This window comes from Phyllobates terribilis, unplaced genomic scaffold (genome assembly GCF_046119375.1).
Source record: "Phyllobates terribilis strain yellow unplaced genomic scaffold, ASM4611937v1 Scaffold_122__1_contigs__length_5177241, whole genome shotgun sequence".
In the NCBI taxonomy this organism is placed as follows: domain Eukaryota; kingdom Metazoa; phylum Chordata; class Amphibia; order Anura; family Dendrobatidae; genus Phyllobates; species Phyllobates terribilis.
Window position 1 is genome coordinate 1,195,002 of NW_027362882.1, and position 216,322 is coordinate 1,411,323.

The 216,322-nt window shown below is 48.1% G+C and overlaps 1 pseudogene; it reads left to right on the forward strand.

Annotated features, from left to right (window-relative positions):
• Positions 1 to 21,174: 21,174 nt before the first annotated feature.
• Positions 21,175 to 188,121, forward strand: LOC141201657 (cingulin-like; annotated as a pseudogene).
• Positions 188,122 to 216,322: the final 28,201 nt, after the last annotated feature.

Below are 216,322 nucleotides of genomic sequence, written 5' to 3' on the forward strand. Positions count from 1 at the left end.
TTAATTTTTGTAACCATGGTGTAACGGGTGTGTCACAAGTGACAGACAGTCACCCTGCAGTTGGTTGCAGGAGATCTCTACGTTTGGCTTTACAGACATTTTCTTAGACGCTGTCTCTAGGACCCAGCGGCTACCTTCCTCTGGCTATTTAACACCCTGCCTGGGTGTATAAATACCTGCTATGTATTCATTACTACTTGTGAAGGCTTTAGCAAGAGCAGTACTTCATGCTCTCTGGAGCTTGAGAACGGGTGCGCATTTGTCCTGAGTTCGTCTAAAGCTAAGCAATTTCCCCCTGTTTGTCTACCTCTGTTGTCTATAGTGTTTAAATGAGATCAACTAGTGCTCATTTCCTCCCTTCCCTAGCCTTAGTCATATGCCAGGGAAAGACAGGACAAGGCACATGTGCGGCGATTGGTGAAGAGCCAATACAAGGGAAGATAGGGTGATGCTAGATCAACCTAAGAGGTCTCCACTTCCCCCCTTTCCTTAGAGTCTGGGCTTCCTTTCCCTCTTCCCTTTGTGATGCACTATGTCTTTCCTACATCTTGCGTGACACATGGATGGCTAAGATGTTGCAATGATCTGTGCATGGGGTAAGCAGCATAGTGAATCAGAAGAACTATACTACATTTATAATTGGAGTAATTCGCTAATATTATTATTACAACTGATACATATTGAAGTAGGATCTTGGAGATGAGAATAAACCTTTAACTGTCAGAGGGTTCTCATCTATGCAAGGTCACAGAAGTTGTTAATATTTAGTAGAAATTAAACCATGTGTGTGGTTCACAGGTAGGATCATATCTGGGATAAAGTGATTGTGTATTAGCATCCTTGTCATAGTTGACTGGGTCTAATATGTGTGCCTAAATTGTAGGTATTTTTAAAAAGATGATAAGGCAAGTTAATCTCCTTCTGGAGTTTCTACACTACATCTTCAAGCAGATAATCTATTATCTGGATTACTAAGGTTACTGTATTAATGGTTAGTGGCCACATTAGAAAAGTAAGTACATGCCAAAAATGATTTTGCTACTGAGAGAAAAACATTTGATTTATTGTGATTTACACTAAATTGAATGCGCTGATTCCAAACATGAACTCCGAATTTTCCTGACACATTTAGATTTTAAGTTATACATGCAAAACCTATTCATTTATAATGTTAATGCATTATATATTGGAAATATTCCAACGTACATGCCCAGACCTCTCCGAACATTCTCATACAGGTCTATCGGTTATGTCAGCACGGAGTATATAAGGCAAACTGGACAGAGCTCAATAAAGTGATCTGTTATAGAGCTATCAGTTTGGAAACTTAAGGCTGGAGTCATACTAGCGTATAAAAAATTGGTCCGATGTTGATCCAGAAAATTAGGACGAGTGTATGGCGCTATGTTATGCATACTGCTGAATAAAAAGGGTTCATTAAATATTATGCACCCAAAAAAAAATGTTTTTAGTGTGAAAAAGCAGGAAAACATTAAAAATCTTATATTAATCTGGTATCGCTGTAATCGTACTGACCTACAGAATAAAGCCATAGTATCACTTACACCCAGGCCCGGCGTCAGCACGCGGGCAAGTGTCGGGGCCCTGAGCTGGCGGGGGGGCTCACTCACCCGCCGCACTATGGGACCCGTGAGCAGAGGAGGGCGGTGTCAGCTCCCGCTCCCCCCTCTTGCTCAGGGCCCCACCCCGTCAGCCGTCGGCACAATACTTACCTCTCCCTGTGCTTCCGCAGCAGGTCCGATGTCTTCCGCAGCTGCAGCACTGTGACGTCTCAGGTCAGCGGGTGTGGTGACGTCTTTCCACCGCGCTCTCTCCTGAGCCGTCACAGCGCAGAGTGGGAAGACGCCGGCGATGCTGGAGTCCAGAGCAGCGGCAGCAGGTGAGAAGTTAGGTGAGTATTTTATTTTATTTTTTTTTAATGTATGGAGAACATGGGGCATTATAAGGGAGGGGGGAGAGAGGTGACATCCTGCATGGGGCATTGAAAGAGGGGGAAGTGACATCCTGCATGGGGCATTATATGGGGGGAAGTAGCATCCTGCATGGGGCATTATAAGGGGTGGTGACATTATGTATGGGGCATTATAAGCGTGGGTGACATCCTGCATGGGACATTATAAGGGGGGTGACAGAATGCATGGGGCATTAAAAGGGGTGGTGTTACATCCTGCATGGGGCATTATAATAAGGGGGAAGTGACATCCTGCATGGGGCATTATAAGGGAGGGGAAGTGTGACATCCTGCAAGCGGGAAATTAAAAGCGGGGTGGTGTGACATCCTGCATGGGGCATTATAAGGAAGGGGGGTTGTGACATTCTGCATGGGGCATTATAAGGGAAGGGGGAGAGAGGTGACATCCTGCATGGGGCATTAAACAAGGGGGAAGTGGCATCCTGTATGGGGCATTATATGGGGGGGGAAGTGGCATCTGCATGGGGCATTATATAGGGGGGAGTGACATCCTGCATGGGGCATTATAAGGAAGGGGTGTTGTGACATCCTGCATGGGGCATTATAAGGGAAGGGGGAGAGAGGTGACATCCTGCATGGGGCATTAAACAAGGGGGAAGTGGCATCCTGCATGGGGCATTATAAGAGGGTGTGACATCCTGCATGGGGCATTATATGGGGGAAACAGCCTCCATGAGGCATTATGTGGGGGAAACAGCCTGCATGGAGCATTATATGGGGGCCAATATTCTGTATGGAGTGTTATATGTGGGGCAGTATCCTTTATGGAGCATTATATGGGGGCCAGTATCCTGTATGGAGCATTTTATGGGGGCCAGTATTCTGTATGCAGCGATTCGCTGGTTTCTGAGCTATTGTGGAATTTCCAATAGATATTGGTCATGTAATGTAAGAAGTGAAATCTTCTGCATTGTATTATATATATATTTTTCTGCGGCATCTGTGCGTCATGAATCGTGGCATGTGATAAAGGGGCCCACTGAGACTCTTTCGCCCAGGGCCCACGAAAACCTGGAGCCGACCCTGCTAATACCGCACGGCGAATGTCATGAAAGAAATAAAAAGCAATTCTTGAACTTTTGTTCATATTTATCCTGTGAATGCTGGGAGTTGTTGTTTCACAAAAACTGGAATGTCAATAGTTCCTGCACCTACAAAATGTGTGAAAATGTGTAACAATGGGAATGGTTTCTCTCATAGACAATGATTCCTGCTCTTACCTGTCATTTGTCCATTGCTAGATGTATCACCAGCAAACAAAACACTCAATGTTCTTGATTTCAGGCCTTAAATACACTAAAGCTGGAATTGGACTGGTTGCTATGGGCTATAGGTCTTTGTTCCTATGGTAACAGTGTAGTGTTGTCATAGAGCCTAGAATTTAATTAAATTTGAAGTAATATAAAGTTATTTATTTTTTTCAGTCACAGTAAATGCATTTTACTTTTGGGAACTTTTCCTTATTCGTCCTGCTCCTCCAGCCTTGATGCTAACCAATGTGATCTGCCATATTATTACTACTTGTTATAAATATAAATTAATACCTATGGAGATATCACTCATGGTCATATGTGACATCATCAAATCCAGGAGGCCATTGTTACCTCACAGCATGATGTCACAATGACTGTGGGTCTATATAAACGGGTGTTCAGGGGGCAAATGCTCATTTCAAGAGATGAAGACGAGGAGAGCAGAGGATCCAGGATCGAGGACACAGATTCTCATTTCAGGAGATGAGACGAGGAGATTGGAAGTTCCTGGATTGAGGATACAGGTAAATGAGAAACTTTACAGGGATTTGTTAGTGAACTTAGCGTCAACATGGACATCGATCCTCCAAGTCTACAGATTGTGGCTGTAAGGTTCTAGCTTTCTCCAGTCTTTGCTGGCAGAATCTCTAGACTTGGGTGATGAAGGTTCTTTGTGAGGTCACACAGCGGAATGTTGGACACAGAGTTCTATGCAGCAAACATGGGGACATCCCTGGGGCTATCACAGAGGTCAGTAACAAGATGGGACCTTGGATGGAGACACTGTATAGGCTACTTCGGTCAGTGACAGTTCCAGATTGCTGGTGATGGTTTTGTCATTTTAATTTCAGATTTTTGAGGCAAAAAAAATCTACCCTTAGTCCCCCACATGGGAGAGAGGTTGGTGTACATACATTGGGGGACATATATTTATTTATTTCACTCTTTATTTTACATATATAAAAAATTGTGGAAAATGTGCATATATATATATATATATATATATATGTACACATTTTCCTCATTTTTTTTTAAATTAAATCTTATTGCACCATTTTTAAGTATCTACATCAAAATTTAAAAATGCAAACAAAAGGGGGCATAAAGTACAATATATATATATGACTGATTTTCTATGGGTCTTTGCCTGATCCGTCTTGTATTATTTTTTTTTTCTTACCAGGAAGAATATCTGGATCCTGGAAAGAAGACAGAAGAATTTAACAAGAGCCACGGGATTATTTAGTGTTAATCATTTAATATGTCTGTAGATAATATTTGTTGTCTTATGAGGTCATTATATACTGATTATGTAGATCTAATTCTGGAATCAGTGCATCATGACATCATATTACATAGGTGTCTGCTGTCTAACCTAATTGTATAAGGGACCTGATATGATATAACTGCCCTATGTCTGTATCCGAAGGGCTAGTGTTTGTGGGGTGTAGTGTTTGTGGGGTGTAGTGTTTGTGGGGTGTAGTGTTCTGTATTGTTACAGGGGAGATCAACGTAGACAAGCTATAAGCTCAGAGTCCGATCTGATAAGGAGAGGTGAGGCGTGTTACCAGGACAAAGAAGATCTGCTCTCCGGAAACGAGTCATTGCTCTATATATCAGTTAGTTAGTTGTAGTATGGCCTTGGTCCAGGGTTCTCGAACTGATCGCCTTTTCTCGGGGTCAAGAAGGAATTTTTTCCCTGTGACACACATTGGCTGAACGTGTCCAGGTTTTTTGCCTTCTTCTGGATCATTGGCTTTAGGCAGGGGTAAACATTTTATTTAATAAAATGTTTAAAATTAATGCTCTGTCTCCTTGTGTCTTTATTTTATAGCACTCAGGTAGTTGTATATGTCAGTTCTCATTTTTATGATCCACGGCTGCCACAATATGAAGGCAAACTGAAATACAAGGGCGGTAATTATATGTCTACTAATGTAATGACTGTATCTATGATGCATAAAATATAGTCAAAAAAGCAAGGGGTAGATGCCCAAACAGATTTAAGTCAAGAAAAGCAGTAATTGGACTAATTAAAAATATCTTTTCATTAGAATTGATTAAAAAACCTCAATAAAAATCACCTAAAAACGCCAATAACAAATATCAACAGAGATGAGATAGGTCTGTGACGCCCTGCTGTGCATGGAGTCACAGACCAAAGGGGGGTGCATTTCAGGTTTTCTCCACAAGAGGCCCTCAGAGCATACACACACCTCCACCCTACCTCAGAAATCACCAGAGGGAGCCCTTTAGTGAATATATAAAGGAGGGTGGAGGCAGGAAGAGAGGGAGTTCAGTCAGTTGTCTAAGGAGTGAGTCCAGTCAGGAGTCTCTGCTGAGACACAGAAGGTTAGTGACTCAGCAGGTTTCTGCTGAGAGGAGTTGTTTGGAGTCTGCTGCAAGCAGCTCAGAGAGAGACAGCTAGGAGCGTTGCCGACGCTCTAAAGAGCGGCAGAAGAGGCAGCCAGCTTACTGCCAGTGTGTATAGCCTAGTGAGGGCCCAGAGTAGGCCGAAGGCTAGTGGAACAGTAGCATCGGGGACCGAGGAGATTCATAAGCTCACCCCAGAAATATACCGGACACCGGCTCCGAGTCTGCAGAGCAGTATACCCTCTGTGGAAAACAACTGGATCTTTCCTGGAAGACTTCAGGTCTCAGGATAGCCCAGGAGCTGACACGTAACAGGACCAGGAGGCACACGCAGGCTCCGCCATACCAGGAGCGTGCTCTTCAGCAAAAGGCCCTAACACCAGGTCAGCCGGCGCAACACAAGGACTAAGTTAGGCCTAGTTTCAGACAGGCCATAAACTACACAAGCGGCAAGGATACAGGAGGCCCTATACCTGCTCACTGGGGAGAGACCTGCAGTGCACCCCTCACCCTACAGTGCTCCGGGTGGTACCGCAACTCCACCAGTAAAAAGGTACTGAAGCCAAACGTGAGTGTGTCTCCCATTTTTTCCTTGGACCCGGCTGGGTCACCACCATATAGTGCACCTTACCGAACACCGCTGCCCTGAGGCCTAGCTCCACCTGTGGGGAGCTACCCCATCATAGCTGCCGTAACACCGGCCTCAGTGGACTGCCGCAGCGCTGGTGGTCGTCACCAGACACCACAGGTGGCGTCACGAACTTTCATTTTCCATTTAACCCCTTTTTTTTTTAAGAGAGACCCCAGGGTACGGGCCCGGGAGCCGACCACCGCGACATCCCCCAAGGCCAGGCATTAAGGCCCGGGCGCCGAGTAGTCCCCATCCCCTGGGTGCCACATCTCTCTAACTGGCGTCACGAACAGGATTGCGTGCCCGCGGCAACAGAAAGAGTTGTGCCCGTTGCCACCGGGTACTGTGCGCCTTAAGAAACTGTAAAAAACTCACAGTGGTGAAGCTTTTCCCGCCATTTTCTGGAGTTTCCCGCCATTGGCCGCCATCTTTCCGGTCGCCATGCGAGAAGAAGGGCGTAACCGTGGGAAAACTAGAGGGCGTAACCCCTGAAAGCGAGCGAAGTCGAGGACACGCCCCACGCACTGACACAGCGTCAAGTCCTGGCAGGAAGCCCAAGCGAACGCTCTGACGTGGAACGTAAGCGACGCAAGGTCCTATCAGAAGACCTCCTCCTGCAGAGCTGCGGCCTACAGAAGAAGGTAGGCCACGGTTCACTAGGGGGGCGCCAAGATGTTGCAGCAACAGCCCGACGTCGCTGACCAGGCTGACAGCCCCGATGATGCGCCCGCAGCTGCCGCCGCGCAAGACGGAGCAGCCGCCCCATTACCGGCGCCTGTAGCCCCTATTGTACCATTGACTTTACCGTACATGCCTGGAGCAAAGTGGCTCCCCCAGTACAACGGCAAGCCGGACACCCTGTCCGGATTCAAGCGCAAAATATGCAGCATCCTGGACATGTATTCTATGACCGGCAAACAAAGAGCTGCAGTAGTTGTGGGACAATTGACTGGTGCTGCGGAGAGAGAAGTAGAGACTTGGTCAGCCGCAGACCAGGAATCAGTGTCCACAATTTTCAAAAAGTTACAGACTGCCTTTGAGGACCGCACTGAGGCAGACCTCCGGATGAAGTTCTACTAATGCTCTCAGAAGCCAGAGGACAGCGTTCGGGATTATTACTGCCGTTTACAGGTGGCCCTGCGAGCTCTAAAACAGGTTAGTCCAATTAGCATAACCAATGAGAGTAAAATGCTAAAAGAACAATTTGTCCGGGGGCTGAGGTCCCAAGCGGAGAGCAGGACTGTGCGTTGGTGGTCCTTGGACCATCCAGATGCTACCTTCGACACCCTTAAGGACATGGCTATCAAGGGACTGCAACCCCTGGAGACAGCAGATACGTCTATCCAGCGTTACCAGGGTGGGGCCACTCCAATGCCAGCAGCACCCACTTTTTCCCCGCTGGCTGCTGAAGCCAAAGTGCACACAGCGCCCCCTACTGAGCTGGACTGTCTGCGCTCAGAAGTGCGCCAGCTGACCAAAAACCTGGCCACTGTGATGAGTGCCCTGCAACTACGGACTGAGCCAGAGACGGAAGGAAAGATCCTGCTAGCCGACTGCCCTGAGGATGTCCCCTGGATGAACCGGAGGAGAAGGAGGACGTCGCCACCCCGGAGGAGGACAACGCCACCCCCAGGAAGGACCAACAACCAGCGCCATCCTCACCAAGAGTTCGTCTGCCACCGCTGCCAGAAGGCAGGTCACACAGTGCACCAGTGTCCTTTAAACGAGTAAACCCTGGGTCCGAGGACCAGCACCCAGGAATAGACTCAGCAGGCCCCTCAGACTGGCACCGCAGGTTCGTGGGAGGAAGACCTTTCCTATCCATCATACTTGACGGCATTGCGATACCTGCCCTGCTGGACACCGGATCCCAGGTAACAATCATACCTGATGTCCTCTATAGCAAATACTGGTCCATGGACAGTCTCCAACCCCCAAACCCAGACTTTTCAGTATATGCCTCTAACGGCCTCCCTCTTGACCTACTCGGGGTTAAGAATGTAGCAGTAAAAGTGGGGAGAGTGGAGTTAAAGGACCATGGACTTATTGTAGTGAAGACTGTCAATGAGGAAAATGGACTGAATATGGTACTAGGCACTAACATTGTTGGTAACTGTTTGGAGGAGGTTGTGTTTTTACTCCAACAGCTCGCTGACGTTGCCAGACCAGGGCAGAGGAGAGCAATCCAGAAGGAGATCCGAGCCCTGACGTACCAGCAGCAAGCGAAGCTGACCGGCGGTGAGATTGGTAACGTGCGGGTAACTGACCCGATACCCATTGTAATTCCCCCAATGAGTGAAATGCTTATCTGGTGTAGAGCAGCAATAGGTCTTAAAGGACAGAGCTACCAGGCGGTAGTAGAACCCCTTAGCTCAGAGCACAGACCTACACTCTTAACCGCCAGGGGGGTAGTAGATGTACGCAATGGGAGGGTGCCCGTCCGTCTTCTTAACTATCGGGAAGATGAGGTTAAATTACCACGTTATGCCACTATTGCCAAACTCTATACTGTAAATAATAACTCTATTCACACGGCGGAGTCCTTAACCTCCCCAGACCAAGTGGGGGATAATGACCCTACAACACAGGAGGGGGATTGGTGTCAACAGCTCCACGTTGGGACAGACACCACTCCTGCCCACCAGAAACAGGGAGTACACCGGGTGGTTCAGGAATACGAGCAGGTATTCAGCAAACACCCGCTTGACTTTGGGAGGATTAAGGGGGTACAACATCACATCCCCACAGGCAACCATCCCCCCATCAAGGAACGGTACAGGCCTATACCTCCAGCACACTACCAGAAAGCCAAGGAGATGTTGCATGACATGAAGAAGGCAGGGGTAGTAAGGGATAGTTGTAGTCCCTGGGCAGCTCCCCTAGTTCTAGTCAGGAAGAAGGATGGAAGCATGAGAATGTGCGTAGATTACCGTCAAGTAAATCGCATTACACATAAAGATGCATACCCTTTACCACGTATTGAGGAATCCCTGGCTGCCTTGAAGTCTGCAAATTACTTTTCCACCCTTGACCTCGCTAGTGGGTACTGGCAAGTAGCTGTGGCTGAGGAGGATCGGGAGAAGACGGCCTTCACCACCCCGATGGGACTCTGCGAGTTCAACAGTATGCCGTTTGGATTCTGCAATGTCCCCGGAACGTTCCAGAGATTGATGGGGTGTTGCCTGGGACACTGCAACTTCGAGACTGTGTTATTATACCTGGATGACGTGATTGTGTACTCCAAGACGTATGAGGACCACTTGAAGCACCTGGCGGAGGTATTTGAGTCACTGTCCCAGTATGGGATGAAGTTGAAGCCCTCCAAGTGCCACCTGCTCAAGAAGAAGGTACAGTACCTGGGACACATTGTCAGTCCAGAAGGGGTAGCACCAGACCCGGAGAAGGTCACTGCCATCCAGAAATGGCCGGAGCCGAAGAACCTCAAGGAGGTGCGTCAGTTCCTGGGACTGATAGGATACTACCGGAGGTTTGTAAAAGATTACACCAAGAGAGCAGCACCTCTGCAAGACCTCCTGGTAGGGCAGTCCCCCAAGGGCAGAAATCCCCCGTTCCACTGGGGTAAAGAACAGGCTGAATCATTTCAAGAAATGAAGGAGATCCTGACAGGTGATGAGATCCTAGCCTACCCTGACTACAGCCAACCGTTCCTGCTGTATACTGATGCCAGCAATGAAGGATTGGGAGCTGTCCTAAGTCAGAAGCAGAATGGCCAGGAGAAAGTCATCGCGTATGCAAGCAGGAAGCTCCGGCCGACCGAGAGGAACCCAGAGAACTATAGCAGCTTCAAGTTGGAGTTTCTGGCCTTGGTCTGGGCCATTACAGAAAGGTTCAAGCACTACCTAGCCTCCAGCAAGTTCACTGCCTACACTGACAATAACCCCTTAACTCATCTTGAAACAGCCAAGCTGGGAGCCATGGAACAACGATGGATGGCTCGGCTGTCAAACTACCAATTCACCATAAAGTACCGGGCGGGCCGCAAGAATGCCAACGCCGATGCTCAGTCTAGGATGCCTCACTAGTCAGACACAGAAGAAGAAGTGGATGACCTGGAAGAGATAGAGATACCTGCCTTTCACCGGAGTGGGATGATCCATGAGCAACGAGCCTCCAGGAAGCCGCGTGAAAAGACGTTAAACCCCCTTCCTCACCACAGCTGGAAAGAGACCCAGGACAGTGACCCGGTTGTCAGCCACATCAAACAGCTGATAACCCAAGAAGGTGCTTCCCTGGAGAAAGATGCATCTCTGCAAACAAAGCAGCTGTGGAACGAGAGAAGCCGGCTGTTTATCTACCGTGAGAAGCTGTGCCGGAGGTACGTTAATCCAAGAACCCATGAGATGGTATGGCAGATAGTAGTCCCGAAGACAGACATCCAGATGGTATTAGAAGCTTACCACAATCAGGCGGGGCACTTTGGCTGGAAAAGGCTAGAGACCCTGCTGAAGTGTCGATTCTACTGGGTAGGAATGCGCAGCTCCATTGAAAGGTGGTGCCGGGACTGTGGAACCTGCGGCCTAAGAAGGAAAGACTTCAGCAGCCAGAAGGCACCCCTGCAACCCATCAAGCCAACTCGGCCCCTGGAGATCGTGGCCCTGGACCATGTCAAGCTCTCCCCCAGCCAGTCAGGATACTCCTACGCCCTGACCATGGTGTATCACTACTCCAGGTTCCTGGTTGTCGCCCCTGTCAAAGACCTGACAGCAGAGACAGCAGCCAAGACGTTTCAAGCGTACTTCTGCAGACCCCATGGATACCCTGAGCAGGTACTGACTGACCAAGGCCCGGCCTTTGAGGCTGAATTGTTCAAAGAGTTCTGCCATCTGTACGGGTGTAAAAAGATCAGGACTACACCGTACCACCCCCAAACTAACGGTCTCTGTGAAAAGATGAACAACATCATCATCGATCTACTGAAGACCATACCACTAGAAGAGAGAAACCAGTGGCCAGACTTACTATCTGACTTAGTGGATCTGTATAATCACATACCAGTAAGCTCCACCAATTGCACTCCGGCATATCTAATGCGGGCAAGACCTGGGAAGTTGCCCATGGACCTGGAGCTTGGTGTGGTAGAACCTGAAGCTGATGCAACCACTGAGGACTGGGACACAGCCAGACAGGAGCAGTACAGAAGAGTACAAGCCTGTGTCGAAGACAGTCTCACTCGGGTGAGGGATAAACAAGAGGCGCAATACAACAGAAGGTCACCAGCAGAACCCTTCACACCAGGAGAAGTGGTATTGAAAAGGAAGCGGAGGAACCACAAGCTTGATGACCAGTGGGAGAGAGAACCCTACACTGTGTTGAATTCAAGGTTTGACAACAGGAAGACGTGTTTGATCAGCAAAGATGGAGGGAGAACCACTGCAACAGTATCTCGGGACCATCTAAACTTGTGTCCGGATCTGCTAAAACCCCAAGTAGAAGTGCCCCTCATCATCCAGGAGGAACCTGAAGAAGCAGTAATCCATACTGACTTAGGTGACTTCCCGGCAGATTGGCCTCAAATAGGAGGAGCGGTGATCGTCCCAGTACTCCACTTCTTCCAGCAACCAGAAAACTCTCTACAGCAAGTTGGACCTGTAAGTGCTGCTGAAGAGCCAGCTCAAGAAGGATCTCCGGCTGGAGCAGAGCAAGAAGGCCCAGCCAATGGTACACTTGCCAGTCCCATAGAGAGGTTAAGGCAATTTTACAACTTACCCACACGAAGGGCAGACAGGGTAACTGATGATACAGACATTGATACCCCACAGACCACTGCATTACGCAGATCAGTACGCAGCACGAGAGGTAAACCCCCTGCTAGGTACATTGAATAAAATAGTACAATTTCTGAGAATGTAGATAGTTACCCCTGAGGTATTATGTATTATACTACGTATTGTATTAATGTGTGTAACTTATATTTCTTCCCTTTGAATGGACAATTCAAGTGATATGGACACTTTAACCGTAACCTGTTTATTCCTTATATATGAACTCTGAGGCTGAGGACTTTGTGCAGCCCAAAGATTTTTCTTTGTAAATATTTGCGCTCCCTAGAGTGCCCCTTTGAGCAACTTCTCCGGAAGAGACTTGGACTTTCTGGTTGCTCACTGCCTACTGCTTTTGCAATGTATATATATATTTTTATTCATGTTTTGTTATGCAACGTTCAAGTGTTCTAACCTCCCATAAAGGGAAGCTTGTTATTTCTATTGTTTACAAAATGTGCTTCAGCCCGGGAGTGCTGACTTTAACTAGGGGGGAATGTGACGCCCTGCTGTGCATGGAGTCACAGACCAAAGGGGGGTGCATTTCAGGTTTTCTCCACAAGAGGCCCTCAGAGCATACACACACCTCCACCCTACCTCAGAACCACCAGAGGGAGCCCTTTAGTGAATATATAAAGGAGGGTGGAGGCAGGAAGAGAGGGAGTTCAGTCAGTTGTCTAAGGAGTGAGTCCAGTCAGGAGTCTCTGCTGAGACACAGAAGGTTAGTGACTCAGCAGGTTTCTGCTGAGAGGAGTTGTTTGGAGTCTGCTGCAAGCAGCTCAGAGAGAGACAGCTAGGAGCGTTGCCGACGCTCTAAAGAGCGGCAGAAGAGGCAGCCAGCTTACTGCCAGTGTGTATAGCCTAGTGAGGGCCCAGAGTAGGCCGAAGGCTAGTGGAACAGTAGCATCGGGGACCGAGGAGCTTCATAAGCAAACCCCAGAAATATACTGGACACCGGCTCCGAGTCTGCAGAGCAGTATACCCTCTGTAGAAAACAACCGGATCTTTCCTGGAAGACTTCAGGTCTCAGGATAGCCCAGGAGCTGACACGTAACAGGACCAGGAGGCACGGCGGCTCCGCCATACCAGGAGCGTGCTCTTCAGCAAAAGGCCCTAACACCAGGTCAGCCGGCGCAACACAAGGACTAAGTTAGGCCTAGTTTCAGAGAGGCCATAAACTACACAAGCGGCAAGGATACAGGAGGCCCTATACCTGCTCACTGGGGAGAGACCTGCAGTGCACCCCTCACCCTACAGTGCTCCGGGCGGTACCGCAACTCCACCAGTAAAAAGGTACTGAAGCCAAACGTGAGTGTGTCTCCCATTTTTTCCTTGGACCCGGCTGGGTCACCGCCATATAGTGCACCTTACCGAACACCGCTGCCCTGAGGCCTAGCTCCACCTGTGGGGAGCTACCCCATCATAGCTGCCGTAACACCGGCCTCAGTGGACTGCCGCAGTGCTGGTGGTCCTCACCAGACACCACAGGTGGCGTCACGTACTTTCATTTTCCATTTAACCCCTTTTTTTTTTTAAGAGAGACCCCAGGGTACGGGCCCGGGAGCCGACCACCGCGACATCCCCCAAGGCCAGGCATTAAGGCCCGGGCGCCGAGTAGTCCCCATCCCCTGGGTGCCACATCTCACCTCAGTGACCAGTAGGTGCTTAGAATAGTGCCAGTATTCCAAAACCAATTGTCACTGGACATGCAGCCAAACACACAGCAGGTACAAATAACAATTTAGTGACCAGCTAGGGGTGGCCACAAACTGTACAATAAATGCTCATATCCTTATATACACACGTGGTCAAAATTGTTGGTACCCCTCGTTTAATGAAAGAAAAACCCACAATGGTCTCAAAAATAACTTGAATCTGACAAAGGTAATAATAAATTAAAAATCTATGAAAATGAACAAATGAAAGTCAGTCATTGCTTTTCAACTCTGCTTCCACAGAATTTAAAAAAAAAATAAACTCATGAAATAGGCCTGGACAGAAATGATGGTACCCCTGAAAATAATGTGACAAAAGGGACATGTTAAATGAAGTTGTGTCCACTAATTAGCATCACAGGTGTCTACAATCTTATGATCAGCCAGTGGGCCTGTATATAGGGTTACATATACTCACTGTGCTGTTTGGTGACATGGTGTGTAGCACACTCAACATGGACCAGAGGAAGCAAAGATAAGAGTTGTCTCAGGAGATTAGAAAGAAAATTATAGACAAGCATGTTAAAGGTAAAGGTTATAAGACCATCTCCAAGCAGCTTGATATGCCTGTGACTACAGTTGCACATATTATTAAGAAATTTAAGATCCATAGGACTGTAGCCAACCTCCCTGGACGTGGCCGCAGGAGGAAAATTGATGATAAATGAAAGAGACGGATAATACGAATGGTAACAAAAGAGCCTAGGATAACTTCTAAAGAGATTAAAGGTGAACTTCAAGCTTAAGGAACATCAGTGTCAGATCGCACCATTCGTCGTTGTTTGATCCAAAGTGGACTTCATGGGTGACGACCAAGGAGAACATCATTGTTGAAAAAAAAGTCATAAAAAAGCCAGACTGGAATTTGCCAAACTACATGTTGACAAGCCACAAAGCTACTGGGAGAATGTCCCATGGACAGATGTCTATGTTCACGGACAGAAAAATTAAAGGGATTGTCCACTACTATTGAAAATAGTCCAATGTATTTTTATGATGACTGGAAGCTTCTTTGTAAATACCTTACTCTGCTGTTTCTGCCTGTGAGCGGCGCTATCACTGGCTGCTCACAGGCATCACGTGACCCCCAGCTGCAGTCGGTGCTGACAAGTTCAGGCTGCAGCCGAGGGTCCCTCTTCTGCGCTCCATGGTGGCTGCTGGGTTGTGGGCGGGGTTACCCCGTGCATCACACCCGGCATCCACCGCGTGCTCTTCCTCTCCCCATTCATTGGGAAAGCAAGTGGTGGATGCAGAGTGTGACGCGGGGGTAACCCTGCCCACAACCCAGCAGCCACCGCGGGGATCCCAGCGTTGAGTCACGCCTCACTTGACATGACCTCAGCGGGGGTCACGTGCTGCCTGTGAGTGGCCAGTGATAGCGTTGCTCACAGGCAGAAACAGCAGAGGAAGGTAATTACAAAGAAGCTTCTGTTCATCATAAAAATACATTGGGCTATTTTCCATAGTAGTGGACAACCCCTTGAATCATATCAATAAAAGAACACTGTCCCTACTGTTAAACATGGAGGAAGCTCTGTTATGTTTGGGGCTGCTTTGCTGCATCTGGCACAGGATGTCTTGAATCTGTGCAGGGTACAATGAAATCTCAAGTCGATCAAGGGATTCTAGAGAGAAATGTGCTGCCCAGTGTCAGAAAGCTTGGTCTCAGTTGCAGGTCATGATTCTTGCAACAGGATAATGACCCAAAACACACAGCTAAAAACACCCAAGAATGGCTAAGAGGAAAACATTGGACTATTCTGAAGTGGCCTTCTATGAGCTCTGACCTAAACCCTATTGAGCATCTTTAGAAAGAGCTGAAACATGCCGTCTGGAAAAGGCAACCTTCAAACACGAGACTACTGGAGCAGTTTGCTCATGAGGAGTGGGCCAAAACACCTGTCGAGAGGTGCAGAAGTCTCATTGACAGTTCCAGGAATCGTTTGATATCAGTGATTGCCTTAAAAGTTTGTTCAACAAAATATTAAGTTAAGAGTACCATCATTTCTGTACAGGCCTACTTCATGAGCTTAATTTTTTTTTAAATTCTGTGGACGCAGGGTTGAAAAGCAATGACTGACTTTCATTTGTTCATTTTAATCATTTTTAATTTATTATTACTTTTGTCAGATTCAAGTTATTTCTGTGACCATTGTGGGTTTTTCTTTCATTAAACGAGGGGAACCAATAATTTTGACCACGTGTGTACTATTGAACAGTTTTTCTATGTACCTTAGTTCAGAAATGGCAATGCTCATTCAAACTAGGTGAGCATTCAAGTGGTTACTAGTGGAACCCCGGTCCCTTTCTTCAACTGTGGAGCATATTATGCCTTTTCTCAGGTATTTATGTAGGATGACAATAATTAGCATATATCAGTCAGACATCCTCTATAAACCTGTCCACTTTAGTCAAAGGGGATAACACTCTTATAGGTGCAGCTACATACATTCAGCGACATAGGGCTATGATCTCAACATACCACTGTCACCCTGTATGCACAATAATGCGGTATTGGTGTAACTGTGTGCACACATGTGATTATTCACCAACGTAGGAAAAAAAAGGGAATAATCTCACCCAAGTTGAGGATATACCATGCCGGTTCCCTAGTTCATTAATTTCCTCCATTCTCCTGACGCGTTTCTTCAAACACATTGATTCATCAGGGGAGGTACTTATTCCTGCCGTGTAGACGGTAATATCATTACAGACACGTTTGTGGGATAACGTGCTCAATGTTGCAGTAGAGGCAATCACCTCACTGTCTCCATTTTAAACCAACACTGCGCTGTTGTGGCTCCGTCTACAGTGCGTGACGCATTTCCAGTCCGAAGATCTCACTTCCGGTCTGTGAAACGCAGGACATGGCCGCTGGAACTCACTGGTTCCAGAAGCGATGCCTAAGGCGACGCCCCATGGTAACAGTGTCCAGGGCTCACAATCCTTGTCCTTGCCCCCCAGACTCGAGATACAAGGTAGAAGGGTTGTAACCTCCTACAGTGAGTACAGAAAGTATTCAGGCCCCTTTAAATTTTTCACTCTTTGTTTCATTGCAGCCATTTGGTGAATTCTAAAAAGTTATTTTTTTTCTCATTATAGTACACTCTGCACCTCATCTTGACTGAAAAAAAACAGAAATGTAGAAATTCTTACAAATTTATTAAAAAAGAAAAACTGAAATATCACATGGTCATAAGTATTCAGACCCTTTGCTCAGTATTAAGTAGAAGCACCCTTTTGAGCTAGTACAGCCATGAGTCTTCTTGGGAATGATGCAACAAGTTTTTCACACCTGGATTGGGGGATCCTCTGCCATTCTTCCTTGCAGATCCTCTCCAGTTCCATCAGGTTGGATGGTGAACGTTGGTGGACAGCCATTTTCAGGTCTCTCCAGAGATGCTCAATTGGGTTTAGGTCAGGGCTCTGGCTGGGCCAGTTAATAATGGTCACAGAGTTGTTCTGAAGCCACTTATTTGTTATTTTAGCTGTATGCTTAGGGTCATTGTCTTGTTGGATGGTGAACCTTCGGCTAAGTCTGAGGTCCAGAGCACTCTGGAAGAGGTTTTCATCCAGGATATCTCTGTACTTGGCCACATTCATTTTTCCTTCAATTGCAACCAGTCGTTCTGTCCCTGCAGCTGAAAAACACCCCCATAGCATGATGCTGCCACCACCATGTTTCTCTGTTGGGATTGTATTGGGCAGGTGATGAGCAGTGCCTGGTGTTCTCCATACATACCATTTAGAATTATCACCAAAAAGTTCTATATTTGTCTCATCAGACCAGAGAATCTTATTTCTCATAGTCTGGGAGTCCTTCATGTGTTTCTGAGCAAACTCTGTGCGGGCTTTCATATGTCTTGCACCGAGCAGAGGCTTCCGTCGGGCCACTCTGTCATAAAGGTCCGACTGGTTGAGGGCTGCAGTGATAATTGACTTTGAACTTTCTCCCACCTCACTACTACATCTCTGGAGCTCAGCCACAGTGATCTTGGAGTTCTTCTTTACCTCTCTCACCAAGGCTCTTCTCCCACGATTGCTCAATTTGGCTGGACGGCCAGGTCTAGGAAGACTTCTGGTGGTCCCAAACTTCTTCCATTTAAGGATTATGGAGGCCACTGTTCTCTTAGGAACCTTGAGTAATGCAGAAATTCTTTTGTAACTTTGACCAGATCTGTGCCTTGTCATAATTCTGTCTCTGAGCTCCTTGGGCAGTTCCTTTGAGCTCATGATTCTCATTTGGTCTGACATGCTGTTACGCTCACGCCCGGACAGTTTGGCGTGAGCGTGGTTAGTGGTTCCACTGGGCCACGAACCGAGGAGTGCCTGGAGGGGCGTGACTATGTGCCTTGCAAGATCCGACCATGGACACACGGCGGCTTAATCGACTCCGTAGTCTGAGGAGGGATGAGGGAGGTGGCCCAGGTGCTACTCCAGGTCAGACCTCTGTCACACAGCTGTTGACCCACACCAGGGAATGCAGGAAAGGACAGGTTTGGCTGGTATGCAAACGGGCGGGTACTGGCAGGCACGGCTGGTATACAGACAGGCAGGTACTGACAGGTAGGTAAACAGGCTGGTTAGGGACCAGTACAGACTTGAATACAGGAGCAGAGCCGCAGGAGTGGAGGACAAGCGGAGCAGAGCAGTGCCGCAGGTGCGGAGGACAAGCGGAGCAGAGTCGCAGATGCAGATGACAAGCGGAGCAGAGCAGAGCCGCAGGTGCGGGGACAAGCAGAGCAGAGCGGAGCAGAGCCGCAGGTGCGGACAGACAAAACAGCGCTCTGTTCACATGGAACAGACTGGGAAACACAGGAAGATAGCTGGAACACAGGCGGTAGATACAAAGGCAGGGAAACGGGACAAGCAGAACCAGATACACACAAGGTACTTGCAATGAAGTAGTGAGTGGACACAAAACTCACAAACAGAAGTACAGAGACAATGAGTAGGAGTTAAGTACTGGTTCAGACTCTGCAGGAAAAGGGAAGGATCGGACATAGAGACAAACAGGTAACGTGCTAGGACACAGTTCAGACCGGAACTGACACTGGAAAGAGATACAGGAACAAGCCTGTGCATACAGCCCCCAGAGTGGCGGAAAAAAATAGAAGTCACAGATGCAGGTAACGGGCCTGGGTTCTCAGCCCCCGGGGTGGCAGAAACAGACTAGAAGTCACAGATACAGGACAGGACCTGGCTACTCAGTTGCACAGAACACACCGAAAGAAAGTGTTGCTCAGGCACCCCCCACTGGGTGTAGGAGGTTTAAGTATCTAGTGACTCACAGCAATAGGCTGGGGACACATTAGGACTGTGCACACTGTAACTTTAACCCTCAACTGGTGAGGTGGGGTTTGCCACAACCCAGGGAATTTTTGTTCGGCTGCCATTCATTGAAAAATGCTGGTATGAGGATCCGTGTCTCATTAGCTTCCATCCATTCGTGGATGTCAACAATTTGTTATACTCATGTGTAATCAATCGGCAATAAGAAAACGATTAAAACAAACGTGATATTTGAATTTTCTGTAAAAATAAGAGATTTCTAAACACTGGGTTATAGGAAACCCCACATGACCAGTTGCGTGACAAAAACCCCACCTCACCAGTTGAGGGTTAAGAATCAGGAAGTGCCAGCGCCGCCGTTCTAAGCCAGCAGACAAGAGACATGCACACAGCAGGTAGAGGAGCATAGTGTGCAGCCTGGACTGGTAGGTAAGTTGGTGGTCTTGCATATTGGGTGATGGTAAGCCATGTCAGCACGCCGCCAGGGATGTTACACATGCGCTGTGAGCTGTGAGGTCTTATATAGAGAGGTGTGTGCCTTTCCAAATTAAGTCCTATCAGTTTAATTAAACACAGCTGGACTCCAATGAAGGATGTAATGTAGCGGCTTGCTGCATTGCCAAAATGTCTGAGGGGGTGTGTTCTGGCTCACCACGTACCTCCCCTTCAGGTGACTGATCACATGACTGTGACCTCATCACAGGTCCTGTGTGCACAGAGTGATATATATTCGGGGGGGTTTTGAAACGCAGTGAGTCAAGAGACCTGATCTCTGTGCCTGGGACCCCTTTAGACCTGGAAGGCACGAGGCCTGTAGGCCACATCTGGTGAGCCTTAAACCACAGCTTTGGCAGAACAGAGATGATGGAAGCAGCTAGACCTGGCAAAGGTAAAAGACCGTGCTTGATATGGACATTGATGTTGTTACTTGGCTTAGGACTGTTTCTGAAGCCAAGCTGGCATAGCTACGACTGAAAAAGGTCTAGGATATTTTGTGTGTAACATTCCTGCGAGCCGCTGAGATGGACTATGTTATAAGCAGTTTATGATGTGTAATAAACTGCTGGACTTTAGATTACAGGAAAACATTGCATGTGTGCTTTAATTGACCTGGTGAAGTGAGTGCCCCTCAACATGATCAATAGCGCTACCTCACAATTGGTTAGAGAATGCAGTTAACTGCAGTCTGGTTGCAAGGGGTAACGGCACAGGACGACCAATATGGATGCAAGCATCTGACTGTGGCTCGACGGGGCCACGAAGATTAAAGCTTCTGGCTGTAACTCGGCGGGGTTATGAAAATTGTCGTCGCACTCAAATCTGGTTTGCTGTGGCTTGGTGGGGCCACGAAAATTTTTCCGGGGAGAGCGGTGTGAAGTGTCTGGTGTGAACAGCGTACTGTGATGGCTATGAATGGAGCAGTATCCCCAGATGGAATGGAGAAAGGGTTAGATGACCGGCTGCAAACGCTCTTCAGCAAAATAGAGTGTGCTAAAGAAATGCAGGAGCTGATAAAGATGGCTGTGAATGGAGCAGAAAATGAGACTGAAGCTATTGAGCGATTAAAGTGCCTGTTAAAATTGCAGCAGGTATTTGGGAAATGGCAACAGGACATGGTGCTGGAACGGCAGGAGCTGTTGGCACATTACAGAATGGCGGCAGCGGACCATTCCTTGAGTTCTCCTGTGTCGCCGGCACTATCCCAGAGTGCCCAGGGAGGTACTAAGATATGTTGTGAACAGGGTCCTAAGACTATGGCGTTTTTTTTTTTAAAGCACCCCCTACAGGTGTGGTTGTCCAAAAGGGGTGGAGTCTCAAAAGGGGGTGGGGCATACAAAACCAGAATCGGTTACCGGTCGTGTGTTGGTACCGCCTAAAAATGACAATTCAACCGTTGATAACTGGGTAGCTCCAGTAGAAGGGGTTGACACCATGGGGAGTGACACTATGAAAGTAGAAAGAGAGTTCAGTCAGGAGGAGTTAAATGAGGTGAGAAAGTCCCACTTTCGTCGTCGAAGGTACAAGGGCCACAAAATTTGCTCCTGTAGTCTTTGCTGAAAGGGTAAATAAAGAAAATGCAATGCTGTGTGCCTTTATTCCGAGTGTGGATTCTCGTTTAGAAGCAGAGGAGATCAGGATGGAAGAGGAGGTGATGCTGCCAGTAGCAACCTCTGGTACAGTATCAGATAATAAAGAAGACCAGGAGGAAGAGTTGGATGCAGTTCTGTAGATTCAGTACAAGCAGGATGATCTACTGAGACAGAAGGTTCAGGAACTGACAGCCCTGAAGGGAGCGCTGAAAGAGGAGGTGGCCAGTCATGACCAAGAGCTGGAGCCTTTCAGGCAGCAGTATCAGAGTGATGTACAGCAACTAAGGAAAAACATGGAGAATGTGTCCCAGGACCAGCTGAGCCTGGAGTCTGAGCGGCAGAAAATAAACCAGATTTTGTGGAACTTGCAGTGAGAACTGGAGGAAAGCAGAGAGGAAATCAACCAATGGAAGGAAATGTTCCAGAAAAATAAAGAGGACCTCAGCAAAACCAAGGAGGAGGTTTTGCAGTTGAAGCTTGAGAAAGAGGAGTCTGAAGATGAGCTGAATGAAATGAAAAATCGTTTCTCCCTGGTGCAGTCAGAGCTGAACCAAGTGAAGAAAGGCTATGTGGATGCGGAGGAAGCAGAGGTCACAAGAAAGGAAGTGCAGAGATTTCAAGAGCAGGTGAAGCAGCTGATGCAGGAGAAGCAAAGGCTGGACGAGGGTCTACACCAGCGGGATAGGGAGCTATCTGCCTTAAAAGGGGCGCTGAAGGACGAAGTTTCTGGACGCGATCAAGACCTAGAAAAACTGCGCGAACAGTTCAACTGGGAGCTGCGTGAATCCAAGGAGTATGATGAATACAATAGGGACCTGCAATAAACCAAGAGGGACTATGAGGATCTCCTCAAGGTTAAGAAAAAATTAGAGGATGATAAGGCTGATGTGACTCGCCCCCTGGGCCGTGGGGCACTCGAGACCGACTTCAGGGCAATGCTGGGAGTCGTAGTGGCGACCCGGTCCCGTGGCTCAGGCTAGTCAGACCAGTGGCAGTCTTTTATATGTTTTAGGTAATGTCCGACTACGCCACCCGTGGATTGCGGTCAGGGAGGACCGCCGCTGCAAGGCAGACCGCTGAGACTGGTGTTGGGGATGCAGCGGGGAATAGTACAACTCCCCACGGGAGGAGTGTAGCCTCAGGGCAGGTAGTAGGATGCTGGGGGTGATGGTGCAGGCGCAGCAGTAACCACACAGAGTCCAATAATGCAGTCCAGAGTCTTTTACTGATCTTATCACAGACCCACCAGGAGTACAGGGTAGGAATGGACCTAGGTGTCTGAGGGCATTCGGGCGAGCTCCACTGGTCAGGGTGAGGGGGTAGGCCTACCGTTCTCTCTCTCTGCCCTTGCTGACTATCTCCCCCTTTAGTGGTATGATAGCCCATGTCCCTGAGCTTGCCGTGTACTACGCCTGTATGGCTTGCGACTCGGGCCTTAGGTACCTGTAGCTTCTCCGTGCTGTACCGGTCCCTCTGTGTGGCGGAGCCTCCAGGCTTCTTAGGCCAAGGGACCTAAAATCCCTTGCGGGTTGGTTATCTGCTGCAGGGCTTGCAACCCTGACAGCCACGGACCCCAGTGTCCGGTTGTGTAGTCTCTCTCTGCCAGTACCGGCTCTCGTCGCCTCTGTCCCTGGCTTTCTGTTCCTCCTTTGCCTCCTGGACTCCTCAGCTGCAGCTGACCTGTCCCTCTCTTCTGGGAACCGTTCTGGATACTTCAGAAGTGGGTCCTGGTCTCCCTAACCCTGCCCTTAGTACCAGTTTTTATAGGGGCAGCCTGCTCCCCCTACTGGCCTGGGACAGGAGGTGCTGCATGCAAATGGTCCATGACCAGAAAACCTCCCTCCTGCTCTCAGACACAGCCTTACAAGTTTGTGGCATCCAGGCCTGGGGTGACACAGATGCAGAGCACATGCTACAAATGATTGAGACCATTCAGCAGGACACCCATGATGAGAATGATGATCTCCGTAGAAAGATCCTAGGACTGGAAGCTCAGGTGAAGGAACTGAAGACGTTCTGTGATGATCTGCAAAGGGCAGAGACGTGCCTTCAGGATAGAATCAGCAGGATGGAAGCTGAGTGGAAAAAGATGGAGGAGTCTATCGGAGAAGCCACAGACCAGGATCAGGAGTTTGCCACTGAAGAAGGGAGGTATGAAGCAAATACCTCCTCGAATAATGCGAGCTTGGATGATTCGGTGGTTGTAAGAGCCGAGATCAAGGAGCTCAAGGAGACACTACAAGCCCATTTGAAGCAAGAGAAGCTTGAGAGACTGGCTGTCGAGTGCCGAGTGGGCACATTGGAGACAGAGAGGGCTGAGAGAATTCTGCTGATAAAGGAGCAGTTGAAGCAGGAAGAGCTTCAGAGATGGGCTGCTGAGAGGCGAGTAGCTGAGCTAGAGGAAGACGTTTTCGAGCTCAAAGGTCGCCTGGCAAAGTACCAATCAGTGAACGAGGCCGCCTTGGAGAAGGAAAAGGGCAAACAAGTAGCGCTTAATCCTTTATACTATGAGAAGGTGGAACTGAGGAGAGCTGAGGAAGTGTTAAAAGAAGATCAGTATGGGAAGGAAAATGTCAAGAGGAGAATTCTTGAGTTCATAGCTGTGAGTCAGCTAAGGGGAAGCATACAGGGTGAAGAATCTGGAAGTCAGTTGTCCCTGAAACCTGAGCCAGATGATCGTTTGGAGACCACTGGTTAGACAGAAACTTCTCGGTACAAGTGCCTCATAGATGTACCCGAAGATTTGAGAGAAGAATGCACCAGAGAGTCATTGCATGAAGAGTTTAGGAAGGCCGTGGGAGCCTGTAAGGTGTACTCGACCTCAGAAGCTAAACAGCTGGTGGTCCTGTCCACAACTGAAGTCACAGTGAAGAGGGTGGCTGTCCTAAGTGACATGCACTGGTGATGTGTTTGCACGAAGCGGATTGTCCGGTTGAAGACTGAACAAGCCAATAGACAACTGGAGCTTATGAGAAAAGCTCAAAGTCTGCAGGAAGAAGTTATCTGGGTGCCTCATGCTCTGGTAAGAAAGCTCATTGGGAGAAATGGCCAAGCCATGCAAATGATGGTAAAGAAGTCTGGTGTGATGAAAGTAAGCAGTCCACGTGATCATCAGGACTGGATACCGGATGAAGACAGCATGGTGTCATTCTCCGCTGTAGGAACGGAAGAAAATCTTGCATATATAAGAATGCTGATGGAGTACCGTGTGACCTACCTGCAAGAGGTAGAACAGTTGAATCTCGCCAGACTGTTAATGGAAAGACAGCGTCGCCTAAGCAGCAGAAGATGGCAGCCGTCTATAAATTGTGAGACCAGACAGAGAAAGGGCCCTCCAAATAATAGAACGGCTACAGCAGAAGTTAGAGACCTTTCAAGATGTTCTGAGGATAGTGGGTGTGGGTTTAGAGGTCGTGAGTCCTCCAGTAACTCAGGTCTGAGAGGCCCATACAAACAACCCAATACAGTACGAGACAGTACGGAGTCGGACCTGACCTTAGATACAAGGGCAAGTGTGTCGCACTGCTATATTGAATGCTGGGAGCGAGGGGGGTCTGACAAGGTTACGACTCGGAAATGTGACTTGACGAAGTTAGTGACAATGACTGATCACACGACTGTGACATCATCACAGGTCCTGTGCGCACAGAGGGATATATATTCGGGGGATTTTTGAAACGCAGTGAGTCAAGAGACCTGATCTCTATGCCTGAGACACCATTAGACCTGGAAGGCACGAGGCCTGTAGGCCACATCTGGTGAGCCTTAAACCACAGCTTTGGCAGAACAGAGTTAATGGAAGCAGCTATACCTGACAAAGGTAAAAGACGGTGCTTGATATGGACCTTGATGTTGTTACCTTGCTGAGGACTGTTTCTGAAGCCAAGCCGGCAGAGCTGCCACTGAAAAGGCTCTAGGATATTACATGTGTAACATTCCTGCGAGCCGCTGAGATGGACTATGTTATAAGCAGTTTATGATGTGTAATAAACTGCTGGACTTTAGATTACTGGAAAACGTTGCATGTGTGCTTTAGTTAACCCGGTGAAGTGAGTGCCCCTCAACATGATCAATAGCGCTACCGCACAAGGAGTAGAACCCTCTCAAGGAGGATCACAAGGAAATGGACACCATGTGACTTAAATATGAGTGTCTGAGCAAAGGGTCTGAATACTTATGACCATGTGATATTTCAGTTTTTGTTTTTTTTAATAAATTTGTAAAAATTTCTACATTTCTGTTTTTTTTTCAGTCAAGATGGGGTACAGAGTGTACTTTAATGAGAAAAAAAATGAACTTTTTAAAACTTATAAAATGGCTGCAATGAAACAAAATTAAATATTTAAAGGGTTCTGAATACTTTCCGTACCGACTGTATATTCTGCTCCTCAGACATGTTGTGATGCGGCATAAACAGGTGTACTTCAGACGCATGCCCTGCTATATGGTTTGCAGCTGGAAAATGGAGATCCACGTGAAGGGACACATATTTTTTATTGCTCCTTCAAACCCCCAAGAAGACACATGGTCACGGATCACTGTAAACAAATGGGATTTACCCTGATATTTTTATAAACACACAGTGGTACTCTAAAGAGGCAGACGGTCTCAGAGGTACATCACAGTTATATATATTAATGGGGTATAGAACAAGAAAATGATTGGGCAAAGATATTTTACCATTATTTATTAGTTATGTTGGGGGGGGGTCTATATCAAGAATGAGATTAGGCCCTTAGCTTCCCATTAGGGTCAAGAAATGATACAGATACACATGCATGGATACCCTACATGTGCTAGGCTAGTAGGGTGATACCACCAACCTGCACTATTTGGAAAAAACTGGGAAGGAAAGTGTATATTATTCCCTACTCTCTCCCTATTCTATATTGTCCCCTACCTCACATGGTGGTTGGCACCCTAAAAAGGAAGCTCTTAAGTAGCAAATAGAGGTAACTAAGAAATTCTCATCAGAACTGGACATCGCAAAAAAAGAAACATAGTTACAGAACAAGGTAGAATGGTACCAATATCACCTAAAAGAGTGTAAACACAAGTTCTTTATTACCTTGAAGAATTCAGGGAATACAAGGCATATTAGGTGCCGATTACCAGACAGAATTATATTCCTTAGATAGACATATCCTCCTCTGAAACAGAGGTCTCACATACTGATACAAAATTCAAAACCCAAAAGGGGAAATTAAAAGGAAGGGGTGGATTTCGGGGGAGAGGAAATAACAGGAGAACCCCGCAGAGAGGGAGTTTTTTAGATCTGAACTACCTGCTCAGGAGCCGATCCAATCAGCCGAATCCCGTTTAACCGGTTCAGGACCGCCCACTGTACATAAACGTCGGCGCTGCCCGGGCTCTGTGCAGCGCCGACGTTTAAAAACGGTGGGTGGTCCCGCAGCGCTCAGGACCCCCAGGGTCCTGCTAGCGCTGCGGTACCGGTTCAGAGCGATAGCTCTGACATGTGGCATCATGGGGACCTGAATGGATCAGGTCCCCATGATGTTAACCTGTTCCTATCTTCTAGATGCCGCGATCCATAGCGATCGCGGCATTTAAAAGATAGTAACAGCTGGTGGTCGGCGATCGGGACCCCCCACATACCTCAGGAGCGGCGGGGATCCCGGTGCTGTGACCTCTGACATCATTGAGACCTGATTGGCTCAGGTCTCGATGATGTCAGCGTCACACCAGCCAATCAGAGAGATTACCAGGGAAGTTTGTTTTAGCAACAAACTTTCCCGGGCGATCTGCCTGATAAATACACTGTTTCTCCTCCGATCTCAGTGAGAGAGCAGAGGAGAAACAGTGTGACAAGAGCTGTGTCAGCCTTGCCACTGTGAAAGTAAAAAAAAAATAAAATAAAAAAGAAAGTAAGAGTTAGGGTTAGTGAGTCTGTCAAATCAGTCAGTCCTGTCAGATCAGTCCTGTCAGATCTGTCAGTCAGTCAGTCCTGTCAGATCTATCAGTCAGTCAGTCCTGTCAGATCTATCAGTCAGTCAGTCCTGTCAGATCAGTCAGTCAGTCCTGTCAGATCAGTCAGTCAGTCCTGTCAGATCTATCAGTCAGTCCTGTCAGATCAGTCAGTCAGTCCTGTCAGATTAGTCAGTCCTGTCAGATCTGTCAGTCAGTCAGTCCTGTCAGATCTGTCAGTCAGTCAGTCCTGTCAGATCTGTCAGTCAGTCAGTCCTGTCAGATCTGTCAGTCAGTCAGTCCTGTCAGATCTGTCAGTCAGTCAGTCCTGTCAGTCAGTCCTGTCAGATCAGTCCAGTCAGTCAGTCCTGTCAGATCAGTCCAGTCAGTCAGTCCTGTCAGATCAGTCCAGTCAGTCAGTCCTGTCAGATCTGTCAGTCAGTCAGTCCTGTCAGATCTGTCAGTCAGTCAGTCCTGTCAGATCAGTCAGTCAGTCCTGTCAGATCAGTCAGTCAGTCCTGTCAGGTCAGTCAGTCCTGTCAGATCAGTCCCGTCAGTTCAGTCCGGTCCGTTCAGTCCAGTCAAAAAATCTAAAAATAAAATGGCCCGTCAGACTTATACCGCAGAGGAGGTGTATGCCCTGCTGTGTTCTGACACTGATGACAGCGCAATCTCAGATGGAGATATGGATTTTGAGGGCTTTAGTAGCGGCGACACTGAGAGCTCAGAAATGAGCAGTGATTCTGGTCCATCCTCAAGCCCAAGGACCAGTACAACAATAGGGGCAAATAGCGCTACTGGAGAAACGTCTCCAGATCAGGGAACACTGCCCAGTACAAGCGCTGTCCCTGCTACTAGTGAATTGGCGCACGCCAGTGTACAAGGGGCTGTGCCACATGATCTAGCATTTCCCAGATGGGAGGCTTCGGATTCGGCTGCTCCATTCAGCCCTGATTTCAACGCCACTCCTGGTATAAATGTGGAGGTGGAAGATTTTGGACCAATTCATTTTTTTAATTTGTTTTTTACAGACAGCTTGCTAGAGCATATTGTCGTGCAAACAAATGTATATGCATCCCAATTCATAAGCCAGAATCCCCGATCTTACTATGCTAGGGCAAATTTATGGACACCAACTAATGTCCCGGAAATAAAAAAATTTTTAGGACTTACATTTGCCATGGGGCTTGTTAAAAAACCGAGCATTCGATCCTACTGGTCCAACCACCCTGTTCAAGCCACCCCTATGTTTTCAGTCATTCTGCCTAGGACCCGTTATGAAATGCTCATGCGGTTTTGGCATTTTAACGACAATAGTCAATGCCTGCCCAGAAATGCCCCAGAACATGACAGGTTATATAAAATTAGACCCATCATTGAAAATTTGACAGAAAAATTCTTAAGCCTCTACACCCCAACACAAAATATTTCTATAGATGAGTCCCTTGTAAAATTCAAAGGAAGACTGCACCTCAAGCAATTTATTCCATCTAAAAGGGCAAGGTTTGGAATAAAGATCTATAAAATGTGCGAAAGTTCAACCGGATACACATCCGCTTTCCGCATATATGAGGGGAAAGACAGCCAACTAAACCCACCAGGATGCCCTACTTATCTGGGGACATCTGCAAAAATTGTTTGGGAGCTGATAAGTCCATTTTTTCAAAAAGGCTACAATCTATATGTGGACAATTATTACACCAGCATACCCCTATTTAAAAGCCTGGTTGAACACAACATCGGGGCTTGTGGGACCATCCGTAAAAACCGTCAGGGGTTTCCACAACCATTGGTCAACCAAAAGTTCCAAAAGGGGCAGTCAGGGGCTGTACGCAACGGAGAGCTGCTTGCCCTGAAATATAGGGATAAGAGGGATATTTTTGTCCTCAGCTCGATCCACACAGATGCCACAAGGGCCACTGTAGAACTAGGATCCACCACTCCGAAGCAAAAACCTGTGTCAGTCATTGACTACAACAAACACATGGGGGGTGTGGACCTTGCAGACCAGGTTCTACAGCCATACCAGGTATCAAGAAAGTCCTATACCTGGTATAAAAAGTTGGTTATCTATTTGTTTCAGGTGGCCACATACAATTCTTTTGTGTTGTACAAAAAAGCAGGAAATTCAGATCCTTTTCTTGATTATCAAGAAAAGGTCATTGAAAATCTTGTCTTCCAAAGTGTTAGCCCCGCTCATCCATTAGAATCTGAGGATGTGAAAAGACTCACTGAGCGACATTTTATTGCACTTATTCCAGCAACGGAAACAAGAAGGAACCCCCAGAAAAGATGTCGTGTATGTACTAAGAGAGGAATGAGGCGTGATACCCGCTACTATTGCCCACAATGCCCATCATTGCCAGCCTTATGCGTCACTGACTGCTTTAAAATCTACCACACAGAACCACGTTTTTAAACTGTAAAAATGTATCCCAATTTGTCATTCAAACATTTGGTTCATTTAGTGAATGACATATTCGAGTAGAGCTCACTTAATTTCCAGGGGGGGTTCTCCAGAATCTAAACCTTCCATTGCGTGCTTGTTTCTGGAAATCATCCATCGAGTTAAAATGGTCACTAAACCCATAGATGAATTCCCAGAGGGGTGTCATTTCCAAAATGGGGTCACTTCAGGGGGGATTCTTTAGCTCTGGTACTCTGAAAAGTGCCAGAACAGCATAATCCCCCCTGAAGTGACCCCATTATGGAAATGACACCTCTGTGGGAATTCATCTATGGGTTTAGTGACCATTTACCTACTTATTTTCCCACCACTAGATTAATTTATATAGAGGAGTAGATTGTAAAATTCGGTCACTTGTTGTGGGTTTCCTCTGTTTAGGCACCTCAGGGGCTCTCCAAATGCAACATGGCGTCCGCTATCCATTCCAGTCAAATTTCCATTCCAAAAGTCAAATGGCGCTCCTTACCTTCCGAGCCATGCCGTGCGCCCAAACAGTGGCTTTGCACCACATATGGGGTATCAGCGTGCTCAGGAGAAATTGCACAACACATTTTGGGGTCCATTTTTTCTGGCTGCCCTTGTGAAAATTAAAAATTTGAGGCTAAAGTAGCAGTTTTGTGATAAAAATGTGTTTTTTTATTTTCACCCTTCAACATTATAAAATTGTGTGAAGCCCCTGGGGGTTCAAGGTGCTCACCACACATCTAGATAAGTTCCTTGAGGGGTCTAGTTTCCAAAATGGGGTGACTTGTTGGGGGTTTCCTCTGTTTAGGCACCTCAGGGGCTCTCCAAATGCAACATGGCGTCCGCTATCCATTCCAGTCAAATTTCCATTCCAAAAGTCAAATGGCGCTCCTTACCTTCCGAGCCATGCCGTGCGCCCAAAAAGTGGCTTTGCACCACATATGGGGTATCAGCGTGCTCAGGAGAAATTGCGCAACACATTTTGGGGTCCATTTTTTCTGGCTGCCCTTGTGAAAATTAAAAATTTGAGGCTAAAATAGCAGTTTTGTGATAAAAATGTGTTTTTTTATTTTCACCCTTCAACATTATAAAATTGTGTGAAGCCCCTGGGAGTTCAAGGTGCTCACCACACATCTAGATAAGTTCCTTGAGGGGTCTAGTTTCCAAAATGGGGTGACTTGTTGGTGGTTTCCTCTGTTTAGGCACCACAGGGGCTCTCCAAATGCAACATGGCGTCCGCTATCGATTCCAGTCAAATTTCCATTCCAAAAGTCAAATGGCGCTCCTTACCTTCCGAGCCATGCCGTGCGCCCAAACAGTGGCTTTGCACCACATATGGGGTATCAGCGTGCTCAGGAGAAATTGCACAACACATTTTGGGGTCCATTTTTTCTGGCTGCCCTTGTGAAAATTAAAAATTTGAGGCTAAAGTAGCAGTTTTGTCATAAAAATGTGTTTTTTTATTTTCACCCTTCAACATTATAAAATTGTGTGAAGCCCCTGGGGGTTCAAGGTGCTCACCATACATCTAGATAAGTTCCTTGAGGGGTCTAGTTTCCAAAATGGGGTGACTTGTTGGGGGTTTCCTCTGTTTAGGCACCTCAGGGGCTCTCCAAATGCAACATGGCGTCCGCTATCCATTCCAGTCAAATTTCCATTCCAAAAGTCAAATGGCGCTCCTTACCTTCCGAGCCATGCCGTGCGCCCAAACAGTGGCTTTGCACCACATATGGGGTATCAGCGTGCTCAGGAGAAATTGCACAACACATTTTGGCGTCCATTTTTTCTGGCTGCCCTTGTGAAAATTAAAAATTTGAGGCTAAAGTAGCAGTTTTGTGATAAAAATGTGTTTTTTTATTTTCACCCTTCAACATTATAAAATTGTGTGAAGCCCCTGGGGGTTCAAGGTGCTCACCACACATCTAGATAAGTTCCTTGAGGGGTCTAGTTTCCAAAATGGGGTGACTTGTTGGGGGTTTCCTCTGTTTAGGCACCTCAGGGGCTCTCCAAATGCAACATGGCGTCCGCTATCCATTCCAGTCAAATTTCCATTCCAAAAGTCAAATGGCGCTCCTTACCTTCCGAGCCATGCCGTGCGCCCAAACAGTGGCTTTGCACCACATATGGGGTATCATCGTGCTCAGGAGAAATTGCACAACACATTTTGGGGTCCATTTTTTCTGGCTGCCCTTGTGAAAATTAAAAATTTGAGGCTAAAGTAGCAGTTTTGTGAAAAAAAGTTAAATGTTCATTGTTTTCTTCCACATTCCAAAAATTCCTGTGAAGCACCTGAAGGGTTAATAAACTTCTTGAATGTGGTTTTGAGCACCTTGAGGGGTGCAGTTTTTAGAATGGTATCACTTTTGGGTATTTTCTGTCATAAAGGCTCCTCAAAGTCACTTCAAATAAGATGTGGTCCCTAAAAAAATGTTTTTCTAAATTTTGTTGTAAAAATGAGAAATCGCTGGTCAACTTTTAACCCTTATAGCTTCCTAACAGAAAAAAATTTTGGTTCCAAAATTGTGCTGATGTGAAGTAGACATGTGGGAAATGTTATTAATTAACTATTTTGTGTGACATATCTCTCTGATTAAAGGGTATGAAAATTCAAAGTTTGAAAATTGCAAAATTTTCAAAATTTTCGCCAAATTTCCGATTTTTTCACAAATAAACGCAAGTGATATCGAAGAAATTTTACCAATATCATGAAGTACAATATGTCACAAAAAAACAATCTCAGAATCAGGTGGATCCGTTGAAGCGTTCCAGAGTAATTACCTCATAAAGTGACAGTGGTCAGAATTGAAAAAATTGGCCCGGTCACGAAGGCAAAAACAGGCTCTGGCGCGAAGTGGTTAACAACACAGGTCATCAATCTATCATCAATGCCCCTCACTACTGATGAAATATGCGTACTGAGTAAACGTTTAAGTTTGATCCACACCACTGATTTTGATGAATCTGAAATAATAATAGACCTGCATCTATTCATCAGACGTTTGAAATTAAAATAGCACTTCCTTAGGGAGGATAGAAAGGAGTGTGACAACTTGGGAATACCCAATAACCTTCTACAAGGCGTGAGGTTGCTATACCATCTTGATGAGGTGAACCTGAATACATTGATCCCTTCACGGACATTAAAAATAAAATTTCTAGAATGCCACCTCCTACCGGAGACTTAAGTTCCATAGATTTCTTCCTTAATTTGGTTACGGAGGACATCATACAACTGACAAAAACTAAGTATTGGGAATAACATAACCTTTCAAGAGGTGAAATGGATTCACTATACAGACTTGAAAAGGATCAAACCATAACCATAAAGCCGTCTGACAAAGGCGGCAATGTGGTTGTGATGGATACCACTACAGACTCTCTCATCTCTCGGCATCACAGACTTGGCCCTATCTTGTATCTCCTCATAGACAGACAGGACATCAGTATCTCCCACTCACTCACCACCTCCTCATCTCACCCGACTTTGCTGCCCGACTAATCCACTTGTCTCCCCTCTATTCCTCTGCGTCTCCTCTCTGTCAATCCCTTCAGTGGCTCCCCATTGCCCAGAGACTCCAGTTCAAAACCCTAACCATGGCACATAAAGCCATCCACAACCTGTCTCCTCCATGTATCTGTGACTTAATCTCCCGGTACATACCTGCACGCAACCTCCAATCCTCACAAGATCTCCTGCTCTACTCACTTCTTATCTTCTCTTCCAACAATCGCGCACAAACTTTATCCCATGCATCCCTCCTACTCTGGAACTCTCTATCCAATCATAAAAGACTCTTGCCTACCATGGAAACCTTCAAAAGGAACCTGAAGTCCCACCTCTTCCGAAAAGCCTACAACCTGCAGTAAACTTCTTTCCACCATACTGCTGCATGACCAGCTCTACCCTCATCTACTGTATCCTCACCTATCCTTTGTAGATTGTGAGCCCTCGCGGGAAGGGTCCGCTCTCCTCCTGTTTGGCTTTACAGACATTTTCTTAGACTCTGTCTCTAGGACCCAGCGGCTACCTTCCTCTCGCTAATTAACACCCTGCCTGGTTGTATAAATATCTGCTGTGTATTCATTACAACTTGTGAAGGCTTTAGCAAGAGCAGTACTTCTTGCTGTTTGGAGCTTGAGAACGTGTGCGCATTTGTCTGGAGTTCGTCTAAAGCTAAGTAATTTCCCCCTGTTTGTCTACTTCTGTTGTCTATAGTGTTTAATTGAGATCAACTCGTGCTCATCTCCTCCCTTCCCTAGCCTTATCCATATGCCAGGGAAAGACAGGGCAAGGCACATGTGCGGCGTTTGGTGAAGAGCCAATTCAAGGATGTTAGGGAAGACAGGGTGATGCTAGATAAGCCTAGGAGGTCTCCACTTCCCCCCTTTCCCTAGAATCTAGACTTCCTTTCCTTCTTCCCTTTGTGTTGCAGTAGGTTTTTCCCACATCTTGCGTGACACATGGATACCTAAGATGTTGCAATGATCTGTGCATGGGGTATGCAACATAGTGAATCAGAAGAACTATACTACATTTATAATTGGAGGAATTTGCTAATATTATTATTACACCTAATACACATTGAGTTATGATCTTGGAGATGAGAATAAACCTTTAACTGTCAGAGGGTTCTCATCTATGCAAGGTCACAGAAGTTGTTAATATTTAGTAGAAATTAAACCATGTGTATGGTTCACAGATATGATCATATCTGTGATAAATTGATTGTGTATTAATATCCTTTGTCGTGGTTGACTGGGTCCATTATGTGTGCCTAAGTTGTAGGTGTTCGTAAAAAGATAATGAGGCAAGTTGATCTCCTTCTGGAGTTTCTTTAAACTTTTAGGCACCCCATCTTCAAGCAGATAATCTATTATCTGGATTGCTAAGGTTATTGTATTAATGGTTAGTGACCACATTAGAAAAGTAAGTGCATGTCAACAATGATTTTGCTACTAAGAGAAAAATATTTTGATTTATTGTGATTTACACTAAATTGAATGCGCTGATTCCAAACATGAACTCCGAATTTACCTGACACGTTTATATTTTAAGTTATACATGCAAAGCCTATTCACTTATAATATTAATGCATTATATATTGGAAATATTCCAACGTACATGCCCAGACCTGTCCGAACATTCTCATACAGGTCTATCAGTTGATGTCAGCAGGAAGCACCGTATTTTTCGGACTATAAGACGCACCGGACCATAAGACGCACCAAGGTTTTAGAGGTGGAAAATAGTGAAAAAAAAACTTTTTTGGATTGCGATAGCTGATGCATGCTGCCCGTGGATCAGGCAGAATGTATCAGACACCGGATGTACGACGTAAGGCTGAAATGGTATGTTTCAGTCTTCCGTCTGAAATGCTGCGGCAGAGGAAAACATACCGTCCTTTGGCTTCTCCTCTCCTGCTGTCAATGACTGAGTGGTCTAACTGTACACACACGCAGGAAGAAACGCCAAAAAACAAATGTGGCTGAAGTCATACAGCCAGTATGCTGCTCGATCCACTGGTTGCTTGTATCATGTACTGGCTGTATTCAGCCATGTATGTTATGTCCTCTTTAAGATCCCACAGGTATTGTGGTTGCTCTGAGGAGAACTATAACTTCCAGCAAGTCCTTCACCTCTTATGGCATGCTGGGGGTTATAGTTCACCACAGGAGTAGTACAATGTTTTATGTCATGTGCTTTTTCAGTTTACTTTATATTTTACTTCTACGTTATAATGCTTGCCTCTCATTCTGGACCCACGATAGGCAAGGAGCGGGGTCACACTGTCTGGGGGCTGCGGCAGCAGAGGTGGCTGGGGCTGCGGAGGGAGCTGTGGCAGCTGAGGTGGCTGGGGCTGTGGCAGCGGGCGGAGGCAGTTGGGGCTGCAGAGGGGGCTGGGTCTGTGGCAGCGGAGGTGGCTGGGGCTGCGGCAGCGGAGGCGGCTGGGGCTGCGGAGGCGGCTGGGGCTGTAGCAGTGGAGCCGGAGGGAGCCAGGGCTGCAGAGGGGGCTGTGGCAGTGTAGGCGGCTTTGGCAACGTAGGCGGCTGGGGCTGTGGCAGCGGAGGTGGCTGGGGCTGTGGCAGTGGAGCGCAGGGGCTGTGGCAGTGCAGGTGGCTGGGCTGTGGCAGCGGAGGTGGAGGGAGCTGGGGCTGCAGCTGCGGAGGGGGCTGTGGCTTGGGCAGTGAAGGCAGCTGGGGCTGGGGCAGCGAAGGCAGCTGGGGCTGGGGCAGCGGAGGCGGCTGGGGCTGTGGCAGCGGAGGTGGCTGTGGCAGCGGAGGGGGCTGTGGCTGTGGCGGCGGAGGGGGCTGTGGCAGCGGAGGCGTCTGGGGCTGAAAGGGGCTGTGGCAGGAGGGGGCTGTGGCTGTGGCAGCGAAGGGGGCTGTGGCGGCAGGGGGCTGTGGCAGCGAAGGGGGCTGTGGCAACAGAGGGGGCTGTGGCAGCGATGGAGCGATTTTACCCAATAATGAGCGGCGGCAGCAGAATGTTTGTGGGCACAGCCATGAATTCACTATGGCCGTGCTCGAAATCAGGAGGTGGGCGGTCTCTCATCCTGATCAAGCGCTGCAGTGACATTACAAAGAGGCAGGGTCGGTAATGATTGCGCGCTGTGCTGTTCTGTGTTGCCCCGACCCTGCCTCTTTGTAACGTCATTGCAGCGCGCAATCTGGACCTGAGACCGCCCACCTCCTGATGTCTAGTGTGGACATAGTGAATTCATGGCTGCGCCCACAAACATGCTGCTGCCGCCGCTCGTTACTGGGTATCACCATTCCTTTGCCGCCCCAGCTGCTGCAGCCCCCGTCGTTGCCGCAACCCCAGCCGCCTCCACATCACAAAACAGTATATTCGGACCATAAGACGCACCCCCATAAATTGGGGGAAAAAAGTGCGTCTTATGGTCCAAAAAATACGGTATATAAGGCAAACTGGACAGAGCTCAATAAAGTGATCTCTTATAGGGCTATCAGTTTGGAAGCTTAAGGCTGGAGTCATACTAGTGTATAAAAAATTGGTCCAATGTTGATCCAGAATAGTAGGACGAGTGTATGGCGCTTTGTTATGCATACTGCTGAATAAAAAGGGTTCAATAAAATATTATGTACCCAAAAATAAATGTTTTAATTGTGCAAAAGCAGGAAAACATTAAAAATCTTATATTAATCTGGTATCGCTGTAATCGAACTGACCTACAGAATAAAGTCATCATATCACTTATACCCTGGGCTGGCGACAGCACCTGAGCAGGCGGGGGGGGGGCCCACTCGCCGTCTAGCACCGTGCCGCGCTATGGGACCTGTGAGAGGAGGACAGCGGTGCCAGCGCCCGCTCCCCCCCGCTTGCTCATGGCCTCAGGGCCCCTACAGCCTGCGGCTCATCACTTACCTCTCCTCGTTCCTCCGCAGCCGCTCCATTCTCTTCGCGGCTGCTGCACTGTGATGTCTCAGGTCAGAGGGTGCAGTGACATCTTTTCACCGCGCTCTTTCCTGAGCCGTCACAGCGCAGAGTGGAAAGATGCCGGCGACGCTGGAGTCCAGAGCAGCGGCAGCAGGTGAGAAGAAGTGAGGTGAGTATTTGATTATTTTTTTTTAATGTATGGAGGCATGGGGCATTATAAGGGAGGGGGGTGTGACATCCTGCATGGGGCATTATAAGGAAGGGGGGGGTGACATCCTGCATGGGGCATTATAAGGAAGGGGGGGTAACATCCTGCATGGGGCATTAAAAGGGGGGGGAGTGACATCCTGCATGGGGCATTATAAGGAAGGGGGGGTAACATCCTGCATAGGGCAGTATAAGGGGTGTGTGACATCCTGCATGGGGAATTATAAGAGGGGGGAGAGGTGACATCCTGCATGGGGCATTCAAAGGGGGGGAAGTGAGATCCTGCATGGGGCATTATATGGGGGGGAGTGACATACTGCATGGGGCATTATATGGGGGGAAGTGACATCCTGCATAGGGCATTATATGGGGGTGGTGACATAATGTATGGGGCATTATAAGCGAGGGTGACATCCTGCATGGGGCATTATAAGGGGGGGTGACATAATGAATGGGGCATTATAAGCGGGATGACATCCTGCATGGGACATTATAAGAGGGGTGACATCCTGCATGGGGTATTATAAGGGGGGAACAGCCTGTGTGGGGCATTATGTGGTGGGAACAGCTTGCATGAGGTATTATGTGGTTGGAACAGCCTGCATTGAGCATTATGTGGGGGCACAGCCTGCATGGAGCATTATATGGGGGCACATCCTGCATGGAGCATTATATGGGGGCCAGTATTCTGTATGGAACGCTATATAGGGACCAGTATCCTGTATGGAGCGTTATATGGGAGCCAGTATCCTGTAGGATCGTTATAAGGGGGACAGTATGCTGTATGGAGCATTATATGGGGTAAATATCCTGTCTGGAGCATTTTATGGGGGCCAGTATTCTGCATGCAGCGATTCGCTGGTTTCTGAGCTATTGTGGAATTTACAATATATATCGGTCATGTAATGTAAGAAGTGAAATCTTCGGCATTGTATTATATATTTTTTTTTTTTCTGCGGCATCTGTGCTTCATGAATCGTGGTATGTGATTAAGGGGCCCAGTGAGACTCTTTCGTCCAGGGCCCACGAAAACCTGGAGCCGGCCCTGCTTATACCGCACGGCGAATGTCATGAAAAAAATAAAAAGCAATTCTTGAACTTTTGTTCATATTTATCCTGTGAATGCTGGGAGTTGTTGTTTCATAAAAACTGGAATGTCCATAGTTCCTGCACCTACAAAATGTGTGAAAATGTGTAACAATGGGAATGGTTTCTGTCATAGACAATGATTCCTGCTCTTACCTGTCATTTGTCCATTGCTAGATGTATCACCAGCAAACAAAGCACTCAATGTTCTTGATTTAAGGCCTTAAATACACTAAAGCTGGAATTGGACTGGTTGCTATGGGCTATAGGTCTTTGTTCCTATGGTAACAGTGTAGTGTTGTCATAGAGCCTAGAATTTAATTAAATTTGAAGTAATATAAAGTTATTTATTTTTTTCAGTCGCAGTAAATGCATTTTACTTTTTCGAACTTTTCCTTATTCATCCTGCTCCTCCAGCCTTGATGCTAACCAATGTGATCTGCCATATTATTACTACTTGTTATTAATATTAATTAATACCTGTGGAGATATCACTCATGGTCATATGTGACATCATCAAATCCAGGAGGCCATTGTTACCTCACAGCATGATGTCACAATGACTGTGGGTCTATATAAATGGGTGTTCAGGGGGCAAATTCTCATTTCAAGAGATGAAGACAAGGAGAGCAGAGGATCCAGGATCGAGGACACAGATTCTCATTTCAGGAGATGAAGACGAGGAGAGTTGAAGTTCCTGGATTGAGGATACAGGTAAATGAGAAACTTTACAGGGATTTAAGTTAGTGAACTTAGCGCCAACATGGCCATCGATCCTCCAAGTCTACAGATTGTGGCTGTAAGGTTCTAGCTTTCTCCAGTCTTTGCTGGCAGAATCTCTAGACTTGGGTGATGAAGGTTCTTTGTGAGGTCAAACAGCAGAATGTTGGACACTGAGAGTTCTATGCAGCAAACATGGGGACATCCCTGGGGCTATCACAGAGGTCAGCAACAAGATGGGACCTCGGATGGAGACACTACAGTAGCTACTTTGGTCAGTGACAGTTCCAGTGGTATCTGTGGCTGGCACAGATTGCTGGTGGTGGTTCTGTCACTTTAATTTCAGATTTTTGGAGCAAAAAAAATCTACCCTTGTTCCCCCACATGGGAGAGAGGTTGGTGTACATACATTGGGGGACATACTGTATACGTATTTATTTTACTCTTTATTTTACATATATATATATATGTGCATTTTACACAATTTTTTTTAATTAAATTTATTACACCATTTTTAAGTATCTACATCAAAATTTAAAAATGCAAAGAAAAGAGGGTATAAAGTACAATATATTTATGACTGGTTTTCTATGGATCTTTGCCTGATCTGTCTCATATTATTTTTTTCTTACCAGGAAAAATATCTGGATCCTTTAAGGAAGACTGAAGAATTTAACAAGAGCCACGGGATTATTTAGTGTTAATCATTTAATATGTCTGTAGATAATATTTGTTGTCTTATGAGGTCATTATATACTGATTATATAGATCTAATTCTGGAATCAGTGCATCATGACATCATATTACATAGGTGTCTGCCAGGGGCGGACACAGACTGTAGTGGGCCCCTGTGCAAGAAATTTTTGGGGGCCCCCCCCCCCTGCGCTTCATAAGGCAACAAAGTTATGTAAACATAACCCCCCCATGTGCATCTCACCCCCCCATGTGCAGCTCTCACCCCCCCATGAGCAGCTCTCACCACCCCCCCATGTGCACATCTCTCATCCCCCTCCCCCACATGTGCCCCTCTCTCATCCCCCTCCCCCACATGTGCCCCTCTCTCATCCCCCTCCCCCACATGTGCCCCTCTCTCATCCCCCCCATGTGCATCTCTTATCTCCCCCCCATGTGCATCTCTTATCCCCCCCCACATGTGCACCTCTCTCACCCCCCCCACCCCATGTGCATCTTTTATCATCTCCCCCCACCCCATGTGCATCTTTTATCTTCCCCCCCCCCATGTGCATCTCTTATCTCACACACACACACCTCCCATTCCCCCCACTCCTAGTAAATTGTATTTTGAAAAAAATAAAACTTGTTATACTTACCCCCATGCGATCCCTGCAGAATCCTGGCGCTCGTCCAAATCGCTGACACTAGGTTCTCCTGACTTCCGGCCATGTGACGGCGCCGTCACATGACCGGAAATCAGGGGAATCATGAAGGCGCTGCCGCAGGAGCGCAGCGCAGCGCTAAGATGTCCCGGACCCGGCGCTTACATGGGGCCGGGGGCCCCATGAGGAGAGAGACTCACAAGAGGGGGCCCCCAACGGGGCTCCAAGGGGGCCCCTACCGGCTGGGCCCCACACTGGAGTCAGGGCAGACATGCCCTGATGGCGGCCCTGCTGGAGGCTGGAGGGGCCCCCTCTCCCTCGGGGCCCCCGTTCAATGAACCGGCTGCACGGGCGGTAGTTCCGCCCCTGGTGTCTGCTGTCTAACCTAATTGTACAAGGGACCTGATATGATATAACTGCCCTATGTCTGTATCCGAAGGGCTAGCGTTTGTGGGGTGTAGTGTTTGTGGGGTGTAGTGTTTGTGGGGTGTAGTGTTTGTGGGGTGTAGTGTTTGTGGGGGTTAGTGTTCTGTATTTTTACAGGGGAGATCAACGTAGACAAGCTATAAGCTCAGAGTCCGATCTGATAAGGAGAGGTGAGGCGTGTTACCAGGACAAAGAAGATCTGCTCTCCGGAAACGAGTCATTGCTCTATATATCAGTTAGTTAGTTGTAGTATGGCCTTGGTCCAGGGTTCTTGAACTGATCGCCTTTTCTCGGGGTCAAGAAGGAATTTTTTCCCTGTGACACACATTGGCTGAACGTGTCCAGGTTTTTTGCCTTCTTCTGGATCATTGGCTTTAGGTAGGGGTAAACATTTTATTTAATAAAATGTTTAAAATTAATGCTCTGTCTCCTTGTGTCTTTATTTTCTAGCACTCAGGTAGTTGTATATGTCAGTTCTCATTTTTATGATCCACGGCTGCCACAATATGAAGGCAAACTGAAGTACAAGGGCGGTAATTATGTGTCTACTAATGTAATGACTGTATCTATGATGCATAAAATATAGTCAAAAAAGCAAGGGGTAGATGCCCAAACAGATTTAAGTCAAGAAAAGCTGCAATTGGACTAATTAAAAATATATTTTTATTAGAATTGATTAAAAAAACTCAATAAAAATCACCCAAAAACGCCAATAACAAATATCAACAGAGATGAGGTAGGTCACCTCAGTGACCAGTAGGTGCTTAGAATAGTGCCAGTATTCCAAAACCAATTGTCTGGGCATGCAGCGAAACACACAGCAGGTACAAATAACAATTTAGTGACCAGCTAGAGGTGGCCACAAACTGTACAATAAATGCTCATATTCTCATATACTATTGAACAGTTTTTATATGTACCTTAGTGCAGAAATGGCAATGCTCATTCAAACTAGGTGAGCATTCAAGTGGTTACTAGTGGAACCCCCAGTCCTTTTCTTCAACTGTGGAGCATATTATGCCTTTTCTCAGGTATTTAGGTAGGATGACAATAATTAGCATATATCAGTCAGACATCATCTATAAACCTGTCCACTTTGGGAAAGGGGGGATAACACTCTTATAGATGCAGGTACATACTGTACATGCAGTGACATAGGGCTATGATCTCAACGTACCACTGTCACCCTGTGTGCACAATAATGCGATATTGCTGTAACTGTGTGCACACCTGTGATTATTCACCAACTGTAGGATAAAAAGGGAATAATCTAACCCAAGTTGAGGATATACTATGCCGGTTCCCTAGTTCATTCATAGGTGTTGGTCCCTTTTTCTTCTATTCTCCCTACGCGTTTCCTCAAACACATTGATACATCAGGGGAGATACTTATTCCGATCGTGTACCACAGTAATATCGTTACAGACACGTTTGTGGGATAACTTGCTCAATGCTGCAGTATAGGCACTCACCTCACTGTTTCCATTTTAAAGCAACACTTCGCTGCGGTGGCTTCGTCCACAGTGCGTGACGCATTTCCGGTCCGAAGACCTCACTTCCGGTCTGTGGAGCGCAGGACATGGCTGCTGGAACTCACTGGTTCCGGAAGCGACGTCTAAGGCGCCGCCCCATGGTAACAGTGTCCAGGTGTCACACTCCTCGTCCTTGCCTCCCAGTCTCGAAGATACCATGTAAGAGGGTTGTAACCTCCTGTATGCTGCTCATCAGGCATGTTGCCATGTGGCATAAACAGGTGTATTTCAGACGCATGCCCTGCTATATGGGTTGCAGCTGGAAAATGGAGATCCACATTAAGGGACACATTTTTTATTGCTCCTTCAATCCCCCAAGAAGACACATGGTCACGGATCACTGTAAACAAATGGGATATACTCTGATATTTTTATAAACACACCGTGGTACTCTAAAGAGGCAGATGATCTCAGAGGTTGCGGTATAAAACAAGAAAATGATTGGGCAAAGATATTTTACCGTTATGTACAGTGTGTATTACTTACGTAAGGAGGGTGTAGATAAAGAACGAGATTGGACCCTCAGCTTACCATTAGGGTCAAAAAATGATACAGATACACATGCATGGATACCCTACATGTGCTAGCATAGTAGGGTGATACCACCAACCTTCACTATTTGGGAAAAACGAGGAAGGAAGTGTCAATTATTCCCTACTGGCACCCTAAAAAGGAAGCTCTTAAGGAGCAAATAGAGGTAACTAAAAAATTCTCATCAGAACTGGACTTCGTGACGCGCCCCCTGGGCCATGTTAGGCAGCGTTGCGCATGCGGGGAATACCCGGAGCCGGATCTGATAGGGGTAGTAGTCCTCGTGGCGGTGACCCGGTCCGTGCCCAGGGTGTCAAACCAAGTGGCAGAACTTAGAACAAGATGTTATAGAGTTCGACTACGCCACCCGTTGAATGCGGTTATGAAACCGCCGCTGGAGAGCAGACCGCTGAGGCCGGTGGTACGGTTGTGCAGCGTGGATGGTATAACCCCCAACGGGAGGGGTATGGCCTCAGGGCAGCGGACGTGGATGATGGGGATAGCAGAATTGCACGCGGGCACCAGGAACCACTCAGAGACGGTGCGGTGTAGTTCAGGGTCTTTACTGGTGGCAAAGGTAGACCCTCCCGGGAGTACTGGCTAGCGATCGGGGCCTGGTCAGTCTGTGAGCAGATAGGATCTCCCCTGGCCAGGCGGAGTTGTAGGCCTCCCCAACTATTGTACTCTTCCTGGCTACCTTGCTAGAAGCGGGTAGAAGTAGCCCACGTCCCTGAGTGTACCGTGTGGTGCTCACCCGTATGGCCAGTGTCTCGGGGCCTTCTGGTAGCCTCCGCTTCACGCCGGCGGTGCTGGTCCCTTGCGTGTGACCGTGCCTTCGGGTTTCTTGGCCAGAGGACCTGAAATCCCCTGCCGGTCGGTTTCTGCTGCTGGGTATGGATCAGTCCCCACAGCCTCGGACTCCGTGTCCGGTGAGATCTCTTCAGTCAGGACGAGCTCTACAGCTTCCAGTCTCTGACCCCTTTTATCACTGCTCCCACAGAGCTCCTGATCTTGCTCTCCCTGTATCTGCTCCACTCCAGACCTGACTGTGTCTCTGTCTGGGACTCCTCTTCTTTCCCCTCTAACCCTGCCTCAGCCCCCAGTTTTTATAGGGGAAGTTCTTCCCCTCCCAGGACTGGGCAGGAGGTGTGGCATGCTTAGGGCACCTGACCAGGAGACCTCCCACCTGCTCTCAGACGTAATATTGCTATTACTGTGGTAACCAGACCCCTGGGGTTCCACACTTCGCAAAAGAAGAAACACAGTTACAGAACAAAGTAGAAAGGTACCAATACCACCTAAAAGAGTGTAAACACAAGTTCTTTATTACCTTGAAGAATTCAGGGAAAACAAGGAATATTCAGTGGCGCTTACCAGACAGAATTATATTCCTGAGATAGACTTATCCTCCTCTGAAACAGAGGTCTCACATACTGATACAAAATCGAAAACCCAAAAGGGAAAATTAAAAGGAAGGTGTAGATATCAGGGGAGAGGAAATAACAGGAGAACCACGCAGAGAGGGAGTTTTTTAGAGCTGAACTACCTGCTCAGGAGCCGATCCAACCAGCCGAATCCCGTTTAACAACACAGGTCATCAATTTATCATCGATGCCCCTCACTACTGATGAAATATGCGTACTGAGTAAAGGTTTAAGTTTTATCCACACCACTGATTTTGACAAATTTGAAATAATAAAAGTCCTGCATCTATTCATCAGACGTTTGAAATGAAAAGAGCACTTCCTTAGGGAAGATAGAAAGGAGTGTGACAACTTGGGAATACCCAATAACCTTTTACAAGGCGTGAGGTTGCTATATCATCTTGATGAGGTGAACCCGAATACATTGGTCCCTTCACGGACCTTAAAAATAAAATTTCTAGACTGCCACCTCCTACCGGAGACTTAAGTTCCCTAGATGTCTTCCTTCATTTGGTTACGGAGGACATCATACAACTGACACAAACTAAGCATTGGGAATAACATAACCTTGCAAGAGGTGAAATGGATGCACTATGCAGACTTGAAAATGATCAAACCATAACCATGAAGCCGTCCGACAAGTTGGCAATGTGGTTGTGATGGATACCACTACAGACTCTCTCATCTCTCGGCATCACAGACTTGGCCCTATTTTGGATCTGTTCATAGACAGACAGGACATTAGTGTCTCCCACTCACACACCACCTCCTCATCCCGCCTCCTATCTGTCGGTGTCCCCTAAGGAACATTTCTGGGACCCTTGCTCTTCTCCATCTACACCTTCGGCATTGGACAGCTCATAGAGTCTCATAGCTTTCAGTATGACCTCTATGCCGATGTCACATAGATCTACCTCACCGAACCTGATATCTAGTGATAAGCGAGCACTAAAATGCTCGGGTGCTCATTGCTCTGGATGAGCAAATTGGAATACTCGGGTGCTCGACCCGAGAAACGAGCTCAATGAAAGTCTTTGGGAAACTTGAGCATTTTTCAGGTGGTTCCCCCAGGCGGTCTGCAGAGGGCCTAAAAATTGCCCAAATCGATGGGAACAGTGCTCAAATGACATGGAAACAGCATGGGGAAGGCCTCTGGAAGCATTTCTGACTCCCAGGTCACTGATGTCAACAATGTTGTCAGAGTATTACGCCACTTTTAAGGACTCACAATAAAACATACAAAAACAAAACCAAAATGGATTTTCCTGGGAAAAATGTTAAGGAACATCCTTTCCAGGTTAATGACTTGTATACAGTGGTGGCCAAAAGTATTGGCACCCCTGCAATTCTGTCAGATAATGCTCAGTTTCTTCCTGAAAATGATTGCAATCACAAATTCTTTGGTATTATTATCTTCATTTAATTTGTCTTCATTGAAAAAAAGGATTGTACTAAAGCCAAATTGGATATAATTCCACACCAAACCTAAAAAGGGGGTGGACAAAAGTATTGGCACTGTTTGAAAAATCATGTGATGCTTCTCTAATTCGTGTAATTAACAGCACCTGTAACTTACCTGTGGCACCTAACAGGTGTTGTCAATAACTAAATCACACTTGCAGCCAGTTAACATGGATTAAAGTTGACTCAACCTCTGTCCTGTGTCCTTGTGTGTACCACATTGAGCATGGAGAAAAGAAAGAAGACCAAAGAACTGTCTGAGGACTTGAGAAACCAAATTGTGAGGAAGCATGAGCAATCTCAAGGCTACAAGTCCATCTCCAAAGACCTGAATGTTCCTGTGTCTTCCGTGCGCAGTGTCATCAAGAAGTTTAAAGCCCATGGCACTGTGGCTAACCTCCCTAGATGTGGACGGAAAAGAAAAATTGACGAGAGATTTCAACGCAAGATTGTGCGGATGGTGGATAAAGAACCTCGACTAACATCCAAACAAGTTCAAGCTGCCCTGCAGTCCGAGTGTACAACAGTGTCAACCCGTACTATCCGTCGGCGTCTGAATGAAAAGGGACTGTATGGTAGGATACCCAGGAAGACCCCACTTCTTACCCCGAGACATAAAAAAGCCAGGCTGGAGTTTGCCAAAACTTACCTGAGAAAGCCTAAAACGTTTTGGAAGAATGTTCTCTGGTCAGATGAGACAAAAGTAGAGCTTTTTGGGAAAAAGCATCAACATAGAGTGTACAGGAAAAAAAAGAGGCATTCAAAGAAAAGAACACTGTCCCTACAGTCAAACATGGTGGAGGTTCCCTGATGTTTTGGGGTTGCTTTGCTGCCTCTGACACTGGACTGCTTGACCGTGCGCATGGCATTATGAAGTCTGAAGACTACCAACAAATTTTGCAGCATAATGTAGGGTCCAGTGTGAGAAAGATGGGTCTCCCTCAGAGGTCATGGGTCTTCCAGCAGGAGAATAAGCCAAAACACACTTCCAAAAGCACTATAAAATGGTTTGAGAGAAAGCACTGGAGACTTCTAAGGTGGCCAGCAATGAGTCCAGACCTGAATCCCATAGAACACCTGTGGAGAGATCTCAAAATGGCGGTTTGGAGAAGGCACCCTTCAAATATCAGGGACCTGGAGCAGTTTGCCAAAGAAGAATGGTCTACAATTCCAGCAGAGCATTGTAAGAATCTCATTGATGGTTACCGGAAGCGTTTTTTTTGCAGTTATTTTGGCTAAAGGTTGTGCAACCAAGTATTAGGCTGAGGGTGCCAATACTTTTGTCTGGCCCATTTTTGGAGTTTTGTGTGAAATGATCAATGATTTGATTTTTGCTTCATTCTCTTGTGTTTTTTCCTTGCAAGCAAATGAAATGATGATAATAATACCAAATAATTTGTGATTGCAATCATTTTCAGGAAGAAACGGAGTATTATCTGACAGAATTGCAGGGGTGCCAATACTTTTGGCCACCACTGTATAAGTCAAAATAAATAACCAAAAACAAAAATACTCCTCCACACCTTGGGCTATATTCATATGTAGCTTTTTTTATGCGTTTTTGCACTTTTGCTTTGCTTTCAACAAAGACAAATGCATTCACTGGGAAATGTAATTTTAACATTTTACAACCTTATCTGGCCATGTGGTGTGTGACATATCATCAGACACATGCATATGTGTCACCCCAGGCCTGGATGCCACAAACTTGTAAGGCTGTGTCTGAGAGCAGGAGGGAGGTTCTCTGGTCATGGAATATTTACATGCAGCACCTCCTGTCCCAGGCCAGTAGGGGGAGCAGGCTGCCCCTATAAAAACTGGTACTGAGGGCAGGGTTAGAGAGACCAGGACCCACTTCTGAAGCATCCAGAAGGGTTCCCAGAAGAGAGGGACAGGTCAGTCGCAGCTGAGGAGTCCAGGAGGCAAAGGAGGAACAGAAAGCCAGGGACAGAGGCGACGAGAGCCCGTCCTGGCAGAGAGAGACTACACAACCGGACACTGGGTCCGAGGCTGTCAGGGTTGCAAGCCCTGCAGCAGATAACCAACCCGCAAGGGATTTCAGGTCCCTTGGCCAAGAAGCCTGGAGGCTCCACCACACAGAGGGACCGGTACAGCACGGAGAAGCTACAGTTACCTAAGGCCCGAGTCGCAAGCCATACAGGCGTAGTACACGGCAAGCTCAGGGACGTGGGCTATAATACCACTAAAGGGGGAGATAGTCAGCAAGGGCAGAGAGAGAGAACGGTAGGCCTACCCACTCACCCTGACCAGCGGAGCTCGTCCGAATGCCCTCAGACACCAAGATTCATTCATACCCTGTACTCCTGGTGGGTCTGTGATAAGATCAGTAAAAGACCCTGGAATGCATTATTGGACTCTGTCTGGTTACTGCTGCGCCTGCACCATCACCCCCAGCATCCTATTACCTGCCCTGAGGCTACACTCCTCCCGTGGGGAGTTGTATTATTCCCCGCTGCATCCCCAACACCAGTCTCAGCGGTCTGCCTTGCAGCGGCGGTCCTCCCTGACCACAATCCATGGGTGGCGTAGTCAGACATTACCTAAAACATATAAAAGACTGCCACTGGTCTGACCACCCTGAGCCACGGGACCGGGTCGCCACTACTACCCCCAGCATTGCCCTGAAGCCAGTCCCGAGTGCCCCACGGCCCAGGGGCTGAGTCAGCTTTGGCGTAGTCGGCAGGATTGTGACCAACCCGCCACAAACGGGTATTGCGTGCCTGAAAAAGACTGTAAACGTACCTTAAAAAGAAGTTTCCTGCCATCCGGAGCCAATTCCTGCCGTTTTCAGCCATCTCCCGCCATCTTCAGCAGTTTCCGCCATCTTCAGCTGTTTTCCCACCATCTTCAGCCGTTTTCCCGCCATCGTACGCCATCTTCAGGACGCCGCGCGGGAAGAAGAGGGGCGTGGATGTCCAAAACGCGCGGGACTTGAAGCCCCGCCCTACGCACTGACGCTGCGCAAGGTCCTGGAAGGGAGAGAGAGCGACGATGATGTCACCAGGACGCGACGCAAGGTCCTCACACGGAGCAACACCAGCCGAGCTGCGGCCTACAGAAGATGATCATCGGAAGCTAGGCCACGCTTAACTAGGGGGGAGGAAGATGATGGACGCGGAGGTGCCCTCTACAACCGGCGGGGCTGCAGCAGCGGTGATGCCGTTCTCTATGCCCTACATCCCCGGAGCAGCCTAGCTACCCCAATACTCAGGGGACCCTCATACCCCATACCATGACTTTAGGGAAAGACTGCACAGTTTATTCAAAGTTTATCCCCTGACAGAAGAACAGAAAGTGAGCATTCTGACGGGGCAGCTCACCGGTGCAGCCCAGCGGGAAGTGAAATCATGGTCAGATGAGAAGAAAAGGACAGTAAAGGACATTCTGACCCGGCGGCGGAGTACCTTTGATACCCGTACCTCAGCAGAAATCAAAATGCGGTTCTATGGCTGTAAGCAGCGGGCCCAGGATAGTATCAGAGACTATGCCTTGAACCTGCAAGAAGCCCTGAGAGCTATCAAACAAGCTGACCCTGGTAGCGTGCAGGGCTCTGATAAACTGTTGACTGACCAGTTCATAGAAGGTCTGCTGTCCAACGCCCACAGAATCCAGCTGCGCCTCATGGCCCTACAGAACCCCGATTTGACTTTTGCGCAGTTCAAGGATAGGGCCATCTGGCTGCTCAGAGAACCCCCACCAGGTGGCGCTGTAGCTTCCCGGCGCCCTGCCATCACTTACCACCAGGGGGCAGCGCCCTACCCCGCAGACCTTGTGGGGGCTGATGCACAGGCCCTAAATCCATCCCAGCCTGCAGACCTGCACCATCAGGTCCAGGAGCTAACAAAGAGTGTGGCTGCATTAACCAGGACCGTACAGTCGTTGCAGGTGGAACCATCAAGACCAATCAAGCTTGCTTCCAGTCCGGAGGATGTCCCGTGGCGTAGACAGAGGAGGATCCCGCCATTCTGAGGGAGGCCCGCCAACCGCTACACTGAGAATGGACAGCCGATTTGCCACCGTTGCAGTCAGCCAGGAAACATAGCAAGGTACTGTACTTTAAATGGGTCCGACCCGGGGCAGAGGGCCAACCCCCAGGCATAAGGTCATCAGGCCCGTCTAATTGGCGTGATAAGTACGTGGGGGGACGCCCGGTCTTACCCGTAGTGCTGGACGGTATCCCCATGAGTGCACTGCTGGACACCGGGTCTCAAGTGACTACCACCCCCTACGTATTTTTCAAGCGGTACTGGAGTGACGCTGACATATCCCGCTACCCAGACGATGACTTAAGCATCATTGCCAGCAATGGCCAACCCGTGCCGCAGGTGGGGTTCAGAGAGATGACCATCAAGATTGGTAAGGTGGAACTGCCGGCACAGGGAGTGATCATTGTGGACATTGAACGTCGTGAAAGTCACCCTAAAATAACTGTGGGTACTAATGTAATTGAAAACTGTCTTTCAGAAGTAATTGGGATTTTACAGCAGGTGGCGATGAATGCGAGCTCCAGCCAACAGAGGGTCCTCCAGAAAGAAATAAGAGCCCTGATGAGACGGCAGCAGGTAGAACTGTCTGGTAGTGAGATCGGTAGCATAAGAATGAGTGACCCATTCCCCATTTCCATGCCTCCCAAAAGTGAAATGTTGATCTGGTGTCGGACTGCAATCGGGTTGAGAGGCAGAGACTACCAAGCCATGGTAGAACCAGTGTAATCAGACAGCAGGCCCACCATTTTGATAGCCCGGGGGGTGGTTAATGTCCGTCATGGGAGGGTGCCCGTTCGCATTCTCAACATTGGGGAGAGGGAGGTACACCCACCCACGTACGCTACACTTGCCAAACTGTTTGCTGTTGAGCACAAAGCTATCAGGGCCCTGGAACCGTTGCCCCCATCTCCACAGGCGGAGGGTAATGGCTCCCAGAAACAAAAGGAGGACTGGTGCCAGAAACTCCATGTGGGTGCTGACTCCACTCCCCTGCACCAAAAACAAGGAGTCTACCGGGTGGTTCAGGAGTACGAGAGAATTTTTTGTAAGCACCTGCTAGACTTCGGCAGAGTAAAAGGGATAGAACACCATATCCCCACGGGGAGCCACCCACCAATAAAAGAGAGACACAGGCCTGTACCCCCTGCACATTATCAGAACGCCAAGGGTATGCTGAGAGAAATGAAAGAAGCTGGGGTCATTAGAGATAGCTGTAGCCCCTGGGCAGTTCCCTTAGTTTTGGTAAAAAAGAAAGACGGTACCATGAGAATGTGCGTGGACTATAGACAAATCAATCGTATCACCCATAAAGATGCGTACCCATTACCTAGGATAGAGGAGTCTTTAGCAGCTCTAAAATCAGCTAATTTCTTCTCTACTTTGGACCTTACTAGCGGGTACTGACAGATTCCTGTGGCAGAGGCTGACAAGGAGAAGACCACCTTCACCACCCCGATGGGACTGAGTGAGTTCAACTGTATGCCCTTCGGGCTCTGCAACGCATCCGGGACCTTCCAGAGGCTGATGGAATGCTGTCTAGGGCACCGAAACTTCGAGACGGTCCTCCTTTACCTGGACGAAGTGATCGTCTATTCGAAGACTTACGAGGACCATCTAAAGCCCCTGGCCAAGGTGTTCGAAGCCCTGGCAGGCTACGGCCCGAAAGTGAAGCCTACAAAATGCCACCTGTTAAAACTGAAGGTCCAGTACCTAGGACACATGGTGAGTGCAGAGGGAGTAGCCCCCGACCCCGACAAAGTTACAGCCATCAAGAGCTGGCCAAGCTCCTCTAACATCAAGGAAGTGAGGCAATTCCTCGGGTTGGTAGGCTACTACCGAAGGTTCATCTCCGGGTTCACTAAGATGGCAGCCCCTATGCAGGACCTCCTGATAGGGCAATCTAAATCCAGAAGTCACAAGCCACCCTTCAAGTGGGACAAGCCGGAAGAGGAGTCCTTCCGCCAGTTGAAGATGGCCCTCACGGGGGATGAGATACTAGCCTACCCCGATTATGGCCAGCCTTTTATCCTCCACACAGATGCCAGTAATGTGGGACTGGGAGCCGTACTGTCACAGAACCAACAAGGCAGAGAAAGGGTGATCGCGTATGCCAGCCAGAAGCTGAGGCCCACTGAAAGAAACCCAGAGAACTACAGCTCCTTCAAGCTAGAATTCTTGGCAGTGGTGTGGGACGTCACAAAATGGTTTAAGCATTACCTGGCCTCCGCAAAGTTCACCGTGTACACGGACAACAACCCGTTGACACATCTGGACAATGCAAGACTAGGTGCCCTAGAACAGCAGTGGATGGCCCGACTATCCAATTATGACTTCACAATCAAATACCAGACAGGCAGAACCAACGCCAACGCAGACGCCCTATCAAGAATGCCCCACCTACCTGAAGGAGAAGAAGACTCGGAAGAGCTGGAGGAAATAGAGCTCCCTGCATTCCACCGGTATGGGGCCACTCAGCATTCTCACCGGGTAAGAGACAAAGACTTAACCACCGTCATGTTCAACCCCTTACCCCACCATGGCTGGGCTGAAACGCAAGATAGCGACCCTGCAATATGCCTGGTAAAAGACATGTTAACCCAGAAAGACGATAGCCCTGGCCCGGACGCTCCAGAGGAAGCCAAGCAGATATGGAAGGAGAAAAGCAGGCTATTCCTCTACGAGGGTAAGCTGTGCAGAAGGCTTGTCAACCACCGGACGCACGAGCTGACCTGGCAGATAGTGGTCCCAAGGCGAGATGCAGCAATGGTCCTGGAGGCCTACCATGACAGAGCGGGACACTTCGGGTGGAAGAAACTGGAGTTCCTACTGAGAGAGCGGTTCTACTGGGTCGGCATGAGAAGGGCCATCGAGAAGTAGAGCAGGGACTGCGGCCCATGTCACCTCAGAAGGAAGGACCGTACCAGCCAGCAGACACCCTTGAGGCCCATCGTCACCAGGCAGCCTCTTGAGCTGGTAGCTCTGGACCATGTGAAATTGGCTCCAAGCCGGTCGGGCTACGTCTATGCCCTGACAATTGTGGACCATTACTCACGGTTCCTGGTATTGGTTCCTGTTAAAGACTTGACAGCCCAAACAGCGGCCAGAGCCTTCCAGCAACACTTCTGCCGTCCACATGGGTATCCGGAACAGGTCTTGACAGATCAAGGTCCAGCGTTTGAGGCTGAAGTATTCCAGGAGTTCTGCAACCTCTACGGCTGTAGGAAGATTCGGACAACGCCTTACCACCCGCAAACAAACGGGCCGTGTGAGAAGATGAACAATATCGTCATTGATCTCCTCAAGACGTTACCCCTGGAAGAACGCAGCCTGTGGCCGGAGAAGCTGCCAGACCTGATTGACTTGTACAACCATATCCCGGTGAATGCTACAAATTGCACCCCGGCTTACCTGATGCGAGCAAGACCAGGTAGGCTGCCGATCAACCTGGAAATGGGAGTCCTGACACCTGAGGACACCTCCCCAGACGCGGACTGGGATACAAAACGGCGGCTACAGTACAAGAAGGTACAGGAGAGTGTGGAGAGGAATCTGGCTCAAGCGAGAGAAAAGCAAGAGAGGCTCTTCAACCAACACGCCCCTGCTGGTCCCCTGGAACCTGGTGAGCAGGTCCTGAAGCGGAAGAGAAGGCTTCACAAGCTGGACGACCAGTGGGAGAGAGACCCGTACACAGTACTGCAGTCCAACCACGACAATCCGAAGGTATGTGTGATTACTAAGGATGGAGGAGAAACCACTAGCACCGTCTCCAGAGACCACCTAAAACGGTGCCCCGAGCAACTACAGAGTCCAAGTGAAGATCAAGATGACCTTGAACCCGCAGAGGACAAGGAAGAGATGATCAGCACAGTTCTCGGAGAGTTCCCCCGGACCTGGACTCAGATAAATGGCGCAATAGTGGTACCAGTCCTACACTTCCTTCAGCCTACCCAGCAGGAGCCTACAGGAGGACAGGAAGAACAAGAAGAGCAAGCGGCCCCAGAGGTGGAAGAACCCACGCCAGCAGCCCAGGAGAGTCAACCCTCTGCTGACAGTGAGCCTGCCATGCCTGCGGTAAGCCAAAGGACCCGCAGACAGCTGCCTGCCCTGCCTGTACACCCAGCTAGTAGCTGTACCCTCAATGATAGTGGGGAAAGCCAGGTTGGTCCACCACCAGACAGTGGGTTAAGGAGGTCAACCAGGAGCACTTACTGGGAAGGACCGCCTACCCACAAACATGTGGACAGGTGAATGTGGCCAGGGATGGTACGGAGCAAGTCCACAGCTTTTTTTGCTGAGAGTTGTATTTAGCTCGGTGAAAGGACCGGCATAGAGGGAAACCGTATCTACTCTGGGTTTCATTTCTCCGTCTCCAGGTTTCGCCCATTATCACACACGACTATGCCTGGCTGTATGTTCAGCGGTGAGAGTCACAGATCAGGCTGCTGGCTGTGTTACAGCTTTCAACAACTCTGCAGTGCTGGGCGGTTTGTCAATTAAGCATGTTATCTTCAGCACAGCCTGTTGCCGCTTGGCCAAGGCAGTGCTGCAGTGCTGTCAGCTTGTGACTGATGTGGTCATTTCGGAGATGAAGGAGGAGGTGCAAGAGCTGAACAATGTGATTACATTGAGGTTAAATTGGTGACACTGTTTTTTATACTAAAGAAAGATCCTATTGTTTTGTCTTTTTTTACGTTATTTTTTAAGACAAATGCATTCACCGGGAAATGTCATTTTAACATTTTACAACCTTATCTGGCAATGTGGTGTGTGACACATAATCAGACACATCCTGTTTTATTTATGATGGAGGGACGCTGAAAGTCATAAAGCCTATGTTTATAGGGCCATCAGACAGGCCTTACTATTCTTAAAAGGCCAGCAGTCGGCCCTCGCTATTGTTAGAGAGCCATTAGCCGGCTATGCTTTGTTGTTCCCATTATTAACAAGTGGGTCTCCTATACTGTTATTGCAAATCCAGTAACTGCAAGGGCTGCCAAAAATTTGGACGCAACCCAATACCCCTTTGAAGAGACATAGAGGAGGGTCTCAGTAACAAAAATGTTCCCATTATAAAGGATCGGGTCTCCAATAGTGGTAATGCCCATGCTGTGACTGCAAGGGCTGCCAAAATTTGGGAAAAACCCCACTAAGAATTTAAAGACACATAGAGCAGGGCCACAGTAACGACAAATTCCCATTAGAAAGGAGAGAGTCTGCTATACAGTTATATGGTATGTAGTGAGTCCAACGGCTGACCAATTTTAGGAAAAACCCACTAAGAATTTAAAGACACATAGAACCGGACCACAGTAACAAGTATGACATGTTCCCATTAGAAAGGAGAGGGTCTGCTATACAGTTATAGGGTATGCAGTGAGTCCAACGGCTGACCAATTTTAGGAAAATCCCCACTAAGAATTTAAAGACACATAGATCAGGGCCACAGTAACGACAAATTCCCATAAGGAAAGAGAGAGTCTGCTATACAGTTATAGGGTATGCAGTGAGTCCAAAGTCTGACCAATTTTAGGGAAAACCCCACTAAGAATTTAAAGACACATAGAGCAGGGCCACAGTAACAAGGTACGACATGTTCCCATTAGAAAGGAGGGAGTCTGCTATACAGTTTTAGGGTATGCAGTGAGTCCAACGGCTGACCAAATTTAGGAAAAACCCCACTAACAATTTAAAGAGACATAGAGCAAGGCTACAGTAACGACAAATTCCCATTAGAAAGGAGAGAGTCTCCCATAGTGTTGGCCTATGCAGTGAATGCAAGGGCTGCCAAAAATTTGGAGGCACTTCAATGCCCCTTGGAAGAGACGTGGAGAAGGGCCTTATAAAAAAATGTTCCCATTAGAGAGGGGCAGGCCTCCTATACTTGTAATGCCCATGCACAAGCATATGGGCTGACAAACATTTATCCCTGGGGGGTATGCATGAACATACGGTATACAATTTTTTTTTACGGGCATCATAAACACCCTTTAAAAAAATTATGTGGGTGTTGCATCACGGACCACGGTCACCCTGGTGATGTGGTGGTGGAGAATCAGGAGAAGGACAAGAGCAAATAGTTAAAATCAGGAAGCGTATACCCATGTGTGGGTGTGAAAAGGTGCATGTGAATACGCCTCCCAAGAAAAGACACTGGATTTGAGTTTATGTTACGCTGCTATAATTCGGTGGTGTTGAGAAGTCTGGCCCAATCCAGTCCTTGTTCATTTTTATAAGTGTCAGCCTGTCAGCATTTTCAGTTGACAGGCGGATGCGCTTATCAGTTATAATTCCACCACCGGCAATAAAAACCCACTCTGATAAAACACTGGCGGCAGGGCAGGCCAGGACCTCCAAGGCATAGATAGCCAGTTCATTCCACGTATCCAGCTTGGATACCCAATAATTATAAGGCACAGAGGAATCACGGAGGACGTTGGTGCGGTCGGCAAGGTACTCCCTCAGTATCTTCCCAAACTTTGCACTTCTTGTGAGAGTACCCCGCGCCTCAGGGCCTGTGCGATGGTAGGGGCTGAGAAAACTCTCCCAGAACTTTGACAGTGTTCCCCTACCTTTGCTGGATTGAAGTTGTGTCTCTCTCGCCTGTACTCCTTGGTTGTCCAACGAAGTGTGCCCTCTGCCGCCAGCATTTTCAGATGGAAATTTATTTTACTAGTTCCGCAACAAGGTCCTTCTGGTGCAGCCCCATTTTTGTAGACCTGTCTGCCTCAGGAATAAGAGATATAAAGTTCTCCTTGTAGCATGGGTATAGAAGTGTCACCAACCAGTAATGACTGTCACCCAAAATTTTGAGAACGCGAGGGTCATGGGAAAGGCAGCGTAACATAAACTCAGCAATGCGTGCCAGACTACTAACAGACAAGACTTCTGTGTCCTCACCAAGAGGATGACTGACCATGCTCTCCTCCTCCTCCTCCTACTCCTCTCTGTCCTCCGGCCATCCACACTGAACAGACGGTATGACAGCTGTGCAGGTAGTACCGTCTATAGTGTATGAAACTAGCTCCTGTCCTTTCCCCTCCTACTCTTCCTCATTGTCACCCAATATACTTTGGGATGAGATGAGGCTTGGCTGTGTGTAATCACTCTGTATGGTTCCTTGCTCCATCTCATCGTGCTCCGCCTGCAATGCATTCTCTTTCATTGTGAGCAGAGAGCGTTTCAGAAGACAGAGAAGCGGGATGTTGATGCTAAATATGGCGTCATCACCGCTCACCATCTTGGTGGAGTCCTCAAAGTTTTGGAGGATGATACATATGTTTGACATCCATGTCCACTCCTGAGGTCTTATGTGTGGAGTCTGAACTGAATACCGACGGCCTTGTTGATGCTGGTAGTCAAAAAATGCCCTCTTCTGCTCACAAATCCCTCCCAACATCTGCAGTGTAGAGTTCCAATGTGTGGGGACATCACACACCAGTCTGTGAGCCGGAAGCTGCAAACGCTGCTGAAACACGGCGGAAGCTGTAGCTAACTTTCTAAAATGGGCACACAGGCGGCGCACTTTAACAAGCAGATCTGGCAGCTTCGGGTAGGATTTGAGAAACCACTGAACCATGAGGTTAAGCACATGGGCCAGGCATGGTACGTGTGTGAGCTCGCCTCGCCTTAGAGCCACCACCAGGTTCCGGCCATTATCACACACGACCATGCCTGGCTGTAGGTTCAGCAGTGTGAGCCACAGATAGGCCTGCTCTTTCAGAGCTGTCCACAACTCTTCAGCATTGTGCGGTTTGTCACTTAAGCATATTAGCTTCAGCACAGCCTGTTGCCGTTTGGCCGAGGCAGTGCTGCAGTACTTCCAGCTTCTGACTGATGTGGTCGTTTCGGAGATGGAGGCTGAAGAGGAGGAGGAGGCTGAGGAGGCTGAGGTGCAGGAGCTGTAGACCGTGGGGGCAACCCTGATTGACCTAGGGCCCGCAATCCTTGGCATCGAGAAGACGTGTTCCATCCCAAGGTCAGACTGGGTCCCAGCTTCCACTATGTTAACCCAGTGTGTTGTCAGCAAGATGTACTGTCCCTGCCCACAAGCACTTGTCCACGTGTCCGTGGTTAGGTGGACTTTCCCGGTAACTGAGTTGTTGAGGGCACAGCTAATGTTTTGGGAGACGTGCTTGTGTAATGCGGGGACGGCACACCAGGAGAAATAGTGGCGGCTGGGGACCAAGTACCGAGGGACGGCCGGCGCCATCAGGTTGCGGAATGCTTCCGTCTCCACGAGCCTAAAAGGCAACATTTCGAGCGCAAGCAGTAGTGAAATGTGAGAATTTAGTAGTGTGGCCTATGGGGGGTTGGCTGCATATTTGCGCTTGCGTTCCAAGGACTGGGGCATGGACAATTGAATGCTGCGCTGTGACAAGGACATGGATGTGCTTCCTGATGCTGCTACTTGAGAGTGCGCAACGACAGGTTCAGGGCAGGAGGCATCTTCGCATGCACCATGGACAGGGGATTGGCTTGCATGCACAACAGCGGAAGAAGCAATGGTGCCACCTGTAGTTACTGTTCCTGGTCATTTTGCCCCCCCCCTGCTGATGCCAGCCTTGCAGGTGGTGCAAATGGCCTTTTTGGGGTTATCGGCAGAGTCTTTAAAAAACAACCAGACTCGGGAAGATGTAACAGTTGTACTGGCAACTTCCTTCATGCTGGTGTTACGGGGAACGATTGCCTGCCTTCTGTCTGCGGCCACAACACTGCTTCTTCCCGCCTGTTGGGGTGCTCTGCCTCCCTCCCCCTGTGTGCTGCTCTCCTCGCTCTGCGTGTCCTCCTGCCAGGTTGGGTCAGTTACTATATCATCCACCACCTCGTCTTCCACTTCCATACCCTGGTCCTCCTCCTGACTTTCTGGCAATTGTGTCTCATCATCGTCAACCTCTTGTGACACTATTCCACCGTCGCCTTCGTGTGACCGTGGCTGCTCAAGTATTTGGGCATTACTACACATGATCTCCTCTTGCCCCGCTTCAAGTGGACCTGAATCAATAAATGGAAAAGTGAACAGCTCTTCAGAGTGTCCAAGTGTGGGATCAGTTGTCTCCGTGCACTCGGCATGGTGGGAGGAAGGAGGATCAGGGTGAGGAATATGCGGTCCAGACTCACGGCTACTGAGACTTGACCATGTGGAAGACAGGGTGGTGGTGGTGGCTAAGTGACTGGAAGCATTATCCGCTATCCAAGCAACAACCTTTTGACACTGCTCTGGGTTCAATAGTGGTGTGCTGTGGTCCCCTAGGAATTGGGACAGGAAGGTCAGGCGAGAAGATGTGGGTGTTTGTTGTGGCACAATTTCAGCTTGCCCACGGCCTTGTCCTCGGCCTCTGCATGAACCATTACCATCACATCCAGTTCCCCATCCCTTGCCACTTGCCTTGCCCATTTTAAATGGAGGACAGTATCTTCCACGCTCACTACAAATGACTGAGTTTGGAGCGAACTTATATGTAGTGTTGAGCGAGCATGCTCAACACTGCTCGGTACTCGCCCGAGCATCACGCTACTCGGGATGTTCGGCGAGCACCGAGCATTTCCAGGTTAATCAGGCGGGAGCTCGGGTCTCCGCCCTGCATGTTTGGCGGTCTTTACAGAGCCAATGAACATGCAGCGATTGCCAGCCAGTCACTGTAATGCCGCAGCCATGTTGTTTGTGGGCATTACAGTGATTGGCTGGCCGCACAGCGTCACTTCGAGTATTTAAAACTGGGCGCCGCCATTTTGGACACAGTCACTCCGGATCAGACAGTGTAGGGACAGCGCTGCTGATTTAGGGAGAGATATATCCTGCGAAATAGTTAGTGTAGGGTCTGTAAAGGCTGCCAGATCAAACAAACAGTCCTTCTCAGGACTAATATCCATCCCAGATATCAGGCAGGCAGGCTGTATAGGAGACGCAGTGGTTATACCAGCAAACGCTGCATTACAGTCCTGTGTGCTCCTGTTGCTGAAATTGCCGGACTTAGCTCCAGGTCTCGGGGGCCAGGAAAAATCCTTTTTTTTCATCTAAATCCTCTTTTTTTTTCCCTCCTCCACACTGTACAAATACCTGTCTTATTAACCTTTTGGTGTCCCTTCCCCCCACCCCAAAAAAAAAGTGTGTCTCTGATTTTTCAGACACAAATATATCTGTTGAAAATAGTCGGGTATAGGCCAGAGAAATAGAAGTGTGGTTTTGCAGTTCCATGGGCCATTTGTATCTAAAAAAAACAGTTTGAGTGTGTCGCTCACTGTTCAGCCGCAAATATATATATTTAGAAAAGTCTGGTATACACCAGTAAATTAAAACTGTGGTTTTGCTGTTCCACGGTAAAAAATCTCTATTATCCTGTTTTTGGCATTTTTTGCCGTAAAAAAAAATAATAGTGTCTCCCGGATTTTTCAGACACAAATATATCTGTTGAAAATAGTCTGGTGTAGGCCAGAGACACATAGTGTTATTTTGCTGTTCCACGGTAAAAAATCTCTATTATCCTGCTCTTGGTATTTTTTGACGTAAAAAAATAAATAATAGTGTCTCCTTGATTTTTCAGACACAAATATATCTGTTGAAAATAGTCTGGTGTAGACCCGAGAAATACAAGTGTGGTTTTGCAGTTCCACGGGTCAAATCTCTGTATTATCTTGTTTTTTTGCATTTTTTGCCGTAAAGAAAAGCAGTAGTGTCTCCTGATTGTTCAGACACAAATAAATCTGTTGAAAATAGTCTGGTGTAGGCCCGAGAAATACAAGTGTGGTTTTGCAGTTCCACGGTTCAAACCTCTGTATTATCCACTTTTGGGCCATTTGTATCTAAAAAAAACAGTTTGAGTGTGTCGCTCACTGTTCAGTCGCAAATATATATATATATTTTAAAAAGTCTGGTATACAACAGTAAATTATAACTATGGTTTTGCTGTTCCACGGTAAAAAATCTCTATTATCCTGCTTTTGGCATTTTTGCCGTAAAAAATAAATAGTGTCTCCTGATTGTTCAGACACAAATATATCTGTTGAAAATAATCTGGTGTAGGCCAGAGAAATACAAGTGTGGTTTTGCAGTTCCACGGGTCAAATCTCTGTATTATTCTGCTTTTCGCAATTTTTGGCCGTAAAAAATAAATAATAGTGTCTCCTGATTGTTCAGACACAAATATATCTGTTGAAAATAGTCTGGTGTAGGCCCGAGAAATACAAGTGTGGTTTTGCAGTTCCACAGTTCAAACCTCTGTATTATCCACTTTTGGGCCATTTGTATCTAATAAAAAACAGTTTGAGTGTGTCGCTCACTGTTCAGCTGCAAATATGTATTTTGTATGCATACACCAGTAAATTATAACTGTGGTTTTGCTGTTCCACGGAGAGAAATCTCTATTATTCAGATTTTGGTATTTTTTCCGTAAAGAAAAACAGTAATATTTTCTCCCTGATTGTTCAGATTGTTCAAAAGAGTCGGGTGTAGGCCAGAGAAATAGAACTGTGGTTTTCCTCTTCCACGATTCTAATCTACTTTTTATTACCCTTTTTCCATTGATAGTGCGAGTGTAAGCTATTTAACTTACTTTACAATGGGCAAGGCGCGTGGCAAGGGACGTGGAAGTGGACGTTCTGGTGATGGTGCGTGCAGAGGACGGGGCCATGGCCAAGGTGAAAATGTGCCACAACCAACAGCCACATCTTCTCGCTCCCACTTCTTGACCGAATTACTAGGGAAGCACAGAACAACACCAGTATTGCGAACTGATCAGTGTGAACAGGTTATTAATTGGATAGCAGATAATACTTCCAGTTACCTGGGCACCACCACCTCCGGCCTGTCTTCCACACGGTCGACTCTTAGTAGCCGTGAGTCTCGACCGCATACTCCTCCTCACCCTGATGCTCCTTCCTCCCACCATGCCGAGTGTCGTCAGACAGCAACTGATCCCACACTTGGACACTCTGAAGAGCTGTTCACTGGTCCAATTCCAGATTTGTGCCCCTCGCCTGCTCCGCTTGAAGTGGTGGAAGAGGAGATCCCATGTAGCGATGCCCAAATATTTGAACAGCCACGGCCACAGGAAGTCGACGCTGGCAATTTGTCACAAGAGGTGGACGATGACGAGACATAATAGCCAGGAAGTGAGGAGGAGGATCGTGGTGCGCAAGTGGAAGAGGAGGAGGTGGTGGATGATCTAGTAACTGACCCAGCGTGGCAGGAGGACATGCAGAGTGAGGCCAGCAGCACACAGGGAAAGGGAGGCAGAGTACCCCAACAGGCAGGAAGAAGCAGTGTGGTGGCCGCAGACAGAAGGCTTTCCCCGTAACACCAACACGAGGGACGTTGGCAGTACAACCGGCAGGTCTTCCAGAGTCTGGAATTTTTTTAAAGGCTCTGCTGATAACCCCAAAAAGGACATTTGTACCACCTGCCATGCCAGCATCAGCAGGGGTGACAAAACTACCAGCCTGACCACCACCAGCATGATCAGGCACATGGCAGCAAAGCACCCGACTTTGTAGGCCGAAACCCAGGGTCCACGACCAGTGTCAGCGGGTGTCACCACTGCTTCTTTCACTGCTGTGCATGCAATAGAACCCCCTGTTGTGTGTGCAAGGAAATCCCCTGTCCATACTGCATTCAAAGATGCCCCCTCCTCTCAGCCTTCACTTTCTATGGCATTTTCTCAAGAAACAGCATCAACGTCCACATCCCACCGCAGCGTTCAATTGTCCATATCCCAGACCTTTGAATGAAAGCGGAAATTCGCAGCTAACGCCCCACAGGCCACAGTCCTAAATTCACACATTTCACGACTGCTTGCATTGGAAATGCTGCCTTTTAGGCTGGTGGAGACGGAATCCTTCCGCAACCTTATGGCAATGGCCGTCCCTCGGTACTCGGTTCCCAGCCGACACTATTTTGCCCGGTGTGCCATCCCCGCACTACACAAGCACGTGTCCCAAAACATCTGCCGTGCCCTCAACAATGCAGTTACTGGGAGAGTCCACCTGACAACGGACACGTGGACAAGTGCTTGTAGCCAGGGACGGTACATCTCCCTAACGGCACACTGGGTAAACATAGTGGAAGCCAGGACCCAGTCGGACCTTGGGACGGAACACATTCTCCCCACACCGAGGATTGCGGGCCCTATGTCAGTCAGAGTTTCCCCCACAGTGTACAGCTCCTGCGCATCATCCTCCTCCTCCTCCTCATGTTCAGCCTCCATCTCAGATATCACCACATCAGTTATAAGCTGGAAGCACTGCAGTACTGCCTCCGCCAAGCGGCAACAGGCTGTGCTGAAACTCCTAAGCTTAGGTGAGAAACCTCACACTGCTTGTGAGTTGTGGACAGCTGTGAAAGAGCAGGCAGATCTGTGGCTGAGACCGCTGAACCTACATCCAGGCATGGTGGTGTGTGACAATGGCCGTAACCTGGTGGCGGCTCTGAGGCGAGGCGAGATCACACACGTACCATGCCTGGCTCATGTGCTTAACCTCGTGGTTCAGTGGTTTCTTAAATCGTACCCCAAGTTGCCAGATCTGCTCATCAAAGTACGCCGCCTGTCAGCTCATTTTCGCAAGTCGGCTACAGCTTCCGCCGCCCTTGCTGTGTTGCAGCAGCGTTTGCAGCTTCCGTCACACCGACTGGTGACTCGCCCCCTGGGCCGCGTGGGGCACCCGGAACCGGGCCTCTTGTGGGATGCTGGGGGTTGTAGTCTCCGTGGCGGCGACCCGGTCCGTGGCTCAGGGTGGTCAAACCAGTGGCAGTCTTAGTGTAATAACAAATGTCCGACTACACCACCCGTGGATTGCGGTCAGTGGGGACCGCTGCTGCGCGCAGACCGCTGAGGCTGATGTTGTATGCGCAGCCAAGAATGGGATAACTCCCCACGGGAGAAGTATTGCCTCAGGGCAGCTAGTGTGGATGATGGGAGTGATGGTGTGAGCGTCCCAGTACTAATGGTGCTGGTGCGGCGATGAAACACAGAGACGTGTGGTTGCAGTTTCCAATGCTTAACTCACAGTTGTTTACTGGTCCTAGTCACCTCGGTACCGGCGGTGTCTGCCCAAGCCGTGCTGCGTCCACCAGGCAAGGGACTCGACCAACTCCCAGGCAATTCCAGAGTGTGGCACAGGGCTCCCTTCTCTTCCCTTCTCTGGCCGTCCCCACCAGTGACCCACCTTTGTCCAGCTTCCTCGGGCCTTCTCTTGGCGAAACCTATCTCCGGTTTCCCTGACCCTATGTGGTATGCTTTCCTGGTGGATGTAGTGAGGGGTCGCACCAAGATGTGGTCACAACCTCCAGTCTTTGGCTGAGGAATTTGTTGCCTCCACCAATTTGGGTTCCGGTACCCTGCTCTGCCAACCCGTCACCCGCAATCTCCTGGGCCTACGGGGTTCCTTCTTCTCTCGTGTCTCTGGGCCTCTCTTAATGTGCTGTTCCTTGTTTCCTTTCTGTTCCAGTTCCTTGCTGTTTCTGTTCCTCTCCTCTGGCTCTGGCCTCCTCTCCAGGCCTGCCTCGTGGAGCTGGGCCCAGACTGAGCCACAACTCCCTGTCAACCCTCTCTGGCTGAACTCCTTCTCTCAACTCACTCCCCGGACTGAACTGAACACTGTTCTAAGATGGTGCCCACCTTATATACCTCCCTCTATGTGTGAGCCCAGGTGACTAACAACCAATGGGCTCCTACCTATGCCCAGAGACCCATCCCTATCTGCTCCTACACCACTGGGTTTTCCTCCCCCTCCCCACTCCAGCCAGGGACAGATGCTGTCGTGCCTGCACTTCTGTGGGAGCACCGTTGAGCTGTCCCTCGGAAATGGGGTGTGTGTGGTGCATGCAGATAAACGAGCCCTAGTCCACACTCCATCCTTACCCGGAAGTGGAATATCACACCTCTGGTTTGAGGTGCAGTACCCCTGTAGCAGCCGATCCCTCGGGTTGCTACACTGGTGTGTGAAGTCCCCACACGTTAGAACTCTACCCTCCACATGTTGCAAAGGATTTGTGAGCAGAAGAGAGCAGTTGTGGAGTACCAGCTGCAACAAAGCCGTCGATATTCAGGTCAGACTCCACACATAAGACCTCAGGAGTGGACCTGGATGTCTGACATCTGTACCATCTTGACAAACTTTGAGGTGTCCACCCAGATGGTGAATGGTGATGACGCCATCATTAGTGTCAGCATTCCACTTATCTGTCTTTTGCAACGCTCTCTGCAGAGAATTAAAGAGGAGGCATTGCAGCCAGAGTATGATGAGATGGATCAAGAAGCCGTAGCGGTCGATTACACACAGCCCAGCCTCATCTCATCCCAACGTGCATTGGGGGACAATGAGGGAGAGGAGGAGGAGGAGGAGGAAGAACAGGAGCTTGTATCATGCGCTGTAGACGGTAGTACCTGTACAACTGTCATACCGTCGGTTCAGCGTGGGTGGCCTGAGGACAGGGGGGAGGAGGAGGAGAGCATGGTCAGTCGTCATTAGTGTTGAGCCACCCCCGTAGTGTTCGAGTTCGGTTCGGTTCGTCGAACACCCGTGTGTTCGCCGAACTGTTCGTCGAACACCTTCGAACACCGTTAAAACCAATGGCAGGCAAGCAAAAACACATAGAAACACATAGAAAACACCTTCAAAGGTGTCCAAAAGCTGACAAACTGCTCAGAAGACACAACTAACACATGGAAAAGTGAGAAGTACATATAGTCATGCAAAAAGAAAAGAGGTGGAGGAGTAAAAGGAGGGGGAGACACAGATATAGGCATGTCATGCCCTTCTAAAATCCAAACAGTGAGAAGCCGACACGTTCAGTCCGCTCCTGCCCGTGCCACCTCCGCGTCGCCGGGTTTGTGCCAGAGCCGCGGTGAACCCTGACGGCCAGCCCCCCTCTCCCAATACTGGTGCCTGTCCGCTGGTGGGTCGAGCGAGCCCCCCTGTGGTGGAGGCAGCTCTAAGCTTTTTAATTTAAATTGTCTCTCTAATTTGAATGAATACACTTTAAATCCATTTACAAGGATCTATTGGAGGGCAAGTCTCATGCCAGCAGCCGCGTAATTCCAGCTCCAGTAGCGTTCACTAAAGCTGCTGCAGTTAAAAAGCTTTTATAAGGATCGAGCTCGGCTGTCCACCGCAAGGCATCCTACTGCCAGTCCCAGCCCCTATGCCTTGGGGTGCCTCCTGATGCTCTTCACTGAGTATCCCGTGGTCCCGAAGCATTTCCTTTGAAAAAATTAAGTGTCCAAACTACAGGTGGTGTAGCTTGCTTAACAGCCGGGATAATCCGCTGACTAGCAGACACTGCTACTAGGCACAAAGTATTTCCTGGGCTAGATGCAGTTAAAAATTTGTAATTAGATACTCTCGTTGGATGCTGAAAAAGCATTCCATAGAGTCTCCTGGCACGCCATATATGATTCTCTTAAAAAGCTTGGGGTAGGGGTCTAGGGGACCCTTTTATAGCCAAAATCACGGCCCTGTATCGCAATACGTTACCTAGGCTGAAGATAAATGGTACTGTAGCACCCTGAGGGCTCGGTTGCTACAGAGGTATTGCACCTCACCCAGAGGTGTGATATCTCACTCTCAGGTAAGGATGTAGTGTGGATCAGGACCCGACACCTGCATGCATTACACCACATTGCCGTGGGGCAGGGCGACCAATATGCCCCTGAGATGGGCACGACAGTCCCTGTCCCTGGCTGGAGTGGGGGGAGGGAACACTGAGGAAGGGGAACCCTGAAGTGCAGTAGCAGGGAGGAAGCAGTTCCTGGGTGCATTGAGAAGGGAGTATAAAAGGTGGGCACCATCTTAGTTCAGTGCAGAGAAGTCTGAGCAGAAGTGGCAGGGAGCAGGGGCTCTGCATGAGCTCTGCTCCGGAGGCGGGCCTAGTAACAGAGGCCCAGGCCAGGAAGAGGGAGAAGGAAGGAAGAGGAGCGGAGAAGGCTCCAGGAACGAGGAACGAAGGGATCCCAGGGGTGCGGACGGGCGAGTCGCCACCGCACGCCCGAATCCACCTGCGTGGAGGGGTCAGGCCAAAGGGGGAGACCGGTCCCCGAAACTAGTGGAGGCAGGAAAAGACCCTCAGCTAGAAACAGGAGGCTGTGACATTTTATGTGGCGCAGCCCCTCGCTACACCCGCTAGGAAGGCACCACATAGGGTCAGGGAAACTGGCGCCACGTTTACCAAGAGGAGGCCCGAGGCAGCCGGACAGAAGGGTTGGTAAGAAAGGCCAGACAAAGGACACACAAAGGGGGTCCTGTGAAGCGCTCCAAAGTTATCTGGGAGTTGTCTGAGACACTCACCTGGTGAGCACAGTACGACGTGGGCAGCCGTTTCCTGCAGACGTGGTCTGGATAATAAGAACTGTGAGTAAAGGCCCTGGACTGCATCACTGACTCCGTGTCGTTACTGCTGCTGCCCTGCACCATCACCCCCATCCTCAGCATACACTGCCCTGAGGCTATACTCCTCCCGTGGGGAGTTATGCTACGCTCTGCTGCACCCACAACACCAGCCTCAGCGGTCTGCCCTGGAGCGGCGGTTCACTCTGACCGCAATCCACGGGTGGCGTAGTCGGACATTTAAACATCAAAACCACATAAATAGTTCCGCCACTGGTTTGACCGCCCTGAGCCACGGAACCGGGTCGCCGCCACGGAGACTACAACCACCAGCATCCACCAAAAAGGGTCCGGCTCCGGGTGTCCCAAGGCCCAGGGGGCGCGTCACAACATTTTCATCACCTTTCACAATCACCAATGGGACAAGGCAGGGATGTTCTCTGTCCCCTCTCTTATACATCCTAGTGACGGAGCACCTGCTCTCATCAATTCGCCATAACCCCAATATTAGGTGGATTGAGGTGGGAGGCACCGAGTACAAGTGCTCTCTATTTGCTGATGATGTCCTAGTATATATCACTCAATCACATATATCCATCCATGCTGTTATGGCTGAAATAGATCACTTTGTTACATGGTAAAATTTTAAAATCAATGCAGCGAAGTCTGAGGCCCTCGATGTCTCCCTCCCTAAATCCATATAGGATTCCATCCAGTCCAACTTTCCCTTTGCCTGGCCCTCACAGGGTATCAAATACTTAGGAATTCCTATTCATAGAGACCTCTCCCATCTATGTTATCTTAATTTTGGGCCCTTTATTGAACAACTCCATACAGACCACGGTTGGCAAGTTAGAACTGTAAGATTCACTACGTGAACCACTGGTGTTTTGTGGAAAAGCACATGTACACTGTGTTCCAAATTATTATGCAAAAAGTGTTTAGGAGTGATAAGGGAAGAATTTGTTTGTTTGTCAGTTAAACTCATTGATGGTGATGTGTGTCAGGGCTCTTTATATCACTGTAAGCAATTGCAGACACCTGTGCTAATTAGTTTGGCAGGTGTGTCCAATGAAAGGCAAGACTACTTAAGAAGGCTGTCTCACATTATTAAGCAGCCTACATTTTCTGCCAAAATGGGAAAGAAAAAGGATGTGTCAGCTGCTGAGAAGCAACAAATTGTGGAGTGTTTAGGTCAAGGCATGACTACAATCAACATTGTGCGATGATCAGGATGAAGTGTCTTGGCAATCAAGAAGTATGTAGCTGATTCACAGTACACACGTGTGTGTGCTGATAAGGGCAAATTGAGGACTCTTTCCTACAGGCAATTACGTCAGGTTGAAAGAGCAGCGGCAAAAAAGCCTTGTCATAGCAGCAGACAAGTTTTTGAAGCTGCTGGTGCCTCCAACGTCCCCCGAACAACAAGATGCAGGGTCCTTCAGAGGTTTGCAGCTGTGCATACGCCATCCTGTCGACCTCCTCTATCCACTTCACACAAGCAGAAACGGCTCCAGTGGGCCAAACATTACATGAAGACTGATTTCAAAACTGTTTTGTTCACGGATGAGTGCCGTGCAGAGCTCGATGGTCCAGATGGATGGAGTGGAGGATGGCTGGTTGATGGACACCCCATGCAAACACGGCTACAGCGCCAACAAGGATGAGGTGGAGTAATGTTTTGGGCTGGAATCATGGGGAGAGAGATTGTCGGCCCCTTTAGGATCCCTGAAGGCGCTAAAGATGAACTCCATAATGTATGCTGATTTTCTCAAACAGCACTTCCTGCCATGGTTCAAGAAGAAGAACCGTGTATTTCACAGCAAGATCATTTTTTTGCATGATAATGCACCATCTCATGCTGCACATAAAATATCTGCATCTCTGGCTGATATGGGCATAAAAGGGGACAAACTTATGGTGTGACCCCCATGCTCCCCTGACCTCTACCCCTTTCAGAACCTTTGGAGCATCATTAAAAGGAGTGTCTATGATGGCAGGAGGCAGTTCACATCTAAGCAACAGCTCTGGGAGGGTATTCTGTCCTCATGCAAAACAATTGAAGCAGAAACCATCCAAAACCTGACAAATTCAATGGACGAGACAGTTCAGAAGCTCCTTTCGAACAAGGGGTCCTATGTGAAAATGTAACATCACCTAGAATAAAGTTTTGAGTTGAAAACTGTTTGATTTCAGTTTCTAGCAACCTGCTAATGCTTATAATTTCAAAAATGACCATTTTTTTGGTCTTTATTAAAATGAAAAGGTTGATCGAAAAGTTTGAGGGATCTAAGAGTGTGGCAACCCAGTAGTCATGATTACTTCGAATTCTGACAATATGAGGGTCATGCTGCAGGTAGTGCAGCAAGAAGGCACTTATGTGTCTTGCGCATCTCGGAGCCCCAAAATTATTTTCCGGGCTAGATGCAGCTAAAAATTATTATTAATTTTAAATCTGGTGAAGCTTTAGTATCGATGGCCTAATAGGATCAGTGCTGCACACTGCTACAAAGCCCAAATTCTTTTCCAGTCAAGATACAGATAAACATGATTAGTAATTTTAAATCTGGTGGAGCTTATTATAGATGGCCTAATAGAATCAGTGCTGCACACTGCTACAAAGCCCAAATTATTTTCCAGCCAAGATACAGATAAACATGATTAGTAATTTGAAAGCTTAAAACGGTTGGTAGGGTGATTTTAACCAATCATCAAGCTTTTACTCTCCCCAGGATGACACAGGGGTAGAAAAGTCGTTTCGGATCCATGATTTGTTCATCTTTATGAACGTGAGTCTGTCTACATTATCAGTGGAGAGCCGCGTGCGCTTATCTGTCAGCACACCACCAGCAGCGCTGAACACACGTTCAGACAGAATGCTGGCTGCGGGGCATGACAAGATCTCCAAGGCGTAAGTGGCTAGCTCCGGCCATTTATCCAGATTGGAAGCCCAAAAAGAGCAAGGGTCCAGTGACACAGTCATGGCTTCAATGTTTACTTGGAGAAACTCCTGTACCATCGTCTCTAGGCGTTGACTATGTGTCAGACTTCTTGTCTCCTGTGGCCTTGCAAAGGATGGGCTAAAAAAGTGGTGAAATGATTCCGCAAAATTGATGTTACCAGCAGATACTGTGGTTCTGTTACGGTTTGAGTGCTGAACACTTGACGGTCCCACGGTTGGCAAGTTGGAACTGTGAGATTCACTACGTGCACCACTGGTATTTTGTGGAAAAGCACATGTAAGATTCTGCAACAGTCTCTGCTGATTAGTGTTGAGCCACCCCCGTAGTGTTCGAGTTCGGTTCGGTTCGTCGAACACCCGTGTGTTCGCCGAACTGTTCGTCGAACTGTTCGTCGAACACCTTCGAACACCGTTAAAACCAATGGCAGGCAAACAAAAACACATAGAAACACATAGAAAACACCTTCAAAGGTGTCCAAAAGCTGACAAACTGCTCAGAAGACACAACTAACACATGGAAAAGTGACAAGTACATATAGTCATGCGAAAAGAAAAGAGGTGGAGGAGTAAAAGGAGGGGGAGACACAGATATAGGCATGTCATGCCCTTCTAAAATCCAAAAAGTGAGAAGCCGAGACGGCCAGTCCGCTCCTGCCCGTGCCACCTCCGTGTCGCCGGGTTTGTGCCAGAGCCGCGGTGAACCCTGACGGCCAGCCCCCCTCTCCCAATACTGGTGCCTGTCCGCTGGTGGGTCGAGAGAGCCCCCCTGTGGTGGAGGCAGCTCTAAGCTTTTTAATTTAAATTGTCCCTCTAATTTGAATGAATACACTTTAAATCCATTTACAAGGATCTATTGGAGGGCAAGTCTCATGCCAGCAGCCGCGTAATTCCAGCTCCAGTAGCGTCCACTAAAGCTGCTGTAGTTAAAAAGCTTTTATAAGGATCGAGCTCGGCTGTCCACCGCAAGGCATCCTAGTGCCAGTCCCAGCCCCTATGCCTTGGGGTGCCTCCTGATGCTCTTCACTAAGTATCCCGTGGTCCCGAAGCATTTCCTTTGAAAAAATTAAGTGTCCAAACTACAGGTGGTGTAGCTTGCTTAACAGCCGGGATAATCCGCTGACTAGCAGACACTGCTACTAGGCACAAAGTATTTCCTGGGCTAGATGCAGTTAAAATTTGTAAGTAGATACTCTCGTTGGATGCTGAGAAAGCATTCCATAGAGTCTCCTGGCACGCCATATATGATTCTCTTAAAAAGCTTGGGGTAGGGATCTAGGGGACCCTTTTATAGCCAAAATCACGGCCCTGTATCACAATACGTCACCTAGGCTGAAGATAAATGGAACTGTAGCACCGAGGGCTCGGTTGCTACAGACGTATTGCACCTCACCCAGAGGTGTGATATCTCACTCTCAGATAAGGATGGAGTGTGGATCAGGACCCGACACCTGCATGCATTACACCACATTGCCGTGGGGCAGGGCGACCAATATGCCCCTGAGATGGGCACGACAGTCCCTGTCCCTGGCTGGAGTGGGGGGAGGGAACACTGAGGAAGGGGAACCCTGCAGTGCAGGAGCAGGGAGGAAGCAGTTCCTGGGTGCATTGAGAAGGGAGTATAAAAGGTGGGCACCATCTTAGTTCAGTGCAGAGAAGTCTGAGCAGAAGTGGCAGGGAGCAGGGGCTCTGCATGAGCTCTGCTCCGGAGGCGGGCCTAGTAACAGAGGCCCAGGCCTGCAAGAGGGAGAAGGAAGGAAGAGGAGCGGAGAAGGCTCCAGGAACGAGGAATGAAGGGATCCCAGGGGTGCGGACGGGCGAGTCGCCACCGCACGCCCGAATCCACCTGCGTGGAGGGGTCAGGCCAAAGGGGGAGACCGGTCCCCGAACTAGTGGAGGCAGGAAACGACCCTCAGCTAGAAACCGGAGGCTCTGACATTTTATGTGGCGCAGCCCCTTGCTCCACCCGCTAGGAAGGCACCACATAGGGTCAGGGAAACTGGCGCCAAGTTTACCAAGAGGAGGCCCGAGGCAGCCGGACAGAAGTGTTGGTAAGAAAGGCCAGACAAAGGACACACAAAGGGGGTCCTGTGAAGCGCTCCAAAGTTATCTGGGAGTTGTCTGAGCCCCTCACCTGGTGAGCACAGTACGACGTGGGCAGCCGTTACCTGCAGACGTGGTCTGGATAATAAGAACTGTGAGTAAAGGCCCTGAACTGCATCACTGACTCCGTGTCGTTACTGCTGCTGCCCTGCACCATCACCCCCATCCTCCGCATACACTGCCCTGAGGCTATACTCCTCCCGTGGGGAGTTATGCTACGCTCTGCTGCACCCACAACACCAGCCTTAGCGGTCTGCCCTGTAGCGGCGGTTCACTCTGACCGCAATCCACGGGTGGCGTAGTCGGACATTTAAACATCAAAACCACATAAATAGTTCCGCCACTGGTTTGACCGCCCTGAGCCACGGAACCGGATCGCCGCCACGAAGACTACAACCACCAGCATCCACCAAAAAGGGTCCGGCTCCGGGTGTCCCAAGGCCCAGGGGGTGCGTCAGAAGATTTTCATCACCTTTCACAATCACCAATGGGACAAGGCAGGGATGTCCTCTGTCCCCTCTCTTATACATCCTAGTGACGGAGCACCTGCTCTCATCAATTCGCCATAACCCCAATATTAGGTGGATTGAGGTGGGAGGCACCGAGTACAAGTGCTCTCTATTTGCTGATGATGTCCTAGTATATATCACTCAATCACATATATCCATCCCTGCTGTTATGGCTGAAATAGATCACTTTGTTACATGGTAAAATTTTAAAATCAATGCAGCGAAGTCTGAGGCCCTCGATGTCTCCCTCCCTAAATCCATATAGGATTCCATCCAGTCCAACTTTCCCTTTGCCTGGCCCTCACAGGGTATCAAATACTTAGGAATTCCTATTCATAGAGACCTCTCCCATCTATGTTATCTTAATTTTGGGCCCTTTATTGAACAATTCCATACAGACCACGGTTGGCAAGTTGGAACTGTGAGATTCACTACGTGCACCACTGGTATTTTGTGGAAAAGCACATGTAAGATTCTGCAACAGTCTCTGCTGATACTCCTGCATGCGTGCATCCCTTTCTATGGCAGGAATAATTTCTGCAAATTTACTTTTGTACCGGGGATCTAACAGTGTGGCAACCCAGTAGTCAGGATTATTTCTAATTCTCACAATTCGAGGGTCATGTTGCAGGTAGTGCAGCAAGAAGTCACTCATGTGTGTTGCACATCCTGGAGCACCAAGTCCCTGTTGTGTTGGTGGCGAGGTAACAATCATGCTTCCTTCCTCTGTCCTCTCCCCCCAACCTCGCACAACAGAAATGTGATCAAGGTCTCCCTCATCTGATGAGTCTTCCATCAGTTCGTCCTCCACTTCTTCCTGGGCTCCTGCACCTTCCTCACTAGTTTGGCTGCTACCATGCGCCCTGGTAAAACCATCTCCCCCACCCTCACATGCCTGCCGCCTTGGTGCTGCCGACCGTCTGGACCTTGCAGATGTTAGCCCTTCCGCATACAACTCCTCCTCCTCTACTTCCTCCACCTCCTCTTGTGCCACCACCTGACTCCGAATTCTGTTTAACATGTGCTCCAGCATGTAAATCACCGGAATAGTCATGCTGATAATGGCATCGTCAGCACTAAACATCTTCGTCGCCATTTCAAAACTGTGCAGAAGGGTGCATAGGTCCCTGATCTTAGACCACTCCTCCAGCATGATTTGCCCCACCTCTGGATCTCGTTGGCCCAGACTATACGTCAGAACGTATTGCACCAGGGCTTGTCGGTGCTGCCACAGTCGCTGCAACATGTGCAGAGTTGAATTCCACCGGGTAGGCACATCGCATTTTAGCCGGTGAAGTGGCAGGCCCAACGACTTCTGTAGAGATGTAAGTCGCTGAGCTGCGGGATGCGAACGGCGGAAGTGAGCACACAGCGACTGTGCCCTCTGCAGAAGGCCATCTAGTCTGGGATAGTGGGCTAAAAATTGCTGGACAACCAGGTTCAACACGTGAGCCATACAAGGCACGTGTGTGACATTGCCCCGGCGAAGGGCCGCACCCAGATTTGCAGCATTGTCGCACACGGCCTTCCCTGGTTTCAGGTCCAGTGGAGACAACCATTCATGAAATTGGTTCTCCAGAGCTGACCACAACTCCTCAGCTGTGTGACTCACATTTCCCAGACATTTCAATGTAAAAACCGCCTGATGACGTTGAGCCCTACTGCCAGCATAGTAAGGAGGTGTGCAGGATCCCTTCTGCGCAGTTAGAAAGCTTGTGGCATGACCAGACAGGCTTTGGGTGCAGGTGGAAGACCGAGAGGAGGTTGAGGAGGCAGAAGTAGTGGAGGAACTTTGACATAAAGAGGATTGACGCACAACTCGTGGGGACGGCAAGACTTGGACAGCAGCCCCTTGTCCTGCTGTCACCATAGTTACCCAGTGCCCAGTCAGCGACATGTAACGCCCCTGTCCATGCCTACTCGTCCAAGTGTCTGTGGTGAAATGCACCCTGTCACACACAGAGTTTCTCAAAGAAGCGGTGATGTTGTGTGCGACATGCTGGTGGAGCGCAGGCACACCTTTCTTTGAGAAGTAGTGCCGACTGGGCATCTGGTACTGGGGCACTGCGACGGACATAAGGTCTCGAAAATCCTCTGTGTCCACCAGGCGGAAAGGCAGCATTTCTGTAGCCAAGAGCTTGCAGATGGTGAAATTCAACCTCTTAGCTTTCTCATGGCTAGGAGGAAATGGTCTTTTACTTGTCCACATCTGAGGGACCGAGGGCTGGCTATTGTGCTTAGACGGGGTTGATAAGGGTGTCCCCGGCAAACTGCCGGTCTGTGAGGAAGATGCAGGCGGACATGTTAGGTTGCCTTGATCCAAAGGTGGTGCTATCGATGTCGGACAGCGCTCAACACCAGCTGGTGTTACCACCTCCAAAGAAAATGATGACCTGCCAATCACGCTGGCTGTTGCGGGTAAAGAGGTGGCAGGTCTGCGCCCCAAAACAGGTGTGACTGCTGTCCCCCCAGTCACAGAGGATGAAGAGGCCGCGGATGCACAAGATATGGCAGACGGTGGTTGGCCCGGCCGGCTAGGCCGCATTGTAGCACACTGAGCTTCCCACTGCAACTTATGCTTCATGTCCATGTGCCGGTTCATGCATGAAGTACTCAAACTATGTATTTTTTGGCCTCTACTTAGCTTTTGCTGACAAATGTTACAGATAACACGAGTTGGGTCATCTTTATCGATCTGAAAAAATGCCCAGGCTATGCAAGGCTTAGCACCCATGCGACCTGAAGAGCCACCATGACTTGTGGTGAGAGGCAGAGTTGTGTTTGAGGATGCAGTTGTTGACGTGCTTCCAGTACTACGTCTCTGTCCAGGAAGGCGCAACCTGACCTCGTCGTCACTAGCATCTTCCTCCACCTCCTCTGCTGACCTCATCTCTTGGCTGACTGTGGGTTGACAGTAAGTGGGATCTCCAACCTCATCATCATCACCCTGTGCGTTATCACACTCGTCGTCCCCAGAGCCAACCTGTTCCTGCCCTGACAAAAAACTAAAGTTGTCGCTCCAATCAGGTATTTGAGTCTTATCATCGTCTTCCTCATTGTCTCCACCAACAGGAGTTACAGTTTGGGAATGAGGGTCTACATTATGGTCAGAACCTTCTGCGTCTGGTCCTGGATCCGACTCATAAAGATTCTGGGCATCAGTGCAGATCATTTCCTCGTCTGGATTCAGAGAAGCGCTGGAGTCGACCTCTGATTCCCAGGCTATAGTATGAGTAAACAGCTCTGCAGACTCAACCATCTGTTCTACCTCATACTCAGACGGGCAGCTGGAGATTTGGGAGCTGTGAGGAAGCAAGTGCGATTGGGGTGACACCTTTGAGTACTGGAGTATTTGTGATGTTGAAGTTGATGTGGAGGAGAGCCCACTTAAAGGAGCACTTGATATCCGTTGAAGCACCTGCTGTTTTTGTGCCTCATCTGGAATTTGTAGCGATTGGCGTGGCCGTAAGAAAGGGATCTTATCACATTGTCCGCTAAAAGAAGTAGACATTTTAGTTTGGCTGGAAGATAGTCTTTCTTCTGCAGATGTTACTGTTGCTTTAACACCTACCCCACGGACACAACCTTTTTTCCCCTTCCCAACACGCCTATTCCCCTTTCCACCAGCAGCAGGCCTTTTTCCACTCATTTTGGTGGTTAACTAATTCACAACTCTGGAGTTGTTTGCACAAAAAAACAATGGATGGGAACCGAGCAGAGCTGAGTGGCCAAACTGTGGTATTAGGCCAAAACTATTGGCTGGGTTAGATGCAGAAAAAAATTATATTCAATTTGCAACCTGATGGAGGTCAGTATAGATGGACTAATAGAACAAGTCCCACACACAGCTAGAAGCCCAAATATTTTTTCAGAGGTAGATGCAGAAAAATTTTTTATTCAGTTTGCAACCTGATGGAGGTCTGTATAGATGGATTAATAGAACAAGTCCCACACACAGCTACAAGCCCAATATTTTTTCAGAGGTAGATGCAGAAAAAAAATATATTCAGTTTGCAACCTGATGGAGGTCAGTATAGATGGACTAATAGAGAAAGTCCCACACACTGCTAGAAGGCCAAATATTTTTTCAGAGCTAGATGCAGATAAAAATTATTTTTAATTTGCAACCTGATGGAGGTCAGTATAGATGGACTAATAGAACAAGTCCCACACACAGCTAGAAGCCCAAATATTTTTTCAAAGGTACTGTAGATGCAGATAAAAATTATTTTTAATTTGCAACCTGATGGAGGTCAGTATAGATGGACTAATACAACAAGTCCCACACACAGCTAGAAGCCCAATATTTTTTCAGAGGTAGATGCAGAAAAAAATATATTCAGTTTGCAACCTGATGGAGGTCAGTATAGATGGAGTAATAGAACAAGTCCCACACACTGCTAGAAGCCCAAATATTTTTTCAGAGGTAGATGCAGATAAAAATTATTTTTAATTTGCAACCTGATGGAGGTCAGTATAGATGGACTAATAGAGAAAGTCCCACACACTGCTAGAAGGCCAAATATTTTTTCAGAGCTAGATGCAGATAAAAATTATATTCAATTTGCAACCTGATGGAGGTCAGTATAGATGGACTAATAGAACAAGTCCCACACACAGCTAGAAGCCCAAATATTTTTTCAGAGGTACTGAAGATGCAGATAAAAATTATTTTTAATTTGCAACCTGATGGAGGTCAGTATAGATGGACTAATAGAGAAAGTCCCACACACTGCTAGAAGGCCACATATTTTTTCAGAGGTAGATGCAGAAAAAAATATATTCAGTTTGCAACCTGATTGAGGTCTGTATAGATGGATTAATAGAACAAGTCCCACACACAGCTAGAAGCCCAATATTTTTTCAGAGGTAGATGCAGAAAAAAATATATTCAGTTTGCAACCTGATGGAGGTCAGTATAGATGGAGTAATAGAACAAGTCCCACACACAGCTAGAAGCCCAAATATTTTTACAGAGGTAGATGCAGATAAAAATTATTTTTAATTTGCAACCTGATGGAGGTCAGTATAGATGGACTAATAGAGAAAATCCCACACACTGCTAGAAGGCCAAATATTTTTTCAGAGCTAGATGCAGATAAAAATTATATTCAATTTGCAACCTGATGGAGGTCAGTATAGATGGACTAATAGAGAAAGTCCCACACACTGCTAGAAGGCGAAATATTTTTTCAGAGCTAGATGCAGATAAAAATTATATTCAATTTGCAACCTGATGGAGGTCAGTATAGATGGACTAATAGAACAAGTCCCACACACAGCTAGAAGCCCAAATATTTTTTCAGAGGTACTGTAGATGCAGATAAAAATTATTTTTAATTTGCAACCTGATGGAGGTCAGTATAGATGGTCTAATAGAGAAAGTCCCACACACTGCTAGAAGGCCAAATATTTTTTCAGAGCTAGATGCAGAAAAAAATTATATTCAGTTTGCAACCTGATGGAGGTCAGTATAGATGGACTAATAGAGAAAGTCCAACACACTGCTAGAAGGCCACATATTTTTTCAGAGGTAGATGCAGATAAAAATTATATTCAATTTGCAACCTGATGGAGGTCAGTATAGATGGACTAATAGAACAAGTCCCAAACACAGCTAGAAGCCCAATATTTTTTCAGAGGTAGATGCAGAAAAAAATATATTCAGTTTGCAACCTGATGGAGGTCTGTATAGATGGATTAATAGAACAAGTCCCACACACAGCTAGAAGCCCAATATTTTTTCAGAGGTAGATGCAGAAAAAAATATATTCAGTTTGCAACCTGATGGAGGTCAGTATAGATGGACTAATACAACAAGTCCCACACACAGCTAGAAGCCCAACATTTTTTCAGAGCTAGATGCAGAAAAAAATTATATTCAATTTGCAACCTGATGGAGGTCAATATAGATGGACTAATAGAATGATGTTATGCCCAAAAGATTTTACTTCACTAGGTACAGTAAAAAAATTGGTATTCTATACACAGGTGGTATATCTTGCAACACAGATAGGCTACTCCACTGACTAACACACTCTGCAATAGGCCAAAAAGGATTAGCTTTGCTAGATTCAGCCAAATGCTGTGAAAAAAACTTGCACAGCACTGGCACAGACCTGCCTGGCAAAAACTGATAGGAACTGATGTAACCTAGTCCTGAAAAGGACTCCAATTACAATTAGTCTTTACTCCCAACCTATCTATTTAAGAGCACAGACCTGCCTGATAAAAGTCGTAGGAAATGCTGTAACCTAGTCCTTAAAAGGACTGCAATCACAACTATTCCCTACTCCCAAGCTATCTGTAGATTTGTGCGAAAATTGGCTTGAAATTAACAAGGTATAGCGCACACAGCAACAGCGGTGCCGTCTAACACGCAGCTGCAGCAGTGAGAAAATGGTGGCGACGGGGAAAATGGCTTGGTCTTATAGGGCAAGGACATGTGACATACACTGCCAATGACACATGCCCTTGCTTGTGTGGAAAAAAGCACTTCGCTCCGTGTGTGCGCTGCTGATAGGCTGACAGATTGCACCTCCCCACTGTAAATGCGGGAAAGAGAAAAAAAAAATGGAGATCTTCATTGTTCCTGCAGAGATCCATCACCTGCCCCTCCCCCCACCCACTGTGCACTCAAACTGCGTATTAACATTAATTTTCATCATTACTGAGAAAAAATCCAGTTATGATTTTGGTGCACGAACAGTTATTGAACATAACCTCGAACAGCCGAATTTTTCTCAAATTGTTCGTGTTCGCCGAACGGCTCGAACACCGCCCAAAACAGCTCGAATTTGAGATTGGCAAACAGTTCGAGTAGAACAACGCTCATCTCTAGTCGTCATCTTGGTGAGGACACAGAAGTCTTGCCCGTCTGGCACGCATGGCTGACTTTATGTTACGCTGACTTAACCGTGATCCTCGCGTTGTCAAAATGTTGGGTGACAGTCATTACTGGTTGGTGACACTTTTAGACCCCCGCTACAAGGAGAACTTTCACCCTCTTATTCCTGAGGTGGAGAGGTCTACAAAAATGGGGCAGTACCAGAAGGCCCTTGCTGCAGAACTGTTAAAAAAATTCTCATCTGAACACGCTAGCGGCAGAGGTCACAGTTCGTTGACCAACCAAGGCGTACAAGCGAGAGAGAGGCAACTCCAATCCAGCAGAGGTAGGGGAACACTGTCAAAATTCTGGGACAGTTTTCTGAGACCCGCCCAGCTTACAGGCCCTGAGGTGCGGGGTACTCTCACAAGGAGTGGAAAGTTTCAAAAGATGGTGAGGGAGTACCTTGCCGACCGTACCAGCATCCTCCATGATTCCTCTGTGCCTTTTAATTATTGGGTATCGAAGCTGGACACTTGGAATGAACTCGCTCTGAACGCCTTGGAGGTCCTGGCCTGCCCTGCCGCTAGCGTGTTATCGGAGCATGTTTTTAGTGCCGCTGGGGGAATTATAACTGATAAGCGCACTCGCCTGTCAACTGACAATGCTGACAAGCTGACCCTTATCAACATGAACAAGGGTTGGATTGGGCCAGACTTCTCATCACCACCAAATGACAGCAAAGTAACATAAAGTCAAATCCACTGTGTTTTTTCGGGAGGTGTATTCACATGCACCACTTCACACCCACACATGGGTATACTCTTCCTCATTTCGGCTGTTTTATGGTCTTCTCCTTATCCTCAGCCTCCACCACCACTGAACCACCAGGGTGACCGTGGTTTGTGTTGCCATTATTGAAAGTTCCTCCATCCTAATTTTTGGCAGCTTTTGCTTGGAAGGCATCAGCAAACACTATGGGAGACCCACTCCCCAATAATGGGAATAATGTTTTTAAGATGCTGTACTGCATGGCTCTTGTAAGGGGCATTGCAAGTTCCTCCATCCTAATTTTTGGCAGCTTCTGCTTGGAAAGCATGAGGAAAGACTATGGGAGACACACTCCCCAATAATGGGAATAATGTTTTTAAGATGCTGTACTGTATGGCTCTTGTAAGGGGCATTAAAACCGTCTTGTTAAGCTACTGTGACCTCCCTCACTTTTTCAAGGGGCATTAAAACCGTCTTGTTAAGCTACTGCGACCTGCACGTCTCTTCTGAGGGGCATTAAAACCGTGTTGTTAAGCTACTGCCACCTCCACGACTTTTTCAAGGGGCATTAAAACCGTCTTCTTAAGCTACTGCAACCTCCACCTCTCTTCCGAGGGGCATTAAAAGCGTCTTGTTAAACCACTCTGAACTCCACAGCTCTTCCAAGGGGCATTGAAATGTTGTTTTTAATTAACTTTAACCTCCACGACTCTTCGAATGGGCATTGCATTTCCTCCTAATTTTTGGCAGCTTTTGCTTGGAAGGCACAAGCAAATACTATGGGAGACCCACTCCCCACTAATGGGAATAATGATTATATTATGCTGTACTGCATGGCTCTTGTAAGGGGCATTGAAAGTTCCTCCATCCTAATTTTTGGCAGATTTTGCCTGGAAGGCATAAGCAAAGACTGTGGGAGACCCACTCCCCAATAATGGGAATAGTGTTTGTAATACGCTGTACTGCATGGCTCTTGTAAGGGGCATTGCATGTTCCTCCATCCTAATTTTTGGCAGGTTTTGCTTGGAAGGCATAAGCAAAGACTATGGGAGACCCACTCCCCAATAATGGGAATAAAGTTTGTAATATGCTGTACTGCATGGCTCTTGTAAGGGGCATTGCAAGTTCCTCCATCCTAATTTTTGGCAGCTTTTGCTTGGAAGGCATAAGCAAAGACTATGGGAGACCCACTCCCCAATAATGGGAATAATTTTTGTAATATGCTGTACTGCATGGCTCTTGTAAGGGGCATTACAAGTTCCTCCGTCCTAATTTTTGGCAGATTTTGCTTGGAAGGCATAAGCAAATACTATGGGAGACCCACTCTCCAATAATGGGAATAATGTTTGCAATATGCTGTACTGCATGGCTCTTGTAAGGGGCATTGCAAGTTCCTCCGTCCTAATTTTTGGCAGCTATTGCTTGGAAGGCATAAGCAAAGACTATGGGAGACCCACTCCCCAATAATGGAAATAATGTTTGTAATATGCTGTACTGCGTGGCTCTTGTAAGGGGCATTGCATGTTCCTCCGTCCTAATTTTTGGCAGGTTTTGCTTGGGAGGCATAAACAAAGACTATGGGAGACCCACTCCCCAATAATGGGAATAATTTTTGTAATATGCTGTACTGCATGACTCTTGTAAGGGGCATTGCATGTTCCTCCGTCCTAATTTTTGGCAGATTTTGCTTGGAAGGCATAAGCAAAGACTATGGGAGACCCACTCCCCAATAATGGGAACAATGTTTGTAATATGCTGTACTGCATGGATCTTGTAAGGGGCATTGCAAGTTCCTCCGTCCTAATTTTTGGCAGATTTTGCTTGGAAGGAATAAGCTAAGACTATGGGAGACCCACTCCCCAATAATGGGAATAATGTTTTTAAGATGCTGTACTGTATGGCTCTTGTAAGTTGCATTAAAACCATCTTGTTTAGCTACTGCGACCTCCACCATTTTTCCAAGGGGCATTCAAACCGTCTTGTTAAGCTACTGTGACCTCCACGTCTCTTCAAAGCGGCATTAAAAGAGTCTTTTTAAACCACTCTGAACTCCACAGCTCTTCCAAGGGGCATTGAAATGTTGTTTTTAATTACCTCTAACCTCCATGACTCTTCCAACGGGCATTGCATTTCCTCCTAATTTTAGTCAGCTTTTGCTTTCCAATGCAAAGGCGAAAACTAAGGGAGACCCACTCCCCAATAATGGGTAGAAGGTTTTTGGTACACTGTAATCCATGTCTGTTTCAAGGGGCATTGCAGTTCCTCATAATTTTTGGAAAGCCTTCCATTCACTGCTTAGGCCAACAGTGTACAGGAGACCCAGTTGCTATAAATGGAAAAAACAGTTTAGTTAAGGCCCTCTGACCTCCATGTCACTTCCAAGGGGCATTGGAGAGCCTAGAAATTTTTTGCTAGGCATTGCACTCACTGTATGCTCTATAACTGCCCTTGAGAAAGCAGCCTGGGATGGCGCGAAACGCGCATTGGGCCTTCACCTTTTTCACCCCCCCACTTAGGCTGTGCTTCCTTGCCAGGTAATTATCCCATTGGATTAATACTTTTTCAGCATTTAGTTTTGGGCACAGAGTTTCCCATGATACAACACTGGTTCTTCCCCCACCCCTGTCTATTTAACAGTTAGTGGGATTATACAGTATAGGTTGATCCTGTGTTCCTGACTCCAGTTCTCCTATTTAAATCTAATATTTACAATTTTTATTATTATTATGGGCAAATGTGCAATTATGCTAATCCATGGGTTTATTATGATCATACTATTACAAGTGTATCTGACCTGGAAGCACTTTACCATCTGGTTACCTCATTGTCTAAGTCTTTATCTATCTTTTTATATTAATAAATAAATATTTTCTTGCAATATATACTGAGCCGTTCTCCTCTTTGCCCATGCCCTATAACTGTGTAGCCGAACTGCTCCTTTTTTTACAGAATCATATCCTACAAGACGTGTGGTTGACTGGCCTGATATTGATGTGAATGGTCCCTGTTCCTCCTGCTCTTTCTCCTTTGCCACCACCTCTTCCATCATTTATCACCTGAAGCTTTGTTTTAACGGGAGTCATAGAACTGGGATAGTAGCAGGAAAACATCCAGCAATCCTCGGAGAAGGTAGGATATGCGCCAAAACACTGACCACCTAAGGCTTAGCCGCTACTACATACATGCGCTTGCATTCCAAGAAAACAAAGCAGATGCTAACTTCTATTATCATCATCATGCTCCTCACCTTGGCACTCTCAACTCCCCTGATGGAGAAGCCAGGGCCCACTGGAGGAGTCTGGTTCTCTGGTGGGCTCGTCCAATGCTGCCCTAAAGCAGGCCAGGCAAAGAAAAGTGTGTGGGAAGGTGACAGGAGAAATAGGGGCGGCTGGGGACCGTTTATAGACACCAGGCCGCCCCCTGGTGGCTGGGGACCGAGCATGGACACCCGGCCGCCGGGCGGCTGGGGACTGAGTATGGATACCAGGCCGCCAAAGCAGCCATGAGGTAGTGGCCAGCTTCGGCCTCCTCCAAACTGAAAGGCCCCATTTCAAGTGCAAGCAAGCAGTATGGCATTGCAGCCTGGGGTTGGGTGGGTGGCAGGCTGCACACTTACGCTTACATTAAAAGAAAACAAAGCAGATGCTAACTTCTATCATCATCATCATGCTCCTCACCTTGGCACTCCCAACTCCCCTGATGGAGAAGCCAGGGCCCACCGGAGGAGTCTGGTTCTCTGGTGGGCTCGTCAAATGCTGCCCTAAAGCAGGCCAGGTTAAGAAAAGTGTGGAGGAAGGTGACAGGAGAAATAGGGGCGGCTGGGGACCGAGTATGGCCACCCGGCCACCCCCTGGCGGCAGGGGACCGAGCGTGGACACCTGGACGCCCCCTGGCGGCTGGGGACCGAGCGTGGACACCCAGCCGCCGGGAACTGAGTATGGATACCTTGCTGCCGAAGCAGCCATGAGGTAGTGGCCAGCTTCAGGCTCCACCAAATTAAAAGGCCCCATTTCAAGTTACAGCTGACAGTATGGTATTGCAGCCTGCGGGTGGGTGGGTGGTTGGCTGCATATTTGCGCTTGCATTGCAAGGAATGGGGGAGGTACAATTGAACACTGCCCTGGGACAAGGACTTGCACAGGGATAGTTGCAAGTCTGCATCTTCTGGGAGTCAGAGATGCTTCCAGGGGTCTTCCCCATGCTGTTCCCATGTCTTTTCAGCACTGTATGCATGTGTCACACAGCACATGGCCAGATAAGGTTGTAAAATGTTAAAATTACATTTCCCGGTGAATGCATTTGTCACGGTTGAAAGCAATACAAAAGTGCAAAAACGCATCAAAAATGCTACTTGTGAACATAGCCCAAGGTGTGGAGGAGTATTTTTGGTTATTTATTTTACCTTATACACAAGTCTTTACCCTGGAAAGAATGTTCCTTAACATATTTCACAGGAAAACCGTTTCAGTTTCGTTTTTGAACGTTTTATTGTGAGCCCGTAAAAGTGGCTTAATACCTCTGACCACGTTGTTTACTGCAGTGACTTGGGGGTCAGAAATGCTTCCTGGGGCGATCCCCATGCTGCCCCCATGTCTTTTAAGCACTGTCACTATCGTTTTGGGCACTTTTTAGGCTTTCTACAGACTGCCGGGGGTGACGCCGCAAAAATGCTCGGGTCTCCCATAGACTAACATTGGGCTTGTTGCTCGAGTCAAGCACCCGAGTATCACGGTGAGCTCGGCCCGAGCTTCGAGTACCCGAGCATATTAGTGCTCGCTCAACACTAGTCACATCTAATATATATTCTTGCATTACATCAGGATACGGACTGTACTTTTCCAAATGGAATCTCAATGCTTCCATAGCTATATAACATGGTATAGAAGTATATAAAGAATTAACATCACAGCCTATCCAGGTGTAATCTGATGACCATCTTTTGTTTGACAACTGATCTAAAATATCCTTGGTGTGTTTGATATATCCAGGCACGCGCTGTACCAAAGGTTGTAAGATCGAATCTAACCACTCACTGAGACGTTCACTACATGATCCAATTCCATTGATTATTGGTCGCATTGGGGGTGGAAGGATGTCTTTACGTATCTTTGGCAGAGCATGCATTGTAGGTGTTACAGGATTCAATGATATTAAATATTCACTGATTTTTTTTGTTAATATGCCCAATTTTACACCCTCCGCTATTAAGATGTTCATTAAGATTAATTAAGATTAAGATTTGCTCACTACATTTTTTGTTGAATTAAATTTTAAGCGGGAATATGTCTTTTCATCAGATAAAAGCTTCAAAATCTGCGTCCTATAAGTTTCAGTGTCTAAAACAACTATAAATAAAGATATGATACCGAGGGGTCTGAGACTTAAAAAGATACCAACTAAAGCTTACAATGTGGATTTCATGAATGACTGGAACAGTATTTTGAATATTTGCTCCTTGAACCTCATGAAATTAATTATAAAATTTGAGAACATACAACTCCAGGTACAGCGCGTGCCTGGATATATCAAAGACACCTAATTATTTTGTTTTTGACAGAATTTTTTATTTACAGATCCAAGGTGTCTCAATGGGTGCTCGTTTCTCACCTTCTTTGGCAAATCTGACTATGTCATATTGGGAACATTGTTTTTTGTATTCAGACAGTAATCCTTATATACCTAATTTGTCCTGGTATGGTAGATTTATTGATGATATGACATTCATCTGGCAAGGAGATGAATCTGCCATTCCAGGATTTCTTACATTTTTGAATGACAATTCATTTAATTTGCGGTTTACTGTTTCTTATAGTTCAAAAGTTTTGGTGTTCTTAGATTTGATTCTTACGGGCATTCCAGGTGAAATTGTATCCACTGCTATTCATCGCAAACCATCTGCAGGTAATTCCATCATGCATTTTTCTAGTAGTCAACCGCAGCATGTAGCTAAAGCCATACCAGTAGGTGAGTTCACAAGAATTGTCAGAAATCGCTCTCATCCCATAGTTGCTGAAAATGAAGTAATAATAACCTCAAAAAGATTAAAACAACGGGGTTATCCCCAATGGGTATTGGACAGGGGTAAAAAAATAATTTCTGACAAAAAACGGACTGATCTATTGCGTCCTAAAACAAAAGTAAAAAATGTTTTTTTGAAAAGTAAACCTGTCATCTCGCTGCAATATAGTGCACAATTTTCAGAAATAAAAAAATAGTTTACTAAACATTTATCAATACTTTTTGAAGATGAAATAGTAGCATGCATTTTGATAAAAGGCTGTAATGTTGTGGCAGAAAAGGCATCTTCATTAGGTGACTCACTATCTCCAACATTTTTTCTGATCCACACATAAAAAAGCACTTGGTTACAGCTAAAAGGGCAGTTTAAATGTGGATCAGTGAAATGTCGCATGTGTTCATACACACTGTGCAGTTCTGTTTGTCATGATTCTGATCATTCAAATGAATATAAAATCAAACAGTATATTAATTGTGATTCAGAGAACGTGGTATACAAAATAAATTGTACTATATGCGATAAACTTTATATAGGTTGTACTACACGTAAATTAAAAACTAGGTTTAATGAACATTATAATGACATACTTAATTCAAATAACACCAGTAGAAATGTCTCTGCTATCGCAAAGCATTTTATTATTGAGCACAATCGTGACATGTCTTCTTTGCAAGTTTTAGGTATTGAAAAACTTTTTCCGCATGCAAGAGGTGGAGATATAAAGCGAAAACTATTGACAAAAGAAGCGTATTGGATATTTAATCTGGATTCAAGAAGCCCAAAGGGTTTTAATCTGAAGAGAGAAACCATGTATCGCTATTGACTGTTTTCATGCACCTGCTGCTTAATGTGGTAATTATGTCATGTGATTTGTTCCAACTGTTTTCATTGGCACATTTTTAGTATTTTAGAAAATCCTTTTCATTGTGTAGCTATGCAGTGATAAAGGACACAAGTGAGCGTTCGAAACGCGTCTTGCTCCCCTACCCTGTCTATGCAACCTTTGTAATTATTTGCAAGTTTTTAATGTACAAAAATTAAAGAAAGAATTATTTTACCAGACGCTGGAACAACTATTGCATTTTTTTTTTACTTGACAGATGTCCAGAAGACAGTCATTGGCACACTCCACAAGGTCCCAGAGTTCCCATTTTCATCTGGAAATCAAGGTCCCAGAGTCTGGAGGAAGAGTGGAGAGGCCACAATCCAAGCTGCTTGAGGTCTAGTGTGAAGCTTCCACAATCAGTGATGGTTTGGGGAGCCATGTCATCTGCTGGTGTAGGTCCACTGTGTTTTATCAAGACCAAAGTCAGCGCAGCCGTCTACCAGGAAATTTTAGAGCACTTCATGCTTCCCTCTGCCGACAAGCTTTTTGGAGATGGAAATTTCATTCTCCAGCAGGACTTGGCACCTGTCCACACTGACAAAAGTACCAGTATCTGGTTTAAAAACAACAGTTTCACTGTGCTTGATTGGCCAGCAAACTCGCCTGACCTTAACCTCATAGAAAATCTATGGGGTATTGTCAAGAGGAAGATGAGAGACACCAGACCGACAGTGCAGACGAGCTGAAGGCTGCTATCAAAGCAACCTGGGCTTCCATAACACCTCAGCAGTGCCACAGGCCGATCGCCTCCATGCCACACCACATTGATGCAGTAATTGATTCCAAAGGAGCCCCGACCAAGTATTGAGTGCATTTACTGAACATACATTTCAGTAGGCCAACATTTCAGATTTTAACCCCTTTCTGACGTATGTGGTAATAGTTTTTCCTTGTGCCATGGGCCTATTGGGCCAAGGACGTACTTGTAGCGCCCCGAGGGTTCGGACGCTACAGGGGTATTGCACCTCAACCAGAGGTGTGATATTCCACTCCCAGGTAAGAATGGAGTGTGGACCAGGGCTTAGTTAGCTGCATACACCACACACACCCCATTTCCGGGGGACAGCTCTACAGTGCTCCCATTTATATATATATGCAGGCACATCTGACTATGTCCCTGGCTGGAGTGGGGAGGGGGGAGGAAAACCCAGTGGTGTAGGAGCAGATAGGGGTTGGGTTCTGAGCATAGGTAGGAGCTCATTGGGTGCTGGTCACCTGAGCTCACACACAGAAGAGTAGGTATAAAAGGTGGGCACCATCTTAGTTCTGAGAGTAGTACAGTGGAGAGGTGACAGGGAGCAGAGGCTCTGTAGGAGCTCTGCTCAGAAGGCAGGCCTAGAGAAGAGGCCAGTGCCAGAGTGGAGGAGCGATGAAGGAACAGGAAAGAAGGAGAAGAGACAGAGAAGTAGAAAGGCTCTGAAACAAGAAGGCAGAAGGGACCCTAAGAACCCACGAGATAACGGGTGAAGGGTCAGGCAGAATAAGGGTACCGGATTCCCAAGTTGGTGGAGGTAAATTATCCCTCAGCCAAAGACCGGAGGTCGTGATCATTTATTGGTGCGACCCCCAGCCAAACCTGCTAGGAAGGCACCATATAGGATAGTGGGAAAAGGGGCCCACGTTTGCCCGCATAGATCCGCGGCAGCTGGACAGAAGTTTGGTCACTGGTGGGGCATGAGCCAGAGAAAGGACAGAAGGGAGTCCTGTGCCATACTCCTGAAATGCCTGAGGGTTGACCGACCTCCTCACCTGGTGGACGCAGCACGGCTTGGGCAGTCATTACCGGCGGAAGTGACTTGGATATCAACTGTGAGTAAAAGACCCTGGACTGCAACACGTTGTCTCTGTGTTTCTTACCGCGCCAGCACTAATGGCACTGGGACGCCCTGCACCACAACCCCCACCATCTACGCTCACTGCCCTGAGGCTACACTCCTCCCGTGGGGAGTTATACTATTCTCTGCTGCACCCACAACACCAGCCTCAGCGGTCTGCCCTGCAGCGGCGGTTCACTCTGACCGCAATCCACGGGTGGCGTAGTCGGGCATTCATAACTATACTAAAAGACTGCCACAGCATTTGGTCTGACCACCCTGAGCCACGGGACCGGGTTGCCACTACTACCCCCATCAGCACCATACACTAGAAGGCCCGGTTCTGAGTACCCCACGGCCCAGGGGGCGAGTCATACTATTACTTCATACTGTGATCGCGCCCACACACAAGCGGTGCCGGGGCGATTGGCACCGGGTGTCAGCTGATTGTCACAGCTGACACCCAGTGCTATGTGCAAGGAGTGGTTCCACACCGCTACCTAAACATTAAGCCCCGAAATGCTGTGATCGAAATCAATCACAGCATTCCGGTGGCAAGGGGAGGTAAGCCAATACTGAGCCAGGTGCTGGTGGTTGTCATGGTGACTTGGATGTCGTCATGACAACATCCGAGTCACCAGACACGTCACTGACAGTGTGGGAGAATTCTCTCATGCTCACCGCATGCGCAGGAGAATTCTCCCACGCTGTCACTGACGTGCATGAGGTGAGCTGAGTTCATTGGACATGAACTCGGCTCATCTGGATGCCGTCACAGCGAGACACTGAGGAGCGCAAGCATGCCTGCGCTTCTCAGTGTCTGCGGCATGGCAAGCTGGATGGCAGCTTTCTGCTGCGATCCAGCCTGTCATGTCAATGTAGCAGAGCTGAAGCCATCCTGGGAACCATGGAAAAGTAAGGATGAGGTTGGTTTATTATTTTACTTTTATTGCAGAAGATATTGGCTTCCGCTGGAATGGGAATGACGGTAAGTATGGTTTAATTTAGAACATTAAAGGAATGTGTCTTTATTTCAATTAAAGGACTTTATTCTGGGTGTTTGTGTTCTTTTTAACTTTGACTATGGGGTTAGTAATGGGGTGTCTTTTAGACGCCTCTCCATTACTAACCTGGGCTTGATGTCAGCTGGCATTATAAGCTGACATCAACCCTAGCCCTATTACCCCACTGCCACCGCTACAGGGCAGTGGGAAGAGCGAGGCTAAGTGCCAGAATTGGCGCATCCTATGGATGCGCCATTTCTGGGGCGCCTGACGGCTGGTGTTTCTAGCCTGGGAGGGGGCCAATATTCATGGCACCCTTCCTGGGCTCCTAATATCAGCCCCCTGGCTATCTGCCTAGCCTTTGCTAGCTATTAAACTAGGGGGAACCCCACGTCATTTTTTTGGGGGTCCCCCATTTTAATAGCTAGTAAAGGCTAGGTATTCAGCTGGGGGCTGATATTAGTAGCCTGGGAAGCTCTGTGGGTATTACCCCCTTCCCCGGCTTCAAACATCTGCCCCAGCCATCTGCTTAACCTCCGCCAGAGACTAAAATTACGGGGAACCCCACGCCAATTTTTTTTTAATAAATCCTTTATTTTAACACTAAATGACAAGTACAGTAATCAACACTATCACTGTACTTCTTATATATGTGACTGACATGTTTCTATCTATCTAATCTATGTGTGATGCTCTATTCTTTCTGTTCTAAATTGTCGGGTACCGATGCTGAATTGCCGGCCGGCTTTTTTAAAGAGAGTGTCTTCTGAGCAGTTTGTCAGCTTTTGGACACCTTTGAATGTGTTTTCTATGTGTTTTTGTTTGCCTGCCATTGGTTTTAACGGTGTTCGACGAACAGTTCCACGAACATCCCGGTGTTCGATGAACCGACCCGAACCTGAACACTACAGCGGTGGCTCATCAAAAAGTAAAAAAAGTAAAAATTCCAAAAGTGTCAGAAAGTGTAAAAAAATAACAAACTGTAAAACTATTTTAAAAAAAATGAAAAAAATAATCCACAAAAATAAAAATATACTGTACCCATAAATAAACATTCTTATGAAAAAAATAAATAAATAAAAGTACACATATGTGGCATCACTGCGTCCGTAACGACCTGACCTATAAAACTGTCCCGCTAGTTAACCCCTTTAGTGAACACAGTAAAAAAAATACACAAAGCAAAAAATGTTGCTTTATCATCATACCGCCAAACAAAAAATGTAATAAAACGTGATCAAAAAGATGAAAGCAAATAAAAATGGTACCGCTGAAAATAACATCTTGTCCCGCAAAAAACAAGCCGCCATACAGCTCCATCAGCCGAAAAATAAAAAAGTTATAGAGACAGAATTGTTTTTTTCTATAAAATTGTTTTTATTGTGTAAAAGCGCCAAAACATAAAAAAAATATAAATGTAGGATCGCTGTAAACATACTGACCCAAAGAATAAAGCTACCTTATCAATTTTACCACACGCGGAACGGCATAAAAAAAAACACAAAAAAAAACAATTCCGGAATTGTTGTTTTTTATTTATTCTGCCTTCCAAAAATTGGAATAGAAAGCGATAAGAAAATGTCACGTGCCCGAAACTGGTATCACTAAAAACGTCAACTGGTCCCTCAAAAAACAAGCCATCACATGACTCTGTCGGCCAAAATATGGAAAAATTATATCTCTCAAAATATGGCGTCTTTTAGTATGTGACAGCTGTCAATCATAAAAAAACTATATGAATATGGTATCGCTGTAATCGCACTGAAGAATAAAGTTGTCTAATCAATTATACCGCACGAGGAACGGTGTAAAATAAAAACTTTAGGGTTGTGATAGGGTTAGGGTTGAGCTAGGGTTAGGGTTGGGCTGGGATTAGGGTGGGGCTAGGGTTAGGGTTGCGCTATGGTTAGGGTTGGGCTAGGGATAAGGTTATGGTTGGGTTATGGTTAGGGTTGGGCTAGGGTTAGGGTTAGGCTAGGGTTAGGGTTGGGCTACGGTTATGGTGGGCTACTGTTAGGGTTGGTCTAGGGTTATGGTTGGAGTAGGGTTAGGTTGGGTTTGTGCTAGGGTTGGAGTTGTATTAGAGTTAAAGTTAGGGTTGTGTTGGGGTTGGGATTTTTTTCAAAAGTAAAAAAAAAACAACAACGATATGGCGACTGTAGCATCGGCGTCTCTGCCCCGTTCTAGGCAGAGACGCCGTCCCTCTCACCTCCCCGCTCCTGGCGCGGCGTCCTCCAGCGCTTCTCTCCCCGCTGCTTCCGGCACGCGCTCCTTCCCCGGCAGTGTGCTTAGGGCGCGCGCGCGCGCTCCCCCTCTCTTAAAGGGACCGCGCGCGCCGTCCTAAGGAGTCCCCGGCCATTTGCCGGAGGACCTCCCATATAAAAGGCACCTCCTCCAAAATGGAAGTGCCCGAGCAATGTTGTAGCACTGTTCACTACTCTGCTTCAGCCCTCAGGTCCCGTTGCCAGTTACCTGCCAGATACCTGCCAGATTCCTGCCAGTCTGCTGTTTAATTCCTGCCTGATATCCTGCTACCTGCCTGCTAGCCTGAGGTCCGACGGTCTGCCTTCCAACTTCTGTCAGTCTGTCTAAGGACCAGCTTGCCCGATCACCTGGGAGCGCACATCTTCTACCTGCCTGCTTGCCTGAGGTCCGACGGTCTGCCTTCCAACTCCTGTCAGTCTGTCTAAGGACCAGCTTGCCCGCTCACCTGGGAGCGCTCATCTGCTGCCTGTCTGCTAGCCTACCAGGAGACTCCGCCGTCACGTGCTGTGACCACCCGCCTGTCCAGAGACTCCTGCCCGCTCACCTGGGAGCGCTCATCTGCTACCTGTCTGTTGGTCTTCCTGGAGGCTCCGCCGTCACATGCTGTGACCACCCGATTATCCAGAGACTCTCGCCTGCTCACCTGGGAGCTCACGTCTATCATCTGCCGCCACAGGTCGTACCAATCCTTTACCCAGAGACTGCCCCGGTCACTTGCCGTGACCTCCTGCCCGTTCATCCAGAGACTGCCCCGGTCACTTGCCGTGACCTCCTGCCCGTTCATCCAGAGACTGCCCCGGTCACTTGCCGTGACCTCCTGCCCGTTCATCCAGAGACTGCCCCGGTCACTTGCCGTGACCTCCTGTCCGTTCATTCAGAGACTGTCCCAGTCACCTGCTGTGACTGCCTGCCTGTCTACCCTGGTCGCCACCCGCTCCCTTACAGGGACCGCCCCCTTGTATAGTAGCTCAGAGGCTCCGCCTCCCAGTCCCGTTACAGTTTGCTCGGGTCATGGAACCCGGTGGCACCCAAGCTCCCTCGCTCTCGGACCTGTGTCATGAACTGTCCCGTCAGAGGTCCCAACAGGAGTCCATCCTGGGTCACCTGCAGAATGTCAATTCTCGCCTGGACACTCTGACTGCTCTGCCTGCAACCACCGCCAGTGCCATGACTCGCAATCCGGCAGCTCCACTGCCCACTAATAACATGGTATCCTACCCCGGACCCCGGCTTTCTGCACCTCCTCGTTTCGGAGGCGACTCCGTCCAGGCTCGGGGCTTCATAAGTCAGTGCACCCTGCACTTTGAACTCCTGTCTCACCAGTTTAACTCCGACCGGGCCAAAATTGCCTTCATCATGTCCCATCTCACCGGAGAGGCCCTGGCCTGGCTAAATCCTCTATCGGAGAGAGGAGACCCCCTGGTGTCCGACTTGCCTGCCTTTCTCACGGCTTTCCGGAAAGTCTTCGACGAACCCGGATGGAAGACCTCATCCGCATCATCTCTGCTACGCCTCCGTCAGGGAAGTCTCACCGTGGGCCAATATGCCATACGGTTCCGTACCCTTGCCTCGGAGCTGGCCTGGGATAATGACGCTCTGGTTTCCGTCTTCTGGGAGGGTCTGTCCGGCCGTATTAAAGATGAACTTGCCGGTCGGGACATTCCTACCACTCTCGATGACCTAATAACTCTTGCCACCCGGATTGACCTGCAGTTCCAGGAGCGTGCCAAAGAGGTCACCCGTGAGAGGAGGTTTCCACGTCTAGCTCCTACTTTTCAGAAACCCGTCACTCCCTCCGTCTCTCCTCAGCTACACTCTCCTGAGCCTATGCAGGTCGACCAGACCAAGATGGTTGGTTCTCGCCAAGAATCTCGCCGAGCCGAGGGAAGCTGTTTCTATTGTGGCAGTATGAAACACTTCATCCGTTCCTGCCCGGAAAAGCCGGGAAACGCCAGTGTCTAGGACCACTCGGAGAGGTCGTCCTAGACAAAAGTAAGCCCTCTCCATCTCTGACCTTACCGGTCTCTATTGCTTGGGGAGAAAACCGTCTCTTTGAACTCGCCCATCTGGATTCTGGAGCTGCTGGAAACCTCATCTCCCAGTCTCTGGTAGAGAGATACCATATTCCCACCAAGTCCCTGGCTGAACCATTGTCAGTCGCCTCCGTGGATGGAAGACTTCTCTCGGAGACCATCCTGCTCGTCACCGAACCCATAACCCTGCAGGTGGGAATGCTGCACTCTGAGGAGATCTCATTCCATGTGCTGTCCGGACTTTCTCACTCCCTGTTGCTAGGTCTACCTTGGCTCCAGACACATGAACCCGTATTGAACTGGCGGTCCGGTGAAGTACTCCGATGGGGTCCTGACTGCCATAGGACCTGCCTGGTCCCGGTCCGTACACTTCGCCCTCAGCCTACTCCAGCTAACTTACCTGGTCTCCCGGCTCCCTACTGGCCCAATGCGGACGTCTTCGGTAAGAAGGAAGCTGAGACGTTGCCACCCCATAGGCCATACGATTGCCCGATTGACCTGGTACCTGGCACCACTCCTCCCCGTGGGCATATCTACCCGTTGTCTGCAGCCGAGACCCGAGCCATGTCTGAGTACATTGAAGAGAATCTGGCTAGGGGATTTTTCCGAAAATCTACCTCCCCGGCTGGAGCCGGATTCTTCTTTGTCAAAAAGAAAGACGGCTCGCTACGTCCCTGTATTGACTACAGAGGACTCAATCTCATCACGGTAAAAAACAAATATCCCCTGCCACTCATCTCCGAATTGTTTGACCGTCTCAAGGGCGCCAGGATCTTCTCCAAGCTGGATCTACGAGGAGCGTATAATCTGGTCCGTATCCGTCAAGGAGACGAGTGGAAGACGGCATTCAATACCCGGGACGGTCACTACGAGTACCTTGTGATGCCCTTCGGTCTCTGTAATGCTCCTGCGGTCTTTCAGGAACTAGTCAACGACATCTTCCGTGACCTCCTGTACTCCTGCGTAGTGGTATACCTGGACGATATCTTGGTCTTCTCTCCGGATCTCCCCACACACCGGAGGGATGTTCGTCAGGTCCTGCTTAGGCTTCGGCAGAACCACCTTTACGCCAAATACGAGAAGTGCCTCTTCGATCAGACCTCCCTTCCGTTCTTGGGCTATGTCATCTCCCAAACAGGTCTGCAAATGGATCCCGAGAAGCTCTCTTCCGTTCTAAAATGGCCTCGTCCTGAAGGTTTGAAGGCGATACAGCGATTCCTGGGCTTCGCTAATTATTATCGTCTTTTCATCCCACACTTCTCGTCTCGGACTGCTCCCATATCTGCACTAACCCGTAAGGGGGCTAACCCCAGGACATGGTCGCCTGAAGCCGAGGAGGCCTTCCTTTCCCTAAAGAAAGCCTTCGCCTCTGCTCCCGTCCTGCACCGTCCGGACTGTAATAAACAATTCTACCTGGAGGTTGATGCCTCCTCCTCCGGAGCCGGAGCGGTGCTCACCCAGAAGTCTTCTACCGGGAGAATGGTAACGTGCGGCTTCTTCTCCAAAATCTTCTCCTCGTCGGAGCGCAACTACTCCATTGGAGACCGGGAATTGCTAGCCATCAAATTGGCACTGGGAGAGTGGCGCTATCTGCTTGAAGGGGCTCTCTACCCGGTAATTATCTACACGGATCACAAAAACCTGGCATATCTCCAAAATGCCCAGAGACTCAATCTTCGCCAGGCCCGGTGGTCGTTGTTTTTTGTCCGCTTCGACTTCATTCTTCATTTCCGTCCGGCGGACAAGAACGTCAAAGCTGATGCCTTGTCCCGGTCCTTCCTGTCCTCCGATCAAGAGGAGGAACCTACGCACATCATCGACTCCTCCAAGGTGATGAATGTGGCCCCCTTGGATCTGACTCGTCTTCCACCCGGTAAGACGTTCGTAGCTGTGCCAGATCGGGAGAGGGTTCTTCGCTGGGGACCTTCTTCTAAACTAGCTGGCCATGCTGGCCAAAAGAAGACCTTCCAACTTATTACCCGGCATTACTGGTGGCCTACCCTGCGTAAGGACGTGGTAGACTTCGTCGCGGCCTGTTCATCCTGTGCCCGTAACAAAGTTCCCCGACATCTACCTGCCGGCCATCTCCTGCCCCTTCCCGTACCTGCTGCTCCTTGGCAACACATCGCTATGGACTTTATCACCGACCTTCCAGTTTCTGCCAGTTGTACTGTCATTTGGGTTGTCGTTGACCGTTTTTCTAAGATGGCCCACTTCATTCCCCTGCCTGGTCTTCCGTCTGCACCCGAGCTGGCTAAAGACTTTATCTGCCACATCTTCCGTCTCCATGGTCTGCCCCTCCACATCGTGTCGGATCGTGGGGTTCAGTTCACCTCTCGCTTCTGGAGAGCCACATGTAAGCTGCTGGACATTACCCTGGATTTCTCCTCCGCTTACCACCCTCAGTCCAATGGTCAAGTGGAGCGGATCAATCAGATCTTGTCCAGCTACCTCCGGCACTTCGTTGATGCTCACCACTCGGACTGGGTGGATCTCCTACCATGGGCCGAGTTCTCTTATAACAACCATGAGAGCGAGTCCTCTTCCAAATCCCCGTTCTTTATAGTCGGTGGCCAACATCCCCGGATTCCACTTCCTGTCTCCGTTTCTGTGGACAACCCTGCTGCGGAGTCTCTTGTCAGCGAATTTTCTACTATTTGGGAGAGCACCAGGTCCGCTCTTCTTCTCTCCTCTGAGCGGATGAAGAGATATGCTGATAAGAGACGTCTCTGTCCGCCCCAATTCCGTCCGGGAGACAAGGTTTGGCTCTCATCCAAACATGTGCGGCTCAAAGTACCCTCCTACGAGTTGGGTCCTCGATTCATCGGCCCCTTCGAAGTCCTCAGGCAAATTAACCCTGTGGCCTACAAATTAAAACTCCCGGACACCCTACGGATCCCCAACTACTTCCACGTATCTCTCCTCAAACCCGTTGTCTTTAACTTTTTTTCCAAAAATCCAGGTGCCCCTCCTGCTCCGGTTTCCGCTGATGACATCTTTGAGGTAGAGAGTATTCTGGCCTCCAAGAGGGTAAGAGGAAAAACCTTTTTTCCGGTAGATTGGAAGGGGTTTGGTCCTGAGGAGAGAACTTGGGAACCCAGGGAGAACATCAACGCCCCGCTTCTCCTTGAGAAATTTCTTTCTGGCCAAAAAAAGAGGGGGCCTAAAGGGGGGGGTACTGTAGCATCGGCGTCTCTGCCCCGTTCTAGGCAGAGACGCCGTCCCTCTCACCTCCCCGCTCCTGGCGCGGCGTCCTCCAGCGCTTCTCTCCCCGCTGCTTCCGGCACGCGCTCCTTCCCCGGCAGTGTGCTTAGGGCGCGCGCGCGCGCTCCCCCTCTCTTAAAGGGACCGCGCGCGCCGTCCTAAGGAGTCCCCGGCCAATTGCCGGAGGACCTCCCATATAAAAGGCACCTCCTCCAAAATGGAGGTGCCCGAGCAATGTTGTAGCACTGTTCACTACTCTGCTTCAGCCCTCAGGTCCCGTTGCCAGTTACCTACCAGATACCTGCCAGATTCCTGCCAGTCTGCTGTCTAATTCCTGCCTGATATCCTGCTACCTGCCTGCTAGCCTGAGGTCCGACGGTCTGCCTTCCAACTTCTGTCAGTCTGTCTAAGAACCAGCTTGCCCGCTCACCTGGGAGCGCACATCTTCTACCTGCCTGCTTGCCTGAGGTCCGACGATCTGCCTTCCAACTCCTGTCAGTCTGTCTAAGGACCAGCTTGCCCGCTCACCTGGGAGCGCTCATCTGCTGCCTGTCTGCTAGACTACCAGGAGACTCCGCCGTCACGTGCTGTGACCACCCGCCTGTCCAGAGACTCCTGCCCGCTCACCTGGGAGCGCTCATCTGCTACCTGTCTGTTGGTCTTCCTGGAGGCTCCGCCGTCACATGCTGTGACCACCCGATTATCCAGAGACTCTCGCCTGCTCACCTGGGAGCTCACGTCTATCATCTGCCGCCACAGGTCGTACCAATCCTTTACCCAGAGACTGCCCCGGTCACTTGCCGTGACCTCCTGCCCGTTCATCCAGAGACTGCCCCGGTCACTTGCCGTGACCTCCTGCCCGTTCATCCAGAGACTGCCCCGGTCACTTGCCGTGACCTCCTGCCCGTTCATCCAGAGACTGCCCCGGTCACTTGCCGTGACCTCCTGTCCGTTCATTCAGAGACTGTCCCAGTCACCTGCTGTGACTGCCTGCCTGTCTACCCTGGTCGCCACCCGCTCCCTTACAAGGACCGCCCCCTTGTATAGTAGCTCAGAGGTTCCGCCTCCCAGTCCCGTTACAGCGACTAGTGTTGAGTGTAAGTGCTCGCTACTTGAGTTTGCATCGGGTATAAACTGAGTATCGCGTGTGCTCGAGTCTCCGCCCCATATGTTTTGCAGCTGTTAGACAGCCAAAAAAGCCTTGCGGGTATTGCCTGCCATGCACGACGTTGTTCGAGACTCCGCGGCCGCATGTTTCACGGCTGTTAGGCAGCTGCGACACATGCAGGGATTGCCTAGTTGTTATGCAATCCCTGCATGTGTCGCAACTGTCTAGCAGCCGTGACTCATGCAGCGGCGGCTCGAACACAGTTGTTCAGCATGCAGAATATACTCGGGCAGCACTCGAGCGTGCTCAGTGAAAGGGTTAACTGAGCACGCTCACTCAACACTACTCTGCTCTCTTTCCCAGGTCACACAAAATTCTCTGCCAATACCTACTGTGATTACAAGTGCCCGGAGGAGGACAAGAGCTGTAAGTCATTACATACACCACTTTGCAGCATTCGCTGATGCAGAATGGTGAATGTAATGACGTACTGCTATGCTTTACTCCCCTTGCACTGGTAATCACAGGTTGTGATGACGGTGAGATCCATGTGACCTGGTTAGACTCATCAATTTTACCAGATCTAATAGAGAAAGCTTGGTCTAACCTTCTCTGGGACATCTTATCTTTTCCCTGTACAACGCTGCTTGCTTATGACTGGGCAGCATGATACAGGGGAAAAAGAGAAACGCCCTCAGAGAAGAATCTATGATACTCCCGTTTCTTAGTTGTAGCGTTAATTAGTATATAAACTTTACAAGCTAACAGCTGTGCAAAGGAGATGAGGAATAAAAAAATATGTTTTATTCCGATTTTCAGCCACTTTATCATGATATAGCCAGTTCATCATCTAAAAAATGGTGAAACGTCTTCTTTAAATCAGAACTTGGGCTTTCATTTGTTGGAAAAAAAGAAAGTTACACTTGGCAACAAGATTGGTATTGTTAGCTTTCATAAATAAGTTGTAAAAATGAAATTTTTATAACAATTGTTTCACAAGTCTAATGAAAAATAACCCTTTAGTTTTTCTTGCCAAATCAATATTTTTTAACTTTCTGCTTTTTATATGTTTTTGACAACAATAAAAAGAGTGCATGGAATAACATGCTTTTCAAGTGCAGCCTCAACAGTAATGCCCACAAGAAGCAAAGAAACTGGAATGCAATCAATCAGTAATGTTTTGTTTTTTAATTAGATAATTTTGTATCAAAAACAAAAGGGCAATTAAGTATTCTTAACATACTTGTATGTAGTTGGAATTACAGAATATTCATTAGTGAAATTACTTTAAAGAATTACAATGAATATCTTATAAGTTACAACATTTTCATTTTTACTTATTCTTTTTTTTATTATAACCTCACATCCAGCCTCACAACACACCAGAGAGAGAAATAACCATGATGAACCCTTTTACACATAAAATAAATAATATTTATTTTTAGATACATATAATCCTGCTAAAGTGAATGGGTCACAGAGAATCAGGCTATAAACATCCATAGCTCAGGATAAGGGATGAGCGGACCTGTTGACATTTGGATCTTGGTACCCGACCCAAACTGTATTCCAAACTTCGGTTCGGGTACCAGAACTATACCCAAACTTGAACCAGGACCCGAACCCCAATGAAAAACAATGGAGACCCGAACTTTGGGTCTGTGTAAGAAAAAAAACTCTCTCTACAGCGGACTTCCCCCGTGACTCCGAACATTGCAACAGACTTCTAGAGAAAGTCCATGTTCAGCGTTTAGCATTGGACTAACTGTCCGGTATAAATGCCGAACTTTTAAGTTCAGGTACACTCATCTCTACTCAAGATTACTTGATTTAATTTTAGTACACAGAATCTAGAGCAATCAAATAAAACTAAAAAGGACAAGTAACTGAAGCATTCTGTCTCTCAACAAGACTCGGGTGGGTAATCCTAGAACATCCAACAATGGTTGCCGAATGCTTTCAAATTTCTTAATTGCATTTCTCTTTCTATAGACTCCTATTTACAACCACATATTGTCCATTTTATTCCCCAATTGCTGGTGGTTGGACATCTAACCAATGTTTTTGTGCCTGATATAAAATATGTGATATACCTATAGAAATCGGAGATTCCAAGTCAACCCAATCCCTTAGATACCCCCGATACACATATCCTGAGATGCGCCTAAAATCGGATTCCAAATATGCTTTTGTTTTAGGGACAGAGCATCTTTCCAAAATGGGCCTGAGTGTATTCCCAGAACATATGCATCAATTGTGCATTCTCCACTCCACACCTCATTCTTCACTCATTCTCATTCTGCACTTGAGTGAACCCCAATTTTATGGAGGAAGCTGGGTGTTCTATAAACCCTATGAATAAAAAAGATCTGTGAAAGCCTCTGTAATTTACATGGGGACAACCTGGGAATGAGCTCCAACAACTCCATCTACGGTTCTTCAGAAATTGGACCAATATCTGCTTCCCACTTAGATTTAAATCGGTATTCCTATCTCCAAGATCCTCTCCCAAAATATAGTAGGTATAATAATAATATTAGCAAATACCTCCAATTAGAAATGTAGTATAGTTCTTCTGATTTGCTATGTCACCTACCCCATGGCAGGGCATTGCAGCAGCTTAGATATCCATGGTTATGGCTTATCATAAAGTGACAATTAGTAAGTTTTTTAGTTTTTGTAACCATGGTGTCACGGGTGTGTCAGAAGTGACAGACAGTCACCCTGCAGTTGGTTGCAGGATATCTCTACGTTTGCCTTTACAGACATTTTCTTAGACACTGTCTCTAGGACCCAGCGGCTACCTTCCTCTGGCTATTTAACACCCTGCCTGGGTGTAAAAATACCGGCTATGTATTCATTACTACTTGTGAAGGCTTAGCATGAGCAGTACTTGATGCTCTCTAGAGCTTGAGAATGGGTGCGCATTTGTCTGGAGTTCGTCTAAAGCTAAGCAATTTCCCCCAGTTTGTCTACCTATGTTGTCTATAGTGTTTAATTGAGATCAACTAGTGCTCATTTCCTCCCTTCCCTAGCCTTAGCCATATGCCAGGGAAAGACAGGACAATGCACATGTGCAGCGACTGGTGAAGAGCCAATACAAGGGAAGACAGGGTGATGCTAGATCAACCTAAGAGGTCTCCACTTCCCCCCTTTCGCTAGAGTTTGGGCTTCCTTTCCCTCTTCCCTTTGTGATGCACTATTGTAGCACCCTGGGGGTTCAGTTGCTATATAGGTATTGCATCTCTCCCAGACGTGCGATGTCTCACTTTCAGGTAAGGATGGAGTGTGGACCAGGACCCCGACACCTGCATGCATTACACCACATGTCCGGGGGGCAGGGCGACCGATATGCTCCAAGTAGAGCACGACAGTCCCTGTCCCTGGCTGGAGTGGGGGGAGGGAATACCTAGTAAAAGGGGAACCCGGTAGTGCAAGATTAGGGAGGAAGCAGTTCCTGGATGCAGCTAGAGGGAGGTATAAAAGGTGGGCACCATCTTAGTTCAAAGAGAAGTCGGTTCAGTCAGAGGGAAGATGTGACAGATCAGGTCTCTGTTGAGCTCTGCTCCAGACGCGGGTGTGACACCCCAGGGGTCTGGTTGCCACAGTGATAGAGATATTATGTCTGAGAGCAGGTGGGAGGTCTCTTGGTCAGGAATCCTATGCATGCCACACCTCCTGCCCAGTCCTGGGAGGGGAAGAACTTCCCCTATATAAACCTAGGGCTGAGGCAGGGTTAGTGAGTAGAGAAGAAGTAGAGACAGAGAAAAGAAGCAAATATAGGAACAGAACATCAGGAGCTCTGTGGGAGCAGTGATACAAGGAGTCAGGGGCTGGCAGCTGCAGAGCTCGCCCTGACTGAGAAGATTTCTTACCGGACCCGGAGTCCGAGGCTGTGGGGACTAATCTCTACCCAGCAGCAGAAACCGACCGGCAGGGGATTGCAGGTCCTCTGGCCCAGAAACCCGAAGGCACGGTCACACGCGTGGGACCAGCACCGCCATCGTGGAGCGGAAGCCATTAGAAGGCCCCGAGTCACCGGCCATACGGCTGAGCACCACACGGTACACTCAGGGACGTGGGCTACTTTTACCCGCCTCTAGCAAGGTAGCCAGAAGAGTACAGTTAGTTGGGAAGGCCTACAACTCCGCCTGGCCAGGGGAGATCCCATCTGCTCAAGGACTGACCAGGCCCCGATTGCTAGCAAGTACTCCGGGAGGGTCTATCTTTGTCACCAGTAAAGACCCTGAACTACACCGCATCGTCTCTGAGTGGTTCCTGCTACCCCCATCATTCACGTCGGCTGCCCTGAGGCCATACCCCTCCCGTTGGGGGTTATACCATCCACGCTGCACCATCCTTCCACCGGCCTCAGCGGTCTGCCCTGCAGCGGCAGCTCCATAGCTGCATTCAACGGGTGGCGTAGTCATCCACCATCTACTGCTAATAGACTGCCACTTAGTCTGACTCCCTGGGCACGGACCGGGTCATCGCCACGAGACTACTACCCCCATCTGATCCGGCTCCGGGTAGGCTCCCGCGTGCGCAACGCAGCGCGACTCAGGCCCAGGGGCGCGTCACGGGTCTAGCCTGTAAGGCCCAGTCAGCACTGAAGAAAGAGAGAGAGAGTTGGGGAGAAGAATGAAGAAGAGCGGAGGAGGTTCCAGGAACACAAAGGAGAGAAGGGACCCCAGGGGTATGGACCGGCTGACAGCCACCATACGCCCGCATCTACCTGAGCAGTGGGGTCAGGCCAAGGGGGAGACGGGTCCCCGAAACTAGCGGAGGCGGGGAACTACCCTCAACTTGAAACCGGAGGCTGTGACATTTTATATGGTGCAACCCCTCGCTACACCCGCTAGGAAGGCACCACAGAGGGTCAGGGAAACTGGGGCCGAAGTTTACCCAGAGAAGGCCTGAGGCAGCCGGACAGAAGCGTGGTCACTGGTGGGGTATGACAGGCCAGAGGAAGGACACGAGAAGGGGGTACTGCGAAGCGCTCCAAAATTATCTGAGAGTTGGCCGAGCCCCCTCACCTGGTGAACATGGTGCGACGCGGGAAGTTACAGCTGGCCGGAGTAACGTGGAGTAACGAACTGTGAGTAAAGATCCTGGACTGCATTACAGAGACTCTGAGTTATTATTCCCGCGCACCATCACCCCCATCATTCACCTACACTGCCCTGGGGCTACACTCTTCCCGTTGGGAGTTATACCATCCCTGTGCTGCTCACAAACATCAGGCCCAGCGGTCTGCCCTGCAGCGGCGGTTCATCCTGACCGCAAACCACGGGTGGCGTAGTCGGACATTTGAAAATAATGAAAACCATATCAATAGACTGCCACTGGTTTGACCACCCTGAGCCACGGGACCGGGTCATCGCCACGGTGACTACAACCCCCAGCATCCCACCAAAGGCCCGGTTCCGGGTTCCCCACGCGGCCCAGGGGGTGAATCACTATGTCTTTCCCACATCTTGCGTGACACATGGATACCTAAGATGTTGCCATGATCTGTACATGGGGTAAGCAACATAGTGAATCAGAAGAACTATACTACATTTAGAATTGGAGGAATTTGCTAATATTATTATTACAACTAATACATATTGAGGTAGGATCTTGGAGATGAGAATAAACCTTTAACTGTCAGAGGGTTCTCATCTATGCAAGGTCACAGAAGTTATTAATATTTAGTAGAAATTAAACCATGTGTGTGGTTCACAGGTAGGATCATATCTGGGATAAAGTGATTGTGTATTAGCATCCTTGTCATAGTTGACTGGGTCTAATATGTGTGCCTAAGTTGTAGGTATTTTTAAAAAGATGATAAGGCAAGTTAATCTCCTTCTGGAGTTTCTACACCCCATCTTCAAGCAGATAATCTATTATCTGGATTACTAAGGTTACTGTATTAATGGTTAGTGGCCACATTAGAAAAGTAAGTACATGCCAACAATGATTTTGCTACTGAGAGAAAAACATTTGATTTATTGTGATTTACACTAAATTGAATGCGCTGATTCCAAACATGAACACCGAATTTTCCTGACACATTTAGATTTTAAGTTATACATGCAAAACCTATTCACTTATAATATTAATGCATTATATATTGGAAATATTCCAACGTACATGCCCAGACCTCTCCGAACACGCTCATACAGGTCTATCGGTTATGTCAGCAGGGAGTATATAAGGCAAACTGGACAGAGCTCAATAAAGTGATCGGTTATAGAGCTATCAGTTTGGAAACTTAAGGCTGGAGTCATACTAGCGTATAAAAAATTGGTCCGATGCTGAAAAATTAGGACGAGTGTATGGTGGTATGTTATACATACTGCTGAATAAAAAGGGTTCAACAAAATATTATGCACCCCAAAAAAATGTTTTGTGTGCAAAAGCAGGAAAACATTAAAAATCTTATATTAATCTGGTATCGCTGTAATCGTACTGACCTACAGAATAAAGCCATCGTATCACTTATACCCAGGGCCGGCGCCAGCACCCGGAGCACGCGGGCAAGTGCCGGGGCCCTGAGCAGGCTCACTCACCCGCTGCGCTATGGGACCCGTGAGCGGAGGAGGGTGGTGTCAGCTCCCGCTCCCCCCGCTTGCTCAGGGCCCCGTCAGCCGGCGGCACAATACTTACCTCTCCCTGTGCTTCCGCAGCAGGTCCGATGTCTTCCGCAGCTGCAGCACTGTGACGTCTCAGGTCAGAGGGTGCGGTGACGTCTTTCCACCGCGCTCTCTCCCGAGCCGTCACAGCGCAGAGTGGGAAGACGCCGGCGATGCTGGAGTCCAGAGAATCGGCAGCAGGTGAGTAGTTAGGTGAGTATTTTATTTTATTTTTTTTTAATGTATGGAGGCATGGGGAATTATAAGGGAGGGGGGAGAGAGGTGACATCCTGCATGGGGCGTTATATGGGGGGAAAGTGACATCCTGCATGGGGCATTATAACGGGTGGTGACATTATGCATGGGGCATTATAAGCATGCGTGACATCCTGCATGGGACATTATAAGGGGGTGACATAATACATGGGGCATTATAAGGGGGGTGACATTCTGCATGGGGCATTATAAGGGGGAGTGACATAATGCATGGGGCATTATAAGGGGGGGTGACATCCTGCATGGGGCATTATATGGGGGGATCAGCCTGCATAAGACATTATGTGGGGGAAACAGCCTGCATGGAGCATTATGTTGGGGCACAGCCTGCATGGAGCGTTATATGGGGGCCAGTATTCTGTATGGAGCGTTATATGGGGCCAGTATCCTATATGGAGCGTTATAATGGGGCCAGTATCCTATATGGAGCGTTATATGGGGGCCAGTATCCTGTATGGAGCATTTTATGGGGGCCAGTATTCTGTATGGATCAATTCGCCGGTTTCTGAGCTATTGTAGAATTTAAAATAGATATCGGTCATGTAATGTAAGAAGTGAAATCTTCTGCATTGTATTATATATATATATTTTTCTGTGGCATCTGTGCGTCATGAATCGTGGTATGTGTTAAAGGGGCCCACTGAGACTCTTTCGCCCAGTGCCCACGAAAACCTGGAGCCGGCCCTGCTTATACCGCACGGCGAATGCCATGAAAGAAATAAAAAGAAATTCTTGAACTTTTGTTCATATTTATCCTGTGAATGCTGGGAGTTGTTGTTTCACAAAAACTGGAATGTCCATAGTTCCTGCACCTACAAAATGTGTGAAAATATGTAACAATGGGAATGGTTTCTCTCATAGACAGTGATTCCTGCTCTTACCTGTCATTTGTCCATTGCTAGATGTATCACCAGCAAACAAAACACTCAATGTTCTTGATTTCAGGCCTTAAATACACTAAAGCTGGAATTGGACTGGTTGCTATGGGCTATAGGTCTTTGTTCCTATGGTTACAGTGTAGTGTTGTCATAGAGACTAGAATTTAATTACATTTGAAGTAATATAAAGTCATTTACTTTTTTCAGTCGCAGTAAATACAGTTTACTTTTTGGGAACTTTTCCTTATTCATCCTTCTCCTCCAGCCTTGATGCTAACCAATGTGATCTGCCATATTATTACTACTTATTATTAATATTAATTAATACCTGTGGAGATATCACTCATGGTCATATGTGACATCATCAAATCCAGGAGGCCATTGTTACCTCACAACATGATGTCACAATGACTGTGGGTCTATATAAACGGGTGTTCAGGGGGCAAATGATCATTTCATGAGATGAAGACAAGGAGAGCAGAGGATCCAGGATCGAGGATACAGATTCTCATTTCAGGAGATGAAGACGAGGAGAGTTGAAGTTCCTGGATTGAGGATACAGGTAAATGAGAAACTTTACAGGGATTTGTTAGTGAACTTAGCGCCAACATGGACATCAATCCTCCAAGTCTACAGATTGTGGCTGTAAGGTTCTAGCTTTCTCCAGTCTTTGCTGGCAGAATCTCTAGACTTGGGTGATGAAGGTTCTTTGTGAGGTCAAACAGCAGAATGTTGGACACTGAGAGTTCTATGCAGCAAACATGGGAACATCCCTGGGGCTATCACAGAGGTCAGCAACAAGATGGGACCTTGGATGGAGACACTGTATGGGCTACTTCGGTCAGTGACAGTTCCAGTGGTATCTGAGGCTGGCACAGATTGCTGGTGGTGGTTCTGTCATTTTAATTTCGGATTTTTGAGGCAAAAAAAAATCTACCCTTAGTCCCCCATATGGGAGAGAGGTTGGTGTAGATACATTGGGGGACACATATTAATTTATTTTACTGTATTTTACATAGATATATATATATATATATACACTGTATATATGTGTATATATATATATATATATATATAGTTTCCACGATTTTTTATAAATTACATTTCTTGCACCATTTTTAAGTATCTACATCAAAATATAAAAATGCAAAGAAAAGGGGGCATAAAGTACAATATATATATATGACTGATTTTCTATGGGTCTTTGCCTGATCCGTCTTGTATTATTTTTTTCTTACCAGAAAGAATATCTGGATCCTGGAAGGAAGACTGAAGAATCTAACAAGAGCCACGGGATTATTTAGTGTTAATCATTTAATATGTCTGTAGATAATATTTGTTGTCTTATGAGGTCATTATTTACTGATTATATAGATCTAATTCTGGAATCAGTGCATCATGACATCATATTACATAGGTGTCTGCTGTCTAACCTAATTGTATAAGGGACGTGATATGATATAACTGCCCTATGTCTGTATCTGAAGGGCTAGTGTTTGTGGGGTCTAGTATTTGTGGGGTGTAGTGTTTGTGGTGGGTAGTGTTTGTGGGGGGTAGTGTTTGTGGGGGTTAGTGTTTGTGGGGGGTAGTGTTCTGTATTTTTACAGGGGAGATCAACGTAGACAAGCTATAAGCTCAGAGTCCGATCTGATAAGGAGAGGTGAGGCGTGTTACCAGGACAAAGAAGATCTGCTCTCCGGAAACGAGTCATTGCTCTATATATCAGTTAGTTAGTTGTAGTATGGCCTTGGTCCAGGGTTCTCGAACTGATCGCCTTTTCTCGGGGTCAAGAAGGAATTTTTTCCCTGTGACACACATTGGCTGAACGTGTCCAGGTTTTTGCCTTCTTCTGGATCATTGGCTTTAGGTAGGGGTAAACATTTTATTTAATAAAATGTTTAAAATTAATGCTCTGTCTCCTTGTGTCTTTATTTTCTAGCACTCAGGTAGTTGTATATGTCAGTTCTCATTTTTATGATCCACGGCTGCCACAATATGAAGGCAAACTGAAATACAAGGGCGGTAATTATGTGTCTACTAATGTAATGACTGTATCTATGATGCATAAAATATAGTCAAAAAAGCAAGGGGTAGATGCCCAAACAGATTTAAGTCAAGAAAAGCTGCAATTGGACTAATTAAAAATATCTTTTCATTAGAATTGATTAAAAAACCTCAATAAAAATCACCCAAAAACGCCAATAACAAATATCAACAGAGATGAGGTAGGTCACCTCAGTGACCAGTAGGTGCTTAGAATAGTGCCAGTATTCCAAAACCAATTGTCTGGACATGCAGCCAAACACACAGCAGGTACAAATAACAATTTAGTGACCAGCTAGGGGTGGCCACAAACTGTACAATAAATGCTCATATCCTTATATACAAACGTGGTCAAAATTGTTGGTACCCCTCGTTTAAAGAAAGAAAAACCCACAATGGTCACAGAAATAACTTGAATCTGACAAAAGTAATAATAAATTAAAAATCTATGAAAATGAACAAATGAAAGTCAGTCATTGCTTTTCAACGGTGCTTCCACAGAATTAAAAAAAAAAATAAACTCATGAAATAGGCTTGGACAGAAATGATAGTACCCCTGAAAATAATGTGACAAAAGGGACATGTTAAATGAAGTTGTGCCCACTAATTAGCATCACACGTGTCTACAATCTTATGATCAGCCAGTGGGCCTGTATATAGGGTTACAGATACTCACTGTGCTATTTGGTGACATGGTGTGTAGCACACTCAACATGGACCAAAGGAAGCAAAGGAAAGAGTAGTCTCAGGAGATTAGAAAGAATATTATAGACAAGCATGTTAAAGGTAAAGGTTATAAGACCATCTCCAAGCAGCTTGATATGCCTGTGACTACAGTTGCAAATATTATTCAGAAATTTAAGATCCATGGGACTGTAGCCAACCTCCCTGGACGTAGCCGCAGGAGGAAAATTGATGATAAATCAAAGAGACGGATAATACTAATGGTAACAAAAGAGCCTAGGATAACTTCTAAAGAGATTAAAGGTGAACTTCAAGCTTAAGGAACATCAGTGTCAGATCGCACCATTCGTCGTTGTTTGATCCAAAGTGGACTTCATGGGAGACGACCAAGGAGAACATCATTGTTGAAAAAAAAGTCATAAAAAAGCCAGACTGGAATTTGCCAAACTACTTGTTGACAAGCCACAAAGTTACTGTGAGAATGTCCCATGGACAGATGTCTGTGTTCACAGACAGAAAAATTAAAGGGGTTGTCCACTACTATTGAAAATAGTCCAATGTATTATTATGATAAATAGAAGCTTCTTTGTATATACCTTCCTCTGCTGTTTCTGCCTGTGAGCGGCGCTATCACTTGCCGCTCACAGGAATCACGTCACCCCCAGCTGCAGTCGGCGCTGACAAGTTCAGACTGCAGCCGAGGGTCCCTCTTCTGCGTTCCATGGTGGCTGCTGGGTTGTGGGCGGGGTTACCCCGCGCATCACACCCGGCATCCACCGCGTGCTCTCCCTCTCCCCATTCAGTGGGAAAGCAAATGGTGGATGCAGAGTGTGACGCGGGGGTAACCCTGCCCACAACCCAGCAGCCACCGCGGGGATCCCAGCGCTGAGTCACGCCTCACTTGACATGACCTCAGCGGGGGTCACGTGCTGCCTGTGAGTGGCCAGTGATAGCATTGCTCACAGGCAGAAACAGCAGAGGAAGGTAATTACAAAGAAGCTTCTGTTCATCATAAAAATACATTGGGCTATTTTCCATAGTAGTGAACAACCCCTTGAATCATATCAATAAAAGAACACTGTCCCTACTGTTAAACATGGAGGAAGCTCTGTTATGTTTGGGGCTGCTTTGCTGCATCTGGCACAGGATGTCTTGAATCAGTGCAGGGTACAATAAAATCTCAAGTCGACCAAGGGATTCTAGAGAGAAATGTGCTGCCCAGTGTCAGAAAGCTTGGTCTCAGTCGCAGGTCATGATTCGTGCAACAGAATAATGACCCAAAAGACACAGCTAAATACACCCAAGAATGGCTAAGAGGAAAACATTGGACTATTCTGAAGTGGCCTTCTATGAGCTCTGACCTAAATCCTATTGAGCATCTTTAGAAAGAGCTGAAACATGCCGTCTGGAAAAGGCAACCTTCAAACACGAGACTACTGGAGCAGTTTGCTCATGAGGAGTGGGCCAAAATACCTGTCGAGAGGTGCAGAAGTCTCATTGACAGTTACAGGAATCGTTTGATATCAGTGATTGCCTTAAAAGTTTGTTCAACAAAATATTAAGTTAAGAGTACCATCATTTCTGTTCAGGCCTACTTCATGAGCTTAATATTTTTAAAAATTCTGTGGACGCAGGGTTGAAAAGCAATGACTGACTTTCATTTGTTCATTTTAATCATTTTTAATTTATTATTACTTTTGTCAGATCCAAGTTATTTCTGTGACCATTGTGGGTTTTTCTTTCATTAAACGAGGGGTACCAACAATTTTGACCAGTTTTTCTATGTACCTTAGTTCAGAAATGGCAATGCTCATTCAAACTAGGTGAGCATTCAAGTGGTTACTAGTGGAACCCCGGTCCCTTTCTTCAACTGTGGAGCATATTATGCCTTTTCTCAGGTATTTATGTAGGATGATAATAATTAGCATATATCAGTCAGACATCATCTATAAACCTGTCCACTTTGGGCAAAGGGGATAACACTCTTATAGGTGCAGCTACATACATGCTGCGACATAGGGCTATGATCTCAACATACCACTGTCACCCTGTATGCACAATAATGCGGTATTGGTGTAACTGTGTGCACACATGTGATTATTCACCAACCGTAGGAAAATAAAGGGAATAATCTCACCCAAGTTGAGGATATACCATGCCGGTTCCCTAGTTCATTCATTTCCTCCATTCTCCCGACGCGTTTCTTCAAACACATTGATTCATCAGGGGAGGTACTTATTCCTACCATGTAGACGGTAATATCATTACAGACACGTTTGTGGGATAACGTGCTCAATGTTGCAGTAGAGGCACTCACCTCACTGTCTCCATTTTAAACCAACACTGCGCTGTTGTGGCTCCATCTACAGTGTGTGACGCATTTCCAGTCCGAAGATCTCACTTCCGGTCTGTGAAACGCAGGACATGGCCGCTGGAACTCACTGGTTCCAGAAGCGACGCCTAAGGCGCCGCCCCATGGTAACAGTGTCCAGGGCTCACAATACTTGTCCTTGCCCCCCAGACTCGAGATACAAGGTAGAAGGGTTGTAACCGCCTACAGTGAGTACAGAAAGTATTCAGGGCCCTTTAAATTTTTCACACATTGTTTCATTGCAGCCATTTGGTAAATTCTAAAAAGTTATTTTTTTTTCTCATTATAGTACACTCTGCACCTCATCTTGACTGAAAAAAAACAGAAATGTAGAAATTTTTGAAATTTATTAAAAAAGAAAAACTGAAATATCACATGGTCATAAGTATTCAGACCCTTTGCTCAGTATTAAGTAGAAGCACCCTTTTGAGCTAGTACAGCCATGAGTCTTCTTGGGAATGATGCAACAAGTTTTTCACACCTGGATTGGGGGATCCTCTGCCATTCTTCCTTGCAGATCCTCTCCAGTTCCGTCAGGTTGGATGGTGAACGTTGGTGGACAGCCATTTTCAGGTCTCTCCAGAGATGCTCAATTGGGTTTAGGTCAGGGCTCTGGCTGGGCCAGTCAATAATGGTCACAGAGTTGTTCTGAAGCCACTTCTTTGTTATTTTAGCTGTATGTGACGCGCCCCCTGGGCCTGTGTTGTGCAGGGGATACCCGGAGCCGGATCGCTGGGGGTTGTAGTCTCCGTGGCGCTGACCCGGTCCGTGCCCAGGGCGGTCAAACCAGTGACAGTCTTAATGTATAGCAAATGTCCGACTACGCCACCCGTGGATTGCGGTCAGTGGGGACCGCCGCTGCGCTGCCGACCGCTGAGGCTGATGTTGTTTGCGCAGCCGAGTATGGGATAACTCCCCACGGGAGAAGTATTACCTCAGGGCAGCTAGTGTAAATGATGATGGGAGTGATGGTGTGAGGGTCCCAATGCTAATGGTGCTGGTGCGGCGAGGAATCACAGAGACGTGCAGTTGCAGTTTTCAATGCTTTACTCACAGTTCTTTACTGGTCCTAGTCACCTCGGTACCGGCGGTGACTGCCCAAGCCGTGCTGCGTCCACCAGGCAAGGGACTCGACCAACTCCCAGGCAATTCCAGAGCGTGGCACAGGGCTCCCTTCCTTTCCTTTCTCTGGCCGTCCCCACCAGTGACCCACCTTTGTCCAGCTCCCTCGGGCCTTCTGTTGGCGAAACCTTTCTCCGGTTTCCCTGACCCTATACGGTATGCCTTTTTGGTGGATGTAGTGAGGGGTCGCACCAAGATGTGGTAACAACCTCCGGTCTTTGGCAGAGGAATCTGTTGCCTCCACCAATTTGGGTTCCGGTACCCTGTTCTGCCAACCCTTCACCCTGTATCTCCTCTGGGCATATGGGGTTCCTTCTGTCCTCGTGTCTCTGGGCCTTTCTCTGTGTTCCTTGCTTCCTTTCTCCTCTGTTCCAGTTCCTTTCTTACTTTCCTTTCCATTCCTTCTCCTCTCTCTTTCTGCTGTTCCTGGCCTCCACTCCAGGCCTGCCTCTGGAGCTGGGCCCAGACTGAGCCACAGCTCCCTGTCAGCCCTCTCTGGCTGAACTCCTCTCTGAACTGACCACTGTCCTAAGATGGTGCCCACCTAATTTACCTCCTTCTGACACCCGAGCTCAGGTGACTAGCAACCAATGGGCTCCTGCCTATGCCCAGAGACCCACCCCTATCTGCTCCTACACCACTGGGTGTACTTTCCCCTCCCCCACTCCAGCCAGGGACAGATGCTGTTGTGCCTGCACTTCTATCTTGTGGGAGCACCGTTGAGCTGTCCCTCGGAAATGGGGTGTGTGTGGTGCATGCAGCCTACCGAGTCCTGGTCCACACTCCATCCTTACCCGGGAGTGGAATATCACACCTCTGGTTTGAGGTGCAATACCCCTGTAGCAGCCGAGCCCTCGGGGTGCTACATATGCTTAGGGTCATTGTCTTGTTGGATGGTGAACCTTCGGCCAAGTCTGAGGTCCAGAGCACTCTGGAAGAGGTTTTCATCCAGGATATCTCTGTACTTGGCCGCATTCATGTTTCCTTCAATTGCAACCAGTCGTTCTGTCCCTGCAGCTGAAAAACACCCCCATAGTATGATGCTGCCACCACCATGTTTCTCTGTTGGGATTGTATTGGGCAGGTGATGAGCAGTGCCTTGTTTTCTCCATACATATCATTTAGAATTATCACCAAAAAGTTCTATCTTTGTCTCATCAGACCAGAGAATCTTATTTCTCATAGTCTGGGAGTCCTTCATGTGTTTCTGAGCAAACTCTATGCAGGCTTTCATATGTCTTGCACCGAGCAGAGGCTTCCGTCGGGCTACTCTGTCATAAAGGCCCGACTGGTTGAGGGCTGCAGTGATAATTGACTTTGAACTTTCTCCCACCACACTACTGCATCTCTGGAGCTCAGCCACAGTGATCTTGGAGTTCTTCTTTACCTCTCTCACCAAGGCTCTTCTCCCACGATTGCTCAATTTGGCTGGACGGCCAGGTCTAGGAAGACTTCTGGTGGTCCCAAACTTCTTCCATTTAAGGATTATGGAGGCCACTGTGCTTTTAGAAACCTTGAGTAATGCAGAAATTCTCTTGTAACTTTGACCAGATCTGTGCCTTGTCATAATTCTGTCTCTGAGTTCCTTGGGCAGTTCCTTTGAGCTCATGATTCTCATTTAGTCTGACATGCTGTTAAGCTCACACCCGGACTGTTTGGCGTGAGTGTGGTTAGTGGTTCCACTGGGCCACGAACCGAGGAGTGCCTGGAGGGGCGTGACTATGTGCCTTGCCAGATCCGACAACGGACACACGGCGGCTTAATCGACTCCGTGGTCTGAGGAGGGATGAGGGAGGTGGCCCAGGTGCTACTCCAAGTCAGACCTCTGTCACACAGCTGTTGACCCACACCAGGGAATGCAGGAAAGGACAGGTTTGGCTGGTATGCAGACGGGCGGGTACTGGCAGGCACGGCTGGTATACAGACAGGCAGGTACTGACAGGTAGGTAAACAGGCTGGATAGGGACCAGTACAGACTGGGATACAGGAGCAGAGCCGCAGGAGCGGAGGACAAGCGGAGCAGAGCAGTGCCGCAGGTGCGGAGGACAAGCGGAGCAGAGCCGCAGATGCAGAGGACAAGCGGAGCAGAGCAGAGCCGCAGGTGCGGAGGACAAGCAGAGCGGAGCAGAGCCGCAGGTGCGGGCAGACAGGACAGGGCTCTGATCCCATGGAACAGACTGGGAAACACAGGAAGATAGCTGGAACACAGACGGTAGATACAAAGGCAGGGAAGCTGGACAAGCAGAACCAGATACACACAAGGTACTTGCAATGAAGTAGCGAGTGGACATAAAACTCACAAACAGAAGTACAGAGACAATGAGTAGGAGTTAGGTACTGGTTCAGACACTGCAGGAAAAGGGAAGGATCGGACATAGAGACAAACAGGTAACGGGCTAGGACACAGTTCAGACAGGAACTGACACTGGAAAGAGATACAGGAACAAGCCTGTGCATACAGCCCCCATAGTGGTGGAAAAAACTAGAAGTCACAGATGCAGGTAACGGACCTGGGTTCTCAGCCCCCGGGGTGGCGGAAACAGACTAGAAGTCACAGATACAGGACAGGACCTGCCTACTCAGTTGCACAGAACACATTAAAAGAAAGTGTTGCTCAGGCACCTCCCACTGGGTGGAGGAGGTTTAAGTATCCAGTGACTCACAGCAATAGGCTGGGGACGCATTAGGACTGTGCACACTGTAACTTTAACACTCAACTGGTGAGGTGGGGTTTGCCACAACCCAGGGAATTTTTGTTCGGCTTCCATTCATTGAAAAATGCTGGTATGAGGATCCGTGTCTCATTAGCTTCCATCCATTTGTGGGTGTCAAAAATTTGTTATACTCATGTGTAATCAATCGCCAATAAGAAAATGATTAAAACAAACGTGATCTTTGAATTTTCTGTAAAAATAAGAGATCTCTAAATTCTGGGTTATAGGAAACCCCACATCACCAGTTGCGTGACAAAAACCCCACCTCACCAGTTGAGGGTTAAGAATCAGGAAGTGCCAGCGCCGCCGCACTAAGCCAACAGACAAGAGACATGCGCACAGCAGGTAGAGGAGCATAGTGTGCAGCCTGGACTGGTAGGTAAGTTGGCGGTCTTGCATGGTGGGAGATGGTAAGCCATGTCAGCACGCCGCCAGGGATGTTACACATGCGCTGTGAGCTGTGAGGTCTTATATAGAGATGTGTGTGCCTTTCCAAATTAAGTCCTATCAGTTTAATTAAACACAGCTGGACTCCAATGAAGGATGTAATGCAGCGGCTTGCTGCATTGCCAAAATGTCTGAGGGGGTGTGTTCTGGCTCACCACGTACCTCCCCTTCAGGTGACTGATCACATGACTGTGACATCATCATAGGTCCTGTGTGCACAGAGTGATATATATTTGGGGGGGTTTTGAAACGCAGTGAGTCAAGAGACCTGATCTCTGTGCCTGGGACCCCATTAGACCTGGAAGGCATGAGGCCTGTAGGCCACATCTGGTGAGCCTTAAACCACAGCTTTGGCAGAACAGAGATGATGGAAGCAGCTAGACCTAGCAAAGGTAAAAGACCGTGCTTGATATGGACATTGATGTTGTTACTTTGCTTAGGACTGTTTCTGAAGCCAAACGGGCATAGCTACGACTGAAAAGGCTCTAGGATATTTCGTGTGTAACATTCCTGCGAGCCACTGAGATGGACTATGTTATAAGCAGTTTATGATGTGTAATAAACTGCTGGACTTTAGATTACAGGAAAACATTGCATGTGTGCTTTAATTGACCCGGTGAAGTGAGTGCCCCTCAACATGATCAATAGCGCTACCTCACAATTGGTTAGAGAATGCGGGCAACTGCAGTCTGGTTGCAAGGGGTAACGGCACAGGACGACGAATGTGGATGCAAGCATCTGACTGTGGCTTGATGGGGCCACGAAGATTTAAGCATCTGGCTGTAACTCGGCAGGGTTCTAAAAATTGTCGTCGCACTCAAACCTGGTTTGCTGTGGCTTGGTGGGGCCACGAAATTTTTTCTGGTGAGAGCGGTGTGAAGTGTCTGGTGTGAACAGCGCACTGCGATGGCTATAAATGGAGCAGTATCCCCAGACGGAATGGAGAAAGGGTTAGATGACCGGCTGCAAACGCTCTTCAGCAAAATAGAGTGTGCTAAAGAAATGCAGGAGCTGATAAAGATGGCTGTGAATGGAACAGAAAATGAGACTGAAGCTATTGAGCGATTAAAGTGCCTGTTAAAATTGCAGCAGGTATTTGGGAAACGGCAACAGGACATGGTGCTGGAATGGCAGGAGCTGTTGGCACATTACAGAATGGCGGCAGCGGACCAATCCTTGAGTTCTCCTGTGGCGCCGGCACTATCCCAGAGTGCTCAGGGAGGTACTAAGATATGTTGTGAACTGGGTCCTGAGACTATGATGTTGTTTTTTTTTAAAGCACCCCCTACAGGTGTAGTTGTCCAAAAGGGATGGAGTCTCAAAAGGGGGTGGGGCATAGAAAACCAGAATTGGTTACTGGTCGTGTGTTGGTACCGCCTAAAAATGACAATTCAACCGTTGATAACTGGGTAGCTCCAGTAGAAGGGGTTGACACCATGGGGAGTGACACTATGAAAGTAGAAAGAGAGTTCAGTCAGGAGGAGTTAAATGAGGTGAGAAAGTCCCACTTTCGTCTTCGAAGGTACAAGGGCCACAAAGAAGTTGCTCCTGTAGTCTTTGCTGAAAGGGTAAATAAAGAAAATGCAATGCTGTGTGCCTTTATTCCGAGTGTGGATTCTCCTTTAGAAGCAGAGGAGATCAGGATGGAAGAGGAGCTGACACTGCCAGTAGCAACCTCTGGTACAGTATCCAACAATAAAGAAGACCAGGAGGAAGAGTTGGATGCAGTTCTGTAGATTCAGTACAAGCATGATGATCTACTGAGACAGAAGGTTCAGGAACTGACAGCCCTGAAGCGAGCGCTGAAAGAGGAGGTGGCCAATCATGACCAAGAGCTGGAGCCTTTCAGGCAGCAGTATCAGAGTGATGTACAGCAACTAAGGAAAAACATGGAGAATGTGTCCCAGGACCAGCTGAGCCTGGAGTCTGAGCGGCAGAAAATAAACCAGATTTTGAGGAACTTGCAGTGAGAACTGGAGGAAAGCAGAGAGGAACTGTAGCGTCGGCGTCCCTGCCCTCTGCTAGGCAGGGACGCTGTTCCCCTCACATCTCGGCTCCGAGCCCGGCGTCCTCCTCCCGCTCTGCTGGTAGCGCGCGCTCCTTCCCGGCCACTGTGCTTAGGGCGCGCGCTCCCTCCCTCTTAAAGGGGCCGCGCGCGCTGTCCTAAGGAGTCCCCGGCCAATGGCCGGAGGACTTCACCATATATAAGGCACCTCCTCCAAAATGGAGGTGCCCGAGCAATGTTGTTGCACTGTTCACTACTCTGCTTCAGCCCTCAGGTCCCGTTGCCAGTTACCTGCCAGATACCTGCCAGATTCCTGCCAGCCTGCTGTCTTATTCCTGCCTGATATTCTGCTACCTGCCTGCTAGCCTGAGGTCCGACGGTCTGCCTTACTACTCCTGTCAGTCTGTCTAAGGACCAGCTTGCCCGCTCACCTGGGAGCGCACATCTGCTACCTGTCTGCTAGCCTACCTGGAGGCTCTGCCGTCACTTGCTGTGACCACCCGCCTGTCCGTGACCATCTGCCCGTTCACCCAGAGACTGCCCCAGTCACTTGTCGTGACCATCTGCCCGTTCACCCAGAGACTGCCCCGGTCACTTGCCGTGACCATCTGCCCGTTCACCCAGAGTCTGCCCCGGTCACTTGCCGTGACCATCTGCCCGTTCACCCAGAGACTGCCCCGGTCACTTGCCGTGACCATCTGCCCGTTCATCCAGAGACTGCCCCGGTCACTTGCCGTGACCTCCTACCCATTCTTCTAGAGACTGTCCCGGTCACCTGCTGTGACTGCCTGCCTGGTCGCCACCCGCTCCCTTACAAGGACCGCCCCCTTGTATAGTAGCCCAGAGGTTCCGCCTCCCAGACCCGTTACAGTTTGCTCGGGCCATGGAACCCGGTGGCACCCAAGCTCCCTCGCTCTCGGACCTCTGTCATGAACTGTCCCGTCAGAGGTCCCAACAGGAGTCCATCCTGGATCACCTGCGGAATGTCAATTCTCGTCTGGACACTCTGACTGCTCCACCAGCAACCACCGCCAGTGCCATGACTCGCAACCCGGCAGCTCCGCTGCCCACCAATACCATGGTATCCTACCCCGGACCCCGGCTTTCTGCACCTCCTCGCTTCGGAGGCGACTCCGCCCAGGCTCGGGGCTTCATAAATCAGTGCACCCTGCACTTTGAACTCCTGTCCCACCAGTTTAACTCCGACCGGGCCAAAATTGCCTTCATCATGTCCCATCTCACCGGGGAGGCCCTGGCCTGGCTAAATCCTCTATGGGAGAGAGGAGACCCCCTGGTGTCCGACTTGCCTGCCTTTCTCATGGCTTTCCGGAAAGTCTTCGACGAACCCGGACGGAAGACCTCATCCGCATCATCTCTGCTACGCCTCCGTCAGGGAAGTCTCACCGTGGGCCAATATGCCATACGGTTCCGTACCCTTGCCTCGGAGCTGGCCTGGGATAACGACGCTCTGGTATCCGTCTTCTGGGAGGGTCTGTCCGGCCGTATTAAAGATGAACTTGCCGGTCGGGACATTCCTACCACTCTCGATGACCTAATAACTCTTGCCACCCGGATTGACCTACGGTTCCAGGAGCGTGCCAAAGAGGTCACCCGTGAGAGGAGGTTTCCACGTCTAGCTCCTACTTTTCAGAAATCCGTCTCTCCCCAGGTACACTCTCCTGAGCCTATGCAGGTCGACCAGACCAAGATGGTCAAAACCCGTCAGGACTTACGCCGTGCCGAAGGGAGCTGCTTCTACTGTGGCAGTAAGGAGCACCGGATCCGTACCTGCCCGGAGAGGTCAAGAAACGCCTGTGTCTAGGTTCGCTCAGAGAGGTCAACCTAGACAAGAATAAATCCTCTCCATCTCTGCTACTGTCAGTCTCTATTATCTGCGGGGAGAATCGTTATTTCGAACTAGCCCAACTTGACTCTGGAGCGGTCGGGAATCTTATCTCACAGTCCCTGGTAGAAAAATACCGCATTCCCACCAAACCTCTGGCTGTACCAATATCTGTCGCTGCTGTGGATGGGGGCCTCTTACCACGTCCCATCCAACTCATCACCGAATCCGTAACTCTGCAGGTGGGAATGTTGCATTCTGAGAGCATCTCTTTTCATGTTCTGCCTGGACTCTCTCACGCCCTCTTACTAGGTCTACCTTGGCTCCAGAGACATGCACCCGTGCTTGACTGGCAGACCGGAGAAGTCCTTCGCTGGGGACAGGACTGTCATAAGACTTGTTTGGTTCCTGTTCATCCCGTCCGTCCTTCTCCTACCCCAACCAATCTACCTGGACTTCCGATTCCCTATTGGTCATTTGCTGATGTCTTTAATAAAAAGGAGGCAGAGACATTACCCCCTCATAGACCATACGACTGTCCTATCGACCTGTTACCCGGTACTACTCCTCCCCGTGGGCGTATTTACCCATTGTCCGCTGCTGAGACCCGGTCGATGTCCGAATATATTGAGGAGAATTTGGCCAGGGGATTCATCCGGAAATCTACCTCCCCGGCGGGAGCAGGCTTCTTCTTCGTAAAAAAGAAGGACGGCTCTCTCCGTCCCTGTATAGACTATAGAGGCCTTAACCAGATCACGGTGAAGAATAAGTACCCCCTTCCGCTCATTCCAGAATTATTTGATCGCCTGAGGGGGGCTAGAGTCTTCACCAAACTGGACCTCCGTGGGGCGTACAACCTGGTCCGTATCCGTCAAGGGGATGAATGGAAGACTGCATTCAACACCCGGGACGGCCGCTATGAATATCTGGTAATGCCCTTTGGTCTCTGTAACGCTCCCGCCGTCTTTCAAGAGTTGGTCAATGACATCTTCCGGGACCTTCTCTACTCCTGCGTTGTGGTGTACCTGGACGACATCTTGGTCTTCTCTCCGGATCTCCAGACTCACTGGAGGGACGTTCGTCAGGTCCTGCTCAGGCTCAGGCAGAACCACCTCTTCGCTAAATATGAGAAGTGCCTCTTTGAGCAGACCTCGCTTCCGTTTTTGGGCTACATTATTTCTCAGACCGGCCTAAGAATGGATCCAGAGAAACTGTCTGCCATCGAGAAATGGCCCCGACCGGAGGGGTTGAAGGCCATTCAGCGGTTCCTGGGCTTCGCCAACTACTACCGCCTCTTCATACCGCACTTCTCTTCCCGGACTGCCCCAATTTCCGCGCTCACCCGTAAGGGTACTAATCCCAAAGAGTGGCCGCCCGAAGCAGAGGAGGCCTTTCTTTCCTTAAAACAGGCCTTCTCTTCCGCCCTGGTGCTGCATCGTCCGGACGGCAACAAGCAGTTCTTTCTAGAGGTTGATGCCTCCTCCTCTGGAGCCGGAGCTGTACTTACTCAAAAATCTTCTTCCGGGAGGATGGTAACTTGCGGCTTCTTCTCTAAACTCTTCTCCTCCTCAGAGCGCAATTATTCCATAGGAGATCGAGAGTTATTGGCCATCAAGCTGGCATTGGAGGAGTGGCGTTACCTACTCGAGGGGGCTCTTCATCCGGTAATAATTTACACTGACCACAAGAACTTGGCTTATCTCCAGCATGCCCAGAGACTTAATCCACGCCAAGCCCGGTGGTCCTTGTTCTTTGCTCGCTTTGAATTTGTTCTACATTTTCGCCTGGCTGACAAGAACATTAAAGCAGACGCCTTGACCCGATCCTTTCTGGTATCTGATCTCGAGGAAGAACCTAAACATATCATCGATCCCGCCAGAGTAATGCAGGTGGCTCCCGTGAGTCTAAATCGTCTCCCTCCCGGTAAGACGTTCGTATCGGTACCTGATCGGGAGAAGATCCTACACTGGGGTCATTCGTCTAAACTAGCTGGCCACGCCGGTCAGAAAAAGACCCTCCAGCTTATTTCCCGGCACTACTGGTGGCCTAACCTGCGCAAGGATGTAATAGACTTTGTTTCTGCCTGTGTGTCCTGTGCCCGCAACAAAGTTCCGAGACACCTGCCAGCCGGTCGCCTTCTTCCTCTGCCAGTACCTGCTGCCCCCTGGCAGCATATAGCGATGGACTTCATAACTGATCTTCCCGTCTCTGCCGGTTGTACGGTCATTTGGGTGGTCGCTGACCGCTTTTCCAAGATGGCTCACTTCATTCCCCTGCCAGGCCTCCCGTCTGCACCCGAGCTGGCTAAAGACTTTATCCGCCACATCTTCCGTCTTCATGGCCTGCCCCGTCACATCGTGTCGGATCGTGGGGTACAGTTCACTTCTCGTTTCTGGAGAGCCACTTGTAAATTGCTAGACGTCACCCTGGACTTCTCCTCCGCTTACCACCCACAGTCTAATGTCAAGTGGAGCGGATCAATCAGATCCTGACCAGTTACCTCCGGCACTTCGTTAATGCCCACCATTCTGACTGGGTGGATCTCCTGCCATGGGCCGAATTCTCGTACAACAATCACGAGAGCGAATCTTCCTCCAAATCCCCGTTTTTTGTAGTCTTCGGTCAGCATCCTCGGATCCCGTTTCCCGTCTCCACCTCGGTGGACAATCCGGCTGCGGAATCTCTTGTTAACAAATTTTCCTCCACATGGGAGAGTACCCGGTCCGCACTCCTTCTGTCATCCGAGCGTATGAAAAGACATGCTGACAAAAAACGTCTGGATCCTCCTCAATTCCGTCCAGGGGATAAGGTCTGGCTCTCGTCCAAGTATGTCCGGCTCAAGATTCCTTCCTATAAGTTAGGGCCTCGGTTCATCGGTCCTCTGGAGGTCATCAGTCAGATCAACCCGGTGGCCTATAAATTGAAACTCCCGGCCAACTTGCGGATCCCTAACTCCTTCCATGTATCTCTCCTCAAACCTGTGGTACTTAACTCTTTTTCCAAGTCTACAGGCACGCCTCCTGCTCCGGTTTCCGCTGAAAACGAATTTGAGGTAGAGAACATTCTGGCCACCAAAAGGGTAAGAGGGAAGACCTTTTTTCTAGTAGATTGGAAGGGGTTTGGTCCTGAAGAGAGAACGTGGGAGCCCCGGGAGAACATCCATGCCCCTCTCATCCTTGCTAAATTTCTGTCTGGCCTAAAAAAGGGGGGGCCTAAAGGGGGGGGTACTGTAGCGTCGGCGTCCCTGCCCTCTGCTAGGCAGGGACGCTGTTCCCCTCACCTCTCGGCTCCGAGCCCGGCGTCCTCCTCCCGCTCTGCTGGTAGCGCGCGCTCCTTCCCGGCCACTGTGCTTAGGGCGCGCGCGTGCTCCCTCCCTCTTAAAGGGGCCGCGCGCGCCGTCCTAAGGAGTCCCCGGCCAATGGCCGGAGGACTTCACCATATATTAGGCACCTCCTCCAAAATGGAGGTGCCCGAGCAATGTTGTTGCACTGTTCACTACTCTGCTTCAGCCCTCAGGTCCCGTTGCCAGTTACCTGCCAGATACCTGCCAGATTCCTGCCAGCCTGCTGTCTTATTCCTGCCTGATATTCTGCTACCTGCCTGCTAGCCTGAGGTCCGACGGTCTGCCTTCCAACTCTTGTCAGTCTGTCTATGGACCAGCTTGCCCGCTCACCTGGGAGCGCACATCTGCTACCTGTCTGCTAGCCTTCCTGGAGGCTCTGCCGTCACGTGCTGTGACCACCCGCCTGTCCGTGACCATCTGCCCGTTCACCCAGAGACTGCCCCGGTCACTTGCCGTGACCATCTGCCCGTTCACCCAGAGACTGCCCCGGTCACTTGCCGTGACCATCTGCCCGTTGACCCAGAGACTGCCCCGGTCATTTGCCGTGACCAACTGCCCGTTCACCCAGAGACTGCCCCGGTCACTTGCCGTGACCATCTGCCCGTTCATCCAGAGACTGCCCCGGTCACTTGCCGTGACCTCCTACCCGTTCTTCTAGAGACTGTCCCGGTCACCTGCTGTGACTGTCTGCCTGGTCGCCACCCGCTCCCTTACAAGGACCGCCCCCTTGTATAGTAGCCCAGAGGTTCCGCCTCCCAGACCCGTTACAGGAACTCAACCAATGGAAGGAAATGTTCCAGAAAAATAAAGAGGACCTCCGCAAAACCAAGGAGGAGGTTTTGCAGTTGAAGCTTGAGAAAGAGTAGTCTGAAGATGAGCTGAATGAAATGAAAAATCATTTCTCCCTGGTGCAGTCAGAGCTGAACCAAGTGAAGAAAGGCTCTGGGGATGCGGAGGAAGCAGAGGTCACAAGAAAGGAAGTGCAGAGATTTCAAGAGCAGGTGAAGCAGCTGATGCAGGAGATGCAAAGGCTGGACGAGGGTCTACACCAGCGGGATAGGGAGCTATCTGCCTTAAAAGGGGCGCTGAAGGACGAAGTTTCTGGACGCGATCAAGACCTAGAACACCTGCGAGAACAGTTCAACCGGGAGCTGCGTGAATCCAAGAAGGAGTATGATGAACACAATAGGGACCTGCTATAAACCAAGAGGGACTATGAGGATCTCCTCAAGGTTAAGAAAAAACTAGAGGATGATAAGCCTGATGCAGAGCACATGCCACAAATGATTGAGACCACTCAGCAGGACACCCATGATGAGAATGATGATCTCCGTAGAAAGATCCTAGGACTGGAAGCTCAGGTGAAGGAGCTGAAGACATTCTGTGATGATCTGCAGAGGGCAGAGACGTGCCTTCAGGATAGAATCAGCAGGATGGAAGCTGAGTGGAAAAAGATGGAGGAGTCTATCGGAGAAGCCACAGATCAGGGTCAGGAGTTTGCCACTGAAGAAGGGAGGTATGAAGCAAATACCTCCTCGAATAATGTGAGCTTGGATGATTCGGTGGATGTAAGAGCCGAGATCAAGGAGCTCAAGGAGACGCTACAAGCCCATTTGAAGCAAGAGAAGCTTGAGAGACTGGCTGTCGAGTGCGGAGTAGGCTCATTGGAGACAGAGAGGGCTGAGAGAATTCTGCTGATAAAGGAGCAGTTGAAGCAGGAAGAACTTCAGAGATGGGCTGCTGAGAGGCGAGTAGCTGAGCTAGAGGAAGAAGTTTTCGAGCTCAAAGGTCGCCTGGCAAAGTACCAATCAGTGAACGAGGCCGCCTTCGAGAAGAAAAAGGGCAAACAAGTTGCGCTTAATCGTTTATACTATGAGAAGGTGGAACTGAGGAGAGCTGAGGAAGTGTTAAAAGAAGATCAGTATGGGATGGAAAATGTCAAGAGGAGAATTCTTGAGTTCATAGCTGTGAGTCAGCTCAGGGGAAGCATACAGTGTGAAGAATCTGAAACTCAGTTGTCCCTGAAACCTGAGCCAGATGATCGTTTGGAGACCACTGATTAGACAGAAACTTCACTGTACAAGTGCCTCATAGATGTACCCGAAGATTTGAGAGAAGAATGCACCAGAGAGTCAGTGCATGAAGAGTTTAAGAAAGCCGTGGGAGCCTGTAAGGTGTACTCGACCTCAGAAGCTAAACAGCTGGTGGTCCTGTCCACAACTGAAGTCACAGGGAAGAGGGTGGCTGTCCTAAGTGACATGCACTGGCGATGTGTTTGCATGAAGAGGATTGTCCGGTTGAAGACTGAACAAGCCATTAGACAACTGGAGCTTATGAGAAAAGCTCAAAGTCTGCGAGAAGAAGTCATCTGGGTGCCTCATGCTCTGGTAAGAAAGCTCATTGGGAGAAATGGCCAAGCCATGCAAATGATGGTAAAGAAGTCTGGTGTGATGAAAGTAAGCAGTCCACGTGATCATCAGGACTGGATACCGGATGAAGACAGCATGGTGTCATTCTCCACTGTAGGAACGGAAGAAAATCTTGCATATGTAAGAATGCTGATGGAGTACCGAGTGACCTACCTGCGAGAGGTAGAACAGTTGAATCCCGCCAGACTGTGAATGGAAAGACAGCGTCGACTGAGCAGCAGAAGATGGCAGCCGTTTATAAATTGTGAGACCAGACAGAGAAAGGGCCTTCCAAATAATAGAACGGCTACAGCAGAAGTTAGAGACCTTTCAAGATGTTCTGAGGATAGTGGGTGTGGGTTTAGAGGTCGTGAGTCCTCCATTAGCTCAAGTCTGAGAGGCCCATACAAATGACCCAATACAGTAAGAGACAGTATGGAGTCGGACCTGACCTTAGATACAAGGGCAAGTGAGTCGCACTGCTGTATTGACCGCTGGGAGCGAGGGGGGTCTGACAAGGTTACGACTCGGAAATGTGAGTTGACGAAGTTAGTGACAAAGACTAATCACATGACTGTGACATCATCACAGGTCCTGTGCGCACAAAGGGATATATATTCGGGGGGTTTTTGAAACGCAGTGAGTCAAGAGACCTGATCTCTGTGCCTGAGACACCATTAGACCTGGAAGGCACAAGGCCTGTAGGCCACATCTGGTGAGCCTTAAACCACAGCTTTGGCAGAACAGAGTTAATGGAAGCAGCTATACCTGACAAAGGTAAAAGACGGTGCTTGATATGGACCTTGATGTTGTTACCTTGCTGAGGACTGTTTCTGAAGCCAAGCGGGCAGAGCTGCCACTGAAAAGGCTCTAGGATATTATGATGCGCCCCCTGGGCCAGTGTTGTTTGGGGGATACCCGGAGCCGGATCAGATGGGGGTTGTAGTCTCCGAGTGGCGGTGACCCGGTCCGTGCCCAGGGTGTCAAGCTCAGTGTGTGGCAGTCTTTACAGATGTTATCAGTTGTTCTTTGTGTCGACTACGCCACCCGTTGATTTGCGGTCAATACGGCCGCCGCTGTAGCAGGGTCCGCTGAGGCTGGTGGTATGTGTGCAGCTTCGGGTAGTATAACCCCCAACGGGAGGGGTATAGCCTCAGGGGGTCAGGTGTAGAGGATGGTGGTAGTGGTGGTGCAGTGTGGATGGTAAGAAGACTCAGAGTCAGGCTGTGCAGTTCAGGGTTTTTACTTACTGCTGTTCTGTTGGTCACTCTGGCCTTGAGTGACCGCCCGAGCCGTGCTGCGTCCACCAGGTCCTGGACTCGGCCAACCCCCAAGCAATTCTGGAGCGTGGTCCTGAGCTCCCTTTCTGACTGTCCTTTCTACTGGCCTTTCTCACCAGGGGTCCACTTATATCCGGCTCCCTCGGGCCTCTTGGTGGGTGCACCTCTCCGGGGTTCCCTGACCCTATGCCTGGTGTGCCTTCTTAGTGGACTTAGTGAGAGGCTGCTCCACATGAAATGACGCAGCCTCCGGTTCTTAGCTGAGGGTTGTTTCTCTCCTCCACTAATTTGGGATCCGGTTCCCTTGCGTGCCAACCCTTCACCCTTCTGGTTTAATTCTGGGTTCTTGGGGTTCCTTCTTCTCCCCCTCTGGGTCCTTCTCTTCTCCTCTCTCTTCTCTCTGCAGGCGCTCCTGGACCTCTCTCAGGACTCACTAACCCTCTACAGAAGACTGACCCTGATCTAAGATGGTTCCCACCTTATATACTCCCTCTATGTGTGAGCTCAGGTGACCAGCACCCAATGAGCTCCTAGCATTACCCAGACTGCTCCCCCTATCTGCCCCTACACTACTGGGATGTTCCACCCCCCTCCCACTCCAGCCAGGGACAGACACTGTCGTACCTGCACATATTCCTAGTGGGAGTACCATCGGTCTGTCCCTCGGAAATGGGATGTATGTAGTGTATGCAGCTAACTGAGCTCAGTTCCACACTCCATCCTTACCCGGGAGTGGAATATCACACCTCTGGGTTGAGGTGCAATACCCCTGTAGCAGCCGAATCCTCAGGGTGCTACATTCCCCCCTGGTAAATCACAGCACGTCCTCGGGCTGTAAGAGAACAAAACATCCATAAACATACAATTTTTTATAACAACATAAACATATAAAACATTATATATATATCATCAGCATAAACTTTTTATATAAAACTTTCTTGTTCCTTCGGCCACGGTGCGACTTGTGACCGGGTAAAGTGCGACAGTCTCTGGTAGAAAAACAACAGTTTCCTATAAAACCGGTAGGGGGCGCCTTAGAAAGCGCAACTATGTACAAGGGGAAATATGGCCGCTCTCAGTCCTCGGCCAGGTATTAGGAAAGGAATGACCGCTCTCAGTCCTCGGTCAGTGGGAATAGGGACACACGGGTTTCAGTTCAATTTGCTGGTCCCAACGGGGACTATATTTTAACTAGCAGCAGTAACAGTTCTTATACCCTGACGGGTAACTATTTACAGTCTCTTTACCGTACTTTAATGACGGCGTCCTCCTGCTCCTTCTTCAGACCCGTCCGGGTCCTCTTGCTCCTCCTCACACCGCAGCTCCTCCTCCGTCAAGCGATGTACATGGAGGGCGTAGGGTCCTTTGGCACACTTGTGCCGGGTGAACGTGACCTCGTCCCCTACGTACAGGTCACGACCTCTGTGTCCCTCCGGCAGATGGCTTTCTACGTCTCTGCGGGTTACAAAGACGTCGCCGGGGGTATGATGGTCTCTTATGAAGCCCCACCCATGCTGCAGGTTGAATTTAATCACAGTCCCGATGGTACGGGGACCATGAGCTGCACGGGGGTTCCTCCTGGTCCGGCTCTTCTGCCCTGCGCTCTGTTCCTGCAGCCGCTGCTCACGGATCCGCCTCTCTTTCCGCTCTTGCTCGAAGGCTGCCAACTGCTGGCGGCAGCACTCCACTCGCTCTGCTGCGGCTGCCCGTGTTTCTTGAGTGAACCCCATGAGGTCTCCTCCGGTGGGGTCCCACTCGAATTGTGCTTCTTCTAGCGGGAGCGGGGTTCTCCTGACGGGCTTCGGAGCCGGAATCAGGGGCTCGCACAGGGGCCTTGCTCTTTGGAGTTCCAGTTGGTAGTACTCCTGGGGCCATACAGAGGGCTGCCCATCCGGGCACGTGTGCTGGGCAAATAGATCTTCACCCAGGTGCGGTACTCTAGATGTTGAGGGCGCGGTGGTGGAAGCGGCGCCCGGGTTCGCCAGGCCTTGCGACCAGGCCTGGGGTACCCTGAACGTAAAGGGCACCGTGAAGACGGCGGCGCCCGGGGGTACTCGGCCTTGCGACCAGGCCGGTGGCTCCGCGGAGGTAGGGGGCGCTGTTGGAATTGCGGCGCCCGGAGGTACTAGACCTTGCGACCAGGCCGATGGTATTTCCTGCTTCGCCGCGCTCAGGGTTGAGGCGCGTGACGTCACAGGGGTCGCGGCCGCGGCTTCTGCTTGAGGCCTAGTCTGGCACGGTGACGATGCAGCGACGGGCACGGCAGGGGAAATTTCGGGCTCTGCGACGGGGAGCTGGGACAGGTACTCGGTTTCTCGGCTCGGGGTAGAGACGTCCCCTTTACCTGCCTCCGTCCGTTCAGCTCCCTTCTCGGCGCCGTCTCCTGCCTTCATTCCTCCTGCGCCATCCTCAGAGGCGGTCTGTCTCCTCGTCTCGGGCGGCGTGCTCCGCTGACGGGTTCCGGTCTGCTGGGCCATCTCACGGCTCCACTCCGTCAGCGTGTCTTGCTGCACCTGGGCCATCCTCCGTGCGAGGCCCTCCAGCGCGGTTTGTGCACACTCCCGGTCTCGGGGGAGCTGTGCTAGGATCTCCACTAAGCCTAGTGGGGTTGTTGCTTGCAGCAGGCTCCTGACCACTGGGTCGGTGCTGCCTGTCTCTCCCTCCATCTCCGGGTACGCTATCTCTGGACTCCTCTCCAGACTTCTTGTCTCCGGGTGCGCTCTCTCCAGACTTCTTGTCTCCGGGTGCGCTCTCTCCAGACTCCTCCAGGCTGCACCCATCTTCGTTCTTTTGTTCTGTCTCCGCCCACATTGAGGGTGGTCCCGGGGCAACTTAGTGATTGTCAGTTCCAGGGGCAGTTCTCTCACGCTGATGGACACTTCCAGCATCACAGTCTCTGTTGGTGGGCGCGGTTTCCGCTTTTGGCGCCATTCTTCGACCTGACCCACGATGGGAGGTGGCCTTTTGCCACCCTCTGGCACGCCCATAATGGCGTCCGCTCTTCCAAGGCGGGAAATCCTTGGAAATGGCGGGAATCGTCTCCCAGTGGCGGGAAACTCCATGGATGGCGGGAAAAAGCTGCAAATGGCGGACAACCGGCGGGAAACGACCTGTGATGGGGTCCGTTGGCGGGGACCCTCCGGAACCGGCGGGAGACTTCTTTTTGAGGTAACGGTGAACTTTTCTTCAGGCACGCAGTACCCGGTTGTTACGGGCACGTTATCCTGCCGACTACGCCAAAGTTGACGCGCCCCCTGGGCCAGTGTTGTTTGGGGGATACCTGGAGCCGGATCAGATGGGGGTTGTAGTCTCCGAGTGGCGGTGACCCGGTCCGTGCCCAGGGTGTCAAGCTCAGTGTGTGGCAGTCTTTACAGATGTTATTAGTTGTTCTTTGTGTCGACTACGCCACCCGTTGATTTGCGGTCAATACTGCCGCCGCTGCAGCAGGGTCCGCTGAGGCTGGTGGTATGTGTGCAGCTTCGGGTAGTATAACCCCCAACGGGAGGGGTATAGCCTCAGGGGGTCAGGTGTAGAGGATGGTGGTAGTGGTGGTGCAGTGTGGATGGTAAGAAGACTCAGAGTCGGGCTGTGCAGTTCAGGGTTTTTACTTACTGCTGTTCTGTTGGTCACTCTGGCCTTGAGTGACCGCCCGAGCCGTGCTGCGTCCACCAGGTCCTGGACTCGGCCAACCCCCAAGCAATTCTGGAGCGTGGTCCTGAGCTCCCTTTCTGACTGTCCTTTCTACTGGCCTTTCTCACCAGGGGTCCACTTATATCCGGCTCCCTCGGGCCTCTTGGTGGGTGCACCTCTCCGGGGTTCCCTGACCCTATGCCTGGTGTGCCTTCTTAGTGGACTTAGTGAGAGGCTGCTCCACATGAAATGACGCAGCCTCCGGTTCTTAGCTGAGGGTTGTTTCTCTCCTCCACTAATTTGGGATCCGGTTCCCTTGCGTGCCAACCCTTCACCCTTCTGGTTTAATTCTGGGTTCTTGGGGTTCCTTCTTCTCCCCCTCTGGGTCCTTCTCTTCTCCTCTCTCTTCTCTCTGCAGGCGCTCCTGGACCTCTCTCAGGACTCACTAACCTTCTACAGAAGACTGACCCTGATCTAAGATGGTTCCCACCTTATATACTCCCTCTATGTGTGAGCTCAGGTGACCAGCACCCAATGAGCTCCTAGCATTACCCAGACTGCTCCCCCTATCTGCCCCTACACTACTGGGATGTTCCACCCCCCTCCCACTCCAGCCAGGGACAGACACTGTCGTACCTGCACATATTCCTAGTGGGAGTACCATCAGTCTGTCCCTCGGAAATGGGATGTATGTAGTGTATGCAGCTAACTGAGCTCAGTTCCACACTCCATCCTTACCCGGGAGTGGAATATCACACCTCTGGGTTGAGGTGCAATACCCCTGTAGCAGCCGAATCCTCAGGGTGCTACAATTACATGTGTAATATTCCTGCGAGCCGCTGAGATGGACTATGTTATAAGCAGTTTATGATGTGTAATAAACTGCTGGACTTTAGATTACTGGAAAACGTTGCATGTGTGCTTTAGTTAACCCGGTGAAGTGAGTGCCCCTCAACATGATCAATAGCGCTACCGCACAAGGAGTAGAACCCTCTCAAGGAGGATCACAAGGAAATGGACACCATGTGACTTAAATATGAGTGTCTGAGCAAAGGGTCTGAATACTTATGACCATGTGATATTTCAGCTTTTGCTTTTTTTAATAAATTTGTAAAAATTTCTACATTTCTGTTTTTTTTTCAGTCAAGATGGGGTACAGAGTGTACTTTAATGAGAAAAAAAATGAACTTTTTAAACTTATAAAATGGCTGCAATGAAACAAGGTGAAATATTTAAAGGGGTCTGAATACTTTCCGTACCGACTGTATATTCTGCTCCTCAGACATGTTGTGATGCGGCATAAACAGGTGTACTTCAGACGCATGCCCTGCTATAGGGTTTGCAGCTGGAAAATGGAGATCCACGTGAAGGGACACATATTTTTTATTGCGCCTTCAAACCCCCAAGAAGACACATGGTCACGGATCACTCTAAACAAATGGAATATACCCTGATATTTTTATAAACACACATTGGTACTCTAAAGAGGCCGATGGTCTCAGAGGTACATCACAGTTATATATATTAATGGGGTATAGAACAAGAAAATGATTGGGCAAAGATATTTTACCATTATTTATTAGTTATGTCAGGGGGGTCTAGATCAAGAATGAGATTAGGCACTTAGCTTCCCATTAGGGTCAAGAAATGATACAGATACACATGCATGGATACCCTACATGTGCTAAGCTAGTAGGGTGATACCACCAACCTGCATTATTTGGAAAAAACTGGGAAGGAAAGTGTCTATTATTCCCTACTCTCTCCCTATTCTATATTGTCCCCTACCTCACATGGTGGTTGGCACCCTAAAAATGAAGCTCTTAAGTAGTAAATAGAGGTAACTAAGAAATTCTCATCAGAACTGGACTTCGCAAAAAAAGAAACATAGTTACAGAACAAGGTAGATTGGTACCAATACCACCTAAAAGTGTAAACGCAAGCTTTTTATTACCTAGAAGAATTCAGGGAAAACAAGGAATATTAGGTGCCGATTACCAGACAGAATTATATTCCTTAGATAGACTTATGCTCCTCTGAAACAGAGGTCTCACATACTGATACAAAATCCAAAACCCAAAAGGGGAAATTAAAAGGAAGGGGTGGATTTCGGAGGAGAGGAAATAACAGGAGAACCCCGCAGAGAGGGAGTTTTTTACATCTGAACTACCTGCTCAGGAGCCGATCCAATCAGCCGAATCCCGTTTAACAACACAGGTCATCAATCTATCATCAATGCCCCTCACTACTGATGAAATATGCATACTGAGTAAACGTTTAAGTTTGATCCACACCACTGATTTTGATGAATCTGAAATAATAATAGACCTGCATCTATTCATCAGACGTTTGAAATTAAAAAAGCACTTCCTTAGGGAGGATAGAAAGGAGTGTGACAACTTGGGAATACCCAATAACCTTCTACAAGGCGTGAGGTTGCTATACCATCTTGATGAGGTGAACCTGAATACATTGATCCCTTCACGGACATTAAAAATAAAATTTCTAGAATTCCACCTCCTACCGGAGACTTAAGTTCCATAGATTTCTTCCTTAATTTGGTTACGGAGGACATCATACAACTGACAAAAACTAAGCATAGGGAACAACATAACCTTTCAAGAGGTGAAATGGATTCACTATGCAGACTTGAAAAGGATCAAACCATAACCATAAAGCCGTCCGACAAAGGCGGCAATGTGGTTGTGATGGATACCACTACCGACTCTCTCATCTCTCGGCATCACAGACTTGGCCCTATCTTGTATCTCCTCATAGACAGACAGGACATCAGTATCTCCCACTCACACACCACCTCCTCATCTCACCCGACTTTGCTGCCCGACTAATCCACTTGTCTCCCCTCTATTCCTATGCGTCTCCTCTCTGTCAATCCCTTCAGTGGCTCCTCGTTGCCCAGAGACTCCAGTTCAAAACCCTAACCATGGCACATAAAGCCATCCACAACCTGTCTCCTCCATGTATCTGTGACTTAATCTCCCGGTACATACCTGCACGCAACCTCCAATCCTCACAAGATCTCCTGCTCTACTCACTTCTTATCTTCTCTTCCCACAATCGCACACAAACTTTATCCCATTCATCCCTGCTACTCTGGAACTCTCTATCCAATAATAATAATAATAATAATAATAATAATAGTTTATTTTTATAGCGCCAACATATTCCGCAGCACTTTACAAATTTTTAGGGGGGACATATACAGACAATACAGAATAAGCATATCTCATATCGAAAGGAGTGAGGACCCTGCTCGCGAGCTTACAGTCTATGAGGAAGTGGGGGAGACACAAAAGGTAAAAAGTACATATATTGTATAATGCAGCCTTGATATACTGAATAGGATAAATAATAATACATGGACTGGTCGCCAGCCAGTATGTGTGCAGTCCTGACAGAGGCTATTATGTGCATGGTTGGTTTGAACTCGAAGTTGAAGAAGATTTTAATATGGGGGAAAACTGGGATGGACACAGTGTGTTTAGGTGATACGCCAGTCTAAAGAAATGTGTTTTTAGGGTTCGCTTGAAACTGTGGGTATTGGGAATTAATCGAACTGTCCTGGGTAGTGCATTCCAGAGAATTGGCGCAGCACGCGAGAAATCTTGGAGACAGGAGTGGGAAGTTCGGATTATGGAGGATTTTAGTTTTAAGTCATTTGCAGAACGGAGGGCACGTGCAGGGTGGTAGACTGAGACAAGGGAGGAGATGTAGGGGGGTACTGAAGCATGGAGCGCTTTGTGGGTAAGCGTGATAAGTTTAAAATGAACTCTATATTGGATGGGCAACCAATACAATGACTGGCACAGGGAAGAGGCATCGGAGTAGCGGTTGGCGAGGAATATGATCCTGGCTGCTGCGTTCAGGACGGATTGGAGAGGGGAGAGTTTAGTAAGAGGGAGACCGATTAGTAGAGCGTTGCAATAGTCAAGACGAGAATGAATAAGAGCGACAGTAAGAGTTTTTGCTGAGTCAAAGGTGAGAAAAGTCCTGATTCTTGAGATGTTTTTGAGGTGTAGATGACATGAACGAGCGAGTGATTTGATGTGAGGAGTGAAAGAAAGATCTGAATCAATAATGACCCCAAGACAGTGGGCTTGTTGCTGGACAGTAATGGTTGAGCCACAAACGGAAATGGCAATATCGGGCACAGGTAGGTTAGTGTAGGGAGGAAATACGAGTAGTTCAGTTTTTGACAGATTCAGTTTTAGGTAGAGGGAGGACATAATGTTAGATACGGCAGAAAGACAATCACTGGTCTTTTGTAGTAATGCAGGGGTGATGTCCGGAGCAGAGGTGTATAATTGGGTGTCATCAGCATAGAGATGGTACTGAAAACCGAATCTACTGATTGTTTGTCCAATAGGAGCGGTGTATAAGGAGAAAAGAAGGGGGCCTAGGACTGATCCTTGAGGAACCCCGACAGTAAGAGGAAGTAGGGAGGAGGAGGAGCCGGCAAAAGACACAGAGAAGGAGTGGTCAGAGAGATAAGAGGAGAACCAGGAGAGAACCGTGTCCTTGAGGCCAATAGTGCGGAGCATAGTGAGGAGGAGCTGGTGATCCACAGTGTCGAATGCTGCAGAGAGATCCAGGAGAATCAGCAGGGAGTAGTGACCATTAGATTTAGCTGTTAGTAGATCATTAGAGACTTTAGTGAGGGCAGTTTCAGTAGAATGTAAAGAGCGGAAACCAGATTGTAAAGGGTCAAGAAGAGAGTTGTCTGAGAGATAGCGGATTAGACGGGAATGGACAAGGTGTTCCAGGAGTTTAGAGATAAAGGGAAGATTGGAAACAGGTATGTAGTTGGCCGTGCAGTTCTGTTCGAGGGATGGTTTTTTAAGTAATGGTTGTATGCTGGCGTGTTTAAAAGAAGAGGGAAAGATAACAGATGAGAGGGAAAGGTTGAAAATTTTAGTTAGGTGAGTGGTGACAGCTGGAGCAAGGGACTGAAGGAGATGTGAGGGAATAGGGTCACAGGTGCAGGTGGTAGGGCGAGAAGATGCAAGGAGCCTGATCACTTCATCTTCCGTAACTGGTTCGAAGTCAGAAAATGAGCAAGATACAATGTGGCGGGGGAGAGCATGCATAACATTTGGGGATTGGGAGAAAATTTCCTGTCGGATATGGTCAATTTTTTCTTTGAAATAAATGGCCAGATCGTCAGCGCTGAGGTCGGTGGTCGGGGCCTGTGTTGTTTGATTAAGGAGAGAATGAAACGTGTCAAAGAGTCGTTTAGGATTATTGGAAAGTGAGATTATGAGGTTGTTAAAGTAGGTTTGTTTGGAGAGGTGAAGGGCAGAGTTATATGTTTTCAGCATAAATTTATAGTGGAGGAAATCTTCGGACAGATTTGATTTTCTCCACAGCCGTTCAGCGCACCTGGAGTACCTCTGGAGAAGACGTGTTTGAGGCGTGTGCCAGGGTTGTCGCCGTCTATGCCAAATTTTTCTTTGTGTAGGAGGTGCGGCTTCATCCAGGGCGCATAGTATTATTTTGTTATAATGCTTCAATGCAGAGTCGGGACATGAGAGGGAGGAGATTGGGGCCAATGATAATTGCAACCTTTTTATAAATTTCTGGGTGTTAATGGCGCATAAATTTCTATAAGTGTGGACGGTGGGAGTGTCTTGAGTAGAGTCACAGTTCTTGACAGAGAATGAAAGAAGATTATGGTCAGAGAGTGGAAGGGGAGAGTTAGTAAAGTCATGTACTGAGCAAAGCCGGGAGAAGATCAGGTCCAATGTGTTCCCATCCTCATGTGTAGGAGAATTAGCAAGCTGTGAAAGGCCGAAGGAGGAGGTTAGGGATAAAAGATGAGCGGCAGATGGGGAAAGAGGATCGCCAATTGGGATGTTAAAGTCTCCCATGATTATCGTGGGGATGTCGCAGGATAGAAAATTTGGAAGCCAGGCAGCAAAGTGATCCAGGAATTGACGGGGGGGACCTGGAGGGCGATAGACAACCGCCACTCGCAGGGAGAAGGGCCGGTAGAATCTGACTGTGTGGGCCTCAAAAGACGGGAAGATAAGGGAGGGTACAGGGGGGATAACCTGAAAAGTACATTTTGTTGAAAGAAGCAGACCAACACCTCCAATCATAAAAGACCCTTGCCTACCAAGGAAACCTTCAAAAGGAACCTGAAGTCCCACCTCTTCCGACAAGCCTACAACCTGCAGTAACCTTCTTTGCACCATACCGCTGCATGACCAGCTCTTCCCTCATCTACTGTATGCTCACCTATCCTTTGTAGATTGTGAGCCCTCGCGGGAAGGGTCCGCTCTCCTCCTGTTTGGCTTTACAGACATTTTCTTAGACTCTGTCTCTAGGACCCAGCGGCTACCTTCCTCTCGCTAATTAACACCCTGCCTGGTTGTATAAATATCTGCTGTGTATTCATTACAACTTGTGAAGGCTTTAGCAAGAGCAGTACTTCTTGCTGTTTGGAGCTTGAGAACGTGTGCGCATTAGTCTGGAGTTCGTCTAAAGCTAAGTAATTTCCCCCTGTTTGTCTACTTCTGTTGTCTATAGTGTTTAATTGAGATCAACTAGTGCTCATTTCCTCCCTTCCCTAGCGTTAGCCATATGCCAGGGAAAGACAGGGCAAGGCACATGTGCGGCGATTGGTGAAGAGCCAATACAAGGACGTTAGGGAAGACAGGGTGATGCTAGATCAACCTAGGAGGTCTCCACTTCCCCCCTTTCCCTAGAATCTGGACTTCCTTTCCTTCTTGCCTTTGTGATGCAGTAAGTTTTTCCCACATCTTGCGTGACACATGGATACCTAAGATGTTGCAATGATCTGTGCATGGGGTAAGCAACATAGTGAATCAGAAGAACTATATTACATTTATAATTTGAGGAATTTGCTAATATTATTATTACACCTAATACACATTGAGTTATGATCTTGGAGATGAGAATAAACCTTTAACTGTCAGAGGGTTCTCATCTATGCAAGGTCACAGAAGTTGTTAATATTTAGTAGAAATTAAACCATGTGTATGGTTCACAGATATGATCATATCTGTGATAAAGTGATTGTGTATTAACATCCTTTGTCGTGGTTGACTGGGTCCATTATGTGTGCCTAAGTTGTAGGTATTCGTAAAAAGATAATGAGGCAAGTTGATCTCCTTCTGGAGTTTCTTTAAACTTTTAGGCACCCCATCTTCAAGCAGATAATCTATTATCTGGTTTGCTAAGGTTATTGTATTAATGGTTAGTGACCACATTAGAAAAGTAAGTGCATGTCAACAATGATTTTGCTACTAAGAGAAAAATATTTTGATTTATTGTGATTTACACTAAATTGAATGCACTGATTCCAAACATGAACTCCGAATTTACCTGACACGTTTATATTTTAAGTTATACATGCAAAGCCTATTCACTTATAATATTAATGCATTATATATTGGAAATATTCCAACGTACATGCCCAGACCTCTCCGAACATTCTCATACAGGTCAGTTGATGTCAGCAGGAAGCTCCGTATTTTTCGGACTATAAGACACACCGGACCATAAGACGCACCAAGGTTTTAGAGGTGGAAAATAGTGGAGAAAAACCTTTTGAAGCATTCTGCCCATGGATTGCGATAGCTGATGCATGCTGCCCGTGGATCAGGCAGAATGTATCAGACACCGGATGTACGACGTAAGGCTGATATGGTATGTTTCAGTCTTCCGTCTGAAATGCTGCGGCAGAGGAAAACATACCGTCCTTTGGCTTCTCCTCTCCTGCTGTCAATGACTGAGTGGTCTAACTGTACACACACGCAGGAAGAAACGCCAAAAAACAAATGTGGCTGAAGTCATACAGCCAGTATGCTGCTCGATCCACTGGTTGCTTGTATCATGTACTGGCTGTATTCAGCCATGTATGGTATGTCCTCTTTAAGATCCCACAGGTATTGTGGTTGACTTTGAGGGGCACTATAACTCGCAGCATGTCCTACAGCTCTTTTGCCATGCTGGGAGTTATAGTTCACCACATATTTGTCATGTGGTTGCTCTGAGGAGAACTATAACTTCCAGCAAGTCCTTCAGCTCTTATGGCATGCTGGGAGTTATAGTTCACCACAGGAGTAGTACAATGTTTTATGTCATGTGCTTTTTCACTTTACTTTATATTTTACTTCTACGTCATAATGCTTGCCTCTCATTCTGGACCCACGATAGGCAAGAAGCGGGGTCACACTGGCTGGGGGCTGCGGCAGCAGAGGTGGCTGGGGCTGTGGCAGCGGGCGGAGGCGGTTGGGGCTGCAGCAAGGGCTGGGTCTGTGGCAGCGGAGGTGGCTGGGGCTGTGGCAGCGAAGGCGGCTGGGGCTGTGACAGCGGAGGCGGAGGGAGCCAGGGCTGCAGAGGGGGCTGTGGCAGTGTAGGCGGCTTTGGCAACGTAGGCGGCTGGGGCTGTGGCAGCGGAGGTGGAGGGAGCTGGGGCTGCAGCGGCGGAGGGGGCTGTGGCTGGGGCAGTGAAGGCAGCTGGGGCTGGGGCAGCGGAGGCGGCTGGGGCTGTGGCAGCGGAGGTGGCTGGGGCAGCGGAGGGGGCTGTGGTGGCGGAGGGGGCTGTGGCAGGAGGGGGCTGGGGCTGTGGCAGCGGAGGCGGCTGGGGCTGCGGAGGGAGCTGTGGCAGCTGAGGTGGCTGGGGCTGTGGCAGCGGGCGGAGGCGGTTGGGGCTGCAGAGGGGGCTGGGGCTGTGGCAGCGGAGGTGGCTGGGGCTGCGGCAGCGAAGGCGGCTGCGGCTGCGGAGGCGGCTGGGGCTGTGACAGCGGAGGCGGAGGGAGCCAGGGCTGCAGAGGGGGCTGTGGCAGTGTAGGCGGCTTTGGCAACATAGGCGGCTGGGGCTGTGGCAGCGGAGGTGGAGGGAGCTGGGGCTGCAGCGGCGGAGGGGGCTGTGGCTGGGGCAGTGAAGGCAGCTGGGGCTGGGGCAGCGGAGGCGGCTGGGGCTGTGGCAGCGGAGGTGGCTGGGGCAGCGGAGGGGGCTGTGGCGGCGGAAGGGGCTGTGGCAGGAGGGGGCTGGGGCTGTGGCAGCGGAGGCGGCTGGGGCTGAAAGGGACTGTGGCAGGAGGGGGCTGTGGCAGCAGGGGGCTGGGGCTGTGGCAGCGGAGGGGGCTGTGGCTGTATGAGCGGATGGAGCTGTGGCTGTGGCAGCGGAGGGGGCTGTGGCGGCAGGGGGCTGTGGCAGCAGAGGGGGCTGTGGCGGCAGGGGGCTGTGGCAGCGGAGGGGGCTGTGGCAGCGGAGGGGACTGTGGTGGCGAAGGAGCGATTTTACCCAGTAATGAGCGGCGGCAGCAGAATGTTTGTGGGCAAAGCCATGAATTCACTATGGCCGTGCTCGAAATCAGGAGGTGGGCGGTCTCTCATCCTGATCAAGCGCTGCAGTGACGTTACGAAGAGGCAGGGTCGGTAATGACTGCGCGCTGTGCTGTTCTGTGTTGCCCCGGCCCTGCCTCTTTGTAACATCATTGCAGCGCGCGATCTGGACCTGAGACCGCCCACCTCCTGATAGCTAGTGTGGACATAGTGAATTCATGGCTGAGCCCACAAACATGCTGCTGCCGCCGCTCCTTACTGGGTAACACCATTCCATCGCCGCCCCAGCTGCTGCAGCCCCCGACGCTGCCGCAACCCCAGCCGCCTCCACATCACAAAACAGTACATTTGGACCATAAGACGCACCCCCATAAATTGGGGGGAAAAAGTGCGTCTTATGGTTCAAAAAATACGGTATATAAGGCAAACTGGACAGAGCTCAATAAAGTGATCTCTTATAGGACTATCAGTTTGGAAACGGCTGGAGTCATACTAGCGTATAAAAAATTGGTCCAATGTTGATCCAGAATAGTAGGACGAGTGTATGGCGCTATGTTATGCATACTGCTGAATAAAAAGGGTTCAATAAAATATTATGTACCCAAAAATAAATGTTTTAATTGTGCAAAAGCAGGAAAACATTAAAAATCTTATATTAATCTGGTATCGCTGTAATCGAACTGACCTACAGAATAAAGTCATCATATCACTTATACCCTGGGCTGGCGTCAGCACCTGGCGCACACGGGCAAGTGCCGGGGCCCTGAGCAGGCGGGGGGGGCCCACTCGCCGTCTAGCACCGTGCCGCGCTATGGGACCTGTGAGAGGAGGAGAGCGGTGTCAGCACCCGCTCCTCCCCCGCTTGCTCAGGGCCTCAGGGCCCCTACAGCCTGCGGCTCATCACTTATCTCTCCCCGCTCCTCCGCGGCCGCTCCAGTCTCTTCGCGGCTGCTGCACTGTGATGTCTCAGGTCAGAGGGTGCGGTGACATCTTTTCACCGCGCTCTTTCCTGAGCCGTCACAGCGCAGAGTGGGAAGATGCCGGCGACGCTGGAGTCCAGAGCAGCGGCAGCAGGTGAGAAGAAGTGAGGTGAGTATTTGATTATTTTTTTTTAATGTATGGAGGCATGGGCCATTACAAGGGAGGGGGGTGTGACATCCTGCATGGGGCATTATAAGGAAGGGGGGATGACATCCTGCATGGGGCAGTATAAGGGGGGGGTGACATCCTGCATGGGGAATTAAAAGGGGGGATGCTGTGACATCCTGCATGGGGCATTATAAGGTGGGTGAGTGACACCCTGCATGGGGCATTATAAGGGAGGGGGGTGTGACATCCTGCATGGGGCATTATAAGAGGGGGGAAAGGTGACATCCTGCATGGGGCATTCAAAGGGGGGGAAGTAACATCCTTCATGGGGCATTATATGGGGGGAGTGACATACTGCATGGGGCATTATATGGGGGAAGTGACATCCTGCATAGGGCATTATATGGGGGTGGTGACATAATGTATGGGGCATTATAAGCGAGGGTGACATCCTGCATGGGGCATTATAAGGGGGGGTGACATAATGAATGGGGCATTATAAGCGGGGTGACATCCTGCATAGGACATTATAAGAGGGGTGACATCCTGCATGGGGCATTATGTGGTGGGAACAGCTTGCATGAGGTATTATGTGGTTGGAACAGCCTGCATGGAGCATTATGTGGGGGCACAGCCTGCATGGAGCATTATATGGGGGCACATCCTGCATGGAGCGTTATATGGGGGCCAGTATTCTGTATGGAGCGTTATATGGGGACTGTATCCTGTATGGAGCGTTATATGGGAGCCAGTATCCTGTAGGATTGTAATAAGGGGGACAGTATCCTGTATGGAGCGTTATATGGGGGCCAATATCCTGTATGGAGCATTTTATGGGGGCCAGTATTCTGTATGCAGCGATTCGCTGGTTTCTGAGCTATTGTAGAATTTACAATAGATATCGGTCATGTAATGTAAGAAGTGAAATCTTCTGCATTGTATTATATATATATATTTTTCTGTGGCATCTGTGTGTCATGAATCGTGGTATGTGTTAAAGGGGCCCACTGAGACTCTTTCGCCCAGGGCTCACGAAAACCTGGAGCCGGCCCTGCTTATACCGCACGGCGAATGTCATGAAAAAAATAAAAAGCAATTCTTGAACTTTTGTTCATATTTATCCTGTGAATGCTGGCAGTTGTTGTTTCACAAAAACTGGAATGTCCATAGTTCCTGCACCTACAAAATGTGTGAAAATGTGTAACAATGGGAATGGTTTCTCTCATAGACAATGATTCCTGCTCTTACCTGTCATTTGTCCATTGCTAGATGTATCACCAGCAAACAAAACACTCAATGTTCTTGATTTCAGGCCTTAAATACACTAAAGCTGGAATTGGACTGGTTGCTATGGGCTATAGGTCTTTGTTCCTATGGTAACAGTGTAGTGTTGTCATAGAGCCTAGCATTTAATTAAATTTGAAGTAATATAAAGTTATTTATTTTTTTCAGTCACAGTAAATGCATTTTACTTTTGGGAACTTTTCCTTATTCGTCCTGCTCCTCCAGCCTTGATGCTAACCAATGTGATCTGCCATATTATTACTACTTGTTATAAATATTGATTAATACCTATGGAGATATCACTCATGGTCATATGTGACATCATCAAATCCAGGAGGCCATTGTTACCTCACAGCATGATGTCACAATGACTGTGGGTCTATATAAATGGTTGTTCAGGGGGCAAATGCTCATTTCAAGAGATGAAGACAAGGAGAGCAGAGGATCCAGGATCGAGGACACAGATTCTCATTTCAGGAGATGAAGACGAGGAGATTAGAAGTTCCTGGATTGAGGATACAGGTAAATGAGAAACTTTACAGGGATTTAAGTTAGTGAACTTAGCGCCAACATGGACATCGATCCTCCAAGTCTACAGATTGTGGCTGTAAGGTTCTAGCTTTCTCCAGTCCTTGCTGGCAGAATCTCTAGACTTGGGTGATGAAGGTTCTTTGTGAGGTCACACAGCGGAATGTTGGACACTGAGAGTTCTATGCAGCAAACATGGGGACATCCCTGGGGCTATCACAGAGGTCAGTAACAAGATGGGACCTCGGATGGAGACACTACAGTAGCTACTTTGGTCAGTGACAGTTCCAGTGGTATCTGTGGCTGGCACAGATTGCTGGTGGTGGTTCTGTCACTTTAATTTCAGATTTTTGGAGCAAAAAAAATCTACCCTTATTCCCCCACATGGGAGAGAGGTTGGTGTACATACATTGGGGGACATACTGTATATTTATTTATTTTACTCTTTATTTTACATATATATATATATGTGCATTTTACACAATTTTTTTTTAATTAAAATTTATTACACCATTTTTAAGTATCTACATCAAAATTTAAAAATGCAAAGAAAAGAGGGCATAAAGTACAATATATTTATGACTGATTTTCTATGGGTCTTTGCCTGATCTGTCTCATATTATTTTTTTCTTACCAGGAAAAATATCTGGATCCAGGAAGGAAGACTGAAGAATCTAACAAGAGCCACGGGATTATTTAGTGTTAATCATTTAATATGTCTGTAGATAATATTTGTTGTCTTATGAGGTCATTATTTACTGATTATATAGATCTAATTCTGGAATCAGTGCATCATGACATCATATTACATAGGTGTCTGCTGTCTAACCTAATTGTATAAGGGACCTGATATGATATAACTGCCCTATGTCTGTATCCGAAGGGCTAGTGTTTGTGGGGTGTAATGTTTGTGGGGTGTAGTGTTTGTGGGGTGTAGTGTTTGTGGGGGGTAGTGTTTGTGGGGTGTAGTGTTTGTGGGGGGTAGTGTTTGTGGGGGTTAGTGTTCTGTATTTTTACAGGGGAGATCAACGTAGACAAGCTATAAGCTCAGAGTCCGATCTGATAAGGAGAGGTGAGGCGTGTTACCAGGACAAAGAAGATCTGCTCTCCGGAAACGAGTCATTGCTCTATATATCAGTTAGTTAGTTGTAGTATGGCCTTGGTCCAGGGTTCTGACGCGCCCCTGGGCCTGTGTCGCGCTGCGTTGCGCATGCGGGAGCCTACCCGGAGCCGGATCAGTGGAGGGTTGTAGTCTCGTGGCGGTGACCCCGTCCGTGCCCAGGGAGTCAAACTAGACGGCAGTCTATTAGTAGTAAATAGTTGATGACTACGCCACCCGTTGAGTGCAGCCAGGGAGCTGCTGCTGCAGGGCAGACCGCTGAGGCCGGTGGTAGGATTGTGCAGCGTGATAGTATAACCCCCAACGGGAGGGGTATGGCCTCAGGGCAGCTGACGTGGATGATGGGGGTAGCAGGAACCACTCAGAGACGGTACGGTGTAGTTCAGGGTCTTTACTGGTAACAACGATAGACCCTCCCGGAGTACTTGCTAGCAAACGGGGCCTGGTCAGTCTTTGAGCAGATGGGATCTCCCCTGGCCAGGCGTAGTTGTAGGCCTCACAAACTGACTGTACTCTTCTGGCTACCTTGCTAGAAGCTGATGTAAGTAGCCCACGTCCCTGAGTGTACCGTGTGGTGCTCACCCGTATGGCCGGTGACTCGGGGCCTTCTAATGGCTTCCGCTCCACGATGGCGGTGCTGGTCCCACGCGTGTGACCGTGCCTTCGGGCTTCTGGGCCAGAGGACCTGAAATCCCCTGCCTGACGGATTCTGCTGCTGGGTAGAAGTTAGTCCCCACAGCCTCGGACTCCGGGTCCGGTAAAGAATCTTCTTAGTCAGGGCGAGCGCTGCAGCTGCCAGCCCCTGACTCCTTGGAACTCTCCTGTTTCCTATGCTGCTTCTTGTCTCCACTCTCCTTGTCTGACTCACCCTGCCTCAGCCCCGGGTTTATACAGGGGAAGTTCTTCCCCTCCCAAGACTGGGCAGGAGGTGTGGCATGCACAGGATCCCTGACCAAAGGACCTCCCACCTGCTCTCAGACATAACATTACATTACTGTGGAAAACCAGACCCCTGGGGTGCCACATTCACCCCTAGTGAAATTTAGTACTCCGGGACTAAACACATTTAGAAAAATATAACAAAGTATAACAATAACAACACAATAAGAAAAACACATAAGATGGTTGCGGCGTGTCCGCAACCGGGTGCAGTCTTTGAAGAAAACAAAGGTGTCCATTTCACCAACACAGGGAGACGTAACCAGGTAGGGGTCTGTCCTACCCCGAGTCCTTAACAGTCTCTAGTCCATCCTGGGTTACGCTCCAACTATATACAAGGATTCCCGGTAAATCCACCAAGGTTTCCTAAAAACAACTGGAAACACAAAATTATTCACAAGCAACAATACACAGAAAAACATAAATAAAACAATTTATACACTTTAAATTCTCCAGCGTGCGGGTAACTGGCCTCTAGTGGCCCGAGTGGACCTACGGAGCTGACTGTCTGGCCCTGAACTACAGGGTGTAGGAGCTGTCAAGGGTAAACTGGGCAGCTGTCTACCGGCTCTTTGTCTCACTAGGGGTACGGCAGGCTCACTATAAGCAGAGGGTTGATTCTCCTGTTGTGCTTGTGTGGAGTCTTCTGCCTCCTGGACCGGCTGTTCTTCCAGCTCTACCCGTTGCTCCGTAGGTTCTTGGGATGATGGTTGGAGGAAGGTGAGTACGGGTACCACAACTGCACCATTGACTTGAGTCCAAGACTGAGGGAAGTCCCCGAGCACGGTACTAACCATATCTTCCCCTTCTTCCACGGGTCGATGGTCTTCTTGTTCCTCTTCAGGGTTCCTCAGTTGTTCGGGACACTTCTTCAGGTGGTCCCGGGATACAATGGCTGTGGTTTCCCCTCCGTCTTTACTGATGGTACAGACCTTCGGGTTCTCGTGGCTTGAGGGCAGTACGGTGTACGGGTCCTCCTCCCACTGGTCATCCAACTTGTGGAGCCGTCTTTTCCTCTTCAAGACCTGCTCTCCGGGTACCAGGGGAACAGCGGGAGCATACTGGTTGTAAGCCTTCTCTTGTCTTTCCCTAGCCTGACAGAGACTTCGCTCCACGCTCTCTTGTACTCTCCGGTACTGCTGCTGCCTCTCTGTGTCCCAGTCTGTTTCTGGTGAAGTGTCCTCAGGTGTCAGGACTCCCATTTCCAGGTCAACAGGTAACTTACCAGGTCTCGCCCTCATTAGGTAAGCCGGGGTACAGTTGGTGGAACCTACCGGGATGTGGTTGTATAGGTCCACCAGATCGGGCAACTTCTCAGGCCACAGACTGCGTTCTTCCAGGGGCAATGTTTTTAGCAGATCCATTACCACCTGGTTCATTTTTTCACAAAGTCCATTAGTTTGCGGATGGTAGGGTGTCGTCCTTATCTTCCGGCAGCCATACAGATTGCAGAATTCCTGGAAGACCTCCGCTTCAAAGGCAGGTCCCTGGTCCGTCAGCACTTGGTCCGGGTACCCGTGTGGACGGCAGAAGTGCTGCTGGAAGGCTCTAGCTGCTGTTTGAGCCGTTAAGTCCTTGACGGGGACGACAACCAAGAACCGGGAGTAATGATCCACGATGGTTAACGCGTAGACGTAGCCACTTCTGCTTGGGGTCAGTTTTACATGATCCAAGGCTACCAGTTCCAACGGTTGCCGGGTGACGATGGACTGCAGGGGAGTCTTCTGGCTGGCCCGGTCCTTCCTTCTCAGATTGCACGGGCCACAGTCTCTGCACCACTTCTCGATGGTTCCCCTCATGCCTACCCAGTGGAACCGCTCGCGCAGCAGGAACTCCAGCTTTTTCCACCCGAAGTGTCCAGCTCCGTCGTGGTATGCCTCCATCACCATGGCTGCGTCTCTTCGTGGCACCACTACTTGCCAGAGTAGTTCATGCGTCCGGGAGTTGACCATTCTGCGGCACAACTTCCCCTTGTAAAGGAATAGTCGACTCTTCTCCGCCCATAGTTGTTTGGCTTCCTCCGGAGCGTCTGGTTCAAGTCGAGCCTCCGGCCGAGTCAGCATCTCCTTCACCAGTCGGACGGCAGGGTCGCTGTCTTGCGTTTCCGCCCAGTTGTAGTGGGGTAAGGGGTTCAACGTAGCAGCCTGTTTACCCCTTACCCGGTGGGAATACTGGATAGTCCCATGACGGTGGAACGCAGGGAGTTCAACTTCTTCCAGTCCCTCCGGATCTTCTCTTTCGTCCGGCAGGTTGGGCATCCTGGACAGGGCATCCGCGTTAGTATTGGAGCGTCCTGCCCGGTATTTGATTGTGAACTCGTAGTTGGACAGACGGGCCATCCACCTCTGCTCCAGGGCACCGAGTCTTGCCGTGTCCAGGTGTATCAACGGGTTGTTATCCGTGTATACGGTGAACCGGGAAGAAGCGAGGTAATGCCTAAAGCGCTCGGTGACTGCCCATACCACGGCCAGGAACTCTAGCTTAAATGAGCTGTAATTCTCGGGGTTCCTTTCGGTGGGTCGCAGTTTTCGGCTGGCATAGGAGATCACTCGTTCTCTCCCCTGCTGAATCTGGGATAGTACGGCTCCTAGCCCGATGTTACTGGCGTCGGTGTAGAGGATGAAGGGCTGGCTATAGTCTGGGTACGCCAAGATTTCATCCCCCGTGAGGGCCATCTTCAGCTGGCGGAAGGACTCTTCTTCTAGCTCTTCCCATTTGAAGGGCGGCTTCTGGTTCTTGGCCTTCCGGGACTGGCCTATCAGGAGGTCCTGCATAGGCGCTGCCTTTTTGGTGAAACCGGGAATAAACCTTCGGTAGTAGCCTACCAACCCTAGGAACTGCCGCACTTCTTTTACGCTGGAGGGGCTTGGCCATCCCTTAATTGCGGTGATCTTATCGGGGTCGGGAGCCACTCCGTCAGCGCTCACCACGTGTCCCAGGTATTGCACCTTTGGTTTCAGGAGGTGACACTTGGAGGGTTTCACCTTTAGGCCGTAACTCGCCAGAGCTTCGAACACCTCCGCCAGGTGTTTCAGGTGGTCCTCATAAGTTTTGGAGTATACGATGACATCGTCCAGGTACAACAGGACCGTCTCGAAGTTTCTGTGGCCCAGACAGCACTCCATTAATCGTTGGAAGGTTCCTGGGGCGTTGCAGAGTCCGAACGGCATGCAGGTGAACTCACTAAGTCCCATCGGGGTGGTGAATGCGGTCTTCTCCCGGTCCGCCTCTGCTACAGGAACCTGCCAGTACCCGCTAGTGAGATCCAAGGTAGAGAAGAAGTTAGCAGATCTTAAAGCAGCCAATGACTCCTCTATCCTTGGTAAGGGGTACGCATCCTTGTGTGTGATACGGTTGATTTTCCGGTAATCTACACACATCCTCATGGTGTTGTCTTTCTTTTTGACTAAAACTAGTGGGGCTGCCCAGGGGCTACAGCTATCCCGGATTACCCCAGCCTCCTTCATGTCTCTAAGCATCCCCTTGGCGTGTTGGTAATGTGCAGGGGGTACGGGTCGATACCTCTCTTTTATGGGAGGATGATCTCCCGTGGGGATGCGGTGTTCTACCCCCTTGACTCGCCCGAAGTCTAACGGGTGTTTACTAAACACTCTCTCATACTCTTGAACCACCCGATAGACTCCTTGTTTCTGATGTGAGGGAGTGGAATCAGTACCCAAATGTAGTTGCTGACACCAGTCCTCCATGTCTTTCTTAGAGCCGTTACCTTCCTCCGGGTGAGATGGAGGCAAGGGTTCCACAGATTGTATAGAATTTTGATTAGTGGTATATAATTTGGCTAGCGTGGCATACCGGGGCAGGTACACTTCCCTCTCCCCGATATTTATTATGCGAATGGGCACCCTCCCATGGCGTACATTGACCACCCCCCGTGCTGTCAAAATGGTGGGCCTACTGTCTGAGTAAACTGGTTCTACCATTGCCTGGTAATCTCTTCCTCTCAGACCAATAGCTGCCCGGCACCAAATCATCATTTCACTTTTTGGGGGCATGGCAATAGGAAAAGGGTCACACATTCTTACGCTACCAATCTCACCGCCGGAGAGTTCCACTTGTTGCCGTTGCATCAGTGCCCGGATCTCTTTCTGGAGCACCCGCTGCTCGCCGGAGCTGGCGTTCTTGGCAACCTGCTGTAAAAGGAAAATCACCTCTGCAAGACAATTTTCAATTACGTTAGTTCCTAGAGTTATTTTTGGGTGACTCTCATGTTTATCAATATCTACAATGATCAGTCCCTGTGCGGCCAGTTCGACTCTACCGATTTTGAGGGCCACCTCCTTAAATCCGATCTGTGGCACGGGCTGGCCATTGCTGGCGATGATACTCAAGTCGTCGTCAGGGTAGTGGGTAATATCCGAGTCATTCCAGTACTGCTTGAAGAGCACGTACGGGATGGTGGTGACCTGTGACCCGGTATCCAGTAGGGCACTCATGGGAATGCCATCCAGTACCACAGGCAAGACTGGACGTCCTCCCACATATCTGTCGCGCCAGTTCGATGGGCCTGGTGATCTTTTTCCTGGGGGTTGGCCCTCTACCCCAGGTTGTGCCCGTTTAAAGAACAGTACCTTTCCATATGTCCGGGTTGATTGCAGCGGCGGCAGATGGGTCGTCCGTCCTCGCTGTATCGGTCACTGGGTCTTCCTCTGGCCGGTGGGGTCCTCCTTGGTCGACGCCACGGGATGTCCTCCGGTCTGGATGCCAGCTGGATCTTCCCTGGGGTGGAAACCTGTAAAGACTGCACAGTTCGGGTTAGCGCAGCAAAGCTCTTAGCTAGCTCTTGGACCTGATGGTGTAGGTCTGGAGCCGGGTCATTGTCCAAAGCCTGCGCATCAGCTCCCACAGGCCCTGCTGACAAGGGCGCCGCCTCCTGGTAGTAAGTGGTAGTGGGGCGTCTGTGGGTCACAACGCCACCTGGTGCCGGTTCTCGGAGCACCCGGATGGCTCTGTCCTTGAACTGTGCAAAGTCCAGATGGGGATCCTGTAAGGCCATTGCCCGCAACTGGGTTCGGTGGGCATTGCAATATAAACCCTCTATAAATTGTTCAGTCAACAGCCTGTCCTCGTTTCCCACCCCATCAGGGTCGGTCTGCTTTATGGCCCTCAGGGCCTCTTGTAGGTTTAGTGCATAGTCCCTTATACTCTCATGCGCTCGCTGCTTGCACCCGTAGAATCTAAGCTTAATCTCGGCTGAGGTGCGGGTATCAAAGGTGTCCTTCAGCCGGGTTAGTATCCCTGCGACAGTCTTCCTCCCAGGTGGCCAGGATTTTACTTCCCTTTTGGCTGCCCCGGTTAGTTGGGCCACCAGGATGCTCACTTTTTGCTCTTCTGTGAGGGGGTACACCTGGAAGAGGCTATCCAGCTTTTCTCTAAAGTCATGCAGGGCATGTGACTCCCCTGAGTACTGGGGTAGCCAAGCTGCTCCCGGGATATAGGGCATGGTGAAGGGCATAACTGCAGCGGCGGTAGCGCTGGCGGGGGTTGGGGCAGTGAAGCTCTCCTCCGTATCCGACATCTTCCTCCCCCCTAGTGGACCGTGGCCTACCTTGCGATGATCCTCTTCCGTAGGCCGCGGCTCCGCAGTGGATCGTCAGGGTTGAGGACCTTCCGTCGCGCTCCTGTGACGTCGGCGTCTGCTGGGCTCCTTCCAGGACCTTACGCAACGTCCGGACGTGAGGCGGGGCTTCAGTTCTCGCGCGCTTTCGGAGTCCACGCCCCTCTTCTTCCCGCGCGGCGTCCTCAAGATGGCGTCCAATGGCGGGAAAACTCCACGGATGGCGGGAAGAAGGTCGAAGATGGCGCCGGATGGCGGGAAAACTTCGCGGATGGCGGGAAGAAGGTAGAAGATGGCGCCGGATGGCGGGAAACCTCCACGGATAGCGGGAATCTTCACCACTGGTAAGTTTGAACAGTCTTTGCTTTTCAGGCACGCAGTACCCGGTGGTTGCGGGCACGAAATCCTGCCGACTACGCCAAAGTTGACGCGCCCCTGGGCCTGTGTCGCGCTGCGTTGCGCATGCGGGAGCCTACCCGGAGCCGGATCAGTGGAGGGTTGTAGTCACGTGGCGGTGACCCGGTCCGTGCCCAGGGAGTCAAACTAGACGGCAGTCTATTAGTAGTAAATAGTTGATGACTACGCCACCCGTTGAGTGCAGCCAGGGAGCTGCTGCTGCAGGGCAGACCGCTGAGGCCGGTGGTAGGATTGTGCAGCGTGATAGTATAACCCCCAACGGGAGGGGTATGGCCTCAGGGCAGCCGACGTGGATGATGGGGGTAGCAGGAACCACTCAGAGACGGTACGGTGTAGTTCAGGGTCTTTACTGGTAACAACGATAGACCCTCCCGGAGTACTTGCTAGCAAACGGGGCCTGGTCAGTCTTTGAGCAGATGGGATCTCCCCTGGCCAGGCGTAGTTGTAGGCCTCACAAACTGACTGTACTCTTCTGGCTACCTTGCTAGAAGCTGATGTAAGTAGCCCACGTCCCTGAGTGTACCGTGTGGTGCTCACCCGTATGGCCGGTGACTCGGGGCCTTCTAATGGCTTCCGCTCCACGATGGCGGTGCTGGTCCCACGCGTGTGACCGTGCCTTCGGGCTTCTGGGCCAGAGGACCTGAAATCCCCTGCCTGACGGATTCTGCTGCTGGGTAGAAGTTAGTCCCCACAGCCTCGGACTCCGGGTCCGGTAAAGAATCTTCTTAGTCAGGGCGAGCGCTGCAGCTGCCAGCCCCTGACTCCTTGGAACTCTCCTGTTTCCTATGCTGCTTCTTGTCTCCACTCTCCTTGTCTGACTCACCCTGCCTCAGCCCCGGGTTTATACAGGGGAAGTTCTTCCCCTCCCAAGACTGGGCAGGAGGTGTGGCATGCACAGGATCCCTGACCAAAGGACCTCCCACCTGCTCTCAGACATAACATTACATTACTGTGGAAAACCAGACCCCTGGGGTGCCACAGTTCTTGAACTGATCGCCTTTTCTCGGGGTCAAGAAGGAAATTTTTCCCTGTGACACACATTGGCTGAACGTGTCCAGGTTTTTTGCCTTCTTCTGGATCATTGGCTTTAGGTAGGGGTAAACACTTTATTTAATAAAATGTTTAAAATTAATGCTCTGTCTCCTTGTGTCTTTATTTTATGGCACTCAGGTAGTTGTATATGTCAGTTCTCATTTTTATGATCCACGGCTGCCACAATATGAAGCAAACTGAAATACAAGGGCGGTAATTATGTGTCTACTAATGTAATGACTGTACCTATGATGCATAAAATATAGTCAAAAAAGCAAGGGGTAGATGCCCAAACAGATTTAAGTCAAGAAAAGCTGCAATTGGACTAATTAAAAATACCTTTTTATTAGAATTGATTAAAAAAACTCAATAAAAATCATCCAAAAACGCCAATAACAAATATCAACAGAGATGAGGTAGGTCACCTCAGTGACCAGTAGGTGATTAGAATAGTGCCAGTATTCCAAAACCAATTGTCACTGGACATGCAGCCAAACACACAGCAGGTACAAATAACAATTTAGTGACCAGCTAGAGGTGGCCACAAACTGTACAATAAATGCTCATATCCTCATATACTATTGAACAGTTTTTATATGTACCTTAGTGCAGAAATGGCAATGCTCATTCAAACTAGGTGAGCATTCAAGTGGTTACTAGTGGAACCCCCAGTCCTTTTCTTCAACTGTGGAGCATATTATGCCTTTTCTCAGGTATTTAGGTAGGATGACAATAATTAGCATATATCAGTCAGACATCATCTATAAACCTGTCCACTTTGGTAAAGGGGGGATAACACTCTTATAGATGCAGTTACATACTGTACATGCAGTGACATAGGGCTATGATCTCAACATACCACTGTCACCCTGTATGCACAATAATGCGGTATTGGTGTAAGTGTGTGCACACCTGTAATTATTCACCAACCGTAGGAAAAAAAGGGAAAAATCTCACCCAAGTTGAGGATATACTATGCTGGTTCCCTAGTTCATTCATAGGTGTTGATCCCTTTTTCCTCTATTCTCCCTACGCGTTTCCTCAAACACATTGATTCATCAGGGGAGGAACTTATTCCGATCGTGTACCACAGTAATATCGTTACAGACACGTTTGTGGGATAACTTGCTCAATGCTGCAGTATAGGCACTCACCACACTGTTTCCATTTTAAAGCAACACTTCGCTGCGGTGGCTTCGTCCACAGCGTGTGACGCATTTCCGGTCAGAAGACCTCACTTCCGGTCTATGGAACGCAGGACATGGCTGCTGAAACTCACTGGTTCCGGAAGCGACGCCTAAGGCGCCGCCCCATGGTGACAGTGTCCAGGTGTCACACTCCTCGTCCTTGCCTCCCAGTCTCGAAGATACCATGTAAGAGGGTTGTAACCTCCTGTATGCTGCTCATCAGGCATGTTGCCATGTGGCATAAACAGGTATACTTCAGACGCATGCCCTGCTATATGGGTTGCAGCTGGAAAATGGAGATCCACATTAAGGGACACATATTTTTTATTGCTCCTTCAATCCCCCAAGAAGACACATGGTCACGGATCACTGTAAACAAATGGGATATACTCTGATATTTTTATAAACACACAGTGGTACTCTAAAGAGGCAGATGATCTCAGAGGTTGCGGTATAGAACAAGAAAATGATTGGGCAAAGATATTTTACCGTTATGTACAGTGTGTATTACTTACGTAAGGATGGTGTAGATCAAGAACGAGATTGGAACCTCAGCTTACCATTATGGTCAAAAAATGATACAGATACACATGCATGGATACCCTACATGTGCTAGCCTAGTAGGGTGATACCACCAACCTTCACTATTTGGGAAAAACGAGGAAGGAAGTGTCAATTATTCCCTACTGGCACCATAAAAAGGAAGCTCTTAAGGAGCAAATAAAGGTAACTAAAAAATTCTCGTCAGAACTGGACTTCGCAAAAAAAGAAACACAGTTACAGAACAAGGTAGAAAGGTACCAATACCACCTAAAAGAGTGTAAACACAAGTTCTTTATTACCTTGAAGAATTCAGGGAAAACAAGGAATATTCAGTGGCGCTTACCAGACAGAATTATATTCCTGAGATAGACTTATCCTACTCTGAAACAGAGGTCTCACATACTGATACAAAATCGAAAACCCAAAAGGGAAAATTAAAAGGAAGGGGTGGATATCAGGGGAGAGGAAATAACAGGAGAACCCCGCAGAGAGAGAGTTTTTTAGAGCTGAACTACCTGCTCAGGAGCCGATCCAACCAGCGGAATCCCGTTTAACAACACAGGTCATCAATCTATCATCAATGCCCCTCACTACTGATGAAATCTGCGTACTGAGTAAAGGTTTAAGTTTTATCCACACCACTGATTTTGACAAATTTGAAATAATAAAAGTCCTGCATCTATTCATCAGACGTTTGAAATGAAAAGAGCACTTCCTTAGGGAGGATAGAAAGGAGTGTGACAACTTGGGAATACCCAATAACCTTTTACAAGGCGTGAGGTTGCTATATCATCTTGATGAGGTGAACCCGAATACATTGGTGCCTTCACGGACCTTAAAAATAAAATTTCTAGACTGCCACCTCCTACCGGAGACTTAAGTTCCATAGATGTCTTCCTTCATTTGTTTACGGAGGACATCATACAACTGACAAAAACTAATCATTGGGAATAACATAACTTTGCAAGAGGTGAAATGGATTCACTACGCAGACTTGAAAAGGATCAAACCATAACCATAAAGCCGTCCGACAAAGGTGGCAATGTGGTTGTGATGGATACCACTACAGACTCTCTCATCTCTCGGCATCACAGACTTGGCCCTATTTTTGATCTCTTCATAGACATACAGGACATTAGTGTCTCCCACTCACATACCACCTCCTCATCCCGCCTTCTGTCTGTCGGTGTCCCCTAAGGAACATTTCTGGGACCCCTGCTCTTCTCTATCTCCACCTTCGGCATTGGACAGCTCATAGAGTCTCATGGCTTTCAGTATGACCTCTATGCCGATGTCACACAGATCTACCTCACTGAACCTGATATCTAGTGATAAGCGAGCACTAAAATGCTCGGGTACTCATTGCTCGGGACGAGCAAATAGGAATACTCGGGTGCTCGACCCGAGAAACGTGCTCAATGAAAGTCTATGGGAAACTTGAGCATTTTTCAGGCGGTTCCCCCAGGCGGTCTGCAGAGGGCCTAAAAATTGCCCAAATCGATGGGAACAGTGCTCAAATGACATGGGAACAGCATGGGGAAGGCCTCTGGAAGCATTTCTGACTCCCAGGTCACTGATGTCAACAACGTTGTCAGAGTATTACGCCACTTTTAAGGACTCACAATAAAACATACAAAAACAAAACCAAAATGGATTTTCCTGGGAAATATGTTAAGGGACATCCTTTCTAGGGTAATGACTTGTATACAGTGGTGGCCAAAAGTATTGGCACCCCTGCAATTCTGTCAGATAATGCTCAGTTTCTTCCTGAAAATGATTGCAATCACAAATTCTTTGGTATTATTATCTTCATTTAATTTGTCTTCAATGAAAAAACACAAAAAGGATTGTCCTAAAGCCAAATTGGATATAATTCCACACCAAACCTAAAAAAGGGGGTGGACAAAAGTATTGGCACTGTTTGAAAAATCATGTGATGCTTCTCTAATTCATATAATTAACAGCACCTGTAACTTACCTGTGTCACCTAACAGGTGTTGTCAATAACTAAATCACACTTGCAGCCAGTTAACATGGATTAAAGTTGACTCAACCTCTGTCCTGTGTCCTTGTGTGTACCACATTGAGCATGGAGAAAATAAAGAAGACCAAAGAACTGTCTGAGGACTTGAGAAACCAAATTGTGAGGAAGCATGAGCAATCTCAAGGCTACAAGTCCATCTCCAAAGACCTGAATGTTCCTGTGTCTTCCGTGCGCAGTGTCATCAAGAAGTTTAAAGCCCATGGCACTGTGGCTAACCTCCCTAGATGTGGACGGAAAAGAAAAATTGACGAGAGATTTCAACGCAAGATTGTGCGGATGGTGGATAAAGAACCTCGACTAACATCCAAACAAGTTCAAGCTGCCCTGCAGTCCGAGGGTACAACAGTGTCAACCCGTACTATCCGTCGGCGTCTGAATGAAAAGGGACTGTATGGTAGGATACCCAGGAAGACCCCACTTCTTACCCCGAGACATAAAAAAACCAGGCTAGAGTTTGCCAAAACTTACCTGAGAAAGCCTAAAACGTTTTGGAAGAATGTTCTCTGGTCAGATGAGACAAAAGTAGAGCTTTTTGGGAAAAAGCATCAACATAGAGTGTACAGGGAAAAAAAAGAGGCATTCAAAGAAAAGAACACGGTCTCTACAGTCAAACATGGCGGAGGTTCCCTGATGTTTTGGAGTTGCTTTGCTGCCTCTGGCACTGGACTGCTTGACAGTGTGCATGGCATTATGAAGTCTGAAGACTACCAACAAATTTTGCAGCATAATGTAGGGCCCAGTGTGAGAAAGCTGGGTCTCCCTCAGAGGTCATGGGTCTTCCAGCAGGACAATGACCCAAAACACACTTCCAAAAGCACTATAAAATGGTTTGAGAGAAAGCACTGGAGACTTCTAAGGTGGCCAGCAATGAGTCCAGACCTGAATCTCATAGAACACCTGTGGAGAGATCTCAAAATGGCAGTTTGGAGAAGGCACCCTTCAAATATCAGGGACCTGGAGCAGTTTGCCAAAGAAGAATGGTCTACAATTCCAGCAGAGCATTGTAAGAAACTCATTGATGGTTACCGGAAGCGGTTGTTCGCAGTTATTTTGGCTAAAGGTTGAGCAACCAAGTATTAGGCTGAGGGTGCCAATACTTTTGTCTGGCCCATTTTTGGAGTTTTGTGTGAAATGATCAATGATTTGATTTTTCCTTCATTCTCTTGTGTTTTTTCCTTGCAAGCAAATGAAATGAAGATAATAATGCCAAATAATTTGTGATTGCAATCATTTTCAGGTAGAAACTGAGTATTATCTGACAGAATTGCTGGGGTGCCAATACTTTTGGCCACCACTGTAAGAAGCATGATCTGTGCTGAACAGTATGGATGGTAATCCAAAGCCTCCATAACCAAGCTTGGCATGGAAGGCACTCGGGAAATAGGAGTGTGAGTTGGGGGTCTCCCAGTGGTAATACAGTTGGAATCACTGCCTTATTAATACAACGGGGAACTGTTTTTATTTCAATTAACAATTTAAAGGGGTTGTCTGAAACCAACACTGATTTAATTCTAAATCTCTATTTAATTTAATAATCTAATTGCTTTTCTAATATACTTTAATTAAAAGTTAATCTGAATTTATCTAACTGGGGTGTGTTTGTATGTGTGTGTGTATATATTTGTTTTTTTTACTAACTTCCTGTTTGATAAGATTTAGTTTGAAAATCCCCAGTGCATCCTGGGATATGAAGACGGACGCGATCAGGGAGCAGAGGCTGCGGTCACTGCTGCTGCCTCTTTCCGCACCCTGAATGAAGCGTCATCAGTGATGCATGTTTCAGGGGCTGGGCTAGTCCTTGCTACTCTGTGCATGTGTCGGTTGTCAATTCCAACTCTCAGTTGCTCAGCAGGATCTTGTCACTGTGCAATATTCTTTTTAATGCGCAGCGTCAGGGATTCCTCAGACGACACTGGGGCGATCATGCAATATCTCATCCTGCCGTCACTGTGTCACGGATTTCGCCCTGAATCGCGAGCACACGATCCAGATTACTCGACAGTTCAGCACTTTTTGGGGATTATGAATCTCAAGACTGCTACCTACCGGAAGCTAAAATGCAATAAATGAGGGGCCAGGTGAAGAAAGCCATAGCAAATTCTGTCAGGTCCCTTTGAGGTGCATTGTATCTGTTGGGTACCCTGACATCGTGCTTCCCAGGGTTCTGTGAGCACAATACCATTCCAGGGTTCTACAGTGGGATCTGCTATATAATGAAGTTTCTCTTAAGGGGCACTTGGAAGGGAAGATGTCCTTATCACCCCGGTCAGTAAAATCTTTATAGTGGTGGCAGGATGAGCCTAACCTATCTCGAGGGGTTCCTTGTGTACTTATGGTCACTAGAACAATTACCGCAGATGCGAGTCCCAGAGGGTGGGGAGCCCATCTGGGAGACATGGTAGCCCAGGGGACCTGGTCAGATATCGAAAAGGGTCTCTCCTCCAATGCAAAAGAACTTCTGGCGGTAGACAAGGCGGTGAATAATTTCTTACCTTTCCTTCAGGGCCAGAATGTAAAGATCCTCTTGGATAACCTAGTTGCGGTAGCATATGTGAACCACCAGGGGGGTACATGGTCAAGATAGCTGATGAGAGGGACAGATCATCTCTTCCAGATTACAGAAAGTCACCTCCTTTCCCTGATGGCCCTCCATATAAGGGGAAAAGAAAACACCAGAGCAGATTTCCTAAGCTGCTATCCTCTGATGCAAGGGGAATGGGAGCTAAATCAATGAATTTTTACCCAAATAGCCTCCTGTCAGGTAGATCTGTTTGCCACAAAACTAAATCGGAAGACAAAGATCTTGTGTTCCCTAAATCTCCTAGCTGTGGACGCTCTCATGATACGTTGGGATTTCAGCCTGTCGTATGCCTCCCCCACCCCGGTTGGCTCTTCTTCTCATGGTCATAAGAAAGATCAGGGAGGACAAGGCCAGGGTTCTGCTGATTGCACCCTTTTGGCCCAGGAGGCCCTGGTTCTCATGCCTAAGGAGCATGTCCATCTCCCATCCTTGGGTTCTTCCAGAGATTCCGTATCTCTTTCTCCAGGGTCCGATATTCCATCCTCAAGCAACTGGCCTCCACTTGACGGGGTGGAACTTGAAAGGACACTGCTAAATCGGAAAGGTTTTTCCCAAGGTCTAGAAACCATCCTGATGCACAGCAGAAAACCTGTTGCAACCCAAATTTATGCCAGAACTTGGAGAAAGTTTTTGTCTTTCTCTGGTTCTGTGGTTGATGGGGGGCGCCAATAGGAAACATCTTGGAGTTTTGACAAAAAGGTCATGAACTAAGGTTATCCACCAGCACCCTTAAAGTTCAGGTTTCTGCCTTGGGTGCCCTATATAGCTGTGATCTAGCGGGTAACTACTGGGTTTGTCGGTTCATTAAGGCAGCTTTTAGAACTAGATCTATTAAAAGCAGCTTGGTTCCCTGGGATTTAAATTTGGTTCTAAAGGCCTTGACTAGCTCGACCTTTGAGCCAATAGTCAGCAACCCTTAAATCCCTCTCCCTTAAGACCACTTTGTTAATAGCTTTAACCTCAGCCAGGAGCATTAGTGACATCCAGGCCCAGTCTCTGGCCTCGCCGTTTACTAAAATTCTGGATGATAGGCAGGATCTGGTCTAAAAATCATTCTCTCTCCCTAAGGTAGCCACTCGTTTCCACAGACTTCATGAAGTCCTCCTACCCTCCTTTTGTCCAAATCCTAGTAACCAGAAAGAGGTGGAGTTACATACGTTAGAAGTGAGGAGATGTGTGGTTAGGTACCTTTCAGTTACCAAAAGCTTTAGAAAAGATAACTCGTAGTTTATATCCTACCAAGGGGCTAGGAAACGGTCTTAAGTCACGAAGTCCACCATAGCTAGATGGAATAGGGAGGCCATTTCTCTAGCATATACATCTAGCGGCGAGGAAGTACCAGAAGGGCTGAAGGCTCATTTCACCCGGGCTGTGGCGACCTCCTGGGCTGAGAAGACAGGTGTCTCGACAGAAGACATATGTAGGGCTGCTACCTGGTCCTGTCCCTCTCCATTCCATAGACACTATATAGGTTAGATATGGGTATATCGGCTGACCTCACCTTTAGGAGAAGAGTGTTCCAGGCTGTGGTCCTTCAATAGATTACTTCATCTCTGTAATTCTCTCGTGGTGCTGTCATGGTCGACCGATAAAATCGTAAGTTACTTACCGGTAATGGGATTTTTCGGAGACCATGACACCACCCTTACATTCCCTCCCTTCACGTTTGTGGGAGCACTCCCCTTTTATTAATTATAATCTCACACTCAATAGGTGTCGTGTGGTATGGCAATTTTGTGATTGTTTGCTGTGTTCATTAACCCGGCGGTCCTCTCAATGCTCTGTAATCCAAACTGAGGCGGGAGAGAGGTGGCGCCCTTTTAAGCCTGTAGGTTTCCTCTCCTTGGTGGGCGGATCCCCTCTCTCTTGCTGCTGTCATGGTCTCTGAAAAATCCCATTACCGGTAAGTAACGACTATTCATTTGATGGAGCAATCAAAAAGTTGTTCCCCAAAATGGTAAGTATTAACCCCTTAAGCCCCGCGGGTGGTTTGCACGTTAATGACCGGGCCAATTTTTACAATTCTGACCACTGTCATTTTATGAGGTAATTACTCTGGAACGCTTCAACGGATCCCCCTGATTCTGAGATTGTTTTTTCATGACATATTGTACTTCATGATTGTGGAAAAAATTCTTCGATATCACTTGCGTTTATTTGTGAAAAAAACGGAAATTTGACGAAAATTTTGAAAATTTTGCAATTTTCAAAATTTGAAATTTTAAGCCCTGAAATCAGAGCGATATGTCACACAAAAGAGTTAATAAATAACATTTCCCACATGTCTACTTTACATCAGCACAATTTTGGAGCCAATATTTTTTTTTGTTAGGGAGCTATAAGGGTTAAAAGTTGACCAGCGATTTCTCATTTTTCCAACAAAATTTACAAAACCATTTTTTTAGGGACCACATCATATTTGAAGTGACTTGGAGAGGTCTTTTTGATAGAAAATACCCAAAAGTGACACCATTCTAAAAACTGCACCCCTCAAGGTGCTCAAAACCACATTCAAGAACTTTATTAACCCTTCAGGTGCTTCACAGGAATTTTTTGAATGTGGAAGAAAAAAATGAACATTTAACTTTTTTCACAAAAATGTTACTTTAGACCCAATTTTTTTTATTTTCACAGGGGTAACAAGAAAAAATGGACCCCAAAATTTGTTGTGCAATTTCCCCTGGGCACGCAGATACCCAATATTTGGGGAAAAAACACTGTTTGGGCGCACGGCAGGGCTCGGAAGGGAAGGAGCGCCATTTGACTTTTTGATTGTAAAATTTGCTTGAATAATTAGCGGACGCCATGTTGTGTTTGGAGAGCCCCTGTGTGCCCAAACTTTGGAGCTCCCCCACAAGTGACCCCATTTTGGAAACTAGACCCCCCAAGGCACCTTTCGAGATGCATAGTGAGCACTTGGAACCCACAGGTGCTTCACAAATTGATTCGTAAAAATGAAAAAGTGAAAAAAAAAACACTTTTTCATTTTTACGAATCAATTTGTGAAGCACCTAGGGGTTCCAAGTGCTCACTATGCATCTAGATAGGTGCCTTGGGGGGTCTAGTTTCCAAAATGGGGTCACTTGTGGGGGAGCTCCAATGTTTGGGCACACAGGGACTCTCTAAATGCAACATGGTATCCGCTAACAAATTGAATGGAAAATCGGCTCAAATTGTTAGCGGACACCACATTGCGTTTGGAGAGCCCCTCTGTGCCCAAACTTTGGAGCTCCCCCACAAGTGACCCCATTTTGGAAACTAGACCCCCCAAGGCACCTTTCTAGATGCATAGTGAGCACTTGGAACCCACAGGTGCTTCACAAATTGATTCGTAAAAATGAAAAAGTGAAAAAAAAAACACTTTTTCATTTTTGTGAATCAATTTGTGAAACACCTGGGGTTCCAAGTGCTCACTATGCATCTAGATAGGTGCCTTGGGGGGTCTAGTTTCCAAAATGGGGTCACTTGTGGGGGAGCTCCAATGTTTGGGCACACAGGGACTCTCCAAATGCAACATGATATCCGCTAACAAATTGAGCCGACAATTTGTTAGTGTATATCATGTTGCATTTGGAGAGTCCCTGTGTGCCCAAACATTGGAGCTCCCCCAAAAGTGACCCCATTTTGGAAACTAGACCCCTCAAGGCACCTATCTAGATTCATAGTGAGCACTTGGAACCCCAGGTGCTTCACAAATTGATTCATAAAAATGAAAAAGTGTTTTTTTTTTCACTTTTTCATTTTTACGAATCAATTTGTGAAGCACCTGGGGGTTCCAAGTGCTCACTATGCATCTAGATAGGTGCCTTGGGGGGTCTAGTTTCCAAAATGGGGTCACTTGTGGGGGAGCTCCAATGTTTAGGCACACAGGGGCTCTCCAAACGCAACATGGCGTCCGCTAACAATTTGAGCCGATTTTCCATTCAATTTGTTAGCGGACACCATGTCGTGTTTGGAGAGCCCGTGATGTGCCTAAACAGTGGAGCTCCCCCACAAGTGTCCCCATTTTGGAAACTATACCCCTCAAGGATTTTATTAAGGTGTATAGTGAACATTTTGAACCCAGAGGTACGGCACAGAATTTGTTTACATTAGGTCATCATATTGAATAAGTTGTCATTATTCTTGAGCGCAAGTGCTCGCTACTTGAGTTTGCATCGGGTACTCAGGTATGCACCATGTACAGCGTGTGCTCGAGTGACATGCTCGAGTCCCTGCTCCGCATGTTTCACGGTTATTAGACACCCAAAAAAAAACATGCGGGGATCGCTCGTGCATGGCAGGCAATCCCCGTAAAGTTTTTTGGCCGCGAAGCATATGGGGCAGAGACTCGAGCATGTCACTCAAATACCCACGATACTCAATGCATACCAGAGCACCCGATGCAAACTCAAGTAGCGAGCACTTGCTCTCAACACTAGTCGCCATATCGTCATCTTTTTTTCTTACTTTTGAAAAAAATCCCAACCCCAGCCCTAACCCTAGCACAAGCCTAGCCCTAGCACAACCCTAGCCCTAGCACAACCCTAGCCCCAGCACAACCCTAGCCCCAGCACAACCCTAGCCCCAGCACAACCCTAGCCCCAGCACAACCCTAGCCCCAAACCCAGCCCTAGCCCTAGCCCAATCCTAACCCAAGAGTTTATTTTTGACGCCGTTCCTTGTACGGTATAAGTGATTAGACGACTTTATTCTTCGGGTCGGTGTGATTACAGCAATGCCAGAATCATATGGGGTTTTTATGACTGACAGCTGTCACACACTAAAAGACGCATTTTTTGTAAAATCTAGTTTTTGCATCGCCATATTTTGAGAGCTATAATTTTTCCATATTTTGGCAGACAGTCATGTGACAGTTCGTTTTTTGCGGGATGACTTGACGTTGTTATTGGTGCCATTTTCAGGCACGTGACATTTTTTGATCGCTTTCTATTCCGATTTTCGGGAGGCAGAATAAACAAAAACCAACAATTCAGGAATTGTTTTTTTGTTTTTTTTATTCTGTTCCGCGTGTGGTAAAATTGATGAGGTAGCTTTATTCTTCGGTTCAGTACGTTTACAGCGGTACCACATTTGTATAATTTTTCTATGTTTTGGCGCTTATACACAATAAAAGCTATTTTATAGAAAAAAATATTTTTTAGCATCGCTTTATTCTGAGAGCTATAACTTTTATAATTTTCGGCTGATGGAGCTGTATGGCGGCTTGTTTTTTGCGGGACGAGATGACGCTTTCAGCGGTATCATTTTTATTTATATGCCTCTTTTTGATCGCGTGTTATTCCACTTTTTGTTTGGCGGTATGGTGATAAAGCATTGTTTTTTGCTTTGTTTTTTTTTTTTTTTTTTACCGTGTTCACTGAAGGGGTTAACTAGTGGGACAGTTTTATAGGTCAGTTTGTTCCGGACGCGGCGATACCAAATATGTGTACTTTTATTGTTTTTTTGTTTTTTTTATAATAATATTTATTGATGGGTACATTATATTTTTATGTTTGGTGTATTATTTTTTTTATTTTTTTATAATATTTTTGCACATTTTTTTTTTTTTTTCCACTTTCACACAGTTTATACACTTTATTACTTTGCCCCACTCTGGGACTTTCACTTCTTTTTTTCTGATCGCCTGCATGGCACAGGAATGAAGCACCATCCCTATGCCATGAAGGCTGTCAGAAGTGCACAGTGTGAAGATTGCTTGGAGATGCACTGCGCATGCCCAAGCAATCTTCCTACTCTCTGGTGACCCGGATGTTGTCATGACGACATCGGGTCGTCATGGTAACACCCGGGAAGCCTTTGCAGACTGCGCTGGAAGCCGGAAGAGCAGGTGAGTATCGCCGATCACCTCCCCTTGCCCCCGTAATGCCGCGATCGACTTCGATCGCAGCATCGCGGGGGTTAATGTGCTGGGAGCGGTGCAGGACCGCTCCTTGCACATAGTACCGGGTGTCAGCTGTGACAATCAGCTGACACCCGGCGGCGATCGCGCCCGCACAGCCTGTGTGCGCGCGCGATCGCCATGACGTACTAATACGGGTCTGGCTCTTAAGTCCCAGGGCACAGACGCGTATTAGTACATCAGATGTTATTAAGGGGTTAAAAACAGGTCTTAGAAAATTGAAACACAAGCCAAACAATTTGTTTGCAAAGTTTAGAATTTTTTGAAAGCAGTAAAATGTTTGTTTTTTTCTTCTGCACCATTTCACTTTATTTAGAATTCATTGCCCTTGTTTTCTATATCTTGCACAGTAAAGTGAATGGTGTCTTTCAAAAATGCTGTAATTTTGTCCCACAAAATACCTCTCAACCCTGCTGTATTGAATAGTGTCTGTGTTATTCAGCAAGTAAGAAAAAGATCTTCAGCTCACCTGGCCCAGCCTGCCAGTCCTCCTTTCCATGATCTCGGTGCTTGGAATTAGTCCATCCCCATCTGGGAGAAAAATCCTCAGTGAAAGTAAAAAATAGTTTTCCAGCACACGATGTAGAAAAATTAGAAAAAGCCTTTATTTAATCCATTGTTAAAAAATACAATTCCAACAGAGATAAAAGCATGTGTAAGATTACGCGTTTCGGATCATATTTGACCCTTAGTCATAGCATAAAGTACTGAATAAATGTTGCACTTTTCAAGGAAAACAGTCAAGGGAAGCTGCCAAGGGTAACACCCACCAAAATCAGCTGTGATATTAGCTCACTAATTCAAGGCTAGCAGTGATCTAAACACTAGTATAACCCTATACTACATCCATCCTCTACAAACATATTACAATGTGAACTGTCACTTAGTAATGCACTAATTATTTGATCACTTTTTATCCAAGTTTTTTATATATATGAATTCATTGAATAAACAATTGATGCACTATTTAAATATATATGTAACAATAAGAGCTTCTAAAGATATCATTACCTATTTTCTAAAAATTATTGTTCTAACATTTGATTTCAAGGGCATACTTTTCCCCCCAAAAAATAAAATAATATCTCTATTTTAAAACCATATGAGAATGGCTGGAAATTATTACAAAACGTAATTAGCATGCTTTGTTTTGTATACTATTGATTATAGAGTCCCCTAGATTGATCACAAAAAATAAAAAAAATAAAAAATGTATTTAATAAATTCCTCAATTTGTTCCAACTTTTTTAATATAGATACATCAATTCATGTCTTAGATTTAGTCCTGCTGGGTATCTGGTATTTAGTTTTAGAATCTATCGAGCTTCAGTCATCTGGAGTAATTTAACCCTATCTCCACCTCGCCGTGGAGCAGAAACAAATTCCAAAGCACTTACTCGCAGGCTACTTAAATCCCCCTTGTGTTCATTCAAAAAATGTTTGGAAGCCCCCGAAAGACTGCGGGTAGTGACATTGTTAATGTCATAAATGTGCTCCGACAGTCTTTTTCTTACACTGCGGCTTGTAGATCCCACATATTGTTTTCCGCATATCGTGCAAAAAATGATATAAACCCAGTGGTCAGTAGCACAGTTCATGAAAGTCTTAAGATTAAATACTTGACCCTCATTACTTATGACAGACTTGTTATTATTTATCATGAATTTGCATAAACCACATGACTTCTACCCGCATCTAAATGAGCCCTTAGTGGACTCATTTAAAAAATGGTTGTAAATTTGTTCCAAAAAAATCCCTGACAATAGGAAATGTAATCTCCCTGAGTGAACTCAGAGAAAATACAGGCAAAATAGGTCGTACATGGTTGTCCACTCAGTATCAGCAGATTCTTGACAATAATGTTCAAGAATCAGTGACAAAGTTGAAGTTACGCAGGGGATGGATCTTTCAGCAAGACAATGATCCAAAACACCGCTCCAAATCTACTCAGGCATTCATGCAGAGGAACAATTACAATGTTCTGGAATGGCCATCCCTGTCCCCAGACCTGAATATCATTGAACATCTGTGGGATCATTTGAAGAGGGCTGTACATGCTTGGCGACCATCAAACTTAACTGAACTGGAATTGTTTTGTAAAGAGGAATGGTCAAAAATACCTTCATCCAGGATCCAGGAAATCATTAAAAGCTACAGGAAGCGACTAGAGGCTGTTATTTTTGCAAAAGGAGGATCTACTAAATATTAATGTCACTTTTCTGGTGAGGTGCCCATACTTATGCACCTGTCAAATTTTGTTTGAATGCAGATTGCACATTTTCTGTTAGTACAATAAACCTCATTTCAAGGCAGAAACATTACTGTGTCCAACAGTTATTACATATATCAAACTTAAATAGCTGTTGCAAAAACACCAATTTTTATAAAACATTAATAGGGGTGCCCAAACTTTTTCATATAACTGTATATATGTTCATTCTAATATCAAAAAATATACCATTCTAGTACACAGAATGGTGTTAGAATGTAATGTTGAACAACTACCCACTCTCCTAACTTAATTGGGGTGCGGTGTCAATCCTAATCAATTCAACCAAGTCAATGAAAGGGAAAAAAAAAAAAAAACACGACATCTTAAGAGTAACCAGTCTATAAAGATTGTCTTCCCTTAAAGTCCTTACAAGTGCATATTATACCTGATGAAGGCCGTTGCTGGCAGAAACGCGTTGTTTGTTCTTAATATAGTGTCCGAATAAATCTGATTTTGAGAAAAATAATTCATCTGTAACGATCCTTATCCTCTGGAAGCGCTGAAAAGGGGAAATCTTCTCTCCACTACAATATCCAACATGCAAGCTTTATACCAGGGCTGACATACTTCCCGCATTTGTGCTGCAGACCAGAGGATTGCAAAGAGCTGATCCACTATACGGATCATTTGAGTGAAAATACAAGACATCTAAAGGGTGAGTGCAAAAAACAAATATTGTTGTGGCAAATGCACATATTCATCTACACTTAGACTCTGCGCCCCTTGTCTCCCCTTTTATTCTTTTTATATATCAATGGAATTTATGGAAGACCTCCTCTTGGCAGTAAGAAGAACGATGGAAGTGGAAGAAGAGAAGCCCTCTAGATCAGTCCAGGAAGAGATGTTCGGTGGTCTCCGCTCAAAGAAAAAGATGGTGTTCCTGATACATATAAACATTCAGGATCTAATCCTGGACGAATGGGAAAATCCTGAAAGACGACTGAATACACCAACGGAATTGAAAGACAGGTTTCCCGTAGATGAAGAAACCTCAAAAGGTTGGACCGAGATACCTAAGGTCGATATTCAGGTGGCAAGAGTCGCTAAAAAGACAGTATTGCCATTCGAAGACTCATCGCAACTAAAGGATCCTCTGGACCGCAAGATGGACAGCCTTCTCAGAAAATCCTGGGAAACATCAGCAGTCCTTCTGGACACAAACAGTCTCCACGTGTGTTGCACGGTCCATGTCAAGATGGCTCAACCAGCACATCCAGAGAGGAGATACAAGCTTCCCTACCTTTACTGCAGAAAGCCACTGACTTCCTCGCGGATGCTTCAGCGGAATCTGTGAGGGTAACGCCAGGGCAGCAGTCCTATCGAACTCCACAAGGCGAGCACTATGGCTGAAATCGTGGAGCGGTGACGTGGCTTCTAAAACAAAACTTTGTTCCATTCCCTTCAGGGGAGAATATATGTTTGGCCAGGCCCTTGACCCTCTCCTGGAGAAGGCGGCTGATAAAAAGAAATCCCTGCCTGAACCCAGACACTACAAGAAGACCCCCTTTCGCCCCCCTCGGGAACAGAATCCCCAGTACAGGGGGAACGGCAAGTCTGGTCGGTGGAGCTACCCCAAAGGGGGGAAAGATAGGAATATTTTTTTCCCAAAAGGACAGCGACAACAGAAGCGGTGACGCCAGAGCAGTGGGGGGACAAATCATGAAATACCTTCCCCAGTGGCAAAAGATCTGCTACAATCAATGGGTCTTGAAGGTAATTCAAGAAGGGGTAAAGATCGAATTCTCCTCATATCCTCCAAGAAAAGTAAGGATAACTCGTCTAACCTCCCCGAGATTAAGAACCGCAATGATGTCAGGCCTAAAAGACATACTATCCTTGGGGGCTATTTCACCAGTCCCAAAAACAGAAAGACACACAGGCCACTATTCACGCCTGTTTATGATAAAGAAACCAAACGGCACCTACAGAATAATAATAAATCTGAAACCCTTAAACCAATACATCATCTACCGAAGATTCAAAATGGAGTCCATCAGATCAGCAGTTCCCTTGATAGGACAAGGATATGTGATGGCAACCATCGACTTACAGGACGCATACTATCACGGTTTGCGGTGGTTCAAGAGGATCAAACGCTGCATTTTCAATTCAATGTATTGCCGTTCGGGATATCCTCAGCACCAAGAATATTCACCAAAATTATGTCAGAGGTAGTGGCTTCAATCAGAAAAGAAAAAATCTGCATCATTCCCTACCTTGACGACTTCTTACTAGTATATCCCTCGGTGGAATCACTCCAGGAAGATCTGCAGAGAAGAATCCTAATCCTGACCACCCTAGGGTGGTTGATAAATCATCAAAAGTCAGACCTGGTCCCTGCCACAGAAAAAAACATTTCTGGGTGTTCTACTAGACTCCGCCAGACAAACCTCCTTCCTAACGAAAGACAGATACTTTTGAGATCCAAGATATCGAATCTGAAGGCCCTGAACAGAGTGTCCCTAAGGTCTGCCATGTCAACCCTCAGCTCCATGACAGCCTACATCCAATCCGTAGCCTGGGCTCAGGCTCACACCAGGGTGTTGCAAACCCATATTCTTGCACAGTGGGACGGATCCCCAGACTCCCTAAACAGGATGATCATGATCCCTCATTATGTGAAGACATCCCTATCATGGTGGCTCAGCCCAAAAAAACCTAGGAACAGGGGTTCCATGATCTCAGTTCCCTCTGATAACAGTCACGGTAGACGCCAGTGACCAGCCCAGGGGATGGAATGTGACGCCCAGCTGCACTTGGTATCACAGATCCTGGAAGAGTGCATTGATGGATTCCTCCACAAGAGGCCCCCATAAACATTCACACATCTCCACCTTTCACCTCAGACCACCAGAGGGAGCCTGTTAGGGATATAAATAGGGAAGGTGGAGCCAGGCAGTTCAGTCTGGAGTGCACAGAGAGTGATTCAGCAGTTCCTCTGGAGAGTTCAGCAAGTACAGGTCTGAATACAGAGTCGAGCTCAGGTCAGTTGTAGCTCAGAATAGTGAGCTTTGGGTGTGCCGGCGTCATAAGATGGGTGAAGCGCGGCAAGCTGCCGTTAGTGTGTATAGCCTAGTGAGGGCCCGAGTTGGCCGAAGGCGAGTGGAGAGTTAGTACCAAGGGGGCAGAGGAGCTTAACTAGCTCACCCCGAAGAGGTTACCGGACACCGGGTCCAAGCTTACCGGGATCTCTACGACCCAGTAAGGCATAACCGGAATCCCTGGAGAACTACAGGTCCCAGGATCGCTGAAGTACTGATACGTAACAGAGCCAGGAGACACATAGGCCCCGTAAGGTTTTCTTACACCCGTAGAGATGGCAGAACTCCTTGAACAACTCAGCCTCAAAGGCCGGGCCTTGGTCTGTCAGCACCTGCTCAGGATAACCATGGGGTCTGCAGAAATACGCTTGGAACATCTTTGCTGCTGTCTCTGCCGTCAGGTCTTTGACGGGGGCGACCACCAGGAAACGCGAGTAGTGATCCACCATGGTCAGAGCATAAAAGTACCCTGACCTGCAGGAGGACAGCTTGACATGGTCCAGGGCCACGATCTCCAGGGGTCGAGTCGTCTTGATGGGTTGCAGGGGTGCCTTCTGGCTGCTGTAGTCTTTTCTCCTAAGGCCACAGGGTGCACAGTCCCGGCACCACCTCTCAATTGAGCTGCGCATTCCTACCCAGTAGAATCGACACTTCAGCAGGGTCTCTAACTTTTTCCAGCCAAAGTGCCCTGCCTGATCGTGGTAGGCCTCCAACACTATTTGGATGTCTGTCTTGGGGACCATTATCTGCTATACCATCTCATGGGTTTTTGGATTGACGTACCTCCGGCACAGCTTCTCACGGTAGATAAACAGCCGGCTTCTCTCGTTCCACAGCTGCTTTGCTTGCAGAGATGTGTCTTTTTCCAGGGAAGAATCTTCTTGGGTTATCAGTTCCTTGATGTGTCTGACAACCGTGTCACTGTCCTGGGTCTCTTTCCAGCTGTGGTGAGGCAGAGGGTTTAACATCTTTCCACGCTGCCTTCTAGAAGCTCGTTGCTCGTGGATCATCCCATTCCGGTAAAAGGCAGGTAGCTCAATCTCTTCCAGGTCATCCACTTCTTCTTCTGTGTCTGACTGGTGAGGCATCCTGGACAGGGCATCGGCGTTGGCGTTCTTGCGGCCCGCCCGGTATTTAATTGTAAATTTATAATTTGACATCCGAGCCATCCATCGTTGTTCCAGTGCTCCTAGCTTAGCTGTTTCAAGATGGGTCAAGGGGTTGTTATCAGTGAAGGCAGTGAACTTACTGGAGGCTATATAGTGCTTGAACCTTTCAGTGATGGTCCAGACCGGGGTCAGGAACTCCACCTTAAAGCTGCTATAGTTCTCTGGGTTCCTCTCGGTCGGGCGGAGCTTCCTGCTTGCGTATGCGATCACTTTCTCTTGGCAAATCTGCTTCTGACTTAAGACAGCTCCCAGTCCTTCGTTGCTGGCATCTGTATACAGCAGGAACAGTTGGCTGTAGTCAGGGTAGGCTAGGATCTCATCGCCTGTCAGTATCTCCTCAATTTCCTGAAATGACTCTGGTTGCTCCTTACCCCAGTGGAATGGGGGATTTCTGCCTTTGGGGGACTGCCATACCAGGAGGTCTTGCAGAGGAGCTGTTTCTTGATGTAGTCTTTTACAAACCTCCGGTAGTATCCTACTAGTCTCAAGAACTGACGCACCTCTTTGAGATTCTTCGGCTCCGGCCACTTCTGGATGGCAGTGACCTTCTCCGGGTCTGGTGCTACCTCTTCCGGACTAACGATGTGCCCCAGGTACTGTACCTTTCTCTTGAGCAGGTGGCACTTTGAGGGCTTCAACTTCATCCCGTACCAGGACAGCGACTCAAATACCTCTGCCAGGTGTTTCAAGTAGTCTTCGTGTGTTCTGGAGTACACTATCACGTCATCCAGGTATAGTAACACAGTCTCAAAGTTGCGGTGCCCCAGGCAGCACTCCATCAATCTCTGGAACGTTCCAGGGGAATTAAGAGTCCAAACGGCATACTGTTGAACTCGCAGAGTCCCATCGGGGTTGTAAAGGCCATCTTCTCCCGATCCTCCTCAGCCACAGCTAATTGCCAGTACCAACTAGTGAGGTCAAGGGTGGAAAACTAATTTGCAGACTTTAAGGCAGCTAGAGACTCCTCTATGCGTGGTAAAGGGTATGCATCTTTATGTGTAATGAGATTTACTTGTCGGTAATCTACACACATTCTCATGCTCCCGTCCTTTTTCCTAACTAGAACTAGGGGAGCTACCCAGGGGCACCCTCCCATTGCGTACATCTACCACTCCCCTGGCGGTTAAGAGCGTGGGTCTGTGCTCGGAGCAAAGGGGTTCTACTACTGCCTGATAGCTCTGTCCTCTAAGACCTATAGCAGCTCTACACCAGATAAGCATTTCATTCATTGGGGGGATGACAATGGGTATGGGATCCGTCACCCACACATTACCGATTTCACCGTCTGTGAACCTTACTTGCTGTTGTTACATCAGGACTCGGATCTCCTTCTGCAGCGCCCTCCTCTGTCTTGGTCTGGCAGTGTCAGCTATCTGTTGGAGCAAGAACACAACTTCTCCCAAACAGTTACCAACATTGTTAGTGCCAAGTACCATATACGGATTGGTGTCATCAGGATTAGTCTCCAACTACAATTAGCCCCTGGTCCTTCAGCTCCACTCTCCCCACCTTTACAGTCACATTCTTAACCCCGATTAGGTTAAGGGGGAGTCCATTTGAGGCATAAACAGAAAGATTTGGAGCTGGCGGACGTAGATCGTCCATGGACCAGAACCTCTTGTAGAGGACATCAGGCATGATGGTTACCTGAGATCCTGTGTCCGACAAACCTGTTGTACCAGTCTGCTGGGCCTGGGGAATTTACTCCTGGGTGTCGGCCCTCGGACCCAGGGTTTTCTCGTTTAAAGGACAATTCTGGGCGGTGTGTCCGGTCTTGCGGTAGCAGGTAGGGTCCTTTTGTGAACAGCGCTGGTCACTGGTCCTCGTAGAGGGTGGTGTTGGCCACCTCCTTCGCATCCAGGGGACATCCTCAGGGCTATCGGCTAACAGGATTTTCCCTCCTTCCTCGGGCTCCGTCCGCAGCTGCAGAGCACTCAGCACAGTGGTCAGGGTTTTGCTCAGCTGGCGCACCTCAGAGCGCAGACTGTCCAGCTCTCTAGGGGACGTTGCTGGAACCTTAGCTTCAGCAGCCACTGGGGAAAAGGTGGGTGTAGCAGGCACTGGGGTAGCCACACCCTGGTAACAATGGATGGCATTTGTCTCCAGGGGCTGCAGTCCTTTTATAGCCATGCCCTTGAGATTGTCAAAGGTGGCATCTGGATGATCCAGGGACCACCAACGCACAGTCTCCTCTGGAGACCACAGTCCCCGGCCAAACTGGTCCTTTAGCATTTTGTTTTCATTTTCGATGCTGGTCGGACTAACCTGTTTCAGGGCCCGCAGGGCCCCTTGTAGACGCCAGGCGTAGTCCCGAACATTGTCTTCCGACTGTTGGGAACAATTGTAGAACCTCATCCGGAGGTCCGCCTCAGTAAGATCCTCAAAAACAGTCTGTAGCTTTTTAAAGATTGTGGACACTGACTCCTGGTCTGCGGCCGACCATGTTTCCACTTCCCGTTCCGCAGCACCAGTCAGTTGTCCTAATACAACAGCGGCCCTCAGCTTGCCTGTCATAGAGTACATGTCCAAAATGCCGCATATCTTCCGTTTGAATCCAGACAGGGTATCTGGTTTGCCGTTGTACTGGGGGAGCCACTTTGCTCCAGGAATGTACGGTAGAGTTATGGGAATGACAGGACTTACAGGCGCTGCTGGTGAAGCGGCCGCCTTGGCCTGCTCAGCATCAGGCGCGGGTTGAACATCAGGGCCGTTGACCGGTATTCCGGCGTTGTGCTGTTCGTCAGACATTCTGGCGCCCCCCTAGCTAACCGTGGTCTACCTTCTAGTTTTTCTTCCGGTAGGCCGCAGCTCCGCAGGTGACGATCGTCTTCTGGACCTTGCGTTGCTTGCGTCCTACGTCAGAGCGTTCAGAGACGCTCCTTACAGGACCTGGCGCTTCTTGGTTTGACGTCGAGGCGTGGGGCGTGTCCGGGGCTTCGCGCTCTTTTGCAGGTACGCCCCTCAGTTTCCCGCGGTTACGCCCTTCTTCTCGCTCGGCGACCCAACAATGGCGGCAATCTTCACCACAGTCAAATATGCAGTTCACTTCAACAAAGGCGCACAGTACCCGGTGGCAACGGGCATAACACTCCGTCGTTGCAGCGTGCACGCGATCCTGTTCGTGACGCCAGAAGAGATGACCAGCCCAGGGAATGGGGATGACTCGGTACCCGGGCCTTTGCCTTGGGGATGTCGCGGTGGTCGGCTCCCGGGCCCGTACCCTGGGGTCACTCTTTGAAAGGGTGGATATTTATTAATTTTATAAGAGTTCATGACGCCACCTGTGGTTTCTGGTGAGAATCACCAGTGCTGCGCAGTCCACTGAGGCCGGTGATAAGGCAGCTTGATGGTATAGCTCCCCACAGGTGGAGCTAGGCCTCAGGGCAGCGTACAGAAAGGAGAAGCGGGACAGGCGAGACCCAGCCGGGTCAGAGCAAGAACAGGGACAGACACGATAGTCACTTCAGTACCTTTTACTGATGGAAATTCAGGCACATCCCGGAGCACTGTAGGGTGAAGGGTGAATATCAGGATCCTCCCCAATGAGCAGGTGTAGGGCCTCCTGTCTCTTGCCTCTGCGTACTAAGTTTCTGACCTGCCTGGAGCTAGGCCTAACTTTGTCTCTGTCCTGCACTGGCTGACGTAGTGGTTGGGCCTTCTCTTGGAGTGCACGCTCCCGGCTTACGGGGCCTATGTGTCTCCTGGCTCTGTTACGAATCAGCACTTTTGCGATCCTGGGACCTGTAGTTCTCCAGGGATTCCGGTTATGCCTAACTGGGTCGTAGAGATCCCGGTAAGCTCGGACCCGGTGTCCGGTAACAGGTTCGGGGGAGCTAGTTAAGCTCCTCTGCCCCCTATGTACTAACTCTCCACTCACCTTCGGCCAACTCGGGCCCTCACTAGGCTATACACATTAATGGCAGCTTGCCGCGCTTCACCGATCTTATGGCGCCGGCACACCTAAAGCTCACTATTCTGATCTACATCTGACCTGAGCTCGACTCTGTATTCAGACCTGTACTTGCTGAACTCTCCAGAGGAACTGCTGAATCACTCTCTGTGCACTCCAGACTGAACTGCCTGGCTCCACCTTCCCTATTTATATCCGTAACGGGCTCCCTCTGGTGGTCTGAGGTGGAAGGTGCAGATGTGTGAATGTTTATGGGGGCCTCTTGTGGAGGAATCCATCAATGCACTCTTCCAGGATCTGTGATACCAAGTGCAGCTGGGCGTCACACCAGCAAGACAGGATGGGGAGCCGTCGTGGCTCAAACCCCCTTCCAAGGGGTCTGGACAGAAGAGACCAGCAGGAGATCCTCCAACTTCCGCGAGTTAAAGGCGGTGGAGGAGGCACTCAAAATGTCGGCTCCAATCATTACGGGCAAACACGTAAAAGTCTATTCAGACAACATGACTACCGTAGCTCACCTGTCCCATCAAGGGAGTACATGGTACGAGAATCTAAAAAGTATCTTGGCAAGAATATTCTTCTGGGCAGAAGGACATCTTCGTTCCTTATCAGGTCTGCACATAAAAGGCTCAGACAACATCCAGGCCGATTTTCTGAGCAGAAGGAATATCCATCCGGGGGGATGGGAGCTGGACTCAGACATTTTTCACATGCTGACCAGACAATGGGGTCGTCCGGAGGTGGACCTCTTTGCAAGACGCAAGAACACCAAAAATACTTCTCCCTAGATCCAGACGACGTATGCCTGGGGATAGATCCATTCTCTCACCCGTGGTGTTTCCATCTGGCTTACGCTTTTCCCCCAATTCCATTGCTAGCCAAGACCTTACAGAAAGTAAGGACCGAGGAGGTCAAGATAATTTTGATAGCCCCCCTTTGGCCCAAAAGGAGCTGGTTCTGTGCACTAAACAGTTTAAGCATAGAGGGACCCCTCATTCTGCCAGCAATCAAGAACCCCTGTCCATCAGGGTCCAATACTCCATCCAGATCCAGAGAACCTCCATCTAGCGGCCTGGCTTCTGAGTTCACAATCCTGAAGGCCAAAGGAATCTCAGAAAGAGTAATTCACACCCTACAAAAAAGTAGGAAACAAAGCACAAACTCCATATACAGCAAGATATGGAAGACCTTCCTAACATGGTATAAACCAAATATACCAGATCTTCGGCATCCTGACATGACCCAGATCTTGGATTTTCTACAAGAAGGGCTGGAGAAGGACCTTAGACCTAGCATCCTCAAGGTTCAGATCGCAGCACTGAGTATTTATTTTGACAAGAGCCTAGCCGAACCCCGATGGGTAAAAAGGTTCATGACAGCAGCTAATCGCCTGCGTCCCAGAATAATTAACCACGTTCCCTCCTGGGATCTTAATATCGTCCTTAAAGGTCTGACACTACCACCGTTTGAACCTTTGGCCTCAATAGAGCTGGATAAATTAGCCTGGAAAACAATATTTCTAGTAGCGATTACCACTGCCAGGAGAGTGGGAGAAATCCAAGCCTTCTCAGTGAATGACCCATATCTGAGAATCCTGGATGATAGGATTATTCTACAACTGGACACATCTTTCTTGCCAAAGGTAGTCTCAGACTTTCATAGGTCTCAAGAGATAATTCTTCCTTCCTTCTGTCAAGACCCAAAAAATAAAAGGGAAGAAGAATACCATACTTTGGACGTAAGGAGGGTTGTTCTTCACTACCTCCAAAAAACAGAGGCCTCGAGGAAGGATCAGAACCTCTTTATTCAGCCATTTGGTCAGAACAGAGGGAAGAAGGTCTCAAAGGTTACCATCGCCACTTGGATCAAGAAAGCAATTATAGAATCATATCAGATCCAAGATCTCTCACCACCAGAGAAGCTGAAAGCACACTCTACTAGAGCCATGTCTGTCTCCTGTGCAGAGAAGGCTAGCGCTTCCCTCGAGCAGATATGTAGAGCAGTTACATGGTCCTCGGTTCATACCTTCACCAAGCATTACAAACTTAATTTAATGTCCATTAAAGACTTGGCCTTTCGGCGGAAAGTGCTTCAGGCCATTGTCCCTCCCTAAACATGAGTCTTTGGTACTCCTCCTATGGTGCTGTCGTGGGAGGTTATTGGAGAAAATAGAATTAGACTTACTGGTAATTTGGTTTCTAATAACCCACCACGACAGCACTGGTAATTCCCTCCCAGGCTTGGTTAGCCAATCATTTAATTTGAATAAATATAATTTGAAGCATCCATACTTGTGTGGTCCTTTATAAAAACAATGGAGGGAGGATGAGGGAGGGGCTATTTCACCTCTTTGTGTTTCCTGTCCCTATTAGGGTGGGGTGACATCCTCCTTTGGTGCTGTCGTGGTGAGTTATTAGAAACCGAATTACCGGTAAGTCTAATTCTATTTTTTTCACAAATAAACGCAAGTTATATCGAAGAAATTTTACCACTATCATGAAGTACAATATGTCATGAAAAAACAATCTCAGAATCAGCGGGATCCGTTGAAGCGTTCCAGAGTAATTACCTCATAAAGTGACAGTGGTCAGAATTGTAAAAATTGGCCTGGTCATTAACGTGCAAACCACCCTCGGCGGTAAAGGGGTTAAAGTGTATCCATCGTTTTAATTTTTATTTCAGAAATGAATAGTTTACATGAAAATAAGAAACTTTGTAATATATCTTATCAAAGAAATTTGCTTCTTTATTTGCTAAAATTGATCAGTCATCATCAAGTCTCATTTCTGAGGTTTTAAATTTGTATTCAGTGAACACAGACTTTCCCATTACTGAGATAGGAGATGGCAGCTGCTACTGATAAGGGGGAAAAGCTGTCTCAAGCTCCTCCCTCTTCCTGCCCACATAGAATTGTATCAGTAGCAGCTGCCATCTCCTATCTCAGTAATGGGAAAGTGTCTTCACTGAATACAGATTTTACCTCAGAATTTCATAATGAATGATACATTTTGGCAGAGAATGAAGAAAATTATAAAGTTGTTTAATTTCATGTGTACTATTGATTCATGAAATAACAATTAAAATGAGGGTTACTCTTTAAGATAATCGGGAGCCTTAAAGGTCATATGCTGGAGATGTCGGCTTCACTGCTGATGCCAGTACCTTAGACACATGAATGATGTACGGAAAGTCTGCAGGAAGTAAGCGGAGACCAGTGCGGACTACTGGAGCAATAGTGATGGAGCCAAGGGTGGAACAAAGAGGAGAGAATAGGGATTTTGAATTGAACACCTTTCCTGCTGTTTCCTGAGTTTTTGGAAAACCATTTTAAGCTATGTGCACACGGCTTCTCTTAGATTTCGGCACCGCCACCGAGATTTTCCAGACAAAGCCGCTTCAGGAAGACCTCGACGGTTGTTTTCCTGAGGTGTCCTTTCCAGCGGCTTTGCAGCTTTTTCACTTTATACTGGTAACTATAGAGAGCAGGCGGCTTCCTAGCGAAAACGCTCAAAGAATGAACCTGTTCCTTATTTTAACCACTTCAGTTTCCGAATCCTAAAGTGGTTAAAAGACATAAGACAGAAGATGTGCACAGCCATGTTGCTTTGACATTGCTGTGCATTATGTTCATATTATGGGGTGCTTTATCTGGCAGATTCCAGGCTTGGGGTAAGTTCACACACAGTATTTTGATGTGGATTTTTTTATGTGCATTTATTGAGTGGCCATACCCACTCCCAGTTGAGTTCTGACCACCGTTCAAAAACTTGGCAAAGTGGTCCTAGATGGGAGAAAAAACCCACAAAATTTTAAGCAATTTTACACTAGAAAACGAACGTAAACTGCTGGATGAATCGGCCCCTTCGTTTTCTGAAGCAGTCAAAAAACTCAGTGTGAACATCCCCTAAATGTGGTTTTTGGAGCAGAATCCACTTCAGAATATTGTGGGAACATACCCTAATGGTTTCTTTTAACTTTCTGTTCCAGGAATGTTTCCAGTTGACCAATCCGAATACAGCAATTTGAAGAGTGCGCTGGAAAAGCTGACCTTGGACGATTCAAGTGTGTCTGTTAGTTGGGACAGTGTAGCGTCGGCGTCCCTGCCTCCTGCTAGGCAGGGACGCTGTTCCCCTCACCTCTCCGCTCCGTGCCCGGCGTCTTTCTCCCGCTCTGCTGGCAGCGTGCGGTGCTTCCCGGCCACGGTCACGGTGCTTACAGCGCGCACTCCCCCTCTCTTAAAGGGGCCGCGTGCGCCGTCCTAAAGAGTCCCCGGCCAATGGCCGGAGGACTTCACCATATATAAGGCACCTCCTCCAAAATGGAGGTGCCCGAGCAATGTTGTAGCACAGTTCATCACTCTGCTTCAGCCCCCAGGTCCCGTTTCCAGTTACCTGCCAGTTACCTGCCAGTTTCCTGTCTGATACCTGCCTGACTCTTGTCTACCTGCTGCTATTCCTGCGGTCCGACAGTCTGCCTACCAGCCCTGCCAGTCTGTCTATGGATCCGTCTGCCCGCTCACCTGGGAGCGCACATCTGCTACCTGCCTGCTAGCCTTTACACTATTCTTATCTATTACTAAGAATATATATTTTTACACTATACACACCGTGCACTTTTTTATTCATACCTTTCTGGTATGCTCATGTCTTATTCCTTTACCACACTACATTCACCCCAATATCCTCCCTATCATTTTTTATACCATGTGTCTAAGTTTCTTATCACTTCACCTTTTTACACTTTATTTTACCTTTTTCATTCCATTCCAATTTCCTTTTTATCTTTTTACTTCTCTTTTCTTTTCTAATACTATATTTCTTTGCCTGACTTTCACTTCTTATTTCATTTTCCTTTTCCCCTTCACATCCTTAACACTGCTTCGACATTCACTCACTACCATTTTTTTTATCACATATTATTATATTGGTCTTGTTACCATTCTTTTTATGACATCTAAATTTTTCTCCGGAGTCCCGCTATTAACATATGAGGATTTCATAATGTGTATGTGCCTGTAGAAATCTAAGGCTCTTCGGTAGGGGTCCGCCCTCATATTGTCCCATTTTTGACCTTTTGTCAGGCCTCTTTTGAACTACACCTCAGATATATGGGGATTCTACATTGGAGAAGTGCGCATGTACGCATACAGACCCGTGGACTTCCGGTTTTGCGCATTAGGCACTGCATGCGTTCCACCGCATGCGTGCCAGCCGCTACATTCCGGAAGTCATCTTTCTACACACGGAGTCATGTAGCGTGCGCATGCGCCAAGCACTCTCCATTAATTACGGGAATTCCAAACAGCTGACAGTCAGCCTATTAATAGGTATGACACACACACATACTGCACGCCCCATCGAAGAAGCACACAAGCGAAACGGCGTCGTCGGGCGGATCCCTGTGAGATTGTCTCCATGTCTTAGAAACACTCAGTAAGTGTATTTTTTGGACCTCCTTTAGATTGGTTATTTTGTATGATCATGATCATTCCAGGATATTGTCATGATAACTAGAATGGGGAGACTGATGGTAGCTTATCATTACACTTGTAATTAATAGATTTTTTACTTCCACCGGTCACACCATTATAAATTCTTGGAGAGCTATGTAAATGATGATACATTGTTGAATGGAAGGCTACTTCTACAATTGCTATTAATACTAGATTCATCCAATTGATAGAATATGGTTGGGAAAAATAATTTTCTTTTAGGTGATATATATATTTATACAAATATTTACATGAATTGTGATATATAATATATTTATTGGTCTTATGTTTACATCAACCTTCCCCCCCCTCCTTGTTGTGCAATAATACAATATATGATTACTATGATCTATCAATTGGAAGACTTTTTGCATGGGATCGATAGGTCACTGCTCTGCTATGCTTTTTATTGAAAATTTTAAATTGATGTAATAAAAAATAAATAATTTTTAATATTATTTGTTTCACATCCTCTTTTCAAAAAATCTGGTTTATGCAACGCAGTTTTTTATGGTGATTGGACATCCTTATTGAGGTAGTTAAAGTTTATGACCTTTTTTTGGAAACTGCCTGCTAGCCCACCTGGAGGCTCCGCCGTCACGTGCTGTGACCACCTGCCTGTCCAGAAACTCTTTCCCGCTCACCTGGGAGCGCTCACCTGCTACCTGCCTGCTAGCCTACCTGGAGGCTCCGCCGTCACGTGCTGTGACCACCTGCCTGTCCAGAGACTCTTGCTCGCTCACGTGGGAGCGTCCACCTGCTACCAGCCTGCTAGCCTACCTGGAGGCTCTGCCGTCACTTGCCGTGACCACCCGCCTGTCAAGAGACTGTCCCGGTCACTTGCTGTGATCCCTGCCCGTTAACCCAGAGACTGTCCCGGTCACTTGCCGTGACGACCTGCCCGTTTACCCAGAGACTGTCCCGGTCACTTGCCGTGACCACCTGCCCGTTTACCCAGAGACTGTCCCTGTCATTTGCTGTGACTGCCTGCCCGTCTTCCCTGGGCGCCACCCGCTTCCTTACAAGGACCGCCCCCTTGTATAGTTGCTCAGAGGTTCCGCCTCCCAGACCCGTTACAGTTTGCTCAGGCCATGGAACCCGGTGGCACCCAAGCTCCCTTACTCTCGGACCTATGTCATGAACTGTCCCGTCAGAGGTCCCAACAGGAGTCCATCCTGAGTCACCTGCGGAATGTCAACTCTCGCCTGGACACTCTGACTGCTCCACCAGCAACCACCGCTAGTGTCATGACTCGCAACCCGGCAGCGCCGCTGCCTACAAATACCATGGTATCCTGCCCCGGACCCCGGCTTTCTGCACCTCCTCGCTTCGGAGGCGACCCCGCTCAAGCTCGGGGCTTCATAAACCAGTGCACCCTGCACTTTGAACTCCTGTCCCACCAGTTTATCTCCGACCGGGCCAAAGTTGCCTTCATCATGTCCCATCTCACGGGGGAGGCACTGGCTTGGTTAAATCCTCTATGGGAGAGAGGAGACCCCCTGGTGTCCGACCTGCCAGCCTTTCACACGGCTTTCCGGAAAGTCTTCGACGAACCCGGACGGAAGACCTCATCCGCATCGTCTCTGCTACGCCTCCGCCAAGGAAATCTCACCGTGGGCCAATATGCCATACGGTTCCGTACCCTTGCTTCGGAGCTGGCCTGGGATAACGACGCTCTGGTGTCTGTCTTCTGGGAGGGTCTGTCCGGCCGTATTAAAGATTAACTCGCCGGTCGGGACATTCCTACCACTCTCGACGACTTAATACCACTTGCCACCCGGATTGACATCAGGTTCCAGGAGCGCGCCAAAGAGGTCACCCGTGAGAGGAGGTTTCCACATCTAGCCCCCACCTTCCAGAAACCCGTCATTCCCTCCGTTACTCCCCAGGCACACTCACCTGAGCCTATGCAGGTCGACCAGACCAAGATGGTCAAAACCCGTCAAGACTCTCGCCATGCCGAGGGGAGCTGCTTCTACTGTGGCAGTAAGGAGCACCGGATCCGTTCCTGCCCTGAGAGGTCGGGAAACGCCTGTGTCTAGGGTCGCTCAGGGAGGCCGCCCTAGACAAAAGTAAACCCTCTCCATCCCTGATGCTGTCAGTCTCTATCACCTGCGGAGAGAACCGCTATTTCGAACTGGCTTAACTTGACTCAGGAGCTGCTGGTAATCTCATCTCTTAATCCCTGGTAGAGAAGTACCGCATTCCCACCAAACCTCTGGCTGTACCTTTATCTGTCGCCGCCGTGGATGGGGGCCTTTTACCACATCCCATCCAACTCATCACCGAATCCATAACTCTGCAGGTGGGAATGCTGCATTCTGAGAGCATCTCCTTTCATGTTCTGCCTGGACTCTCTCACGCACTCTTGCTGGGCCTACCTTGGCTCCAGAAACATGCACCCGTGCTTGACTGGCAGACCGGAGAAGTCCTTCGCTGGGGACAGGACTGCCATAAGACTTGTCTAGTTCCCGTTCATCCTGCTCGTCCTTCTCCTACCCCAGTCAATCTACCCGGTCTACCGGTTCCCTATTGGTCTTATGCGGATGTCTTCAATAAAAAAGAAGCAGAGACATTACCCCCTCATAGACCATACGACTGTCCAATCGACCTGATACCCGGCTCTACTCCTCCCCGTGGGCGTATCTACCCTTTGTCCGCAGCAGAGACCCGGTCCATGTCTGAATATATTGAGGAGAATCTTGCCCGGGGATTTATCCGGAAATCTACCTCCCCGGCGGGAGCAGGCTTCTTCTTCGTCAAAAAGAAGGACGGCTCACTCCATCCATGTATAGATTATAGAGGCCTTAACCAGATTACAGTGAAGAATAAATACCCCCTCCCGCTCATTCCTGAATTATTTGACCGCCTGAGGGGAGCTAGAATCTTCACCAAACTGGATCTCCGTGGGGCGTATAACCTGGTCCGTATCCGTCAGGGGGATGAGTGGAAGACGGCATTCAACACCCGGGACGGCCACTATGAGTACCTTGTAATGCCCTTCGGTCTCTGTAACGCTCCTTCCGTCTTTCAAGAGTTGGTCAATGACATCTTCCGTGACCTTCTCTACTCCTGCGTGGTGGTGTACCTGGACGACATCTTGGTCTTCTCTCTGGACCTTCCTTCTCACCGGAGGGATGTTCGTCAGGTCCTGCTCAGGCTCAGGCAGAACCACCTCTACACTAAATATGAGAAGTGCATCTTTGAGCAGACCTCTCTTCCATTTCTGGGCTACATAATCTCTCAGACCGGCCTACAAATGGATCCTGAGAAACTGTCTGCCATCCAGAAGTGGCCCCGACCAGAGGGGTTGAAGGCTATTCAGCGGTTCCTGGGCTTCGCCAACTATTACCGCCTCTTCATACCGCACTTCTCTTCCAGGACTGCCCCTATCTCTGCGCTCACCCGTAAGGGTACTAATCCCAGAAGATGGCCGCCCGAAGCTGAGGAGGCCTTTCTTTCCTTAAAACAGGCCTTCTCCTCCGCCCCGGTGCTGCATCGTCCGGACGGTAACAAACAATTCTTCCTAGAGGTTGACGCTTCCTCCTCCGGAGCCGGGGCGGTACTTACCCAAAAGTCATCTTCCGGAAGAATGGTAACCTGCGTTTTTTTCTCCAAACTCTTCTCCTCTTCTGAGCGCAATTATTCTATTGGAGACCGAGAATTGTTAGCCATTAAGCTGGCACTGGAGGAGTGGCATTACCTGCTCGAGGGGGCTCTTCACCCGGTAATAATTTACACGGACCACAAGAACTTGGCTTACCTTCAGAGCGCCCAGAGACTTAACCCGCGCCAAGCCCGGTGGTCCTTGTTTTTTGCCCGCTTTGATTTTGTTCTTCATTTTTGCCCGGCAGACAAAAACATCAAAGCTGACGCCTTGTCCCAATCCTTCCTGGTATCTGATCTAGAGGAGGAACCTAAGCACATCATTGATCCCGCCAGAGTAATGCAAGTGGCTCCCGTGAATCTAAATCGTCTCCCTCCTGATCGGAAGAAGGTCCTACACTGGGGTCACTTGTCTAAGCTAGCTGGCCACGCCGGTCAGAAAAAGACCCTCCAGCTCATTACCCGGCATTACTGGTGGCCTACCCTGCACAAGGATGTAATAGACTTTGTTTCTGCCTGTGTGTCCTGCGCCCGCAACAAAGTTCCAAGACATCTGCCAGCCGGTCGCCTTCTTCCTCTTCCAGTACCTGCGGCCCCGTGGCAGCATATTGCTATGGACTTTATAACGGATCTTCCTGTCTCTGCCGGTTGTACGGTCATTTGGGTGGTCGCTGATCGCTTTTCCAAGATGGCGCACTTCATTCCCCTGCCGGGTCTCCCGTCTGCACCCGAACTGGCTAAAGACTTTATCCGCCACATCTTCCGTCTCCATGGCCTGCCCCTCCACATCGTGTCAGATCGTGGGGTTCAGTTCACCTCACGCTTCTGGAGAGCCACATGTAAGTTGCTTGACGTCACTCTGGACTTCTCCTCCGCTTACCATCCACAGTCCAATGGTCAAGTGGAGCGGATCAATCAGAACCTGACCAGTTACCTCCGGCACTTCGTTAATGCCCACCATTCGGACTGGGTGGATCTCCTACCATGGGCCGAGTTCTCTTACAATAATCACGAGAGCGAATCTTCCTCCAAATCCCCGTTTTTTGTAGTCTTCGGTCAGCATCCTCGGATCCCATTTCCCGTCTCCACCTCGGTGGACAATCCGGCTGCGGAATCTCTCGTTAGCGAATTCTCCTCCATTTGGGAGAGTACCCGATCCGCACTCCTTCAGTCGTCCGAGCGGATGAAGAAACACGCTGACAAGAAACGCCTGGATCCTCCACAATTCCATCCTGGAGATAAAGTCTGGCTCTCGTCCAAATATGTCCGGCTCAAGATTCCTTCCTACAAGTTAGGGCCTCAGTTCATCGGCCCACTGGAAGTTATCAAACAGATCAACCCGGTGGCCTATAAATTGAAACTCCCGGCCAACCTACGGATCCCTAACTCCTTACTCCTTCCATGTATCTCTCCTCAAACCCATGGTTTCCAAGTCTACAGGTACGCCTCCTGCTCCGGTTTCCGCTGAGAACGAGTTTGAGGTAGAGAACATTCTGGCCACCAAAAGGGTAAGAGGAAAGACCTTTTTTCTGGTAGACTGGAAGGGGTTTGGTCCTGAGGAGAGAACGTGGGAGCCCCGGGAGAACATCCATGCCCCTCTCATCCTTGATAAATTTCTCTCTGGCCTAAAAAAGGGGGGGCCTAAAGGGGGGGGGTACTGTAGCGTCGGCGTCCCTGCCTCCTGCTAGGCAGGGACGCTGTTCCCCTCACCTCTCCGCTCCGTGCCCGGCGTCTTCCTCCCGCTCTGCTGGCAGCGCGCGCTGCTTCCCGGCCACGGTGCTTAGGGCGCGCGCTCCCCCTCTCTTAAAAGGGCCGCGCGCGCCGTCCTAAAGAGTCCCCGGCCAATGGCCGGAGGACTTCACCATATATAAGGCACCTCCTCCAAAATGGAGGTGCCCGAGCAATGTTGTAGCACAGTTCATCACTCTGCTTCAGCCCTCAGGTCCCGTTTCCAGTTACCTGCCAGTTACCTGCCAGTTTCCTGTCTGATACCTGCCTGACTCTTGTCTACCTGCTGCTATTCCTGCAGTCCGACAGTCTGCCTACCAGCCCTGCCAGTCTGTCTATGGATCCGTCTGCCCGCTCACCTGGGAGCGCACATCTGCTACCTGCCTGCTAGCCTACCTGGAGGCTCCGCCGTCACGTGCTGTGACCACCTGCCTGTCCAGAGACTCTTGCCCGTTCACCTGGGAGCGCTCACCTGCTACCTGCCTGCTAGCCTACCTGGAGGCTCCGCCGTCACGTGCTGTGACCACCTGCCTGTCCAGAGACTCTTGCTCGCTCACCTGGGAGCGTCCACCTGCTACCAGCCTGCTAGCCTACCTGGAGGCTCTGCCGTCACTTGCCGTGACCACCCGCCTGTCAAGAGACTGTCCCGGTCACTTGCTGTGATCCCTGCCCGTTAACCCAGAGACTGTCCCGGTCACTTGCCGTGACCACCTGCCCGTTTACCCAGAGACTGTCCCGGTCACTTGCCGTGACCACCTGCCCGTTTACCCAGAGACTGTCCCTGTCACTTGCTGTGACTACCTGCCCGTCTTCCCTGGGCGCCACCCGCTTCCTTACAAGGACCGCCCCCTTGTATAGTTGCTCAGAGGTTCCGCCTCCCAGACCCGTTACAGACAGCAGTGCAGCTCTGGGTGCTGGCTGGAGGTGCGTCTTCTACTGCCATTGTCTGACTTATTTTATATCACTATATATTTTATTTCAGTCATTTCCTATACTTATGATGAAAATATACCATGCAGGCATTAATGTGTCCTACAGTGATCATAAGGGCACAGTTATCACCTACTGGCTGATTAATTGAGCATTAGATAGACATTTCAATAACTTTAATTTCTGAAAAGGGGTCATTTGTGAAAGTTTAATTATTGATTTAGTGTGTAAGGCTGTAAAAAAACATCTTCAGCTCAGAAAATTCTTCTGTAACAATGATCAGGAGGAAAGCAAAAAAACGTTACAAGGTAAAGGCCAATTTTTGGCAGAACAAACCACTGGCTCAACAGTTCATCTTGGTAATGTGTTAACCACTTGTATATTACACTCACGAATGGTATCTAGTCCCCTAGTGAATTCAGCATTGTATCACGCAGAGAGTTGCACAGTCTCACACTCTTACAGTAAAGAATCCTGGTCTTGGCCCTTTTGTTATAGATACGGTACTGAATATACTACACTAGGTCACTCCTTAGCATTTCTTTTTAACTAATAATTTAATAATAATTAATAATTTTAACTCATAATTAATTATATTACTCTTTCCTTGTATTGCAGTCCACCTATTCCATCTTTACTTTAATTTCCCACCTTGTACGTGCTAGACCTCGGCTTTGTCTTTTTTGCACACTGGTGGCCAAATCTGTGCACCATGTTCCATATGGAGTCTGACTAGTGAAAATGTATTTTTCATTGTTAAATCACATCTGTCACTTCTCGGCCCAAACCTCCAGCTTATCCAGATATGTTTGTGACATATTATCCTGCAATTCCATAGCCAGGATTGTTATCGGTACAGTATTGTGTAGATCTGAATCCTCATATCCTCATCAATACACATGTACATGTACACATGAGCCTTCTGGACTTCCCATAGAGAAGTCAGAAATGGTTTATTACCACCTCTGCCTTCCTGATTGTTTCCTAAACAAGTGCTGTGCGTATAGTTTAGGAAGCAATGACGATGATCATGTGAGTACCGGTTGCTGGCAGCATGCATTGCTAGGTTAGCCCCAGATTGACTCAACAGTTTGCAGGAAGTTGAATTTTGTCATGTTTTATTACTGAATTCCCCTGTAACTTGGCCTGGCATATAAGCCCCAGTTACAGGGGAATTCAGTAATGACAAAATGAAGGCAAACGTTATTTGGATGACTGAACCAGAGACATTTTTAGAGATCTTAAAATCCCATGTACGAAAAAGAAAAAATATGCCTGGTGATGATCAGAAATAATCTGGTCTTGAACTGGTTTATAGTTCATTCTACTACCTGCCTTGTGTATAGTAGGCAGTGCAAATAGCGTGGTGTTTCTCTGTTATGATGGACACCGCGTTACTGGTATTTTCCAGACCAATTTCTATTAGAGTGGTGGATCCCTATCGAGCACTAAGTAATTTCCCATTTTATTAACACTTTCGGTATATTTGCCTCTCTATATAAATTATAACTAATGTTCATGTCCTGCACAGGTTGGGCTTCCTGTGGCTTTAACACATGGAGGTGTTTAACCAGAGACCTGAGCAGGAATACAATGTATCTGTCATAATGACGTCCCCTACAGTCCCATACAAGGCTGTGCTGTCCTCTCCAAAGCTGATAAAGGTACTTTCTGTCTATGGCTTCCATGATGCAGTAATGCCTTATACATGGATCTGTTGGATCATAGGCTGCGAAACGTAACCACTCTGCGCTGTATTGTCGGCCACTCTAATTTGTTGTGCCATACGCCAAAACTAACTATCAGGGTGTTTCATTACTTCTGGGGGAAACAAAATCAGTAAAATTGGACTTGGATGTTGAGATGATGACATTTTTTGTTCAGTATTTGCAGTTAAAGTGGTTTTCTGCTACTGTAACATTAATGACCTAATCCCAGCACTGGTTATCAATGTCAGATCGGTGGAAGTCCCAACAACTGGCATCACCAACTATCTGCTGTATGCAGCGGTGGCCAGATGGTGTTCGGAGCGGATCCACACCACTCCAGCACGCTGGTCACTAGTCACTGTCGGGTTCTGCAGATCAGCTCCAATTGTATGATCCCATCTAATTTTTCGCATTATTCCTTTAGGAATATGGAGAACGGAGATTACTATTGTAAATCCATCTGAAATTCCTGACAAATCTGTAGTAAAGGAATATCTTGAACCTATGATTTTGGGTACAATTATTTCACCAGATGACTATCTTGAAAAGATCACGTCACTGTGTCAAGTCAGTGACCATTGGATCACAAAGATTTGAGGTGATATTATTGGGAAATTATATCATAAACATTAATTTTGCAAACACATTATATGTGTTATCTTAAACTCTCCATATGTTAAAGGGGTTGTCCAAGACTTAGATATTGATGACTTATCCTTTGGATGGGTGGAGGTCCGCAGCAGCTCCCCCGGCAGCTGGGTGTACACAGTATACGGAGGTGGAACACCTAAGCTCTGTACATTGTGTAAAGACCGTTATCAGGTTCTGCAGCTCTGCTCTTATTTACTTCAATGGGAGCTGAGCTGTAGTACCTGAGAATGGCCACTACGTGGTGTCCTGACTCCATACACTGTTCACTTTTGGGTGCCATGTGAGCTGCAAACAATGGATCAGTGGGGTGCCGAGTGTAAGAAGCCCCCTGATATATCAAAGTCCTAGATAACCCCGTATTATACAAGGACGGCAGATTATAGGAAATATCACCCTATTTTGGGGTAGATGTAGCAAAACTAATGTAGGAGCCAAGTGGAGCAGAGACACGTAGCAGGCAATTTGGTTTCTGCCACCCTCCATTACATCAGGTTTCCAATCCCTTTTAATGTAGTGGTCAGTGGCGTACCGCCAATGGCGGCAGACCATGCGACTGCTATGGGGCCCGTGAGCCGGGGGGGGCCCCATAGCAGTCCAGGGGTGAACATACCACTGCCGGTGCAGCTGTGCCGGGTCTCCACCATGCAGCTGCACCAAGGGGCCCACAAGGTGCAGCTGCTCCCTGCACGTGGCGGTCAGTGAGGAGAATAGCAGCGGAGCTGGAGGGTTCGTCCTCTGCTTGCTCCCTGACCCAGGCGCACGCAGCTTGATGATGTCATCATGCAGCGCACGCCTTGGTCAGGAAGAAAGCTGCCGGCAACCAGGAGGATGCTGAAGGGGAGCGAGCTGAGGTAATTTGTTGTTTTTTTTCTGTTTTTTTACTGAAATGGTGGGGAGGGGAGGTGGAGGGAGAGCAATGGTGGGATGGTGGGGCTGGTGAGAGCAATAATGGGGCTGATGGGGCTAGGGAGAGGAATGATGGTGCTGGGAAGAGCAATAATGAGGCTGATGGGGCTGGGGAGAGAAATATTGGGGCTGGGGAGAGGGCTGCTGGGGAGAGGAATAAATGGGGATGATGGGGCTGAGGAGAGCAATAATGGGGCTGATGGGGCTGGGGAGAGGAATGATGGGGCTGGGGAGAGGAATAATGAGACTGATGGGGCTGGGAAGAGCAATAATGGGGCTGGGGAGAGGAATGATGGGACTGGGGAGAGGAATAATGGGGTTGATGGGGCTGGAGAGAGGAATAATGGGATGGTGGGGCTAGGTAGAGCAATGAAGGGGGCTGGGGAGAGGAATGATAGGGCTGGGGAGAGCAATGATAGGGATGGTAGGGCTGGGGAGAGCAATGATGGGATGGTGGGGCTGGGTTGAGCAATAATGGGGCTGATGGGGCTGGGGAGAGGAATAATGGAGTTGATAGGGCTGGGGAGAGGAATGATGGGATGATGAGGCTGGGGAGAGCAATAATGGGGCTGGAGAGAGCAATAATGGGGCTGGGGAGAGCAATAATGGGGCTGGGGAGAGGAATGATGGGGCTGGGAAGAGCAATAATGGGGCTGATGGGGCCAGGGAGAGAAATGATGGGGCGGATGGAGCCAGGGAGAGCAATAATGGGGCTGGGAAGAGCAATAATGGGGCTGATGGGGCTGGGGAGAGCAATTATGGGGCTGATGGGGCTTGGGAGAACAATGATGGGGCTGGGGAGAGGAATTATAGGGCTGATGGGTCTGGGAAGAGCAATAATGGGGCTGATGGGACTGGGGAGAGCAATGATGGGGCTTGGGGAGAGGAATGATGGGGCTGGGAAGAGCAATAAGCGCTCATCACACACCTAGATAAGTTCATTGAGGGGTCTAGTTTCCAAAATGGGGTCACTTGTTGGGGGTTTCCACTGTTTAGGCTCATCAGGGGCTCTCCAAACGCAACATGGCGTTCGCTGATTATTCCAGCAAATTTTGAATTCAAAAAGTCAAATGGCGCTCCTTCACTTCAAAACTCTGCCGTGTGGCCAAACAGTGGTTTTCTGACACATATTTGGTATCAGCATGCTCAGAAGAAATTGCACAATACATTTTGTGGTCCATTTTTATATGTTTCTCTTGTGAAAATAAAAAAAATTTTGTCTAAATTTAATATTTTGTGAAAAAAAAGTTAAATGTTATTTTTTTTCTTCTTCATTGCTTCATATACTGTGAAGCACCCGAAGGGTTAATACACTTCTTGAATGTGGTTGTGAGTTCCTTGAGGGGTGCAGTTTTTAGAATGGTGTCAATTTGGGGTATTTTCCGTCATATAGACACCTCAAAGTCACTTCAAATGTGATGTGGTCCCTAAAAAAAATGGTTTGGTATATTTTGTTGGAAAAATGAGAAATTGCTGGTCAGCTTTTAACCCTTGTAGCTCCCTAACAAAAAAAAAATTGTTCCAAATTTGTGCTGATGTAAAGTAGACATGTGGGAAATGTTATTTATTGACTATTTTGTGTACAATATATCTCTGATTTCAGGGCAGAACAATTCAAATATTGAAAATTGCAAAACTTTCAAAATTTTCGCCAAATTTCCATTTTTTTTCACAAATAAACACGAGAGTTATCGAAGACATTGTACCACTATCATGAAGTACAATATGTCACGAAAAAACTTTCTCAGAATCAGGGGGATCCGTTGAAGCGTTACAGAGTAATTACCTCATAAAATGACAGTGGTCAGAATTGAAAACATTGGCATAGTCATTAACCTACAAAGTGGCTCGTTCCTTAAGGGGTTAATGGTGCTATAAATAATAATAATAATAATACTGAGAATTACTTATTGCTGTGCCAATCATTCCTAAGTGAGGGGATGGGTTACAAAAAGCTATCTAGTAACCCATTAGAGGGGTTCATGAGTGAGCTAAAAGGTCTTATTAATGAGGGCTACAGCCAGGGGGCGCTAGACAAGAGCAAGAGGGAGTTTTTGATACCTCAACAGCTGCATCTATAAGAGTGTTATCCCCTTTGCCCAAAGTAGACAGGTTTATAGTGGATGTCTGACTGATATTATTGTCATCCTACATACAGGTGCGTCTCACTAAATTAGAATATCATCAAATAGTTAATTTATTTTAGTTCTCCAATAGAAAAAGTGAAACTCATATTATATAGTCATTACAAACAGAGTGATCTATTTCAAGTGTTTATTTCTGTTAAATTTGATGATTATGGCTTACAGCCAATGAAAACATGAAAGTCATTATCTCAGTAAATTAGAATAATTAACAAAAACACCTGCAAATACTTCCTAAGGCTGCGTGCCCACGATGCGTTTTTCATGCGTTTTCGCAGCGGAAACGCATCAAAAACGCTTGGTAATCCGCACCCCATGGTCCCCAATGGCATTTCGCAATGTCAATGCACATGCTGAGGATTTTTCTGCAGCGTTTCTGCAGCGCTCATAAATCCGCAGCACGTTCATTAATTTTGCGGAAGCGCAGCGGAATTGCCGCCATTGACTTGCATTGAGACGCATATAATCCGTGTCTGTACATTTGTACACGCGGATAATATGCGTTTCAATGTGCGTATGGTACCCGGTTCTGGAGGAGAGAAGATTCTCATCCAGACCTGGGTACCATTGTACCTGTAAAAAAAAGAATAAAATAACAAATAAAGTTTATATTCACCTTTCCGACGGCTCTCTCTGCATGCCGGCAGCGCTGAAGGACCTTCGGTGACGTCACAGTCATGTGACCGCAGGCCCTTCACCGCTGTGTCTCCCGATATGCCGGCAGCCAGGAACCAGACAGGAACGAGCGCTGCAGCACACGCCGGGGCATCGGGGGAGAGTATAGCTTTATTTTAAGCATTGTTTTACGGTCACACTATATAAATCCATGCTGTTTGCATGGATTTATATAGTGTGACTTAGTTGACAAGCACTTTCCAAATGATGCTAATCGCCTGGAAAGCGCTTGTCAATCTGCATGCGGAAACGCATGTGAATCCGCATGTATTCCGCATGTATTCTGCAGGAAAAACGCATGCACAATCTGCATGCGTTTTTTCTGCCAGGGAGATGCAGAAATGCTGCAGAAATTTTCTGCTTCATTTCTGCATCGTGGGCACATACTTCCTAAGAGTTTAAAAAGGTCCCTTAGACTGTTTCAGTAGGCTCCACAATCATGAGGAAAACTGTTGATTTGACAGATGTCCAGAAGACAGTCATTGACACATTAAGTAATGCAAAGTGCATTTTGCATTTCATTTGGAAATCAAGGTCCCAGAGTCTGCAGGAAGAGTGGAGGGGCACACAATCCAAGCTGCTTGACGTCTAGTGTGAAGTGTTTTATCAAGACCAAAGTCAGTGCAGCCGTCTACCAGGAAATTTTAGAGCACTTCATGCTTCCTTCTGCCAACAAGCTTTTTGGAGATGGAAATGTCATTCTCCAGCAGGACTTGGCACCTGTCCACACTGCCAAAAGTACCAGTACCTGGTTTAAAAACAACAGTATCACTGTACTTGATTGGCCAGCAAACTCGCCTGACCTTAACCCCACAGAGAATCTATGGGGTATTGTCAAGAGGAAGATGAGAGACACCAGACCGACAATGCAGACGAGCTGAAGGCTGCTATCAAAGCAACCTGGGCTTTCATAACACCTCAGCAGTGCTACAGGCTGATCGCCTCCATGCCACAACACATTGATACAGTAATTGATGCAAAAGGAGCCCCGACCAAGTATTGAGTGCATTTACTGAACATACATTTCAGTAGGCCAACATTTCAGATTTTAACCCCTTTCTGACGTATGTGGTAATAGTACGTCCTTGTGCCATGGGCTTATTGGGCCAGGGACGTACTATTACTTCATACTGTGATTGCGCCCACACACAAGCGGTGCCGCGGCGATTGGCACCGGGTGTAAAAAACGGCGCAAAAAAAAACCTCTAGGGTTAAGGTTGAGCTGGGGTTACGGTCGGGCTAGAGTTAGGGTTAGGGTTGCGCTATGGTTAGGGTTGGGCTAGGGTTAAGGTTATGGTTGGGCTATGGTTAGGGTTGGGCTAGGGTTAGGGTTAGACTAGGGTTAGGGTTGGGCTACGGTTAGGCTAGGGTTAGGGTTAGGCTCGGGTTAGGGTTGGGCTACGGTTATGGTGGGCTACTGTTAGGGTTGGTCTAGGGTTATGGTTGGAGTAGGGTTAGGTTGGGTTTGTGCTAGGGTTGGAGTTGTATTAGGGTTAAAGTTAGGGTTGTGTTGGGGATGGGATTTTTTCCAAAGTAAAAAAAAAAGACGACGATATGGCGACTAGTGTTGAGTGTAAGTGCTCGCTACTTGAGTTTGCATCGGGTGCTCGGGTATATACTGAGTATCGCGTGTGCTCGAGTCTCCGCTCCATATGTTTTGCAGCTGTTATACAGCCAAAAAAACCTCACAGGTATTGCCTGCCATGGCTGTTAGGCAGCTGCGACACATGCAGGGATTGCCTGTTTGTTATGTGATCCCTGCATGTGTCGCAGCTGTCTAGTGGCCGTGACACATGCAGCGGCAGCTCGAACACAGTTGTTGAGCATGCCGAAAATACTCGGGCAGCACTCGAGCGTGTTCAGTGAAGGGTTAACTGAGCACACTCACTCAACACTACTCGGCTCTCTTCCCCAGGTCACACAAAATTCTCTGCCAATACCTACTGTGATTACAAGTGCCCGGAGGAGGACAAGAGCTGTAAGTCATTACATACACCACTTTGCAGTATTCGCTGATGCAGAATGGTGAATGTAATGTCATACTGCTATGCTCTACTCCCCTTGCACTCGTAATCACAGGTAGTGATGACGGTGAGATCCATGTGACCTAGTTAGACTCATCAATTTTACCAGATCTAATAGATAAAGCTTGGTCTAACCTTCACTGGGACATCTTATTTTTTCCCTGTGCAACGCTGCTTGTTTATTACTGGGCAACATGATACAGGGGAAAAAGAGAAACGCCCTCAGAGAAGAATCTGTGATCCTGCCGTTTCTTAGTTGTAACGTTAATTAGTATATAAACTTTACAAGCTAACAGCTGTGCAAAGGAGATGAGGAATAAAAAATTATGTTTTATTCCGATTTTCAGCCACTTTATCATGATATAGCCAGTTTAGCATCTAAAAAATGGTGAAACATCTTCTTTAAATCAGAACTTGGGCTTTCATTTGTTGGAAAAAAAGAAAGTTACACTTGGCAACAAGATTGGTATTGTTAGCTTTCATAAATAAGTTGTAAAAATGAAAATTTTATAACAATTGTTTCACAAGTCTAATGAAAAATAACCCTTTAGTTTTTCTTGCCAAAACAGTTTTTTTTTTAACTTTCTGCTTTTTATATTTTGTTGACAACAATAAAAAGAGTGCATTGAATAACATGCTTTTCAAGTGCAGCCTCAACAGTAATGCCCACAAGAAGCAAAGAAACTGGAATGCAATCAATCGGTAATGTTTTGTTTTTTAATTAGATAATTTTGTATCAAAAACAAAAGGGCAGTTAAGTATTCTTAACATACTTGTATGTAGTTGGAATTACAGAATATTCATTAGCGAAATTACTATAAATAATTACAATGAATATCTTATAAATTACAAAATATAATTTTTACTTATTCTTTTTTTCATTATAACCTCACATCCAGACTCACAACACACCAGAGAGAGAAATAACCATGATGAACCCTTTTACATATAAAATAAATAATATTTATTTTTAGATACATATAATCCTGCTAAAGTGAATGGGTCACAAAGAATCAGGCTGTAAACATCCATAGCTCAGGATAAGGGATGAGCGGACCTGTTGAAATTTGGATCTTGGTACCCGACCCAAACTGTATTCCAAACTTTGGTTCGGGTACCAGAACTGTACCCAAACTTGAACCAGGACCCGAACCTCATTGAAAAACAATGGAGATCCGAACTTTGGGTCTGAGTAAGAAAAATAAACTCTCTACAACGGACTTCCCCCGTGACTCCGAACATTGCAACAGACTTCTAGAGAAAGTCCATGTTCGGCGTTTAGCATTGGACTAACTATCCGGTATGAATGCCGAACTTTTAAGTTCATGGAAAACAAAAGCAGTTGGAGCGCCAATGGTGAAGAGCCTGAGGTTTGGGGGGGGGGAATGAAGGGGGAGATGTTGTGACCACTCACCTGGTCCTTGTGCAAAGGAGCCCCTCACAGCAAGGGAAAACACTTCCAGGTGGGAGTCTGTAAGATGACTGCAGCTTAGCAGGAACTGCTGTAGGGAGATTCTGTCTGCTTCAGCGGTCACATGACCATGACCGTGTGACCGAAGTGGGCGTTCCACAGTGACAACACGGCAGGTCCTGTAGTAGGCTAGTTGTAAACAGAGCAGCTTCCACCGCTCTCCACAGGGGAGATTAGCAATCAAGAAAGAAGGAATTGTGCGGTGTTAGTGAAGCGCTAGAACAACTAGACAGGGGATTAGGTTATAGCACACAAACCTTTTATTGTTTAGTACGCTCTCTAACGCCACCACGCGTTTCAATAGCAGACGCTATCTTCCTCAGGTAGATTAGAGAGCAAATGAAAGAGCAACCATTATATAGGGTAGGTGCACCAATCAAAGGACACTAACAATTATGACAACACAGGAAATACAAAACAGGAAGTAAAAAAAAAATAAAAATTAGTAAAAGAAATGAATATCATATAAATATGAATATAAATACTACATTAGATCAAAAGGTTAAAAAAGAAAGGATAAAAGATGCCACAGTATACCCAATAAGTGTCATGATGTACTAAAAGCAGGGATTATAAATAAAATATAAAATTAATAAAAAAAATAAAAAGTGAATAAAAACTAGTAATGTGTGAATAAGAACCAAGAGAGAAATAGGGTTAATGAATCGCATTCTCAATTGTTAAATTAAGGCCCTCAGGGGACAGAGTGCCAAATCTAAAAATCCAATAACTCTCACGATTAATTAAACGACCCAAGCGGTCAGTCGTGGTTTCAGCAATCTGATCAATAATTTTAAGCCTTAAGTCAGTAGGATCCTTATTATGCACTGCAGAAAAATGTTTAGAAATGCTATGTAGAAGGAAACCACTACGAATGTTAGACCTATGCTTATTCATCCGTGCATGCATGGCCTGTATCGTACGGCCCACGTATTGTAGGCCGCACGTATATTCAAGAAGATATACCACGAACATGGAGTGACAGTTTAAAAATTGTCTAATGGTATATATTTTACCAGTGGTATTAGAGGAGAAAGTCTTTGAACCACTCAAGATGCTCTGGCAAAACATGCCTTTTGGGGACCCACAAGAGAAACAACCACTGATCAAATTGCCCTTTTTTTGCAAAAGTTTGTTCTTTAGTTAGAGTCCTATCTGAAGGACTCATCCCAATTGATCAGTCACCTTAGAGATGTTCCTTCAGTGCCAGGTTGTTTGCTGATGACTTTAGACGTCACAGCTCTTTATTCCAATATTCCTCACGAGCTAGGCATATCTGCGGTAGATCATTTTCTGTCCTTGGATGATACTATCTTGGAGGACCAGAAGGAATTTCTTAAGATGGGGATCCTATTCATTTTGAACAACAATATTTTTACTTTTGGGACATCTGTTTACAGGCAGTTGAGGGGCTGTGTGATGGGGACGAGATTCGCCCCCAGTTACGCTAACCTGTTTATGGGGGTGTTTGAGTCTGTCTTCATCGCGCAGTCCCCCTCTGCAGCTGGATATGTTCTCCTCTACAAGCGTTTCATTGATGATCTCTTCTTTTTGTGGTCAGGGACTAAAGAGGAGGCATCTATGTTTGTGGAAGAATTAAATTTGAATACATGGGGTCTTACCTTTACAGCAACTGTGTCAGAAACAACCCTCCATTATTTGGACCTTTTGGTGCGGGTGGACCAGTCGGGGAGGTTGTCCACGTCTACCCATTTTAAACAGGTTGATGTTAACAGCTACCTTTGCTTTGACAGTGGACACCTCCCTAGATGGGTCAGAAACGTACTATGTGGCTGTAAGGTGCCCCAGCGAGGTAGTCGTGGGCGAGCTGTAGCCCCCTCTCGCTATGGCACCCTACAGACAATACGTGTCCTCTCTCTGAAGTGTGGCTGTGTATGTAGTGCCGCACCCTCTTCCTCACTGGACGTCCCATCCTGGGGCGCATCTTCACCGCTGGGCCCATCCCTCTTCGGGCCGGAACTCGTAGGGGCTGGACATCTTTTCGCGCTCTCCAGCGCCGTCCACTCCCACGATGGGCGGTTCTTCTCCCAGACTTTACCGCCGTCGTCACCATCTTGGAATCCATGCTTCGGGCCGCCATCTTGGGCCGCATGCCTTCCAACAATTTCTCCTCAGTGTTCTGTGTCGGCTCTTCCCCGCTTTCTTCATGCGAGGAGCTCGCATCCTGCCGACTACGCCAAATGTAAGGTGCCCCAGCGAGGTAGTCGTGGGCGAGCTGTAGCCCCCTCTCGCTATGGCACCCTACAGACAATACGTGTCCTCTCTCTGAAGTGTGGCTGTGTATGTAGTGCTCTTCACTTACTTCACGCCATCCGATCGCGGCTGTCTCCAGGCAATTTTCTTCTGGGACCAGGGCAGCAATAATTTCAGAGGACACGAGGTTCTTAACCAGAACTTGGACTTTACTTGGGGAAGAGGAATATTTACAGTATTTACAGTCAGATACAATGGATAAGGCCCGACAGGTAATCATCTCCCTCACAGGCGCCGTTAACTGCTTCAGCCCTGGTTCCCTCTTTAAGCGGAGCATCTCTGTGGCTATAATTCCTGGCCCTAGAGACTCCTCTGTATTAACAGTGAACGGATCCGATATCTCTCCCCCACGTCTTGGCTTGGAGTACTGTTTAGCTTCCTCTGCTGCCTGCAGACGAGAAGTGCCCCGTGTCCTCACTACGCTTTGGTGAGTTTCTACGGCGAGCGAACAGGACTCGTGCTCTTGCGTGGGGAGAACTGCGCACTGGGATCTCACTGTCTGAGGGTTCGGAGCTCCTGTCTACCCTAGCAGCCACTATAGTAAGGCCGTCTCATCAGGTCGCAATCCCTTCTTGTACTACTCTATCACTTCCTGATTCAGGAAATTAAAACAGAGACTTTCCTAATATGCCCACCCTCAGTGAGCTGTCATCACAGAACCTTAACCCATCGCTGTCTATAGCTCGGCTAGCAGACTCATCCTGACATCTGCACCCCGAACAGTGGCATCTTGTGGCTGTTTTCAGGTACTACAGCCCAGAAGGAACTATACCAGGAACAAACTCTATATCTCTCTAGGCTTGATAAGGGCACTAAGTTCCGCCTCTGCTCTACCAACCGGACCACTAAAGCTAACCCCCTTAGCTTGGCCTACCACAGTTGGGGAGGTCTGTCTTCAGGAACTCTTCCTTTTGTTCTCTCAGTCTCAAGGGAAGGCTACGCCCTTCCCCACTATTACATTCCCCGACACTTTAATGTTGGTCGTCCCTGACCACACTAGGCAATAAACATCAATCAACAGTTATAAAATTACATTACTAAATTTTACTAAAACATTCTTAGTAAGCGACTGGTCCTGAGGTCATCTTCTTGGATGGAAGACCGGCCCTTCTCGGTTAAGGGCCCTGGAAACGAAGTGTCCATGTCCACATTTTTAAATCAGGTCAACTCTTCAATAGCCCTTAATCCCCTCCTGGGGCTACATTCTGAGGCACACCGTCACAGGTAACACCCTGTGAGTCTCTTTTCTTGTTGGCCCTAGCGGGGGTCACCGGTTCTTCCCGCTAGGCCGCAAGTCTCTTAGATTCGGAGGATAACCATCCTCAAGGTGTGCCTCAGCAATTTAAATTCCAGCAGAAAAAGGCGCAACAAGCGCAACAAAAAGAAAACAAAAATAAAAACAAAAAGAGCAGCTCTCCCGGGCACGCAACTTTTGGGTGCTGCTTAAGGCCTTCCTGGCCTAGGAGGTAGGGGAACAGTCCTCCATTTTTTTTTTTGTTTCAACTGAAGTCAACATGGGGCACTTCGCCCCCACTGGGTAACAGTCCCAAACTACAGAAAGGACCACCACCGATGGGTCCTAGTAGGAGAAGAAGTGAAAGGTCAACGGACCTTTTAGCCCACTTAGCTCACTTCTTCCGGGCCTCCCTCTGTTCCCTCATGAAGGCGGCCCATGCTGCAGATGAAGGTGGCTTCCTCCACTTCCACGGCTGATCGGGGTATCTGCTAGGCCCGGGGTCCTCGTCCGAGGACGTAGCACTGCCACAGCCGACCTGGGTAGGGCCGTAGCTGGTGACAGAAAAATGATGGACCTCCTGGCTAACACCAGCCTGAGTCTCTCTGGCAGCCCCCTGCTCAACTGCCTCAGCCCCTCCTGGGTGTTGTGGTGCCGACTCCTTCTCTGGCACCTCACTAAGGAAATCGGCTTCCTTGCTGCTGGCGACATCCTCCTCCTCGTCGCTCACAATATCTCCCCACTGCCGCCTCCCAGGCTCCTCTGTCGGTGGAGTACTGGCCTTAGGTGGGGACAGAAAGCCTTTAGGGGCTTCCCTAGCCCAGCGTTGCTTAGCCTCTCTTTTGGCCCTCCTCTCGAAGACCTGTCGGTCCTTCTCTAGGACGTCTTCCCATTTATATGGGCGGGTGACCGCAGCCGCATACCACCCGTTTTGGCACTCACATTTTACAAAGTGCACGATGTCCCCCACGTGCAGGTTGTGTAAACGGTCAGGCAGATAGTCCCGTTTTACCGCCTCGCGGGACACGAACACCTCGTGCCCGGTCCATTCTTCTTCCAGAAACCCGTACCCCTCATGGATACGGAATTCTATGACCCGCCCCCGGGTCTGAGCTTCCTCCACTGACTCCCTTCTTGCCGCGTTGGACCCCTCCAGCCAGCCTCTCAGGAAGGTATCGGTCCATCGCCGCTGTTCTCGCGCGGTCATCGGGGGGTCCCGGGTAGCCCACTTAGGACTCCTGGGCTCGGCGTACCGCTCTGCCGAGGGGGAATGTAGGGCCTCCAAGGCCAACGACCAGAAATTCTCCCGCGGGGCCTTTCTTTTAGGGGGCTTCCCTTCCGCACCGTCCCCTGAAGGCCTGGGGGCCTCTGTTGCCACGGAAATTACTGGGGCAGGTACCGCAGACGTGACCGGCCCCTGGGGCATGGACCGCTCACCTTCTGTAAGCTTCGCTGCAGCTATTGCTCCGGCCCCACCTGGATGTTCTCCTCTCTCAGCCGAGGGGGACGTTTCCTCCGGCATCCGGCTCCAGCACCACATGTGAAGCTCGTGGACTAGCAGGCCCAGCTCCGGATCAGGCCTAGTGGCCCACTGAACAGCCACTGGGGGTAAAGGCAGCGGATCGCGGGCAGCGCCCGCCGGCGGACGACTTCCAGCCGCGGCCCCTGGTGTAGTGATCTTCAGGGGTTCCTCCTCACCGCTTGCCTCGCGCACGTTGTCAGGCTCTGGGGCTGCCATCCTCTCAGGACGTCTGCTGCCGCACCTCCTTCTCCTTATGTGCCGGACAGAAAATGGCGCTGGTCGCTTACCGGTGACGCGCGTCCTGCGCGTCCAGCTCCGCCTCTTCCTGGGCCGGACCTCTGACGCGACCGCCGCGTCACTCGTCACTCTCGGCCGCTCCGCCTTCAGCCGCGCCCCCTCTCTGCGCGCGCTGATACTCACGGGGCCGGACTTCACTTTGCGCCGCACCCTCTTCCTCACTGGACGTCCCATCCTGGGGCGCATCTTCACCGCTGGGCCCATCCCTCTTCGGGCCGGAACTCGTAGGGGCTGGACATCTTTTCGCGCTCTCCAGCGCCGTCCACTCCCACGATGGGCGGTTCTTCTCCCAGACTTTACCGCCGTCGTCACCATCTTGGAATCCATGCTTCGGGCCACCATCTTGGGCCGCATGCCTTCCAACACTTTCTCCTCAGTGTTCTGTGTCGGCTCTTCCCCGCTTTCTTCATGCGAGGAGCTCGCATCCTGCCGACTACGCCAAATGTAAGGTGCCCCAGCGAGGTAGTCGTGGGCGAGCTGTAGCCCCCTCTCGCTATGGCACCCTACAGACAATACGTGTCCTCTCTCTGAAGTGTGGCTGTGTATGTAGTGCTCTTCACTTACTTCACGCCATCCGATCGCGGCTGTCTCCAAGCAATTTTCTTCTGGGACCAGGGCAGCAATAATTTCAGAGGACACGAGGTTCTTAACCAGAACTTGGACTTTACTTGGGGAAGAGGAATATTTACAGTATTTACAGTCAGATATAATGGATAAGGCCCGACAGGTAATCATCTCCCTCACAGGCGCCGTTAACTGCTTCAGCCCTGGTTCCCTCTTTAAGCGGAGCATCTCTGTGGCTATAATTCCTGGCCCTAGAGACTCCTCTGTATTAACAGTGAACGGATCCGATATCTCTCCCCCACGTCTTGGCATGGAGTACTGTTTAGCTTCCTCTGCTGCCTGCAGACCAGAAGTGCCCCGTGTCCTCACTACGCTTTGGTGAGTTTCTACGGCGAGCAAACAGGACTCGTGCTCTTGCGTGGGGAGAACTGCGCACTGGGATCTCACTGTCTGAGGGTTCGGAGCTCCCGTCTACCCTAGCAGCCACTATAGTAAGGCTGTCTCATCAGGTCGCAATCCCTTCTTGTACTACTCTATCACTTCCTGATTCAGGAAATTAAAACAGAGACTTTCCTAATATGCCCACCCTCAGTGAGCTGTCATCACAGAACCTTAACCCATCACTGTCTATAGCTCGGCTAGCAGACTCATCCTGACATCTGCACCCCGAACAGTGGCATCTTGTGGCTGTTTTCAGGTACTACAGCCCAGAAGGAACTATACCAGGAACAAACTCTATATCTCTCTAGGCTTGATAAGGGCACTAAGTTCCCCCTCTGCTCTACCAACCGGACCACTAAAGCTAACCCCCTTAGCTTGGCTTACCACAGTTGGGGAGGTCTGTCTTCAGGAACTCTTCCTTTTACTCTCTCAGTCTCAAGGGAAGGCTACGCCCTTCCCCACTATTACATGGCCAATACTGGAGGATCAGAAAAAACTGCACTAATAATTCTGATTCTGCCCTGGAGGCCAAAATCCTCAACAAACGGTTCAGGCAAAAAGGATATTCACGGAAATTACTGAGTGATGCCTTTCAGAAATGTAGAGCATTATTTCAAGAGTCCTGTATCAAAAAACTCCAGCTCCGTTCCCAAGACAGTATTGTTAAGAGTATGACTTCGGCCAGTGATAAAAACCATGATGACGCTACTGAGTTGAGTAACTGGAGCCTGGTGACTACTTATAACCAGTCTCACAGGAACATGCAGAAGTTACTAGACAAATTCTGGTTTATCCTTTAGAGCGATCCAGTCCTCTCTAGGCACCTTCCTGATAAACCAAGGGTGGTGTTCAGAAGGGGTAAGAACCTCCGCAATATGGTGGCTCCTAGCAATATTCTATGTGAATCCTCGCCAACCCAACCTATAGGCATGAGCAATTTGATCAGTGGTTGCTTCTCTTGTGGGTCCCCAAAATGCATGTGTTGCCAGAGCATCTTGAGTGGTTCAAAGACTTTCTCCTCGAATACCACTGGTAAAACATATACCATTAGACAATTTTAAAACTGTCACTCCATGTTCATGGTATATCTTCTTGAATATACGTGCGGCCTACAATACGTGGGCCGTACGATACAGGCCATGCATGCACGGATGAATACGCATAGGTCTAACATTCGTAGTGGTTTCCTTCTACATAGCATTTCTATCATTTTTCTGTGGCGCATAATAAGGATCCTACTGACTTAAGGCTTAAAATTATTGATCAGATTGCTGAAACCACGACTGACCGCTTGGGTCGTTTAATTAATCGTGAGAGTTATTGGATTTTTAGATTGGGCACTCTGTCCCCTGAGGGCCTTAATTTAACAATTGAGAATGCGATTCATTAACCCTATTTCTCTCTTGGTTCTTATTCACGCATTACTAGTTTTTATTCACTTTTTATTTTTTTTATTAATTTTATATTTTATTTATAATCCCTGCTTTTAGTACATCATGACACTTAGGCTGGGTGCCCACGTAGCGTTTTTCAAGCGTTTATGCTGCGGAATTTCCGCAGCATGTCATTTAATTTTGCGGAAGCGCAGCGGAACTCCCGCCATTGACTTGCATTGAGACGCATAGAAACCGCGACTATACATTTTTACAAGCGGCTTCTATGCGTCTCTATGTGCGGATGGTACCCAGTTCTGGAGGAGAGGAGACTCTCATCCAGACCAGGGTACCATTGTACCTGTAAAAAAAGAATAAAATAACAAATAAAGTTTATACTCACCTTTCCGAAGGTTTCTCTCTGAATGCCGGCATCGCTTGAGGACCTGCGGTGACGTCACAGTCATGTGACCGCAGGCCCTTCACCGCTCTGTCTCGCGATATGCCGGCAGCCGGGAACCAGCCAGGAAGCAGCGCTGCAGCCACCCGGGCATCGGGGGTGAGTATAGCTTTATTTGTTTTAATTTTTACGGTTCACACTGTATAAATCCATGCTGTTTGCATGGATTTATACAGTGTGACCTAGTTGTCAAGCACTTTCTAAGTGATGCTATCGCCTGGAAAGCGCTTGTCAATCTGCATGCGGAAAAGCATGTGAATCCGCATGTGGATCCGCATGTATTCTGCAGGAAAAACGCATGCACAATCTGCATGCGTTTTTTCTGCCAGGGAGATGCAGAAATGCTGCAGAAATTTTCTGCATCATGGGCACATAGCCTTATTGGGTATACTGTGGCATCTTTTATCCTCTCTTTTTTAACCTTTTGATCTAATGTAGTATTTATATTCATATTTATATGATATTCATTTCTTTTACTTACAAAACAGGACGTAAAAAAAAAAAAAAGTATTTCTGTGTTGTCATAATTGTTAGTGTCCTTTGATTGGTGCACCTACCGTATATAATGGTTGCTCTTTCATTTGCTCTCTAATCTACCTGAGGAAGATAGCGTCTGCTATTGAAACGCGTGGTGGCGTTAGAGAGCGTACTAAACAATAAAAGGTTTGTGTGTTATAACCTAATCCCCTGTCTAGTTGTTCTAGCGCTTCACTAACACTGCACAATTCCTTCTTTCTTGAACTTTTAAGTTCAGGTACACTCATCTCTACTCAAGATTACTTGATTTAATTTTAGTACACAGAATCTAGAGCAATCAAATAAAACTAAAAAGGACAAGTAACAGAAGCATTCTGTCTCTCAAAAAGACTCCGGTGGGTAATCCTAGAACATCCAACAATGGTTGCTGAATGTTTTCAAATTTCTTAATTGCATTTCTCTTTCTATAGACTCCTATTTACAACCACATATTGTCCATTTTATTCCCCAATTATTGGTGGTTGGACATCTAACCAATGTTTTTGTGCCTGATATATAAAATATGTGATATACCTATAGCAATCGGAGATTCCAAGTCAACCGAATCCTTCAGAAACCCCCGATACACAAATCCTGAGATGCGCCTAAAATCGGATTTCAAATATGCTTTCTTTTATGGACAGAACATCTTTCCAAAATGGGCCTGAGTGTATTCCCAGAACATATTCATCAATTGTGCATTCTCCACTCCACACCTCATTCTGCACTCATTCTAATTCTGCACTCTAGTGAACCCCAATTTTATGAAGGAAACTGGTTTTTCTATAAACCCTATGAATAAAAAAGATCTGTGAAAGCCTCTGTGATTCACAAGGGGATAACCTGGGAATGAGCTCCAACAACTCCCTCTACGGTTCTTCAGAAATTGGACCAATATCTGCTTCCCACTTAGATTTAAATCGGTATTCCTATCTCCAAGATCCTATCCCAATATATAGTAGGTATAATAATAATATTAGCAAATACCTCCAATTAGAAATGTAGTATAGTTCTTCTGATTTGCTTTGTCACCTACCCCATGGCAGGGCATTGCAGCAGCTTAGATATCCATGGTTATGGCTTATCATAAAGTGACAATTAGTAAGTTTTTAATTTTTGTAACCATGGTGTAACGGGTGTGTCACAAGTGACAGACAGTCACCCTGCAGTTGGTTGCAGGAGATCTCTACGTTTGGCTTTACAGACATTTTCTTAGACGCTGTCTCTAGGACCCAGCGGCTACCTTCCTCTGGCTATTTAACACCCTGCCTGGGTGTATAAATACCTGCTATGTATTCATTACTACTTGTGGAGGCTTTAGCAAGAGCAGTACTTCATGCTCTCTGGAGCTTGAGAACGGGTGCGCATTTGTCCTGAGTTCGTCTAAAGCTAAGCAATTTCCCCCTGTTTGTCTACCTCTGTTGTCTATAGTGTTTAATTGAGATCAACTAGTGCTCATTTCCTCCCTTCCCTAGCCTTAGCCATATGCCAGGGAAAGACAGGACAAGGCACATGTGCGGCGATTGGTGAAGAGCCAATACAAGGGAAGACAGGGTGATGCTAGATCAACCTAAGAGGTCTCCACTTCCCCCCTTTCCTTAGAGTCTGGGCTTCCTTTCCCTCTTCCCTTTGTGATGCACTATGTCTTTCCCACATCTTGCGTGACACATGGATGCCTAAGATGTTGCAATGATCTGTGCATGGGGTAAGCAGCATAGTGAATCAGAAGAACTATACTACATTTATAATTGGAGTAATTTGCTAATATTATTATTACAACTGATACATATTGAAGTAGGATCTTGGAGATGAGAATAAACCTTTAACTGTCAGAGGGTTCTCATCTATGCAAGGTCACCGAAGTTGTTAATATTTAGTAGAAATTAAACCATGTGTGTGGTTCACAGGTAGGATCATATCTGGGATAAAGTGATTGTGTATTAGCATCCTTGTCATAGTTGACTGGGTCTAATATGTGTGCCTAAGTTGTAGGTATTTTTAAAAAGATGATAAGGCAAGTTAATCTCCTTCTGGAGTTTCTACACCCCATCTTCAAGCAGATAATCTATTATCTGGATTACTAAGGTTATTGTATTAATGGTTAGTGGCCACATTAGAAAAGTAAGTACATGCCAAAAATGATTTTGCTACTGAGAGAAAAACTTTTGATTTATTGTGATTTACACTAAATTGAATGCGCTGATTCCAAACATGAACTCCGAATTTTCCTGACACATTTAGATTTTAAGTTATACATGCAAAACCTATTAATTTATAATGTTAATGTATTATATATTGGAAATATTCCAACGTACATGCCCAGACCTCTCCGAACATTCTCATACAGGTCTATCGGTTATGTCAGCAGGGAGTATATAAGGCAAACTGGACAGAGCTCAATAAAGTGATCTGTTATAGAGCTATCAGTTTGGAAACTTAAGGCTGGAGTCATACTAGCGTATAAAAAATTGGTCCGATGTTGATCCAGAAAATTAGGACGAGTGTATGGCGGTATGTTATGCATACTGCTGAATAAAAAGGGTTCATTAAATATTATGCACCCAAAAAAAAATGTTTTTAGTGTGAAAAAGCAGGAAAACATTAAAAATCTTATATTAATCTGGTATCGCTGTAATCGTACTGACCTACAGAATAAAGCCATCGTATCACTTATACCCAGGCCCGGCGTCAGCACGCGGGCAAGTGTCGGGGCCCTGAGCTGGCGGGGGGGCTCACTCACCCGCCGCACTATGGGACCCGTGAGCGGAGGAGGGCGGTGTCAACTCCCGCTGCCCCCGCTTGCTCAGGGCCCCGCCCCGTCAGCCGTCGGCACAATACTTACCTCTCCCTGTGCTTCCGCAGCAGGTCCGATGTCTTCCGCAGCTGCAGCACTGTGACGTCTCAGGTCAGCGGGTGTGGTGACGTCTTTCCACCGCGCTCTCTCCTGAGCCATCACAGCGCAGAGTGGGAAGACGCCGGCGATGCTGGAGTCCAGAGCAGCGGCAGCAGGTGAGAAGTTAGGTGAGTATTTTATTTTATTTTTTTTTAATGTATGGAGGCATGGGGCATTATAAGGGAGGGGGGGGAGAGGTAACATCCTGCATGGGGCATTGAAAGAGGGGGAAGTGACATCCTGCATGGGGCATTATATGGGGGGAAGTAGCATCCTGCATGGGGCATTATAAGGGGTGGTGACATTATGTATGGGGCATTATAAGCGTGGGTGACATCCTGCATGGGACATTATAAGGGGGGTGACATAATGCATGGGGCATCAAAAGGGGTGGTGTTACATCCTGCATGGGGCATTATAATAAGGGGGAAGTGACATCCTGCATGGGGCATTATAAGGGAGGGGAAGTGTGACATCCTGCAAGCGGGAAATTAAAAGCGGGGTGGTGTGACATCCTGCATGGGGCATTATAAGGAAGGGGGGTTGTGACATTCTGCATGGGGCATTATAAGGGAAGGGGGAGAGAGGTGACATCCTGCATGGGGCATTAAACAAGGGGGAAGTGGCATCCTGTATGGGGCATTATATGGGGGGGAAGTGGCATCCTGCATGGGGCATTATATAGGGGGGAGTGACATCCTGCATGGGGCATTATAAGTAAGGGGTGTTGTGACATCCTGCATGGGGCATTATAAGTGAAGGGGGAGAGAGGTGACATCCTGCATGGGGCATTAAACAAGGGGGAAGTGGCATCCTGCATGGGGCATTATAAGAGGGTGTGACATCCTGCATGGGGCATTATATGGGGGAAACAGCCTCCATGAGGCATTATGTGGGGGAAACAGCCTGCATGGAGCATTATATGGGGGCCAATATTCTGTATGGAGTGTTATATGGGGGGCAGTATCCTTTATGGAGCATTATATGGGGGCCAGTATCCTGTATGGAGCATTTTATGGGGGCCAGTATTATGTATGCAGCGATTCGCTGGTTTCTGAGCTATTGTGGAATTTCCAATAGATATTGGTCATGTAATGTAAGAAGTGAAATCTTCTGCATTGTATTATATATATATTATTCTGCGGCATCTGTGCGTCAAGAATCGTGGTATGTGATAAAGGGGCCCACTGAGACTCTTTCGCCCAGGGCCCACGAAAACCTGGAGCCGACCCTGCTAATACCGCACGGCGAATGTCATGAAAGAAATAAAAAGCAATTCTTGAACTTTTGTTCATATTTATCCTGTGAATGCTGGGAGTTGTTGTTTCACAAAAACTGGAATGTCCATAGTTCCTGCACCTACAAAATGTGTGAAAATGTGTAACAATGGGAATGGTTTCTCTCATAGACAATGATTCCTGCTCTTACCTGTCATTTGTCCATTGCTAGATGTATCACCAGCAAACAAAGCACTCAATGTTCTTGATTTCAGGCCTTAAATACACTAAAGCTGGAATTGGACTGGTTGCTATGGGCTATAGGTCTTTGTTCCTATGGTAACAGTGTAGTGTTGTCATAGAGCCTAGAATTTAATTAAATTTGAAGTAATATAAAGTTATTTATTTTTTTCAGTCGCAGTAAATGCATTTTACTTTTGGGAACTTTTCCTTATTCGTCCTGCTCCTCCAGCCTTGATGCTAACCAATGTGATCTGCCATATTATTACTACTTGTTATAAATATTAATTAATACCTATGGAGATATCACTCATGGTCATATGTGACATCATCAAATCCAGGAGGCCATTGTTACCTCACAGCATGATGTCACAATGACTGTGGGTCTATATAAACGGGTGTTCAGGGGGCAAATGCTCATTTCAAGAGATGAAGACAAGGAGAGCAGAGGATCCAGGATCGAGGACACACATTCTCATTTCAGGAGATGAGACGAGGAGATTGGAAGTTCCTGGATTGAGGATACAGGTAAATGAGAAACTTTACAGGGATTTGTTAGTGAACTTAGCGCCAACATGGACATCGATCCTCCAAGTCTACAGATTGTGGCTGTAAGGTTCTAGCTTTCTCCAGTCTTTGCTGGCAGAATCTCTAGACTTGGGTGATGAAGGTTCTTTGTGAGGTCACACAGCGGAATGTTGGACACTGAGAGTTCTATGCAGCAAACATGGGGACATCCCTGGGGCTATCACAGAGGTCAGTAACAAGATGGGACCTTGGATGGAGACACTGTATAGGCTACTTCGGTCAGTGACAGTTCCAGATTGCTGGTGGTGGTTTTGTCATTTTAATTTCAGATTTTTGAGGCAAAAAAAATCTACCCTTAGTCCCCCACATGGGAGAGAGGTTGGTGTACATACATTGGGGGACATATATTTATTTATTTTACTCTTTATTTTACATATATAAAAAATTGTGGAAAATGTGTATATATATATATATATATATATATATATATATATGTATATATATATATATATATATATAAATATATATATATATATATGTACACATTTTCCTCATTTTTTTTTAAATGAAATCTTATTGCACCGTTTTTAAGTATCTACATCAAAATTTAAAAATGCAAAGAAAAGGGGGCTTAAAGTACAATATATATATATGACTGATTTTCTATGGGTCTTTGCCTGATCCGTCTTGTATTATTTTTTTTTTCTTACCAGGAAGAATATCTGGATCCTGGAAAGAAGACAGAAGAATCTAACAAGAGCCACGGGATTATTTAGTGTTAATCATTTAATATGTCTGTAGATAATATTTGTTGTCTTATGAGGTCATTATATACTGATTATATAGATCTAATTCTGGAATCAGTGCATCATGACATCATATTACATAGGTGTCTGCTGTCTAACCTAATTGTATAAGGGACCTGATATGATATAACTGCCCTATGTTTGTATCCGAAGGGCTAGTGTTTGTGGGGTGTAGTGTTTGTGGGGTGTAGTGTTTGTGGGGGGTAGTGTTCTGTATTTTTACAGGGTAGATCAACGTAGACAAGCTATGAGCTCAGAGTCCGATCTGATAAGGAGAGGTGAGGCGTGTTACCAGGACAAAGAAGATCTGCTCTCCGGAAACGAGTCATTGCTCTATATATCAGTTAGTTAGTTGTAGTATGGCCTTGGTCCAGGGTTCTCGAACTGATCGCCTTTTCTCGGGGTCAAGAAGGAATTTTTTCCCTGTGACACACATTGGCTGAACGTGTCCAGGTTTTTTGCCTTCTTCTGGATCATTGGCTTTAGGTAGGGGTAAACATTTTATTTAATAAAATGTTTAAAATTAATGCTCTGTCTCCTTGTGTCTTTATTTTATAGCACTCAGGTAGTTGTATATGTCAGTTCTCATTTTTATGATCCACGGCTGCCACAATATGAAGGCAAACTGAAATACAAGGGCGGTAATTATGTGTCTACTAATGTAATGACTGTATCTATGATGCATAAAATATAGTCAAAAAAGCAAGGGGTAGATGCCCAAACAGATTTAAGTCAAGAAAAGCAGTAATTGGACTAATTAAAAATATATTTTTATTAGAATTGATTAAAAAACCTCAATAAAAATCACCTAAAAACGCCAATAACAAATATCAACAGAGATGAGATAGGTCTGTGACGCCCTGCTGTGCATGAAGTCACAGACCAAAGGGGGGTGCATTTCAGGTTTTCTCCACAAGAGGCCCTCAGAGCATACACACACCTCCACCCTACCTCAGAACCACCAGAGGGAGCCCTTTAGTGAATATATAAAGGAGGGTGGAGGCAGGAAGTGAGGAAGTTCAGTCAGTTGTCTAAGGAGTGAGTCCAGTCAGGAGTCTCTGCTGAGAAACAGAATGTTAGTGACTCAGTAGGTTTCTGCTGAGAGGAGTTGTTTGGAGTCTGCTGCAAGCAGCTCAGAGAGAGACAGCTAGTAGTGTTGCCGACGCTCTAAAGAACGGCAGAAGAGGCAGCCAGCTTACTGCCAGTGTGTATAGCCTAGTGAGGGCCCAGAGTAGGCCGAAGGCTAGTGGAACAGTAGCATCGGGGACCGAGGAGCTTCATAAGCTCACCCCAGAAATATACCGGACACCGGCTCCGAGTCTGCAGAGCAGTATACCCTCTGTGGAAAACAACTGGATCTTTCCTGGAAGACTTCAGGTCTCAGGATAGCCCAGGAGCTGACACGTAACAGGACCAGGAGGCACGGAGGCTCCGCCATACCAGGAGCGTGCTCTTCAGCAAAAGGCCCTAACACCAGGTCAGCCGGCGCAACACAAGGACTAAGTTAGGCCTAGTTTCAGACAGGCCATAAACTACACAAGCGGCAATGATACAGGAGGCCCTATACCTGCTCACTGGGGAGAGACCTGCAGTGCACCCCTCACCCTACAGTGCTCCGGGTGGTACCGCAACTCCACCAGTAAAAAGGTACTGAAGCCAAACGTGAGTGTGTCTCCCATTTTTTCCTTGGACCCGGCTGGGTCACCACCATATAGTGCACCTTACCGAACACCGCTGCCCTGAGGCCTAGCTCCACCTGTGGGGAGCTACCCCATCATAGCTGCCGTAACACCGGCCTCAGTGGACTGCCGCAGCGCTGGTGGTCGTCACCAGACACCACAGGTGGCGTCACGAACTTTCATTTTCCATTTAACCCCTTTTTTTTTTTAAGAGAGACCCCAGGGTACGGGCCCGGGAGCCGACCACCGCGACATCCCCCAAGGCCAGGCATTAAGGCCCGGGCGCCGAGTAGTCCCCATCCCCTGGGTGCCACATCTCTCTAACTGGCGTCACGAACAGGATTGCGTGCCCGCGACAACAGAAAGAGTTGTGCCCGTTGCCACCGGGTACTGTGCGCCTTAAGAAACTGTAAAAAACTCACAGTGGTGAAGCTTTTCCCGCCATTTTCTGGAGTTTCCCGCCATTGGCCGCCATCTTTCCGGTCGCCATGCGAGAAGAAGGGCGTAACCGCGGGAAAACTAGAGGGCGTAACCCCTGAAAGCGAGCGAAGTCGAGGACACGCCCCACGCACAGACACAGCGTCAGGTCCTGGCAGGAAGCCCAAGCGAACGCTCTGACATGGAACGTAAGCGATGCAAGGTCCTATCAGAAGACCTCCGCCTGCGGAGCTGCGGCCTACAGAAGGAAGGTAGGCCACGGTTCACTAGTTGGGCGCCAAGATGTTGCAGCAACAGCCCGACGTCGCTGACCAGGCTGACAGCCCCGATGATGCGCCCGCAGCTGCCGCCGCGCAAGACGGAGCAGCCGCCCCATTACCGGCGCCTGTAGCCCATATTGTACCATTGACTTTACCGTACATGCCTGGAGCAAAGTGGCTCCCCCAGTACAACGGCAAGCCGGACACCCTGTCCGGATTCAAGCGCAAAATATGCAGCATCCTGGACATGTATTCTATGACCGGCAAACAAAGAGCTGCAGTAGTTGTGGGACAATTTACTGGTGCTGCGGAGAGAGAAGTAGAGACTTGGTCGGCCGCAGACCAGGAATCAGTGTCCACAATTTTCAAAAAGTTACAGACTGCCTTTGAGGACCGCACTGAGGCAGACCTCCGGATGAAGTTCTACCAATGCTCTCAGAAGCCGGAGGACAGCGTTCGGGATTATGCCTGCCATTTACAGGTGGCCCTGCGAGCTCTAAAACAGGTTAGTCCAATTAGCATAACCAATGAGAGTAAAATGCTAAAAGAACAATTTGTCGGGGGGCTGAGGTCCCAAGCGGAGAGCAGGACTGTGCGTTGGTGGTCCTTGGACCATCCAGATGCTACCTTCGACACCCTTAAGGACATGGCTATCAAGGGACTGCAACCCCTGGAGACAGCAGATACGTCTATCCAGCGTTACCAGGGTGGGGCCACTCCAACGCCAGCAGCACCCACCTTTTCCCCGCTGGCTGCTGAAGCCAAAGTGCACACAGCGCCCCCTACTGAGCTGGACTGTCTGCGCTCAGAAGTGCGCCAGCTGACCAAAAACCTGGCCACTGTGATGAGTGCCCTGCAACTACGGACTGAGCCAGAGACGGAAGGAAAGATCCTGCTAGCCGACTGCCCTGAGGATGTCCCCTGGATGAACCGGAGGAGAAGGAGGACGTCGCCACCCCGGAGGAGGACATCGCCACCCCGGAGGAGGACAACGCCACCCCCAGGAAGGACAAACAACCAGCGCCATCCTCACCAAGAGTTCGTCTGCCACCGCTGCCAGAAGGCAGGTCACACAGTGCACCAGTGTCCTTTAAACGAGTAAACCCTGGGTCCGAGGACCAGCACCCAGGAATAGACTCAGCAGGCCCCTCAGACTGGCACCGCAGGTTCGTGGGAGGAAGACCTTTCCTATCCATCATACTTGATGGCATTGCGATACCTGCCCTGCTGGACACCGGATCCCAGGTAACAATCATACCTGATGTCCTCTATAGCAAATACTGGTCCATGGACAGTCTCCAACCCCCAAACCCAGACTTTTCAGTATATGCCTCTAACGGCCTCCCTCTTGACCTACTCGGGGTTAAGAATGTAGCAGTAAAAGTGGGGAGAGTGGAGTTAAAGGACCATGGACTCATTGTAGTGAAGACTGTCAATGAGGAAAATGGACTGAATATGGTACTAGGCACTAACATTGTTGGTAACTGTTTGGAGGAGGTTGTGTTTTTACTCCAACAGCTCGCTGACGTTGCCAGACCAGGGCAGAGGAGAGCGATCCAGAAGGAGATCCGAGCCCTGACGTACCAGCAGCAAGCGAAGCTGACCGGCGGTGAGATTGGTAACGTGCGGGTAACTGACCCGATACCCATTGTAATTCCCCCAATGAGTGAAATGCTTATCTGGTGTAGAGCAGCAATAGGTCTTAAAGGACAGAGCTACCAGGCGGTAGTAGAACCCCTTAGCTCAGAGCACAGACCTACACTCTTAACCGCCAGGGGGGTAGTAGATGTACGCAATGGGAGGGTGCCCGTCCGTCTTCTTAACTATCGGGAAGACGAGGTAAAATTACCACGTTATGCCACTATTGCCAAACTCTACACTGTAAATAATAACTCTATTCACACGGCGGAGTCCTTAACCTCCCCAGACCAAGTGGGGGATAATGACCCTACAACACAGGAGGGGGATTGGTGTCAACAGCTCCACGTTGGGACAGACACCACTCCTGCCCACCAGAAACAGGGAGTACACCGGGTGGTTCAGGAATACGAGCAGGTATTCAGCAAACACCCGCTTGACTTTGGGAGGATTAAGGGGGTACAACATCACATCCCCACAGGCAACCATCCCCCCATCAAGGAACGGTACAGGCCTATACCTCCAGCACACTACCAGAAAGCCAAGGAGATGTTGCATGACATGAAGAAGGCAGGGGTAGTAAGGGATAGTTGTAGTCCCTGGGCAGCTCCCCTAGTTCTAGTCAGGAAGAAGGATGGAAGCATGAGAATGTGCGTAGATTACCGTCAAGTAAATCGCATTACACAAAAAGATGCATACCCTTTACCACGTATTGAGGAATCCCTGGCTGCCTTGAAGTCTGCAAATTACTTTTCCACCCTTGACCTCACTAGTGGGTACTGGCAAGTAGCTGTGGCTGAGGAGGATCGGGAGAAGACGGCCTTCACCACCCCGATAGGACTCTGCGAGTTCAACAGTATGCCGTTTGGATTCTGCAATGCCCCCGGAACGTTCCAGAGATTGATGGAGTGTTGCCTGGGACACCGCAACTTCGAGACTGTGTTATTATACCTGGATGACGTGATTGTGTACTCCAAGACGTATGAGGACCACTTGAAGCACCTGGCGGAGGTATTTGAGTCACTGTCCCAGTATGGGATGAAGTTGAAGCCCTCCAAGTGCCACCTGCTCAAGAAGAAGGTACAGTACCTGGGACACATTGTCAGTCCAGAAGGGGTAGCACCAGACCCGGAGAAGGTCACTGCCATCCAGAAATGGCCGGAGCCGAAGAACCTCAAGGAGGTGCGTCAGTTCCTGGGACTGATAGGATACTACCGGAGGTTTGTAAAAGATTACACCAAGAGAGCAGCACCTCTGCAAGACCTCCTGGTAGGACAGTCCCCCAAGGGCAGAAATCCCCCGTTCCACTGGGGTAAAGAACAGGCTGAATCATTTCAAGAAATGAAGGAGATCTTGACAGGTGATGAGATCCTAGCCTACCCTGACTACAGCCAACCGTTCCTGCTGTATACTGATGCCAGCAATGAAGGATTGGGAGCTGTCCTAAGTCAGAAGCAGAATGGCCAGGAGAAAGTCATCGCGTATGCAAGCAGGAAGCTCCGGCCGACCGAGAGGAACCCAGAGAACTATAGCAGCTTCAAGTTGGAGTTTCTGGCCTTGGACTGGGCCATTACAGAAAGGTTCAAGCACTACCTAGCCTCCAGCAAGTTCACTGCCTACACTGACAATAACCCCTTAACTCATCTTGAAACAGCCAAGCTGGGAGCCATGGAACAACGATGGATGGCTCGGCTGTCAAACTACCAATTCACCATAAAGTACCGGGCGGGCCGCAAGAACGCCAACGCCGATGCTCAGTCTAGGATGCCTCACTAGTCAGACACAGAAGAAGAAGTGGATGACCTGGAAGAGATAGAGATACCTGCCTTTCACCGGAGTGGGATGATCCATGAGCAACGAGCCTCCAGGAAGCCGCGTGAAAAGACGTTAAACCCCCTTCCTCACCACAGCTGGAAAGAGACCCAGGACAGTGACCCGGTTGTCAGCCACATCAAACAGCTGATAACCCAAGAAGGTGCTTCCCTGGAGAAAGATGCGTCTCTGCAAACAAAGCAGCTGTGGAACGAGAGAAGCCGGCTGTTTATCTACCGTGAGAAGCTGTGCCGGAGGTACGTTAATCCAAGAACCCATGAGATTGTATGGCAGATAGTAGTCCCGAAGACAGACATCCAGATGGTATTAGAAGCTTACCACAATCAGGCGGGGCACTTTGGCTGGAGAAGGCTAGAGACCCTGCTGAAGTGTCGATTCTACTGGGTAGGAATGCGCAGCTCCATTGAAAGGTGGTGCCGGGACTGTGGAACCTGCGGCCTAAGAAGGAAAGACTTCAGCAGCCAGAAGGCACCCCTGCAACCCATCAAGCCAACTCGGCCCCTGGAGATCGTGGCCCTGGACCATGTCAAGCTCTCCCCCAGCCGGTCAGGATACTCCTACGCCCTAACCATGGTGTATCACTACTCCAGGTTCCTGGTTGTCGCCCCTGTCAAACACCTGACAGCAGAGACAGCAGCCAAGACGTTTCAAGCGTACTTCTGCAGACCCCATGGATACCCTGAGCAGGTACTGACTGACCAAGGCCCGGCCTTT